General features: G+C 40.1%; 3 protein-coding genes, 1 long non-coding RNA gene and 1 pseudogene across 6 annotated transcripts in view; 3 read left to right on the top strand and 2 right to left on the bottom strand.

The window, feature by feature from the left end:
- Positions 1 to 81,679: 81,679 nt before the first annotated feature.
- Positions 81,680 to 214,857, bottom strand: LOC122440807 (protein enabled-like). The gene is made up of 9 exons (XM_043467512.1): positions 214,676 to 214,857; positions 213,846 to 214,571; positions 211,970 to 212,034; positions 197,276 to 197,377; positions 195,959 to 196,054; positions 195,769 to 195,819; positions 116,069 to 116,145; positions 82,170 to 82,219; positions 81,680 to 81,999 (listed from the first exon to the last, which is right to left on the bottom strand). The coding sequence occupies exons 1-5, from the start codon at positions 214,855 to 214,857 to the stop codon at positions 196,005 to 196,007; spliced, it is 1,125 nt and encodes a 374-aa protein (XP_043323447.1). The 3' UTR covers positions 81,680 to 81,999; positions 82,170 to 82,219; positions 116,069 to 116,145; positions 195,769 to 195,819; positions 195,959 to 196,004.
- On the top strand, positions 171,793 to 171,903 carry LOC122441180 (annotated as a pseudogene).
- Positions 214,858 to 228,834: 13,977 nt separating the features above from the next.
- On the top strand, positions 228,835 to 238,573 carry NR2F1 (nuclear receptor subfamily 2 group F member 1). Its single transcript, XM_043464667.1, has 3 exons — positions 228,835 to 229,300; positions 231,839 to 232,366; positions 237,490 to 238,573. Exons 1-3 carry the CDS (start codon positions 228,835 to 228,837, stop codon positions 237,768 to 237,770), a joined length of 1,275 nt encoding a protein of 424 aa, XP_043320602.1. The 3' UTR covers positions 237,771 to 238,573.
- A 23,254-nt stretch (positions 238,574 to 261,827) lies between these two features.
- The window catches only part of FAM172A (family with sequence similarity 172 member A), a 395,725-nt gene continuing 369,194 nt past the window's right edge, over positions 261,828 to 288,358 (bottom strand). For all 3 annotated transcript variants that reach the window (XM_043464656.1, XM_043464666.1, XM_043464665.1), the window contains one exon: positions 261,828 to 265,011. In XM_043464656.1, the coding sequence (XP_043320591.1) occupies positions 264,869 to 265,011 (143 nt within the window). In that variant the 3' untranslated portion in view covers positions 261,828 to 264,868. The remainder of the gene's footprint in view (positions 265,012 to 288,358) is intronic.
- Positions 276,247 to 280,411, top strand: LOC122439535. The gene is made up of 3 exons (XR_006268911.1): positions 276,247 to 276,308; positions 277,402 to 277,510; positions 280,354 to 280,411. It is a non-coding gene; the product is annotated as an uncharacterized LOC122439535 (long non-coding RNA).

Genomic DNA, 288,358 nt, shown 5'->3' with positions numbered 1-288,358 from the left:
AGTTGTAGGGATCACACTCAAACACTTCAACTTGGCAGAGTACCGTTAGCCTTCAGCGGTTTCTCTGGACAGGCATACTTGATGGTTAAGATGTCTGAAGAAGTACACAAAGTATTCTGTGGTTGATTTTGATAAGACAAAATGCTTTCTGCAGGGTGTGATTCAGAGGAGTACACCAGGACACCCAGCCAAACTCATCTGAACTATCCACACCCCTTGATTCTGCAAACTGGGTTGCAGATCTTTCGAGAACAGTCTTCTTACAAGATTGCTGGCACCCTCTCTTCCAATCCCAGCCAGAAAAACAGTAAGAACAGCCTTTCTCATATCATTTTGGCATTTCTGGTCTTGGTCCAGGCTGGAAAATTGAAGTGTAAAAGCGCTTAACTGAACATTTCAGAAGGTAAAGAAATGTTCAGTTCAAGCTTAGCTCTCAAATGGACAAGGGGTTCTTCTTTTATTCACTTCATCAGAAGCCTGGATGGCAAAGAAATATCACGGTTTGCCTTCTGCTTTCAAAGTTATCTACTCTAAGTTCCATGTTAGAAGCAAATAAAGCCCTTTATGTCTCTGTAAAGAGCTGCACAAGCTATTGTTTACAAGTGTTAGAATTTTGACTGGCATTCTCAATTCAGGTATCCCTACTTCAAGCCTTGAGTGACTAAATCATTGAAGAATTTTCATTAGGGAAATAACTTATTGAGCACTTGTTATGAGCCAGATACTTTTTTTTTTTTTAATTCCAGAGAAGCAGTAGTGAACAAAATAAAACTCTGACCTTAAGAAATGTTTAACTAATCAGGGAAGAGAGACAAATAGAGAAGCAGCTACCATATAGTGTGATACCTGCCACCACAAGGGTATATGCAGGGTGCTATAGAAAAGCATAAAAGGGACAGGATCAGACACAGGGGTTCAGGCACAGCAATTCTTTTTTTAAAATGGTATCAGATGAAAAATAATAATCATGGCCACTAATTTTTATTGAATGTTCACTAGCACCCAGACATCATTCTAAGTCTCACTCATTTAATCTTTGTAATAACCCTGAAAAGTAGAAACTGTTACTAACATTTCAGGAGACTTAAAGACTAAGAAATGGGGAGCCAGGATCCCAAGCAAGGCAGTCTTACTTCAGAGCCTCTCCTCTTTACCATAACACACATACCCTTCCTGAAGCGGAGAAAAAGGGAATCACGTGAGCAAATATCCAGAAAGCAGAGAGAAGCATATTCCATTTTTGAATTTGAAATCAGAAGTTCCATAAAACTCAGCAAAGAGCACTCATGAATTAGGGAGGAAGGGAGAGGAGATTGGAGAAGCAGTCAGGTCAAATCATGAAGTCCTATAAACCTCATTAAGGAGACTGGATTTAACCTGTTGCACACTTTGTATTTCCATGGTCCCATTCAGTTTCAGTAACATGAGAGAAATGATCTGTTGAGTATCTCAAATAGATATTGGTCAGGGAGCCATTAAAGAGTTTCAATGGGGAACTGATAAGGCCAGATTTACACTTGAGAAAATCACTCTAAGAGTGATTTGAAAAATGGATTGAAGGGAAACAAGACCCGAGCCAGGGAGATCCATTAGGACATTTTTGTGCTAATCCACGAGAAAGGTGACAGTAATCTAAGCAGGGAGTGATGACGATGGGCAGACAGAATGAAGAGATGTCCAAGGGCAGGAACTGATAAAAACTGGTGGTCAGCTGCCTGCAGGCACTGAGAGAGGAGGCAGAATCGGGATGAGTCTGCCCTGTCGCTTGGCCACAGGGTCATGGATGGTGCCCTTGAGAAGAGCGAACACAGACTGGGCAGAGTGGAGGGACCGTGAGTTCAGTAACTCATGAGTTTGCTGATTCTGAGTGGCCTCGGAGAACCAAGCAGAAGGGCCAGTAGATCTTCCGATTGGAATGTTGGGAGTGAGAGCTGGACTAAAGACAGGGATTTGGGAATTATTGGTCTGTAGATGGTAACCTACGCTGTGAGTGAAGAGACCCAAAGGGAGTGGGTATGGTGAGAGAAGCCAGGTAGCATCATCATTTAAGGGTCATGGAGACACAGGGAATTTCACAAACAAAGCTGAGAGGTCACCAGCAGGAGGGCAGCTGGAAGTCACAGCACGTGTTGTCACAGAACCCCAGGGAAGAGAGTATGGGGGAAAGATCCGTGAGACGTTTTTGTGGGAACCATCAAAACAGGCTATAATTTTCTTCCATCCCAGTAAAGAAACTTTCTCATGCTCATAATTCACAGGAACCCATAGGCCTAAGATATTTTATTAAGATACCTTATGAGTTACATTTGTGGGACAACTCAAGAGAATAGTTGGTTCTACTAAGATGGTTCTGTTTCCTTAATGCATGATACTTCAGGCTTTGTTAATAAGAATTTGAACCCTTGTATTGTTCCTGACATTCATTCAGTAAACTGAAAAAAATCTTGTCAGTTCTAGACTTTCTATTTTCAAGGTCCCATTTAATGGCAATAACTTGAGAGAAATGATCTGCTGCATATTTCAAATAGATTGACTATAATGCTATCCATATGAGACTAAAGAAAAGTATTAATGATGTCTTATATAGATTTTAGACTTTTTCATTCTATTGTCAATGTTATTTTACTTGTTTCAGTCCCAAAGGATGACTGGTTAGGTTTAGCTGCATAAATTGTATTTCTGATGCTTTCAAATCCTCTAAAATAACGGAGGTGCTGTAGTAGCTGGATGGGAAACATCTGGCTGATAATTCTGCCATTAAGTTACTGAACATTAAGACATTCTGTTGAGGTATATTCTACACTAAAAATAGAAATAGCAAACTGCCTCAATTATACACCCCCATTCATAACTGTCATTGAATAACCCTGATGACTGTCTCATGGAGGAGGAAGAGAGGTGATAAATACCTCTTCTTTTAATCACTAGAAATATAATTCACTATTTGAAAAAATAGGTAGTGTATTTGTAAGTTATGGGCCAAAAAAAAAAAAATCATCTTCATATTAAGATAAAAGTAAATCAAGAGAATTCAGAAAAAAACTTATTAATTTGTCAAAATATGTTGAAAAACTTTAAGACGGGAATGAGACAAGCATTTCAGTACTTGATGATGAGATGCTGGAATATTCTGAGCAGGATGGGATGTGAGAAAACAGAAAGCTAAAAGATGTGGCTGACCTCTCTTTCTTCTACTTTTATGTTCAGCCTAATTCATTTCTCCCTGTTAAAAGTACATATTTACCTGACTGAACTGCCATCCTTTTAAATAACATCCAATCTCTTGTGATGAACAGGGAATTTCATTCCAAACAGCAAAGTATGAAACAGTTGAGATGGACTAGAAAACGTAACTCAGAGAAACTACAAGGATGTCATGAAACAGGCAAGTTGCATAAGATAAAGGAGAAGTGCTTTAGGAAGGTAGAATATTAATTTGGTCTGTTATATAGAACAATTGTGCTTACTATAAAGTTAAGCCTCTTTTAGCTGAGTGTTTAAATTAATGAACCTTTCTCTAATAAAACTACGACACATTTTTCCTGTAGTCTTTCACTTCCTGATCTTCCTTCACTCTGACTTCCAAATTTATGCTTTCTTTTAGCCCTAATCTTCCTGTGACAGCAGTTTGTAAATTTCAAGCTCCCTCATTTCATATTTGCCACCCACCCTGCCATCAACACCTCACTCACTGATCCCTGGGTTTCCAGATCTGACCTGGAATAACCTTGAGGCAGCCTTCCATGATTGACAGCAGTTGCATTTATCATATTGTTTCTTAGAGACAGGAAAAGACCAGGAGATTTGCAGTGGCAACTGTCAAGGAATTTTATGTAAAGAATTGTGGGTTATAGGTGCTTTTCTAACTTGTACAGGAACCAAAATTCAGGTCATTCCTAATACAGATAAGCCACTCAGCATTCTGCGTGACCTTTCTGGGTCTGGGTTTTTTATTTCTTTTCCCAGCCTCTTCTCTCCAGACCATTATCGTGTGATGTGGTGGGTGGTGAGCAGGAGGTTGTGGAGGTATGGGAAGACTTAACCACACTCCCTTACCCTACCCTCGACCCAAACATTCTGTTTCCCCTCCTGTCCTTTTCCTTCCATTCTTTCCAAATCCTTCATTTGTCTTACCCCTGAAAGTCAGGGGACAAGGTCAGAGCAAGAAGATGCTATTAGAGTTGGTGGGGATATTACTCCAGTTCTAACACACAGAGACACGCAAACCTTAGTTTGTAAAGGGTACATCATAATTTCATGCTGAAAAAAAAATTTTTTTTACCTCTTCCTGGCATTGCAACCAGGACAAAAATCACTGAAATACAACCTTTTTCAAACCCAATTTGTTATCATTAACATTACCAGCAATATCAGTTCAGCTTTCAACACAAATAAATGCTGCAACCAGTCCCATGTGTTTTCAGATATTCCATTGACAGGATACTGCTGGGCTTTTTGGTAATGCAAAGAGCAGGGCTTACATCTGGGTAGACACAAATATTTTAGGTTATTCTCTTTTAAAATAAACATGTGACTGACAGCTCTAGTTCTGACTGCATATATGCCTTAAACCCGAATGCTGACAGAAATCTTTAGACTGCTGTATGACTAGACTCGGACTCTCCCACAGTTTCTTTCCCTTTTGATCTAAGGGATCTTTTAGAGTCTACAAGAGATGACCTTCTCTGTGAAAAATCAGAAATACCAACAATCTCATCCTTAGACCCAAAGAATGGCTCCTGCTCAGTAATTAATAGAACTCAGCATTAGTAATTAGGTTCTCCTACGGGGGCTATGTTGTGTTAACAAGCAAAATGCCGAAGTGAGAGGTGAAGCTGTATTTTCTCAGCACCAAAATATGTTTACCATTTGTCCCTATCACAATCAAGAAAAAGAAAACTATTTTTATTTTTGTATATGTTTTAAGATTCTTCTCTTTGACTTCTAAGTGCTATCCTTCAGGTATTTTTTTTGTTCCACATTTCACAGAAGAAAAAGAAAGGGAACGGAAATACATATCAAGACAGAAGGCAAATGGCATGAGTGAAAGTGAAAAGTGAAAGTGAAGTCGCTCAGTTGTGTCCGACTCTTTGCAACCCCATGGACTGTAGCCTACCAAGTTCCTCCGTCCATGGGATTTTGCAGGCAAGAATACTGGAGTGGGTTGCCATTTCCTTCTCCAGGAGATCTTCCCAACCCAGGGATTGAACCCGGGTCTCCTGCATTGTAGGCAGACGGTTTCCCGTCTGAGCCACCAGGGACAGGAGAAGGACATGCAAAACTGAGGACCCTTTCTTAAGTGATTTTACACAATGCTCCCGTGAGATAAATCACTCGTCCAACTCCTGGACAACAAATCCTTTAAATCGAGTAGAGTTTGGATTTCTATGCTTGTTTGGATAGCAAACAAGATTCTCAATTCTAAGTCCAAATTCTACAGAGTTTGGATATACTATTTACTCTGAACCTTTTATATTGGTTACCCAAATTTTACCTCTAATTACAAACCACCACAGAAATACATTCTACTATTCTATCCCTGGAAGAGTGAATGACCATTCCACTTCTGATTAGACCACCTTCTTTTTAATAAAACTCCTTCTAGAGGGGTATGAAATCAGCTCACTCGATCTCAAAATTCTCTCTCATTTTCTTTCCTTCTTCTTAGCATCATTTTAGGCTTCTCCATTTTGTCCCTCTCACTGGCAAAGTACCAGTGTGGCTTGGAATGAGGAGACTGTGTGGTTGCCAGGGTGACCCCAAGGACTGGTTACTGCACATATGGTTCTGCAAATGGAAGCTCCTCAGTCAGACCCAATGGCAGGAAAGATTTGCAAATTCGCCCTGGGCAAAGCTGGTGTAAAGTTTCAGATAAATATTCAGAATTAACCACCTCCTGTTACTCCAAAGGTACAAAAATAATTCCATGAAAAGAATTTAATTTTTTTTATAATCTTGCTCAGTGATCTTTCTCTTCTTAAAGAAGAAAAAACACTCAAAAGAGGAAGAACATTTGCTTTGAGGGGCACTTATAACAGTTGATTAATACATGCAGGGAAGTACAGAGGGGCTTAACTGCAAGAAGGTTTAAAAGTCCCCATTTTAATTATTGAAGAATTGGAATCAGCAATAAGTCAGCCTGGGGCTCAAAAGTCACCACTTCACATCAGGAGGTCCAAGACTGACTTGCAAAATCTTCTGATTAATATTTGACTGTTTCTACAACTCTACGTCTCCACAGATACCATATTTCTAAAACTCTATTGGGACAGTCACTAGCTGGAAACACCGGGGAAAAGAGAGGTCAGATTAGCACCATGCTGTGGGCAGTCCGGGTCCCATGTTCCCTTTGAAGAACTACATGTTGCTTTGTGCTTTTTCTGGAATTTTGTACAGGTTGGTTGCAATTCTGTATTTCAATAACAGAGGAGCAAAAGAAAAGCATTTGCCAGTTAGTGTATATTGAGCTTTATTCATTGTTTATATTTGACAAGTAGTATTTCAATTTACACCGGGCTTCCCTGGTGGCTCAGTGGTAAAAACCAGCCTGTCAATGCAGGAGACGGGGGTTCAATCTTTGGGTCAGGAAGATCCCCTGGAGAAGGAAATGGCAACCTACTCCAGTATCCTTGCCTGGGAAATCCCATGGACAGATGAACCTGGAGGGCTACAGTCTATGAAGTTGCAAAAGAGTCAGATATGACTTAGTGACTAAACAACAATAACAACAACTCCAATTTAAGGTGAATGGTTCTTTCACTGCTACATGGATTAATGTTATAGAGTTATTTTGGTGAAACTTGGGAAAGCAATGCTTCTATTTAAGAAAAATTTGAAACAGTCTATCAAATCATTGCAAGTTTTTTAAACTCAACAAAAGACTACTTAACATGTCAAGATCTTTAAAAACCAATATGTTCAATTTTGTTATTTTTAATTTTATATGTTCAACAAACATTTTATTGATATATTAAATGTAAGTTGATTATAAAACACATTTTAGCAAAGTGTTGATGGTCATTATTTCTCGTTTGATGATTGGGTTTAAGATTAAATAGAAGAGATTCTTCAATTTACCAAGTACTGTCTGGTGTAGTAATTTGCTTAGTAAATATATATTTCAAGGTCAATTTGATAAAAATTCATTCATCATGGCCATTAAAAAATTATCCAGATAGTTTAGAGTGCTTAGAGAAGGATTATCATCTGGAAATCCCCAATAATAATATCTGAACCCAAATATAGTTGACTCCAAGCCCGACAACAACTTCAAGAAGTCCAATGTTCCTGGTGTTATATCAAGAATTTTCTTATTGACATTCTGTCACATGGTGTTTAGAAAAAACTAAAGCAGAAAAAAAATAGCTTTAAAAAGTAGAATGAAAATCATTTGACAGATGTTTCTAGTTTCAGTTTGGACAGTTGGCGTTAGAGATAAACATTCATAATCTATCTCATCTTGTTTGACAAATACCAAGATATGTTGCTTTAAATACCAAATTCTAGTATTTAGGAATTTTCAGAAGTGTGACTAATCTTTTGGTTCACATCAGACTAGAAACACACTTGTTCATTCTGTCCATTTTATAGGCAAAATACTGATAGACAGCAGATTCACTATCAGTTTATCCCCGCTTAAGACTGGTCCTGTCATTGTCTCGTTCGCAGCAGGCCTCCCCATGGACTGCATCATCTGTCTGCACCTGGGTATCTTCATTTGTAGAAACGACTACCAATTCTCTCCTAGATACCACCTACCCACCACAGCGTTTAGTGTGGAAACGTCTCCCTAAAATGTTCAGATTCTGAAACCACCCACACTAATGGGATGAATTTCTTGCAATCTAGGCACCAAATTTCCCCTCCAGGTTCCAAGATTTCAATGTTACTTTATGTTTTAATAAATATTTGTATTCCAATTTATTGAAATTATCTGTCAGACATGCTAGGTTCCCTTGGTTTTTCTTCTCATCCAAGTTGTCACATTTTAATGTTCCTTCTGAATATGTCTGTTCTCTTTAATGTTCATTCAAGCTCACATCTGGGCAGTAACCCTTTGTTTCCAATGCTACTTAATGCCTTCCATATTCATTAGGGCTAGACAGAACAAAGAAAAATGTGCACAGTACCGTTATGCCAGGGTGTCCGTATTTTCATTATCAATGACAATAATATTGGTTTTCTAGAAGGAAGCACTAGGAAACGAACAATTAAACTATTGGAGAACATAAAATGGTATATATGTATATTATCAACATAATATACAGGTATTTTATATGAATCTCAATCACCAGCCTCTAAAGTCCACTTTCAAAAACAATCATTAGTGGTTCTATAAGAATAATAGCCAGTTCTCCTAATTTCATTATTTGGACCTGTTTATAATTCTTAAATATTTTGAAAAGAATTTCCTTATTCACCCATGGGAAATGGTTACTCTTGAGATATCACCAGTACTTCCTAGTTGACTAACTTCTTTTTGTTTACCTTTCTTGTTAGAGAAAGAAATTTTAAAGGAGTTATTTCATTGTTTCCTACTTCATTTACAAGTGAAGTTATTTTTCTCTACAGTATCCTCTAAATGGATACAGTGACCTTGCACGGATCTATCTTTTCCCCCTAGTTCTTTTTCTGGAAACCACTCCTTTTTCCATACTTTTATCTGTATGTCTTAGACAAATATGTATTTAAAATTTTATCACTTACAATTCTAGCATCCTTTTCTCTTGGGTGTAGTTATAGAAGCCTCCTTTTATGAGAACCTATTGTTTTATTTTTATAATATGCAAAAGGAGGTTCAGGGATGGGCTTCAAGAGATCCAGCAGCCCTCTGAAAGTTTTTGAAAAGCCTGTAGGTGTTCATTTGTGGAGAAAACTCATCCACTTCAAAAATTCTCAGAGTGATCTAGGGGACAAATGAATATAAACAGCTGGTGCGGACAGTCCACGGCACACAAGTACCCCATGTACGTGGCCCATTCGGCTCTGCCAGCCCTGGCTGTTCTGCTACCTGCTCCACTTCCCTCTAAGAACTGGAAAGAGACTGACACCAAGAGACACCTTCTCCTATACAAGAGTCGATATGTAACAAGGTACTGATTCCAAGGTGTATCTCAAGTACCCAGTTCCTAGAGGAAGATGGGCTTTTCATGAACCATGACTGGTCCCGATTTTGCAGCCAGAGGAAAGGCAGGTAAATTTTAGAATTGCAAATTAGAATTCAAATGAGTCTTCTCATTCTAAAAATTACAAAGAAAAAGTGATGTGGCGTCATTTTTATGCTTCCAGTGGCCTGAGAATCTACCAGTAGTTATTTCCAAGGAAAACGCACAAGTTCCAACCTGATTTCTACTTGGGTCCTATCCTATGTAGGTCATTCTAAGAAAAGGCAAGGAAACATTTTATTTGGTTGCTTTTTAGCTTTTCCTCTTGAAGATCATCATTCAGTTAGTCCAGCTCTATAACTCTAGGCCAAGTCTTTCTTCTGCTTTCCAGATTCATCTATTCAACCATACAGTCTTTTTCCAACTCCATGCCCACAGGCATCTCTACGCTCACCTTGTATCCCTGCCTAGCCCCACTCCACAAGGATCAGGACCCTCATATGCATACTTGTTTTCCTCTCTAGCATCTAGAGGTAAAACCTCTAGTTTTACCTCTCTAGCATCGTGTCTGCTCCATAATAGAGCTCTACAAATGTTTGAGGACACACGAAGAAATGGAACTAATTTTTAAACAGTTTTTATTTAGCCATTATTTATGATTAGACATGATTTTTAAGTACGTAACCTGAATTGTTAATACAGCAAGACATACAAACACAGTGTTAGGTCACTCTATTCCGTTTTTGTCCTGTTGATGGATTTTAATACTTCTTAACACAATTTTTACTAAATCTACACGTAACGAGTGGAAGATATGAATAATTGTGCATTTCTTAGCTTGGTTCTACTTTATATACTAAAATGTTAAAAGTGGACCATTTCACTTCTAGTCTCTGGTATGAATCAGAGAACACAGAGGACATATATTCCGGGTTTCCAGGCTGAAGGGTAGTGCTCCTGACGCGTGTGAGCAGTGTGCATTTTGACTTGCAAAAAGCAAGTCAGTTGCTAAAGCCAATTTTTTATGACCCTCAGCCCACCCACTGAGGGTATAAAAATTTTGAGATTGAAAAGGTCATTAAAGAAAACATCTCTAGAGAAAGGTGTTGAAATTCAATGGCCTTTTTCCTCCCACTGCCTGGGGGCAAGGGTGGGGCAGGAAGCAGGCGGCTTTCCTCTCCCTTCTGGTGGAGGAGCTTGGCCCTTCTCCCCCTAGAGTGTAGGGACTCAGTGAACTGCCAATCCAATCACACAGAAAAAAAGTCTACCAGGGAGAAAGTGGCCCAAGTGGCTAATGGCAGCTGACAAAGAAAACTTTACTGGAAGTAAATTGTGATAATAAACAAGCCAGTAGAAGCAATGATATGTGCTTTACATGAACCAGATGTTGGACATGAAGGGGAGAGCCAACCTGGAACCATTTTAAATATTGTCCAAAAGGGCTTCATGAAAGGGTGTTACGACTCTCTCAGGGGTGAAGGTGCATGCCCTGAGGCTGAGGTGAAAATTAAAAATAGTCAGTTAGAAAATGGAAGATTCATTGCCCAAGTCACAGGAAGTTTACTCAGGTGTGCCCAAAGGGATGACTATCAAAGACACTTAAAAGTGCCCCCTTCAAGAGTCAGCCTCCAACAACCACTAAGTCCACAGACCCCAGTACCAGGCCAAGGTATTTCCTGCCTATTCCCTCTCTCCCATCCCCCTCAAAACCCTGGCGGAAACAGAAGCAGCTAAACAGGGTAGGTTGGGAGAGAAGAAATAAACTATGAGAACACAGGGTGTTCTTCATACCTGCCCACCCCTGTAGGTGTCCGACCTAAACAAGTCCTAGCTGGAGGAGGACACAAGATTTAATCTGATGGGAAGTATAAAGTTTTGCTATCACATGAGACTTGAAAAGAGAATTGGTTTTATGACTAAAGGGACTAGAAGGCTTTTGATTTTCTGGGAGTTACTGGGAAAATAACGGGACCTGCCCCATATTTCATCCAAAAGGCAGAGAAGATCTATTCAGGTTTGAATGAGCAATGGGAAGGGGACCACTTTTCAGTTTCACCGTGCATTCTATGGATACTATTATTTTCATAAATAATTACCACCATAATCCAAAAGCATTCTTTGAATTTCAAAATGGTGATGTCTGTGATTTGGTAATGCTGGGATGCTTGAAATGTTGCCCCTGAAAGCCTGGTGGTTCCCTCACATTACTGGAGTTAGCACTTCTAAACTACATTTTGCAATTAAGGAGACAACTGATGAAAATACATCCACATTCATCCACAACTATATTTTTCTTGACTTTAAAGAAATATTTTACAAGATAAATAAGTGTACCCTCCAAAATTTTTCACTAAGACATTTTAACATGTGACTCTTGAAAAAGTCTTATTTAAACTTGCTTTATTATTTAATTATTGTTGCTATTTAGTCACTAAATCATTTCTGACTCCTTTGCGACCCCATGGACTGTAGCCTGCCAGGCTTCTCTGTCCATGGAATTTTCCAGGCAAGAATATTGGAGTGGATTGCCATTTCCTTCTCCGGGGATTGAACCCTTCTTCCTATTCAGGGATTGAGCCCGTTTCTCCTACTTTAGCAGGTAGATTCTTTACCACTGAGCCACCCAGGAAGCCCTTTATTATTTAATGCTGCTAAGTCACTTCAGTCGTGTCCGACACTGTGGGACCCCATAGACGGCAGCCCACCAGGCTCCCCCGTCCCTGGGATTCTCCAGGCAAGAACACTGGAGTGGGTTGCCATTTCCTTCTCCAGCGCATGAAAATGAAAAGTGAAAGTGAAGTCGCTCAGTTGTATCCAATTCTTAGCGACCTCATGGACTGCAGCCTACCAGGCTCCTCCGTCCATGGGATTTTCCAGGCAAGTGTACTGGAGTGGGGTGCCATTACCTTCTCCAAATAGATTGCATTAAATATAGACTATTAAATTTACCAGTGGGCACAGGAACAAAACTATATTCTAAATTAGCTTTCAGAAGCAGACCAATAATTCAGGAAGATAACTATAGAATCTCAAGGTATTATAGATGAATAATTAATAAGCATATTGGATGACCATGATGGTTGGTCATTACCTAATAATGCTGAAAATGTGAAAAAGATCTGAAGAGAGAATTCAGAAATGGCAATACAAGAAGGCTTGTTTTCCCATGACTAAACTTAGTCTCACCATCCACCTGGTTAGTCACATCCTCTTAAGGTAGAAAGCAGACAGCCAAATGTGAAAATCTGAGAAATTTTCCAAAATCATTCTAAAAAGAGTAGGGTCCTAAATACAAAGGATCCTTCCACTTACAACATTGTTTCCAAATATAATTCCTGGTATCAAATATGTCTACATGATAGAAACCAGACAGATAAAACAAAAATTCTCAGTTGGGTCAACCAGTAGACTGCCTTTGTAACAACACTACATTCATTATTAACTCTTCCCCATTTCCCCATGCTCTGACACCTCCATGTGTGGTTCTGATGGAGACTCTGTTCTTGCTGATGGAAGTGTCTTAAGAATCTCTTCCATTTCTTTAAGATTCTAAGAAGACTTAAATTTCTACAGATGAGGAGATGAAGAATATACACCAATGTAAGGAATCAATCATTAGAAATGAGTGTAAAATAGACTAAATGGAAACAGGTCCTACACTTCTGTCCACTAAGACCCTGGGGAGGGCTGTAGTGGCTGCCCCAATACCTATTTGAATTTTCCTTCAGCTACCTCTTCTCAAGTTATTGCCACTGGTCAGCCGTCTCAAAAGGGTGCTCAGAGACCTATATCAGTACAACTGTCTCTCAGCTACACTTCTTCTAGTTTTATGCCAACAGTACCACCCAGAAACTTTGACACTGAAATCTCCTTTGCTCCCATGCAAACATCTAAAGGCTTCTCAACTCTGATACGATTTGAGTTCCCCTTATAGGCTCTGTAACAAGCTCTTTTAGAGCGACAACATACCCTACACTCCTCCATTTACTCATAGCCCTAGTTAATAGATCCCTGTTGGAAAATCATACCCATGTATAACTTTGAATGTGTCACTTGCACAAACACACACACATGCACACACTCACACACTCCTTTCACAGATATCCTAGTAACAAACCCAACTTAAGCACCATTCATATCCTGCCTTTTCCCTCCAGCCACCCCCCAAAGCTTCTGCTGCTTTTCTTGCTTTCTCCTAGGAGCTATCTTAGCAAAGGGATAGGCCATTTCTTTGGTGGAAAAGGAAAGGGAACCTCCAGGGACATCAACAATGGACAAGGAGAAACCTAGCTTTTTCAACAGCTGTTCAGAAGTCTCCAGGAGTTAGTTTCTTTGATTTAGATAAATAAAATACAAGCGATGGGTAAGAGCTCAGATAAATGCCCACACCTCTGCAGTAGACTCTCCCAAGACACAGTGTTACACATAGTCTCTCCAGCATCATTCCACGTGACCTAAGGACAAAATCCATTCCCTTTGTTGATGCATCATATTGGACTTGTTCTTCTCCTTTCCTGCCTCCCTAATATTTTCCCCTTACTCTTGCTTCGCTGAGATGCACCTTCCAATAATCCACTAGCAGCTACTGTTTTCTAAGGAATCTATGCAAAGAGACTATAAAATAGACTATTTGCCTTGGTCAGTTTTTTTTTAAATTATCTAACAGTTTTTTCCTAGTAGTTAATGTCTCTGTTTTACCACTAAATAAAGGGTAATTTTAGCTTTTTACATATTTTACTTCATTCATAAATGTGTATCCTATAATCTCAAGGTATCGGCATCGTATTTTATCACTGTACTGTATATTTTTAATCATTGAAAATTATTTTTCCAAGCCGACTTAATATCCTTGAATCTGACTAAATGAGCATGTTGGTTGGAGGATCAAGAAGAGGTTCTGAAATAATCAGAATCAAATCAAGACTGCATTTGCGAGAGCCTATGTCACTTTATAGTTTTGGATTTATTGTGTGAGGATTGAGCTGGACATTTCTCCTTTTTTTGTTGCATTGAGTTGTTCTTTAAATGACAGAATTAAATGCTCAAAGATGAAATCTTTTGAGTTACAATGTCCCTGAATCAAATGCTGTGAAGATGAAGTAGCTTCGCTGTTATGTCTGTCAAAGCCTTCTAGCTATACTTCACATTTGGTGCCTTTATATTTGTTCTTCTATTTCTATTTTGTTAAATAAAATGTTGGAACATATACCGAGAAACACAGATTGTCCATAGCAGCGTGAGACTTGGGCTGTGGTTGGAAATAATTTAAATTAAACATTCCATGAACACTGAAGACGCTTCCAACTTCCCAATTTAACCTGTGTATAAATTATACCCCCAAAAAATGTAATACAAGAATATTATATAAAGGAACCTAGGAATCTAAATATATGATTGATCCATAGTTTACATTTTTATATAAATTATATTTAAAATGTAAAAATTGAATATATTCTCATTTTTAACAAAAGATTACTAAATCCCACCAGAATAAAGTACTAAACAGAGGAAAGTCTCTAGAATCTAAATCTTACTTGAAAAAATTATCTTACCTAAAATAAATTATGCTCTTAAAGAGAATTCTTACCCAAAACATGTATTCTATGACCAGATAAAGGGCATTCAATGTTCAGGATGTAAGTAATCATGCAAATGCTTTTCCAGCTGGGCAACAAGAAGCATTCATTTTATTCCACAATTCTCCAAAATGCTGTGTTGCTTATCAAGTTTTAAAATAACTGCCTCCGTGTCCACGTTTTGGCAGCCACAAACTATGGCGTGACTAGAACTTTGCTCATGTTGCTTTGGATTCACAGGCTGTGTCTAAATGCAGCCTCTGAGTTGGATAGCTGCACACAGAATCTAGCCAGATTGGTTGCAGAGATCGTAATCAAATGTTAAGACATCAAAAAGATCCAGTTATTAAAGACACTTGAAATCTATAGACACAGATAAAGTGTAGGCCAAGGCCCAAAGTATGCCAAAGAATGACTGATGATTGGAGGGTGATGTAATTCTTAAGATTGGTAACAGATGACCCTAACTATAGAGTAGCAGGTGTTAGAGACCCCGTGGACTGCAGCCCGCCAGGCTCCTCTGTCCATGGGGATTCTCCAGGCAAGAATACTGGAGCGGGTTGCCGTGCCCTCCTCCAGGGGATCTTCCCAAACCAAGGACCGAACCCAGGTCTCCCACATTACAGGCAGATTCTTTACTAGGTGAGCTACCAGGGAAGCCCTTCTAAAAACCATCCCTGACCTAATCACATATTGGGTTATCAGAAGTTTCCTGAAAAAATTATCTCTGGTCCAAAGATGATTCATTCTATAAGGGCAAGATACCAAAAAAGAAAACAGTAGATACACTAACAGGAAAATGCAGTGAATCATTTTACGCCCATAAATTTGAAGACTTAGACTAAATGAACAAATTTCTAGAAAACAGTAACTTATCAAAACATACTCAAGAACATATTAACAACCGAGTACTACTATAACCAGAAAGAACACCGCAGTAGAGTTTAAAATCTTCCCACAAAGAAAAAAATGGACCCAGACAATTTTGCAGGCAATTTCTCCAAAACTTTCAGGGAAAATAATAATTCCAGAGTATAGGAAAAAAGCACAGAAAAGAGGACAACTCATTTTGGTGATTTGATAAAGCCTAGTTACTAAAACCAAACATGGACAGTAAGAGAAAGGAAAATGACAGACCAATCTCATTCATGAGATTCTTTGATTCAAAAATCCCAAAATATTAACAAACTTAATTAATCACTGCATACAAATACAGTGTCATTAATTCACATCAAGAATAATATCACTTATTATCAAGAATAATAAGTTAAGACCTGTGATTTCAGCTCCAAGATATAAGAAAGGAGCTTGGAAGTTGTCCCTCCCATCCTTACAACCAGGAAAAGGTGGACAAACTGAAAATGAAAAGAAAAAAACATTGTTTCTATCAGATAATTGAAAGATAATTGAAGTTGTCAGACAAACTGCTGCCTCCCAAATGTGGAGGGAGGCACATCAGAAAGATGACCGCAGCCAAGACCCACCTCACTACCGCTGAGCCGTAAACTGATAAGAACAATTAAATGGTAATTTTGGCAGAAGGCTGAGTGTGGACTGCTGAGAGACTAAGAAATTCCTGGGGCCACAGTCTTCAAATGGCCCCCCAGATTTTCACAGGCCCCCCTTCAGGAACTCCGACAGGTTCTCACTTGAGGATCCGAGAACCGGAGGGTGTCCCTTGTGTCTCTGGTAAGGGGAGGGGAAGAGGTGTCCTTGTGAAACATTTTCAGAGACATCTCCACTAAAGAGGCTTATGCTTCGAGGCAAAGGACTTTGCCTTAGCATGATTCTGAAACCTTATCCTCAGTTCAGTTCAGTTCAGTTTAGTCACTCAGTCGTGTCCAACTCTTTGAGACCCCATGGACTGCAGCACGCCAGGCCTCTCTGTCCATCACCACCTCCCGGAGTTTACTCAAACTCATGTCCATCGAGTCAGGGATGCCATCCAACCCTCTCATCCTCTGTCATCCCCTTCTCCTCCTGCCCTCAATCTTCCCCAGCATCAGGGTCTTTTCAAATGAGTCAGCTCTTCACATCAGGTGGTCAAAGTAATGGAGTTTCAGCTTCAGCATCAGTCCTTCCAATGAAAATTCAGGACTGATTTCCTTTAGGATTGACTGGTTGGTTCTCCTTGCAGTCCAAGGGAGTCTTAAGAGTCTTCTCCAACACCAACCTTATCCTAGGGGTCAAGAATTTCTCCCCATTCAAGCCACCTTCAGCCCTTCTGTCTCACTCGAGGGAATAAAAAATAAAAACTATAGTGAACAGGGAATAGCGCTTCAGGCAAACAGTTTTGAAATGCTACCAAGGGGGAAGGCAGGATAGGACAAGGAAAATGAGTGAAAACCACTGTAAGAGGGGCAGAAACAATTGTGACGACCACAGACAGCCACTAGACACAGGCTCACTGAAAGACTCCGAGTTAATCAGATTACGGAATGCTCTGCCTCTCTCACCCCTACCACCACACACAGGGCTTCAGTATAATAATAATGGATTAGAGCTAAAAGAATTGAAAAACATTTACTATTGTAAAACATAGTAGTAGGTAAAACATACTACTCTGAGGAGCAGTACTTAGGGAAGCCCCACAGCAAAGACAGGAGACAAAGGAAGGATGCGAGAGGAATTTGAAGCTTCTGGAGTCGTGTGTGTTCACTCACTTCAGTCGTGTCCGACTCTTTGTGACCCCATGGACTGTAGGACCCCGGGCTCCTCTGTCCATGGAATTTTCCAGGTAAGAATACTGAAGTGGGTTGTCATTTTCTTCTCCAGGGGATCTTCCCGACCCAGGGATCAAACCCTTTTCTCCCACATGGCAGGCAAATTCTTTACTGCTGAGCCATCAGGGAAGCCCTCTGGAGCCATAGCTACAGCGAACATTAAACACAGTCATCTCCTAGTAAGATAAGCATAAATCCTCACACTAAAGGCCTATTAAATTAGTTGCTATTACCTAATACAATATGTCCTTACAACAACCACACACAAAAAATTATAAGGGTGCCAAAAGGCAAGGGGAAAAAAAAAAAAAAAACTCCACCGGTCTACCGCCACAATCTGAAGAGATAAAGCAATCATCAGAACCAGACACCAGACTCAGATATGCGCAGCTGTTGGAATTATCAAACAAGGGTTTCAAATGCTAAGATCAATATGTTAAAGGCCCTAAAGTAAACAACATGGAGATTCAAATGGATCATGTAAGTAAAGAGATAGAAACCTTAAGTAAGAATAAAAAGGAAATGCTATAACTTTTAAACACAGTAAAAGAAACCAAGAATGCCTTTGATGGATTCATCAGTAGACTTGATATGCATGAGGAAAGAATTAGCAAACCTGAGGATAACAGGTCCATAGAAACTTCTCAAACTGAGATGCAAAGAGAAAACAGAAATAATAGAACAGAACATCCAAGAACCATGGAACAAACTTCAAAAGGTGTAACAAACACAACAGAAATACTGGGAAAAGTAAGTGAGAATGAAGCAGAAGAAACAGTTAAAGTGATAACGGCCAAGAACCTTTCATATTAATGACAGACACCAAATCACAGAACCAAGAAGCTCAAAGACCATTAAGCCAAAAAAAAAAAAAAAAAAAACAAAACTAAACAGAAACAAACAAATGAACAACAAAAAAACCACACCTAGGCATATTATATTCAAGTTACAGAAAACCAAGGACAAAGAAAATCTTAACAGAAGGCCTCTTCATTTTTAACAGATGAAGAATAAGATAAAGCTTTCCACTATGACAATTTCTACCTAACAGCATATCGAGGTCTTGGGAAAAAATAAATAAAGGGGATTTGAAAGGAAGAAAGAAAACTACCATGATTCACAGATAATATGATAACGCATATAGAAAACCCAAACTTCATTATATTAATAAATTAAGATTTGCAATATTCCTACAGAGGAAACTATAAAACTTGATAGGAAAACATCAAAGAAGATTTTTTAAAAAGTTGAGAAACATGCCATATTCATGGATAGAATGACTGAATATTATAAAAATGTCATTTCTCCTCAAGTTGATCTACAGACTGCAGGCAATTCTAATCAAATTTCTAAAGGTTTTTGGTGAAACTCAACAAGCCGATACTAAACTTTGTGTGGAAAATCAAGGGTTGAGAATTGCCAGGTCTCCTTTCTTTTTTTATTTTCTTTCTTTTTCTTCTTAATTGGAGGACAATTGCCCCACAATATTGTGTTAGCTTCTGCCATACATCAACATAAATCAGGCATAGGTTGTAAAATAGACAGCCAGTGGGAATTTGCTCTATGATGCCGGGAGCTGAAACCTGGTGCTCTGTGACAGCCTAGAGGGGCAGGAAGGGGTGGGTGGTGGGAGGGAGCCTCCAGAGGGAGGGGGCATATGTATGTACACCAAGTTTCCTTTCTGACAAAGAATAAGATGGGTGAATTGCCCTGTCTGACAGCAAGAAATATTCTAAAGTTACATTAATTAATACAGTGCAGAAAAAGTGCACATACAGAAAAATAAAGCGAAGGAATATAGAATCAAGAAGTAAACACCCACATATAAACTTGAGTTAGGAAACAGCAGCATTGTAGATCAGTGAGGAAACATTTCAATAAATGCTATCCAAACAATTGCTTATTCACATAGGGAAGAAAATAACATCGAAACTTGACATCACACAATAGACAGAAATGAATTCCAAGTGGATTGAAGACTTAAAGGAGAAAGACAAAATGGTAAAACTTTTAAAATATAATCAACGGGTTGAGAAGACAGACATGGAAAATGTACTTTGAAGGCAATGTATTAAGTCCAATGATGACCTTAAAGGGGAGATCTCCCTGGAGGTGATGGGGTGGGAGAGTATTATTCCAAGCAGAAGGAATAGCAGACTGCAAAGGCCCAAGGGCATATATTGGCAGGTACTCTCAGGGACTGGTAAGCCAAACCACATGGATGGCTCCCTTAAAATATGGAGGCAGGAGTAGCAGAAGCTAAACTGTAAAAATAGATGGAGGTCTCATCCTAAAGGGCCTTGTTCACTCTGTAAAGGAATCTGAAGAGTCAGTCGTACAGGCAGTGAGGAGCCACGGAGGAATTGGAAATAGGAGTGATGTGATGTCATTTGCATATTAGAAAGATCTGTCTGACGTCAAGGTGGATGATAGGATGAAAGAGGGTTAGACTGAAACTTGGGAAATGAGCAGATGATGAAAGGAACGGACGCACAGCTAATGCTGGCTTGAGTTAAGACAGCAGCCAAGGAGCTGAAGACTAGCAGAGGGAGTGAAACGGGCGATAAGGAAGAGTTAGAATCCACCGTGGTTCGTGGCTTTGTGGAGGAGGAGAAGATGAGGGTGACACTCAGCCTTCCAGAATCAGAATGGAGAACTGAATAGAAGGAAATGTAAACTCATATTCGAAAAGAAGAACCAATTCAGGGGTTCGGGATGGGAAGGAAGATAATGAGCTCAGTTCTGAACAAACTGAGTTTGGATAGTACTGTCATATCCAGCAGGTGATGCTCAGAACTTGTGGAAGACATCAAGAAATCATAGATAGTAAAAAAAAAAAAAAGTGGTTTTCATGGTGAAGGAACAAAATTAGAATATATTCTGATATTGTTAGAAAAAGTTTGGTGTCATTAATTATGATGGTCAGGAATGATGACTGAAAAATATGCTGTTTGGAAAAGAGAGTGCTGAAAAACAAACTTCTGCTAAATATAAGTCTTAATTAAAAATAAAATAGTATTTACTGGTCTCAAAATAAGGAGATCCAAATGAGCTAGGGAACCCAAATTTGGAAAGATATTCTTTCACATTTAAATCACGGTGCCTACTTTTTCTGACTCCAATGCATGTTTCTCTTTATTTGTTCTTTATGCTTAGAATGCAAAAACAAAAAAAATTGTTAGAGTGGGTAATCTAGGGTCTCCCAGTATACAGTGCTTCCTTAAAAACCAGAACGATCCAAACAATAGCAACAGTAACCTCAGATGCAATGGAAGACACAGTCTAATGTTCCAGATTAATAGTATAGATTAAAACAACCCCATGTGGGCAGTACTGGCACTTTGGATCCCTCCGAAAATTCCTAATGAACTACAGTGATAAACACCGAATCAACCCTGAGGCCTGCTTCAGCTTCTCAGACTTCAGAATCCGTACTGGAAACCATTGCCTCAGTGACCTAGACAAGCTTATACATTCCTAAAAGTAAACAGATTTAACTCAATAAATATTACAAAAATCGTGAGAAACCCACCAAAGTGGGGAAAGTAGGCTTTTAAATGAAATAATTATAAAACTGATATATTAATAGCTGAATTGGGGATTTTCTTGCTTTAACCTTTTCCGTGTCTCTGAACGGCAACATGTTTTTAAATGATAATTTCCTTGGCACCTTTTGACATTAGCTGTTGTCGGATCTGATTCCCTAAATTCTCTCTCTTTTCAGAGAAGGGAACTCGTCACTTCTCTGCTATTTCCCCTGAAGCGTGTGCAGAAGTGAGAGGCTCCCAGCCCAGGAAGAAAGATCTAAAGCTGTGTCCGTATCGCTAAACACAGTACCTTGTACCCTGTGTTTTCTTCAGTTACAGAGACTCTTTAAGAAAATGCTCAAAACAATTATGTTTCATTTTATATGATAAAAATAGCTTTCTGTATTACATGAAAGCTCTGTGCATCTTTCTCCCCACATGCCGAGGAGACAATGACGGGTTTTTACTAGTATTTTTCTTGACTGAAGTTCAGAATCTCATTCCAAGATATTAAGAATCAGCTCTTTTTATTTTTCTCATTTGCTTCCCTAAACAGTATCAGTTAATTTCTCGTTGTTAGAAGATCTGAAATTTAGGAAGCCAAGGGCTGCTATTTCATTTCTCATGCTTCTCTAAAAGCCTAACGTTTAAAAACGCAAGAACCTTGACTAATGGAAGCTGTCCTTTGACTCAAACATGTATTTTTGCCCTTAAGGTGGATACACATCGTATTTATGTAGTTAACTATGTACACTCCTAAATTAGGAATAAACTCTACCTAGTGATGTGGACATTCAAAGTGTATATTCACATTAGTAGGTTTATAGATTTGCATCCTTTACTACATATAATTTTAAACGAATAAATAAGCTTAAATGGTTGCGTTTGAAGGTGAAGCTACTACATGAAATCCCTTCATTTTTCATATTCTTATAGTAATTGACTGATTGATTCTAATTTTACTCAATATATTAACCTTTGCTGGGATAATCCTAAAGCATTCTGATTCTTGTTTGCCAAAACAGTTGAGTGCTTCTCAACCCACCATACTTCTATAAATGGGTACACCTAAAGGTCACACCTTTCTAGGAAAGGCTTAAGCTTTACTTTCAAGCAGAGAAAGACTAGACAGAAAGGATAAAGAGAGAAACACGAGGGTCAAGAAAGCAACTTCTCTTCGGGAAAGTGATCAGAGAGGCAATGCTCTTGCCTCAGCTCTCTCTACCGTCACCGCCTGTCCATTCTGGAGATCTGCTTCTGACCCCTTCCCAGAACTGACCGTTTGAAAACGATATATCCCTAAGCAGACGGGATCTGAGGACTGAGGTACTGATTATCTCCTCTGTTAATTATCAGGGGAATATATTTGTTTTCTCCAGCAACTGTAACGAATTGCCACAAATGCAGAGGTTTAAAACAGCACACATCTCATGTCATAGCTCCGGCAGGCAGAAGTCCAAGATGGGTCTCATGGGGACAAAAGTAAGGTGTCAAGCAGAGCCTTGCTCCTTCAGGAGGCCATAAGTGGGAATCCATTTTCTTACTTTTTCTGACTCTATCTTAGTCCATTCAGGCTGCTATAACAGAACACCATAGGCGACAAAGCTTATAAACAGAATTTTTTTCTATTGCTTGGTTTTTAGTCAAATGAAGCAACTGGGGCTGAAAGTAGCTAAGTCACTCGCTGACAACTGCTCAGAATGCCTGAGATGGAATGCCGGTCTCTCTGGCCCCAGAGCTGTGGTCTTTCCACAGCGCCATCCTCTCTGAGGGCTATACATACTGCCTTGATTTGCAGAACTTGCTTTCAGGATTTTGAAAAACATCAAGGTTGGATCTGCCTTTTCTCTGGGTTCTTCATTTACCTATCTAGATATCCCCTCTACACTTTTTTCCTTTCACTGAGCAAAACGTACTCTTGAAATTTATTTTATCACTTGTCATATGTGTTCTGCAAAGTGCTGTGTACATTTATAAAATAGAGCCCTTAAATTTAAAAGCAGACAATAGATCATTTTCTTATTCTCTTAAATACAAAGAGCTTAATTCAAACTCATTTCCCTTTTTCTGTTGCTGCACGTAAAGGCATTTGATTTCTTCCCCCACCACGGCCCACCTGAGTGGGAGGAGTTACTCTTTGAAGGCAACAAGCATGGAGCCTGGAAGTTAATGATTAGACCCACCTTCTTGCACAGAAGGAAACTAAATCCGATCAACCAGAAGAGCCCGCAGAAAATGAGTAAGTGTCAGAAAACCTGATAAAAAGGAAACAAAAAGTCTGCTGCAAAATCACAGCCCCTGTGATGATCAGAGGGGGGAGACACAGGGTAATCTCCCCCTTTATTGAAATATTCATTTGTCCTTTCTCTGCTGTTTTGGAAGCATTTACAGCAGCTTTCACAAGCTTTCAGCTTCAGTTTAGAAGATAGCTCTTCAAAGAAAAGGATGATGTTTAATTTCTTCTTCACCTTTCTACAGCACTCTGCACACAGCTGGTGTTCAATAAATGTTTTGTGCACTCAAATGTAAGAAGTATGAGTAAAAAGCCCTGGGTGAGATGTGTTTTCCCTTTCCTAGAGCCCAGAACAGAAAACGACCTCCTGTTGGTTATAAATCTGATGATAAGGTCCGTGGAGAATGCTGGATACGTACTGCCTGGCTGTTTGGGCCCCAACACAGCGGAGGACCCCCCGCCCTGGCCAGACCTGGGTTTCCCATTCAGGTGCTGGACACAGCAGCTCCAACCACCACCACCAACCCCCCCCCCCACAACAAAGAAGCCACCAACAACAGTGCATGTCCTTGTAAGCCTAAAGTGCTTTTTCTCAAAGCTGCATATCTTGTCAAAACTGTTTGCCCACATCACCGCAATCTGTGTGCAGGGAAGCCTGAAACAAGTCCGTGTTTGGAAAGCAATGGAAAGTACAAGAGGTTCTGAAATTCATAAGCCTGGAAAAGCAATGAATCAGAGAGAAGCTGCTCTTCTCTGTTCTTCCAAATTGAAAAGCACTCAAGGCGATAGAGCAGCTGCTGCTTGCCTAGGCTGGTTCCTGTCGACCTGACTTGACCTTGTACCTCATGTTTGAATCAAGCCTCCAGCTAGACCAGGAAACCAGAGCACCCACCCACCTCCCATGACCAAGTTTGACCTATACATCTGTCCTCCTCCCTGGGCAAGTACAGCCAGGGAGCCAGGATGCAGAGAGAAAGCAGAAAGTTAGGTCAAAGGAGATGCTTCATTAACGGGTTAGCATCAAAGAAGCATCACAACCCTCCTTCCTTCCCGTTCAGCTGATCTGCTCCCTGCTCATCCTTAACATTTTATAGGCTTCGGTTCCAATGGCAGGTGATTAATAATTAAGTGACTGTTAATTCTTTTCTCCTGGAAGTCAGGATTACCTGGGAAATGATGATACAGTGGTAGCTCAAGAAGGAAAACACCAAAAGAAATTACAGTGTTTTCTTTCCTGGGTCAAAATTATAACATCCATCAAGGAAATGGGTTGTCATTTGTAGCCTTCAACCTATAAACAAACATTTTATTTTATTTCAAATTATGTTATTTTTTTCTTTTTTCTTTTCCAAGTAACCTCCATATTTTCAAGAGGAGGAGAGAAAAAAGCCACATTGCCCTTCAGGAATTATGAGCTTTCTTGGCTCCATCTAGTCAACTTTCAATATTTACTTGGCAGCTGATTGAAATTCAAATAAACCTACAGTTATTAGGTGAAATAAAGTGCGCCCCATAAGTCAGGGCACTCATAGCGTGTGGAAAATTTTCGGCTGCCCTAATTTATGTTTCCAGTTTGACCCAGAGTAAGTTGTGTCACTCATTACTAGGTGACACGTGGTCAAGGCCAACCCCAAAGAGCTCAGTCAAGGAAAGCTCTTTGATGTTGCTCTGATTTCCCAGAGTTTGTACAACTTAAGCCTTCCTGAAAAACAGTGACTGGATGAGGTGTGTGTGTGTGCAACTAGATGATGATTGCCAAGCATATTCTTAACTATTTTAGAGCAATTCAAAAAACTGGCCACTAGAGAAACCTCCACTAACCACCTCCACCTCATTCCGATTATTCTCTTTGTACTCCCTCGGAGTGGTCGGAACCACACTGTCCTACTCTTCTTGCATTTCCTCGCCCCTAACAGTGATTCCAAATCCACAGAAGCTGGACTTTTAACTTCTTAAAAGAAAAGAGCCCATTAATTAAGCAGATGATCAACAGATAATAATTGTTGTTGCTGTTTAGTCGCTAAGTTGTGTCTGACTCTTTGTGACCCCATGGACTGTAGCCCACCAGGCTCCTCTGAGCATGGGATTTCCCAGGCAAGAACACTGGAGTGTGTTGCCATTTCCTTCTCCAGGGTATCTTCCCAACCTAAGGATTGAACCTGTGTCTCAGCTTGGCAAGAGATTTCTTTACCACTGAGCCACCTGTGAAGCCCTGAACAGTTATTTAGAAATGAGCAAATGGATGAATGCGTGAAAGCCTAATTTGAATAAAGTCCCATCCACTAGTGAGATTTTCTTGCTGCCTACCTACCTTCTTCCCTCCTACCCACACTGTTCTTTGGAATCCCAAGGTTCCGCAAGCACCAGAGAACATTTGGCTTGAGCAGACGTTCAAGTACACTACCTACAGCAAGGGTCAGCACACCGGCAGCCAGCTTTGTGCGGGCTAAATCACTTCAGTGGTGTCCAGCTATTTGCAGCCCTATGGACTGTAGCCCACCAGGCTCCTCTGTGCATGGGATTCTCCAGGCAAGAATACTGGAGTGGGTTGCCATACCCTCCGCCAGGGGATCTTCCCGACTCAGGGATCGAACCTGTGTCTCTTGGGTCTCCTGCATTGGCAGGTGGGTTCTTTACCACTAACGCTACCTGGGAAGTCTACAGCCAGCTTGCTTTCATGGCAAATGAGTGCCTTGCACATATCCAGATCACAGATACCCTTAGCTCTTGTGTAAAGTTTGCAGAACATATGATCTATCATGCTGATGATGTGGTTTAAGAACAAATAAATAATGTATCATAAATGATTCAGCTTTAAAATAAACACTTCTTAATAAAATTGCTAGTATATAAAAATAAAATAAAATAAACACTTCTTATGAATTCTCTCAAGCTCACAAATAAGCTTCATTGAAGAGTATCCCAAGACTGCATGGCAAAAGACTTCTCTGTGAACCAGTATTTTCTTGATACTCTATCAGGCAAGCAAACAGAAGACAGAAATACCCTGGATTTGAGGCTGCTATATGTCTGCACCTGTCAGAGTCCTGGATTTCAAAGTTTGGTTTGGCATTATGACTGCTTCACTGTTATCATTGAGTAGTTGTAAAATAAGGGAAAGTTACACACGTGAACTTATTAATTTAAAACATTTTATTTATATATTCAAGTTTTATATAAAATTTCTGTCATATTTAAAACCACTAAAAGAAAACATCAGTGGCAAAGGCGATGAGATCTGTCAGGAACTGCCTGGGTTTTTAAGCAACCTACACACTTCATTCATTCACAGTCATTCAACAAATATTTCCCAGCACCTGAACAATGCCTGGCACTGTTCTAAATGCTGAGGAAAGAGCTGTGAGTTAGAGAATCAAATTCCTGCCTGTGTTGTAGAGAACTGGTATGTGTGCATGCTAAGTCGCTTCAGTCATATCTGACTCTCTGTGATCCTGTGGACTGTAGCCCGCCAGGCTCCTCTGTCCATGGGATTCTCCAGGCAAGAATACTGGAGTGCGTTGCCATGCCCTCCTCCAGGGGATCGTCCCGACCCGGGGATCGAACCTGTGTCTTATATCCCCTGCATTGGCAGGCAGGTTCTTCACCACTAGCGCCACCTGGGAAGCCCAGAGAATTGGTATAGGTTTATAGTATTTGCTTTCTAACTTCTTAAAATGACTGATAAGAGTGCCTTGTCCCATATTCCAAATATGCCATGGAATCCTGGGAAAATGGACTCTGTATACCAAAATAGTCCATAAATTAATTTTCTATTCATCAAAGATCATACAAATTACAATATTACTAATGCAAGTAAAAGCTTCTTTCTGAGCTAGGTATTTGCAGTCACTTCCACTGTTCTGGTGGTTTCCAGACCCCCGCAGGCCTGGCCCCCCTTCCTATGCTCTCTAATTTGTGGACAGCCATGTAAGATGTCTGACAGTGTTGGAGGAGGACAGAATTCCAGAACTGGTTTAAGCACCAGTTGCAGGAGCCATGGGCGATTCTCTCCCAGTTCAAATAACTCCAAAATAAAGATCCTTCTCCCTACCCTACCCATTGCTATTGCCCTGATTAGCTGTATGATGGCCAGGTTTTAGAATCTGCTGCTCTTCATCTGGCCAGGGGAGGATGGCAGGACCCCCACCGGTGCTGTGTACCAGGGTAGAAAGCCGTCCCCCTCAAATGCTTTGCTGGAGTGCTGTGTGCAGAGAGGACACATGATTCAACTCAATTATCCAGCAAGTGTAACGTTAGTACCTTCAGCCAAACCGGATCCTCGTCTCAAGGAACTTACACAAATAGGATAGCTTCCAGGGTCTGGAGAATCCCATGGACAGAGGAGTCTGGTGGGCTATAGTCCATAGGGCTGCAAAGACTCACACACACACACACACACACAGAGCCTGCTGAGATGTCAGTCTTGACCCCATGTAGTGAAAACTAGAGGGGAAGGCAGGACAGCACAGTGGTACCCAGCACGGAGTCTGGACCAGGACACCTGGGTTCATGACCCTCCACATTTACACATTCCTTGCCCTTTCAGAGCATCCATCTGAAAATGGAGACGACATCCCAATGTTCCCTCATAGGGCTGCTGTGAGAACTGAATGGGTTGGGACATTCAAACCAGTTAGCGCAGAGCCTGGTGAGACATCAAGTAGCGTCTAAGCAGTCTGGGCAGAACGTCCATCCACAGCTTGCTCATTTCTGTCTATAGGCCTTTCCCCAAACAAACACTAAGAAACGCATGAAACAGCGGCAGAGATGGTAAAAATATTTACTAAAGGTGCCAAACACTAGGCACATACCTGAACTATTGACATTTAATGTCTTTTCCTCAGTCACCAGTACTAGTATATCAATCAAGGAGAGAAACTCATTCAGGTTATTAGACTGTCTCAGGGCATATGTGGCCTTTGTCTGTTTTACAAATTCCCCCAAATTCTTTTCTTAAAACGGATAGGATTATAATTCATTTTTAATGTGCAGAAGAATTGTAAGAAATGCAAAAGTCTCTTAGGTGATATAAAAACTGAAAATGCTCCATAAAAAGGACCCACTTAAATGTCTGACTTGTAAAAGTAAATGCCTTTTTAGAATTCTTCATTTATCACACTCCACGAGGTTCTCCTGCTTGTCATGCCCATGCGAGGCACTCCATGTAATCTCGGAAACATGAGTGGAGCGGGCCCCCGTGTTTCCACAGGTGTGCTGCTGGGCCTGTGTGAATCTGCCTCACCCCTCCACTCCCTGCCCACGTCCCCAGTGCCCTAAGAAACTTTTGTCCATCAGCTGCATTTTACAGCTAAGCATGGATGCTCGTGGCCAAGGTCATACATCCAGGTGGATGCAGAGCAAGTGTTAGATTCTTACCCCCTGGGCGGGGGCGGGGCTCATTCCACAAGCTCAGCCCTGTGCTGAGATGCACCAGAGAGAAGGCCGTGGTGCTGACTGGTAGCCAAAAGGTCTAAGGTTGGAACCTTGAAAAGCCTCTGTGTGTTGGATCTATCTTGGGCTCCAGCACCTCTGGGGCCTCTGTGGGCATATCCTCCACTCAGCAAGTCTCAGCCCAGGACCTCGGAAGTGATGTCCAGCCCACGTGGACAGAACACCTCTGAGAGCCAGCTGCCCGTGTGGGGCCAGGGCTGTGTCTTGTGCAGCCAGGTTGACCAGTTCTCTTGGGCGTCCAATAACCTCCAAGCCAGGGAAGGAGGGAGCAGGCTGCAGGCACTGCTGGCTGGCTGGCTGCTCCCAGCCTCATGTCACATGCTGAGCTGGCTTCACCTAAGTGCCGCCAGAGTTCTTCCAAGTAGTTGAACGAAAGTTTTCATAAAACAGACACAGAAATCCATTACCTGCAGTCACCAAATGCTGGCACCTTGACGTATGGCCAAGAGGCCAACATCCAGAAAATGCACTGGGCTAACACGTGACTCTTGCAAAGGAGCCCTTTACTTAAATGAAGTATGTACCTGCTGTGGCAAAATATGTGGGGAAGTTCAGGGACCCATGAGGCTGCTCTTTAGAGCAGAGCATCCCTCTCCTGTATTTAGAATGCTTTCGGAGATCCAGGGCTGTCAGCTCACTCAAGCTCTCTGAATCCAAGATTATAAAAATGAGTCAAGTTATATGTGGAAACTAGAAAATACCGCAAACTGAGAATAGAACAAAAAAAGAGCCAGACTCACAGATACAGAGAACAAACTAGTGGTCACCTGCGGTGGAAGGTGGGGCAGTTATGGGGTAACGGGGAAGCGGGCAGTACAAACAGCTGGGTGTAAGATAGGATCAAGGATGTATTGTACAACATGGGAAAGAGCCAATATTCTGTAATCATTGCAAAAGGAAATAACCTTTAAAAATTGTATAAAAATGAAACAATAAAATAAAAAACAAGAGCATAGCTTTAGGAAAGACCCTAAAGCTGGGGAAGATTGAAGCCAGGAGGAGAAACGAGTGACAGAGGAGGAGATGGTTGGATGGCATCACTGACTCAATGGACATGCATGTGAGCGAATTCCAGGAGATCGTGAAGGATAGGGAAGCCTGGTGTGCTGCAGTCCATGGGGTCACAAACAGTCAGACCTGACTTAGCGACTGGAAAACAACAATCAAATGGCTTGAGAGTATGGATTAAAAATTAAAGGGTAATTTATCCAATCACTTCCCTTGTGGCTCAGCTGGTAAAGAATCTGCCTGCAATGCGGGAGACCTGGGTTTGATCCCTGGGTTGGGAGGATCCCCTGGAGAAGAGAGTGGCTACCCACTCCAGTATTCTGGCCTGGAGAATTCCATGGACAGTCCGTGGAATCGCAAGGAGTCAGACACGACTGAGCAACTTTCACTTTCACTTATACAATCACAAATGTATGCAAGAATATAAAGAAATGAATATGGCCATACCATTAAAAAAAAAAAAAAAGGTCCAGTTGAGCTGCAGACATTGGCCTCTGAGCTACTGCAAAGGCAGCAGGCATTGGCCAGGGAGGAGAGGGTCCCCGGGTTCCCAGGCCACCGCGCCTGGCCAGCCAGGTGCCCGTCTGGTAACCCTCCTGCAGTGTGAGGGGGAGAGCTCCCTGGGTATCAGGACGTGTGTGTAAAAGCTGGACTCTCCTGCCCAAAAGGCAGGTGTGGAACCTGAAGCTACTGCCTAAGCAGATTAGCACAAGAAGTCTCCCTAGTAACAGAAATCTTTGGTAACTTGGGCTGAAATCCTGCAGAAACCCTCAAGGGAATTATTATTTTTTTAAACGATTTTTAATCATCAGTTATATAGAAAGCGATACCCTCTTTCTGCCAGATACACTTCTCCACAAAACACCCAAACTAATGCCCTCAGCAAGTTTTAATATCTTTTGCATTTCTTCTTTTACTTCCATTTTCAGTTTTAACATCTTTGTTGAAATAAAGGTTAGAGAATCTTTTGTTTCCAGGTTATTTTTAAAGCAAATTTTGCACCCCTGACTTATATGTGCATATATACAATATACTGTCTGAGTTTATATGAATTGTAGATGAAATAAATTATATTTGTATATGGGTGGTGAAGTCACTCAGTCATATCCAACTCTTTGCGACCCTATGGACTGTAGCCCACCAGGCTCCTTCGTCCATGGGATTCTCCAGGCAAGAATACTGGAGTAGGTTGCCATTTCCTTCTCCAGAGGATCTTCCTGACCCAGGGATTGAACTCGGGTCTCCCACATTGCAGTCAGACTCTTTACCATCTGAGTCACCAAAAGATATATGATATATCATAATATTTATGTATAATGTTAATATATATCTAATAATAGGCATGACATATTTATTATATGTGAAATATATAAAATATGTTATATTTCATGTATAATAGTGTATCTATATAAATATAACTGTATATTATATAAAATATATATTATATTTTTAAGATATACAATGCAACATTTATTCTATTCATATATGATATACACATGTAAACATACACTTTATATAGCATTTATACATAATTTTAATATATATTCCAATCCCTTTACAGTGCAAGGACACCCTCTGTTTTCTATCACCTTGGAGGATATATCAGGGAGCCCAGAGGAATGAGACACTTTCCCGAGTCTTTAATCTTCATGTTAGTAGGTGGGTTTGAGTAGTTAAGACTTTGCAAAGCATAAACCTAAAATCCCAGCTGGTCCTGCAGGTGAAAGTGTACTTAGCTCGCAGACGCAGGCCTCCCTCTGTGGGAGAAGTGGTGTTTTATACCATGTTGATGACTGATATTTCAAGTACATTGTGCAGACTCATTTTCCCAGCATTCTGTTGTTTCAGCTGAACTATTCATGCCACGGTATTTTTATAGGCTCTGAGGCTGAAAAACATTCCCATCCAGGCAGGATATATGAACCTCTTAGTTTTCTGATGCAAAAGTAGCATTTCATATTATCCTCTTGCAAAAGAAAACCACCCGCCTTATGCTGGCAGGTAAATGGGAGAGTGGAGATTTGAACAAGGCGATGAAATATAGATAATACTTCTGTAGCACCTTATGTTGGAGCCTATGCGCACCAGCTGCCTTTATGCTCTGCCGAGATAAAGCCAGTGTTTCCACCCTGGGGGTGGAGCATGGGGAGGCTTCTAGAAGAAGCACAGGCCAAGCCAAGGAGCCCTGCCCTCCCCTTAGGTGGCCACAGTACTGTAGGGACCATATTTTATACTAAGCACTGTGGAAAAGAAGAACCGGGGGTCCGAGACCTGGACTTGAAACCCAGTTTGTGCCACTGTGCAGCAGTTAGGCAAGTTCCTTAAGCTCTAGTAGCCACAGCTTTCTAAATAAATAGAATGGGGAAAATAACTGATTTGAATCCTGCCACTCACCAATTGCCTAACTTTGGACAAGTTTCTTTACCTCTCCCGCCTTAATGGCCTGTCCTAAAAATGGGAGTTTTAACAGTGCTTCTATTATTTGTTGTTGTTAAGTCGCTGTCATGTCCGACTCTTTTGCAACTCCATGGACTGTATCCTGCTGGGCTCCTCTGTCCATGGGATTTCTCCAGGCAAGAATATTGGAGTGGGTTGCCATTTCCTCCTCCAGGGGATCTTCCTGACCCAGGGATCCAACCCACATCTCCTGCATTGAAGGCAGATTCTTAACCACCAAGCCAGTGAGGATTAAGTGGCTAAGAGAGGTAAAGCTCTCAGAATAGAACTGGCACATTTCAGAGCTGTTGCAGATGGTTCAGAAAATCCGAACTTGAGAAAGCCCTCCAGGAAAAGATGAAGAGGGGGCAGAAAGAGCAAGGAGTTAGGGAAAAGAAGAGGAAACGAGCAGACATTGTTGCCCATGCCTTTGAAAATGCTTGGCCACTGGACTTCCGCAGAACCTGACCCTGGTGCCTCTGCTTCTGGACAGGAACTGTGGGGGCCCGGTGACTGGGGCCCCAAAAACTGACAAATCCTGTGGTCACACAGTTGCTTCCTCAATTGTTTCACCCTACAACTACATGAGAGCCCCTAAACATAGAACTTTTCTGTAGACACTGACATGGAGGAAAGGAGAAGAGAGAACTGGCTAAGACTGAATAACAACAGAAAACAGCTGTTAGACGCTTAAACCTAATCAGTGGTAACAGAAAGTATCATTTTTTTATTAGCTTCCAGAAAGTTCTCCTGTAAGCTGCTGTTGCTGCTGCTAAGTCGCTTCAGTCATGTCCAACTCTGTGTGACCCCATAGATGGCAGCCCACCAGGCTCCCCCGTCCCTGGGATTCTCCAGGCAAGAACACTGGAGTGGGTTGCCATTTCCTTCTCCAATGCTTGAAAGTGAAAAACGAAAGTGAAGTCGCTTAGTCGTGTCCGACTCTTGGTGACCCCATGAACTATAGCCTACCAGGCTCCTCCGTCCATGGGATTTTCCAGGTAAGAGTACTGAAGTGGGGTGCCATTGCCTTCTCCTGTAAGAATAACCCAAAAAGTAGTCATTGCATATAAAGGTTATATTGTAACTGTGTAGTGTGTAACTGTAGGAGCTATTTGGACTTTCCAGGTGGCTCAGTGGTAAAGAATGTGCCTGCCAATGCAGGAGATGGAAGAGACACAGGTTCGATCCCTGGGTCAGGAAGATCTCCCTAGAGGAGGAAATGGCAACTCACTCCAGTATTCTTGCCTGTGAAATTCCATGGACAGAGGAACCTGGTAGGCTTGGGGGTCACAGGGTCTAACATATCTGAGTGACTGAGCACACACAAAGGTAAAAAATAACAAGGGAACACTCAAAGAAAAATAAACCACCTCCATTTCATTAATGCTCTCTGATCTCATTCATGAGATGGGGGTGTACCATCTACAAATGAGTCTGAAAGGGATGGGCTATCAGAGCAAAGGTCAAAGATTCCAAACTAAAAGGACATTAAACTGCCCTGTCATTCACAGCTTTATAGCTAGAAGGAGAAACATGGATACAGACCTCTTCCTATAAAGAGTATCACATTTAGTTGAAATACATTGTTGGATAAACCTCTGGCAGGGAAGAGTTGATATCTCATGTCCATTTCCCCCTCCTTGCATGTGGTCAGGCTGGTAATGCAGAAGTTTCTCAATTGAGTCACGTGACCAGGTATTGGCCAATGAGGTGTGAGCACAAATAAACATCTGCCGTTTCCAAATCACGCCCAGAGAAGGGGCGTGGCCTTTCCTTCCCCTGCCCCTTTTCTCCTTCCCACTGGATGGAATGCAGACATGGTAGAAAGCATCTTGGACCATGAACATCAATATCCTTCTCTAGGGGAGGCACAGCAACAAGCTAGAGGTTGCCTGAATCTCTCACACCACAGAGAGACCACTCCAGCCCAGACTGCTTACATACAGGACTTTATGTTCCAATTTAGGTCTCTGGGGCTTCCCTGGTGGCTCAGTGGTAAAGCATCTACCTGCAATGCAGGAGCCACAGGAGACGTGGGTTCCATCCCTGGGTCAGGAAGATCCCCTGGAGGAGGTCATGGCAACCCACTCCAGTATTCTTGCCCAGAGAATCCCAGGGACAGCAGAGCCTGGTGAGCTACAGTCCATTTGGTTGCAAAGAGTTGGACACTACTGAAATGATTTAGCATGCATGCACGCAGGGCTTCATCTAAGTTCTAACTCCACAGTTCCATGTGCAGCGGAAAGGTAGGGTGTGAGCACACATGAGGTGTTCTTCAGGTATAATAAGTGAGCATAAACTGCCGTCAAAGGATGAAAGATCTAGGCAATGCAGGGTTTTGCTTTGCTCTTTGCAACCAGAGCAGAATTGCTGTGAACAATATAGTGGAAGCTGAGTCTGTATAACATCTCCCGTCTCAGTTTGTCCTGCCTAGTGCCCATCAGTCTTTACAGAAATTTGACTAAATATTTCGAGAGTGTTGACTTAAAGGCAGAGGTCCTGGGTTCTCATCTCAGACTTGTCTTGCCTTCCAGGCAAAGGTGTCAGATGTGAGATGTTTGTGAAAGCACTTAAGAGAGTGCTTGCCAAGTATGTGTGGCTCAGTAAGTGTTAGTTTCTTTTCTTCTTGACAGCTGCCTCCTCTTTCTCATAATGTATGGTAAGATTTCCAATAGAGGACCTCAACTGGTATTCTAAATGCTTTGGAATTTCGCTGCCTATACATGCCTATCTTATCAAAGATATAAATGAGGCCCAAATCACCTGTGAATTACTAGGAGGCCAAGTAAAGACGCTTTTTCTCAATTAAAGTATGAGTGAGGTTTTCTGAAAAATGTGTTTGGGAACTAATGGGTGAAAGCTTAACCCCATGCCAAGAAACCAAGACATTCTTGGGGACTTCTAATTTAATTATCTTACTCTCCAAATTTTTTTTTCCTTACTGTGGTACTGAAAGGAATACTCTGGGTCAGTGAACCCTAAAGTCCAAATTGAAACTAGAAAAGAAAATATATGACATAGAAAAGGGTCTTTTGTTCATTTTGAAGATCATCCTTCTGTAACTTCATTCATTCATCCCTCAGTCATCTCATCGTGTCTCCCACAGTTCATCCAACAGACATTCATGAGCACTTTCTGTGACCCAGGTGCTGTTCCAGGCTCTAAGGGTACCAAGAAAAGTCCCTTGTATACCTTCAATCCACTGGGGAAGAGGGTCTGACAAGGATCAGAAACTGACTAGAACCCACAAATGAATGAGGGGCAGCCAATTCCTCCTCCACAGAGAAGGGCTCCACATTCCTGATGGGTCTGGAAGACTTGGAAGGACTTTGTGAAGGATGCAAGGCATTCATGACAGTGACTGATTACAGATCACTTCAGAGCAGAATGGATATTGAAGAGGACTGGAGCAGGGAGAGCAAGAATAAAGGCCTAGGCTAAGGAAGTGGTAATGAGGATGCCAAGAGGCCAGAATTTACTGACTAATGAGACATGAAAGAAAGAAAAAGAGGCGATACCACCATGGTTCTTGGTTTGCTATAATAGTATCCAAGATGGTATCCAAATAAAACAAGACAAATAATGGAGGAGACACTATAAATCTAGGAAGTAAGACACCGAGTCCTGTTTTGAGATGATGAGTTTGCAGTTCTGCAGGTCATATGCAGGAGATATTAGGGAAGATTTTGAAAGTAAGAGCTTTCATCTCAGGAGGGCGATCAGGCTGCAGGTTAGAACTGAATTACATCTTCCCCACATTCATGGGAGCTGAAGAAATGGGAGCAGAGGAGAGGACGCAGGGAGAAGGTGTGTGGAAATAAAAGCAAAAGACCAGAGGCAGAACCCTCAGTATTCTAATATCTGAGAATGGAAAAGAAATGAAGAGAAGACTCAGAAGGCCATATGACTCAGCAATCCCACTACGGGGCATTATACCCAGAGAAAACCATAATTCAAAAAGACACATGTAGCCCAGTGTTCACTGCAACACTACTTACAATGGCCAGGACATGGAAGCAACTTAGATGTCCACTGACAGATGAATGGACAAAGAAGATGTGGTATATACAATGGAATATTACTCAGTCATAAACAGGGACAAATTTGAGTCAGTTCTAGTGAGGTGGATGACTCTGTTATACAGACTGAAGTAAGTCAAAAAGAGAAAAACAAATATATATGAACACATACATATGGAATCTAGAAAAATGGTACTGATGACCCTATTTGCAGGGCAGGAATAGAGACGCAAACACAGAGAATAGACTGGTGGATGCAGCAGGGGGAAGAGACATATGTACATTACCATGTGAAAAACAGCTAGTGGGAAGTCGCTATCTGACAGAGAGAGCTCAGCCGGGGCTCTGTGATGACCCAGAGGGGCGGGGTGGGGGCTGTGACTGGGAAGGAGGTTCAAGAGGGAGGAGATAGATGCACACATATCGCCGATTCATGTTGTGGCACAGCAGAAACCAACACGACATTATAAAGCAATTATCTTCCAATTAAAAAAATTTTTTTTAAAGACTCAGAAGGGAGAGACATAGAAATGGGGACTTCAAAAAGTAGAGAGTAGTCAATATTCTCAAATATTGCTGAAGTGGTCACTGAGAATAGGAACTGGAAATAGGTCAGCAGGCTTGGTAACTCAGAAGACCCTGGTGACCCCTGAGAGAGGTTCTAGTGGATCGATGGGAATGGAGTTCTGACTGCAATGGGAGGAAGAATGAGTGGAAGTGGAGGGAGTAAGTTCGGCAGGACTGAATTCCTCTTTCTGGAAATTTGGTGGTAAACTGAAGGAGAGGAATTGAGTGATGATGGAAATTTGAGTGCCAAAATTAAAAAGGAAGATATCACATGTTTGTAGGCTGATCAAACAGGACCAGAACAGAATGATACAAGAAGAAAATAATGGATGGAACAAGATCTGGAGCCGGTGAGAATGGACGGGGTGTCAGGCCCCCCTCTATCTTTATTATTAGCAGGCACAAGCCTTGTGTTTTCAAAGTTCTTTATGCTGACTGCTGTTCATAATATTAACAACAAAAAACTAACCTAGGTTGGATCCTTGGTGCCCAACATACCAGATTGAAAGGTACCACCCTAGGAAATCTAGCAAGTCTAGCTGCCTTCCCACTCAATGAGATTTATGTTTCTGACTTTAGAAGCCAATAGTATTTCCCACCTCTGTTGATACTGATCTCTTCTTAGCATCACCTTCCATTCTTCATTCTAGTCTAGTAGGTAAAATATGGGCTCTGAGTTTGAATCCAAGCTTAATCACTTACTAATTGTGTGATGAATTAATAGGCATGTTATATAATCTCGCTATACCTCACTCTCCTTATCTGTAAAACAGAAGTCCTTTCATTCCTCCAATCTGGCTTGTCTTAGTTTTCCTGAAAATTCATTTATAAAAACACCCTTATATCCTAAATTCCTATAGGAGAAACAATTATGTTTTTGTGATTCAAAAATTCCTCATTTCTCTCATTAAAACATTTGTTTTCCTATTACAAATTTTCACAAGAGCAAAAACAAAAACTTAGGAAAGGGTCCCCTACATTCTTAGAAAAGACTGAAAAAAATGTTGTGGTAGGCTGAATATGGGCTCCCCCAACTACCCAGACCCTGGAACTTGTGAATGTTACTCCATATGGCAAAAGGGATTTTGAAAACATCATTAAATGAGGGACCTTGGGGTGGGGAGATTATCATGGATTATCCAAGTGTAATCACATGTGTCTTTCTAAGAAGAAACCACAGAGATATTTGGCCACAGAAGAGAAGAGGCCGTATGACAAAAGCTGACAGAAGCAGACGGAAGCCAAGTCAAGAAAAAAGACGCTAGTCGTTGGCTTTGGAGATGGAGCCAAGGAGTGCAACTCCAGAAGCTAGAAAAGGCAAGGAAGTGGACCCTTCCCTATAGCATGGTCCTGCTGACACCTTGACGTTAGCCCAGTAAAAAGGACCTCCAGAACTGGAAGTGAATACACTTGCATTGTTTTAAGTCACTAAGTTTGTGGTCACTAGGTATAGTAGAAACAGGAAACACACAATTATTTTCTCCTTTCTGATACTTAGAAGGCAAGTTATCAACCCTTCTATCTTGGAGAGAAGAAGGCAGAAATCAAGTCATTATTTCTGAACCAGAGAAAAGGATCTTCTGAGAGGACCTGCCAGTAACTTACTCCAACCCAGAGCAAACTCTCAGACTCTGTACCGGAGAATTATTCATCCTGCTCTAAGAGAGCCAAGAAGAGACTCACATGCGCTAGGGTGAATTTTTTTATGTTTTCTTTAATCAAATTAAAATTAAAATAATCCTTTCAAAACTTACATACAATAAAAACGTAATCAGACTAAGACTGCACTTTTTATATGCCCAAGAAGCAGGGAAATTCAAGCTTATTTTTAAGTACTAATAAAACCTGCAGTGTAAGGAAGTGGTTTCCAAACACAACCCATAAAATAAGGATGTATTTAAGATGCTGTTATTAGATAATTGCCATTCCCACAAACTTCCCCTCATGCATCCTGGCAGCCGATCACACTCTGAAGTAAAAGGAAGAAATCGCTTTATGAATAGTTTTTTTTTTTTTCTTGTGACATTTTGGTGAACAATAAGATCATGCCATCAAGAAAGGACCTGCTTCCAGAAATAAAAAACAAAATCTTTTAAGTTTTGTCAGGACATCCTTAGGAAACTCATGAAAAATATGTATCTTCCAGGAGAGTCTGGACACCTTAAAGATGGGGACAGAACATGAAAGTCTGGAGATCTCTTATCTTTTACAGCCCACCTTCCTCATGAGTTGTCAGAAAGTGTGGTTCATGTGTCCAGACAAGCGCTCGTCTCTGTTTGTCGCTGATCCCACTTGGAGGAAAGCTTCAACTTGAATTCAGTGTATCCTCATTCTACATCCCAGAGATTTTTAGTGAAAATTCATCTTAAACACTACTTATATAATTCTCAATAGTTAAAAATTTACCATGAACAGGGAGATTTGATTCTTAAACATCTGAGTTCTATGTTCAATTTGATATATCAAACAAATATTGAACCCCTACTGTGTACAAGAAAATAAGCTAGATGCTGACACTGGGGATGAAGCTCAATGATGAATAAGTCACCCGCCTTGAGTGGTCTTAACAGAAACTTTGTCTAAGATAAAGATAAAAGGAAGCATATAGTCACCAATATGCAGCTCATACTTCAGTTTGCCGTGGGGAACCTTATGGTTGCCACTGAACATCTGTTGACCCCTACTCCCTCTTCTTCTAGTAAGAATTGCTGATAACAATGATTTCTGATCCAGTACCATAAATAATGAAGAACTAGCCTATATTTTTCAATTGTGTTAAAAGGGGATTTCTAATTCTTTGAGATCACAGTTCAAAAGCTAGATAGAGAGATAGATATAGATATATAGAGATAGATATAAATATTTGGTGATGGCTTAGTCACTAAGTTGTGTCTGACTCTTGTGATCCCAGGCTCCTCTGTCCATGGGGTTCTCCAGGCAAGAATACTGGAGTGGGTTGCCATTCCCCTCTCCACAGGATCTTCCCGACCCAGGAATAGAACCCAGGTCTCCTGAATTGCAGGCAAATGATTTACCAACTGAGCTATGAGGGAAGCCCTATAAATATTTATCCATATGTATATATAATATAAATATAGAAATCAAGTATGTAAATGATTTCCTCAAATGCAATAAGAATAATCCTAAAACCAACATTCTTCTTTTAAAAGCTAAAAATTATAAGGTAAACCTCCCTTTCCAGAGGGCGTCTATAGCCAGTCAATCAAGTTCTCATACTAAGAGTCCAGCCCCGTGGTTGAACACTACATTCTCAATTCCAAAATCCAACAGCAATTGCATTACAACTCCTCATGAAAAGCTAGGCTACTCTTTCTGTACTTACAGACACAGAAACGCAGCCACCTTTTCTTACTGTTTTCTTTAACTGGATTCCAGGTTTCCCTCCATGCTCTTTTCTCCTGGTGGATGTGAATAATTTGTTCCTCAATTCCCAGTGTCCTCAGGGAACTTGTTCTTTTTACTTTGCCTCATTTCCCCAGCCCTGCTAGATGGCAACCTTTCCTTTTCTCCCTTCTCCACACAGGTAGCTTGTGACAAAGCCAGGTCTAGACTTTATCTCAGAGCTGCAGGGCACATACCTCTCTGATCATCAAATAGAAATCTGGCCTTTCAAAAAAAAAGTTGTCTAAGCATCAGCTTTCTTGGCCTTAAAATCTTGAAAACTTGTAGACAGTTCAGTTCAGTCGCTCAGTCGTGTCTGACTCTTTGCGACCTCATGAATCGCAGCACACCAGGCCTCCCTGTCCATCACCAACTCCCAGAGTCCACTCAAACCCATGTCCATCGAGTTGGTGATGCCATCCAGCCATCTCATCCTCTGTCGTCCCCTTCTCCTCCTGCCCCCAATCCCTCCCAGCATCAGGGTCTTTTCCAATGAGTCAACTCTTCGCATGAGGTGGCCAAAGTATTGGAGTTTCAGCTTCAGCATCAGTCCTTCCAATGGAGGACTTAAAATTTTGAAATCATGTAGACAGTAGTGATAGATAATCAGGCTCCTATAGTGGTAAAAGAGCCAAGGTTAGGATTTCCATTTTCTTTGTCACCAATTACTCCTGGTAAAGAGGAGAAATATGCCAAGCTTAACTTCATGAACTAGTGAAGTCGCTCAGTCGTGTCCGACTCTTTGCGATCCCATGAACTGTAGCCTACCAGGCTCCTCCATCCAGGGAATTTTCCAGGCAAGGGTACTGGAGTCGGTTGCCATTTCCTTCTCCAGGGGATCTTCTGTGAGCAATTCTAGGTAACAATAATAAAACAACCAGTGAAAACATTTTTAAAGAACCAAATGAAGTTAAATTTGATGAAAAGTTACCTCAAAGAGAGGAAAGAAAGCAACGATTAGTTTGGTTAGTCACATATCATTCCTAGGGTTTTATATAGGGTTGGCCAAAAAGTTTGTTTGGGTTTTTCCATACCATTTTTTGGAAAACCTGAATGAACTTTTTGGCCAACCCAATATATCAATATAAGATTCCCTGGTGGCTCAGACGGTAAAGTCTGCCTGCAATGTGAGTTGGGAAGATCCCCTGGAGAAAGAAATGGCAACCCACTCCAGTATTTTTGCCTGGAAAATTCCATGGACAGAGGAGCCTTGAGGGCCACAGTCCATGGGATCACAAAGAGTCAGATGACTAAGCAACTTCAATATATCAATATACATTTTTGGAAAGTCATGACTCAGGACTGTAAATCGAGATACACATAGAACAATCATTGGGAGAATTTTGTTACAGACAAGTATTGAAGTAAAATTACATTTGGTAAATTTTATGACATAGGAAAATACATATATATGTGTGTCATTTTTTATATTCTTTCATAATAAACAAAGTTATGCATAAGTGTTATCTGGGGTAATGATTTAGAGAAGTGACCCCAACATTTCTTTCATTTGACTAAATTAGAAGTTTAATTTGACTCTCTTTACTATAAAGTATATATTAATTTTATCTATCATCTTAATAACTCCCTGTTTATATATCCTATCTTCTGAACAATTGTAATTCTAGAAAGAAGGTTGTGAGATGCTCAAGAACTAAAGGAAAACACAGATTAAGAGAATGACATTAACTATTTACAGAAAAGAATGGAGTGGGGTACTACAGCATGTGATGCTGTGTGTGATTAACACACTACTTAATAAACCTTAATAAGCACGCTTGCCTGGTGGCTCAGAGGGTAAAGCATCTGCCTGCAATGCAGGAGACCCAGGTTCAATCCCTGGGTTCGGAAGATCCCTGGAGAAGGAAATGGCAACCCACTCCAGTATTCTGGCCTGGAGAATTCCATGCACTGTATAGTCCCTGGGGTCGCAAAGAGTGGGACACAACTGAGCGACTTCACTTAATAAACCAGTTGCTCAGTTGTGTCCAACTCTTTGTGACCCATGGACTACAGCATGCCAGGTTTCCCTTGATCACCTTTTAAAATTGTTCCTCAGGTAGTCTATTAATTAGAATGAAACAAGCTCAAAAAAATCTTATAGATTAAGGAGGTTATGACTTGATTTTATGAACTACTAAATGACAGATATTAACACTGCAAAATAATATAATTCAGGAAATTAAGTACCCTGCTATCATGGCTTCCCGACAAATATACAAAACATACAGGACTCAGAAAGATAAACAATTGAGGTTATAATCTCACCCCACCCAATACATCCCACTGTACCTGAGTCAACAGAAATCTGAGCGATAATATAAGATCACAGGGTGTGGGCTCTCTGTGCGCTAGCTGTGGGAGGCCTCTCTTTCCTTTTCCTGTTTATGTTGTCAGTTACAAAATACTGAGTTGGAATGTTCTTATATTTAAGACCTGTTCAGCGTTGTCTCTTTTCCCTCACATTTATGTTAGCCCTTTCCTTTAATTATCTTGCTGTTGTTATTCTTGGCAAGGCTGCTCCTTGCCTTACGGTGTGTTTACCTTCTAAACAGCCCCTCTTTCCTCCTTATCTTTGTGAGCTTATTAAAATTTCCAGCCCCGACTGCTCCCTTGCCCTCTTCAGCGTATCCTCACCCTCTCTGCTCACTTCTCATTCTCTCTTTTCAACCCTTCTTTCAGCTCTCACCCAACCTCTCACTCCTTTGGAATAACAAGTTATTTCCTCTTTCATTTCCTTTTACAGAAGATGTTTTTGGCCCCAGTCCCAAAAATCTTTGGCATGGAACCATACCCATGCCGTTATGAGTTTCCACTGGGCGCATTTCCAGAGGTGTTTCATCGGCCTGGAGCCTTCACACCAAGTTAGGCCTGGGTTTGTCAATCATGTTCCTCACTGTCCGGCATCCCAGACAACCTGCACTTGTGGTAAGAGGACCAGTGGGTCTTGCTCCCTCTGGCAACAGGCTCATGTCTTCATATCATTTTTCAAAAAAAGTCTGTTCGAGGTATGAAAATCTGAACTTGCTTTTTATCAAAGTGAAAACGGGATTCAAAGAAGGGAGGGAATGCTGAGTCAGCAATATTGGCCCAGCTGCGATGTGTTTCTCAATTTCTGGAATAACTGTATTATCCAATTACTTTTCATTCTTTATAGGTTCAATCCAGCAGCATCCAAGCTGGAGGGAAAACTCTACCTAAAATTAAGTGTTTTCTATATCAGAGTAAAAAATATTGAGGTGGGGAGAGTCATATTGATTTGTCCTTTAATTGGGAATTAACTGTAATGAGAGGAAATGGCACCCCACTCCAGTACTCTTGCCTGGAAAATCCCATGGACAGAGGAGCCTGGTAGGCTGCAGTCCATGGGGTCACTACGAGTCAGACACGACTGAGCGACTTCACTTCACTTTAACTGTAATGAGCAAATTAAACAGACTAAAAACTTTACTGTTCATTACTTGATAGTGTTGTGAAGTAAACAGTTTCATAGCACATTTTGATATTTGTTCTTAATATTTATGTATCACTAATATGATATACTTACTAGCTAGAGTACTCTGCATTGAGATGAAGTTTTTTCATGCCCTGAAACACAAAGGCAAGAAGCCAAGACTGTGTCCCACGTCACATAACCCTAAGCAGTCTCCTCCACGTCTGATACCTCGTGCTCTGCCAAGCACGTAAGTAAATATGCATGAAAGCACACATTCAAAACAATGACACTGGATTCCAGTACCATAAACAGACATACTAAAAGTGAACAAGTAAGTTATTTCTTTCTATTCAAAACATTCTAGATTCAAAACCCAAAACATAGTCTTTTCGGTGAAGTTTGGCTTGGTTTGGCTCAAAGGGCAAAGGGAGACTTAAGAGTGAATTTTAATTTTTCATTATTTTTTAGTAAACAAGGCCTCAACTAGGTCAAGTAATAAACATTTTTTAAGTCACTCCAGTTCATTGTTGTAAATACAATTAAAAATGCAAAGTCAAAGAGACTTCCAATTAGAAATGGTATTTGCCAAGCAGTTCCAATAGTGTCTCCCTTCAATCAGATCAAAGTGCTGATGAGGGCCCAGAAAACATCATGTTGCTTGGAAGACATTAGCTCAGCATACAGGCAGGGAAGGAGGAAGAGAGGATGTCTGTAGATCACAGGGGCCACTAGTGAGCAATGGCTTAAAGGAGGATGACTCAGGGCTGATAAGTCCACCTCACGGCCCTGGAGCTAAAGAGGAAACCAGACCCCACAGAAGCGACGCAGAGCAGGGCTGGGGCAACCCTCTCAACTAGCGGTGTCCAGTCTGCAGAACTTGCTACTTGTGAGATGGAACAGAAAAGGGGTGGGAAAAATCCTGCAGAACGAGGGAAAGGAACAGCTTCTGCAAGACTCAGCGAAGAGAGGCTGGGTTTGAGCTTAGACCTGCTGGCCGCCTGAACTGGGATGAGGTACTTAAAACCCTCTATTCTTCCCTTTCTGTGAGAAATGATATATAAAAAACCAAAGATGTTATGCCTAACATATGGTAAGTACTCAATAATTGCTGGTTAATATAATGATTATGATTACTAGATAGGAAGATGTACCTTCAAGTTATTATTCATTCATTCAACAAATATTATTGAACGCCTGCTCTAATCTGACATCAAAAAGACATACCAGTGGAGATTTCTTAAAAAACTGGAAATAGAACTGCCGTATGACCCAGCAATCCCACTCCTGGGCATACACACCAAGGAAACCAGATCTGAAAGAGACACGTGCACCCCAGTGTTCACCGCAGCACTGTTTATGATAGCCAGGACATGGAAGCAACCTAGATGCCCATCAGCAGACGAATGGATAAGGAAGCTGTGGTACATATACACCATGGAGTATTACTGAGCCATTAAAAAGAATTCATTTGAATCAGTTCTAATGAGATGGATGAAACTGGAGCCCATTATACAGAGTGAAGTAAGCCAGAAAGATAAAGAACATTACAGTATACTAACGCATATATATGGAATTTAGAAAGATGGTAATGATAACCCTATATGCAAAACAGAAAAAGAGACACAGATGTACAGAACAGACTTTTGGACTCTGTGGGAGAAGGCGAGGGTGGGATGTTTCAAGAGAACAGCAATCGAAACATGTATATTATCAAGGGTGAAACAGATCACAGCCCAGGTTGATGCATGAGAAAGTGCTCAGGCCTGGTGCACTGGGAAGACCAGAGGGATGGGATGGGGAGGGGGGGGGGGGGGGGGGGATCGGGATGGGGAATACATGTAAAGCCATGGCTGATTCATGTCAATGTATGGCAAAAACCACTACAATAAAAAAAAAAAAGACATACCACATTCTCTGTACTCTATAATCTCATGCTGCTTGTATTCTGTTATAAAAATAAATAATTAACATAGTTCTTAACAGTTTCATAGCACATTTTGATATTTGTTCTTAATATTAAAGAAGTATAATAATAGTATCAGCTGAGTTCTAGGAGAAATGGTCATGGAAATCTTCAAATCGGAGTCAGTCAGACTTTAACTACTCAAACTATGTTAAAGCTGGACTTAATATAAGTTTATGTAATTAGATGTTTGCATCTGATATTCAAGAACATAATTTTTATTTTCTACAAAAAATATAAAATTAGTGTCAGTACAACAGTCTCTTAACATAGACATCACATCATTTATTATATACTTTTTGATAGCAAATCTTAATAAATTAGCTTATTAAGATTTGCTATCAAAAAGCATATAATTGATATAATATCAATTCTAAGATAATAACAATCTAATAGCCATTACATTAGAATTGCTTTATCTTCCCCCATGCATAACTCTAATTTTACTATCAGAGGTCTTATCATTTCATTTAGTGTTATCAAATTTGTCCTTTTACAATAATTCTGCTAATATTAATATATTTAGATTTTCTTGGGGGAAATAAGAACATAATTTACAAGCTGACTGTTGGAATGTGGTCTAAATTAAATGATTTTTTTTTTTTGTTCATATCAGGGCTGAAGAAGTTATCAAACTTAAGATGATCACGCATTGGCCTCAAAGTAAACTCATTCTTGGGTTTGCTTAAAATGTCAAATGTTGCTATTTCCATTCCTAACTAATGTAACAGAAATAGCTGATCTTTTCCCCAAAGATCCTTGTGGATACTTATTTTGTTCTGTGTTTACTGACTCCTCAAACAGCTAGCCATTGGCATCTTGCAGTCACAGTGTTCTTGGGGTAAGTCTGCTAAAATAAACTCGAGTTTTCATCCTAACTAGCTCAGGTGAGGGAAAAACAGGGATTTTACCTAATTTTGAATATTGAAACTACTTGATTTTATGTTCCCTTATAAATTTTTACTAAATAGATACTCATTAAAATATATCAGAGTATACAATAATTTCCAAGCCCAACACTGCATCAGATGCTGAAATAGAATCCTCCTTTGTTTTCTAATATGATCTGTCTATCCTTATTTAGGGAAGCCAAAAAAGAAAAATAACTTTTCACCCCACACTAAGTACTTTTAAACTCATGAAAGGCAAGGCCCTGTGGACTATCTCCTATCATTCTGGCTCTCTCTCCGCCAGTAAAGGCTTTTAAGAAATGGAAAGGAATATCTTTATGTTCTTCCTAACTGTTCCCCACTGCCTCCTTCTTTTTGATGGGTAGGTTGGTGCTACTGTCAGCAGTGTAATTCTCTATCAGCACATTTTAAACTACACTGAAAAAAAAGGAAAAGAAGAGAGGAGGTATGTCAGAATCCAGAAAGCTGAGGACACTGGCCTCAACTCTGCTAATTGAAACACGACTCCCTGGAGCCATATGTCCACAATCTTTATGTCCATAATTGTGTCGGAAGAGTTTGGAGAAAGAAAAATAGCAGGAGAAGAAATACCAAATACTCAGATACAAGTATCTGACCACAAAAAGTTTCCAGAATGACACCAGCTAACATCCTACTGATGTACAGAGCAGCAGGCAAAAATAATCTTTGGAAGCAAACCATGCTGAGTTGTAACCGTGGTTCTGTCCCCAGACACATTGCTTAGCTTTTCTGAACCTGTTTCCTCATCCATGGAATACAAATGATAATACCTTGCCATTTCCACTGTTATATAGGTTAAACTGAAATAAAATATGTGAAGTACTTAGATTGGTAACTGACCCACAGTAAGCACTCAATAAGTACTAGCTGTTAATATCATCAACATCATTTCTTTTACTCATCTTTCTGTTATGCATTTCTCCTTTTCCCCAATTACATCAATTATTTCAACAAGCACATTTAAGTCCATGTCGTGTGCCAGACCAGCACTCTAGATGGAATTGTGACACAAAGAATAACTGAAATGTAGAGATTCTGGCTACAGAAGCTTATATTCCAGGGGACAGAGCAGAGATTAAACAGATAAGCACCCCACCTGCCAGAAACAGCTGACACCACTGTGCCCTTGTTTCTGTGTATGTCTGCATTTGCTAACAAACTACACACCCCCCAAAGTCAAAGCCGCATCTCAGTCTTCCCTATATCCCGAGTGCCTCGTCTGGCCCACAATTACATGTGCAATAAATCTTTGCAAAATAAACAGATGAATAAATGAATGCTTCATATTCAAAGAAAAAAGAGCTGACACTACCTGGGAAAAATGGGGTGGCTTCACCAAGAAGGTCACATATGAGCTGGGTCTCAAATGTGAGAATTTTTTGAGAGAATAAATTGAAATGCAATAGGCAGTGTGTGAAAGGGCTTTCTGGGAAAATGGAACTGTATGAAAATTTATTTCTAAATTCTCAGATGGTTAGACCCCCTAATTTTAAACTCCCTTATAACAGCTCATAGGACCTGAAGAAAATTTATCCATAGATTACTATCAGCAATAACTAATATTTGTAGAGCACCTAAACATGCTGGACACTGTCCTAAATGTTCTACAGTATGAACGTATCTAATCCTCACCACAGTCATGTGAGGTAGATAACCATGTGACTGAGGGACAGATATTAGGTAACTGGATCAAGGTCACATAGCCATGAATTAACAGTCAGATTTCCACCTAGATAGTCTGGATCAAGAGTCTCCAGGCTTACTCACAGGCGCTTTCCCATCTATATTCACTCACTCCATCTTTGGATACGTGCTGAGTACCTGCTTTGAGCTAGGCACTGTTCCAGTACTCATCCTTGTGAAGCTTGCATTCTAGTGTGAGAAGACAAACAATAAACTAAACACATAAGTAAGCGGTATAAAATATGAGGAGGTGATGTACTAAGGAAAATACATTAACAAGAACAGGGGAATACAGAGTGTCCAATAAAGAGGAGATGTTCACTTTTAACTACGGGGGTCAGGGAAGGCCTTGCGGAGAAGATGGCATTTGAACAAAGACTTCGAAGAGATGAAAGAGTGAGCTCCATGGTCATCTGGAGAAAAGGAATTCGAGGCAAAGCGAGTGCAACGGCGCTGGGATAAGAGTATCCCTGGCCTGTGGAGGCCAGCATGACTGAAGTAAGGGTGAGTAGATTTGAAAGATAGGACACAGTGAGATCGTGTAGAGCCTTCTAAGACACTAGACTACTCAGTAGAGGACTATTGTAGAGTGATTTTCCTTGCATCAGTACCTACCCAGCCTTCTTCCCTAGCTTGGGCTAAGCAATGAGACAGATTTGATAACTGGTCTCTACCCATTCTGTTCTTTGCATCCAGACAGAATGAGTCCACTTTGTTTAGCCCACCTTCTTTAGATCCTTTTTTAGCATTCAATAAAATAGAACCATGGACTACATAGAACCATTACTGACATGGAAAAAGCCCCTGGACCTTTGAATAAGATCACTGATCTTATAGATCAGAAGATTAGGGGTGGAACTGAAAAAGGATTCTTATTTCAAATAGCTGCTCTGCGCTTGTTACCCTTTTTCAATGACAATTTCCATGTATTCATCAACCCCCTGCACAGTGCTTGTGGGTAAGGTTCAGACAGATTAAACATTTTTTTCACATATTTTACAAATGTTGCAAAGAAATGCCAATTTTTCAGCTCCAGAACTTAGATTATGTTGTTTTATCTTGATATTCAATTTACAATTTGACACCAGAGTCCCATTTTGGGTGAAAATACTCTCGTATGAAGAACCCCATTCAAATTTCAAACAAAACCACAAAGATTAAATTTGACAGGGAAACTTTGTGATAAGATAAAAGCAGATGTTAGTAACCAAGCAACTACTACTCTTTAATATCTTGATCATTGTTACTTACAAGAAATGTGAAATCTTTGAATCAATGAAAGTTTTCATTTTATTTAGGTGAAATTTACATACTATGAAATCCTTACGTTAAATACATAAATGTAAACACACATATAACCAACAACTAATTAAAAATATAGAAGATTTTCATTTCTCTATGAAATTTTCTCATACATCCTCCTACCACAAGACAAGCACTGTTTTGATTTCAAAATCTCACAATGTCAGTTTTATCATTCCTTGAATTTCATATACATGGAATCACACAGTATGTACTTTTTTGAGCCTGGAATGTTTTGCCCCACATATTGAGATTCACCCATATAGTTAAGCACCATTAGTTCATTCTTTTTTATTTTTTTGCTAAGTAGTACTCCATTGTAGGAAAATACCACAGTTTATTTATTTATTCTCCTGTTGTTAAACATTGAGACATTTCCAATTTGGGGCTATTATGAATAAAACCGACATAGGTCTATCTAGTCAAAGCTATGGTTTTTCCAGTAGTCACGTATGGATGTGAGAGTTGGACCATAAAGAAGGCTGAATGTCGAAAAATTGATGCTTTTGAACTGCGGTGTTGGAGAAGAATCTTGAGAGTCCCTTGGACTGCAAGGAGATCAAATCAGTCCATCCTAAAGGAAATCAACCTGAATATTCATTGGAAGGACTGATGCTGAAGCTGAAACTCCAATACTTTGGCCACCTGATGCAAAGAACTGACTCATTGGAAGAGACCCTGATGCTGAGAAAGACTGAAGGCGGGAGGAGAAGGGGACGACAGAGGGTGAGGTGGCTGGATGGCATCACCGACTCAATGGACATGAGTTTGAGTAAACTCCGGGAGCTGGTGATGGACAGGGAAGCCTCATGCACTGCATTCCATGGGGTCACAAATAGTCGGACATGACTGAGCGACTGAACTGAACTGAACTGAACTGGTGAATAAAACCACTAAGAACATCCTTATGCACGTCTTTTGTGGATGTGAGTTTTCATTTCTCTTGGATAGGAAACAATGGAGTATAATTATGCAAATATAGGTATTATTTATGTTTAACTTTGTAAAAGGTACCAGTTTTCAAACTTGTTATACCATTTTATACCCCTCCTGTAATGCTTAGAAGATCCAATTTCTGCATATCTCACAGATATTTGGTGCTATAAGTCCTTTTTAAAGGAGTCATTCCAGTCATTTTGAAAGTCTATCTTATTGTGATTCTAATTTACATTTCCCTGATGGCAAATGATTTGGATTCCATTTTCACATGTTTATTGTCCAGTTGCCTGTCTTCTTTTTGAAGTGCCTGACCTAATCATTTCCTCATTTTCATAAAGTTGCTTTTTTATGGATATGCAGGAGTTTTTTACATCTTCTTGATAAAATGTTTGACAGATATATCTTTTTAAATAATTTATTTCAGCCTGTTGCATGACTTTTCTCAGCAGTGTCTTATCACACACACACAGACACACACACATATATATATACACACACAATTCCTAGTATATGCATTTCATGAAATTATAAAACCAACTTACCAGTCTTGTAAAAGACTAGGATTTATAAGCTAATTAACAAATATCCATTTCCCCAATTTCTGTTTTTGTTTTTTCTTCCTTTCCTTAAAGTCACTGATAATTACATTTAAAAGCATATTTAAAGAGTTTCTAGGGAATACTTTTTCACCTAGTAAACCCTCTATTGAAAAGTTTTAACCTTTCTTTTTTCTCGAAGCATTTGAAGGTTATCTTGAGAAACATCATGTGTGGAAAGCACAACTTTTCCTTGCATTAAGCATTTTTGGTGAAATATTTTTAAACTTCATGTAGCCCTTTCAGATGATCTAAAAGAACCCCAGAGACAATAAAAGAAGAGCACATCTGTTATCCTCTCTGCTAATATAAGTGTCTGATTGTTTCCTGTCCCACAAGGCATATTCCCACATAAAACATGACAGGGAGAATGAGTAGTAATGACTGGAGTGCAGTGACTGGGTTTGTGAACATCCCACACAATGACCGTAGGTTCGCTTATGAGATAATGTGCTAACAACACCAAAAATGAGCAATGACAACCACATAGGACTATTAAAAAGCCGAGTGGGACCCTTGGACACCAAAGGCTTATCAGAGAGAAGGATTCACTAAGCATGCTCCTAGAGGACTCCTAGGGTCTCAGAACATAGCTCACAGCACATTTTTCTCTTCCACTGCGTGCATGGAACACCAGTTTCAGCACAACTCTTGAAAACAGCATAAGAAGTTTTAGGTGTACAGTTTTTTGAGATGGAGACATTTTGAGGTTGGTTTTTAAATATGTCGGTAAAGGAATATTTCTGGATACTGATAGTCTTCACATTACCTGGTGTGAGACCATATAAAAGATCATGCAAGTCATCTTAATAATCAATGAGAAATTCTGATTGCTTCGTCACCTCTAGATGTTTTTGCCAAGATGATATATCACCTCTTACTGTCAATTATAAAAACATAGGGAAATTAAAACAAAATAAAAATTAATATTTATTTTATACATTATAATTTAAAACCCTAGAAATAATGTGCTTAAATATGTATAAATGTGTTTAAATGTAAATAAATGTGTTTAAAATTTTTGTAAGAATCTCACCAAAAGTAGTTTAAACAGTGCTTGTGTTTTCATTGTATGATAGGATATGGAGCAAATATCTTTTCTGTCTTACTGAGTTATTACATTCTTTTCTAAGTTTGGGTCAACTTCTAACCTTTCATTCTTCGTTGTTTGATTTAAATATCATATAACATCTCGAAGAGTTCTTTAATGTGAGTTTTTTTGTCTTGAGGTTTGTTTTTTTTTTAACCACCATCACTTCCTCTGGGACATCTTCATCCTATTGTTCACAACCACTTTCCAATTTTACTTCCAGAGTCTTTTGTTTGTTTCTTCACTGCACTTTCATCTTTGTTGGCCTATTCCCTGTTTCAAGAATCCAGTTTTATAAAAAGTCATGTGAACTCATCACTGGATGACAAAGACACAACATCCCCATGCACTTCGCTATCTGTGCGTGAACTGAATAACAGATGCACAGGGACCAATCAGTGAGAGGCACTGAATAAAGTGATGTGATTGTCACCGACCATAATGTTGATCTGCTAAGTGACTGATCACATGATCAGTGTCACTCATCATAATGTTCATAAATATATATGAAAAATTATAATTTGACATCTATATATATTACAAAGTGAACATCACCAGAAGTCCATCACCATACACTTGACCCCCTCCACCCATTTTGCCCACTCCCAACCCCTTTATCTTCTAGTAAACACTAGCCTGATCCCTATGAGTTTGTTTTCTTTATTATGTTTTGTGAAATTCCACATATGAGTGAAATCATATGATATTTGTCTTTGTCTGACTTATTTCACTTAGTATAATACCTTCAAGGACCATTCACATTGTTGCAAATGGAAGGATTTCATTCTTTTTATGGCTTAGCAGAATTGCATTGTGTTTATGCACCACATCTTTATCCAATCATCCATCGAATGACACTTAGACATACAGATGGCCAACAAACACATGAAAAGGTGTTCAACATCAGTAATTATTAGGGAAATGCAAATCAAAATCACAATAAATTATGACCTCACAGATATTAGAATAGCTATTAAGAAAAAGATAAAAAATAATTACTAAGATCATTGCATCTGGTCCCATCATTTCATAGCAAATAGCTGGGGAAACAATGGAAACAGTAACAGACTTTATTTTGGGGGGTTCCAAAATCACTGCAGATGGTGACTACAACCATGAAATAAAAAGACGCTTGCTCCTTGGAAGAAAAGTTATGACCAACCTAGACAACATTACTTTGCCAACAAAGGTTCATCTAGTCAAGGCTATGGTTTTTCCAGTAGTCATGTATGGATGTGAGAGTTGGACTATAAAGAAGGCTGAGTGCCAAAGAACTGATGCATTTGAACTGTGGTGTTGGAGAAGACTCTTGAGAGTCCCTTGGACTGCAAGGAGGTCCAACCAGTCCATCCTAAAGGAAATCAGTCTGAATATGCATTGGAAGGACTGATGCTGAAGCTGAAACTCCAATACTTTGACCACCTGATGCAAAGAACTGACTCATCTGAAAAGACCCTGATGCTGGGAAAGGTTGAAGGTGGGAGGAGAAGGGAATAACAGAGGATGAGATGATTGGATGGCATCAGTGACTCAATGGACATGAGTTTGAGTAAGTTCCAGGAGTTGGTGATGGACAGGAAGGCCTGGCGCACTGCGGTCCATGGGGTCGCAAAGAGTCAGAACGACTGAGCGACTGAACTGAACTGAAAAAATAATAAATGTTGGAGAGAATTTGGAGAAAAGAGAACACTTGTACACTGTTGACGGGACTGTAAATTGGTGCAGCCACTATGGAAAACAGGATGGAAATTACTCAAAAAAAAAAAAAAGAATAGAATTGCCATATGACGTAGCTATTCCACTTCTGCATATTCATCTAGAGAACATGAAAACATGAATCTGAAAAGATATATGCACTCCTATGTTCACTGAAGCACTATTTACAATAGCTAAGGTATGGAAACAATGTAAGCATCCATCAATAGATGAATGGATAAAGAAGATATAACATACACACACAATGGAATGTTGTGTGTGTAGGCTCAGTCTCAGTCATGCGTGACTCTTTGAAACTTCATGGACTGTAGCCAACATGAATCCTCTGTCCATGGAATTTTCCAGACAAGAATACTTGAGCAGTTTGCATTTCCATCTCCAGGAGATCTTCCCAACCCAGGAATCAAACCTGTGTCTCTTGTGACTCCTGCATCTGCAAGCAGATTCCTTAACATTGCACCACCTGGGAAGCCCAATGGAGAATTACTTCTCCATAAAGAAGGGTGCTTTTGTTTTTTATGTCATGATTTGTGAGCTGGATAGCTAGCAGCAAAGTTTATCCTGTGGACAATTACTTGAGACTAATACTGAAATTTGAACCATTTTGTTGGGGGAGTGGTGATAACTGAAACTCACACATATCTAGACCATGCAAAGTGAGAATCGCCACTTCAGAAAATTGGTTTTCCCGCTAATTTGATTTGACCTCAATTGAGCCATCAGGTATTTTCTCCCTGCGTTAGTGGATTTTATAAGACTTCTAAACAAAGGACTTGGTAGACTTATCGGAGTTCAGAGGTAGTAAAACTCTCAAGCAAAACTCAGATGTATAAGATATAGGACTTTTCTACTTTTTAGAGAGCTTAGTATCTATTTCAAACCCTTCTTTTACAAAGTGGCAAATCTGAGCATTCTATCAATGGCTCTCACCCCAGCGTTAAGACTTAATCCTCAAATCCCCTTCTCAGGACCTGCCCTGGCGGGTGAAGCATCCCTCCAGCTTCAGCTTGACTCCCTTTTCTTTTATACATGGTCCCTTCTTTATCAGCAAACATTATGAGTGGGAGGTCCTGACTCTAACAAAGTCTCCTTAGTACCATTCCACATCATCCCATCCCACGCCTGAATTTTTCTGAAACTGGAAAGTCAACAATTTGACTATCTTCCCATGACTATCCTCCTAAGGGGTTTGACTATAAGACCCCTTCTCAAGCAGCAAATGCTACAAGATTCCAGCTTGAATGGGAGAAGGACCATGGGATAAAAATAAATGGGAAAAATAAAAGCCAATTTGTTTTCTAAATTTTATTCCACAGCATGAGAAGAAACACAGTATGGTGTTTAAACAAAAGTCTGTCAGCTTCCTGAGTTTAAATCTAGGCTTCATTGTTAAATATTATTTTATCTCATTGGGCCTCAGATTCATCTGTAAAACTGTGATAGTAAAAGTTCAGACCTCTTAAGATTTTTGTGGAAATTAAACTCCCTTTTTCATGAAAAGCATTTATCATAGTGCCCGGCAGATAGCAAGTGCTCAATAAATGTTAACCCTTGTTACTAAGGGAAACAATCACCTGTGGATGATGGAAATAATTTTTTGAGGTTATATACTCCCCTAATACCCTTAGAATTATGCCACTTGTTCTCAGCTGGGTTGTGACTGCCACAAGCTTTTCAAAAAGCAATTAGCCAACAATTTTGTTTTAAGCTAAAAAACTAAATCTGGCTTAGAATTACACAAAATTAAAAGAAGAGGATTTGCCAGTTTTAAAAAATGACTCCATGTGATTACATACTGCATACATCCTGCGGACTAGGATAGGGTAACGTGTGTATGAATTCCAGTAAGAAAGCATTTTTTCTTTATCATCAACTACAGAGTTAAAACTGCCAGCAGGGCCAATCACGCTAAATCCATGTGACCTAATCAATTGCAAGCGAAGGCTCAAGAATCACAAAAATTCAGATTTTTTTCCTTCTCCTCTTTGATGATTAATATGCTCATGGCACCTGGGAAATAGTCCTGTCATCGCCTTCACTGTTTCCACCATGTGTCTGGAACCACTTCCCAGAAGTGTGTGGCATGTGTGTGTGTGTGTGCATGCGCGCACATGCATGCATGCAACTGTGAACGCAAAGGTTGGCCAAGGAGAAGGAAATGGTTTTGAAATGACCAAATAAATATTATTTATTGGAGCATTAAGCAAGGTTATTGACATCTTTCCTTAGTTTTCTTTTCTTTTTTTTTTTATTTTTATTAGTTGGAGGCTAATTGCTTTACAATATTGTAGTGGTTTTTGCCATACACTGACATGAATCAGCCATGGATTTACATGTGTTCCCCATCCTGAACCCCTCTCCCACCTCTCTCCCCATCCCATCCCTCTGGGTCATCCCAGGGCACCAGGCCTGAGCACTTGTCTCATGCATCCAACCTGGGCTGGCGATCTGATCTATTTCACACTTGATAGTATACATGTTTCAATGCTGTTCTGTCAGATCATCCCACCCTCACCTTCTCCCACAGAGTCCAAAAGTCTGTTCTATACATTTGTGTCTCTTTTTCTATCTTGCATATAGGGTTATCGTTACCATCTTTCTAAATTCCATATATATGCATTAGTACTTAGTTTTCTTTACAAGGGTGGCAAACCTCCAGGACACAGGATGAAATCAAATAAAAATAAATAAATAAATAATCAGCATCTCCTCAGCAACGGTACCCACTGAGAAAGTAACACTTATTAAAGCAGAACACATGAGCAACACAGTTAAAGGGGCCTGCCCTCAGAGCCCAACAACCAGATTATATAGTCAAATCCATCCTGCAACGGAAAGAACTGAGGAAGAACCAACTTTTCAGTCCCTGCTTATTCTTTGCAACTCTGTACATCTGTTATTCTCGCCCACTTGACCTCCTTCCTCCTTCTATGACTGCATCTCAATTTTGTGTTAGGGAACTATTGCTCCCCCAAGGCATAAAGTCTTTGGGGAGCAAAGTGTCTTCCACCATCTTTAGCTAAGGGCTAAGGACATGCTTGCTTTTGTGGGAATTGGTCTTGAGCAGGAGGGTGTAAGGAGCAAAGTCAGCTGGGCTCTTGCTGCCCAAACCCTTAGAGCTGCTCCAGGTCTATCCTTTCCCAAGTTTGGGAGTTCCAGACTTTCTGTTGAGCTTTGCCTCTTCTCACATTTTTCCTATAAATTCCCTATTCCTCAAATAATCTAGGGCTAGTTCTGTCACTTGCAACTAAAGAATCCTAACTTATAGGCCACTCAACCTGCCTTCTGCCTACATACACATGTGTGCATGCTCAGTCCTGTCAGACTCTGTGTGACCCCATGGACTGCAGCCCGCCAGGCTCCTTGGTCCATGGAATTTTCCAGGCAAGAACACAAGAGTAGGTTGCCATTTCCTACTCCAAGGGATCCTCTTGACCCAAGGATCAAACCCGCACCTCCTATGTCTCCTGCACTGGCAGGCAGATTCTTCACCACCGCGCCTCCTGGGAACTGGCTTAGAGCCTGTTAAAACTGTCTGGGGTGAAGAGAGGGTCCTTCCATGATCCTTCCTGTGAGTTCTATGCCTCATTTAGGGACAATGCCATAAAGAAAAGAAGGAGGTTAAGCTTCCATTTCAGAGGTCAGCCAAGCATGAAAGTCAGAAACAGGAAGTAAACCCACATGGTTACAATTATGTACAAATGAAAATGTATATTATAGATATAACGCAGATGCTAACTTTTGTTTAATAAACTTAGGTTGTGATGTAATTTAAAATCAGTTCTTAAAAGTTGGCTTTGTTGTTTTCTGGTCTTTAAATATTACCTGCTATAGTTTGAATGTTTGTGTCCTCCCAAAATTTATATGCCAAAACCTAATGGTGGCTCAGCTGGTAAAGAATCCACCTGCAGTGTGGGAGACCTGAGTTTGATCCCTCTGGGTTGGGAAGATCCCTGAGAGAAGAGAACAGATACCCGCTCCAGTATTCTGGCCTGGAGAATTCCATGAACTGTACAGTCTATGGCATTGCAAAGAGTCGGACATGACTGAGAGACTTTCACTTTTCAGTCTCGTATGTAATGGTAGCTGGAGGTGGGGTCTTCAGAAGGCAATTAGGTCAAGAGGGTGGAGCCCCCATGAATGGGATTAGTGCCTTATAAAAGAGACCCTAGAGCACTCCCTCACCCCTTCCGCCACATGAAAGCCCAGCAAGAAGACAGCCGTCTATCAACCAGGAAATGGGCCCTCATGAGGCACGAAATTTGCTGGTGCCTTGATCTTGGACTTCCCAGCTTCCAAAACTGTGAGAAATAAATGTTTGTTATTTAAGACTCCCGGTCTATGGTATTTTTGTTATACCAGCCCAAACTAGCATTATCAGTTATTACTCTAACATTATGCTTCCTTAAGAAAAACACAGGCTGTTTTCCACAATAAAGCAAACAATAATACCAACAACAGAAAACACTACCTGCTAGAGATTCATGGTTTGTGGCAACTTGGTCAACCATCTAGACTCACTGAAATAACTGTAACAGCAGTTTATGATTCACACACGCTCACATGAAGAAAAGGAAGGCCTTGGGGTCCCTGATTCTTGTATTATCTTCCTGGAAGGATGTCTCTTTTTGGCTCTTTTTGCACAGGCACACTTCTGTCACATAGCTTGACTTCCAGCAGCTTCCTTTCAACTGGCCAAAATGAGACAATCTTCCACCAGCCCCCTGTGAGCAGCCCATACACTGAAAAACCAGAACAGCCTCTCATTCAAACAGCAAGAAGAGCCCTGGACAGTAACTTTCTAATCATTCATTCCAGAACCCTTTGAAGCTGTAAAAGTTACTATTATTCCCATAATAGTCAAGATTACTAATTAACTTCTCTAGAAACTTCTTTCAGGCCTTTTTAAAGGGGCTAACCCTTTCCCTAAACTTTCAACAAAATCAAGCCAAGCAAAAGTCATGGGTTTTTTTTTTTTCTTTTTAAATAGAGTTATGCAGTAGTTTTCTCACATTTTCCAGGATTACTGCCTTTGGTAACTAATTCTGATGTTTAATACCTCTCAACTTGGCTTCTCTCTTCAACACGAAGGGCAGTGTGGGCCAGTATTTAGCTAACATTTAAACTACAACAATCCCCCAGCCCTGCTGGATGTGAAGAAGTGAGGTGCCATGCCAACCTACTTCTCCCCTGATGGGGAGAATGCTATTCCTTTAATGCACAGGCCTCACATCCTCCTTCAGAATCGTTTTCTAGTGCAAATGAGCGTTCTTATGCCACTGTAGGATTCAGCCACAAAATTATTAAACACCTTCTATGTGTCTGACACTATTTTAGGCACTCTGGTATAAACAGAAATAGTAGACAGTAATGTGTGCTTGTAAATAAACCCCACAAAAAAATTTTTTTTTAATGGCAGATATCTGTTTTCCTATGAAGACTACATCTTTCTCTGAGCTCAGAACCTCCTTGGATCTTGCAGCCTGCCTTGTCTTCCCAGCCTTTGTGAAAGAAACCAAACATAGAAATGGAAGAGGCAAAGCAATGGTAATCATAATAGTGAATAATGAATCTTGGGAGAATGGAACCACAGTGCAGAAGAGCTGACTCAGACACACTTGCTGTCCCGAGAGACCACGAATTATAGTGACTCAAGTATTTATCATGAGACTCACATTTGCTGCAGCTGCTAAGTCGCTTCCGACTCTGTGCAACCCCATAGACGGCAGCCCACCAGGCTCCCCCATCCCTGGGATTCTCCAGGCAAGAACAGTGGAGTGGGTTGCCATTTCCTTCCCCAAAGCATGAAAATGAAAAGTGAAAGTGAAGTCAGTCATGTCCACCTCTTAGCGACCCCAAGGACCGCAGCCTACCAGGCTCCCCCGTCCATGGGATTTTTCCAGGCAAGAGTACTTGGGTGGGGTACCATTTCCTTCTCCAGACTCATATTTACCTATGTGATTATTTGTTTTCTCATCCCTTCTCACTGACTTCAGTTGCCCCCCACTTTTTGGGTACAGAATACCCTGCAGAGCTTGTGAGATGGGTAGAAGTTGCAAAGAGGAAGGGAAGTCCACAGTCTTGATGTGACCCAGGACAGCAGCCTCAGCATCGCCTGCGACTTGTTAGAAAAGCTGACTTCCAGGCTCCGCCCCAGATCCACTAAATCAGAACCTGCATTCCAACAAGATCCACTGGGTGACTCCTCCACGCATTAAAATTTGAAAAGTTCTGGTCTCCAGCATTTAATAATTTGAAAGAGCTTTCAACACTACCTGAAGTCCCTGGTTGTAATTTCTAGAATGTGAAAGAGAATTTATAATGCATGCACACGTCTTCTCGGCAGTACAGCACGCAGCCTTTCTGATTTGTAGCTGAAATAAGAAGACATCTTATGAGATCTGTCTCTACTGATATGAATTGTCCGACAGCGAAATTTTTCATGGCATATATGCTTCCACTGAAAGAAAAGAATTTATGTGCTTATCAAATTTAAAACAGTTACATTTATTTTAATAACACTTAACATGAACATGAATTATGCAACCACATTAAGGAAAGACTAAGGAAAGTAAAATCAGTTCCTATAAAATAACTTTGTCACCTAAATATGCCAAAAACAAAATTTGGGCTGACATGACTTCTTTTTCCCTTTTCCAAAATACCCCACTAAATAGCTTTAACTTTGTTTTCAAAGTGCCCTTACCAAAGAATGATTTTGCCATACTGCTTATATCCATATGGCTCCTCCCGTTATAAAATAGTCATGAAAAATGAAGGGGAAGAGCTTCGGTTTTCTTCTGAAGAATTTACTTACTTGAGGTGACAAAATAGACTGAAATGATGCTATTGCGAGGGTTAAACTTATATTCCATGTCCTCCAAAAATCTAATGAAATTTGGGCCTTCTGGGAAGGATGGAGAAAATTTTATAGAAAATGAAGACTCTAAGGAAAACAATTTCCATGGGTAGTTCAAAAGGAATAAGAACCTATCCATAGCATTCAGGATTTAGGTTAAAAATGAGGAAAAGTTTCCTGACAATTAAGATCACTAAGTGCATAAATTAGCATTATATGGAAATTTAAGAGGCCATGATGTTAATGGCATTACCTTCCCTGAAGTCATGAAGTTGATCTATTCTTATTGGGGCCATAGATTTAAAAATAATAGTGCTGTTGCTGTTATCTTGGACTGTGGCCCTCCAGGCTCCTCTGTCCATGGAATTCTCCAGGCAAGAATATTGGAGTGGGTAGCCTTTCCCTTTCCCAAAGGATCTACCTGACCCAGGGATCAAACCCTGGTCTTCTGCTTTGCAGGCAGATTCTTTACCTTGTGAGCCACCAGAGAAGCCCATTAGTATGAAAAAAATTACAAATGAGTACTAACAATATACCAGGCTCTGTGCTTTGTACTCTACATGCATTGTGGGTGCTTTTATTGCTCTCATTTTATAGTAGGAAAGAACTGATTCTGTGAGAGGTTACGTGACTTATCCAAGGTCCCCAAGGCAGTTTGAGGTAGGACCAGGATTTGTACAAGGCAGCTTCCCTCCAGAGGCAACACGCTGACCCTCTCTATTAGACTACTGTCTCCTGATGCCCGTACATAGTGACAAGCCAGACTGGGCCCCAGAGCCAAATTCACCTGGAGCTGTGGCAAATAGCCTTTCAAGGAAACTATAGTCCATGTTGGGAAAGGAGTATAAAATTAGTATCTCGTTAACCAGGTGGCTGAAACATCTAATTCACTCCTTGTCTGTTCACTGTGTCATCAGTCACCCAGCACAGCCCACCAAGAGCTGACTTGGGCTGCCCCAAGCTTGCCATATGCCATCCACATGGCTCGCACCGTATCAACACCCAGAAGCAAAGCCGTTCTGGAGACATTCTGACCCCTATTGCTCTAACCAACCATGATCTGTCAACATGTAGCACAACTAGAACAACAAACACATCCCCCCCCAACTCTTTCTCAATTATCCACAAGCCAAATGACAAAAATTTTCATCAGAAAGACCATCAGAGGAGCCTGAAATTGAGCTGATGCCATCATCAGCATACTATAAATGCAGTGGATTTAAGGTCTCTAGGGTCTATCTAGACCAAATAAGATAACACACGTAAGGCCCGGCCAGCATGCAGATCACAGGTACTCAGCAAATGTCAATTCCTTCCTTTCCCCCTCCTTAATTATACGGCTTTCACACCTTTTATTTTACTTCTGAATTCGAGAGTGGAAGGTATGATCCCTTTAGAAAAAGCCAGGAGATATCCCATAGTGAAGGAAACAGACTTCAGTTAGAAGTGACAGGGCAGCAGCAGAGATATTTATAAGGTGCCCCCACTTTATAAAAGGCAGCTCAATTCCCTGAGAGAAAAGGGAAGTGAGCACACATCAAGACTTAACACAAAATAGCAGAAAAGATCTGAGAGCTAACACAGAAATTTGACACCTGACCACTATAAACTTCCCTGTGCTCTGAGGAACCATGAATCATTTGAAGATACTAAATGCCTGGGGTTTAGTCTACTGTTACCAGTAGCTTATGACAAATAGAAAACAGTGAACTAACCAAAAGCCATGAAAATGGCCCGAGCGATCACAGGAAGTTTCAAATGGACTTATGATTAAAAAGGGGTTCAGATAACCTCCTACCTTATAAGGTACTTTACTTGTACTTAGAAGCTTCAAAATGGATTTCTTGGTTACAGGAGAAATTATCAACTTAGGTATTAACTTTTTAAATGACATTTTATACAGAATTATAAAGGCATTCCTATAATAAGTAAGATGCTTATTTTTCTTAGTAACTCACCCTAGAAGCAAGTCTACCATAGAGGCCTCTGTGCTTCAGTGAGTCAGCAGAAGGCAAGCAGTCTGAAAGGGAGGAGACGTTTCTTTAGCAAAGTTTTTCAAATTTTTGAAACTCGTATTGTCCTTTGATAGGTACCAACGTCTTATGCCTCCTTTGAATGTTGTATTAGATTCAAAGCAAAATGAATTTTATTATTTACATTGAATCGAAACAATGGAAATAGTAAGACTTTGCTTTCAAACCACAGGTCCCGTGCCACCATCATGACGCTGCAGCTGCCATACAAAGGAGAGCATGCTACTGCCCACTTGAAAAATCTATACTCATGCCACGGTGGTCTCACTGATCACATTTCAGAGCTCCAATCTGCTTCCCACTCACCGAATACTCACGATCTTTAAAGAAGCCTAAGTAGATCGCAGAGAGAAACATGTGAACTCTTCTAGTTTAAAAATAGTTAAATCTCAGCAATTGTCTCTGCTACTTTTGCCAGGTATTTGTTAGTCATTCTAAGTCATGAAGCTTTAAAAACAGCACCCATGTTTTACAAGTTGTTGGAACATTTTATAGGCTGTCATTTTCTGTCATCATCTGGATTTAGGCTTTTTTTTTTTTTTCCTTCTGAAACACACTCAACACATAATGTGTCTTCTGAGCTACCATCATTTGTTTACATGGAGGGAGAAGGCAGCATGGCATTTTGGAAGATTTCAAAGGCTTTGACAGTCAGATACACTCACGTTCAAACCCTGAATCTGTTGTTGACTGCCTAGATGACCGTCAGCATGTTCCTTAACCTGAACCTCTATTTCCACATCTATAAAATAAGCTTAACAATTCCTCTCTCTCAGGACTGTAGTGAGACTTAGAAGAATACATTTAAAGCCCCTTGCGCGATACCTTGGCACACAGTAGGTACTTAGTGTAATTTTTTAGTAATTATGAAGCTTATGGAAAAGATTTTGTATTTACATTATAACTTTTAGTACACATAGGATTGGGTATTCCTTTAAAAAGAGAAAGTATTTTGAAGTCTTAAAATGAAAAGTATGATGTGTCTAGATTTAATGCAATTTGATCTTTACTATCATAATAGTGATCATTTTTAATGAAACTGAAATATTGTTACCTAGGCAATACCCAAAAGCTATTTACTCCAGATAGTGTGAAAGGAGATGCAAAAATTACTTCAATAATTACCAATATGTTTCCAAATACTAGCTATCTTGTCAAATTATATAAATTAACCACACTGTGCCTGCCACTAGTGTATCAAATCTTTTTTTCTGATACACCAACTACAGTTAATTTAGAACAGTAATCTAACATTATCAAGACATCGTCAGACTCAGGAACTCTGGCTTTCTTTAACTCCCCCGTTCACAGGGTGTGGATGCTCTTTGGTCACGGGGTAACTAATTCTCCTGGCATGAATCCTTCCCTTCTCCCCCTGACTTGCAGATGGTCATGCTATTCCCAAGAGCAAGGCAGAAAATACCCACTGAAGGAACAGGGCTTTGCAATTCCTGCCTACTACACTGTAAAGTACTAGAGACACAGAAAGCATGGCAAAGATAGACTCTAATTATTTTAACCAGTGAGAGAATTTTAAGTAATAATGTTGAGACAATTTCCCAACTACCCAGATAAACTATGATCAAGTCCATGTTTACATATGGCTAAATGTCCAGAAGAAAATGACAAATTCAATCATCTTGATATTTTACTCTAGGAAATTAACCATTATATGGCAAAAACAAAGCAAAACAGAAACACCTTCAATTCCACTACACACTAGAAGACAATACCATACAGGAAAATACACTAACACTTGGTTAAAACACAACAGAGAGATAAATATCATTCAGATTTCCTTAGAATTTAGAATTTGACATAGGTGAAAGTTCCTGGCATAGTACCTAATGCAACTGCCTAACAGATAATATTTGAACACAAACCCAAATTTACCTTCAACTGGTGTCTCATGTATTAATTTATGTAATTAATCTTATAACCATCTAGATAGGTTTTATTTATAGTCTGGTAAAGACCTATCCATATTCTTATGCTCTGAAAAGAAAAGAACTCTCAGAACAGGAATACACTTAAGTGTTCACATTTCAGTAAAAACCACTAATAGATATGTAATTTCTTATGAACATGCACAGAATCATAATACAAACATGCACTGAACATGATAACCCAGTTGGCAAACAATCCACCCACAGGAGACCTGGGTTCAATCCCTGGGTCAGGAAGATCTGCTGCAGAAGGGATAGGCTACCCGCTCCAGTATTCCGGCCTGGAAAATTCCATGGACTGTATAGTCCATGGGGTCGCAAAGAGTCAGACACGATTGAGCAACTTTCACTTTCACTTCATGCACAGACTCAGAAATGTACAGGGTGTCCCTCAAACTTTATCTCAGCACTACGATGCATCCAAAATAAAAATCTAAGTACATAAAACACTAAAATATAATAGAAGTTTTTATTGTAGATCTGGAGTTAGTAGCATAGAGGAATTGCCTTACATAATATGCAGCAAGACCTAACTCCTTAAAAATCTTCCTAACATATCCCAAAGTTCTAAAAGCCAGCTCTCCGCTCCCTTTCTCTCTCTCCACAAATTCCCCCAGCTACTTCTCCATCTCGCCTTGTGCTAATTCGCTTCACCTCCTTACCTCTTTCTCTTCCCTTTACCTCTTTAGAAGAGAACCAAAAAAAAAAAAAAGGATTGCAAACATTGGTCTGCGCTCCCTTATCTGAAATCCTTAGGGCCAGATGTATTCAGAAACTCAGAACTTTTCAAATTCTAAGATTAGTATAATTCACAAACTGCATGGCACATTCAGTGTCTGGAAAAGCACCCTGCAATCAAGTGTGTTAATATGTAGGCAGTGAATTATAAGAAGAGTCATATTGAGTTGAATAAATATTATACTTACACTATACAAGCGCAGGGCAGGTTTTGGGCAAATGAATTTGCTACAAAAGAAGAAAACTTTTTTCACAGAGATTATAAGTATATACTTCTAAATTAACATTTTTCCTTTTATACCTGACACATTTATGAACATGTGTTAATTCATAACCAGCTAAGGTTATCAAGAATGATGGAATTGCATTACCATAGGGTGGGGTGAGGGCTTCCCAGGTGGCGCTAGTGGTAAAGAACCTGCCTGCCAATGGAGGAGACGAAAGAGACATGGGTTCCATCCCTGGGTCAGGAAGATCCCTTGGAGGAGAGCATGGCAACCCACTCCGGTACTCTTGCCTGGAGAATCCCATGGACAGAGGAGCCTGGTGGGCTGCAGCCCATGGGGTTGCAAAGAGTCAGACACGACTGAAGCGACTCAGCACACAGGGAAGGGTGATGCACCCAGCACCCACTACGTTCCAGTCCCTATTTCAAGTTCTGTGCCCGAGTGAACCAAATACAGAAGAAAATCTTGCTCTCAGAGGGCTTGATTATATTCTGGAATGGAGCCTGAGGGTGTGGGGGGAGGTGGATATAGAAAATAAACAAGAAGCAAGCAAATGAAAGTATAATTGAATATCTGCTAGTTAACAGTAGGATGAAAAAGAAGAAAATAATAAAGCGGAGAAAAGGCATGAAGAGTGAGAAAGGATGGGAGGGGAGTCCAGGAAAAACCTGTCTGGGGAGTTAGAATTTGAATGGACACCTGAAAGGCCTGCAAGACTTTCAGGAGGAAGCGTATTGCAAGGACAGCAAGTGCGGAGTTTAGACAGGGAGGTGGCGGAGGTGCTGCTGGAGGAAGCGGGAGGCGAGCACACGGAAGGATCAGGAGAGACAGGGGCGTGGGGGCAGCAGGAAAGGACGGGATCTGGGCAGGGCTGCTAAGAAACGGCAGGTGACGCAAGCGGTCGTGGACCGCAAGTTTGGGGAAGAAGACAGCCAGACAGTGACAGGGCGAGAGGCGCCAGGCAAGCGGGGAGAAGGAGGAGGTCGGTGACGGGCCGCTGCGCTGCTGCGGGGCCTGGCTGAGTCTCTAAGCCACCACGGTGAGGCCAGGGCAGGGGGACAGGAACACAGGAGGCAGAGAACCTAGCCCTTGCGCCGCGCACCGTGAAAGGACAGAGGGGGAGAGAACGTGATCAGACAGCTTGCAGAGCGGTTACACAAACTGAAGCCTCGGCAACAGGAAGCAGGAAGGATCCATCGCCCAAAGGTGGGTTCTCGGGGAGAACAGGTCTGGCAGGGAGGAGGAGATCAGTACTGAGGCAGCCAAGCACGAACCGTCCTCCAAAAAAGAACTGGTTATCAGTCCTGCCAGCTCCAGGAGAGCTCGGGCATGTGGGGAGTGGGATCGTTACAAATCCGCTCTCAGGCTTCTGACACCCGGGCTAGCATTTCTTAATATTTGGTTCTTTCACATAGCCAGACAGTCCAAAGACAGCCACAGAACCCTGGGAAGATAAAAGTCTTCCCTTCCCACTAATGAAAACTGGCATTGATAACAAGGTAAGGAAACAGTTGTCACAGTGATACAGAAGGAAGGATGGATCTTGGGCAACAATATGCTGGTGCATGATAATATAGGGAAGAAAAACACTTGCCAGCCCACAGGACTAGTGATGTGTCCATGACGTGTTAGTGACAGTAAGAAAACAACTATGACAGTGATCCTTATCATTAACTTCCATTTCTTTAACCACTATTTAACCAGGCACAGGTCTAGGCACTTCACATGTGATTTTCAAACCTTATAGCTACGGAGGAGTTAGAAGCACAAATAGATGGTATCATTTCTTGGTATTGTTTACCGGCTACTGTCACTCTGAGTGTGGACCCAGTTAAGAAATAAGACCCAAGGATCACACCAATGTAAATTAAAACGTCAGTTTTAGGACTTCCCTGATGGTTCAGTGAATAAGAATCCACCTGCCAGTGATACATACAACGTATATTATCACATATTTGGGTGGGAATATGAACAGATGCACCCCAATGTTCATTGCAGCACTACTTATAATAGCCAAGACATGGAAAGAACCTAAATGTTCATTAACAGAGGAATGGACAAAAGATGTGGTACATACACACAATGGAATACTATGCAGCCATCAAAATAACGAAATAATGCCATTTGCCACAACATGGCTGCAACTAGAGATTCTCATGTGAAATGAAGTCAGTCAGAAAAAGACCAGTATCATATGACATCACTTCTATGTGGAATCTAAAATATGGTACAAGTGAACTTATTTACAAAACAGAAGCCGACTCACTGACATAGAAAACAAACATGTTTGTTTGGGAGAGTAGAAGGGATAAATTAAGAATTTGAAATTAGCAGATTCAAACTACTATATAAAAAATAGATATACAACAAGGTCTTACTGTATAGCACAGGGGATTTTATTCAATATCTTGTAATAATGTACAGTTGAAAATATTATAAATATGTACTTATATACATATATATATGTGTGTGTGTGTGTATATATATATGCATGCACATGTGCTAAATCGCTTCAGTCATGTCCAGCTCTTTGCGGCCCTATGGACTGTAGCCCTCCAGGCTTCTCTGTCCATAGGATTCTCCAGACAAGAATATTGGAGTGGGCTGCAATGCTCTTCTCCAGGGGATCTTCCCAATCCAGGGACTGAACCTGCATCTCCTCCCTATCCTGCCTTAGTAGGCAGGTGATTTACTACTAGCGCCACCTGGGAAGCCCATATATATCTGATCCACATTTCTGTATGCCAAAAACTAACACAACATTTTAAATCAACTATACTTCAATAAAAAAATAGAATACAGAATTGAGTTTCCTAGAAAGATTAAAAACAGACTTACCATGTATGTGTTATTTGCTCAGTCATACCCAACTCTTTGAGACTCCATGGACTGTAGCCCACCAGGCCCCTCTGTCCTTGGGATTCTCCAGGCAAGAATACTGGAATGGGTTGCCATTTCCTTCCCTAGGGGATCTTCCCAACCCAGGGATCAAACCCGAATCTCCTGCATTGCAGGCGGATTCTTTACTATCTGAGCCACCAGGGAATTCCAATTATCACATGATCTAGCAATTCCACTATATATCCAGATGAAATAAAATAGAGATATGCACCCTCATGTTCATTGTAGTTTTGTTTATAATAACCAAGACATGGAAACAATGTGTCTATCAACAGAGGAATGAATAAAGAAAATATTACACACAGAGAGGAATATTATTCAGCCATAAAAAAGAAATCCTGCTATTTGTAATAATACAGACGGACCTTTAGGGCATTATGTTGAATGAAATAAGTTAGACAAGGAAGACAAATGCTATATGATCTCACTTATTTGTGGAATCTAAAAAACCCACATACATAGAAACAGAGAACAGATTGGTGGTTGCCCCAGGTGGGTTTGGAGGTGGGAAAATTGAGTAAAGATGGCCAAAAGGTACAAATTTCCAATTATAAGATAACTTCTGGGGATATATTATGCAACATGGTAGCTATTGTTAATAATACTGTATTATATATTTGAAAGTTGCTAAGAGAATAGCTCTTCAAAATTCTCATCACAAGAAAAAAATTGTAACAAGTGAAGGATGTTAACTCATTGTGCTAATCATTTAACAATATATACATTTATCAAATAATTACGCTATACATCTTAAACTTATACAATGTAATGTTATATAGAAATTAACTTGAATTTAAATTTTAGACTCTTACAAAGGTAGTAAAGGATCACTGTACAGAATACCAGTAACAAATGAAAAGAAAATTAAAATCACCTATAATTTCCCTTGACCTTTGTGTATATTTGGGTATAGAGCCTTCCTGCCTTTGTATGAGGTGGCCTGTCTGAGAAAGGCTTCAATCAGGTTGCATATGTGCTCAGTCGCTAAGTCGCCAGATTTTCCAGGCAAGAATACTGGAGCAGGTTGCCATTTCCTCCTCCGGGGAATCGTCCCTACCAAGGATCAAACCTACGTCTCCTGTGTCTCCTCCAGTGGCAGGTGGGTTCTTTACCACCGGGCCATCTGGAAAGCCCCTTATATGGTTATTACTGTGACATTTCTGAGAGAGTTGGAAGACAAGATCCGTCAGAGAGACAGGGCTCAAGGCACAGAGAAGGAAGCTAGCAGGCAGTTCTTGCAGCCGCAGGTGCACCAGTTCCCAACACTTGCCTTCCAGAAGCCAGGTCTCAGCTTGGCACAGTCAGCACCCAGCTCCCTCCCGCTCTGGTCCACCCATGTATCTGACTAAGGGTGCTCCCTGTCCCTGGCACCTGAAGTCAGAAAGCTGCCTCATCCATCACAGTCCATTCCGTTTCCAAAGCTTCATACCTGTGCCCCTGCTTGTTTGGCCATTCCTCTTTCACTCTCCAGGCACTGGGCTGCTGGTGATTGCCTGGTTTAGGATCGCTTCCTCATTTGGATGTCTGGAATTAGAGGTTCCCTTTTTCTTAAATGTCTACCTGGCTCCCAGCTTGCTGCTTGCTCTGATCCTCATTTTTGTTGTTTGTTTTCATGGATAATTCTAACACCTGGCTTTCACAACTAGGACATCCCCATGCCAGCCTGCTGATCTCTCAACATCAGGTTTTACCCAGAGTCTAACCACACCTACCATCTATGAGGCCTCTTATCCCGACCTGGATTTCACAGTCCTCCTGTTCATTCAATGTCTGCAATCAATAGCTATCAATATCCCTAGGTTTACACCAGTCTCTTTTCCACTTCTACCATTAGCCTGGTTAGAAACTGGGGATCAAAGACATTTCCCAGCCCTTCTATCTTATATAGTAATTTGTTCTTATTGAGAAGTACTATCTGTTGCTTTTCACCAGGAGAAGTTAGAACACCACTGCCCACTGTATCTTGGTATCTAAGTCACCAAGGAAAAGGCAACGCAGCTGGGCATCGGAAGCAACAACACTTGACTCACACAAAGGAGAGACAGAGCATCATCGGCTTCGGTAGTTGGCGCTGGTCCCACAAGGCCAGCAGTCACGGCAGAGCATGATCAGCAGCCATGGCGCCGCTGGCCTGCATGAACCCCTCTTGTGCTGCTGAACGAAGGGCCCCATCCTCTATGGGGAGAGACGCAGTGGTGAGGTTGGCCGGGTACCACATGGCACACACGCTTAAGCAGAACAAGGGAGCACATACTGAGTGTGAACAGGAAGAAATGTGCCCCACGAAGCGGCCAGTCCAGCACAGGCTGCGGGGACTCCATCTCTCTCGGGAAGGAAGTTTCCAGGCCCAAGGTCGCTCTTACGAGGATGAATGAGGTCCACAGGAGAATGCCTTTCCCAACAGCTCTACTTTCAGACTTACTCTACTTAGAAATATATAATTTGTATTGTCTCTAAATGTGTTATCATTCTCTTCCAGCAATATAAATGTAGCTCAGTGAGTCGAATCTTTTTATAAGATACGGATTTAAAGAATATCTTTTCTGAATTTGTTTCCAGCTCCAACTCCATCTTACAGATTCATTTAAGCTTGCCTGAGGCCATACCTTCTCCTTTTCCTGAAAACAGACCATCAGCTTGTCATGAAACGGTAACCCAAGTAGACTGTCACTTATAAGATTATAAACACTAAATTACAGAAACCTTATTGGACAAATTAGAGAGACTAGAATCAGAATGACTACACTAGAATCAAATCAATCAAGTTACAATTACTGATGAAAAATTAGCTGTGAAAAAATGTTCAAATCAGTGCCCACATTTAGAATTTGATGAAACTATCTATACATTTTCTAGAAAGAACTTGAAAAGTCAGTTCCTGAGCCCACACCATAACTGTTCAATGCCATTGCTAATAGCAATGAAGAACTCCTCTGTTGGGCATTTCTAATCATAAGCAGGTAGGCAGACAATGCATATAAACTGCCCTCCCCTCTCTGAGACATGCTCTCGTCCAGATAGCGAGGGAGACTGGACCACAGATCTGAATTCAAGTGGAGGAAGGGCGACGAGTCTCGAATTCCTTCACGGTGCAAATGTTCAGATTCAGGTGGCTTTGGGATGTTTACCAAAGATCTTAAGAAACCTGGAAAAGATCATTAAACCACTGGAATGCACTCTGTTTTAAATTCAATTTTGAAATCATTTCTTGGAACGGCACTAGATAGGAGGAGCACCTTCGAACCTGCAGTATACAAGCACATATAATTAGGTGAGGACCAGAATTGTTCAGGCCATAGCAGAATAAGTGAATAATGTGATTTGACTGACTTGACGCATGACTTAGTAAAGCCTTGGTCCCCAAGACATCACCAGCAGTGTAACCACCTCTAGGATGGTTACAAGTCAGCAAGCATCTAAAAACACAAGTTTCTGAAACCAGTGAAGAATCAGAGATCTTGCAGTCTAGCAGGAGATTAATTTGTCCTCAGGCACTTTTGAATTGGGGCTTCCCTGGTGGCTCAGAGAGTAAAGATTCTGCCTGCAATGCAGGAGACCTGGGTTCGATCCCTGGGTCATGAAGACCCCCTGGAGAAGGCAATGGATACCCACTCCAGTATTCTTGCCTGGAGAATCCCATGGACAGAGAAGCCTGGCGGGCTACAATCTATGGGGTCGCAAACAGTGAGACATGACTTAGTGACAAATACTTGAATCACACTATTGAATCAAGCTGAAGAAGGACCTCAGTTGAGGCCCTGTTTATCACTCCGGCAGTGTTCTTTAAATGCAAAGCCCATGACCCAAGAGACAGTTGGAGTGGAGCTGCAGAAAATCCTGTGGTCTTCCTGGCCAGGAAAGTGGCCCTTGTCCCCTGACCTAACACCGGCCTCACAATATTCACTCACAGAGGAGGGACTGATTTACAAAAGAGGCTTTTCTTTGTCTCACACACACACACACACACACACTCACACGCACAAAATAGATCTGCTTTTCTTTCACCCTGTTCAAATGTGTGGGATTTCGTAGCACAGTACTAGACCAGCTCAATACCTGATTGAAATAACTCAAGAGGAGGATACAGAGGGAAGACTGAATTCAGAATGCTCTGTGAAAATACATCTGTTTCATATGAGACACACAATCTGTCTCATTCCAACCTGCATTTCTGGGTCACTTGAGACATTTAAACTGCACTTATAATTAACAGCTATTTTTAAACAGCGAAAAAATAGAGCACTGGTAAGGTACAAAAGCATTAAAATTGCCCCAGTTTCGCTTTTCAATAGGACACACCACCGCAATATGCTTCAAGATCAAAGAGAGCTCAGAAAAAGAGAGAGAGAGAAAGAGAGAGACAGGCCGATCAGTGGGGATAAATTGTTCCCATTATGATGGTGTAAGAATAGGGTTCTTTCAATTGAAACAATTTAATAACCACATTCATTACATTGGTGTCCACTTGGTTTTATCTGAGCAGTTTTTGCATAACTGGGGAGCAAGTTCAATTGAGCTTATTCTCTAGAAATTAAGATGTGCAGGGTTTGACATTCAGAAATTAAGCACTAATAGTCGCCCAAGCAGTTGTCTGGAGATTCCCCCTGGATGTAGTGAGATCTGCCTGCCACTAATTATGGCAAATGCAAATGCATTCTCTAAAAGACCTGCCCCACATTTTCATTAGCTCATTTAAAGGCAGTTAAGGTTATATTAGGGTGATGATGGGATAGCAGAGTCTCCTCTTTGGAATATGTTTATAGAATCACTTTGCAAAGCATCACTTGCCTAGCATAAGTATAGCACTGCCATCTGTAAACTTGCTTTTCCCTCAGCTATCAACAGAGGAAATCTTTCAGAGCACTCTTCTAATATTCTGTGAGATCAAGACAACCAAACAGAATCGCCACGAACACTGGAAGTGCTGATTTGATGAACAAGGGAATCATTGATTTAGGAGGGGAAAAAAAAAATCACTAGTTTTCCAGGGTTAGCTTCAGCTTTGGATATCTATATGCTAGGAAAAGCGGTGGAGTTTTTGCCAACCAGCTTTCCTGAGAATGGTTACATTTGCCAGTTCTCAACTGCACTATGGAGCATAATGTGTCATTTGAAGTGTAGTTTATCCTAAAGTGCTATTTTAAAAAAAGATATTAGGAACAGAGCTGTAGAAATGCATACAGAAGAAAATCCAGGGTTTACGTGTGATGTATGAGACATACACAATCCATTCCTGTTTGCTACCCTCGCTAGGATCTAAATCATGCAGAGGAAAATTTAGAAGACATGTCCCAGTGTACACTAAATCCTTCTTTGTTTTCCTAGCGCTGCCAAACAAGTGGAGAGTAAAAAGAATTGTCGAAACATATATTGGGTGGCAACTTTGTAATAGCTGCACTTCTTCTTTCCTTCTTTTTTCCAGAAGACAAAGTGTATAAGCTGAGCAGTTACCCTTACCTCTACAAAAGCTTTTAAATAATGGCTTTTCCAGGAGCAAGTGCACTTCCCTCACTAGACCATTTCCCCAGATGGGATTTGCAATATAAAGCCACCATAGATTGGTTTATTGAGGAAAGAAGATAGACTTGTCCAAATCACTGGGAAGATAAATAAGCTATAGAGATCAATAAATAAAAGCTAGGCAGGAAAAAAAAAATCAAACTCCGGCATTCCAGACCAATTAAGATGTTATTTACTGCCCATGTGATTGTAACTTCGATGCTTGCCTTCCTCGTTTTCACACCATAGGCATTTGTTTTGCTGAGAGAAAGATATATAACTGATGTGTAAATAGAAAATGATATAGATAGATTTTATGTCCCATAAAACTGTTAATCTGTGCTCCACATTAAATATAAAGTACATTTTTTATTTAGACACTGCACTGGTATAATTAAAATAAAGTATGCTAGCTTTATTTTTTCAGTAAGTCATTTTCAACCATAGAGATCAAATAACAGTGCAACAGCAGCATGAAATGTGGTTATAATAGCCTGAGACCACATTTCCTGAAACTAAAACATTGGCGATAATAGTGTGAAGGTACAAATTAAATGCAAATAAAACAGATTCCCTATTGTTGCTAATCCCTGGATTGGGTTTCAGTGGGGGAAATTTAGCTGTAATGGTTAACCTCTTTGTACAGTAATCATTGATACGTGAGCAGTTACACTTTGAGACCATTGATGGAAACTAACAGTGAAGGATTTAAGGAGACTACCTGTCCATCTTTCAGGAAGAGAATGGAAGTGGCCTGGGGCAAATCAAATAAAAATATACTGCCCAGACTGCCTCCAGGACACTTATGGCACTTGGCAAGCACTCATTGACTTGTTTCCTAATTGATGTACGTTTTTGTGGCAACCTACCTTCTTTTGCCAGCAGAAGCTCTTTTTGATTTCAGAGGTGTGTCAGCATGTCTTAGCCATATCCCGTTTTCTACGCTGACTGTTCTGAAAACATCTCAGAAAATAACACAATGGGACTTATATCATTGGCGTGTGTTACAATATATGGTTTTCCTACACTGAAATAAGCCTACGTGCCATGGAGATCAAATGTGGATGGTGTATACAGGCATTTTTCAAAGTTGAAAATATGACTTAAAGTGAACTTAACAGAATCACCTTTTCCCCTCGCCCAGTTTCATACAGACCTTGCTACGGGTGTTCAGAACAGTCACTGAATAATTGGTTTCTTGAGATTCTCAAGTGCACTGACATGAGTAGCTCTTCTGATGAGATCTGGCCTTTTTCTAAACAAGTGACTAACTCATATTTTGGAGATTTCTGGTAAATAACCTCTTTCTAGTCTTTTATAAGATGGCATTTGTCTCATAATTCTATAATGTGCATCTCTCAACTTTCAGGATAGTTTTGGGCATGTAAGCAAAACAAATAACTTTTTTCCCTCACTTTGCAACATCATCAGAGACTACCATAAAGGTCTCTGCAGTCTCTTCCTTACGTTGAAGCCTTACATGTCTGAAAGAGTCAAGAACTACATTTTCGCAAGGTAATCCAAACTTCATCCTTTTCCCTTCTTTTCCAAAATTAAGTGTTATGTGTAAGGGGCACACAAATTGATGTGCTGGAGTACAAAGAAACCATTAGAGGATCTGCTTTTATTTATCTCTATATATATATATTAAAAAGAAATGGAAGATACTACTAGTATATACACTATTAATATAGATACTATTGTAGTTTAGAAGGAAATGTGTATATAATGAGGTGCATAGTCAAAAACTTTAAACTATTTTTGTGCATGATTTTTAGAGCTTAGAGGCTACCAGGCTGGTGATTGCTATTAAAATTTCAAATATTAATATGAGAAAGAATTCTGAAACTTCAAGTGGTAAGCGGACTACTGGCCTGCTCCCTCTTCAAGAATTTCTAGGTCCTTTTCTCCAGAACCTGTGAATATGATACCTGTGTGACAGAAGAGACATGGCAGATGCCACCTAGGGTATGGGTCTTGAGGTAGGAAGAGCATCCATCCTGGATTACCCAAGGGGGTCCAATCTAATCACATGAATCCTCAAAGGAAGAGGAGGACATTTTTCTGACTGTGGTGAAAGAGAGAGAGATGTGACAATGGAATGGGATTAGACAGGTGCGACGTGAGAAGAATTCGACTCAGCATTGCTAGTCTTATAAAACCGGAGGAAGGGGCCACAAGCCAAGGAAGGCAGGCCGTCTCTGGAAGCTAGGAAAGGCAAAGACAGAGAGTCCCCCCTAGAGACTCCAGAAGGAATGCAGCTCTGTCAGCAAGTGATTTTAGCCCAAGGAGACTGATGACCTATTGAACCGCAAGATAATAAATTTGTGCTGTTTTCCTTGTGGCAATGTGTGATGGCAGCAGTGAGAAATTTACACACTCCCTCTGCCCTGATTCTGAATATTAAGACACATCTCAGTATTTCACCAAGTAGATTCAAGTTGCAATCACTTAAACATTTTTTGATCAACAACTCCTATTTGTTCCCCTAGTGTCCATCACTAGTGTCCATCACTAGGGGAACAACTAGCAGCAAAGCTGATGAGATATTGTTTGCAAAAATGGAAACAGGATAAAAACAAGCTATTTGGCCAAGAAAAGGTGAGAGTTTTCAGATATGATTTTTGCCCATTATCAGAACATCATCTATGCAGTGCCACCAAATATCAAAAGAGAAGTTTTAAAAGTTGCATTTGCAATAAGTTGCATTTTCCCCAAATCTAAGGCACTGAGAAAAATGTTAAACTCATCCCTCAATATTTGAACTTCAGAAGGTAAGATTTCCAGGAATAACAGTAACATGCTGGAAACATTAGTGTGCCAGCATGAAATAATATCATTCTGTAGGGGGTAATAAAGGCATAAATTATGTCAAATTGTATTTGGTTCATGTATGTTAGTGTGCTTCTTATGGGCAGATACAGCTAACAGGCAAAGAACACCTGCCTCTCTCTCTCAGAAAATTAAAGTCGTGTGCACAAACATCAGTCTAAGGAATTAGGGGACCGTTTGTGGCAAAATGAAAATGTGCCATGTTATAGATACACCTCCTGAAGATATGACATATCTCTTGTCACAGCAGAACATAATTTTTCTGCTGGTCTTGGTCATCCTAGAAGGAACTATTAAGCCATTGACATTACAAGTGGTGGCTCCTACTCCCAGTAGGTAATATAATACACTAAATGAACTTGCTGCTAAGCCATCTAGTGCTCCATTATGGATTCTAGCCATTAATTGGTTTGGGGGTCATCGGCCGTCTCAGTGAATGTGAGGACTCTATCCTTTAAGCAAAATGTTCAAGCATCTCCTATTGAAGTGGGCCAGATTCAAATGATATGTATCATTATACACATGCCAGTGTCCATGGGTATGGGTTTTCCTGCACTTATTTAGGATGAGAAAAGTCTATTTTGTAAAGTTTAAAGAATGCAACTGCAGATGCCACCACATACCAAAGTTGTTTAAAAGTCTGGAAAAAAAATGTGGCATGGGGAAAATGCAAAACTCTATTAGCTCTATTGGAGCTAAAAGCACTAAGGGGGGAAAGCTGCTTTTTTCTTTCTTTGCCCCTGTCTGCAGATGCATATAGATGACACTGCAAACGGAACCATCTCTTTTGCTACAACCTGGGTAATAATGTGCTCAGTTAATCTATACAACATAGAGTCATCCTCTCAAAAAGTAATTTACTTCTTTAAAAACTGGAAGGAAAATAAATATGGTGCCGTAAAATTGTTGAGTAGAGGAATCTATCTGGACATTTCACAAAACATTTCATTATGCTGACAATTCCCAGAAGTGCTCTCAAGAGTGCTTTAAGCTGAGGATTACTGCACTGGAGCTGATGGACTTTTTTTTGTAGCCCCTTTAAAAGGCAGTGAACCGTTTTTCTATTTTATTTAAATAATGCCCCTTAAAATGGATTTTTAGAGGTATAATAACTCCTTAAGAGTCAGTTATGCTAAACAGTTTCTCTTGATAGAAATGTTGTAAAACTCGTTAACTGCACAATTTCAGATGCCGGCTTGGTGAACACTAACTGACATGTGAATGACCACAGTTTGTAAAATAAATTGCAATAGTTGTTGTATCACACGGCTTGCACTGCACAAGCTGGAGGCCGCAAGGGGCTCCAACCTGACAGAAAATTACTTCAAGATGAATGAAAAGTGCTTGTTTCTCTTTATTAGTTTTTAGAGAACAATGAAAACGTTGGATTGTTTACAGAGGGCTGATTAAATGTGGTCAGTGGGGCCACGTCCCTACTGCTAACTGCTGGCCTCCCCCTCCCCCAGCCCCCCACCCACAGACTCACACCGCACACCCCTCCACGGCCCGCCCCCAGCCTGCGCTCCCTGCCACACGCATCTCCTTACGGGCTATTATGGTCGCACATCTGTGTGTGAAGTGTGTTCATTCTGACATTCCACTGCTGCCCAGCGCTGCGGAGGCCTTTGAGAGGCACAAACACTGTCGTCAAGCCCTAACAAGCAGGTCATGCAGTTTGCTGGTCACTCTGGCAGAGAATGGCCCAGGATGAATCGCTTCAGCTTCAAATAATGCCCAGGTCCACACTGGAATACATATGTATTTCTTTCATTGTGCAGCACTACAAAAAGGCACGACATTTCGCGTTTTCAGGCTTGGATTTAAAAAAGTATGTATATGCGCCTAGGCTTAGATACCACAAAATAGCCTGTTTGTTGTATTTACTTCGGATAACTACTGTCTCATGGCTAAAGGGAAAGGCATGAAGTACTTTAATTGGTCATTTGTGGTTTAAGTCCCATTTATGTTTTACCAGAAAGCACAGTGAGAGGAAAGGCACTGGCTACTATTTTAGCTGACCGCTTGGTGTACTTAAAGCGGTGGTCAAAACCAGGGCATTTAGGAGGATGTTGCGGGGAAAGACTCTCACTTTGTATTTCCACAAAGTAAACAGCCCTTGATGAAAAGAAATATGAGAACTCATTAATAAGCATATGCCAAGCAGGAAGGAAAGTCCTTTTAAGCAGACCAAGCTAAATGAATCAGATCCAGAAGATGTTGTGGTAAAGTAAAAAAATTAAGGAAAAGCAAATCACTGTCATTTCAGCTCAACCAACAGTCCCCTTCCTCACTCCTGAACTCTCCCTCCCTCTCTCTCTCACACACACACACACACTCATCGGGGAAATCAACAGTAATCGGCAGCAGTTCTAATGCTATTTGTGGCATTCTGTCACAATACAGAGCACACACCCCTAATGTGCAAGCAGGTTCTCTTCCCTCTGGGCAGAACGTGCATTCGGAGCCTATTATGTGTATAAACAATGGCATATGTAATTACCTTTCTAGGGTGGCAATTATTTCTCAGCATCAACAACCAGACTTAAAACATGCTCCCCCAAAAGACATTTGGGGATCAATTTTGGGTCAATTATGTCAGGCTTTGATTTATCTCATGGTGTCAGGCTATGTTAAAAAAAAGAAAAAAAAACAAGAAAAGAAAGTTTACCAAGGAAAAAGGATTATGAGGTAAAGGCTAAAGGTTTGACTCAAACTGGTTTGTTTCCAACTTTGCTTTCTGCCAGTTGCTCTGCCCTCCCCCATTCTCCAAACAGTGATTCGCTGGGTTTTGTCTGTTAGACAGTTTGCTGTTGAGGAATACTTAATGCAATGAATCTAGACTATAACCAGATTTGAAGTGCCCCACCCCCCCACAATGCCCAGGCAGTGGGAGTTTCCCCTGGGATGCAGCAGAGGGTAGGGGTTAATAGTTCAGGCTCTGGAATCTAAGAGATCTGGAGCTAGATCCCATGACTTAAGATACATGTCTCTGCAATGGATAATGCCCACTTCAAGTGGTCGTTGTGTGGTTTAAATGAGATAATTAAGTAAGAGGATATGTGAAAAGCACTGAGCTCCGGACCTGGCACATCATGAGGCCCCAGTGAATGGAGGGATTGCTCTTCCATTGGTGGACAAGCCAGAGGAGGAGAAGCAGAGCAGCCCTGCCCACCCCCACCCACCCAGTGCAGACTGGGGCGAGGGTCAGGGGATGCAGAGAGGAGGTCGGTACCTGGACTGGTGAGCCCTAGACACCAGTTAAGAGACCAGAGGACTAGATGGTAAACAAAGCATCCAGCGGGTTTGGACTCATTCTAAGTACACTGACTGTAAACTACAAACCAACAGAGGTGCATCCTCTGTTAGCAAGACCCCGCTGTCCTTTACAGAGCTTCACAAGTCACAGGTGAAAAAAAACCTACGTTACATGCCTTGATCACCATATATTCACTGAACATGTATCTATGCACCAGGCCCTGTTCTAGGCACAAGGAATACACAGGTGGTCCCTCGAGAAGATCTCCCAGAACAGTAAATAAACATCTACAGTCTAGTACCATACAAGTTCACAACTCAGACTTCCTGGAAATTCGTTTACACAAACTGAAAGTGACACATCAAATACCAGTATCACCATCAGGAGTTCAGGGGTGCGACAAGGCTTGTATTAAGGATGAATCATATAATTAGAGTCATTGGTCAGATTAGGTTTACTCCTTACTGAGGAACCAAATAAAAGTTTTTAGAAATTAAATAAAGAAGAATGACTTGAGAATTCTCATCAAAGTTTTTAGGGAGTGATAGAATGCTCCATTAAAAGAACACTTTAAATCCATTTTACAGGGAGCAACACTGTTTATTAAATAGAGAGAAACAGCACTTACACAATTCATTCGACACACAGCACACAATGCTATTGATGGCACGTATTGGCAGCTTAATTAAGAAGTCTGTTGATGATGCTGGAGAAAAAAAAAGCTGGCACATTTTCAATTCAGATGTGGACGTTACTCAAGACAAAGACATGTCTATTGCTGGCTCATACATACTAAAATGTGTCACAGACACTGTGTGTCTACAGTCACATTAGCATCTTAACACTGGAAAAATCATGACCTATTCCCAGGTCAGAAATAACTTTTTGGAAAAGTTATATAGTCATCCAGCTTATGGAATACAGACAACAACACAATGAATACTGAAATAGCCAAATTCTTATACAGAGCCTTTGCTTGGGTCTGTTTTGCACATTCCTTGCCCTTTCTTGGGTCCATGAGCAGCACCCACAAGTTTGAACCGAACCTTTCCCTTCTGTATGCTAATAACGCACTCAGAATGGCAGGCCCCGAGGGCATGGGAGGCAGAGGCCTATAGAGACAACAGGTATAATTCACCTCTCAGCTCCCCAAGAAATGTACGAACACAATACATTTCTCCAATATACAGTCTACACCTAAGGGGGGAAAGGGACTCATTCGAATTTACTCCAACTATAATGTATTAATACTTCTAAAGTCTACTGAATGTATATTAAATCAATAAATTGGGTCCTAACTATCAGACGACCAAAAAAAAAAAAAAAAATGGAATTAAGATGCCCTGAGTTACCCACAGTAAGAGTTTTGTTTCGTATTAAAGAAATTTAGGGTTTCCCTTGTGGCTCAGCTGGTAAAGAATCTGCCTGCAATGTGGGAGACCTGGGTTTGATTCCTGGGTTGGGAAGATCCCCTGGAGAAGGGAAAGGCTACCACTCCAGTATTGCTTCCTATTTTAGGGACATACTTAGGAGCAGAAAACAACCCCCCAAAAAGCCGTGTCTTGAAACTAATTGTAAACACATTCAAGGCAGGGACCACATCTTATTTGTCTCCCTCATTTTCCATCCCCTATTCTGTACAGTGATTCACACATAGTAAGCACTCAATTAAGTTGAAAAGGCAATGAATGTTTCAATTCACTTTAATTTGGAGGGGTTGCATTGATTTAAGAAACAGCTGAGACAAAAAGGATAGTTCAGCCTTTCCTGATTCCTGGCTGGTGAAGCACACAGTCTTGAAAAATTCCTTTGCCAAAGCTTGCATTACTCTGGCATCATTAACTGCTGGCCACTTAATGTCTTGATCTGTTTCCATTTTTTTGCTGATGATAACAAGAAGACTCTCCAACAGTTGTCTTTCCGACAAGAAAATATGAAAGGTGATTTAAAGCCGGTATCCGGTGAAACAGGTCTTTGGTCCACCTCCACCCTACAGACAGTACACCTGTGAACAAAACAGAAACAAATTATTAATCTAAGCCTTTCAAAGAACAACTTTTCAGAAGTACAATGGTTGGTCTTTTGCTGATTGCTGAAATTACTTAGTTCAACATTTCAAAAACACAGCCAGGATCTTTCAGGGTGATAATGTTGTTTAAAGTTTTATTTCCTTACCTTAAATAATGACTTTGAAATCCATGCCACCCCCAGGTGCAGATCCAAGCCTAATAAAATCAGAAATACCACATATTTGTGCATTTTGAAAACAAAGATTCCCTACCCAAGTAAAGATTCTGCGTGTTTTTCTTTGCCTTGATAAACGGCAATAAAACCTCTCCTGAGGTTCGGAGCCCTACCCCTCCGTGAAGAGTGCATTCCCATCTGTGTCCCAAGGGAAGCACCAAAGTGTTTGGCTGGGACACAACAGCTACACAAAGAGAAGCCCCTTGTGAAGCAACGCGGGCAGGCAGGAACACACTTTCTTCAGCAAAGCTCTGAACTGACCAGGTGGGTGGAAGCAGAACGCACGGACACGTCAAGCATCAGCTCTACGGCAGAGGCTGGGTGAGAACAGCCTGGGAGGATGCAGGTAGGTCCCGCCTTAGGCTTCTCAATCATACCCATGCCCATGTATATGAGCAACACAATCTTACACCCGAAAAGAAAGACATCTTTGCAAGAAATGTTCTTACTCACTTACATGCTCAGACACGACTGTTGCTCTGAGATGTCCCACTGCAGTGGGATAGAAAGCCGACCCACACGCAAGTAAGCTTAGCCTTAACACACGCAATTTGTTAACTATTTTATTTATTTGGGTTTCTAAAAATTGGCCAAAAGTAATCGCACATGTGTTTAAAACACACTTCAGCTCATGCACAAAAATGTCATACTACATGAGCATTTAAAATCCACCAAGAGTCATTTCAGGTCCTTCCTTCTCTGTTACATCAAACTTGTCACTGAAGCCTGTTACTTCTTAATCTGAAATGTCTCTTGCAGACCCCTTTTCTTCTGAATTGCTACTAAAACTCCCCTGCGTTGATAGGCTTGTTCTCCTCTGCCTGGACCATGACAGCCTCCTGGCTGTGCCTCTGTCTCCTCTGCTGCCGTCTCAAATCCTTCTGAGTGATGCTTCTTCCACTGGGCCTCCACGTCAGCCATTCATTGCAAGATCCCTGAGTTAAGGCCCTGAAATCTCCCTGAATCTCCTAAGAGGTTCAGCATCATATTTGAAATGGGTGACCAATAAAGACCTACTTTACAGCACAGGGAACGCTGCTCAATGTCATGTGGCAGCCTGGATAGGAGGGGAGTTTGGAGGAGCATGGATACAGGTATATGCATGGCTGAGTCCCTTCGGTATTCACCTGAAACTCTCACAACACTGTTAATCAGCTATACCCTAATACAAAATAAAAAGTTAAAAAAAAAAAGAGGTTTAGCATAGCTATGACCTCAGCCCCTCAACAGGTAGGCAAAAGAGAAGCAACTCAGTCCTCTGTGGCCACAAATGCTCTGAACTGCACTGAGTTCCCGCTAAACTGCTACATCATCATTTTTCCTTTGGCTTCCCTACCAACCCGACACACTGGCCCAATCTTCAGAACTGCTTCTGCACTAGCTTTCCCATTTCCAACAAGGCTTTGTGCCTTTCCCAGAACTCAAAATCTCCTTGATGAAGACCCTGATACAACTTTCCCCAGATTCTACTGCAGGACTCCAGTTGCTGGCTGGGATTCAGCTGTGAATAGACTGCCCACTGCCATGATACCACCATTCCTGACTCTTTTATCTCACCTGCTATCTACCCTCTAGTTGCCCAAATCTCCTGCTGAATTGGCTTTCCTCAGATCTAGAACCTTTCCTGAAACCATCCCAAGACCATCACATCCTCCTGGTCTCTGAGGACTGAACTGCTAGCTAACCCTAGTGAAGCCAGGCTCGCAGACCCTCACATACCTCATCCTCACTTCCTCCTGCTTCCTGGCAACCTGTGTTACTGAGGTCCTGCATAGGAACCCCCTTTTCCTAGCCTAGACAAATTCTAACACTAAAATGTTTTTACAATATTTATCTTTTATTCATTCATTCGTCACTTGCCAATTTATCTTCACTTCATTCCATTAAAAATGAGGTTGACAGTTTTAAAAAAGGAAAAAAATAAAAAACCTTACATGATTACCCCTGCCTGATTTTTGAAGTATTCAACTTTCCTGTTTCACTTCATTTCCTAGTCTCCAACATGAAGTCTGTGCTTCAGATATACAAGTCTACTGACCTCTAAGCTCATTCTGAGTCTTTGTTCACCCCTTCTTTTCTTCCTTCTTAATTAGCTCCTTTCCTCTTCTCACTAGTAGCATGATCTAAGAAGCCTTCCCCAAGAAACAAATCCACATTGACTTATCCCTTATCTGGATTCCTCTGGAATGATCAATATCACACAGTTTAAGTGCTTGGTTTTCACTACATGTTTCATATACATTAGCTTCCCAGACTGTTAGTCTTTGAGAACTGGGATAAAGGCCGTGTCTTAAGAGTTGTGATGGAGCCTCCACAGTACTTGATGTTGACCTTCTAACAGGAGAACAAAGCTCTGCTTCCATCTCCTTTACCCCCAGTCCACTTCCCAGCCCCACAGCCAAGGAGAGAAAGAGACAAGGTAACTGAATCAAGTTACTGGGTTCAACTAAACTTCACAGAGGGTGGAGCTTTTGCTATATTGAGAAGAACACAAAGTTCTAACCTGCAGGCTTCTGTGGTTTCTTTGCAGTTACCTTTTAGGATTCTCACTCTGGACTGCTTCTCTCTACTTCCATGTGGACGATGAGGCAAAACAGGTCACTTCAGATGTGCTCCCCAACTACCACCTCCACCCACCTAGATAACACCCAGGCCAGAATAATTAGACCAGCTCTAACTTAAATTTTCCCTTTCTTTTTTTCCCTTCTGCCTCATCTAGCCACTAGTGAAACAGGATCTAAAGAGCTGGACCCAGGAGAAAGGGACCAATGAGGACTATCTGTGTGCAAGACACAGTATTTCCAGGCAGCTCCCCATGGATAGCTGAGCTCATCAGAAACTGCATTAGGTTTGGGAGAGAGGTGAGGGCCGGTGGTAGGGCAGCACCCAGGTAACAAAGAAGAAGACCTGTGTATGCACTGAAGGTCTAACCTATCATCATCTCCTCCCACCACCTGTAGCCCCAGGAGGTACCCGGATAAAAGTCTGTGGGTCCATCTCACGTAACTGCTAAACAAAGTATATGCTGAATAAATACTCATTAGTTGATTTTTCTATAGTAAATATCTAAAGTTTATCAGAAGAGACCAGGAATTTTAGGAAAGCTTGAAGTTCTGGGTCAGAGTTGTTTATGATATATGTATGAAATACCTGCCTCACTCAAAAGTTTAAGGTAATTTTATTTCTATAAAGCCATTTCTCAACAAATACCACTCTTACAACATAGACCTCTGTGTGGGATCTTTGTGAGGGTAAGAATGCAAGCAAGATAAATTCTGAGGGTTTTGCAAGGCTTTCTGCCAAAAACCAAAGCAACTGGCCTTGTTCTATTGTAAAATTTTGAATTAATACCTACAGATGACCAAGTGCCACTGTAGAATCATGTAATATTCATGATATCTCATGTATTTTGAACATTTAAATATATCATGCACAGTATATATATATATACATACATACAACCTTGATAAACTACTTGGAAAGAAATGGAAAATGGATGCAAAGTCATGAGATCATTGGTCACTTGTCCAACTCTGAAACAATGATCTCAATTATCATATGATACAGAGAATGTCAATTTGTCCTGTAATATCCATTCTCCCTTTTTCCCCTTTATTAATAGAACCTCTGAATTTTGAGAGGTCTATGACCATAAAGATTATATTTGCAAGTCTTCTTGGTAGTTAGGTATGGCTTGTAGGATGTGAGTAGAAGTTAGGGGTGCAACATCTAAGGAATGCCTTTAAAGCAAATGCTTATAAAAATATTCAGACATATGAATGAGGCTCACACCGAGGGTTAGCAGAAGAGTAAGAGAGAAGTTTACTTCCGCCTTATTCAACAGTCTATGCATAAGCAGTCCAAAGCTGATATGGCTGAAATGGCTCCCCACTGTGTCAAGGAGCTCCTTCTAGCTTGTTTAAGTCACTGCATGGTGGAGCGCAGGTTAGACCACTGCAACAAAGGCCGCACTGTAATTCGAGCTCTGCCACTTACTAGCTATCCACATTTGGACAAATTATATAAACTCTGTTAACTTGTTTGGGCTTCCCTGGTAGCTCAGCTGGTAAAGAATCCACCTGCAATGCAGGAGACCCTGGTTGGATCCCTGGGCTGGGAAGATCCCCTGGAGGATGGCATGGCAATCCACTCCAGTATTCTTGTCTTGGAGAATCCCCATGGACAGAGGAGCCTGGTGGGCTACAGTCCATGGGATCTCAAAGAATTGGGACATGACTAAGCACAGCATGGCATGAACTTGTTTATTTATCTATACATATTTCATAGGTTGCTGTTAACAACATAAGGCTGTGTCTTTTTTTTTTTTCTTCCTGCTATATCCCTACCTCCTAGCAGTGTCTGTATACAGCAATCATTCAATAAAAATTAGTTATTATGCTGTTCCTGTTGCTATCTAGACAAATAATGTCATACCTTAACAACCAACCATTAGGTACTTCCAGTAAATGTCTGAAATAATACAATTAATCAACAGGGAGTACCTTATAACAATCACACTTTCTGGCCCAAACTTAGAAAACGTGGTCTGACAAAAGGTTTTCTTTCTGACTTGTGAATTTAGTATTGTGAAAATTTTTATATGTTATACCATTGGTTGTCAATTTAATGAACTGACTTTCCTTTTCTAAAAGTATCTGCTTAAATTGAGCAGCCCTGGAAAGTGAAAGGCATATAGCCCCAAGAGTATTATTGGTTCTACCTCCTCTAGCTTTTATTACAAGGTTCCATTGTGCATGCATATGATGCACAAAAAATACCTGATTTTTAAAACTCATTCAAGGTTGTGAATTTGTATTGTAATCATTCAGAATCTCCAAAAAAATAATCATTTTATTTTCCCCAAGGAAGATGAACGTTGCTTGCCTCTACAAAAATAGCATGGATAGAGTTTTCAGTAAAATACATTTCTCCTATTGAAGAGCACTTCATACACACACACAACACACACACACACACACACACACACAAACACCCCTATCTGCTTGCATTTCACCACAAGTGGTACTGTTTGCCAGTCATTGAAGTAATTCAGTCTGATCTGTTGAGATGATGGATTCTGACAAACTGTGTAAGCCTGTCATTAAGGGGAGGATAGATTATAGGCTCCTTGCAGGACGTTATACTGCTTACATTTCTCATCCACATAGCCTATGAAACATAAGGGAAAAGCAAGAAGATGGAAATAAAGTTGAACAAGGACATACTGCTTCTCTCACCAATGAATGATAGCTGATCACCAGTCCACACTTTCTACTAGGTATATGTGAAGTTCTAGTTCTGTCTAACATAAAACATCTTTCACAAAGAATTCAAAGATTATGCACAAAAGTGACTATGACATAATTTAAATCTAACTTGAGACCTTATGCCCCCACTTTTAAAATATTATTTTTTGCTTTTACCCCACGTATTTAGCCATTTTCCTTCTCCATAACTTTTTTTACTTACATACTTAAAATTTTCATCTAGAATGGACATTATGTCTCAAATGAAGTTCATTAATTAAGTGGACTGAAAAAGATAAGTCTGAATTCATGAAAAGTCTACATAAGGACTACTGTCCAAAAAATCGTGATAATAGCAACAGCTGATATTTGAGAGTTTACTACATGAAAGTCACTGGCTGAACACTTTATAAGCATTATCTCACTGAGTCCTTACAAAAGTCCTGGAGCAGGCATTACCATCCCATTTTTACAAATTAGAAAACAAAACCTGAGACATATTAAGTAACTTGCCTAAGGCCACACAGCTAATGAGTGACAGAATTACTTTCACACCTCAGTTTGTCTGGCTCCAAAGCTCATGTTCTTTACCACCACACCAATCTGCTGGGGTTTTCCTTTAATCAATTAGAATAATAAAGCAATATCTCAGATTAGGTTAACAAAACTCTGCCTTAGTGCCAAGGAACCCTGCATTACTTAAAAAAATGAGAAGTATGTGAAATTAGCTCACTAATTATTTTAGATTGGTAATAATTATCTGCCACTTATGAAGCACATACCGGACACCAGGCACTTTACATTAAATCTAACCCTCACAGCAACCCCACAAATTAGATAACTGTCTCCATTTTATAGATGAGGGAAAAGATTCTCAGAGAAGCTAAGTAAGTTCAAGGTCACACAGCTAGTATGTGGCACAATCTTTGTACTAGACCATCTCCACACTACCTTATTGCCTCTTCTGCAAAGGCTTTTCTCTAGCGTGCTAGGAAAGACTGCTTTTGAAAGTAAGAGTGCCATCCCCCTGTGATTATATGTACACTATTTATTAGCTCAGCAAAGCTTTAGTTCAGAAACAATCCAAAAGTAAACTTTAACTCAAGCCCTTATTATCATAAATTCCAAATTCAGTGAGGTCCATGTTAATGAGTTTTACTGCATATAGGGAAGAGTTTAATAGCCACTTAGCACTGCTCTATCTCCATGAACACATCTGAAAAACCACACAAAGGTGAAGGAAGGAAAAATGACCTCAAAACTAAAACAGATAAGAAGTGCCTGTAATTTGTAGTCCAGCAAAAAGTCACAATACATAGCATATGCCAATACCACAATACAGTTCATATGCCAATATGTATCAACAAAGGCAACCCTACAAGTGTAAGCGCTCTATCCATCAATTAAAGAAAATTAATCCTAATCAGATGTCCATATTAAGGAATATAACCATAGCAAATCGGCAATAATAATTAAAAGTCCATTTCAAATCTCTTTGGTGAGCAGTGAAATGATCTAACATAGCCAGGCTGCCTGATCCTTTTTGCAGTGTTGTACAAATGTGCAATTAGGTGAAAATTCCTGGCTGTTTAACATGGTCGTCTTTACCTCTCACGCTGCACTTGTTCCTAATGAAGACATGCTTCCATGTGCACCCTGAGTGGGAAAAATGTGCAAGCTGTGACAGTCAAGCACATGTCCACTCTGGGGGCCAAGTTCATAATACACAGAGTTTTGCCATAGAGGTCATCCCAGTGTTGCAAAGATTTTAAACAAATCCTACCTGCATCAGAGGGGGCTACCTGAAATGGTCAGGATCCCACAACTCTGTCATATTACACCATGCTTTTTCTTTTCTTTAGATCAGCTTGTAAAGGAGCTGCCACGTGCCTCTCTGCAAGGGAAACAGCCTTGAGACAAAAGTGAAGGGCAGCCCAACTATTCATTCAGGCATGATGCACTGTGGAGTAGGTGTGGAACCAGATTTAAGTTCACGTGTAGTCTGGCTCGACTCTCAATAGGTCACCGGCTTCCTAGGGATAGAGGCAAGGCTTAGAGACAGTGGGTCAGCTGAGAGCCATCTTAAGGGATAGACCTGCAGTCTCAGAAACTGAGTGAAGTAACCTCCTGTTGCAAGATACTAACTACCCTACTGTATGAATGTTAACTGATCCAACTATCTGCAACTGACATAACTCTGATAATCCTGTATCTTGCGATGCTTGATTGGCATGCAAACCAGGCTCACCAAGGTATTTAACCTTAGGAGTCAGTCTTTCACTTCTAACTCACTCAGCCAGGGCATCATAACTATTACTTTTTCTTTCACAGTCGATTTCAAGTGATTATAAGGCATTCATGATAAAGAGCATTGTTTCTCATTCTCTAAAATTTTCAAAATCAGAGTGAAAAGAAAACATCCTTCCTGGCAGTGTGTGATGAACTCTGAGTTCTCTCAGAATTCTTCCCCAACCTATGAGTCTCTGTAGTGTTAATCACTCAATCGTATCCAACTCTTTGCAACCCCACAGACTGTAGCCTGCAAGGCTCCTCCGTCCATTGAATTCTCCAGGCAAGAATACTGGAGTGGGTTGCCATTCCCTTCTCCAGGGGATCTGCCCTACCCAGGGATTGAACCTGGGTCTCCCACATTGCAGGCAGATTCTTTACTGTCTAAGCCACCAGGCAAGCCCTATGAGTCTCTGATTGTAATCAATCAATTAAATGTTATGAGATACCCAGCAAGTCCACTTATAACAATCTTTCCTACAGAAAAACTAACAAGTTTACACAAATTAAAAACCCTACCTTGTTCACTATAGCACTGCTTATAATTGCAAAAATGTGAAATGAGCTAAATGGCCAGCAGTTGAAGAATGGTTTCTTAAGGACCATTCAAGCCACAGACTGCTATGCAGCCATTAAAAATAATAAGATAGGTCTCTACTGACATGAGAGGATGTTCAGGGAAAAGAGGAAGGTGCAGAACAAAACATATAGTGTGTTACAATGGGAAAATACAACTGTGTATGTATATAAATAAATACATAGAGAGAGTATGGAGATATATGAAACAAAAAGATCTGTTTCAGAGAAATGTAAATATATAGCTATATATTTATTTGTTACATGATATTTAAGTAAAAACATTTTAGATACTTACATATACACACATTTGTACATGCATAGAAACATCAGGAAGAACAAGTCAGCTCAGGCCGCTGTAACAAAATATCATGACCTGGGTGACAGAAACAACACTTATTTCTCATAGTTCTGGAGACTTGGAAGTCCAAGACCAAAGTACTAGCAGATCTGATTCTTGGTGAGGAACTGCTTTCTCGCTTGTAGACAGCCGCCTTTTTTGTTGTGTCCTTACAAAGTGGGGAAAGAAAGAGAGAGAGCAACCAAACCTCTGGAAAGTGAGATCAGGAAAGGAGGACTTTTAACTTTTCACTTGCACACATTATTGTATTTATTTAGATTTCTAAGCAATTCCCCAAAATTGAGATACCCTTCCTCTCCTGCATTCCAAACAAGTTTAGAAGTAGCACAAAATTTTAGATGAGAGGCTTGAATACAACCTTTATTACTGACTGAAGCCAGGGTGAAGGAAGTAGCTTAGGGTGAAAGCCAAACCAAGTCTAGCGGTCTAAATGACAAAACTGGGCCATCGCCACAAGCCAAGCCAGTGCTGGGCCGGGGTTCAGGAGAACATGGCTCTCAGTGGACAGGCCCTTCTACAGCTAGAAGGAGGGGGGCAGGAAGCTGAGTTGGCCCACTTACTCACTCCAAATTTACTAATTAGGTAAGTCGCTCTCCCTCTAGAGCAGAGTGAGAAAAGTGGTCTGCCAAAAAAGAATATAATCTTTGTCTGAGAAAGTAGCATTGGGGGTGGCTCAATCCACCTTGCAAGAGGTTAAAGAGTAAATGGTGAGAAGTCAGAAGGAAGAAAGTAAACAAGTCTGGAAGAATTGAAAGAAAGAAAACAGAGTAGGGAATTTATGAAAGAGTTACTAAGGACGAGGCTAACAAGATGTCAAATGTGGAAAGTAGAAGAGTCAAAATAATTTATAGCAAGAATCTAAGCACAGACAGTGATGGGACCATTTACACAAGAGAAGGTGGACACCTCTTGCTGATACACAAATAAAAGGGGAGAAAGAGTAAAAATCATGGTGATCTGAGGCAGAGCAGAAGGAAGAAAGCTGAGTTCATATCACAGGATTAGTTTTATAAAAAAGGTGGACAGATTCTCGGGCTAAAGCCAGACAACACAATTAAACTTGCAAACTGCCACAGGACTGGCTGTACTAAACTCATGACAAAACTCAGAAGAACCAAGACCTACTTGTAAATGTTTTATTACACTGTGAAACTTTTGAGAAACTATTTGATTTATTATTTATAAGACATTGCTTAGATTACTGTTGATGTATATATACTCTATATCATTCAACATCATGCATCATAATATTAGTAATTCACGTGCTCCTCTGTCCCTGGAAACACTAAAGAGTAAAGGTTTTGATAAATAACAATGGTTTAAGCTTGACTGGCCCTGTGCAATTTTTCATTGCAATTCTGGCTACTATTACACCATATTCCCCAAATCACAGTGCAGTATAAAGTAAAATCAAACAGACCAAAGAAACTGCTGGAAAGATTCATAGTCTAAAAGTCTGGCCTCATATTTTTAACTGATCGAGACTCAAGTTTCTGCACTGGAAAAGTTTCTGTTATTTCCACTGATCTATTTTCATGCCTTGGTTTCCATGGCCATAGAAGTCCTTCTAGCAAACGGGTTCCTCTGGTAAACAGTTTTCTGTGAGTTAAAAAAAAAAAGACAGAAAGCTCCATATCTTTCAACTGTCCCCCAAGTTATATCCTTTATCAGGCTTTTAAGTTCTGTTCCAAGACTTCAGGCCTCAATGCGGTTTAGTTTTACAACCACTTGCCACCTCTTAACTAGCAGTTTTTGACGTCATTCAGGTTCGGTTTTGTAAAGTGTGGGCTTACGGCCCTTGCTTGGGCTTCTCGGCTGCTATTAAAGTTATACTGGCATTTGGTTAAGTGTGGAGGTTGGCACCAGAGAGGATCCATGATGGTGATTATCATGCAAATCAACCTCCTGCAAGTCAGGCTCCTCCACAGGCCTTCCAGCTCTGCTGCCCCCAGCCACTTCATTGTCTCCAGGATGAAGCCAGCCATCTGAGCCGCTGACACTGGACGCGACTGGGATTGGCTCTCCTGACAGAGATTAGTGGGCAGCAATGAATCCTTCACTCAGAGTAGAAATATGATTTTATTTAAGAAAATAACCATACATAATTGGGCCGCTGTCATTTTAAATTTTAATGGTGAGAGTAATACGGAGGCTTCTGGAACTTTAAATTATGACTTTCAGAAGCTTCACACTGAATCTTTCAATTATTCTCTGTGAGTACTTTCTCAAAGCATGTGCCACCATGACATTGATATCACAATTCAAATCTACATTCAAATCCGACTGCAAGGCTATGAGCTATGAGCTGGCGTGCTGGCTGCCTTATTTTATCTTTGAACATCTGACGAGGCGAATCAAGATGCACTCTCCCAGAGCCCAGCCAGCTGTTTGCCAAATATTCAAATGCCCTGGCACATGAAGGACCTTTCGGATTTCCCCCACGTCAAATGAGCGACGACCCCCTATTTTTCGCATTAGTTTATGGCTCACCTACATCCTCTCACCCAGGCCCGCCTGACTCACTCAGCTAAGTGGTTGGTCGGTCTTGCTCACTCCCTCCACTCGCCTCTGGGATTCCCCCAGCTCAGCAACTGGATCCCGTGTGTGTGCGCGCAGGATGGCAGCCACTTCAGACAAAACCGTGGGGGAGAGTCTTTCAAGTCTGTCTTTCCTTGAAGTGGATCTGAAAGAGGGGCTGCGCTGATATTTGCAGTGGTAGGAAGACAGCAAAAGGAGTGTGTGAATTTTATGTAAAATGCATTCATTAGACTGGAGTGAAAATGGAATTGGGAAGACAGTAAGGGAAATGTGGAAAGGTTTCTTTCCTCTTACTTTTTTACTTTGGGGTCTTAACTTCCTCATTATATAACTATTTTATTTAACCGTTTTAATATTTTTATCTTCATATTAAAACAAGTCGAAGTGAATAATTATTTACAGGTTTAGCTTTAGACTGCTTCAATTCTTTTAGAGAGCCCCCTACCTCGGTTAAAAAAAAAAGAAAACAGTGCCAAATTTACAACTGTAAATAACTAAATCCATTGGCACTAATGAATCTACAGTAAAAGACAAGCAAGCCTTATTTCACAATTTAAATGTCCTGAAGCAATTTTCCTCAGCTGGATGACTTAGAACAAGGCTATAGGAAGCATGTGGGAAGCTTAGAAGGAGAAAGGGACTAAGGTGTCACAGACAGCAGCTTCTACCCGAAAGGCTGGTCAGACTTCCTGGACACTGAAACCCGGGTTTCCAGCTGGGAGAGGGTCCTCCGTTCCTTCCGGAAAGGTTGAATCTGTACGTGTTCGTTTCCTGTGATGTGTTTACACTGTGGGACAGAAGGGGCCCAGTGGGGAAGCTCTCAGGGCACAGCCAGAGGGAAGCCAATCTCACAGGAGGCATGGATGCCAGATGTCAAGCCGGTGTGTGCTGCTGAGCGTGCTCTGAGCATCCCACGCAGGCCCCAAACCGTGGTCTGAGGAAACTCTGCTGTCCTGATCTGGTAGAAATGTATGTTGTTTTTAAAGCACAACAGCAGTAATGAAAGAAGCTGCTCTTATGAATGTAAAAACTACATGCAATACAGATAGGCTGATGGCATTCCTGTTCTGCCAGGCAAGTATATTCACTCCATCAACCCAAATCATCGTTAAGACAAGCAATTTACTCCTGGGGGCCATCGCTGGTAGAGGTCAGGAGGGCCACCTGTGGAGTGGCCACAGCAAGTGCCGACTGACACTAGTTCTGGCGAACAGCCTCAAACATCGCTTTGCGCTGAGATCAGGACTATGGTGCCCTAGTGAGCATATTTCTAAGTCACTGGTCGTGGACAGAGAAACAGAATTTTAAAAACCCACACTGATTTTGGAGCCCAAAGCAGTACAATTATTACTGTCTGCCTTGGATATTTCAGGCCTGTGAAGTGTTTCAAGCACAAGAGTTCTCCATAAATCATCCACCCAAATATTTAACTGTGCTCTTATTTTATGCCCAGTACTATACTGCGATAAACCAGTTTTACTTAAAGAATCATGCTCCTGAACTTCTCTACAGAATTCAGTACCACGGCCCTTTGTCTTCCAGTCCCTTCACACATGTGAAAGTTCTCTCCCTCTTAGAGGAGCTGACTTCTTAGCCCACTCCGTCCCTTTCTACTGATGCCTCTTCCACAGCGCTGTCCTCATCGCTCACTCTAAGTCAAGGAGTGCAGGGCAGTATATCAAAATCATATGGGGGCATTTTTTTCAAGTGAAACAAGTACTTTCTACCCCCACCTGAGAATAATCACCTATTTGAATCACTGTTTCTAGCTGGAATAAATCATATCCCATAAAAGTATGGGGATGAAAAAAGCAAATGAAAATAAGCTGAAAATCTCTGTGCTAAACACTTCCTCTTGAGGATATTGTCACCTGGTGATATTACATGCTGGTGATTTCAAAAGTAACATTTTAAGGGAACTCTCTAGGGTTGAGTCGCTAGGACTCAACACTTTTACTGTAGTGGTCCAGGTTCAATCCCTGATTGGGGAACTAAGATCCCACAAGCCATGCGGTGCAAAAAAAGAAATTTAAGCCTCTGTTTTCAAAGGACACATTAATTCAAACTCAGTAAGTACATCAGATCTATTACCTTTTTTTTTTTTTCTTTTCTTCCCTTTCTTATTAGTATCTACTCAGTGGGTACTTCATACTCCCCATTCCCACCCCACATACAACAAATCTGTTTCCAGATATTTCCTCTTCTTCCTCAGGAATACATCTTAGTCTGTCAATCATGTGCCATAGTCCGTCTGGACATCCACAGTAGCCTCCTCACTTCTCCTTGCCAGCAGCCTCTCCATACTCCAGATTCTTTGCTCATGATCCTGATTCCTATTGATTATAGCAGAAAATTCTAGAATGCAACACTCAAAATAAATGAGATGATTTTTTTATACCAATTAGACCAGCTTTTTTATATTTCTATATTTTAATAGGCTTAGAAGTAGGAATTATTAAGCTTACTTTTACACTAAGTTTTTTGGTACAAAAATTGGACAATTTAAATAAAAATCTAACTCAGGGAGTATGCAGATATTTTTTAAAAGATAAAGGTGGTACACTAGTCAAGGAAGTTTGGGAAGCCTGTTCCTACAAAATAGGTCCGAATTTCTTAACAAGATAGTACAAATGTTATACATCATCTTCAGTCACTTCTTCCTATATTCCCTGCATTTTACTCAGATCTTTTGTGGATTAGCTTAGCTAGTAACAAAACACCCCAAACCTAGTGGCTAAACACTTTATTTAGTTCCTAATTGTGCAACTCAGTTGGGTTATCCTGTCCAGGATGACAACAGATTTCCCTATGACTATCGGACTCTGTCCACAGTCAGTGGTGGATCAGCTGGTTGCTAGGATGACCCAAGATGCTCTCACTCACACGTCTGGGGGTGAGCCGACAATTAGCCAGAGCCTCTGCTCTCCTGCAGGTGGCTACTGATCTCCCAGCAGGATACACTAGCCTCATCCACAATATGGTCTCAGGGTTCCAAGCGCAGAAGCCCCAGTGCCTTGCCATAATCCAAGACACATCAAACCCCAGAGTTTCCTACTTAGGAAAGCAAATGACCTGGGATGGTGTAAACTTAAGCCTTTATAATTAACATCTGAGGAAAGTAGCCAGTGGAGGTGGGGAGCGGGGAGAGGTAAGAAGAAGAACAGTGTGGAAGTAAAGGAAGGGGTAATAGTAAAAACTTCACAGTTTAACTGAGAGCCAGGCCTGCGGCTAGTAATTACATAATTACATCATTTTTAGGGACTGCAAGAAGGGATTAAAGTTCCCAGAATATACAGTGATTACATCTGGTGATATAGGACTTAGGAGTCTGTATATTTTGCTGGGCATCAGTATGGAGTCAGCATTTACATATATACTTAGGCAAGACAACTGGGGAGAGAGTTAAGGAAGAACAGAGTTGTTTAAAATGTTGTTGTGCCAATAGCATTAATTCCCTCACATTTTTCCTTTGGGAGGGCTCCCACTCACAAACCACTGGGGCTTCTCTTGTGGCTCAGCTGGTAAAGAATCTGCCTGCAATGTGGGAGACCTGGGTTCAATCCCTGGGTTGGGAAGATCCCCTGGAGAAGAGAAAGGCTACCTGCTCCAGCATTCTGGCCTGGAGAATTCCATCAGTATGGGTTCACAAACAGTCAGACACGACTGAGCCACTTTCACTTTTTTCCTTTTACATTTACTGAGGACATTCTGGGTGCTGGGAATAGGGAGAGGTAGATTAGGAGAATCCTGGGGATTGGGAAGTTCACAGTGAAGCTGGTGTGAAAGATAGCAGGAGGATGTTGGGGAAAGGGTGGTTGTGGTAAACAAGCTTTTTCCTCCCTACTTACAGAAAAAGGGAAAGTGAAAGTTGCTCAGTTGTGTCTGACTTCTTTGCAACCCCATGGACTACACAGTCCATGCGTATAGCCCTTCTATAAGAGTGGGAAGCCCTTCTCCAGGAGATCTTCCCAACCCAGGGATCAAGCCCAGGTCTCCCGAATTGCAGGCAGATTCTTTACCAGCTGAGCCACAAGGGAAGCCTAAGAATACTGGAGTGGGTAGCCTATCCCTTCTCCAGCAGATCTTCCTGACCCAGGAATCGAACTGGGGTCTCCTGCATTGCAGGCAGATTCTTCACCAACTGAGTTATCAGGGAAGCCCACTTAAGGAAATAATGCTTAAGTGGGGACAAAAAGCACATTATAAATACAATTCTAAACTTCAAACTATATCACTTCAAAAGAAAATATGACCGCTGAAATCAATATAAACTTACACACACTGAAGTCCTGTTCCAAAGCTAAGCCAAATTTAATATATTTTAATAGAATCATGAAACTTTCAAAATCCAAGTAGGAACTTGTCTCCGTAAGAAGTCTCTCACAATGCAATGGCAGCTCTGGAACACTTTGGCACTGAATGTGTACTAGATCAATCTACATTTGTTGATACCAATCTCCATAAATGAATCCCCAACATCCTCCTGCTATCTTTCACCCCAGTTTCACTGTAAACTTCCCGATCCCCAGGATTCTCCTAATCTACCTCTCCCCACTCCCAGCACCCAGACTGTCCTCAATAAATGTTAATACATGGTGGACAGGGAAATGTAGCTTTGAACATATATGTTCAGAGTAAAGTAACTTCTGCTGGCAAAATTTTAGGTAAGCTCATCAAAGGCTGAACTCCTCTCTCATTCCTTCCCCTGTGAGAGGTGAGTGTGTGTGAGGCAGAGACAGAAAGAGAGAGAGAAATCGTGTTGTCTCTGTGCTTCATCTGCCTTAGGATACTCCAGTTCTTGGTCCACTGCCCAAAACCATGTCAGAATATTAGTTATGGATATAAACGGTTATGGAGTTAGAAAAAGGAATCAGATAATTGCCTGAATCCGTAGGTATACTAGCCATTTCCTTGCAAGGTCCAAATTCTACCACAGATATGCAGGACAGCTCAGCACAACACGAACAGAAACAACGTGATATGTCGCTTTGTCTGCTGTTGTACTGTAGTTGTGTACAGAAAAGGAGGCGTGGTACACCACGGTCAGTGAGGACCCAGAAGGGCTTCCCTGGTGGCTCAGTGGTAAAGAATCCGCCCGCCCATGCAGGAGATGCAGGACTGGGAAGACCCCCTGGAGAAGGAAACAGGAAACCACTCCAGTGTTCTTACCTGGGAAATGCCATGGACAGCAGAGCCTGGTGGGCTACAGTTTATGAGGTTCCACAGTAGGTCGCATAGTAGTGGCATGTCCTAAGAGCAGGACATGACCTAGCAACTAGAACCACAACCAACAAAAGGACTCAAAGCACAAGTTCCTTGCATTTTATTTCATCAGACTTCAATATATGGTAAAAGCAATAAGCACCAAATTATATTTGAATAAACCTTCCATAAATAATGTTTTCATGGCCATCATAAAGTCTAGAATGCAGATGCTAATTACAAGCCAAAGTAAAACCTCCATAGTTTTATAAAACTATGCAATTAAAACTATTTTCACTTATACTGTGATTTTCATAGTCATAGAAACAGATATTGGTTAATATTTCCATTAAATTTGAACATTTTATGTTTAAATATAAATGATTCAGCTAAACTTATCCCACTTTCATATTTTAAAATCTGAATGTGTTCCACATGAGTTGAATACTTTACTTTCACATAACCAAGTAGACCTGACTCAAATGTTTGGTTACCTAGGAAAATAGCATAGAGAAATCAGAAAACTCTTGTGAGTGATTATTAAGGTACTTTATTTCTGATTACATAGGTACCTTAAAGGGGCTTCCCTGGTGGCTCAGTCGTTAAAGAATCTGTCTGAAATGCAGGAGAAAATTGGTTCAATCCCTGGCTCAGGAAGATCCCCTGGAGAAGGGAATGGCAACCCACTCCAGTATTCTTACCTGAAAAATTTCATGGAAAAAGGAGCCTGGCAAGCTACAGTCCATGGGGTCGCAAAAAGCTGGGCATGCCTGAGCGACTAACACAACACACACACACAGGTACCTTAAAACAGTGAGTTTTTTAATCCCATAGAGCCTTCAGAATTGGAGAAAATAATAGCAAACGAAGCAACTGACAAAGAATTAATCTCAAAAATATACAAGCAACTCCTGCAGCTCCATTCCAGAAAAATAAACAACCCAGTCAAAAAATGGGCCAAAGAACTCAACAGACATTTCTCTAAAGAAGACATACAGATGGCTAACAAACACATGAAAAGATGCTCAACATCACTCATTATCAGAGAAATGCAAATCAAAACCACAATGAAGTACCATCTCATGCCAGTTAGAATGCTTGCTATCCAAAAGTCTACAAACAATAAATGCTGGAGAGGGTGTGGAGAAAAGGGAACCCTCTTACACTGTTGGTGGGAATGCAAACTAGTACAGCCACTATGGAGAACAGTGTGGAGATTCCTTAAAAAACTGGAAATAGAACTGCCATATGACCCAGCAATACCACTTCTGGGCATACACACAGAGGAAACCAGATCTGAAAGAGACACGTGCACCCCAGTGTTCATCGCAGCACTGTTTATAATAGCCAGGACATGGAAGCAACCTAGATGCCCATCAGCAGACGAATGGATAAGGAAGCTGTGGTACATATACACAATAGAATATTACTCAACCATTAAAAAGAATACATTTGAATCAGTTCTAATGAGATGGATGAAACTGGAGCCCATTATACAGAGTGAAGTAAGCCAGAAAGAAAAACACCAATACAGTACACTAATGCATATATATGGAATAATGATAACTCTGTATGCGAGACAGCAAAAGAGACACAGATGTATAGAACAGTCTTTTGGACTCTGTGGGAGAAGGTGAGGGTGGGATGATGTGAGAGAACAGCATCGAAACATGTATATTATCATATGTGAAACAGGTCACCAGTCCAGGTTCAATGCATGAGACAGGGTGCTCGGGGCTGGTGCACTGGGATGACCCTGAGGGATGGGATGGGGAGGGAGGTGGGAGGGGGGTTCAGGATGGGGACACATGTACACCCGTGGCTGATTCAGGTCAATGTATGGCAAAACCACTACATTATTGTAAAGTAATTAGCCTCCAATTAAAATAAAAATTAAAAAATAAATCCTATAGAGACAGTAAAATACAATAAGAACGCAAATTTAGGAATGAAATTGAATAATTTAGTAGCTTGTTACATGATCAGGTATGATTGGTCTTCTCTGTGTCCAATTAAAAAAAACAAAAGAAAAAGATTGCCCTTGGTGGCTTTGGTCTAGGAGTGGATGGTGTGTTATGTCCATTAAATAGGAAGCCAAGATTACATGAACAAATAATTTCACAGCTCTGTGGAAGGACTGACGGTCTTTGCAAAGGCCTAGACTGGTTTCGTCTTTCTTGAGACTTTATCACGGATTTGTTCTCAGTCATGGGAAGGCACTAAGACCAGCAGAGCTGACAGTGTCTGAGACACAATACTTGAGCCACTTTTGTCAGACTGCATTTATTTTAAGCTATGCTCACACTTAGTACTCTTACATGTTTATGTTCCTGGGATTTTAGTTTTGTTCTTATTTCCAGGGAGGGGTTGAATATGTGTGACAATTGAAATAACACTCTCCTCAAAGCTCTACAAAAATAACACATACCTGTTTCGGTGCAAGGGATGCCTTTTCATTACATGAATGTAGAGCAAGCTCTTTAATATAAAAACTTACCCTTTGTTCATTACCTTACTTGCACAGTTTGTAACATATCCCTTACCTCTTAGCATATATTATCCACTTCAATTCAATCCATTCTTTACAATCTGCAGCAAGCCACAGAAGTTTCCTCTTAGTTGAAAGGAAATTTGAAGGGAGGAGGAGCGTAGAAAAACACATTTAATTTATCCTATTGAAAAGGGACCATTCTAGATGATGTCTGAGCACTTCTGCATTTCCTTACACACTGCAAATCAGCTCAGATATCTTAATCAGTGGCTAGAAACGTATCCTTATCAGTAACATATTCATGAAAGATGGTATGTGTATGAGCTGCAAAATGTTTGGCAGAGACCCAGGAATAAAAAAGAAAGAAAGAATATGGTAAAGAGTTGATGGAATAGCTTTGTGTTTCAACCCTATTCATTTGGGGAATTTTCTATCATCTGTTTGTTCTGTATGGGAGAATAATAGACAAATCAACAAAATGTCAGATTTCTATTACTTGATTTCATCTATATTTAGATGTACTTACTGTACAGTAATCTAGGATGGAAGCATATCTATATACAGTTGTGTATATATGAACATACATACATTCTCATGGAGCTTTCTAAATCTTCCTATTTATAATACTATCATACAAAGTTTCTGTTTTGACAATCTAAGCACTCTTTAAATATTATTTCATAAAATCACGAGCAGTTCCTGACAATTAATTTCTGCAGTCAATGGTCTACACTCAAACTGGGCAACTCCCCTTGGAACTTAGAAGCCACAAGAGCAGACTGTGTGCGTGAAAAAGCAAGACAATTCATTAGCCGATTCTGCAGCAACTCAAAGTGGCGGGGGATGTCAGCCCCTGCTCTGGAGCTTCAATACTAATGAGAGTCATTGCATATTCATAACCTCAAATACAGTCAGCTTCTTGTAAAAACTTTTGTCACCCAGGCTTCATGGCAAGAGCAGAGCAGTGCACAATCCCCGTCGTGGCACTTCCGCCAAGTGAGTGCAAGAGCGAGATTGATTGTTTTGCAACGCTGCCTGACGCGGAACTAAAAGATGCTGCCCCTAGGGTCCTAAAACTCTGCTTAGCTTGATTGCAAAGCCCTAAGTAATCAAAGAAACAAAAAGGAGGCAGTGGTGGTGAATGTGTTTGCCTATATATACATATACCAACATATATCACTATACATAAAAAATACGGAAATGAATACTTCAAAGAAGTTGGCTTATTGCATGCTCAGAGTAATTATCTGTGAGGAATGTAACACCATCACATGAATTCTTACCATGTTGAAAGAAAAATGGTGTGCCCCAGTAAACTTGTTCTCAAGTTGCAGAAACACCACAGCATAGCTTAATAGACACAGATTTCTAAAACTGTCTGAAGTTTCCCGTCATTATCAATACCAAAGCTTAGTGAACTGAACCTGTCAGTTCTGCCAAATCTAGAGCTACCTGGAATCCAACTCCTCAGGCGGCTTTCTATGTTGTTGTCACTGCCTCCCTTGCTTTATCATCATCATCATTATGATTAGTTTCCAGAAGTGAGTTGTTCGGTGTGCTTGCCAGGAAATCCTAAGGGCCTGGCACTACACCATTTGACCACAAAATACCTGTCTGTTTGGGGTAGCTACCAGCATCCCCTGGAGTCAGAGAAAGGAAATGTATGTTTCAGCACCCACTTTGAAAAAGCCTTGAGCATTTTTTCACTCATAATGATGTCTTCAGCGGGAATGCCAGCATGCTTCCAGATTATTCTGACAGGCATACAGTCTACAAACTACCCATAAAAATTAAATAAAACAGGACAGTGAAAGAAAAGTTTCTAAATTTGATCACACTTGAGTTGTTAAAAGTTATTTCCAGATGCATAATGTGTATAAATATCTGCATAGCTAAAGACAAATCAGGAATATTAGGAGGCTAGCGGGGGGTGGGGGGTAGATGATGAGGTGTTGTGGGGGAGGGGGCTCACCCAACTGTCTTATATCTTAGTCACAGACACACAAGCTTCAAAAATAGAAGGATTTGTGTTTATGATTGATTGAGGTAACTGATTATCCACAGATATTTTAAGTGTTGAGACATTAAATTGTCAGCTCTATCAGTTTGATTGCAGTAAAACATGAAAACATTGACTTTTGTCTAGTTAGAGAAATTTATTTTTCCCAGAATGACAATTCTTTAAGTAGAAGCCAGGCAGCTTGCCAGCTTTCCGTGTCATACACTGAAGTTTGCAAATGCAACCCATATTTTCAAGTGTTTTTCAAGGTTCAATGAACGGTGCAGAGGTCTTTTGCAAATAGTCTGATAATAAACAGATTCCTGCAGTACTCTTCCTTCTTTAAACCTGAGAAAAGTATTTACTCACTTAGAAGGAAAAAAAAAATTGTAGCTTTGTACTCGTGGAAGATGTGTCACCATGCTCTTCAGTTACTTAAAGTATCTCTCAAAAACAATATAACCCTCTTTGGACCACCATACTGTGAACAAGCATGATTAATATGTTTTATAAGTCTGAAATAAAATGCTCATCATAACTGTCAGTAAGCTGTCAGCTTTTAAAAGTCTTTGTTCCCAGCATGAGTCATTTGTCTGATCCTCTTTAAGAAAATATATTCCAACCTAAAAGGAAGATGTTAAATCAAGTAAATTCTACTAAAATTGATTGCCATTAAAACAGGCTGATATTCTAGATCCTCGTGTGTACTATACGCATCCATACTGTTTTACAAAATAAAAGCACCACATCTTATTTGCTATTATTGCTTGTTAGAACACCTGTGCTTTTCACTGGGTAGAATTGTAGTCCCAGTGTTTAAAACCTAGTCCATTATAATAACAAAAAATGTCAGATGTTATATATAGTCAAGCTTTTAAAGAAAATCTGTGACTGGGAAATTGCTTAAATGATGATTAAAATGAAAACACCAATCAAAAGACATATGTAGTCATTAATTCCACAGAAACACCAACATATTTATATTCTTTAAGCATTTATCATCATCATTAAAACACAAGATATTCTAGAGACCAGCAAACCACGGAGCCCTCCATGTTTGAGTTCTCCAGTAGCAGCAGATAACAGCTGAAGAAAAAAGCTTCCCTGGACAGCCAAGCAACGGTCCACCAACTAGGACAACATCTTCCCAGCTCCGTTAGCCAATCATCCTGTGCCCTGGAGTGCTCGATGTGGTTGCTTTTATCACATCTTAGAGGGTAATGCCTATTATAAGTGGTCATTAAATTATCCATTCTCCTACTCCTTTATTCCAACCACCACTATGCTGTACTGTACAGAACCATTGCATTCGTGGTTCTATGGCAAAGCTTCATAAAGCACCCGGTTCTGTACACTGTCAACAGCTACAGTTCCTTTTGTTAACATGCTTTCCTCTTTGGGTTACTTCTACTTACTTTCTTACCATGCCCATAAAGATTAAAAGATTTTCCATTTAACATCCCTTTTTAAGTTTGTATTTTCCTAAAATCTAAGAAAACTTCATTTTTATACCAATTTATACCAATTGTGCTTCCCTTGTGGCTCAGCTGGTAAAGAATCCGTCCACAATGTGGGAGACCTGGGTTCAATCCCTGGGCTGGGAAGATACCCTGGAAAAGGGAAAGGCTACCCACTCCAGTATTCTGGCCTGGAGAATTCCATGGGGTCGCAAAGAGTCAGACATGACTGAGCAACTTTCACTTCACATATCACCTTTATCCATAAGCAGCCATTTCTCATTTTATTATTTTCCAAATTGCCAAGAAACCACAGGTTCTGTATATATAAGCATCGGTATATTGTAAGCATCACTGCTCTTCTTCACTTTGATATATGCATAATTTGAGGGGCTTCCCTGATAGCTCAGTTGGTAAATAATCTGCCTGCAAAGCAGGAGACCTACCTTGAACCCTGGGTTGGGAAGATCCCTTGGAGAAGGGAACAGCTACAACTTTTAACCAAGTTTATCTTCATTCTTTCTTTGTCTGCTTTCTATGCCAAAACTACCCCCTGATAGTTTCAATATATTGTGGCAGGTCTAAAAACAATGTTATTTCATATCTTATACACTAATTTCCCCTCTTTTGCCATTCCTCATCTCTTACAAGGTTTTAGTATTTAGCTCACAAATAGGTGAAAAGTAGGTAAGTTATTTTGTTCTCCTTTGTTGGTTTTCTTTCTCCATTAAGAAAACTAGAATTCCTTTGCAGCCAAACTAAAATGATTTATTTGCTGCTTGCATCTTATAAAAATCCCATAATTTCAGTGGTTTCACAATATTTTCTAGACCTTCAAATTCTGTTCTCTCTAAAGTACTATATACCACAGAGATTGCTGTTAACTTTACAAAGAAATACCCAGCGCAGGCAGGGTTTCTCTCTGACGTTATGGATACTGATTCCAAGGAGGACTAAGTGGTACTGACTCAGTACCACTGCTAAAGTGGCCTCAGGTATGATACTTTTACCACTGTTCGTTTGATTGCTCTCATATCTATCCTGAATCATTTTTTTCATCATCTGTCCTCAAATTTACAAAGTTCACTTTAGTGATAGCAGCCACATTACCACAATCATAAACATAAACTAGAATTTACATACTCTGAGCCTTCCTAAACCTCGTTTCAATTGTAAATTTAAACCTTAAAAAAAACTAAATTTTATTATAGCTATCTTAAAAATCTTCTTCCTAACTACCTACAAGTAGTCCCTCCCTTGAACCCTTGGGCTAAATACAGACTTTGCTCTACTGCCTAACTTTTTTCCATATGCTCTTTTTTTTTTTTTTTAACTGTCCATCAATAATTACCAACAATCTCTGCAAATAGCCTCTTGCTAGAGCTAGCAAAATATCAGTTATCCTCTTGCATATACAATATCATTATTATATGTAAAACTTTCCACTTTCTCTGTTTTCATAGCTGGAAGGAATGATCATTTTAAGAGCAGTGATTTTCAGATTGTATTCAGGGGTGCCTCAGAGGTTCTTTTTAGAAAAAAATTAATGAAGGTGCAATATCACATAGAAGGTGTTCCAGAACTAATTCATCCAGAACACCATCACTTTTTGTTTACAACTTTTTTTGAAATAATTTTAAATACACAGGAAAATTACAAGCATAGTACAAAGAGCTATTGTGTGTGCTTAACCCAGATTTTAACATTTTGCCACAACTGCTTTATCATTCTTTCCTACCCTTTTTCTCTTCTCCTCTTCTTTCTCTCTTTATACAGTATACATCTTTTAATTTTTGAACTGTTTGAAAGTTATAAAACCTTGTTCCATTACCTCTAAATACTTCCAGGTAGATTTCCCAGGAACAAAGATATTCACTTACATTATTACAGTATGATAATCAAAATCAGGAAATTTAATACTGACACATTGCTGTTACCTAATCTATACAATTTACTTAAATTTTGTCAACTGTCTCCAAAATTCCTTTTACAGCAACTTTTTCTGGTCCAAAATCAGCCTTTCTTTTCCTTTTGTAATACTGACATTTATAAATAGTACAAACAATTTTCTTTGTAAAAGGAACCTTCATTTTGGGTTTGTCTAGTTTCTTATAATTAGATTTAGGTTATATACTTTTATGGCTTCCCTGGTGGCTCAGACGGTAAAGTGTCTGCCTGCAATGTGGGAGGCCCAGGTTCGATCCCTGGGTCGGGAAGATCCTCTGGAGAAGGAAATGGCAACCCACTCTAGTACCCTTGCCTGGAAAATCCCATGGACGGAGGAACCTGGTATGCTACAGTCCATGGGGTCGCAAAGACTGAGCAACTTCACTTTCACTTTTATATACTTTTGGCAGAAACATTATATAAATGATATTGTGTTCTTTTCAGTGTATCACATCAGGAAGCATATAATATGGTTTGTCCAGTTATTGGTGATACTGACTTTGCTTTCTTAAGTAGTTAAAGTAGTATCTACAAGGTTACTCCACTGTAAAATATGTTTTTAATTAAAGAACAATTCAAGGAAAGATATTTTTAAAACTTTGTAAATATCTTAGCCCTCATGCGTTTCTCACTCACTGGTTTTAGCATCCACTGATTACCCTTGCCAGGTGGTTAAAATGGTTGCAAAGCGGTGATTTCCTAACACTATCATTCCTCCTACATTTATTTATATGGTATCCTATCCCCTTGTTTGTTTGTTTACTATAAGTATGAACTCATGGATGTTTTAATTTAATAGATTAGCATTTATTAATCTCATTGGGCTTCCCCAGTGGCTCAGTGGTAAAGAATCTGCCTGCAATGTGGGAGCTGCAGGAGATGCGGGTCCCATCCCTGGGTCAGGAAGAACCCCCAGAGTAGGAAATGGCTACCTGCTCCAGTATTCTTGCCTGGGAAATCCCATGAACAGAGAAGTTAGGCGGGCTATAGTCCACGGTGGCACAGAGTTGGATATGACTGAAGCAACTTAGCACACACTTAATCTCATTATTTTGAAGCTGAATTCTCTCAGATTTGGCCAGCGGGAGTCCCTCTGATCTGACTACTGAGGGCTTTTGACATGTTCCTATCACTTTGTGAGCTTTAACATCACTTTTATTTTTATTTTGGGATTTGTTTCCAAACAATGCTTTTAAAAATTTGAAACCCATTTTTCTGCTACAATATTTTTTCCTCCAATTTTCCTCATTTCAAGTCAGGTTTGTATAAAAGTGTCTAGAATACAGAGAAGACAGAGAATAAATGATGGTAATCCTTTCACTTCTGTGGCTATACTGGCCACCACGCCATCCCTCCCACCTGCCAGGCATGCTCCTGCATTAAGGGCCTGGCATCCCTTGTGTCCTTGACCTGGAAGCTTCCTCCCCAGGCAGCTCTGTAGCTGTTCCCACGTCTCCTTTAAGCCATAGCTCAAACATCTCTTTTTTGGGGAGGCCTCCGCTGACCACTTTTATTACAACAGAACAAAGGTTCTCAAACTTTTTAAAACATCCTTTGAAAACTCTTGATGGTAACCCCTTCATTCCCAAAGCTCCATTCCAAAGCAAGATATAAAATAACAAAAGGTTTAACCCATCAATGGTTATGTCAGAAACATGATCTTAACCCTTACTGGTTCATTTTACCACAGTCGGTTGACAAACTTTCTAAAGTGTTTACTGGTATATGCATAGTCCTTCTCGGTCATGGAAACAAAATAGATGCTACCCACTCTGCTGCTTCTGAGAGCAGAGCAGAAGATTCCTTATTGATTCACTTATTCAGTTCACTTCCTTATTACACACAGCATATCCACATCTGTATCACTTTGCTATAAATTAGTCTAATTTTTAAAACTGTTTGCTCCTAAATAAAAGTATCAATATACTAGAATAATGTAGAACTATTTGTCTTATAGAACTGTTCTCTAAAAGAATAGTTTTAAACTATGTAACATTTAACATTTTGATTATCCCAAGTAAGTCTTTAAAAAACAAGCAAAAACCCTCAACAAAGAATAAGAGATAATAATCACCATCAAAGAGATATCCAAGACTTTACAAGTAATCAGGTGCTTTCACTCACTTTCAGCAGAGAAACTCACTTTTCCCTGAGCATGTTGCGTCAATATACAATTTAATGTGATTACATTTCACAGATCAGGGCTAAAAGTGTCCTTGTTAAAATATACAGCAAGGTCCATGACTTACAGCGCTTTTCCAAGGCAAACTCAGTAAGTCATTACTATGCATCATCAGTTTCTTAGAAGATCTTAAGTTTGTCAAGCTACTTACCTAGTCTTTTTCTAAAACTACTAACATACTTCAGACTTTCCAAAGTATATTATTTCTAGCTCCTATACTGAGGGCATATAGGTGGCTTGCTTTTCCCCTTGACATCTATTTTTCATTAAGTTACATAAAAGACATCTTTTAGGTTTTCAAGATGCTTCTGTATAGAGGAATCAATACATTTTTCAACATGGTAAGTAAGTAAATGTTTACAGGCCACAAAATGATGAGAAGCCTCATTACATAATATAACAGGATAGAATAAATTCTCCTAACACGTAACTGATTTTTGAAGAGTAAGTCATGTACCCCAAACTATACTTTAAACCCCCTGGCTACCTAGTCCATCTAGTAAAATCCTTGAGAGATTTACCAATGATACATCTAAAGACCTAACTCACTAACAAAGATAACTATTTTAAGCACTGCAAGAACTCATTTTAAGTGAAACACATGATCTCAAAAAATATATATATATATATAAATTCAGTGGCCATTTACTTTTTCATTATAATGTTAGTTATCCTATAGTACTCCGTTATCTAAGAAAAAAGGCACAGCATAGTATTTAGTCTTCTAACATACAAAGAAGAACTATATTCATCACATGTGATGAAATACAGCTTCTTGTTCTTGAGGGCTAGACCTGAGCTGTCCAATATGGTAGCCAGTAGCCACACACGTCTGTTGAGCACTCTGTAATATATCTAGTCCAAACTGAGACACACATCAGTGTAAGATACACATTAGATTTCAAAGACTTAGTATAAAAAAAATATAAAATATCTCACTAATAATTTTATGTTGCTTATATATAAAAATAATATTTGACATATTGGGTTAAATAAAATATTAAATTCATCTTTTTTATTTTTTTAATGTGGCTACTAAAAAATTACATACATGGCTCACATTTTATTTTATTTGAATTTTTTACTGTCCTGAATCTTTGTTGCAGAGCACAGGCTTTGCTGGCTAGCTGCATGTGGGATTTTAGCTCCCCAAGCAGAAATCGAACCCATGTCCCCTGTACTGGAAGGCAGATTCTTAACCACGGGACCACCGGGGAAGTCTCACTTATATTTTATTTCCATTGGAGAGGACTTATTTAGACCAAAGTGGACGAAAGGCACAATCTGAGGCCAGCTCCACAGTGTATCATAAATATCCTGCAACTGTATTACTTTCTAAGGTTTTGAGGTTATTAGCAGATCATCAAATCCCACAAGCAACAGAAGACTAAGCCTATGTGAGCTCAGTTTGCAATGAATACAATAATAAATCTACACATGTTAATGATATCATAGTGGTTAATCATGGGGTCGCAAAGAGTCGGACATGACTGAGCGACTGAACTGAACTGAGTTAGGTAACTTGGTAACCACCTGCTGTAACTGTCTTTAAAATGACTATCAATAGTATTGTTTTGACATAGCTAAAGTTCATAGATTTTATTTTTTATTTCCTCACTTCTATAAGTCCTATACTGAATATTCTTATAAACAGTTAACTGTCTACTGAATACCTTGATTTAGATATAATGGGCATTTCAAATTCATTATGTCAAAACTGAAATCATTATCTTGCTGTTAGGAGTCAATTCTCTATGGTATTTCTGCATGTCTCAGAGTAGAAACGGTTTATCCCTCCAGGTTAGAGGGCATACTGTTCCCTGACAAGGATAATAAAGATAATGTCATCCTCTGAGACAAGGTTGGCCAGTTTTGCTAGCAGGCTCTTACAAGCCTGGGAGGACACAGATCCACCTGTATCTGAGGGCATGGCACCACCCTGAGCCTCATTCTCTATTGCAGGACTTGGGGAACCAATGTGAACATGCAGATCATACGACTTCGCTATGAGCAATAACTGTCTAAATCTATCTGATTGGGTTCATTGTTTCCTTCTTACAGGAATCTACAGAAGTGTGGTGAGCCAGCCTAGCAGCTGCCGCTGCTGAAGAACTGCCTAATGCTCCTCCTTCATGTCCTCAGTCTTCATACAAGTGCCGCTATCGACCCCACTGCCCAAGTCAGAAACCCGACCATCAGTCTTGACTCTTGCCCCTCATTCACCACATCCAGAGCGTCACCATGTCCTAATTATTCTACCATCTCAATTTCTATTTCCCCTGCCTTCACCCTGGTTCACATCATTACCCGCTCTCACACTCATGCCTAATTTGTGTCAGCATCTCTAGTGTTGCCCTAATTCACCCATTCTTCACGTTGTTGCTGTAATGATCTGTTTATGTCATCTTATTACCCTCAGTATAAAGCCCAAACTTGTCAAAATTACAAAGTATTTTAAGGTCAGAACTTATGTCAAATGTTTCTTGGAATTCTATTTGTGATTATATCACTGGGAGGAGAGGGGAAGGAAAGCAAAAAGAAAGATTAGCCCACTTCTAACATTAAAAACTGTGGAGCAAAATGTAAGTTGGGTGGAGTAGGCCTTAGTTAATCCATCAAAACTTCCCTCTTCCTCATTCATGAGTATAACTGAACTCTAAGACTTTTCTCTGTTAGAACTGGTAATGAAAAGGGGGTCCAACACAGTCAAGAAGGGCCATTTTTATTTCATTTTTCGCCAGCCACATTTATTCTGATGAAGAGAATGCTCAGACTACAAGCAAACATGCCCTTCCTGTTACTAGACTTAGAAGAGGTGATTGGTGTCAAATCTATCTTTTCTTTTGGTTCATGGCATTCAAAAAAGAGGCCTCCTTTCTTTTTTTCCTTTAAACGACATTTTAAGCATGTTTAATTCAGACGTATCATGTTGACTGAACTGGGGGAAATTCAGATAAGATTATCCTGCTTTTCATTTGGTCTAGTTCCTACTTCTCATGACTTAGCTCAGATTTTCTTTCAGGAAACCTTCTCTGACTCCCAAAGTAGGGTTACTGTCTTCCCTATGTACTTACTCATGTTTTAGCATTTAATTTGTTGTTGTTGCTATTTAGTCAATAAGTCGTGTCTGACTCTTTCAGACCGCATGGACTATAGCCTGCCAGGCTCCTCCATCCATGGGATTTCCCAGGCAAGAATAGTGGAGTGGGGTGCCATTTCTTTCTCCAGCGTATCTCCCTGACCCAGGGATCAAACCCCACATCTGGTTGGCAGACAGAATCTTTAACACCAAGCCATAATACACAGTATTAATTTCTAATAATCTCCTTGAAGACAGTGTGTTTAACTCATTATCTATACCCTCTATGCTATAGCATCATGCCTGACATATAGTGGGTACCCAATAAATAATTATTTACTTTAAATATATAATCAGATCACACTTTCAAAAATCAGAAAGGGAATTGTAATCTTGAAGGGAAAGAAACAGAAGGAAAGGGATTTTGGTTGTAGAGCTTTTCTTATCTTCTAACACATACTCAAACACACATACACACATACTGACATGCCAAATCACTGAAGTTTTCCTAATTTCTCACTCTGAGGTTTGAAGTTTCAGAGCTATTAGAAGCTTTCATGAGAAAAAGAGAAAATGTATTTTTTTTCAAGGATTTATTCATGTAAGGCAGATATTGATGTAATCTATATGTAACTCAAGTCTGCTTCCAGGCCAGGAGCACAAAGATGGTGAAGCTAAGATGACAGTTTAACTGGACAATTACTTCATCCAACACTTTAGGATGAAAGATCCTCACATCTGCTTACTAGCCTTTCCAAGAGGTATTTTTGGCCCCTGGTTTGAATTTTGAGAAGAGAAATTTAAAATGCTGCTAAGCTTTCTTCCAAGACTTTACCCAGAGCAGCCAATGTGGCCCCTCAAAAAACAAAAAAGAGATATGTTTAAGGCAATTGGTGTAGCACAGTAGGTTTTAAGAATGCCTATGATCCCAACAGTGTGAATAGTTTAGGGAGACACTGGTGTTGTGGTAACTAGTTGGTTACCCTAATTTAAATTTTCAGAGTTTTCTTTGGCCAATAGCTGAATTATCAGTTATAAAGTGATTTTCAGTAAGATCATTATAGCACAACCTTATATTTTAATGACCTGGTTCTTTTAGATTATTGAAAGCAAAGTTCTTAAACTCACAGAACATTTTCCTTCATATGAAGAATAAGTATATCAAGCCCACATGCCACAACTAGTGAGCCCACAGGCCACAGCTAGAGAGTCTGTGCACCACAGTGAAAGATCCCACATGCAGTAACCAACACTCACGCAGCCAAATGAATAAGTGAATATTTTTAAAAAGAAAAAAAAATAATATCATCACACTCACAGATAAATCTGGGTTCTAGTAACGACCCTGCAACTTGCTATATGAACTTGGAGTAATAATTTTAAAACTTCTGAGCCTCAGCTTTCTTTTTGTGGCAAGGATTAACTAACAACAATTAATTAATTAACAACAAGGATTAATTAAATAACAATACAACATATCCGTAACATTACACACTACTCTGTTCATGCTCAATAACTGGTAGTCATAATTTTCACAAGATTCTTTATAGCATGAGTTAGCAGGCCAAACCTGTCCACCACTGTTTTATAAATAAAGTTTTATTGGGACACAGTCACAATCATTAGTTTATGTTTTGTCTATGACTGAGTCTGCACTACAGTGACAAAGTCGTGCAGAGTAACGACAGAGTTAGAACAGAGACCATATGGCCCACAAAACCCAAAATATTTACTATCTGGCCTTTTACGGAAACAGTCTGCTGACTCCTACTTATAATAAATTTCACTAAAACTTCTAAAATAATATTATCCCCTTTTAGACCATTAAAAAACCAAATAAGCTGTCCTGGCTTTAATGTACTCAAAATCAAAACTTTGTAATTAAGTGAGTGCATTGCAATCTCACAAAGATAATGGCTCAATGGTTCTTTCATCTATCCTCAACAGTGAATGGATGTGGCTGGGAAAAGTCTGATAGGAATGGCTATACAAAATAATAAGCAAAATCTAACTTTTTGTAACAAACTGATAAGCTTAAGTATACTACTTGCACTTCTATATTCTAGGCTTAATGAGAAAGACAGGAAGGCAGGATATTAGTCAGGGTTCTCCATTCACCATCACTGACTTCATTTCCACTGGTCTCTGGAAGTACTAATCAATAAAATCTTTCTAGGGAAATAGTACCTTACAGCACTGTAGTATTCTTCCAAAGGTAAAACAGAACTTTAGTAGTGTTGTCCCATTCCTACCAAAGTGTTTTTATTAATAAATGGACCTGGATAAGCGCCTAAGAATTCTCCTGATACCTTGCATCTCTACTGTCACTTGAAAACAATACTCCTCAAGGGAAGTGAGTCTACATTGCTTCCCTGCTCTCAACCGGCTAAGAGTAATGACCTGCAATCACACTTAGAATAAAATCCAAGGGCTTCACTGTGGCCCTGATCAGGTTGTACTGTGCCTCTGTCTAACTCTTAACCTCATTTCCTACCACTCTCCTCCTCTACCCACTGTGCTTCTTACTAACTCCTGAAGACATCAAACATAAGCCTCTGCCCTTGAGTCATCTCACTTCCAGCTACACATTTCCGATATGTAGCTGGTTTGGGAAACTCAGCTACATTTCCAATATGGGAAACTCATATGGTTTGCTTCCTCACTTCAGATTTCTGTTCAAGTATCACCTCCACAGAGAAAACTTTCTTGACTGCCTTTTATAAAGTAGGATACTCTATTATTCTCTATCCATTTAATCTGCTTTTTTTTTTCACAGCAAATCAAATATATACTTATTCATCTGTTGTAATATATATTTATATGTGTGATGAGGAGGACCAAGATTTCATCTCATTAACTAATTTATCTCCAGAGCCTAGAACACGGCCTGGTATAAAGCAACAGTGAATTATCACTGACAGGGAATCTACTGAAGTAACTATGTGAAGGATTTGACTATTCAAGGAAAGCTTTCAGCAAATGCAATTGACAGTGGAATGAGAAGACCAGTAATAGTAACGGTGGCCATGTGAATCTAGAGTACTCACAGATGGAAAGGTAGAAGGCTGAAGGAATTAGATTAGCATCGGAACTAGAGTAAGATTTTTAATAGCTAGAGGACAGTAGGCAGGATGGAAGGGAAAAGAATAAGACCAGGCCTCAGATGGCCAAAGCCTGAGCAAAATGGAGAAAAATCTCTCTTTATAATCCCACTCATTCCCTGTCATTTTCCTTCCTCTCACGTTTCCTCTAGCAATATTGCATGCTAAGTCGCTTCAGCCGTGTGCGACTCTTTGTGACCCCATGGACTGTAGCCTGCCAGGCTCTTCTGTCCATGGGATTCTCCAGGCAAGAATACTGGAGTGGGTTGCCATGCCCTTCTCCAGGGGTCTCCCTGACCCAGGGACTGAACCCATATCTCTTATATCTCCTGCATTGGCAGGAGGGTTCTCTACCACTAGTGCTACCTGGGAAGCCCTTATGTACCCACTTTTGCCACCTTTCTTCCCCCTCCTCTTTTGCTTCCTCAGTCATAAATTGTTTCTCACTTGTATGTTGCCTTCACAGAGATTTTCCTGTGAATCAGTAGCCTCAGTAAAAGACAAGATCTCTAATGAGAAACTCTTAAGAGTACATCTGACATTTCTTAGATGCTAAGAACACCGACATCAGCATCAGCATCAGTGTCAGGTACTCAGCATCCGTGCAACAGACTGAAAAAAGAAACGTGAAGCCGTTCCCTGTCGCCTCCTACATCAAGAATTCCGAATGCTTTGGGAATTCATCTGTTTAATTTTCTTCTCTTCCTTCTTCAGAATATATCTTTAAAATATAATCATCATTTGTAGTTTTACTGAGATATAACCGACATATATATAATTGCACATATTTAATGTATATATTTTGATGAGTTTGGACATATGCCCACACATCACCACCATTAAGGTACTACAAACAGATCTAGAATCTCCAAAACTTTCCTTGTATTCTTTTGTGGTTTTGTGCTGTTGTAAGAGCACATAAAGAAAGTGAAAGTGAAAAACATGAGATTTATCTTCAACATTTTAAAGTGCACACTATCATATTTTTAACTATCGGCACTGTGTTGTACAACAGACTCAACATATTTGACTTCTATCCTCAAATTGCTTTTAAAAACTTATGACACATCCACTAAAGTATGTTTGCTAAAATCCTAGGCCTAGCATTACTTTGTTTTATTAAGTTGACCCCGGTACTGATTCAAGTTAAAATAAATGAAAACTGACAAGCAGTCTCATCAGACTTATAAAGGATTGTGTATATGTGCCTCTTTTCAGCCCTCATCAGATGACACTGGGCTTGTGTTCAACTTGACTCTTTGAAGGATAATTTCTAACACATTAGCAGCAGCCAACATTATAATATATATTAATTTCAGTCAAATATCTTTCAAAATATAATATCCCAGAACATCAACTTACTCATTGTAAATTCTTCCATAGGAGTTTACAGGAAGAACATGATCTCTGTAATCCAAAAGGAGTCTTGAGAAAGTAAACTGTAAAAAAAAAAAATTAGGAGAAATTCATAATGAAGTTCATGTTTTGCCCATTAATTTTAGATACCAAAGAAAAAATCAAAGCAAGGAGAAATTTTTTTAATATCAAGCATATTTACAAGTGACAAGGCATTAAGATTTATAAACTAACATGATAACCTACTTAGAGCTAATCAATATATTCAACAACAAACAAGATACCCTGTCTTAAATGATTTATTCCATTATTTTGGTAACTATGCTTAAATTAATTCCAATTACAACTCTATATTCAAGACTTGAGAGAGAAAAAAGTTAATTATACAAATTAAAAATCAAAAGCCTAGAGTATTAACCTCCTCTACATATATCCCTGTTTCATCTCCCCAACTCTCAAACCCACACTCCCTGTCTCTGTTATTGTCCATTCAAGCCTGTGCTATCGAGTCCAATAGGGTTGGTGTGAAGTTAGTGTAAAGGATGTACAGCTAGCAGGGCGCCTTTATTATTTGTTTTGCTTAGTTCCAGGACTGAAGAATGCCGATTTCAGTGCAAAAGGGTGATCATTTGTGCATGCATATCTCTCTTCCCACTCCTCAATGAAGCTGTGCCTTCAGTGACATTCAAGAGTGAAAAATACAACTGTTTGTATTTATCCATATTAGTATCACAATATATTTACCTTGGAAGGGATATGTCCAAATTTAGGTTAGCAGCCTACTCTGGCTTAAAACAAAACGTATCTCCCTAAGGCATTCCCCTTCTGAAATAATTCATTATCATAAAAGTATTTACAGGACAAAAATCTGAAACAATAGTAAGAGCAACAAAACATTCTGCTTTTCATTCCCACTAACTTGGCGTTAATGAAATGTCACACTGCTATCAGCATAGTATAATAAACATGAACAGGTGTCCAGTGTACAAAGATAATATGAAAACTCCATCCCTGGTGGTTCAGATGGTAAAGAACCCACCAACCAGTTCGGGAGAAGCAGGTTCGAGCCCTGGGTCAGGAAGATCCCCTGGAGAAGGGAATGGCTACCCACCCCAGTATTCTTGCCTGGAAATTCCAAGCACAGAGGAGCCTGGCGGGCTACAGTTCATGGGGTCACAGAGAGTCGGACACAAAAGAGCAACTACCACTAATGACAAAAGCAAACAGTTCTCTTTTCTTTTCATGTGCCCTTTGTGTTAGCTGAAAAGCATATGACCTTGTTATCTACATACTATAATAAAGATAAAATTGGTTGCCAGTGTGCCTAGAAGGAGGCTTCAAAAATAACGAAGTAAAATTATTTTTCCCAGTGCCCCATAAATGATACATCATACAGGACTCAGTTCTTACTTCTCTGTGTTAGAAGCTGTACTAAATGCAGTTAAACAAGAGAAAAATATCTAAATAACTCTCAGAAGTGGCATACATAGATATTAGATCTTTGTTGAAATCTCAAAACTTACATTATCCAAAGGTTTAAATCACCTTTAAAACAGTATTAAAATTCTAAACTCATGTTGTGTTTATCTTTTTTTAAGTAGATATATATTCCTAGCAACATGTTTATATCTGATGTTACTCACATAAATAAAAGTATATAGTCATTTTAGAGATTAATATAAAAACAGACATCTGCACAGAACATTTCCCTCATTAGATATTATCATGTTAGCATATTTTTCCTATTTTTGATTTTACTACAAAATAAAATGAGCTGATTTTTACCCTCAAGTTTCTCTATTATGTATACTGCCAATAATGCAAATATTTTAATTGCACATTAGAAGAATCTCATTTTCCTCTAAAAATCACTATAGCATTTAGCCCTGAAGAGACCTCATAACACATACAAAAAAATCAAGATATGACTATGGCACACTGGCATACTAGTTACCACTTAACAAATATTACTTTAACCATTACTTTTAAACTAAAAGCCATCTTTTTTTAAAATCTCAGGCAAGATCCCATTGGTCATTAGAATGTTATTTGGCCTCTTCCTAAATAAGTGCCAAATTGAATCAATTACACAAGAATCACTTAGCAAAAAACTATACACAAATCAACTGTCTTAACTACCAGCCAAACTGTATATTCAAAAAAGTAACTCTCTTCTGTCAGAAAGTCACATTTGGGGTTCATGGGGGTATAAACTGATACCTTTCTAGAAAGCAATTTGGGATAACATTTATAAAATATTACTGTTTATTCTCTTTGACCAGTAACTCTATTCCTAAGAATTAACCTAAAGAAATAATCAGAAATAAAGTTTTTATATATATAAAGATGTGTATTCCAACATGACTTACTAGAAGGAAAAAAATGCAAACCTCAAAACAAAGCTTAGATTTAAAATAAATACCACGCAGCCATTTAAATCACAATTATGAATAAAATGCTATGACTTAAAATTCTCAGCACACATACATAAACCATACCAAAATATTTACAGCAATTACCTGTGGTTGGCATCATTATAGGTTATTTTTATATACCTCTTTTGTATTTTCAGGAGCTAATACTGCTATTCAGGGATATTTTAATATCCTATACTGAACTATTAGAAACTAAGGGGTTTTGTTAGAAGCCATTTCACTGACAGTCATAGAACATTTCACAAGCACAGAGAAGAAAAGACGGCTGGTCAAAAGTAGATGACTGTCACCAGCTAGCCTTTCCTCAAGCACCAGGAACATGGCTACAGTTCTCCTGCTAATAGCCGTCAGTAATCACATTAGTAGAGCACTCATGTTAACAATTTGTATTTCCATCTGAGGGTGAATTTATTTAACAGGTAGCTTATTTCCCAGAAAAGACAGTTAGTACAACAAACTTGCATGGAAAGGGGACAGGAACAAATACTTACTGAGAATGTTAACTGACATGATGCTAAAATACTTTTCTGTTGTTGTTGGTGGTGTTCAGTTGCTAATTCACATCTGACTCTTTGACACCTCACAGACTATAGCCCGCCAGGCTCCTCTGTCCTCCACTATCTCCCGGAGTTCGCTCAAATTCATGGCCACTGAGTTGGTGATGCTATCTAACCATCTCATCCTCTGCCGCCCTCTTTCCTTCTGCCGTCAATCCTTCCCAGCAACAGGTTCTTTTCCAGTGAGTTAGCTCTTCAAATCAGATAGCCAAAGTAACGGAGCTTCTACAACAGCTCTTTCAATGAATATTCAGGACTGATTTCCTTCAGGATTGACTGGTTTGATCTCCTTGCTGTCCAAGGGACTCTCAAGAGTCTTCTCCAGCACCACAATTTGAAAGCATCAATTCTTTGGCACTCAGGCTTCCCTGGTGGCTCAGACAGTAAAGAATCCGCCTGCAATGCTGGAGACCTGGGTTCTATCCCCCTGGGTTGGGAAGATCCCCTGGAGAAGGGAACGTCTACCCACTCCAGCATTCTGGCCTGGAGAATTCCATGGACAGAGAGGCCTGGAGGGCTACAGTCCATGGGGTTACAAAGAGTCAGATACCACGGAGTGACTTTCACTTTCAGTCTTCTTTATAATTCAACTCTCACATCTGCACAAAACCATTGCAAAAACCAAAGCTTTACATATTTCAACACTTAACAGATTTCATTTAATCCTTACAATACTGTAATGTAGGTATTATTTTTCAGAGGAGGGAACTGAGGCTCAGAAAGGTTCGGTAACTTATCTAAGTACACAAAATAGTGATACTAGAATTTGAATAAGCTTTTCCATATGCAGAACCTTCTAAAGATATCAGTGAAGGAAACAGTTAAACTGTAATGAAGGGATTATTCATCCTGCATAAGATAATGGCCTTGAAAATATTTCAATTGTAAAACACTAAGTAAATAATTTTGAAACAGCCAATAGCTAATTCACTGAACATTAATAATAAACAGACTCCACATCGCCAAGAGAAAAGCAAATAAATGCTTCAAGTAACATTCAGTAAGATAATGCCTAACATTAACTGTGTCTGGAAATTATAGGTGTTCAATAAATACAGTATTGAACCAAACTAATTGAGATTGGCTGATAAAAATAAAAATAGAAACAAATATCTATCACTTTCCAAAAGCTATATGAACACACTCAAGTTACAAAGAATTAAATTTGTTAAATTATAATATAATAGGGACTTCCCTGGTGGTCCAGTGGTTAAGAATCCACCTTACAAGGCAGGGGACACGGGTTCTATTCCTGCTCAGGGAACTAAGATCCCACAGGCCTCAGGCCAGCTAAGCCCACATGCTGCAATTACCAAGCCCACACACTCTGGAGCCTGCATGCCACAAGTAAGACCTGACACGGCCACAGATAAATAAACATTATAATATATAATTAATCTATGTCAGACAATTGTTTATCATTAGGTAGAAAACGGAGAAGGGATTATATATATACAGAGGAAGCATAAATCCCACACACAGTGATGCATTTAGCTCCTAATAAAATCAATACAACTTGACTAAGGATCTAGAAAGAAGATAAAATAATTGAGAAAGTTTCTATTTGAACTCTTAAAATCTAACCACTAAAAATTTTAACTTCAATGCTACTTTCATTTAAATGAAGCATTCTAGGGACTTCTAGAACGTTCCTCTTTGGATAAAACTATTAGAAATCAAAGCTTTTAATAATTTAAATAATCTGTTAAAATTCTGCTAACAAAGTCAGAGTTAAATGGCTATGGTTTAGATTCACAAACACATGATATGAATAATTTTTGCCTATTTTTAACAATATATAAAACCTCTACTATTATACCATTAAGATAATTAAACTAAGTTAAGGCCCATGTGTTCTATGAACTTCCTAAGGTCAAAATTGTTGCTGGCAAAAACACTAAGGATCAATTTTTCATAAGCTAAAATAGAAAAACGAATTTAAATCACTACAGATAACCAAGGAGCAAATTTGGACTAAAACAACATACTAAATACATAAGTATACTTAAGCATATGTATATTTATATATTTATTTATATTTATATATTTATGTGTTTACATATATATAAATATTTATAAGTAAACATTTATATCTATTTATATTTTTATATATTTATTTAATTATGCTATAGTACACTGTTAAAGACAAAAAATATACCCCTTTTAAGATAGAAAGGAATTAAGACTGGGTGTGTTGATATTCCTGGAAACCAGACTTATCTTGGGCTTTCCAGGTGGTGCTAGTGATAAAGAACCCGCCTGCCAATGCAGGAGACATAAGAGATGCAGATTCAATTCCTGGGTTGGGAAGATCCCCTGGAGGGGGGCATGGCGACCCACTCCAGTATTCTTGCCTGGAGAATCCCATGGAGAGAGGAGCCTGGTGAGCTACGGTCCATGGGGTCACCAACAGTCGGACATGATGAAGCGACTTAACACGCACAGCACAGACCTAGCTCAGCCACTGTTCAAATTTAAACCCTGGCACAGCGTGGACAACCTATCATGGATAATCAAGAAATTAACTAACACTGCCACCCAAGATCATTAGCAACAGTTTATTTTAAGCTTAAATGAAACTAACTTTTAAAAATGATATTAGCATGCTTTATGCCTTCTTTGTAAATAATTGTAAATTATATAATCTAAATGAATAAACAGAAATAAAAGGTGGGTCCAAATTAGGATATTAATATTACCTGTGATTATTAACCAAAATAGAACTATAAATAAGATTAAAAGGATTAATAAAATCTGTTGAGTTAAAGCCATAAAATTAACCTCCACTAATGATCTAGTAATTATATTTTTCAGGCAATTTTTAAAAATAATTTTCTTTATTTATGGCTGTGCGGGGTCCTCGTTGCTGCATGGGCTTTTCTCTCTTTGTGGCAAGCGGGTCTACTGCCTAGCTGCAGTGCTTCGGCTTCTCACTGCGGTGGCTTCTCTTATTGCAGAGCATGCGCTCTGGGGTGCACAGGCTTCAGAAGTGTGGCTCCCAGCCTCTGGAGCACAGGCTCAGGAGTTGCGGTGCGTGGGCTTAATTCCTCCACAGCATGAGGGATCTTCCCAGATCAAGGATCAAACCCGCGTCCCCTGCATTGGCAGGCCAACTCGTTGCCACTAAGCCACCAACAAAGCCCCTCTGTCAAACAATTTTTATGTAAAATTGTCCGTCAGACTGAATACTTGTAGAAGAGTTGTAAATACAGATAAAACTTTAAACAGTTCAGAGAGTAAAAGCAGTTAAAATAAGAATCATACAGTAATTTCTGAAAATGTGCTAATAATTTGTCACAGGGAGTCAGATGCTATGGTTTTATCTTACTCATTGTTATATTCCCAGAACCAAGTATAGGGCCTGCAAAATTACAAGTTGTTAGTTTTATCAAACTGAGGTTACATCCTTTAGCAAGTTGTGCCAGATTATTTTTTAAGAAGTTAAGATTTCCCATCCTGAATATTTTAGTGCATGTATGAGTATGTGAATTTTTCTGGGAAGAGGAGTAATATCTTTCATCAGAGATTCAAATGACACCAAAAAGTTAAAAGCTACAGATCTAAACAAAATATGGACATGCTGAATGTAGGTTGTCACTCTGAAACAGAGAGTTTGTCACTGTCAAACACAGAGAGGTAAGGTAGCTTCTAGAAATAGTTCAGAAGAGAACGGTCAGCTCTGGAAGAAAAAGAATGGAGTTTTTTGGTAGCATTTTTTCATTTGTTTATTGCCCTTCTTCTTTTGCCTGTGTTGATCAATATTAGAAAATTACTACAGTTCTTCATCTAATTCAGTTGGACAAATGTAACCACTGATATAGTTACAGTATAGCATACTTTAGAAAGGTACACTACTGTTATGAAGTTAAATGTCCCTACAATAAGATAAGCAAGTTGAGATTACACATAATATCTTACTAGATAATTATCTTTAGAATCTCAAGTTTAACTTATTAATATACTTTTTATTAATTTCTGTAACCCTTGCTTACTATAACTGAGTAACACAGTGACTAAACCTCACATGATAAAGTAAGCTGGATCTCCTGTTAACTCTCTCTTTACATGTAACTTAAAGTTATCTTTTAAAATTATAAGCATACCTATTCTGCAGGTGAACACCACACAGCCTGCCCCACCAAGCTTATTCTGTGTGCCGATCCTCATGCCAACTGTAACTAAAACGCTATAATTCCACATCATTACATTAAGCAAGAGCCAAGTTGCGGATTTTACACTGTCTGATTACTAAGCTCACATTAGCTCACTACCAGTGGTTTAGTCACTGTATCAACTATTGGTATTAAATCTCTGGATGCAATGAAAGTTAACAATGCTATTTTTATGTCATGCAAAAAAAATTCATTCAGTCTGTTTTCCCTTTTTGATTACAGTTCATTTAAGGGAAAAATGTTGCTGTATGGCTTGACAATGTTTTATGTGTCTTCGGCTGATAGAACACACAAAACGTTTGAATAGGCCCATTTATTTGAGCAGACGTATTAAATAATACTTTAAATGTGAACATGCATGTCATAAATTTTGTAGTCTCTTTAAAGTAGGATAAATCTGGTATTTAAAATAGTCTTTGTTCAAAGCCATTTTTTTTCTAACAGTCATAAAGGGACTCTGATTTGTGCTGCATGAACAATGCCAGCATCATCATTTTAATGTTATCCATATGGGCTTCTAATAATAGATAAGAGTCTACATTTGTATTATATGTCTTAGAGACATTTAAAATCTAGATAAGGAAAGGCTGATTTCATTGGCCCCATAGTTAAGGGAAAGCAGACCCTAATTAAAAGAATTCTGTTCTGAATTAACTAGTTTGACATGTGCTAATTGACAGTTCCTGTGAAATGGTTCTAATTAAAGTCAATATGTCTTTTTCAATTAAAAGGAAATTAAGAATATACTAATATACATTAACAACTTAATCTGCCTTCAATATCCCATACATCAGCTGCTTTTTTCCCCCCTAACATTATTGAAGAGCCATCTGACATGAATCATCTACTGTTTGCTTATGGTATCTCATTATTACTTCACACGAGCGCAGGAGTAGTGTACATCCCCTTGAGGAAGACGATAACCTGCAGATGCTTTAATTTTAAGATCTCCCAACTCATAGTTCATTAAAAGTAAACCCACCTTTTTGAATTTAAAAAATGGACACTCTTAACTAAGAATCTTTGCTAACTGAAAACAAAGACAAGTGTTCTCAATTAGTTGGTCTTTTACTATAGGCCTTAGAGGTAATTGCATTCTGCTGGAAAGAAGGCTGGACTGTTTTCATCATTTGGCTTGATTCAATGCAAAGCTTGATCTGAGCAACATACAACAGAAAACATCTTTCAAATTAGGTTCTGTTTCCCAAGTGAAACTTCGGGGAAATCTCAGGTGGGAATACTTCTCATTGTATATGTAACAGAAAAATAGAAAGCAAGATCACTCAAATGCCAGCACTAACAGAAGGCCCATCATATTCACTGAAAATGTAGCATTAGAGAAGCTGTTTATAGAAACATAATTAAATATTCAAATGTGCATTACCAAAGCTATAGTATTGGCAATGTTAATACTAGAGAAAGTAATATTAAACTCAAGCATCAATACAAATGAACACAGCATTAATATCACATAGAGAACTATAGAAAAGATTAAAACTATTTGTTTCTTAGTAGATAATTATAATTTAGATAGTTTAATTATAATAAAAACATTTTTAAGGAAATTTTTATACTATCAAGATACTATGTTCAGTCCTTTCACATGATATAGCTAATATTCTGATAGGCGTTTTTTCATAACCCTCTTTTTTTCCAGCATTTAAAATTCAACCATAGCAAATTGTTTCACCTAAGTTTACCAAAATTAGCTATGCATGTTTAATACAGATCAAAAAAAGGTAAACAAGTCATTTCCACTTTTATTCACTTACATTATTGAAGATTAAGTTTGCTAATACCTGTAAGCATTGAGTATGTGTAAAAGAGCTGGAGAGACAGCCAGCCTGCCAGTGAACACAAGATCTCTTATTGAAAGTATTTTTTCCTGATATCTATTATTCTCTTCTGAGTAATTACCAAAAACTTTGATGAGCATTACCATTTATGGGATTCAGCAGCTGAAGTCTAGTGAATTTTCAGAATAAGTAAATGCATAATAACCCATGTTCAAAAAAGTACCTCTTTACATTATAACCAGATTCAAAAGTCCAAAAGCAATGCTACTTATCACCATATATCAAACCCCTAGTTTGATTTTCAACCCTCGGATCCTGCTCCTCAAGCTGGTATAGACTGGAAGGCTACAGTAACATCACATACTCAGCTTTCTGAAATGGGAGAGAAGCCAAGGCAGCAACTTTTCTGCCCAGTTAAAAGAGCCTTGTCTATAACAGGCCTCCACAAAAGGCCTGCACACAGCCACGGAGCAGTTGTTTGTGACCCACCCACAGATTTGAGAAAGGGGAGCAAGCAGAAAGACGGACAACATGGCACCCATGTCAGCAGCAAGAGATAAGGCTGCCCCACAGAATCCACGTCTCAGTTCACATGTTACAGTGACAATACTCCACAGCTAAATTCACAATGGAAATCAATGTCATCTGTCAAGCCTTCCAACTAAGGCTTTCATTCACAATACTGATGCTAGACTAGAATAAAAATTTCTTTAAAGGGAGGAGCTATATGGAACTGATACTAGGAAAACTCTGTAGCGTTCATCTGACAGTTTATATACTCTTTGAGCAAGTGATATTTATTGATGATTCTCATGGCTTATTTTCTCTGTAAGAACTTGTTTTCATCTTTTCCCTTGCTCCTGTCATTTAATTACCAATGGGTGACAATAAAACGTGTTGCTCAAACTGGAACACTTGTAAGAATGACCATGGAAGGGAGTGATATTATGGAAGATCACAGAGTATAAAGCTCTAGAGTCAGCCCCCTCACCAAAACAACTATTAAGCTGCAAGAACTGCTAGAATTTAGAACTCTGGGATCTAATTGAACACACGGAGCATCCAGGGAAGTGCTTGACAAACAAAGAAACCAGCAGATTTTCATGAATTGCAATATCATGCATAAGCAGCAATAATCCTCCACTCCTGATTCAACCTTTTAGCATCAAGGTGGACAGTAAGATCTTCTCCTTCAAAAAACCAGAGTTCTGTGTTTTGATCTACCTGGCAGGTCACTAAGTGGCCAGCACAGAGGCTGGCTATTAATTCAAGCTTAGGTTTGAACTGCTTCCCTGGCACCACTGCAGGAAGTTAAAGAGACAGAATTCCTTTTACATTTTTTTACTCTTATTGTAACCAGGCATTTAAGGAAATCTCTGTTAGTTCACTAGCTGACCACAGAGATAACAGAACATAGACTTCAGTGACCACACAAGACAAGGAATATAGGCTCTTCAAAAAAAAAAAAAATGTAGAAAAGTCACTAAACAAATGAATAACTGCAGACTTCACCATATAATAATAGTCTTTAGTGTAGTGGGAGAACCAGATTTTCAGAATTACAATATTCAAAATGTCCAGATCTCAACAAGATAATTACAAAGCACATAAAGTAGTAGGAATGCATCATTCACAGGACATAAAATGTAAGAAAGAAATTGATGGAAACCATCCTGAGGAAGCCCAGGCATTAACTTACAAGACTAAGACTAGAAAGTTACTGCTTTAAATATGCTAAAAGAGCTAAAGAAAATCATGGACAAAGAATTAAAATAAATTAAACTATTTTCAAAAATCAAAGTAGAAATTTGGTATTTGAAAAGTATAACAGGTGAAATTTAAATATTCACAAGACACATTCAGCAACAGATTCAAGAAGGAGTCTTCAAATTTGAAAATAGGGCAGTTGCTAACTTCCCAGTCTGAGGATTAGAAAGAAAACAAGGAAAAATGAACAAGGCTTCAGAGACTTATGAGACACCATCAAACATATCAGCATATATATTATGAGAGTCCCAGAAGGGGAAGAGAAAGGAAAAAAGGCAGAAAAAAAATTTGAAATACTATCCAAAAGCTTCCTAAACTTTATGAAATACATAAATAGACACATCCAAGAACCTCAACTGAAGAAGAGAACGGCAACCCACTCCAGTATTCTTGCCTGGAGAATCCCATGGACAGAGGAGACTGGCAGGCTACAGCTCATGGGGCTGCAAAGAGTCGGACGTGACTGAAGCGACTGAGCACAAGAACCTCAACAAACTCCAAGCAGGACAAACTCAAAGAAATCCACATCATGATATATTATTATCAAACTGCTAAAAGACAAAGATGGAGAGAATCTTGAAAGCAGCAGGAGAAAAGTGACTGATCACATCAATGGCTTCTCAAAAAGATTAACAGTGTATTTCTCATCAAAAATCATGGAGACTAAATAGCAGTAGAACAATATGTTTAAAGATTGAAAGGAAAAACATGTCAACCAGGAGTTCTGCATTCAGCAAAACAACCCTTCAAATAATTCATAATTATTTTTCAAGAAGAAATTATGACATTCTTAGCTAAATAGAAGCTAAGGGAATTCACTACTAGTTATCTGCTCTATGAGAAATGCTAAAGGGAGTCCTTCAGGTTGAAATAAAAGGATACTAGAGAGTAACTTAAAGCTACACGAAAAGATAAAGAACAATGATAAAGGTAACTACACAAATAAATATAAAACCTAATAATGCTATATTTTTGCTATGTAACTCCTCTTGTTTATTTCCTATTTCATTTAATAGACAAATGCATAAAACAATAATCATAAATCTATGCTAACAGACACACAATGCATAAAGACGCAATCTATGACAGTAAGAACATCAAGGAAAAGAGGGAGCCAGGTAGGGGTAGAGTCAATGTCTGCTACTGAAGCTAACTTGGTATCAATTCAAACTAGAGTTTTATAAATTTAGGATGTTAACTGTAATTCCCATGGAAACCACTAATACCTAAAAATATATGTAAAAAGAAATGGAAAGGGAAATGATATACAGAAAAAAATCAATCAAACACAAAATAAGTCAGTATTAGAGAAGCTGAGGAACAACAAAAAATAATACAGAAAACAAATAGCACAATTGCAGATATAAATCCTTCATTATCAGTAATTACTTTAAAGGTGAATGAGTTAAGTTTGTCAATTAAAAGACAGATATTGGCAGAATATTTTTTTAAAAATATGATACAACTATATTCAGCTTTTAAGAGACTCATTTGAGACCCAAAGACACAGACAGCTTAAGAGTCAAGGGATGGAAAAAGAAACTCCATGCAAACAGTAACCAAAAGGAAGCCTGCCTACCTATATTGGACAAAATTCATTTTTATAAACAGTAAGCAAAAGGAAACCTGGCTACCTTTATTAATATCAGACAAAATTGATTTTACATACAAAACTGTTGCAAGAGACAAAGAAAGACATTTTATAGTGAAGGATCAATTCACTAAGAAGCTAAAACAATTTTATATATATATATATATCTCAAACAATAGAGTCTCAAAATGTATGAAGCAAGCAGTGACATAACTGAAGGAACAAATAGTCTCCAATAATAGTTGGAAACTTTAAAAGCCCACTTTCAATAATGCAGAGGACATGTAGACAGAAAATCACTCATAAAAGACTTGAATAACATTATAAATCAACTACATCTGACAAATAGAGAACATGCCACCTAACAATGGCAAAACATATTCTTCTCACCTACATGTTAAACATTCTCCAGAATAGACCATATGTTAGGTCATAAAATAATTCTAAAACTTCAAAATACCCAAAATCATACAATGAGTGATTACAATGGAACCAACCACAATGGAACAAAGCTAGATATCAATAACAAAAACTGGAAAACTCTCGAAAACACAGAAATTAAATAACACTCTTAAGATCAGGGAAAGAATCACTAAGGAAATTAGAAAATACTTTAATATAAAAAAATAAAAACACAATACACCAAAAACTTAAAAGATGCAGCACAATCACTGCTTGGAGGGAAATTTGTAGCTATAAACACCTCCACTAAAAAAAAGATTTCAAATAAACAACCCATCTTCACACTCTAAGGAACTAGAAAAGCAGCAGAAACTAAACACAAAGCCATCAGAAAGAAAGAAATAATGAGGATTACAGCAGAGAGAAACAAAATAGAGAAAAGCAATAGAGAGAATCAATGAAACAAAAGCCTGTTTCTTTGAAAAGAAAATCAACAAAAATTACAAACCTTTAACAAGATTAAGAAAAAAAGAAAGAAGATGCAAATAACTACTACTGACCTCAAAGAAATCAAAAGGATTATAAGAAAATACTGTGAACAGTTTTATACCAACATGTTAGATAATCTAGATGAAATGGACAAATTCCTTGGGGGGGAAAAAAAAAGTTATCAAAAGAGAAGAAAATCTTTTTTTCCTCACCAAGTGGCACACAGGATCTTAGTTCCCTGATCAGGGATGGAACCCATGCCTCCTGCGTTGGGAGTGCAGAGTCTTAACCGCTGGACCACCAGGGAAGTCCCAAGAGTAGAAAATCTTAACAGACTTAGAATAAGAAAAGAGATTGAATCAGTTAATAAAAATCTCCCCAAAAAGAAAAGTCAGAACCATATGACTTCAGTGTTGGGTTCTATCAAATATTTAAAGAAGAATTAACATGATTCCTTCTCAAACTCTTCCAAAAAACTGACAAAGCTAGCACATTTTATGAGGTCAGTAATACCAAAGATAATAATAACTAATACCAAAGATATCATAAGAAAACCACAGATAAATATGTCTTATGAATAAACACACAAAATTACTCAATAAAACACTAGCAAACCAAATCCAAAAGCATATTAAAGAAAGTTATACAACATGACCAAATGGGATTTAAGTCAGAATTCCATCAAGGTTGAGCTTCTGAAAAGCAATGTAATACAAACCCTATTGAGAGAATGAAAGGGAAAAAAAATGACATTATCATCTCAAAACACACAAATGGAACATTTGACAAAATTCTACACCCTCTCACAATAAAAGACCGACAAACTAGGATAGAAGGGAACTTCCCTAACATGATAAGGAGAATTTATAAGGAATTCACAGTCATATTCAACAGTAAAAGAAGGAAAGCATTTCCTTAAGATCAGGAATATGACAAAAATATCACTTTGATCACTTCTATTCAACATTTTACTAGAAGTTCTAGTCAGAGGATTTAGTCAAGAAAAAGAAAGAAAATGCATCCAAATTGATAATGTCTTTTAGAAATAGGAAGAGGTAAGACTGTTTGCAGATGACATGATTCTATATATACAAAATCCCCTAGAATCCACAAAAAAACTATCAGAGCTAACAAATGAATTTAGTAAAGTTGCAGGATACAGGATCAACATACATAGGTCAGTTTTCTTCCTATGCAGCAGCAATAAGTAATCTGAAAAGGAAATTAAGAAAACAATTCCATCTACAATAGCATTTATAAGAACAAGATACTGAGAAATAAACTTAACCAAGAAAGCAAAAGACTTATACTTTAAGTATTACAAAATATTGCTGAAAAAAAATTAAAGAAGACATAAATAAGTGGAAATATATACCATGTTCATAAATGGGAAGACTTAATATTGTTAGGATGACAATACTCCACAAAGTGAACTACAGTTCCTTAAATTTATATGAAACTGCAAGGAACCTCAAATACCCAAAACAATACTGAGAAAGAGAAACACAGTTGGAGGACTCACACTTTCCAATTTCAAAATTTACTACTTAATACAAAGCTATAGTGACCAAAAGACTGTAGTATCAGCATAAGGACAGACACAGAGACCAAAAGAATAGAATTGAAAGTCCAGAAATAAACCAAATCAACCATAGCCAACTGACTTTTGACAGGACCATTCAACAGGGAAAAACTCTCTCTTCAACAAATGGTGCAAGGAAAAATAGATAACCACATACAAATAATGAAGATGGACCCATACTTTACTTCTTATACAAAAATTAATTAAAAGTAAATCAATGACCTAAAGCTAGGAGCCAAAATTGTAAAGCTATCAGAAGAAAACACAAGGGTAATCTTTATAACCTCAGATTTGGCAATGGATTCTTAGATTTGACACCAAAAGCATAAGCAATAATAAATAGACAAATTATACTTCATAAAAATTAAAATATTTTTGTACATTAAAGAACATTACCAACAATGTGAAGGAATGGAGGGAAAAAATGGCAAACCACATATCTGATAGACAATTAATATCCAGAATATGTAAAGAATTCTTACAACTCAACAAAAAGAGTAGTCCAAATTTTAAAATTGATAAAAGACTTGAATAGACATTTCTCCAGAGAAGACATACAAATACTCAACAAGCACTTCATTCCCTCTAGGACAACCTCAGTCAAAAACTAAAAACTAACAAGTGTTGACAAGAACGTAGAAAAATACAATGAAACCTTGAATATTACTAGTGACCATGTAAAACAGTATAGCTGCAATGGAAAAAATATTTGCTGTTCCTTAAAAAGTTAAACACAGAATTAGCATATGACTCAGAAATGCTGCTTCTAGGTCCATACCTAATAGAAAGGAAAACATATGTCCATATAGAAACATGTGCATGAATGTTTATAGTAGTGGTATTCATAATAGCCAAAACATAAAAAAGCCCAAATGCCCATCAGCGGATAAATGTATAAACAAACTGAGAAATGTATGTATTGTGTATGTACATGTGTGTATTGAGCCTTATGTGTATGTATGTGTGTGTGTCAGAGTATTCAGACATAGAAAGGATACCTGCTACAACTATGATGAATTTCAAAAACATTATGCTAAGTGAAAGAAAGCAGACACAAAAGGTCACATGTTGTACAGTCTACTTAAATAACTGCTTTTAAGGTGTGGTGTGGTTTTCTTTGATCCTTTCAAACACCATACGTTTTTCAAATAGTGATATTGTACTTACACAGATTTAAACTATCATCTCCATAGAATCATGTATGTGGCTCTTCTTTTCAGTACTTTAGCTTTTTCTTTAATTCTGCTTTAATCTCATCTCTAATACTTGATTTTTGTCTTTCCCCATTAAGAAAAAGTACAAATTATACATCCAAATCTAGTTATAAACTACAATTATTTTAAAGTGAAAAAATAAGATGAAGTACATGGGGAAAATTCACACAGCATAACAATCTCGCCAAAATTTTAAATAAGACATGACCCTTAAAAGTACACAGTTTCCAAAATGAAATGTAAATATTTATATGCTTTTCACCAAAAGACAGGAAGGAGACACTAGGCTTTTAGTCAAGACCAGGTAATGAAGGTAAGTTAGGAATCCTAAGATAATACGTACTTTTGCCTTCTATTTGGAAAAAACAATTTATTCCCATCATTTGTAATCTTATAATATATAACTGTATACTATATAAATTTCTAAAATAAGGCATATTTGTGTATACAAATATGGCTATTATTGGACATCTACTTTTTAAGGAAAATAAATTCATTTCAAAACACTCAACTAGTTATAAATTATTCTGGAAATGTTCTCCTCAAGTTATCTAAATTTATTTTACAACTTTAAAATCAGGAAGAGTGTTTTTTGGATGCTAGAAATTAAATACAGTATATATTTCTCAAAACTGTTGTAGAAGATAGACAGTATCACTGCTAAATTTACATCATGACTATGATTTGAAGACTACAATATGAAGAAGAAACTCAATATCCCCATGCTGAATAATTAGAAGGAAAAAAATGAATGAATTATTTCTCCAAGACTAAATATCCATTTTTCAAATATTACTAGGTATCTCTGAAAGTTAATAAAATCAAAGTGAACAAATAAAAAGAAATTCTGAATTCCTCTATTCATTTATAGACAGTAATATGAAATAAACACAAAACCCACATTTTATCTTTGTCTTTATATAAATAATTATCAAAGCATTCTAACAATTTATGTCTTACTTTGATCACGCAGGCTTGTCTGTGAGGAAAATAAACTGCTGTGATGTTAATGATGCTAGTAAGCCCACCCTATGAATTCTACAATCCAGGGGAATTTTTTTCATATGACATCTACTCAAGAAATCAGAACTGGGGACATGTCATGGCTTGAACCTTATAGGAGAAACCCCACCCTCAACTTTGTCAGAACTGCTTTTATTCAAGTAATTCTGCTATTATTCCCTTCTATTTTTTTTTTTTTTTACCATATCTCCTTATCTTGAGTATTCTGAAATAGACATTCTCTTTCAATATATGCATTATGGAAACTGTTTGCGCTGCTAAACAGATAAACATGTTTTCTACATTTATTTGTTCATGGGTTGAAAACAAAAAAACATAAGGTGTTTTTAATGTATTTCTAGCTTTGCCATTTAAATACTTGTTCCCAGGCAGTCTTAAGTTACATATCATGACTTTTGTGTTATTTTTCTCTTGTTGTTCTTGTTAATTGAATATTCATCTTTGGTATCTCAAAGAACAACTCTTCAACTACTTCTGATCCTTCTAGAGGAGTCAAAATCTATGGGCACCAGGTTGGATGCATGAGACAAGTGCTCGGGCCTGGTGCACTGGGAAGACAGAGGGATCGGGTAGAAAGGGAGGTGGGAGAGGGGATCAGGATGGGGAACACATGTAAATCCATGGCTGATTCATGTCAATGTATGGCAAAACCCACTACAATACTGTAAAGTAATTAGCCTCCAACTAATAAAAATAAATGAAAAAAAAAAAAAAGAATACAGAACAAAAAAAAAATCTATGGGCACATGATAAAAAGATGACTGTCTCTTCCTTGCCAGCAAAAGAAAGATACCTTATATGCAGGTACATAGGTTACTAAGTGTTTGCTACAGTCAGCTTCCTTTTTTACCTTGGATACACATACCTGCATTAAATGGTGCCAATTCTCAATAAGGCAACTTACATACAAAGAAAACTACATGAGAAGAAACTCAGTGACTCTGAATACTCTGCCTAAATGATGAGACTTCTAAGACGTAGCACTTAAATTTTTGTAATACATTTAGTATTTTTTTAAAGATACAATTCTGAAGATACACTGCTTCAGGGATTAGTAGTTGCTTTATCTAGTCATTCCTGTAGACTGTAATAAATGTCAAACAACTCAAAGCCCAGTTTTCTGATAGAGCTTCTCTTAATGCAATGTGTAGAATGTGCGTGAAGAATGCTGAGAAGCAGGAAACTACTGGGACAGCATTGGAGATATTCTGCTACGTCTGGTAAAGTTGCTGTGTGACAGGCAAATCTTTCATTCCCCTCATCACCAGAACTGTGATTAAAACCCTGGCTACCTGAAACCAAATATAAGGTTGTGTTCTCTTCACTCAGCTGTCAGTCTTTCAAGTAGTTGGTTTACAGGTTCTGAAAAAAGACGTGCTCCTGTTTTAAACATGTGGAAGAAAGACTGGCTTTTCCATATTCAATCAGATGAAACATTTAGTTTTTTTCTCTTAACTCCACATCACTGTGGAATAGTGACAACTACAGGACCTTAGGTTATTACTTTGTTGAACTCCATTTTTCCTTATTAATTTTATTTTCCCTATTAATTTTGTTTTATTGTCTCCACCTAAATTCATTTTTAAATATATATCATAATTTCAAGTAAAATTAATATAGTACATATTAAAAAAAGTTGATATAACTTTGACACAGATGACATCATGAATATATAAAGAAAATGACAGTGAATGTCATAGCCTGAAGTATGAAAAAAGTCAGTATTAAGATTTTCACCAAGTTTCTCACATTCCTCATGTCTTCATAAACATCCAAGTAAATGTCAGTTAGACATTTACTGACATCAGTAAACCTCCATGACCTCAATTAAGGGTCAATGAGAAAACATTTCATTTTTAACTTTGCTGATCACTGCACAAGTTTAAATAGCATTATGCCATTTTCACACTGGATTTTCTAAGTAGTCTTTTAAAAATTAACTGAAGTATTATGCTTCAAACTTTCTTTAAAAATAAGTCTTCTAACACAAAAGAAAACCATAGTATTGATAGTATTAATATCTTTTAGGGTGCCTTAGAGTTGTTACTGAGTTCAAGCTTGCTCTGCTCACCACAAGATAAGTCAATGAATCCCAGATGAAGTGTTGGGACTAGAAAGGGAGCCTGGATGTCAGATTCTTTTAAAGAACAGAAATGGGGGGAAGTGAGGAAACAAAGTAAAAAGACTATTTAATTCCTGCAAATATCTCCTAGAACGGCAAGCCTCAGATAGGGGGATGTGTTTGTTTCACTTCCTTACAGTCATTTCATGGGTGGTGTAAAATGGAATACCTCCTGCCATATCAACAAAGATGTCACATCTTTCTGTGATTTCCACCTCCCCAAATGTGAATTTCTGGGGCCCTGGGCTTTATTTGCCACACAAAGTACTCAAGAATGTCACAGTCCTTCACAGGTGGGTGGGATCAGGTTATTTCCATTAGGCAGGCCATTATGTATGCTTATAACAACAAAAAGGGTTAAAGTCACAGAAGCAGATCCAGTGTAAATTCAAAATTAACCCTTTCTGGTTACAGAGTCACTTAAAGTAGTCTAAAGAAAGATTTAATTGTATTTCTTCCACTGTTTTTCTCTTGGGTTAAAATGTTGTATGTAACATAAGATAAAAGCTAACAAAAATAAGTAGCAATAAAATTACTATTATTTTATCACTTAAGAAACTAAAAAATGAGATTGAAGAGGTACAAGATGATGTTTAAGGAAGACCCTAAATTCACCTCCCAAGAACATCAAATCCATACCCACATATAGAGCAATTCCTCTTGAAAAAGACTATGGGCTGACTGAACAACTACTGCACATAGAAGAACTACATAGAAATGGGCAGGAAAGACAGAAACACAGGATCCATGGGAGCCCCATTCCTGACACAGAAATTTGCAGAAGGGAGGGTAATTACCTAGGGCCCTAAGTGCAGAATCACACACCCTGAGAGACAGTGAAAAAAATAGCAGTTTTAAAGGGCACCCAGAGTGCACAGGAAGGAATTCATTGACTAATCCTAGAGCTTCTGCAAAATGGAAAGAGAACTGCTGGAGCTCTCTCTGAGACCAAAGGATCAGAGAGAGCCATCATTTGATCTCCCCAGGACTCTCATGCCCACACCTGCTCCAGGCTCCAGCTGCACCAAGGAAACCTTGGCCTAGAAACTGCCCCCAGCCAGGGTACACTTCAGACCCAAATGTCCTACCAATATGATCTTGGGCACAGCACTCCCCAAGGAATAACCTAACCTGGGCCTGCTCCAGCCTCAGCTGCCCCGTCAAGTCAGCTTCAGACGCAGCGCTCCCTAGGGCCTGCCCTTGGCCACTCTAGCTCCAGCAAGCCTGCCAAAGCCATCAGGTTCTTGTACTCTACACAGAGGGTACTTCCAGGCAGAGCCACTCCTTCAAGACCAGGAGAAGAAGGTGTTTCACCTAATCCAGAGAAACAAAGTTTCAGACAAAATAACAAATAAAACCAGAGAGGAAAAAATGCTAAAGAAATGTAGATAAGTAATCTACCTGATAAAGAATTCAAAGAAACGGCTATAAGGATGCCCACTGAACTCAGGAGAAAAGAATTTCAACAAAAACTTAGACAATATAAGAAAGAATCAGTCAGAACTAAAGAATACAATAATTGAAATAAAAAAAAATAAACTAGAGGGAATAAACAGGAGATTAGACAACACAGAAGAATGAATAAGTAATCTGGAAGATAAGAGTAGTGGAAATCACCCAATCAGAACAGCAAAAAGAAATTTTTTAAATGAGGACAGTTTAAGGGACCTCTGAGATAACATCAAGTATGCTGATATTTGCATTATAGGTGTCTTAGAAGGAGAAAAAAGAAAGAGAAAAAAAAAAAAAAAAAACCAACAACAACCTTGTCTGAAGAAATAATGGCTGAAAACCTCCCTAACCTAGCAAAGGATACAGATATCTACTCATAGAAAGCACAGAGTCCCAAACAAGATGAACCTAAAGAGATCCACACCAAGACATACCATGGAAATGGCAAAAGTTAAAGAGAGCATCTAAAAGGTAGCAAGGGAAAAATAACTAACCACATACAAGGGAAGACTACCAGATGATTTTTCAGCAGAAACTTTACAGGCCAGAAGGGAATGGTAGGATATATTTAAACTGCTGACAGGAAAAAACTTATAATGTAGACTATTCCATCTAGAAAGTTTATCATTTAAAATTGAAAGAGAGATAAAGAGTTTCCCAGACAAACAAAAACTAAAGGAGTTCAATACCACTAACTTGGACTTAACAGAAAATGATAAAGGGTCATCTTTAAGCAGAAAAGGCTATAAGTATAAATAAGAATATATGAAAAAAATTTTCACTGGTAAAGGCAAATATATAATAAAGGCAAGTTGATCTGTGATTTAAAAAGCTAGCAAAAAAAAAAGGACAAAAGAGGAAAGTAGTACCATTAACTATAGTACAGTGTTGTGGCAGTTAAGGAATACATAAAATTTTTTAAAAATGTAAAACTTGGTATTAGAAACATAAAATTGGGTGGCATGGTTTAAAAATGTAGGACTCTTAGAATGTCTTTGAATGTAAGTGACTATCAACTCAAAACAGATGGATATTTATACAGGTCAGTATATATGAACAACATGGTAAACACAAACCAAAAATCAACAATGGATATACAAAAAATAAGAGAAAAGAATACAAACAAAACATAAAAGGAATCCACTGAACCACAAGGGAAGAAGAGAGAAGAAGAGAAGAACTCTTTAAAAAATCAGAAAACAATTAACAAATTGGCAATAAGTACACACTTATCAATAATTAAGTATAAATGAACTAAATGCCTTAATCAAAAGACATAGGATAGTTGAATGGATAAAAAACAAGAGCCATCTCTATGCTGCCTGCAAGAGACTCACCTCAGAAATAAAAACAGACATAGGCTAAAAATGAAAGGGCAGAAAAGTTATTTTATGCAAATGGGAACAAAGGAAAGCTAGGCACCATACTCATATCAGGCACGATAAACTTGGAAACAAAGGCTACAACAAAAGAGAACAGAAGATATTACACAATGATTAAGAATTCAATCCAACAGGAGGATGTAACATTTGAAAACACTTATGGCACCCCAACATAGGAGCACCTAAATATGTCAAGCAAATAAAAACAGAAATAAAGGAAGGAATACACAGCAATACTATAACACCAGAGAGCTTTCCTATCCCCATTCCATCCAAAAGTGGCAGAGGGTACATTCTGCTCAAGTGCACATGGAACTTTCTCTGGGATAGATCACATGTTAGGCCAAAACATAAGTCGCAATAAATTTAAGAAGACTGGAACCATATCAAGCCTCTTTTCTGACCATACAGAATAAAACTAGAAATTAATCTCAATACAATACAAGCACAAGAAGACTGAATAACATGATAGTAAACAACCAATTTCCACAAAAAAATCAAAGAGAAGCTTAAAAAATAACAAAAAATATCTGAGACAAATGAAAATGGTAACACAACAGTCCAAATCTATGGGATGCCGCAAAAGCTATTCTAACAGGCAAGTTCACAGTGATATAGCTGTCTCAAGAAACAAGAAAAATCTGAAGTAAGCAATCTCAATGTACATTTAAAGAAAAAACAAAGCCCAAAGTTAGTAGAAGGAAGAAAATTACGAAGATCAGAGTAGAAATAAAAACTAAAAAGTCAATAGAAAATATCAATAAAAGTAACAGTTGGTTCTTTGGGAAGGCAAACAAAATTGACAAACCTCTAGCCAGATGCATAAGGGAAAAAAAAAAAGCCAAATAAATAAAATCAGAAGTGAAAGAGGAGAATTTGCACCCAAAACCACAGGAATACAAGATCAAAAGAGAATACTATAAATAATTATATGCCAAGAAATTAGATAACCTAGAAGATATGGAAAAGTTCCTAGAAACATATACTCTTTCAAAACTGAACCACGGATAAATAGAAAATCTGAATAGGCTGATTACTAGTAACAAAACTGATGCTCAGCCGTGTCCAAGTCTTTACGACCCCATGAACTACAGCCCACCAGGCTGCTCTGTCCATGAGGTTCTCCCGGCGAGGACATTTGAGTGGGGTGCTATTTCCTCCTCCAGGGGTCTTCCAGACCCAGGGGTCAAACCTGCATCTCTTACCTCTCCCACACTGGCAGGTGGGTTTTTTACTACTAGCACCACTTGGAAAGTCCCACGAAATTGAATCAGTAACCAAAAAATTCCAAAAATACAGAAGTCAAGGTCCAAATAGCTTTACAGGTGAATTCTACCAAACACCTAAAGAAGAGTTAACACCTGCCTTCCTCAAATTATTCCAAAAAATTGCAGAGGGAAAAATGCTCCCAAACTCAATTTACAAGAACAGCATCACCCTGATACCAAAACAGATAACCACTTATATGTGGAATTTGAAAAACAAAATAAACAAATAAAACAGAAATATAAACACAGAAAACAAATTGAAAGGGATTATTAGATACAAACTTCCAGCTATAAGATAAATGTCATAAGGATGTAATGTATACATAGGAAATCTACCCAATAATACTATAAAAACTTTATATGGTCACTGCTGTTAACTGGCCTTATTGCAGTGATCATTTCATGATGTACAAAAGTTCAAATCACTATTCTGTTCACCTTAAACTAATATAATAGTGCATGCTAATTTTAACTGAATTTTTAAAAATTCTTTCAATGAAAAAGAAACTGGAAAATGGTTGAAACGATTTTTTTTCATACTTCTGCAAAATTTTTGTGCTCATTCACTTCAGTCATGTTTGACTCTTTGCAATCTCATAGACTGTAGCCCACCAGGGTCTTCTGTCCATGGGATTTTCCAAGCAAGAATACTGAAGTGGGTTGCCATTTCCCTCTCCAGGGGATCTTCCTAACCCAGGGATCAAACCAGCGTCTCTTATGTCTTCTGCATTGGCAGGCAAATTCTTTACCACTAGCATCACCTGGGAAACCCAAGTGGCAAAGTTCTTACCTCCGCTCACAATTCTAATAAATGTCTCATCCTCAAAGGAGAATTATTCTGAAAGCTATAGATCTCTTTGAGGAATCTGAAGATTTAACTATAACTTTACACTTCTAAACTATTTAATGCATATTCATACTGCATCCATATTTTAACTTGCAAAAACATACTGCAAAAAATCTAGTTCAAATGTATTAAATACAAAAGATCTTCTACGTGACATGCTAACACTAGATATAGTTTTAATGAGAGGTGTAAAAGAAAGCAACAGGAAGACAGAAGTAGAAGGTAATACAAGTAAAAGACATAAAATCAAACAGAAATAAATGTCATTATATAAAGATTTTTCAAACACTTAAGAAATACTCTAAACCAATAATCTGTACTAGAGTCCACAAATTATACTTAGGCAATTGTTTTCTATTTTACTAAAATAATTTATATTCACTATAATGCTGTTGTCTAAAAGCCCTGTGACTTTATTTCTTGGTATTTTGAAAGAAGCAATAAGATTAGTTGACCTAGGTTCCTTACATAAATTTTTCTTTGACTAAAAGAAAGAGGAAAATAAGCAAGGCAGAGAGAAGAAAAAGGAAGAGAACGTATTAAAAACACCTTAAAATAACCACAACAGAACATCAGTACTTTCAAGTGAAAGAAAGAGAAGGTTTGGTAGGAAATGTCATAATTTTAGTTATAAGATATATTTTATAAAATTGTTTCACATGTGTGAATGTGTATGTTCCTTCAGCCAGCTAAGTACAGGAAAGGGATGATAGACATGGGTGACAGAAAATAAATGTTGTCGATCTACTTCTGGCGAGATGAAATGTGAATTACTCCTGTTCCAAACACAAGGAAGGGCTGGATGAAATACAAACAAGCAAACAAAAAATACATAGTTTAGAAATATCCAGGCACCAGAAACAAAGAGAACTCAAAGCCAGAGTGACAAGAATATAAACTGACAGCATGATAATTTAAGAAGTATAGAGTAGAAATAGGGCCTCAGAGCCAGCAGCTGAAGCTTTAAGGTCCTTATGCAGGAGGATAAAATACACAGTTTGGGGCCCACACAAGTAGGAATATTAGAAAAGAACTAAGATACTTGAGTAAAAAATTCAGATAAGAAGAGACTGCTCACTCCATAAAAACAGGTATTAAAAACAAAAACATAATCTCTACTCACAAGCCTAGGAGAGCAGCAAGGAAGCTGATTCTCTGCCAAAAGCTCAAAATAAGAAAAAAGTTTCCTATGAAAGAACAAAACCTAAAGATAGGTTTGGGGTTCAAATTTACATTACATGCATGGTATGGTAATCCCATGCCAGATTAAAAAAACAGAGCCTAATAACAATTTTTGTATACTATACTATTATGGTATGACATCCAGGAATACTATTAAATAAAAAAAAGCTGGGTTCTGAACATGTGAAGAGTATGTATATGTTTATCTAAGAAAGAACACACATTTGATTCTCTTTTCTTTAAAAAAAAGGAGGGGGGAATCACAGGTGATTATTTGCCTGTGGGAAAGGAAAAAAGAGAGTGGAAGGGAAAAGAATAGAAGTTAGATTTCTCCAAATTTATCTTATTTTCTATATTTGACTTTGAAACTATGTAAACATCTAACATCTAATTATAAACCAAAACTGAATCAAGAATTTTTAAAAGTGATCCCCAAAATATACAAGTAAAATGAAACAAACTAATCTATGTATCAAGTTGATGAGGCTCAAACACATAGAGAGCAATTATTTCAAGTGGTTTCAAAACCAAGTAATTTGATTGTAAATCCTTAATGTGGTTTAGTTGCTGTCGTGTCCAACTCTTGCAGCCCCATGGACTGTAGCCCATCAGGCTCCTCTGTCCATGGGATATCCCAGGCAAGAACACGGGAGTGGGTTGCTATAATAGGATACAACAAAGACCAAAAGAACTACAAAGAAATTTTAAACAATATCAGTAACCATATTATTATAAATGGCATTGGTCTTGTTATACTGATTAACATAGAGAGGGCAAATAATTATATTAATATCACAAGAAACCAATGTTTTCAGCATATGAGTCAACACACAAAAATAAAAGAAGCTAGGTAAAAATCCTGTAATCTCAAATTTGAGCAACAATATCAGGATAAATTCATGAGACATTTTTCTCTAAAAAAATTCACCTTGCCTAGCTCTTCATATTACATTAACAAGGCCTAGATACAATGACAAATCCAAAACACTAAGCATCCCATCATCCAAATTGCGATCTCTAGATACCACTTTGAACCAAAAGAACTAAGTTTACTTACAACAGCTGATATCAGATCTAGGGTGGGAAACATACAAGATGAACCTGAAATATCTTACTGTACCAGAAAACAGTAAGATAAGTAAAAGTTAATGATATTATGTAAAAGGGCCCTATGGTGGTGGTGATTGAGCTGCTAAGTCATGTCTGACTCTTGCGACTCCATGGAATATCGCCCACCAGGCTCCTCTATCCATGGGATTTCCCAGGCAGGAATACTGGAGTGGGTTTCCATTTCCTTCTCCAGGGGATCTTCCCCACCCAGGAATCAAACCTGTGTCTCCTGCATTACAGGCATATTCTTTACCACTGACCCACCAAGGAAGCCCATTAAAGGGACTCAATAGCCAACTTGAAAAGACAGCAAAAGATAGAACAATTTGAGGGAAAAGATAATATTTAAAAGTATTGAAATACTAAATATGTTGAAAATCCATGTGCTCACAAAAATTTTTAAAAATGAAAACTTCTATCACCTTTTGGAGGATGGAGGACATGAGGGAACCAACCTGTTATTCTGAAAATCAGTTAAGTTAAAGGAATGAATTCTGCATTATTTTTACTATCTTTTCTTTATTAACTACACCTGAGAGTAACTGAATAGTTGATGAGGACAAGTTCTTTATAGAAATTTTTCAGCTAATTAATAAAACAGAAAGTTAGATTTTGCAGCTCTTAATGGCATAATGAAATCTGGCCAATCAGATGCATCAGTGGGTGCTAAAATCATTAGGCAAACTGTAGGTGGGAGGTGAGGAACAGGAATTGTATAAGGTATGGATCAGACTGACAATAGCTGAAGCTTCTCATCAATCTAACCTTACCAATGCATGAGAAAAAGAGCAACCAGATATTACATGCCTCCTTATATGACGCAATAGAAAGTATACACCACCACCCACAAAATTACTCTTGCTAGAAAAAAAAAAAAAATCAAGCCTGAGTTAAGTCTTTACATCTAACTACTGTTTAACAGAAACAGGAGACAGAACAACATACTTAACAACACCTAGGATGCAGTCATCAAAATCCTGAATGTAGGTGTGCATAAAAAAGTTAACAAAGCAGGCCCAAAAATCCTATCCTTAGAAAAACCTGTTTGCCAGGTTGGACCTTAGCTGGTGTCTGGGAACTCAGATTTCAGTAAGGCTCCCACCATTCCCAAAACTGCTAAGAGTGCTCAATGTGCTTAAACTATTTGTGCAACGTGGTTTATGGTGAACATTGCACTCCTTCTCAGAGTCTTAAATTTGGGGACAGGCCAGGCAGAGGACACCTACATAGGCAACCTCCAATAAAAACCCTGCTACTGAATCTCTAATGAGTTCTTTTAAAGTATTTCACACCTGTTGTCACAATTCATTCCTGAGGGTTAAAATTAAGCACACCCTGTGGCACTCTACTAGAAGCCTCTTAGAAACTTGTTCCTGATTTCCTCCACACCTTACACCCCATCTGTCTTTTCCCTTTGCTGGTATTACTTTGTACCCTTTGGCTGTAATAAACATCCATGAATACAACTATGTGCTGAATGCCTGAGTCCTCCTAGTAAGTCACTCCTCCTAGGAGTGGTCTTTGGAAGACCCAACACAGTGGGAAATTTAACAGGTTAATAAACTGAATTCATCAACAAATAAACTGTATAAGAAAAAAAGGGAAAACTGCAAAGAAATTTAATAATAAATGTTTAATTTTAATGTTTTATTTCAGTTCCTATGATTAAAGATTAAAAACTTTGGCTGGAAAAAAAGGTTTATTCATGATTAAAAAACCATAAAACTTACAATAAATTTAAATAAACTTCCAAGTAATTGTACAAGTCTGTGGCATTTATACTCTTGAAGTTATTCAAATTTAAAATTACACTAAGACTTTTGGAACAGGCTATATAAGCAACCTAAATTTGACACAAGAAGAGTATCAAAAACCTGAATATATTCATGAATATCAAAATATTAAATCAGCAGTCAAATATCTATCCGCAAGAAAGCATCAACCCAAGGCTATTTATAGAAAGTACTAACAAATCTTAAAGAAACAGGTAACACTTATTTTAAACAAGACATTTTAGAGAACAGAAAAATAGAAAAAGCTATTCAGCTCATTTTATAAGGCTAGTATAACATTCTCTGGAGAAGGGAATGGCAACCCACTTCAGTATCCTTGCCTGGAGAATCCCATGGACAAAGGAGCCTGGTGGGCTATAGTCCATGGGGTTGCAAAGAATAAGACGTGAAACTAAAAGAAAAAACTGTAGGCTAGTCTCATTTACTAACCCAGATTTTAAAAATTCTACATAAAGTATTAGCAAGTTTAATCAATTTAATAATGCAGACTATCTGTCTATGTACATCAGCTACATGCCAGTATAAGTGAGTGAAAGTAGCTCAGTCGTGTCCGACTCTTTGCGATTCCATGGACTGTATAGCCCACCAGGCTCCTCTGTCCATGGAATTCTCCAGGCAAGAATACTGGAATTCGTTGCCATTTCCTTTCCCAGGAGATCTTCCTGACCCAGGAATCTGAGCTCAGGACAGGACTGGTGTTGTCTTGAGGACTGAACAGCAGACTCGGGATTTTTGGAGTCAGCAGAAGCAAGACCATTTAGGTTATCAGAAATGTATCTATATAACCTCATCATGATCAAGTTTATTCCAGGAACTCAAGGAAAGACTAACACTTAAAAATCTATTAATAACGGGTAAACCTATGGCTGATTCATGTTGATATTTGGCAGAAACCAATACAATACTGTAAAACCATAATCCTTCAATTACAAATAAATAATTTTTAAAACCTATTAGTATAATTGTCACATCAACATATTAATAAAAAAAACTCATATGATCTTTTAAAAAGATCAGCAGGATCAACAGGAAAAAAACCAGCATGCCTATATTACCTTTTGTTGAGAACCTCTTAGCAAGCTAACAATACTAAGAAATCTCCTTAATCTAATATTAATAGTAAAACTTGTATCTGAAGTCAGAAACATGATTAAAATGTTTGTTCTATTCAACCTTATACAGGAAAGCCTATTAAAGATTTCTTAAACAGTTATTATTTGCAGATAATATAATTACATGGAAGATCCAAGAGAATCTAAAAATTGTCAAGACTAACAATACAGTTCAACAGGTTACTGGATACAAGGTCAATACACAAAAAATTAACAGCATTCCTATACACAAAGAACAATCAAGTAGAAATGTAATTAAAGACCTCATTCACAATAGAAACAAAATCATAATGTACTTAAGAAGATATCTAAAAAAAAAAAAAAAAAAGAAGATATCTAATAAAATCTGAGTAAGACCTCTATAAAGGAAATTATAAAACTTTATTGTCAGGCATAAAAAGAAACATAGATGAACAGAAAGATATACCATGCTGGTGGATGGAAAGACTGAGTTTCATAAAATGTCTATTCTCACTAAATGACTCTATAAATTCAATTTCAACAGAAATCTCAGGAGGGGTGTTAACAGATCTTGACAAAATAACCCCATAAATTCACACATGAGAGTACAGACTGAAAATGGCACAATTCTGAAGATCAACAAGTGTTACCCCACCATCCACTGTCATATTAAAAAGCTCTGATTATTCAGATGGCATGATGCTGACACAGAGATGAACAAACCTAACCACACAAAACAGAGAACCCAGAAACAGATCCACCCACTGACGGCAATTTGGAAGATGAAAAAGTTAGCAAGACAAGTCACTGAGGAAAGGAGAAATTACTTTTTAAATGATGCTGAGAAATTAATTTATACAAATGGGGGAAAAACTAGATCACTGTCTCGTAAAATAAATCCCAGGTGGGTTTAAAAAAGCTAAATCTAGAAGGCAAAATTTTAACACTATTAGAGGAAAAAGGAGGAAATTAGCCATATGCCATCAAAACAGGAAAAGCCTATTTAAACAAGAGCCAAAAAAAGTACAAGTATTAAAGGGAAAGGCTAAAAAAATTTACACAATAAATTGTAAAACTTTTATACATCAAAACATCATTAACAAAGTAAAAAGATAAGCCATAAAATGAGATGATTTATAATAGATATAACTGAAAATAAATTATTATAAAGAACTTCTAAATCAAAAGGAAAAAAACATTTTTTAAAAAGGAATATAAACACACAATTCACAGAAAAGGAAATCAAACAGCCAATAAACATATGAAATGTTGCTCATTCTCACTAAACATTAATATTAGGAAAAATGTAAATTAAAGCAAAATGACATTTGACACTACAGTCTAATAAATTAAAAAATCAGCAAGTATGCAAGAAAATCTTTATACTGGTTGAAGTATAAACTGGTATAGCTACCTTAGGGATTGAGCTGGCAACATCATGTAAAGTTGATAATGATTACAACCAATAAATGCATGCCCCAAAGAAACATACACATATGTGTAAAGAAACAAGCATAAAAGGGCTCACTGCAGATTAAGTTGGAAATAGTCTAAATGCCCGTAAACCAGTATGTTATTATAGATAAATCTCAAAAACATTACACTGAGTGAAACAAGTTCCAGAAAATGAATAGTGTGATATCCTTTGTACGAAGTGTAAGAACATGCAATCAATGGTATATATCAGAACTCCCTGCCATGATGAAAATGTTCTGTATCTGCACTAACACGATAGCCTGAGCCACATGTGACTACTGAACACTTGTAATGTGGCTGGTGCTCCCGAGGAACTTAATGTATTTTATTGTATTTTAATTCTAATTTAAATGGCTGTTGGCCACCATATTGGCAGAGCAGGTATACATCATTTATGGGTACATACATACATAGAAATATAAAATCTTAGAGGAAGAATACACACCAACTTCAGGATAGTGTTGAAGAAGTGAAGTGGGCTAAAACGGGATGTGAAGGGATTCTTCAGTCTCTGTGACCTTTTATTTCTTAAAACAACAAAAATATATACAATATGTCAAAATTCTAATATCTGTTAAATTAGTTTGATAAGTGTATTTTTTGCATGAAATACTTCCTGATTTAATTTTTCTAATATTTCCTAATTTAAAAGTTTCATTTTAGTTTTTTTTGAAATATATACAAATTTATATTTTTAAATAACTTTTTGAAAGTAAACAATATTTTTAAATCTTTATCATATCTAGAGAGCTAAAAACCCAGGAGATCAACCATCATATATTCCCTGATAGGTCAGTTGGTAAAGAATCTGCCTGTAATGCAGGAGACCCCAGTTCAATTCCTGGGTCAGGAAGATCCACTGGAGAAGGGATAGGCTACTCACTCCAGTATCCTTGGGCTTCCCTTGTGGCTCAGCTGGTAAAGAATCTGCCTGCAATGCAGGAGACCCCAGTTCTATTCCTGGGTCAGGAAGATTCCCCTGGAGAAGAGAAAGGCTACCCACTCCAGTATTCTGGCCTATAGAGTCCACAGGGTCTCAAAGAGTCAGACAGGACTGAGTGACTTTCACTTTCACAAGTTGGTCTCAGTGAATATATGTAAAAAAAAGCAGACTACAGAGCAAAATTGTGACATAACATGTTAGTACAGCTCCCAACTTACATGATTTTTACAGTTAATTTTCAAAGGCCAACAAATATATTTCAAAAATGTGTTATTTTACTTAAATTCTAAATGCAACAAAATGGAGAAAATCAAACGTTTATCTTATTGAAAAATTAGAGCTTTTATAAATATATTGAATAAAATACTGAAAATAGCATTGGACCAAGAGTGGTCAAGGTAGTTTATATTAACTTTCTAGTTCTGGTTTACACTTGCATTCTGTGTTCTATTCACCTAAGTTTCCTCATTTGTACAGGATGAACTAAGAGACTGAAATCACTGTCAATTTTTTTTAAGATTAGAAATTTTTAGTTTTCTTTCTTCTTTCAAATACATACTTAATAAGTAATTTAGAATAATCATTCCTTTGTATCAAAGTGTCAAAATATCTGCACACCTGAAATCCACATTACCTTATCACTGTCTGATTCTACCTCCTATTGTCCATAAAACAGAAAAAGAAAGTAAATTCATGATTAGCTAGTTAATGATCCACGGTTTTCAAAAAACCTTTTTCTTTATTTTTACTGAGGTATAGTTGATTTTAAAAATTGTGTTAATTTCTGCTGTGTAGCAACTTTTATATACATACATGTATACATATCCTTTTTTATATTATTTTCCATTATGGTTTATCTCAGGATATTGAATATATTCCCTGTGCAATACAGTTGGACCTTGTCATTTATCTGTTCTATATGTACCCAATCCCAAACCAACCCTCTACCATCCCTCTCCCTCTTGGTAACCACAAGTCTATTCTCTATATCCCTGATTCTGTTTTGATTTCATAGATAGGTTCATTATTTTAGATTCCACATATAAGTGATATCATGTGGTAGTTGTCTTTCTCTTACTGACTTACTTCACTTAGTATGATAGTCTCTAATTGCATCCATGTTGCTGGATGCAATGGTGCTGCAAATGGCATTATTTTGTTCTTTTTAATGATTGAGTAATACTCCATTGTATATACGTACCACATCTTTACCCATTTATCTGTTGAAAGGCATTTAGGCGGGTTCCATGTCTTCAGCTATTGTGAACAGTGCTGCTAACATAAGAGTACAAGTATCTCTTTGAATTGTAATTTCGTCCAGATATATGCAGAGGAGTGAGGCTGCTGGATCATATGGTAATTCTATTTTTAGTTTCCTGCGGAACCTCCATACTGTTTTCCATAGCAGCTATACCAATTTACATTCCCACCAACAATGTAGAAGATTCTCTTTTCACCACTCTCTCTCCAGCATTTGTTATTTGTACACTTTCTGAAGATAGCCATTCTAACTGGCATGAAGTGGTACCTCACTGTGGTTTTGACTTGCATTTCTCAAGTAACTAGTGACACTGAGCGCCTTCTCATGGGCCTATTGGCCATCTGTACGTTCCCTTTGGAGAAGTGTTTGTTTAGACCTTCCGCCCATTTTTTCACTGGGTTGTTTGGTTTTTGCTATTGTTGAGCTGTGTATTTGGAGAAGAAAAACTCACTTTTTAAAGCCTGAAGCATTTCTGTTGGGTGGTTGCTTTTCTTTTCCTCAACAGAAAATCACATTTATCCCATATTCTTAACAGAAAATGTGATTCTCTACGTAAGCTACATCTTTGCTCACATGAATTTTTTTCAACTCATAAAAGTATAAAACTTATGCCTAGTTCCAATGCACATTTTGCTTCATTTTACATTAACCAGAGATCTCAATTCATTCAGTGTTTTCCCCATGTCATTATGCATTCAGAGAATGTGAAAGAATTGGGTCCCTCTATGCTATACCTAACTCTGTGAAAGAAATGTCCAAATTGGAGAAGTTTAACCTACATGACTATTATTAAGTTGTGAGGTTCTGGGGTTAAATTATTTTGGATGATAGTACAAACAGCAGGAAATGGTAGCAATAATCTCTTGCTTTGGGGTTTATTTTGTGGCAAAATTATTGAGACATTTCTGACCTTTATCACTTTTCATAAGATATGTATAGAACTTCACAAATGTCTCCTGTGATTCACTTCCCAACCATGATGAGGGGAAGGGTAGTATTCTTACTGTAAGTACTTTTGGTTTTTAGCATAAAGGGAAATTCAGACGTGGAGAGTGCAGGGATTGAGAAATAGGGAAGAGCGTGTCCTCTACACAAAGAGGAGAAGAGCATTTTATGTTCATTAATCCTAACTGCAACAGTTGACCCTCATGGAGACCATTATAAACTAAGAGTTTATAGATAAGATTACAGTGAATTTGAGTATATACAGTTTACTTTGAAACACTCAACTTTTCTTTCATGTTCTACTGTATATTCAAAGCCAAAATAACACGGCTGAATGTTGAATTCAAGACTACTTAAAGGAACATTTGTTTGAAATCCAAGGACTGAGAGAGAAGAAAATATTTCAGCTTGGTATTTCTAGTAACACCCAGTACTGAATATTCTATACCAAAAACTATAAATGCAGTAAATTGCTACTTTTTGATAAATCTAAATTGAAAATAGCCAAAAGGGGTGGGGTGGGGGGGGGATGAACATAAATGGCACTATCCTCATGATTAAAATATATGATCCAAAGGCATATGTTTTTCTTCCCTCAGCTTCCAACCCACTAAGGGATTTTTACCTCCAGCATCCATTAAAACATGAAATTCATTTAAGGAGCTTGAGTAATGAAATGAGAGGTTCTGTGCTGTCATAAAATCAGGCCAGTTTCCCTGCAAACAGAGGAAATGCTAATAGTATATAAATTGGAGATTATTTGTAAATTACCTACCATTCAGTAACTAGTAAGAAGTTAAACATTGTTATATCCCTTTTTTTCCATTTAAACAAGAGAAATCTTTTACTAGGGGCAATTCTTTCTGATAGATTGAATTAAAAATTTAGGGAGGCAGATTTAACATTATGTAACAGTGTAACTAGAACTCTCCTTTAGGAGTGACTGGCAATCAAACCAGTCATTTCAAGGAAATCAGCCCTGAATATTCACTGGAAGGACTGTTGCTGAAGCTGAAGTTCCAATATTTTGACCGCCTGATGTGAAGAGCCGACTCATTGGAAAAGACCCTGATGCTGGGAAAGATTGAAGGCAAAAAGAGAAGGGAGCGGCAGAGGATGAGATAGATAGTATCACTGACTCAATGGACATGAATCTGAGCAAACTCTGGGAGACAGTGGAAGACAGAGGAGCCTGGCGTGATAAAGTCTGTGGGGTCACAAAGAGTTGGACACAACTGTGACTGAACAACTAGAAGTAAAAAACGCTACATAGCTAATTTTAAGGAATTTTAAATTTACACTTTGATTGTGAAAATAAAGAGAAATGTTTTATAAACCTGAAAGTCATTTTTAATTTTTTAAATTTCTTATAGTAAATGCAATTCAAACAACATTATGAATAGTTCATGTAACAAAGCAAAACTGACCAATTTAAAGTGAAGCTAATGGCTTTCCTTTATAAAGTGTCAAAAAAGTTAAAAACATCAATGAAAAAATGATATAAATATTAATGTTTCCATTAAAATCTTAAAAAAGGAATTATATTTTGGCTATCTTCATAGTCTCCAAGTTGCTATATTTTCCTGCATTTCAAGGCAAAGAAACACTGTATAAGAAAGTGACATGTGTAAAAAATAATAATTTAACATATCAATTTATTATACCAATTCCAAGCATATAAAATAAAGCCATGGGGTTTTCTATAATGGTCCAGATTTTATATTTAACATCACTTTCATCATCTATTTTATATAGTTCTTTATTACATTAAAATTGTTTAAGTTCATTTAGCCAATGGGAAATTAATCCCACCCATAATTTTATCAAAACTCTTACCATTCTTGGATATATAAGAACTCTGGGATATATAAGACACATGTAATAATTGTTATCAATTACTAAGGGTAGTTTCCTAATTCTTTTATCATTTTTATCATTCAAATATGTACCTATTATTTTTATATTTCTCTCAAATGTTGTATTTTCTCATAAGATCTCACATACCTCTCCTTAGGAATTAATTCAAAATTTAACTCTAAAGTTGTTTGACTAATGTCAATCTCTTCCACTAGATTATAAGTAAGCATAATTTATCCTCAGCATCTAGCACAGTATCTGACTGAGAGCAAATGATCAATAAATACGTGTTAATCAATGGGTGCTATTAACAAAATACAGTTTTCTTTCACTTTTAGAAAATCTATCCATCTCCTATATATAAACTGGTCCTCAATATATAGGTGACTGAATGGAGATAATGCCAGAACACTTCCCTCAAAGTGCAGCTATATATCCAAGAAATATATCATTTTTATCTCTTTTGTATACCAATTTTGTCTCTTTATATTTAAATGTAAGGTAATAAACTGAAAACAGAATGCATCCTTATTATCTACATCCAGTGATTTCTAGAATCTGTTGAAAAGGCACATAGTATGAAACTAATAAATATGCCATGAACAAACTGATGACCAAGATTTCATAATTAATGTAGTCTAATACTAGAACCTGGGCAATTATCTTGTACCTGACACAAACAGCACACAAAGGAATGAAAAAAGGAATGAAAAAATGAATGACATTTTCTCCTCAAAAGGCACTACCTCTTAGTATGCCTACTGCAGTATTTTGGTACACACAAAGTACATATGCATTACATGTAAATATACTGCCACCACAAATAATAATATAAAGTTAGAGATACTTGAAATGCAAGGCAGCAGTACTAAAATTAAACTAGCAGGATACCTCTGTGAAGTTAAGAAACTAGAACAGAATAATCTGAGTACTTCACATCAAAAAAAGAGATCTCACTTTTTATTTAGAGTTACTACATTTCTTTCACTACACAATGCACTAGTTAATAAAAGATTCACAAGAACAGCACATACCTACCAAACTACAAAAAGAAACCGTGTAGCAGATTTACTCAATTACATGGCTAACACAAACCATTATGTACTTAGTTTGTAAAACATAATGGGAGCATTTTCCTGAATGTCTCGCTGATAGAATACAGTCTTTTCAATTAATTTACATTATTATTTGATATATGCTCTTCATGAAGTCTTTTTACTCTTATTATCCCCCTACCTAAAACTCCAGAAGCTTTTTGAAATTTTCTAAAGGTTCTAAAGCACAGTAAGCAATTGCTTGATACCTTCTTTCCACCCCTTTATTTTAAAGTGTTGTACAACTGTTAATGTATGTTTGTGCTGGCATTGCGGAGTGAAGCCTTGGGAATACAAAATCTGATTTTAGAGAAACCAGAGCTAGCTTCAAAGAAAAGAGTAACCCTCTCTAGCTGATAAGATTTTTCCTGAAAGAAAACAACTACCAAGTAAGAAACTGATGATATTTCCTGCTAGTCCTCTACAATCCTTATTTATTTGGCTACGTATTTCCATTTCACATTTTCTTCTATAATGGTTTAATTTTTTTAATTAAGAGTCTTTTTATTTTATTTATTTATTTAGTCACACAATGCAGCTTGCAGGATCTCAGCTCCCCAACCATGAATCAAACTCGGGCCACTAAACCCTCAGGGAACTTCTTGGTAGTTTAGTTTTTGTTAGTGTATTTATTTACAGTAGGTTTCAGAATACAATCCCATTGTTTCAAAGTACAATAAACTGGATATTTAAGGCAAAGAAAAAAAAGCTATGCAATTGCACAATATCCTCAAAATATCTCAGGATGAGGTGCAACAAATTTAAGAAATATGAAATATCTTTTATAGATTTAGAATGTAAGTGGGTAATAACAATTAGGTAATTTATTTTCATACACTCATACTATAACACTTAAATGTCTTAACTGATTAGTTATAATTAAGTTTATTTCAAGTTTAAGTCTTCTTTTAAGAAGAGAGGAATGAAATAAACAAACTGGTCACCAAGAATTTTATCCCTTATTCTGGGAAAGACTGAGTTAAGCAGGAAAAATGAAATTGTGTGGACAACCTATTACATAACTCTTCATAGTTTACAAATGTGAGTAAGTTTGAACTGCGGTTGGAGGGGAGAAGAAAAGAAGCATTCATTCAAAGGACTTCTATAATATATTATAGGCATAAAATGACCTTTAAACTTTGAGCAAGAGTTTTGCAAAACTTAATTTATGATAAATATTAGTAACATGAAACAGACCTAGTAGTAAGTAGACCAAGTACCTCCAGACCTGAAGCTGTGTGCGAACAGTAGAAAGAGCACTGAGCTGGTCTTTTCAAACATATAATTAAAATGATGGATTTACAAGTAGTAGCGCAGTAGAATAAGCTTCCCTCATAGCTCAGTTGGTAAAGAATCCACCTGTAATACAGAAGACCCTGGTTCGATTCCTGGGTTAGGAAGATCCCCTGGAGAAGGGAAAGGCTACCCACTCCATTCTTCTTGGGCTTCCCTTGTGGCTCAGCTGGTAAAGAATCCACCTGCAATGTGAAGACCTGGGTTCGATCCCTGGGTTGGGAAGATCCCCTGGAGAAGGGAAAGGCTACTCACTCCAGTATTCTGGCCTGGAGAATTCCATGGACTGTATAATCCAAAGAGTTGGATGCAACTTTCACTTTCAGTGCAGTAGAATACTGTAATCCTGACTTTGTATTTGTATGGAACTTTAGGTGGCTCAGACAGTAAAGCATCTGTCTGCAATGCTGGAGACCCGGGTTCAATCCCTGGGTCAGGAAGATGCCCTGGAGAAGGAAATGGCAACCCACTCCAGTACTCTTGCCTGGTAAATCCCATGGACAGAGAAGCCTGTTAGGCTACAGTCCATGGGGTCGCAAAGGGTCGGACATGACTGAGCGACTTTACTTACTTACTTTACAGTTTAAAACATTTTCACATAAGTGATTTCATTCAATCCTCCCAGTTATCCTCACAGCCCCATTTTACAGGTGAAAAAACAGACTCGCAACAGTGTTTTCCAAATCCTAATCCACATGATTTCAGAAATGGAATATGAACCCAGATCTTAGCATTCCAAGGTAATACATTTGTCTTCACCTGTACTTGTTTCTTCATCTTTAAAATGGGAACCATGACTCCATGCAACAGTTTCTCATTTACTCCTCAAAAATTTAATAACAATTATATGACAGGCAAGGTTAAATGACATGTATGGTGAAAGTACTTTGGATGCTGTATAAAAACAAAAACAAAACATCCATACACAAAGGTAGGGTGGTAGCAGTAAAGAAACTGGTCTGGGCTTCAAGATCTCAGAACTAATCATTTAACCCATGGCACTGTGTTCCTGTGGGCTCCCTACAACATGTATGTGAGAAACAATCATGACAGAGGCTGGTGCACAAGTCTATTAAATTAGATTTAAAGCAGATTAAAATAGTCTAGTAGACTATTAACATTTTAAATTAAACCAAAAAATCACTAGCTAAGTGACTTCTCTCTCAGGGACTAGGATCGAACGTCGGCATGTAAGGAGAACTTGCATACGGTCGATGGCACTCTGAAGATGGACAGGCGTTCTCTCACGGTCAGTTGTTTCCTCTGAGTGAGCACCAGAGGGATTAGTGCGCTTGCATTCCATCTCACATTGAAAATATACACATATCTCTAAACTCTAGAACCACACTCAGCCCAGCTCACATAAAAAAAAAAAATGAGACTGACAGGCAAAGATTTACATCTCACATTCACTCCCAACTTAAATTTATTGGGGAGAATATTTTAATTTCTCTTTTTGACTACATTTCCATATATGTATTTAAGTAAAGTAAATTTATACTCTAAATTTAGTAGAAGTCACTAAAATAGAAAGCATAAAGGTTATATACCCATACTAATATTCACATATGTGTGGAAATAATAACATACTCAAAAAACTGCCACAGTTTATGATGCTGAGAGAACCCTTAACTTCTATTTCTACACGGCATATTTCAGTAATAACTTACTTGTTAGGCTATATGTTATCCCGATTAAGGAATATGGATGTATACATAAATGTATATTAAATTTTCCAAAAGAATACCCTGTAAAACAATGCTTTCTATTTAGACAAGCATGTTAGAGCCCCAGGTCTGTTGTTATTGTCCGATGATTCTTAATGTTTGACATAAAGGAAAATATCCACCTTGATTAAAAGAAATGTGCGATCTTTTATAGAAAATGTTTCTACAATCAATAACTGCTTCTACATATTTTGTTCAATGTAACACTTAAATATAATGCATCTGAAATATTAAGACTAAAATAACGTTTTAGAAGTCTAAACTAGGAGAAAAAATTCTAGAATATTACTCATCAGTGATGACTAAGTACAAATTGACATTTCTCCTAGCTAAGGTTTTTTAAAATCCTATTTATAAAAAGACAAATTGAGCATTACTATAAAGTCTCAATGTTAAGATTCATAGGGTTTTTAAGAAACAAATTCACATGTGTCATTATTTACAGTAATAAATAGATCCTATTAAACTCTATGTAAATCACATACCTCAAAAAGGAAAATATGGTCTAGCTATTTAAAAACCAAATTACATATATATATTATAATATTATTTTCCACATTCTCAAAAAGTAAAATTGTTTAAAATTTTATTTTTTAAAAACTCATAGAGAACAAATCAGTGGTTACCAGCAATATAGGTGTGGGGGAGTGAGACATAAACTGTTGGCTTTAAGATAGTCTGCAAGGATATATTGTACAACACAGGGAATATAGCCAATATTTTGTAATAACTGTAAATGGACTAATCTTTAAAAACTGTATAAAACTACATATGTAAGGAGGAAAATGAAATTAAAATTTTTAGTTTTAGTTGTTTATTTACTTTTGCCTCTTTTAAGTTGCAAATAATTTGTACTGGTTAGTCTTCACTCTCAGAAAATAAAGAATCTGCCTGCAATGCAGGAGACCTGGGTTCAGTCCCTGGGTCTGAAAGATACCCTGGAGAAGGGAATGGCTACCCACTCCAGTATTCTTGCATGGAGAATTCCATGAACAGAGGAGCCTGGCAGGCTACTGCCCATGGGGTTGCAAAGAGTCAGACACGACTGAGTGACTAACACACACACACACACACACATATATATATATAAAAGGAGGGAAAGAAAGTTAAAATTTTTAGTTTTAGTTGTTTACTTTTATATCTTTTAAGTTGGAAATAATTTGGTTAGTCTCCACTCTATGGACATTTCCATATTCTCCTTTTTCTGAAGAAAGAATGCCAGATCTACCTAGAAAAGCTGTCAATCCACAGTGTCATTTTCACATATTTAACATACTCAGTTAACCAAAGAAAAGTGCCTAGACAAGTAGACTAACGACTGAAATTTTAAAAAGATCAAGCAAAAAATACTGTGTTAATATTCTCCTTTTTCATTCAACAGAAGAAACATACAGGTTCTACTGAGTGCAGAATAACTTGATCTAAATTATAAAATATTTAATCAAAGACCATATTCTCAATCTTAACTTCAAGAATGTTTTTAAGAGTAACGCAGCCTGTTCTTAAGTGAATATGCTCCAGATGAGATTGACACTCCAATGAACCCAAATAAGTTCTCATCATCCATTAAAAACAAAGGAAATTGTTTACATGAACAAAATTAAATGATAGTTAGAGCTGAAACATCCAAATAACAAAGTATTCCCTTCCCATGATAAAACAAAGCTTCTATATATACCTACTCCAAAAAAAAGTTATGACTTTTATATTTCTTTTAACCAAAATAAAAATTTTAATTGCAAAATAAGCATTTGGAAATGTCACAATACTTCATCAATAAACACATGAGGTGGTCATACTTATAAATATTATATATTTTGAATTCTCTAAACACCAGAGAGGAATAATTCAATTATATGAATTTGCAATATTCTGTATTTTGCTTACTTGTGAATTTAAAGAATGAAGATGTAACTAATTCCATCTTCTAAAAATACAGCCATTAATAAAAAATGAACAGCTTGAAAGGTAGTTCTTATTTTTGGCTAGCAGAATTCAAAATAGAATACGAATTAAGAAGAAAATTACATGTACGAATATATGTAGTAACGTATGTGTATGTATAGCATGTGTAGCCTTCAACATATGCTAGCTAGCCTGAATTAGTGGTGCTAAGGATGATTTATATCTCACATAGAGCAAATAAAAGTTGCAAAAGTTGTGTTACTAGTGCTGGAGACACCAAGTCAAACAAAAGAGGAGGAGATAGGGAATCTACCTGAAAAAGAATTTAGAATAATGATAATAAAAATGATCCAAAATCTTGAAAACAAAATGGAGTTACAGATAAATAGCCTGGAGACAAAGATTGAAAAGATACAAGAAATGTTTAATAAAGACCTAGAAGAAATAAAAAAGAGTCAATTAAAAATGAATAATGCAATGAATGAGATCAAAAACACTTTGGAGGGAACCAAGAGTAGACTAACGGAAGCAGAAGATAGGATAAGTGAGATAGAAGATAAAATGGTGGAAATAAATGAAGCAGAGAGGAAAAAAGAAAAAAGGATCAAAAGAAATGAGGACAACCTCAGGGACCTCTGGGACAATGTGAAACGCCCCAACATTCGAATCATAGGAGTCCCAGAAGAAGAAGACAAAAAGAAAGGCCATGAGAAGATACTCGAGGAGATAATAGCTGAAAACTTCCCTAAAATGGGGAAGGAAATAGCCACCCAAGTCCAAGAAGCCCAGAGAGTCCCAAACAGGATAAACTAGTGCTGGAGAAATAAGGAAATAAAATTTTCCTGAAGCAGTCCCATACTAAAGGTATAGGACCACCAAAGTTACTGGTAACTGATATTGAAAGGGGACAAATCCCTATACATAAGACTTGAAGAAAGATAAAGACATCAAAAAGCTTAAAACTGATCAGGACCTACCACTGACTCAGTAACACTTAGATTACAGAAATAGTGAAAAATTTGGCAGTTATCTTGAGACAGAATTGTACCAAAAAATGTTTATTCCTCATTTTCTCCTTAATAGTCTATTTATTTCAAAGTATCTACAATTCTCTACTTCTCTTTTCTGGGGGAGTCAAAGCCAAAGTGGTCATAGGTGAATTCGTTAATCACATGCTGCCTCATTTTCAACAACAGAAATTAATTTATATTATGGAGACACTGAGGAACCAGGAATCCTAGCTCTGAACCAAGAACTAATATTATACTAAAATGCAAACCTCACTTTTATTCATGTAGATCTTTTAATATAAAATATAAATAATAAACTGCTCTGTTGCAGAAAAAGGGGTAAAGTTATTTTGTATAAATATTCACAACTTTCACACTTATGAAAAACAGTAGGTGACTCTGTAATAAGTTTATAGTTCACAAGATCCTTTCTTGAAAGAATGACTCACTGTATCCTTACATCAGCCCTATATTCATTTTACAAATTAAAAACTGTGATTCAAATATGTTAAATTATTTGTCCGAAAATAAGTCATAAAATTCATAATTGACAGTCTGAAATTCAAATTCCAGTATCTGTAATAGCTATATTTTTTTAACAGAGCTATCAACTATAGCCACTATGTTTATATTAGATCTTAGGCATTACATATTTTACAGCTGAAATCTTGTGGCCTTTTATCAACCTCTCCATATCTCCCTCACCTTCCAGTTCCTGGTAACCACTTTTCTACTTTTTGTTTCTATAAATTTGAAGTTTGTTTTACTTCACATGTAAGTGATATTATGAAGTACTTATCTTTGTCTGGCTTATTTCATTTAGCAGAATAACTTCAAGGTCCATTTTGTCACAAATGGCAGGCTTTCCTTCTTTTTTGTAGCTGAATAATATTCCATTGTGGGTGAGTCCCACTGATGGACACTGAAAAACTAAAACTGCTGACACTCTGACCTTTGCTACAGAGGAACTGATCTGGCTGGAGCTGGAAGCAGGATGAAATACCAGTTATGTATCATATAGATGATGTCTAGAACCTTGAAATTTTCTATTAAAACTTATCTCTGAGTTCCAGTCCAAATGACAACATAGGAGACTCCTGAACTCACCTGCTCCCATAAGCATACCGAACTCAGTTATGCCCAAAGTAATTCCCTCTGAAAAAATCCAGTAACTAGCTGAGTGACACTCATATCAGGTAAACAAGAAAATATTCACATCAAAACAGGTATCAGCACATCCTCAAACACTGGGAAGCACTAAGAACAAATAAAGCAGGTTGGATGATCACAAAGGTTTGAGCAACAACCAAGAACTTGGGCCAGCAGAACAGTAAGGTTTATCTTCCTATATGAGGCCACTCCATCACTGGAAGGTGTCTGTTCTATCTAATACCAAAATCAACACACAGAGTAAAAAATTTTGAGGAAGCAGCAAAATGTTCCAAACTGAATAAGATAAAACTCCAGAGAGATATTAATGAAACAGAGATAACTGATTACCTAATAGAGTTCAAAATAAGGATCACAAAGATGTTCACCAAGGTCAGGAGGACAATGCATGAACTGAGTGAAAATTTCAACAAAGAGAAAACACAAGAATATACCAAATAGAAACCACGAAGCTGAGAAATACAATATAACTGAACTGAAAATTTCAATACAGGGGTACAACAGCAGACTAGATTAAATGGAAGAAAGAATCCGTGAACTTGAAAATAGGGTAGTAGGATTCATCCAATCAAAGGAGCAAAAGAAAAAATAATGAAAAAAAGTGATGACAGCTTAAAGGACTAATAGGGCGCCATCAAGCACACGAAATAAACAGCCTAAGTTTATACCTTAAGGAACTAAAAAAGAAGAACTAACCAAGTCAACAGTTGGTAGAAGGAAGGAAACAACAAAGATCAGAGCAGAAATGAAAGAAACACAGACTAAAAAGACAATAGAAAAGATCAGTGAACATTTCTTCAAAGAAGACATACAGATGGCCAAGAGGCACATGAAAAGATGCTCAACATCACTATTCAGTTCAGTTCAGTCGCTCAGTTGTGTCCAACTCTTTGTGACCCCATGAATCGCAGCACGCCAGGCCTCCCTGTCCACCTCCGATTCCTGGAGTTTACTCAAACTCATGTCCATCGAGTCAGTGATGCCATCCAGGCATCTCATCCTCTGTCGTCCCCTTCTCCTCCTGCCCCCAATCCCTCCCAGAATCAGGGTCTTTTCCAACGAGTCAACACTTTGCATGAGGTGGCCAAAGTATTGGAGTTTCAGCTTCAGCATCAATCCTTCCAATGAACACCCAGGACTGACCCCCTTTAGGATGGACTGGTTGGATCTCCTTGCAGTCCAAGGGACTCTCAAGAGTCTTCTCCAACACCATAGTTCAAAAGCATCAATTCTTCGGCACTCAGCTTTCTTCACAGTCCAACTCTCACATCCATACATGACCACTGGAAAAACCCATAGCCTTGACAAGACGGACCTTTGTTGGCAAAGTAATGTCTCTGCTTTTTAATATACTATCTAGGTTGGTCATAACTTTCCTTCCAAGGAGTAAGCGTCTTTTCATTTCATGGCTGCAATCACCATCTACAGTGATTTTGGAGCCCAAAAAAATAAAGTCTGACACTGTTTCCACTGTTTTCCCATCTATTTGCCATGAAGTGATGGGACCGGATGCCATGATCTTAGCTTTCTGAATGTTGAGCTTTAAGTCAACTTTTTCACTCTCCTCTTTCTCTTTCATCCAGAGGCTTTTTGGTTCCTCTTCACTTTCTGCCATAAGAGTGGTGTCATCTGCATATCTGAGGTTATTGATATTTCTCCCAGCAATCTTGATTCCAGCTTGTGCTTCTTCCAGCCCAGCGTTTCTCATGATGTACTCTGCATATAAGTTAAATAAGCAGGGTGACAATATACAGCCTTGACATACTCCTTTTCCTATTTGGGACCAGTCTGTTGTTCCATGTCCAGTTCTAGCTGTTGCCTCCTGACCTGCATACAGGTTTCTCAAGAGGCAGGTCAGGTGGTCTGGTATTCCCATCTCTTTCAGAATTTTTGACAGTTTATTGTGATTCACACAGTCAAAGGCTTTGGCATAGTCAATAAAGCTGAAATAGATGTCTCTCTGACTCTCTTGCTTTTTCGATGATCCAGCAGATGTTGGCAATTTGACCTCTGGTTCCTCTGCCTTTTCTAAAACCAGCTTGAACCAGCTTGAAGTTCACGGTTCTCATATTGCTGAAGCCTGGCTTGGAGAATTTTGAGCATTACTTTACTAGCGTGTGAGATGAGTGCAATTGTGCGGTAGTTTGAGCATTCTTTGGGATTGCCTTTCTTAGTGATTGGAATGAAAACTGACCTTTTCCAGTCCTGTGGCCACTGCTGAGTTTTCCAAATTTGCTGGCATATTGAGTGCAGCACTTTCACAGCATCGTCTTTGAGGATTTGAAATAGCTCAACTGGAATTCCATCACCTCCACTAGCTTTGTTCATAGTGATGCTTTCTAAGGCCCACTTTACTTCACATTCCAGGATGTCTGGCTCTAGGTGAGTGATCACACCATCATGATTATCTGGGTCATGAAGATCTTTTTTGTACAGTTCTTCTGTGTATTCTTGCTACCTCTTCTTAATATCTTCTGCTTATGTTAGGTCCATACCATTTCCGTCCTTTATCGAACCCATCTTTGCATGGAATGTTCCCTTGGTATCTCTAATTTTCTTGAAGAAAGTAAATTCTCAAATTTCTCCAAGCCAGGTTTCAGCAATACATGAACCATGAACTTCCAGATGTTCAAGCTGGTTTTACAAAAGGCAGAGGAACCAAAGATCAAATTGCCAACATCTGCTAGATCATTGAAAAAGCAAGAGAGTTCCAGAAAAACATCTATTTCAGCTTTATTGACTATGCCAAAGCCTTTGACTGTGTGGATCACAATAAACTGTCAAAAATTCTGAAAGAGATGGGAATACCAGACCACCTGACCTGCCTCTTGAGAAACCTGTATGCAGGTCAGGAGGCAACAGCTAAAACTGGACATGGAACAACAGACTGGTCCCAAATAGGAAAAGGAGTATGTCAAGGCTGTATATTGTCACCCTGCTTATTTAACTTATATGCAGAGTACATCATGAGAAACGCTGGGCTGGAAGAAGCACAAGCTGGAATCAAGATTGCTGGGAGAAATATCAATAACCTCAGATATGCAGATGACACCACTCTTATGGCAGAAAGTGAAGAGGAACCAAAAAGCCTCTGGATGAAAGAGAAAGAGGAGAGTGAAAAAGTTGACTTAAAGCTCAACATTCAGAAAGCTAAGATCATGGCATCCGGTCCCATCACTTCATGGCAAATAGATGGGGAAATAGTGGAAACAGTGTCAGACTTTATTTTTTTGGGCTCCAAAATCACTGTAGATGGTGATTGCAGCCATGAAATGAAAAGACGCTTACTCCTTGGAAGGAAAGTTATGACCAACCTAGATAGTATATTAAAAAGCAGAGACATTACTTTGCCAACAAAGGTCCGTCTTGTCAAGGCTATGGTTTTTCCAGTGGTCATGTATGGATGTGAGAGTTGGACTGTGAAGAAAGCTGAGTGCCGAAGAATTGATGCTTTTGAACTATGGTGTTGGAGAAGACTCTTGAGAGTCCCTTGGACTGCAAGGAGATCCAACCAGTCCATCCTAAAGGGGGTCAGTCCTGGGTGTTCATTGGAAGGATTGATGCTGAAGCTGAAACTCCAATACTTTGGCCACCTCATGCAAAGTGTTGACTCGTTGGAAAAGACCCTGATTCTGGGAGGGATTGGGGGCAGGAGGAGAAGGGGACGACAGAGGATGAGATGCCTGGATGGCATCACTGACTCGATGGACATGAGTTTGAGTAAACTCCAGGAATCGGAGGTGGACAGGGAGGCCTGGCATGCTGCAGTCCATGGAGTTGCAAAGAGTTGGACACAACTGAGCGACTGAACTGACTGACTGACATGCAAAGAATGAAACTGGACCCCTATCTTCTACCATACACAAAATCAACTCATAATGGATTCAAGATTTAAACAAAGACCTGAAACTGCAAAAGTCCATAGAAGAAAACACAGAAGGTAAGCTCATTGATGCGCCAAAGAATTTATGCTTTCAGACTGTGGTGTTGGAGAAGACTCTTGAGAGTCCCTTGGACTGCAAGGAGATCCAATCAGTTTGTCCTAAAGGAAATCAGTTCTGATTATTCACTGGAAGGACTGATGTTGAAGATGAAACTCCAATACTTTGGCCACCTGATGCACAGAGCTGACTCATTTGAAAAGACCCTGATGCTGGGAAAGATTGAGGGCAGGAGGAGAAGGAGACGACAGAGGATGAGATGGTTGGATGGCATCACCGACTCGATAGACATGAGTTTGAGTAGATTCCGGGAGTTGGTGATGGACAGAGAAGCCTGGCATGCTGCAGTCCATGGGGTCGCAAAGAGTCAGACACGACTGAGCGACTGAATGACTGAAATGACTGAAGCTCATTGACATCAGATCTTGGTAATGAACTTCTGGATTGGATATTCAGAGAGTCAACTCCTAGGCAAGTTGATAATAAGTACAGGGTCCGCAAGGAGGTAAAAGGGGTCTGGGGCTCTCAAGGAGGAGACAGAGTCTAGAATTCTCAAAGAGGAGGAAAGGACAAACTTTTTTTTCTACATTCTTTAGTAAGGATTATAGAACAACAATGTATCCTGCTTGAGGACAGATTCTCCTTCTTGAAAACCTTCTGACTAATCCTGTTATCTTAGAATGTATATTATGGGAGTAAGTCTAGTAAGATCTTTCTATTGTTGGTTCTAATCCTGTCATCTTAAAATGTAAATTGTGGGAGTGGGTTTAGTAAGATCTCTACAACCTTGAGACATTCCTTTGATTTATTGTAATAACCAATTTAAAAAGTATATAATTCCCTTGCTAAGACTAGCCAGGGGCACTCTCTGTCCCCCTTCTGATGTCTGCATCAGAAGCTTTCTTTGTCATTTTTTCACTTTAATAAAACTCTGCTACACAAAAGCTGTTGAGTGATCAAGCCTGGTCCCCAGTCCCGAACCTAAATCTTCTCCTTCGGAGATCACAGATCTAATAAGGTTCGCCATAAGCTATCAATGTAAGAGCAAAGGCAAGAAAAGCAAAAATAAACAATTGAGGGCATTTTCCTGGTGGTCCAGTGGTTAAGACACCGTGCTTCCATTGCAGGGCACGCAGGTCTAATCACTGGTTCAGTTCAGTTCAGTTCATTCACTCAGTCATGTCTGACTTTTTGCAACCCCATGATCACTGGGAGGGGGAGACAAAATCCTGCCTGCCACATGGTGCAGCCAAAAAAAAAGTATTATATGAAACTAAAAAGCTACTGCTCAGCAAAGGAAACTATGAACAAAATGAAGAGGAAACCAATGAAAACAGGAAAAAGTTAGTTGCAAATCATACATATCATAAAGGGTTAATATCCAAAATATATAAAGAATCCATACAGCTCAATAGCCAAAAAACCTGATTTACAAGTGGGCAGAAGAACGGAACAGACATTTTTATAAAAACGTACCAACAGCCAAAAGGTACATGAAAAGGCATTCAACATCTCTAATCATCAGGGAAATGCAAATTAAAACCACAACACATCACCTCACACGTATTTAGAATAGCTATCATCAAAGAGAAAGACAATGCCAAAGAATGTTCAAACTACTGCACAATTGCACTCATCTTACTAGGAAAGGAATGCTCAAAATTCTCCAAGCCAGGCTTCAACAGTATGTGAACTGTGAACTTTCAGATGTTCAAGCTGGATTTAGAAAAGGCAGAGGAACCAGAGATCAAATTGCCAACATCCGTTGGATCATCGAAAAAGCAAGAGAGTTCCAGAGAGACATCTATTTCTGCTTTATTGACTACACCAAAGTCTTTGACTGCGTGGATCACAACAAACTGTGGAAAATTCTTCAAGAGATGGGAATACCAGACCACCTAACCTGCCTCCTGAGAAATCTGTTTGCAGGTCAAGAAGCAACAGTTAGAACTGGACGTGGAACAACAGACTGGTTCCAAACTGGGAAAGGAGTATGTCAAGGCTATATATTGTCACCCTGCTTATTTAACTTAAATACAGAGTACATTACATGACATGCCAGGCTGGATGAAACACAAGCTGGAATCAAGATTGCTGGGAGAAATATCAATAACCTCAGATATGCAGATGACACCACCCTTATGACAGAAAGTGAAGAAAAACTAAAGGGCCTCTTGATGAAAGTGAAAGAGGACAGTGAAAAAGTTGGCTTAAAACTCAACATTTAGAAAACTAAGATCATGACATTGGGTCCCATCACTTCATGGCAAATAGAAGGGGAAACAATAGAAACAGTGAGAGACTTTATTTTCTTCAACTCCAAAATCACTGTAGATGGTGACTGCAGCCATGAAATTAAAAGACGCTTGCTCCTTGGAAGAAAAGTTATAACCAAGCTAGACAGCATATTAAAAAGCAGAGACATTACTTTGCCAACAAAGGTCCCGTCTAGTCAAAGCTGTGGTTTTTCCAGTAGTCACGTATGGATGGGAGAGTTGACTATATAGAAAGCTGAGCACCAAAGAATTGATGCTTTTGAACTGTGGTGTTGGAGAAGACTCTTGAGAGTCCCTTGGACTGCAAGGAGAGCCAACCAGTCAATCCTAAGGGAAATCAGTCCTGAATATTCATTGAAAGGACTGATGCTGGAGCTGAAACTCCAATACTTCGGCCACCTCATGCGAAGAACTGACTCATCTGAAAAGACTCTGATGCTGGGAAAGATTGAAGGTGGGAGGAGAAGGGGATGACATGAGATGGTTGGATGGCATCACCAACTCAATGGACATGAGTTTGAGTAAACTCAAGGAGCTGGTGATGGACAGGGAGGCCTGGCATGCTGCAGTCCATGGGTTAGCAAAGTGTAGGACACAACTGAGTGACTGAACTGAACTAAACTGATCTCAAAAAGAAAAGATATAAGTGTTGGCAAGGATGTAGAGGAAGGGGAACCCTGTGCACTACTGGTGGGAATGTAAATTGGTGCAACCACTATGGAAAATAGTATGAAAGTTCCTCAAAAAAATTTCAAGTAGAACTACCATATGATCCAGTAATCTCACTTCTGGAAATATATCCAGAGGAAATGAAAACAAAGATACTGAAGAAATATCAGCACTCCTGTATTCTTTGCAGCATTATTTATAATAACCAAAAAATGGAAAAAACCTACTATTTGTATTTTTATTTAGAATCAAAGTCCTGCCTGATTTGAAGGTTTTCAAGTGGTCAAATTCATTCATGGCTCTTATTAGAGAGTTCTGTACCAGAACTATGAATGTCTGATTCCATCAGAGATCACCTAGCCTCCTCCTTTAGGCCCTAGAGAAGTCCACTTGCTGGCCTTACCAGCCTATTCTTTCCCTCTCATCAGAGGCAGCAGCAGCAGGACCAATGATATTAGCTCCAACAATAGTACAAGTGTCAAAGGGAAGCAGGCAAACAAGGGAATACAATGGTAACTGCCTTTTTAAAATGGATTCACAGCATCTTTAATACTTCAAGGTCCTGATTCACTTTCTCCTTAACATTTTATTCACTGAGAAAAATGACTGAAATACCAAATTTATCAAGTCAGTTCCTCAATCCTACAAACATTTGGTAAGATGCAACTTAGTTTGGAGTTGGGAAAAACCTTAAAGATCAAATTCTAAACTCCATGACAAAATAGAGTCAGGTAGACTCAGTGACTTGTCCAAGATTACTTTTCTGAAGTTAATATTTTTAAAAGAGTAAGTAAACATTTTTCAAGTTTTTCTTTGACAACCTTTACATGGGAAAAAGAAGTAAAGATCTGTCTAAACTTTCAAAAATAAGTTCTTTTAAAAGTTGTCATTTTCTAATTTTTCTAACACAGTCTGGTTGGAAAGTCATTTGTCATCTTATTTAATGAAAAACAGAAAATTGTTTATCAACCTATGTAACACCTCATTGTGCAGCATGTTCCTAATATTAAGGAATTCAAGGTAAAGAAAAAGGCAAATGACTCACAGAACTTCAGAGAAATTTTTTCCTGAAGAGAGTAAAAACAAGACCACCTGTGAGTTAAGATAGTCTCAGAAAAATTCTGTTTAAGAGATAAATGTGTTTGTCTCACTGTAATACAAGGGGAAAAAAGAAACTGGACTTACAAAGCACACTGGAAAGTCCCATCATTCCCAAGCCTATCCTCATCAGTACAATAAAATAATGAAAGCCAAGGCATCCCTGGTTAGGGTCCAAGCTGTGTGCTTTGGTTTCTACGAGGAGTTACACAAAGTTTCCCAACGAAATGTTTTTATTTCTTCCTTTAACTAGGTGATTTCTTTGTAACTGCTACCATCCCACAGAAGAGCGATTTTTACAGTTCAAATGACCTATGGCTCACACTTTGTCTTTGGGAATAGTTCTTTTGCCATTTTTTCATTGTCCCTTGCCCTACCTTTTTCTACCTTAAGAATATCCAGTGCCCACATCTTTATTAACAAAATATTTCAAATCCAAGGAAGAACGAATACCAAAATTGACCAAGATAAAAATTGTAAATCTATAGTAGTGTGCAAACAGAAGGAAACAAATAATGTAGACAAATATGATAGCCAAGGAGCTGAAGAAAGCTCTTAAAGCCAAGATTTAATGTCAGAGAAGGTAAATCTAACATTCATTTTGTTTTTTCTGTTCCTGGAATGAATTCCTACTCTGAGCAAAAATAACAACACCAATAAATCTAAAGGGAAACAAATATTGAGGAAGCCTAATTATACCTTTTTCTTCATAATACACAGCAAATCTTAACACTCAGTAGCATAACATATAATAGTAGGAGAGCTCATTAGTTAAAATACCTCACTAGACTGTTTAAAGACTGCCTCTGGTGGCTTAGGTGGAACAGATATTTATTGCCTCTTTAAAAAAGCCTACAATTGCCCCAAGTTTTTCTGCCAATACTTTCAATCTTATTTGTTATTTCGATATACTTCTCTTTTTTTGAGAATGTATTTGGCAATTCATTTTCCAAGAATTTACCATAATAAACTCAGTTTGTGAACCTCTGTCCCAAAGAAAAAAAGTCATTCTAGATTTACTTTTAAAACATGAATTTATTTGGTTGCCTCACTTATATACTTACTTTTTAAAAATTCCTTGCATTTTTACAAATTTCAGAAGGCAAGATTCAGACAGAAAGAGAGAGTGAGAGAGAGAATTTTGTAATAGAATCCTGCCTGAGCCAACTCTCAGTAGTCTTTTGGCAAAAGGCCTGTGTGTGAACTACTTCCAAGACCTCAGTCTGAAAGGCAGCCAAAGGCTCCATAAAAGAACAGGCCCAAAATGACTTATTACCTTTAACCTTTGACCTTTTACCCAGTTGCCTCATACTTTGTGAACTTGAAATCTTGTGAGAGAATGCTTAGCCATCCTGTTTACAAACAGCCTATTTATTCCACAGGAACAGCTTGGCAGGACATATCCAGGTCACCTGACCTTAAGTTGTCACAGAAACCATGAGACTTGGGTTCCTTTTGCAGTTAAGCCAAAACTGCAACATTCTGACTGATGAAATGAGTGTAGAACTGTACAGCAATCCTCAAACATTTAATTCACCTGTATACTGTATACTTCACCAAAGTATTAACACACAAAATGTGAAAGCAATCACAAATGAACTACAAGGAAAATAAGCCATGCCTTCTGCAGAGAACAGAAAAAGCATAAATTTTTAACCTAAATGTTACAAGTTAATCTCAACTATTACTCTGCCCTAGATCTTACTCAACTTATCAGCACACAACAAAAAATCACATAATCTTTAAGTTATTCATATATTTTCAAAACTCTAACCTGTGTGTGTGTGTTTATGTGTGTGTTTTAACTCTAGCCTCTGTCTTAGTCAGACTTTATATTAAGCATTTACCTGAAGAAATTACTTCATTAATTTCATTATCTTCAGCATGTTTTAACTAATTCTTCAAGGCTGCTTCTTTGATCATTTCAGTGATCCTTTTCAAATAGATTATATAATTAATTAATTCTCACAAATTATTAGTGAGTATAAATATAGCCAGATTTCCTTTTTTAAGTGAAAATTGATTTCAAGAATGAATAAAATAGTGAGTAATCACATTTCAAAGGGTCCTTTATTATTCAGTGAATTTATTTTCAGGAGTTATTTTCTGAATTTCCTTACCGTACCCAAAATACAAGAGAAGGAAATGGCAATCCACTCCAGTACTCTTGTCTGGGAAATCCCAAGGACGGAGGAGCCTGGAAGGCAACAATCCATAGAGTCGCAAGAGTTGGGCACAACTGAGCAACTAAACACACACACTCAAAATATAATTACATTTGCCAAAATATGATATGCACACAACTTATCAGGGATACCAACATTTGAAATAATGAGTTTTCTTAACTGAAGAAAACTGTAACACTGTATTCACATATGTATCTACTACTAAGGAAAAATTGAGTTAATTGCTTGGATATGTCACAACAGAATGGCCACTTGAAATATGGTAAGGATGGTCATTACTTTAGGAAAAGAGTTTCTTTTTTTAAAATGTAAGAATAATGACGACAATAGGTAACATGTATTGAATATGCTGAACACTGCTGGAAGGATTTTGACATGGATTAGATAATTTAATCTTCACAACAACCCTATGAGATAGATACTATTATCACTCTCATTTTATAGACGAGGAAAGTGAGACTGAGAGAGATCAGGTCACACGCCTTTCAAGAGGAAGATTTGGAATTTGAACTTAAAGCAATGTGACTTAACTGTCTCTAAAACCATGACCTTTAGAAAATAACTTACCAAGTACACAAGTAAAATAACACATTATTACTTAGAATATTAAAGACTTAAACACCATTTTACACTTTATAAAGTACCATCACAAATATTTCATTTAAGTCTTATAAAAATCCTGTAAAGTAATAGCATTCCTATTTTGCAAATGAAGAAACTAAAGGTAAGAAAGGTAAACTGACTTTTCCAAAGTCACTTGGCTAATAAATAATAGAATGAGGATACCAATCCCAGTCTTTTAATATTATGTCTTGTGTGTGTGTGTGTGTGTGTATTACTTGCTCAGTCGTGTCTGACTCTTTGCGACCCCATAGACCACAGCCCACCAGGCTCCTCCATTCATGGAATTCTCCAGGCAAGAATGCTGGAGGGGGAATATTATGTCTTACATTTTTCCAACTATAATTACTCTCCTTATTCCACACTAAGATCTTTCCTAAGATTTTATTCACTCAATGACAAGTGGAATGAAGACTTTCCAATAAGAATGACATTTTAAAAAAAGAGAGTAAAGGTTTCCTCAATTTAACATTAAAAGAAAGCAGTGTTATAGTAAAACATTTTAGTGAAAATAAATCTTATTTCCATACTTTAAAATCATGTAATTCTTAGTAGTGAGATTTTCATTTTCCTTACTAAGTAGTCATAAATACATTCTTAATTCAAATAATGAGGAAAAAGAGCTAAGAGGGCCTTATACCCAAAGGATACTCCCATGATCCTACCAAGCAAAGAGGATCACCCAAGAAATAACTAAATTAGAACCAGGATAGTGTAGAAGCTGTATCAAGAGTTTGACTTAGAAAAAAAAAAGAGTTTGACTTAGGACCGCTACCAACCCTCCTCCCATGAACATTTTTAAGGGGATTCACCATCACCTGGATTATTAGCAAGGTTAGGCTAGGCATATTACATGGAAGATCATTTCCCAAGAGGTACTCTCCCAGCTCTTGGTTCTCGATTTGTCTAGAAGCCAACAACTGTTTCAGTAATCATAGATTTTAAAACAGATATCTATAAAAGTCGGATGGTATGCAATTTTAGAAAACAGTATCTTTTCCAGCTTTGCGCAGTGGCAGTATCGTAGCCAATGAGGTTTATCCGAGGCGTGATTATTGCTAATTGAAAAAAGTGTCTTTTCCAAAAGACTGAATATGACATCTGCAGAGCAGGAAGTACAATAAGGAAAGTCAGCCCACATGCTACTAGAGTTAAGAGTGTTATGAGGCCATCCTTAGGCAGAGAGACCTACTAGAAATTGAATGAATAAGGCTTGAACTTTTCTCATCTGTGACTCTCTTTGGCCAAGTCTGTGGCTTAGTTGCAGTCATTACCCCCTCCAAAAAAAGCAAAGAAAAATATAAGAGGGAAAAGAGAAAGAAAAGAAAAAGAAAAGAATGTAAAACTAAATAAATGAAAAACTTTAAAATTTAAATTTAAAAATCTAAAATTTTTAAAAGAAAATGAATGAATAAATATGAATAAGAAATAAAGATTTTTAAAGGAAAATTAGGCTGATGTCAAAGTATTATAAGACTTATATGGATTAATTAATGATAAACTCTTCTGGCAAGTCTATAATGTGCAATCTAAAAAGCTTCTCGAATACGCCTCATGACCATGTGTGGGCTGCCAATTAACTTACTAAATTGCTATGTGATATATTTATTTTTAAATCATCACTGGAATATTTCAAAAATATATATTATAGTTGTTAATAATTTTACATACAGGAAAGAATGGTATTTTGGGAGCTAGGGGGTAAATGTGCCAAGAAAAAAAAATGGGAAGTTATCTATGTTGAAATCCCTCTTCCACCAAGGAAGAATATGCCTGATGAGTATGTGTCATCTGTTTAAAAAGGAAAAAAGATAAGATCTTTCACAGACCCACAGATGTTTCTGGATTCCCTTTCTCTTTATTTCAAGGGCTATAGCTCACACCACAGATACTGATTACAAAGCCCATTATTCTTCATAGCTCTGATGCTCTATCAAACAGGCTCAAGGGGTTGTCCTTAAGGAATCCTATCTGATTGCTAAAATTCCTTTGCTTCTCTGACATTTCAGCACTAAAATTTGCTTTGAAGACCTTAGTGTGTCCTCTATAATGTGAATAGACATTAGTTTTAACAGATTTATGACACAAACTGACAACTAAAGAACATATCCTAGAAATGAGCATTCAGATAAAGAATTTTCCTTTCAAAAGAATTTAAAACACACACATTCACAAGTGGACACTTTTTATCCACTGAAAAAATACAATAAAATTTTTGTCACATAACTTGAATTGAGATATTCTAGAGGGAAAAACCTGGGAACATCAAAAAAGGAAGATAAGTCACTATTCCACTATATACGAAGGTATATAAATGCTTTGATGACACACGATTGGCTGGTTTAATAAAAGAAAATGGGTTTCTCGCTTTAACAATTTAGAAATAAATGCTTCAAAATGTCTTCCAATAATACCTCTCATTTCATTTGTTTTGCTTCAGGTTTCCCCAAATCTTCATAAGGGTTCAATAATGCTCCAACCCTCCACCTGCAGGCTCTGTCTTACTGTGTATCTTGGTTCATTTTCACTAAGGTAAAAAATTCTTAAACTGACAATATGTTACTAAAGAACCAAAGGATACTAAAGAAATCAAAGAGGAAATTTAAAACACACCTAGAGACAAATGAATATGAAAACATGATCCAAAACCTACCGAAGCAGCAAAAGCAGTTGTAAGAGGAAAGTTTATAGCAATACAATCTTACATCAGGAAACAAACAAACAAACAAAAATATCTCAAGTAAACAACCTAATCTTATATCTAAAGCAACCAGAAAAAGAATAACAAACAAAACCCAAAGTTAGGGCTTCCCTGGCGGCTCAGGGGTAAAGAATCCACCTGCTGATGCAGGAGACATGGGTTCAATCCAGGGTCCAGGAAGATCCCACAGGCCGCAGTGTAGCTAAGCCTGTGCGCCACAACTACTAAGACCATACTCTAGAGCCCAGGAACCAAAACTATTGAGCCCATGCATGGCAACTACTGAAGCCTGCGTGCCCCAGAGCCCATGCTCCACAAGAGAAGCCACTGCAATGAGAAGCCTGAGTACTACAAAGAAGAGCAGAGCCCACTCTCCTCGACTACAGAAAAGCCCCTACAACAACTAAGACCCAGCAGAGCCAAAATAAATAAATAAATAAATTTTTTAAGTTAGTAGAAGGAAAGAAATCATAAAGATCAGAGCAGAGAGGAAGAAAACAATAGCAAAGAAACTAAAAGCTGGTTCTTTGAGAAGATAAACAGAACAGACAAACCTTTAGCCAGACCCATCAAGAAAAAAAGGGAGCAGACTCAAATCTGTGAAATTAGAAATTAAAAATAAGTCACAACGGACACCACAGAAATACAAAGAATCATAAGAGCCTACTACAAGTGTACTACAAAGAAGAGCAGAGCCCACTCTCCTCGACTACAGAAAAACCTCTGCAACAACTAAGACCCAGCACAGCCAAAAATAAATAAATTTAAAAAATTTTTTTAAAGTTAGAAAGAAGGAAATCATAAAGATCAGAGCAGAGAGGAAGAAAACAATAGCAAAGAAACTAAACGCTGGTTCTTTGAGAAGATAAACAGAACAGACAAATCTTTAGCCAGACCCATCAAGAAAAAAAGGCAGCAGACTCAAATCTGTGAAATTAGAAATTAAAAATAAGAAGTTACAACAGACACCACAGAAATACAAAGAATCATAAGAGCCTACTACAAGCAACTCTATGCCAATAAAGGACAACCTAAAAGAAATGGACAAATTCTTAGAAAAGTACAACTTCCTAAGACTGAACCAGGAAGAAAATACAAATAGACCAATCACAAGTACTGAAATTGGAACTATGATTAAAAAATTTCTAACAAATAAAAGTCCAGGACCATGTGGCTTCAAAGGCAAATTCTATTAAATGTTTAGAGTATAGTTAACACCTATCCTTTGGAAACTCTGCCCAAAAACTGCAGAGGAAGGAACACTCCCAAGCTCATTCTACAAGGCCACTATCACCCTAATACCTAAACCAGACAAAGATATCACAAAAAAGAAAATTATAGGCCAATATCATTGCTGAACATGATGCAAAAATTCTCAACAAAATACCAGCAAACTGAATCCAAAACACATTAAAAGGATCATAGGCCATGATTAAGTGAGATATATCCCAGGGATGCAAGGATTCTTTAGCATGTAAATTAACCAATGTGATACACCACATTAACAAATTGAAGATTAAAAATATATGATCATCTCAATACACTGAAAACCTTTTGACAAAATTCAACACCCATTTATGATAAAAATACCCTCCAGAAAGTGGGCATAGAGAGGACCTACCTCAACAAAATAAAATCAATAAATGAAAGTCACAGCAAACATCATGATCAATGGTGAAAAACTGAAAGCATTTCCTCTAAGATCAAGAACAAAACAAGGATGCCCACTCTCGCATTTATTCAACACAGTTTTGGACATTCTAGCCATAGCAATCAGAGGAGAAAAAAAAATAAAAGGAATACAAATTGGAAAAGAAGTAAAACTGTCACTGTTTGTAGACAACATGATGCTATACATAGAGAATCCTAAAGATGCCTCCAGAAAACTACTAGAGCTCATCAGTGAATCTGGTAAAGTCGCAAAATACAAAATTAATACACAGAAATTTATTGCATTCTTATACACTAACAACAAAAGATCAAAAAGATAAATTAAGGAAACAATCCCATTTGCCATCACAACAAAAAGAACAAAATACCTAGGAACAAACCTGTCTGATGAGGCAAAGGACCTGTACTCAGAAAACTATAAAATACTGATGGAAGAAATCAAAGATGACACAAACAAATGAAAAGATACACCATGTTCTTGGATTAAAAGAGTCAACATAGTCAAAATCACTGTGCTACCCGAAGAAATCTACAGGTCCAATACAATACCTATCAAACCATCAATGGCATTTTTCACAGAATTAGAACAAAATTTTTACAATTTGTATGGAAACAGAAAAGCCCCCAAATGGCAAGAGCAATATTGAGAAAGAAAAACAGAGATGGAGGAATCAGGCTCCCTGACTTCAGGCTACACTACAAAGCTACAGTTATCAAAGCAGAATGATACTGGCACGAAAACAGAAATATAGATCAACAGAACAGGATAGAAAGCCTAGAAATAAACCCACCCATCTATGGTCAACTAACCTATGACAAGAAGGCAAGAACATACAATGGAGAAAATATTGTCTCTTCAATAGTGGTACTGGGAAAACTGGACAGCTACAGGTGAAAAAAATGAAAGTAGGAAACACCCTAACACCATACACACACACACACACACACACACACACACACACACACACACACACACAAAACTCAAAATGGATTAAAGACCTAATTTAACGTCAGATACTGTAAAAGTCTTAGAGGAAAACATAGAACTCTCTCTGGCATAAATCGAAGCAAGATCTTTTTTGATCCACCTCCTAAAGTAATGAAAATAAAAACAAAAATAAACAAATGGAACTCAATTAAACTTAAAAGCTTTTGAACAGCAAAGGAAACCATGAGCAAGGCAAAAAGACAACCCACAGAATGGGAGAAAATATTTCAAACAAAGTGACTAACAAAGGATTAATCTCCAACATATACAAACAGTTCAGGCAGTCAATATTTAAAAAGAAAAAAAACCCAATCGACAACCCAATCAAAAAAAAAAAAGATCAGAAGTTCTAAACAGACATTTCTACAAAGAAGACATTCAGATGGCCAAGAAACACATGAAAAGATGTTCAACATCACTAATTATTGGGCTTCTCGGGTAGCTTACCTGCTAGAGAATCCACCTGTGATGGAAGAAACCCCAGCTCAATCTGTGGGTCAGGAAAACCCCCTGGAGAAGGGATAGTCTGCCCACGCCAGTATCCTTGGTGTCCCTGGTGGCTCAGACAGTAAAGACTTCGCCTGCAGTGCAGGAGACCTGGGTTTGATTGCTGGATTGGGAAGATCCCCTGGAAGAGGGCATGGCAACCCACTTCAGTATTCTTGCCTGGAGAATCTGCATGGACAGAGGAGCCTGGTGGGCTAAGTCCATGGAGTCATAAAGAGTCTCAAAAAAAAAAAAAAAAAACCCAACCCAATCAACAAGCCAATCAAAAAAAAAAAGTGGTCAGAAGTTCTAAACAGACATTTCTCCAAAGAAGACACAGACATGGGCAAGAAACACATGAAAGGATGTTCAATATCACTAAATATTAGAAAAATGCAAATCAAAACTACAATAAGGTATCACCTCACATTGGTCAGAATGGCTATCATCAAAAAAATCTATGAACAGTAAATGCTGGAAAGGGTGTGGAGAAAGGGGGACCCTTCTCACTGATGGTGAGAATGCAAAATTGGTATAGACACTATGGAGAACAGTATGGGGGTTCCTTAAAAAACTAAAAATAGAACTACCTTATAATCCAGCAATCCCACTCCTGGGCATATATACAGAGAAAACCATAATTCAAAAAGATACATGTATCCAAATGTTCAGTTCAGCTTAGTCACTAATTTATGTCCAACTCTTTGTGACCCCATGGACTGCAACACACTAGGCTTCCCTGTCCATCACCAACTCCCAGAGCTTGCTCAAACTCATGTCCATCGAGTCAGTGATGCCATCCAACCATCTCATCCTCTGTCACCCCCTTCCTCTCCTGCCTTCAATCTTTCCAAGCATCAGGGTCTTTTCTAAGGAGTCAGTCATTCGCATCAGGTGGTCAAACTATCAGAGATTCAGCTTCAGCATCAGTCCTTCCAATGAATAATCAGGATTGATTTCCTTTAGGATTGAAGAGTCTTCTTCAACACCATAGTTCAAAAGCATCAATTCTTTGGCATTCAGCTTTCTTTATAGTCCAACTCTCACATCCATACATGACTACTGGAAAAACCATAGCCTTGACTAGACTGATCTTTGTTGACAAAGTAATATCTCTGCTTTTTAATATGTTGTCTAGGTTGGTCATAACTTTCCTTCCAAGGAGTAAGCGTCTTTTCATTTCATGGCTGCAATCACCATCTGCAGTGATTTTGGAGTCCAAGAAAATAAAGTCTGACACTGTTTCCACTATTTCCCCATCTATTTGCCATGAAGTGATGGGACTGGATGCCATGATCTTAGTTTTCTGAATGTTGAGCTTTAAGCCAATTTTTTCACTCTCCTCTTCACTTTCATCAAGAGGTTCTTTAGTTCCTCTTCACTTTCTGCCATAAGGGTGGTGTTATCTGCATATCTGAGGTTATTGATATTTCTCCCGGCAATCTTGATTCCAGCTTGTGCTTCTTCCAGCCCAGCGTTTCTCATGATGTACTCTGCATATAAGTTAAATAAGCAGGGTGACAATATATAGCCTTGACGTACTCCTTTTCCTATTTGGAATCAGTCTGTTGTTCCATGTCCAGTTCTAACTGTTGCTTCCTGACCTGCATACAGGTTTCTCAAGAGGCATTTCTCAATCAGACATTAGTGAAAGAAATATTCAGAACTGAAATTATGACCACAAATGAGTGGTGATTATTTTCTTACGCTCCTCTGTCCATGGAATTCTCTGGGCAAGAATACTGGAGTGGTAGCTATTCCCTTCTTCAGGGGATCTTCTTGACCCAGGGATCACACCCAGGTCTCCCGCACTGCAGGAAGATTCTTTACTGTCTGAGCCATCAGGGAAGCCCTTATTGTCTTATAATATAGGCTAAATATTTGTGTCCACCCCACCAAAGTTCATATGCTTAAGTCCTAATCCCAATTTGATGGTATTTAGAGATAGGACCTTTGTGAGGTAATCAGGTCTTGAGCAAGGAGCTTTCATGAATGGAATTAGCACCCTTATAAGAAGAGACATGAGAGAAAGAATCTTTCTTCCTCACCATGGGAAGATACAGCAAGAAGATGGCCATCTATAAACCAGGAAGAGGGTCCTCATCAGACACAGACTATGCCAGCTCCTTGATATGAGACTTCCCAACCTTCAGAATTGTAGGAGATAACTGTTGTTTAAGCCACCAGTTTATAGTGTTTTGTTACAGCAGTTTGAACTGACTTGAACATGTTGCAAAGAAACAACTAACTACTTACAGAATCTAAGAAAATAAGATACAAGTATATGAAATTGTGATATTCTTTCTTACAAAGATACATGTAAGACTACATCAAGCAATGCAATTGAAGAAACGCTTGCCAGATCCTTTGAGAAAATCATAAATTTCTAAGTGATCAGCGTCAATATGACCAATTAATTCATTAACTACTATCAAGGCATTAGTAGTATATTCTTTCTCTTTTAGTGGTACATAAATGGTACATCTTAAAATTGATGATATTTTATATTCAATTAAAAAGAGATACGAGAGCAAAAAAATTTTCCAGAACTGATGAAAAACATCAATCCATGCATGTTGCTGCTGCTAAGTCGCTTCAGTCATGTCCGACTCTGCAACCCCAAAGACAGCAGCCCACCAGGCTCCCCTGTCCACAGGACTCTCTAGGCAAGAACACTGGAGAGGGTTCCCATTTCCTTCTCCCAATCCATGTATACAGGAAGCCAAAAGTTCCCAAGCAGTATAAATAAAAGGAAATCCACACTTAAAACATATTATCATGAAACTGTTCAAAACCAAAAAGAAAGAGAAAGACCTTAAAAGCCATCAGGGCACAGTAGAGGGAGGGACAGAGAAAGATTACCTTCAAAAGAAGCTCAGATACCAGGTTCATGGAGTGGAAAGTTCAATAATGTTCAGAATAGTAATTCTCCCCAGGTTGATTCATATATCAATTGCTACCAGATTTTCAGCAGTCTTTTAGCAGATATTGGCAAGATGATCCTAAAATGTGTTTAGAATTGCAAATTACATAGAATTACAAAATTTATATAGAATTCATATAGAATGCCAAAACAATTTTGAAAAAGACAAAGCTGGACAACATATGCTTCCCAATTTCAAAACCTGATATAAAGCTACTTCAGTAGTTGTGAACACAATGTAGTACTGGCACAAGGACAGACATGTAAATCACTAGAACAGAACTTATTTTCAATAAAGGTGCAAAGGAAATTCACTGAAGGAAAAGATAGTCTTTTTAATTAACAGTACTAGGAAAACTGTATATGCATATGCCAAAAGATAAAGTTACACCTTTAAAAAAATAAATAAATAAAGTTACACCTTTATTTCACACTATACAAAATAAATCACAGATTTAAATGTTAGAGCCAAAACAAACTTTTAAAAGAAAACACAGGTGATTATCTCCAATACCTTAGGTTAGGCAAAAATTTATTTGATATGACACCAAAAACATGGTTCATTCTTTAAAATCTGGTAAATTAAACCTCATCAAAATTCAAATCATTTACACTTCAAAAGATATTATTATGAAAATTAAAAGATAAGCAACAGACTGGGAGAAAATGTTTGGGAAACATATATCTTATAAAGGATTTGTGTACAAAATATGCAAAGAGCTCTTTGTATACAAGAAGACAAACAACCCAATCAAAAATTGGGTAAAATTTTTGACAAAACATTTCACCAAAGAAGATATATGGGTGCTGTGGTTCATGGGGTCGCAAAGAGTCGGACACAACTGAGCGACTGAACTGAACTGAATAAACACACAAAAAGGTATTCTGTGTTAGTTTAGGAAAATGCAAATTAAAATCACAACAAGAAGCAATTTCACATCCATTAGGATGACTGTAATAACTTTTTTTAAAAAAGGATAATAACAAATGTTGGTAAGGATGTGGAAAAAAGGAGTCCTCATACTTTGCTGGTAGGAACACAAAATAATGCAACTACTTTGGAAGGTTTGAAGTCTCATTAAAAGTTAAAAATAAATTTTCCAAATGACTGAACAATTTTATACTTATGTATCTACCCAAGAGAAATGAAAATATATATTTACACAAAGACTTATACATGGATCCTCTTAGCACCATTATTCATATTCATAGTCAAAAACTATAAAAAACTAAATGTGCATTAACTGATTAATGGGTAGACATAATGTAGTGTATTTATACAGTGGAACACTACTCATCAATAAAAAGAACAAATTATTAACACATGCTTTGACATATGAACTTCAAAAATATAATTCTAGGGGAAAAGGGTGGGGGGAAGGATAGACTGGGATTTGGGGATTGATATGTACATGCTACTATATGTAAAACAGACAACCAATAAGGATCTTCTGTAAGCACAGGGAATTCTGCTCAATATTCTATAATAAGCTAAATGGAAAAAAAATTTGAAAAAGAGTAAATACATGTATATGTATGACTGAATCACTTTGCTGAATACCTGAAACAAACACAGCACTGTTAATTAACTCCAATATAAAATAAAAATTTTAAATAGAAATAAAAATTAAAAATAAATAAAAATGTTAATATTAAACAGTAACAGTAATATTACACAAGTGAAAGTGCAATAAATCATCCTAATGAAATTATAATATATAAAAGGTACTTTCATACTTAAGCATATTTTAATATTTCAGAAGCTTTCATAATTTTCATAAATGATGACGGTGAATACTTACTGAGTACACCAAACAGTTTAGACATCAAACACTTCCAACATGAAAATATATATATATTATTCTAAGTCAAAGAATACCAACACAAGAGACCACATATTGTGTCATTTGATTTATATGAAATTTCCAGGAAAGTAAAATCTACAGAGAAAGCAAATAGATTAATATTGTCCGGGGTAAGGAGAATGGATAGACGTTACCAAAGGGGATAGGCATGGGGGATGAATTAGGAGTTGATATTAACTGATACACACTGCTATATATAAAATAGATAAACAACAAGGACCTACAATGTAGCACAGGAAACTGTACTCAATATCTTGTTATAATCTACAATAGAAAAGAATCTGAAAAAGAATATAAACATGTACACATATAAGTGGATCACTCTCTGTGCACTTGAACTATACTTAAACTTAAGAAAGAGGAGAGGGAATGGAGATTAACAATTAAGGAACATAAAGGATCTTATTTGGGTGACAGAGTGCCTGAAATCTGATCATGGTAATAGCTGCACAATTTGTTAAAATTACTAAAAAAAGTAATTGAATAAATACTTGTAATGGGTGAAATGACATACCCTAAAGCTACATAAATATATATATATATAAAAACATATATGACTATACTATATGACTATACATATGTATATACATATATGAACATCAGACTGGTAATTCATGTCACAAAAACAACAGTGAAAACCAGAAAACAAGATACTGAGATCTTACACATGATGACAAACAAAATTGCCATCCCTGAATTTTATTCCCAGTGAAATATATTTAAAGAATTAACACAAACAGAGACTTCTTCGGGCTTCCCAGATAGCTCAGCTGGTAGAGAATCTGCCTTCAATGCAGGAGACACAAGTTCAATTCCTGGGTCAGGAAGATCCCCTGGAGAAGGGAGGGGCTGCCCACTCCAGTATTCTTGGGCTTCTCTGGTGGCTCAGACAGTAAAGAATCTGCCTGCAAGGTGGGAGATCCTCAGTTGGGATGATCCCCTGGAGGAGGGCATGGCAATCCACTCCAATATTCTTGCCTGGAGAATCCCCTTGGACAGAAAGGCCTGGTGGGCTACAGTCCATGAGGTCGCAAAGAGTCAGACATGACTGCGTGACTAAGCACACACACACAGAGCCTTCTTCAGAACAATAAAACCAGAGTTTGTCATCAGCAGATACTCCGTAGAAGAACTGCTAAAGAATAAACTACAGGTAGCAGGAATGAGCAACTAAGCTAACCATCAGACAGTCACACTTGTCTCCCATGCTAGTAAGGTCATGCTTAAATATTTGCCTGCTAGGCTTCAGCATTATGCAAACCAAGAACCTTCAGATGTCCAAGCTGGATTTAGAAAAGGAAGATGAACCAGAGATCAAATTGCCAACATTCCCTGGATTATAGAGAAAGCAAAAGAATTTCAGAAATACATCTATCTCTGTTTCATCGACTACACTAAAGCCTTTAACTGTGTGGATCATGACAAACTGTGGAAAGCTCTTAGAACGATGGGAATACCAGACCATCTTACCTGTCTCCTGAGAAACCTGTATGCAGGTCAAGAAGCAAACTTAGAACCCTGTATGGAACAACTGATTGGTTCAAGATCAAGAAAGGAGTTCTACAGGGCTGTCTGCTGTCACCCTGTTTGTTTAACCTATACGCTGAGCACATCATGAGAATTGCCAGGCTGGATGCGTTACAAGTCGGAATCAACTTAGGCAGGAGAAACATCAGCAACCTCAGACATGCAGATGATACCACTCTAATGGCAGTAAGCGAAGAGGAACTAAAGAGTCTCTTGATGAGGGTGAAGGAGGAGAGTGAAAGAGCCGGCTTAAGACTAAATATTGAAAAAACTAAGATCATGGCATCTGGCCCCATTATTGTATGGCAAATAAAAGGGGAAAAAGTGGAAATAGTGACAGATTTCCTCTACTTGGGCTCCAAAATCACTGTGGATGGTGATTGCAGCCATGAAATCAGAAGATAATTGTTTCTTGGCAGGAAAGCAATGACAGACATAGACAGTGTGTTGAAGAGGTATGTATAGTCAAGGCTATGGTCTTCCCAGTGGAAGCTGGGACTGCAAAGAAGACAGAATGCCAAAGAACGGATACCTTCAAAGTGTGGTGCTGGAGAAGACTCTTGAAAGTCCCTTGGAAAGCAAGGAGATCAAACCAGTCAATCTTAAGGGATATCAACCCTGAACATTCACTGGGAGGACTCATGATGAAGCTGAAGCTCCAGTATTTTGGTCATCTGATACGAACAGACGACTCACTGGAAAAGTCCCTGATGTTGGGAAAGATTGAGGGCAGAAGGAGAAGAGGGCATCAGAGGATGAAATGGCTGGGTGGCATCATCAAGGCAATGAACATGAACTTGGGCAAACTCCGGGGGATTGTGAGGAACAGGGAGGCTGGCATGCTGCAGTCCATGGGGCCGCAAAGAGTCAGACATGACTGGGCAACTGCACAAAAAGAAGCAGGAATGAGCTCCCAGACCAAAGATCTAACATGCAAGACAGAACCAACGACAAATAAAGTGACAAATACGTGAGTATGCACACATGAATATCAAGTATAAAAAGTAGTAATAATAAAGTTTCATGGGGTTAAAAATAAACATAATACAACAATTTTCAGGGGAGGGGGAGCAGGGTTAAAGTGTGCTAAAGTCTTTATCTTATTGATAAGGAAGCTAAAAGTAACGATAATAACTTGAGACTCTGACAATTATGTTTATTATAACTACCAGAGTAACCAACAAGTGAATAGAAACAGAATGTGTAACTTCTAAATTATTAGAGGGAAAATAAAATAATTAAAAAATTATCCATTGTAGGGCTTCCCTGGTGGCTCAGATGGTAATGAATCTGCATGGAATGTGGGAGACTTGGATTCGATCCCTGGGTTGGGAAGATCCCCTGGAGGAGGGCATTGCAACCCATTCCAGTATTCTTGCCTGAAGAATCCCCATGGACAGGGGAGCCTGGCAGGCTGCAGCCCCTGGGGTCTGAAAGAGCTGGACACAAACTGAGCAACTCAGCAAAGAAAACAGCACTCAGTCAAGGTTACCCAGAGAAACAGAACCAAAACCAGTAGGGTTTGTCATGTGTGTTACATGTGTCTGTCAAGACAGAGAGAGAGAAACACTTATTTTAAGAAACTGGCCAACGCAATTATGGAGGCTGACAAGATCCAAGATTTACAGTCAGCAACCTGGAGACCCAGGAGAGCTGATGGTATAGTTTCAGTCCAAGTCCAAAGGCCTAATAAGCAGGAAAGTCAATAGTATGATTCTGTTCTGAAAGCCAGTAGTTTTGAGACCCAGGAAGATGTTTCAAGTTGAGTCTGATTGTGGAGGAAAAAGCAAATGTCCCAGCTCAAAGGCAATAGGGCAGGAGTTCCTTCTTACTACTCCTTTTTGGTTTCTTCAAATCTTTAACAGACTGGATGAGATGCACCCATATTGAGGAGGGCAATCTGCTTTACTCAACCTACCAATTCAAATGTTAATCTCATTCAGAATTTTTGATAAAATATCTGAGCAACCGGTGGCCTAGTCAAGTAGACACATTAAATTAATCATTACATCAATCCAAAAGAAAGCAAAAATGGAGCAAAACAGAAAAGACATGTCAAATAGAAAGTGAAAAATAGGACAGCAAAGCCTACCACATCAGTAAATACATTGAATGTGATCAGATTTAAACCCTTAGAATCAACTAGATGTCTGATAGAAGGTATATTAATTCAATCCACTGATTCACTAACATCTACTATGTGTTATGTATTATTTTACGTATATAGACACATCAGTGGGAAAAAAGCAATCAGATTCAGTTCAGTTCAGTAACTCAGTCGTGTCTGACTCTTTGTGACTCCGTGAACTGCAGCATGCCAGGCCTCCCTGTCCATCACCAACTCCCAGAGTTCACCCAAACCCATGTCCATCAAGTCGGTGATGCCATCTAACAATCTCATCCTCTGTCATCCCCTTTTCCTCCTGCCCTCAATCTTTCCCAGCATCAGGGTCTTTTCAAAAGAGTCAGCTCTTCACATCAGGTGGCCAAAGTATTGGAGTTTCAGCTTCAGCATCAATCCTTCCAATGAACACCAAGGACTGATCTCCTTTAGGATGGACTGGTTGGATCTCCTTGCAATCTAAGGGACTCTCAAGAGTCTTCTCCAACACCACAGTTCAAAAGCATCAATTCTTCGGCATTCAGCTTTCTTTATAGTCCAGCTCTCATATCCATACATGACCACTGGAAAAACCATAGCCTTGACTAGACGGACCTTTGTTGGCAAAGTAATATCTCTGCTTTTCAGTATGCTATCTAGGTTGGTCATAACTTTCCTTCCAAGGAGTAAGCATCTTTTAATTTCATGGTTGCAATCACCATCTACAGTGGTTTTGGAGTCCAGAAAAATAAAATCAGCCACTGTTTCCCCTGTTTCCCCATCTATTGAATCTAAAATCAGCCACTGTTTCCCCTGTTTCCCCATCTATCCCCATGAAGTGATGGGACTGGATGCCATGATCCTACTTTTCTGAATGTTGAGTTTTAAGCCAACTTTTTCACTCTCCTCTTTCACTTTCATCAAGAGGTTCTTTAGTTCTTCTTCACTTTCTGCCATAAGGGTGGTGTCATCTGCATATCTGAGGTTATTGATATTTCTGCCGGCAATCTTGATTCCTCCAGCCCAGCATTTCTCATGACGTACTCTGCACATAAGTTAAATAAGCAGGGTGACAATATACAGCCTTGACGTACTCCTTTTCCTATTTGGAACCAGTCTGTTGTTCCATGTCCAGTTCTAACTGTTGCTTCCTGACCTGCATATAGGTTTCTCAAGAGGCAGTTCAGGTGGTCTGGTATTCCCATCTCTTGAAGAATTTTCCACAGTTTATTGTGATCCACACAGTCAAAGGCTTTGGCATAGTCAATAAAGCAGAAATAGATGTTTTTCTGGAACTCTCTTGCTTTTAGTGGAAAAAAAGTAATCAGATTACAGAATAATAAACAACTGTTCTGTATTCATTTTCATCTATCTATAATCCCTACCTCCCTTTTAAAAAGACTGTGCTGATTTATAATTGGAAACATTTTATACAACAGGTTAATATAAATTAAAAACAAAAGAAGCTCCATAATTACATGAACAAATTTAGGGGTAAAGAATTCTGCCAACACAAGAGATGTGGGTTCAATCCCTGGGTCAAAGATCGCCTGGAGAAGGAAATGGTAATCCACTCCAGTACTCTTGCCTAGGAAATCCCATGGACAGAGGGGCCTGGTGGGCTGCAGTCCACGGGGTCACAAGGGTTGAACACGACATGGCGACTAAACAGCAACAAGAACATGGTTAAACAAGCATCCACACATGAGGGAGTTACTAAAAGTAAGTACTATCAGTATTAAAACTTGAGTTAATAGGCATCCAAGGCAAAAAGGGAAATAGCACATTTTAGTCACCTACCTACCAAAAATTGTATATTCAGTAGAACACACAAACTTTCATTTAGCCCTAAAGTATAAGGAAAATGAACAGAGATGCTTATATTCTGAGAAATATATAATTATACAGGCTGTTCCAAGAGATCCAGTAGCCAACCTAAGAAGCTTCATACAAAGACAAGTTGGGTACGATAGGAGAAAAACGTGGGCCTCATATTCAGACAGAATTCAGTTTCAGACATGTTCCATGCCAGGCTGGACAAATTAGAAACTGGATTCATGATTGCTGAGAGAAATATCAACACCTGAGATAGGCAGATGATACCACTCTAATGGCAGAAGGCAGAAAGCAAAGAGGGACTAAAGAGCCTTTTGATGAGGGTGAGTGAGGAGCGTGAAAAAGCTGGCTTAAAACTCAACATTCAAAAAACTGAGATCATGGCATCCTGTCCTATCACTTCATGGAAAATAGATGGGGGGAAAAGTGGAAATAGTGACAGATTTTATTTTCTTAGGCTTCAAAATCACTGTGGACAGTGACTGCAGCCATGAAATTAAAAGACGCCTGCTCCTTGGAAGAAAAGCTATGGCCAACCTAGACAGAATATTAAAAAGCAGAGACATCACTTTGCCAACAAAGGTCCATATAATCAAAGCTATGATTTTTCCAGTAGTCATGTACACATGTAAGAGTTGGACCATAGAGAAAACTGAGTGTCAAAAGAACTGATGTTTTTGAGTTGTGGTGCTGGAGAAGACTCTTGAGAGTCCCTTGGACTGCAAGGAGATCCAACCAGTCCATCCTAAAGGAAATCAACCCTGAATGGTCATTGGAAGGACTGATGCTGAAGCTGAAGCTCCAATACTTTGGCCACCTGATGCAAAGAGCTGATTCATTGCAAAAGACCCTGATGCTGGAAAGACTGAAGGAAAAAGGGAGACAACAGAGGATGAGGTGTTTGGGTGGAATCACCGACTCAATAGACATGTATCTGAGCAAATGCCGGGAGTTACTGAAGAACAGGAGAGCCTGGAGTGCTGCAGTCCATGGGGTCACAAAGAGTCAGACACAACTTAGCAACTGAACAACCACAACAACATGTTTCATCACCTACGTCTGTACGACCATAGGCAAGTTACTTAACCTTTCTGAAATCAATTTCCCCATCTCTGAAACAGAACTATGATTGAAGGAATTAGAGAGATGTTTTATAAGGTATCTAGCATATAATAAATTCTCAATTTTAAAAAAAGTTATTATTATTATAGCACATAATCATAAACATAGGGGCACTGTAAATTGATACAGAGAGGAGTTTCTACTTATAGATCAAAGCATATGGTGCTTAAAGAATAGTCTGTTCCACCGTACCAATGAACTAAAATATGAACAATATGGAAGTAATATAAATGAAGAGAAAGTTGACTACTGTACACAAACCATAAGGTTTGTGTATATGCATTTACATAAGGCAAGTCAAAGGAAAACTGGGCTTTTGTCAAGTGGGTTCATCTTTGGGTTAACAACCACTTTTTGCCTTTTTCCTAAGCATCGACATTAACCAGTAAACTACATAAGGGTAGAGTCCATTCATGGTTTTCCATGCCATTCTTTCCCAGTATAGACATATTCAGAGCACTCAATATTTGTTAATCAAAAAATGGGTATCAATTATCTCTGGAATTTATAGTTTTCAAGAATGTTGTCTAATATATTTTGCAGTGATAGTTTGACTCTATGCATTTCTGTGACTTGTGACATAAGCAGGTTTTTTAAATGACCAACTCTGATGGCTAATTTTACGTGTTAACTTGGCTATGCTATAATACCCAGTTATAGATGGGGAAACAATGGAAAGAGTGAGAGACTATTTTTGGAGTCTCCAAAATCACTGCAGATGGTGACTGCAGCCATAAAATTAAAAGACGCTTACTCCTTGGAAGAAAAGCTATGACCAACCTAGACAGCATATTAAAAAGCAGAGACATTACCCTGCCAACAAAGGTCTGTCTATTCAAGGCTATGGTTTTTCCAGTAGTCATGTATGGATGTGAGAGTTGGACTATAAAAAAACTTGAGCACCAAAGAATTGATGCTTTTGAACTGTGGTGTTGGAGAAGACTCTTGAGAGTCCCTTGGACTGCAAGGAGATCCAACCAGTCAATACTAAAGGAAATCAGTCCTGAATATTCATTGGAAGGACTGATGCTGAAGCTGAAACTCCAATACATTGGCCACCTGATTCAAAGAACTGACTCATTTGAAAAGACCCTGATGCTGGGAAAGATTGAGGGCAGGAGGAGAAGGGGACAACAGAGGATGAGACAGTTGGATGGCATCACAGGCTCAACGGATATGAGTTTGAGCAACGCTCCAGGAGCTGGTGATGGACAGGAAGCCTGGCGTGCTGCAGTCCATGGGGTCAAAAGGGTTGGACACAACTGAGCGACTGAACTGAACTGAATTAATCAAACACTAAGTTAGGTGTTACTGCTATGGAGGTGTTCTGTAAATATTATTACCATCTCCAATAGGCTGACTTTAGGTAACAGAAATTATCCTCAGTAACTTGGGTGAGCCTCATCCCATGAGTTGAAGGCCTTAAGAGCAAAAATTGAAGGTCCCAGGCAAGAAGAAATTCTCCCTCCAGACTGAAGCATTATCTTCTGCCTATGTTTACAGCACTCAAACTTGCCCTACAGAATTTAGACTTGACAGTCCTCTCAACCAAGTGAGCCACTTTCTTAAAATAAATCATAAATGCATGTGTGTATATGTATGTATATATATATATATATATATATATAGAGAGAGAGAGAGAGAGAGAGAGGGAGAGAGGGAGAGAGAGAGAGAGAGGGAGAGAGAGGGAGAGAGAGGGAGAGAGAGGGAGAGAGAGGGAGAGAGAGGGAGAGAGAGGGAGAGAGAGGGAGAGAGGGAGAGAGAGAGAGGGAGAGAGAGGGAGAGAGAGGGAGAGAGAGGGAGAGAGAGGGAGAGAGAGGGAGAGAGGGAGAGAGAGGGAGAGAGGGAGAGAGAGAGGTTCTGTTTCCCTGGGGAGCCCTAATACACCACTGAATTGAATGATTTGTTTGAGGCTATAAAGTACTAAGTCAACATCAAAAGAAGAATACACCAAAAATAATATTATGTGTTGCTTTCGACCTGCAGTTTTAACTAAAACAAAATGTGTCTTTCCTATTCTTTGATATCAATGCTAAAGTACTGATTCCAACCAGCATCTATCATCTTTAAAATTCAAGTCCCTTGAGTATTTTTGCATAATAAGATAGAGATTTCTCAGTATCAAAACCATGTACTATTTTTTTAACCATATATCATTAAATCCAATAGAAAGGAATTTCTTTAAAAATTCTTTTAAAGATTATCCATAACATTAATAGCATAAGACTTAAAATCATACAACATGCACTAATACCCTATTAGTGTTCATATAATAAAAAGATATAATTGTGTACTCCACACCTATTAATCCGTAGTTCCACTCCTTAGCATATACCCACACGAGAGAAATAAAGAGCTTATCAAATCTATGCCAAGGAAGGATTTAACCAAAAATATATTTTAATACAGCAGATGCTACTTAAAGATTCACTTTATATTACTAGGATAAAAACTGCCACTTCCATTGTACAAAACTAGAAAAGGTATACCAATGTAATGTTGATATTGAGAAATGCAATATATATTTCTGTAATATGAGACACTTGGAACATGTTACAAAAATGCAAATTTTATTTTCTTATATGTACATTTAGTGATAAAAGGGATGGAGAATAAATGTCAAGGGTTAAAGTGTAAACTGGAACAAAAGCCTTTGGCATATATTATTTACACTGAACATTCTGACCCTGTTAAATACTCACCTAGAAATGTAAATACCAGAAATTTATTCTTATATATTTTCCTTCAGTTTTTCCATAATTCACAGACACTTCCATTCCCTCTCACTCTACTAATGCTAAATTTTTCAAGTGAATCAATTAATAGAAGCAATCAGGTTATATATCACAAAATGTAGACAATCTAGAAATCTATTTTACTTAGTCAACATAAACAAATCATTAAAATAATTCAGTCCATTTCTGTGACTTTAAAAAATGTTCTTGTGTCCTCCTTTCCACGCTAGTCTTCTCGTCCCAAGTCTTATAGCCAGGTCACAGCAACAAAAGCCCATTTTACCATCTATTGCTTACTTCATATACCTAAAGAAGTACAATAAATGTTTCTAGATTTCAAATGGACAGCTATGTCACAGAGGTAAAAAGCACTGAGCCAGGCTGAAAAATGACAGTGTTTTATGGCCCCACTTTAGTTTATGGTCATTTCACAAAATCTACCAAAGTCATAAAAGATTTAAAGTTTGTTTTTCTACTGATAAAATTAATAAGTTGATCCTTTGTCTTCTCATTTCTAATTACTAATTCTATAATTTCAATTCTACTAGGATGGTTTATATTGTTAAAAACATCTTTGGAGAATTAATCTTTTGGTCATAATTTTTAAATGAATAATTGATTAAATATATAATTCATCGCCTAATCAGGAATAAAATTTTAATCCCATAAAAGATGTTTAATAGCAATTTTAACTACTAAGCACATAATTAATGGTGTTAGGGGACAAAAATTAAATTTCAAGGTGACTAAAGCATAAATTCAAGAACTGCAGACAATTCTAGAGTAACACAACATTAAAACTAAAATATGATAGCTATGTTTATAAAATTATACGTAGTTATAAGTTACTATCCACTTTTTCACATAAATTAATATAGTGTAAGATTTTATTCAGAAAAAAAACTTTTGTAAAACATTTTTAAAGGCAATGAAACAGCAATAAAACAATTTTTGGTTCTAATTTAAATAAATCTTATTCATAAAAGAAAGCAAAAAAAGTTAAAAGGCATTGGAACTCTTAAGATATTAATTACTGTGCATTTACATTGAGAGAAATTATATGACAGTACAATTCTATGACCCTTCTATGTGCAAAGCTTCCATTAACTTTGATTTTGCCTTTATAAGCAACAAAGAATTACTTTATCATATATAATATTTTTATTACTAAGAGAATCTCATAATAATACTGTTAAGCAATTGAGGCCCTACATTCTCAAGCCTCAGAGTTTTCAATGAAGGGACCTCCCTTTTACTATGGCAATGACTGAATTTTGCACAAAATTCTCAAATTTTGAATATATCACATTATGGAGCATCCATTTTATTTTTCAATTGCTTGGGTGGATAGAATCAAAGGAAATGCAATTTTACTACAGGAATTTTCCACCATTCAATTGCCAGTGTGGTTATGCATGAAGAACTCTAAGTCAAAAGAAAACAGAATAAAAAAAAAAAAAAAAGAAAACAGAATACATTTGAAAGCAGAATTGACCCCCTTTATTTGGTTTTACAAATGAAAAGATTCAAGATTCAGGTCACTTTTCACTACTCAAAAAGAGACCTATTAATAAGCATTAAAATGCTTCACATTTTATAGTCTGCAATATCATTGCTTCATTACGAATTAGGTATTTAGGGGAAAGCACATTTCCTACAAAGGAATTGTACAAAAATATACAATTCCTCCAACATGCATTTTTTAAATACTAAGAAAGAAATGTAACTGCTGTTTTTTGCAACCTAGGCTCAGGCAACTGCCCAAGCAGCCTATGCGGGACTGGTATCAATAGGAGTTTTATGCCTGATGGAAAATCATTCTAAAGATTTTTTTTTATCTGAAAAATAACGTCATCACTGTGATTTCCACCCTGGGATACAGAAGCGGGAATTACATTGTGTTGTTAAAATGTTAGCAACCGCATTTCATTTTTTGAAAAGGCAATTCAGTTTTCCTGAAGTAAAGAGTTGATTATATCTCTTATTACTGTTACAAGAATTTGATATATCACAAAGTATGAGTTACAGCATGTGCCAACTATCAACCAGGAAAAGTGAACCTGATTCATGATTCACTTTGAGAATGTCTAGTTAGTCAGTCAAGTGATTTGTAATCATGAAGGCTGCCAGAAACGGAATGAATAATGAGCCACAGTAAAATCCCTGGTTTGTTTTTTTTTTTAGTATTCTTATTTCATTATGTGACTTTTATTGCCACTTTTGATCGCTGTTTCTCAGCAGCACAAATTAAATTGCACATATTTACTTAGAAGTTTTTGACTATTAAATAGGCTAAAGGATACACAAGTTGAATGACCAGAATATTTAATGTCTTCCTACAAAATTAAAAGGCTTAGTGATTACAGCTTTAGCACAGAAAATTTCATTCTCTACCAACTCCCTCAACACTTGCCTTATTTTATTTAAATTATTTCGTGAATATGCTATTTCTGGATAGCTTATTCTAGTTCAGAAGACTTTCTCAAGTTCTTTCTATATAGTCTAAAATCATTTAACAGAATTTTGTTAATATCAGAAGCCTTAAACCTCCTTTAATATCTTCATTGCATACCATTTCCTCAGTTAAAACTATAACATAAGCTGATGGCCAAAGAACTTTTGACCTCTAATATATGTTATTAAATAATATATATTTATTGTTAAATATACATAATATTCGTTATTATAATATACAGTCATATTGAAGTATATAATAGATATATCTATAGTTATTAGTATAATCTTATTAAATTACAAATACAAAATATATAAACCAACTTACAGCTTGGCATATTACTAAAGGGGTAATATGATAAATAAGTGTTTTTCAAAATGTAAAAATACTAAATTATGTAAGAATTTGTCACTCTGATAATATTGGCTATTATTAGCACGTTATGAGGATGGCATGACATAAGAACTACACAGTTGTAAAGCAAATAGAACTTTAAATGTGATAACAAATAGACCCATTCTTTGTTGTATTTTTCTTAATTTTCAAGCAAAAAAGTCTTTATCCAAATTTAGACTGATTATAACACCAGACCACCCGTGGCCCTCCTTATGGAAAGTAATAAGTCCTTAAGTCAAGACCTATTCCACTCATTATTGAAATCGAATATTTATGAAAAATTCAACTGTCTAAATTTTGTGGATTAATTTCCAATAATAAATGCTCAAGATAACAAAATTCCAGGCATATACTATACTGACTCCAAGAAGCAAGGACAATTATAGCGAGACCTCAGGAAAGATACTGTTTTTCATTCTGAATAGTCCCTGAAAAGTATAGCAGCACTCTACCTTGGAATTCAATTTATCACCATTATCACACCAACTGTGAGAATCATCTTCCCTTTCCTACAGAGATTAACCATTCATTCAACAAATGCTTATTAAGCATCCATTATGTGTCAGATACTTTGCTAAAAATGGGGGATGTAAAAATGAATCAGACACATAGCCTTTGCACTCACCCTTGAGAGACCCATAATCTAGTCAGAAAGATTCATACAGGCAAACAAATAAAATAAAGGTTCTAGAATAGATCTATGTACTGGAAAGACTCAAAGAATATAAGGTATAATGACAGAGGTCAGTAGTCACAAAAAGCTTGAGAGAGATAACAAAGTTGAATCTTACATGAAAAGTCACTATTCACCAGGCAGCAAGGAGAAAAGATCATAATGGTAAGAAGGAGAATATTAATAAAGAAACGCCAAATAGCTAATTACCGTAGGGTGACCACAAGCTATTCAGTTTAACTAAAATTAACATGTAAAAAATATATATGAAGTTGGGTGGTGAGGAAGAAGACCGCCAGAAGTAAGCCTGAAGTGTATGTAACAGATCAAAAACGTTTTATAAGTACACAAACACAATATATGTCTTATAAATAATAGAAACTTTTGAAGAACTTTAAGCATAAAAATCACAGGGTCATAGGTTTCCATAATGTCTAAACAATTTATGCATCGGACTTCCTTCACAACAGTCAAATTAACATTTTACATTTTATTATGTAGCTGACAGAGAACTAATACCACTATTTTGGCCTACTTATTTTATATTCGCATGTAAATAATCTCCCAAAACAAGGGTCTCAGCCTCTAGCAGACTTGTGAATTGAACAGCAATTCTGAAGAGTGTGGCAAACACTAAAAATATACCAAGTTTACCAAGGAAGCATATCAAGATTCTACTTAGAGAAGTCATATGTGTAATATATGTATATGCATACACAAACAACAGGGATAATATATTGACTTTCAAACATTATATCCATGTAAAGTCACAAAAGCAAGTGTTTTACATAGACACGTTTTGGTGTACCTCAATCAGTAGTACAAAATCACTATGAACTAGCCAGATTATGTTTCAAAAATAAAGTACCCTAGTCCTGAATTGCATACATAAAAGCTTCATGCAGCTTAATGCAGCATTTATAAACAGGAACTCTGAGGTCAGAGTGTCCAGGGTTGGAATCCTGAATTAGCTACAATCTTATACCCTGAGAAGGAAATGGCAACAGACTCCAGTACTCTTGCCTGGAAAATCACATGGATGGAGGAGCCCAACAGGCTACAATCAATGGGGTCGGAGAGAGCTGGACACGACTGAGCGACTTCACTTCACTTTATACCAAGTATTAGCCTCTTTGAGTCTCAGTTGCCTCATCTGTCAGCCTGGGGTAACGATTCCTGTCCCACACACTGCTGTGAAGATGCAGTAAGTCCAGAAAGCACTCAGCACAGGGCGAGCAAATGTTAATTATTCAATAAATCGTATCTTATTATTACAAATGGAATAGAAATTATTCTAGTTATGATAGACTCATTTATACACTAAAAAATTTTGGTTTATTTGCATTATACTGTTAAAGAAATTTCCAAAGTCTAGTCCAACTGAAAATATCTGATGTAGGCTTAATGTGAAAATAATAATATGAGAAAATCATCTAAAAACAATGTTTTAAAGGAAAAAGATTCTGAAAAATGAATCAAGTTATACTTAATTACTTACAGAGCATGGGAAGGGTGAGTCCAATCTTACTATAGGACTATTGGGAGCCTCCTTCAGGAAAAGGAAAACTACAGTCAAATCTTTTCTCCAAATACAGTGCCACATCATTCCATTTTTGAATTTCATTGCCTCTTACTAAAAGATTTAGTACAGATGATGAGGCTGGTTATAATCACATAATGACATGTACCTGTAGTATAAGGATCTTCTCCCTAGAGTGAGGTCTTTCTTTGACTTCAGTGAGCATCAGTCCTAACAGTCTCTGATCTTGGGATTTGTTTATAACCTGAAAAAGAAATAGATAATAACAAAAAAGTAACAAAAAAAGTAGAATACTAGTAAAGCAAGACTGTAAAAGAAAATTTACCTTTAAAAAAAAAAAGAAAGAAAATCTACTTTTACTTTGACAGTCTAACGATAGAGCTGACTCAAATGAAAATAACTAGAATAGATGGCCAAAGCAACATTGGTAACTGTATCAAGTTACTTATACATATAAACACATACTCAAGGTTAGGTAAACTTGGGTCAAGTCAAAAATGTAATTACTATAGTAAAATGAAGTTATGATTATTAAATATGCATTAAATGATATAAACCTGAACTATAGATTGCTATACAGATACACTCCTAACTCTTGTGATAATCTTAAACATATATATGTAGTCATTCACTGTGTTTCTGGGATAGCAAACGTGGGGCAAGCATTAACATCGAGTACCAGTTGAAAGATCATAATCTATATATTTGAAAATGGAAGAGAATCTTTACAATTACACTGCAATTATTCTGAAATTTCCTAAAATCAGTAATATATTATAAAATAAGCATGTGATACAGGTGAATTCTATTCTAGCCATATTTATTCAAATAAAAATCATGAATTGTAAGTCAGCTAGCATGTGTTATACAGAAATAAGAACAGAGGTGAGAGAAAGAAGCTAATCAAACTACTTTTATTAGGTATATTCATAAATAGCAAATTACTTCCATTCCAATTTCATGCAATCCTTTAGACACAAGTAATGAAGCACTATGCTTTAACATTCTAATGCTGTTTAGTCACTCTGCAATTTCATGGACTGCAGCATGCCAGGCTTCCCCGTCCTTCACCATCTCCTGGAGTTTGCTCAAACTCAAGTCCATTGGGGCTTCCCTGGTGGCTCAGCTGGTAAAGAATCCGCCTGCAATGCAGGAGACCTGCGTTCCATCCCTGGATTGGGAAGATCCCCTGGAGAAGGGAACAGCTACCCACTCCAGCATTCTGGCCTGGAGAATTCCATGGACTGTATAGTCCATGGGGTCGCACAGAGTCCCACATGACTGAGCGACTTTTACTTTCAAGTCCCTTGAGTCGGTTATGTCATTCAACCATCTCAGCCTCTCGCCCCCAAAATCCTAATGATGTCTCACAAAAAATGTTTAAACCAAATAGTTGTTTGATAACACTGAAAATATAAAATAATGCTAGTATGATCTTTCCTGTATGAAGATGACACTGACTCACCCTCAGTAAAGACAAGCTTCAAGCTGATTTTCCACAGTGAAGATAGACTTCCTGATCCAGCTATTCTCTTGCCAAAGCTCCCTGGTGAATAATAGCTTGTATCTGAAAGATAAGTGTTACCAATAGTCACAGAAAGTAACGAAATAAAATTATCAATATAGAAATGAAACCTATGCCTTGGTCCCAACCACTGTGTTTTGATGAACTAAAAATGAAGTCACAAAAATATATAAATACTGTATAATACTTAAAAACAAAATTGCATATGTATTTCCTCTGATACATTAATTGTATTCTATATATCACTGACCTAAAAATACAAATAATCACAGCCTGACCTCTATTCCTAAGTAAAAATGTTCTCAGCCATCTTAACTAAAACAAAAATTGCATCTGACATGTAAAATCCAAAGTATATAATGAAAATGCTCAAAACATGAAAGCATGCCAACTTTACATCCCTCATCACCAGTAGCAATAACTGAGGAAATTACGGAATATTTTTGTTAATGTTAGCAATATTCTCAATAGCATTAAAAACAGTATGACTACAACCAAAATTATTTCAACATTTCCCAGAATCCTGAAAAATACTTCTACTTTTCATGAAGAAAAAAATACTTTCGTTACTAGCTTCAGTGTTCATTCATGTTAATGCAGAACAGAGGTTTTGTAATTAAATATTCCTGATACGGAATTTAATCAGTTGCCAGATGAATCTCCTTCATAAGAGTTGAGGAAGCTAGCTAAACATTGCTGAAGATACACTTTATAGTAAAAGTAAAATTAATGCATGGGTTTCTTTGTTATTTAAGGGAGTAAGAGATTAATATTTGTTAAAAATCAGTAAGAAGCAGAACTTCCTGGAGGTCCAGTGGTGAAGACTTTGTGCTTCCAATGCAGGGGTCAGGGAATTAAGATCCCACAAGCTACGTGGTGTGGCCAAAGTAGTCAAAAAATTAAAATTTTAAAAATTTAATTAAAAAAAAAAGGTAAGAAGCAGCTAACAACTGGTACAATTCAAACAAAATCACGATGCTAAGCACCTATGGTGAGCAGAGTTAGTCACTCAGTCCTGTCTGACCCTGTGCAACCCCATGGACTGTAGCCCGCCAGGCTCCTCTGTCTGTGGAAGAATATTGGCAAGAATACTGGGGTGGGCTGCCCTTTCCTCCTCCAGGGTGTCTTCCCAACCCAGGGATCAAACCCAGGTCTCCTGCATTGCAAGCAGATTCTCTACCATCTGAGCCACCAGGGAAGACTCTGAATTTATTTGGGGGTTCCATATCAGGTATAAAAATAAGACATAGTACACAATCTCAAAGAAGTCACAATATCAGTATTACTAGAACATTCCCCACTTCCACTTCTACATAGTTCCTGCAATAATAAAAAGCTAAATTCCAACCCATGTCCTCTGCTAGAACGGGAGAAGGATGAAGTAGCCCAGCACAGCATCATACCAGAACAAGTTAGCTACCACAGGGATGAGGCTCTGGGGCTCCTCCTGCAAACGGAGATAAGGAAATTTCAATAGGAATGTTGAGAAAATTTGCTACAACCTGTGATGGAGGTCTACTGCCACCTGTAAACAAACTGTTAACAAACTGTTAATTCTAAGGCACTAAACTGTTTCCAGTCACAATTCTGTTTTAAAAGGTCATTCTCCTTATCAACTCTTCATTATTTTCCTTACCATCATCTCTCACCAACTCATCAAAATTGAAAATTAGGCTGCAAACTCTTACACTTCCTCTTCATTGTGTTTCCCATTTCCACAATGCATAGCAGAGCACCTTCCAATTTTTAAATGCTTAATAAATGTTTGGTAAATTGAACTGAGCCAGTCATCTTACTCGTCCACTTGTCACCCCCAAAATCATCACTTATGCTAACTACACCCACCATTCTTGGCAGGACAGTATGAGATTAAAAAATAAAATGATTTATTAATTCAACGAATGTTTTGCTCAAACACCTACTAGGTACCATGTTAACTTCCAAGGATATTACCAAAGATAACACATGATCCCTGCCCTTAAAAACTCAGTCTAGTAAGAAAGATAAAGATGGAAAACAGCCATTATAATACACTGAAATCAGTTTATAACAAGTTTAATAGAAAGTGCTACAAATACTAAAGGGAGGAAAACTGGCTTAGAACAAAGGCTTTAGAGAGGAGACATCATGTGAGATGAGTACTAAAGAATAAGTAGCTGCTGAACAGGATAAACAGAGAAAGGGCATTCTTTTTTTTTTTTTTTTTTTTGAGAAAGTGCATTCTAAGCAAAAGAAAGAGTGAAAAATTATCGATATGCAAAACAGTACACAATATATTGAGAACTTTGAGAAGCTTTTGGAAAAGTAGCAAATGAGGGGGGAAAAAGACATACAGAAGATCACAGAGATGCCTTATGATACTAAAAGGCTACAGCTCTGTCCCGGCTAAAGGAGATAAGCCAAGAACACAACATGACCATTAAAAAGATCTTGGCAGCAGTGTGAAAGATCAGAGGGAAGACAAGACAAGAGAGGCATGGGACCAAATCATGAGACAAAGATGACTTGACTTTAATGGTTTATGAAAACTATGGTGACCCAGTCCATGGGTGACCATTAGGTTTGTTACCCAGTGGATCTTAACTTTAGATATACATTTAGAGACTACTACAGATTCTATTTTAGAAAACTGTTCATGTGATATAACCTTAACCAAACAGCAGAGCAGGAATTTCAAAGAAATTATATCAAGATACCAAAATATAATGACGAGCTCAGGGTACTGGGATTACAGGTTATACTTTTCTTCTTGTCACTGATATATTCAAAATTTTCCACACATTAAAATTAAATTTCAGGGGGCAATTTCTTGAAGCATAAAAGCCACAACTGGCATTAACTCTAAATGGCCAGTGCCAGGATTCCTTGACAACAACTGACTCCAGAGGCTCCCTTCACGACCACAGCCCACTAGACATAAAATACTCACACCTACATCAGAACATAAACCCATTTCCTTTCTGCTCCTGTAATTTCCTCTGACCTTGAATGCCTATCTAAATCCTAACCTCATCATTTGTTGTTGTTCAGTCGCTAAGTCACGTCTAACTCTTTGCAACCCCATGGACTGCAGCATGCCAGGCTTCCCTGTCCATCACCAATTCCCGGAGCTTGCTCAAACTCATGTCCATCGAGTCTGTGATGCCATCCAACCATTTATCCTGTTGCCCCCTTCTCCTCCTGCCCTCAATCTTTCCCAGCATCAGGGTCTTTTCCAATTACTTGGCCACCTCTTCACATCAAGTGGTCAAAGTATTGGGGCTTCAGCTTCAGCATCAGTCCTTCCAATGAATATTCAGGACTGATTTCCTTTAGGATTGACTGGTTTGATTTCCTTGCAGTCCAAGGGACTCTCAAGAGTCTTTTCCAACACCACATTTCAAAAGCATCAATTCTTTGGCACTCAGTCTCCTTTATGATCCAGCTCTCACACCTGTACATGACTACTGGAAAAACTATAGCTTTGACTAGACAGACCTTTGTCAACAAAATGACATCTGCTTTTTAATACACTGTTTATGTTTGTCATAGCTTTTCTTCCAAGGAGCAAGCATCTTTTAATTTCATGGCTGCAGTCACCATCCACAGTGACCTGGAGCCCAAGAAAATAAAATCTGTCATTGCTTCCACTTTTTCCCCATCTATTTGCCATGAAGTGATGGAACTGGATGCCATGATCTTCATTTTATGGATGCTGAGTTTTAAGCCAGCTTTGTCTCTCTCAGCATTCACCCTCATCAAGAGGCTCCTTAGTTCCTCTTTGCTTTCTGTCATTAGAGTGCTATCATTTGCCTATCTAAAGTTGTTTCTATTTCTCCCAGCAATCTTGATTCCAGCCTGTGCTTCAACCAGCCTGGCATTTCTCATGATGTACTCTGCATATAAGTTAAATAAGCAGGGTGACAATATACAGCCTTGATGTACTCCTTTCTCAATTTTGAACCAGTCCATTGTTCCATGTCTGGTTCTAATTGTTGCTTCTTAACCTGCATATAGGTTTCTCAGGAGACAGGTAAAGTGATCTGGTATTTCCATCTCTTTAAGAATTTTCCAGTTTGTTGTGATCCACACAGTCAAAGGCTTTAGTGTGATCACCAACAGCTATAATAATATTATACATGCATAACCAAAAGCTCATTATCTGCCCCACAAACTGTGACATCCAATCACATTATTTATTGAAACCCTTCTTGAATAGTTCCCCAGTTTGTTCTTCCTACAATTTTCTACAATACTAGTGAATAAAAAAACAATGCTAGTGCAAAATCAGTCCTATTCTAAAACAAATATTCAGACACGACTCATTTATGGGTATATATGCATATAATTATACCAATGACTTGATAAACTGAAAATTTATATATATAACCACTACAACAGAGTTTTAAAATCTATTATCTCAGAAGAAATTGCTTACTATTATGAGTTGCACTGTGCCCCCTACAAGATGTTGAGATCCTAACTCTCAGTACCTGTGAATGCAACCTAATTTGGAAATAGGGTTTTTGCATATAATCAACTTAAAATGAGGTCATTAGGGTGAAGGCTAATCCAATATGACTGATGTCCTTATAAATAGAGGAAATTTGAACACAGAGACAGTAATACACACAGGGAGGACACCACATGAAGATGAAGGCAAGGTTCAGGGTTACGCATCTACAAGTCAAGAGAACCCCAAAGACTGCCAGCACACCATCACAAGCTACAAGACAGGCATGGAATAGATTTTCTCCCTCATGGCCCTCAGAAGAACCAGCCCTGCCAACATCTCAGTCTTGGTCTTCTAGCTTACAGAACAGAGAGACAGTAAGTCACCGTTACTTAAGCTACCCTCATTTGTGGTGCTCTGTTACAGCAGCCCTAGCAAAACAGCATATCCACTAAGGGAAACTATGGTTTTTTCCTTTGAAAGTCACTAAAGATGAAAACATTCTGAAGAAAGAATGCAAATCAGAAATAATTTCTTCCTATGCATTTTTAAACTTTTTAGCAAAGGTGTTATTTAACAGCTAAACCAACCTGGTGCCAAAAAAATTCTAATGGGATGATTCAATCTTCACCCTATATAGTACTTTTTTTTTTTTCCTATATAGTACTTTTATATATATAGTATTACACTGGAGGATGATAGCATCCCATGGGGCTTCCCTGGTGGCTCAGCTGGTAAAGAATCTGCCTGCAATGCGAGAGACCTGGGTTTGATCCCTGACTTGGGAAGATCCCCCAGAGGAGGACATAGCAACCCATTTCAATAGTCTTGCCTGGAGAATCCTATGGACAGAGGAACCTGACGGGCTACAGTCCATGGGGTCACAAACAGACAGGCAAAGAATCAAACTACCTTTACAACTTAGACTGACATCAGGTTAACTCTAATAGTATGGCATTATCCATTATAACTTTCTATCAGGTATTACTGATGTGTTTTGCCTTTTTTTAAATAATGCAAAACCCAACTGATTACCAAAATTCAAAAGAACCTTGTTATATCATGCAAACACTCTTCACAAGATACAAAGTATACCTCCACTGCTCACTGCAATACTTATACTTAAATGACACTTACACATCTATATATAAAGAAGTAAAAGACAATTCCCTGGCATTTCAGTGGTCAGGACTTGGCATTTTCACTGCCATGGCCCAAGTTCAATTCCTGGTTGATGAACTAAGATCTTACAAGCCATGTAGCACGGCAAAAAAAAGAAACTACATAATTAAGTCTAAAAAAGACTGAAACTACTATGAAGAGAATGGTGGTATTTTTTGGTTAACCTTTTCACCTAAAGTAGCTATCATCTGTTGTTGTTGTTGTTTACGTGCTAAGTCATGTCCAATTCTTTTGTAACCCCATGGACTACAGTCCGCCAGGCTCCTCTGTCTTTGGGATTTCGCAGGTAGGAACACTTGAGTGGGCTGCCATTTCCTTCTCTGGGGTATCCTCCTGACCCAGGAATCGAACTTGCATCTCCTCCATTAGCACACGGATTCTTTACCACTGAGCCAGCAGGATCTACATTGGTCAAATTTGTTAGAAAATGTACCAACAACAACTCACTTCCCCTTATGAGAAAGCCAAATAGTAAATTATTCTATAGTACACTTAATAAAATTTGGTGAAGAATAAAAGTGTGATGATGCTGGGAAAGATTGAGGGCAAAAGGAGAAGTGGGCAACAGAGGATGAGATGGTTGGATGGCAGCACTGACTCAGTGGACATGAGTTTGAGCAAGCTCAGGGAGACCGTGGAGAACAAGAAAGCCTGGCATGCTGCAGTTCACGGGGTAGCAGAGTCAGACACCACTTAGTGACCGAACAACACAAATAAAGATATGTTCAATGTTGTAATAAATTTAATAATATTAAAGGTAACATGAGGTCCAGACCAAACATATGTATATTTCTAAACACTTATAAAAAAACACGTTTTGCCTTCATACTTAGTATATGTCCTAATGTTAATTCAAATAGACTTTGCAATTGAGTTTCTGTAAAAAATGAATCTGCTTCTTGCCAAATAAGGAAATGGAGGCCAGCTTTCAAAAAAATATTATTATGTAATTATATTTTATTTAGACAGATTGGCATATTTAATATAAAGAGTATAAAGAAAAAATTCTTAGGTCTTATTAACTTATTTAAAGTTAGCTAATGCCATATTCTGTTGATTCAAAATACTATACTAAGACAGTATTTTTCTGAGCTTATTTTTGTGTATGGCGGAAGAAGGTGTTCTAACTTCATTTACATGCAGCTAGCCAACCTGCCCAACACCACTTGCTGAAGAAACTGTCTTTCTCCCATTATATATTCTTGCCTCCTGTGTAAAACATTAATTGACCATAGGTGTGTAGATTTATTTCTGAGCTCTCTATTCTGCTCCACTGGTCCATTTGTCTGTTTCTGTGCCATGCTGTTCTGATTACTGTAGCTTTATAGTGCTGTATTGTCTGTGATGGCTACGCCTCCTACTTAGTTCTTTTCCTTCAGGATTGTTTCAGAAACATGGTTTAAAGGCTTAAACATAAGGCCATGACACCATAAAACTCCTAGAAGTAAACACAGGCAAAACATTCTCTGACATAAATTGTACAAATGCTTTCTTAGATCAGTCTCCTCAGGCAATAGAAGTAAAAACAAAAACAAATAAATGGGACCTAATCAAACTCACATGCTTTTGCACAGCAAAAGAACCATAAACAAAATGAAAAGACAGTCTACAGGAGAAAATATTTGTAAATGATGCACCCAACAAAGGCTTAATTTCCAAAATATACAAACAGTTCATACAACTTGACAACAACAACAAAAAAATTTTAATGTGCAAAAGACCTAAAGAGATGCTTCTCCAAAGAAGAAATACAGATGGCCAATAGGCACATGAAAAGATACTCAACATGACTAGTTATTAGAGAAATGCAAATCAAAACTACAATGAGGTAATGCCTCATGCCAGTCAGAATGGCCATCATCAAAAAGTCTACAAATAACAAATACTAAAGAGGGTGTGGAGAAAAGAGAACCCTCTTACACTGTTGGTAGGAATGTAAGCTGGTGCAGCCACTGTGGAAAACAGTATGGAGGTTTCTCAGAAAATTAAAAATAGAATTACCATATGATCCAGCAGTTCCACTCCTGGGCAAAAATATCCAGACAAAACAGTAATTCTAAAAGATACATGCACCCCTATGTTCACATTAGCACTATTTACAATACCCAAGACATGGAAACAACCTAAATGTACTTCAACAGATAAATGGATAAAGAAGATATGACACATATATGCAATGTAATACTACTCAGCCATATAAAAAGAATCAAATAATGGCATTTGCAGTAACATGGATGCAACTAGAGATTAACACACTGAGTAAAATAAGTCATAAAATAGAAAGATAAATACCATATGATATCACTTACATATAGAATCTAAAATGTGACACAAATGAACCTATCTATGAAACATAAACAGAATTAGGGATATAGAGAATAGACTGATGGATGTGAAGGGGAGGGTCTGGGGGGGGTTAGATTGGGAGTTGGGGATTAGCAGATGCCAACTGGTATATACAGAATGGATAAACAACAAAGTCCTACTGTATAGAACAGGGAACTATATTCAATATCCTGTGAAAAACCATAATCAAAAAGAATATGAAAAAGAATGTGTATATATGTATAACTGAGTCACTGTGTTGTGCAGCAGTAATTAACACAACATTGTAATTCAACTGTAAATTCAAATTACAATTTTATTATAATTCAATAAAAAATAAAGAAAAGAATAACAGTATTAAGACAAAGTGGAGATCCCTCAAAAAATTAAGAATAGAACTACCATATGACCCAGCTGTTCCTCTTCTGGGTATTTATCCAAAGAACATGAAAACACTTTTTCTAAAATATGTATGTACCCCTATGCTCATTACAGCTTATTTATAATAGCCAAGATATGGAAGAAATCAAAGTGCCCAAAGATACATGAATGAATGAAAAAGATGTGATGCATGTTTGTGTGTAATGAAAAATTAATCAGTCATAAAAAATGAGTGAAATCCAGCCCTTTGAAATAACATAGGTGGTCCTTGACAGTATTATGCTAACTGAAATAAGTCAGATGGAGAAAGACAAATATCATACTACTTCACTCATGTGCAATCTAAAAAAAAAAGAACAAAATAAAACAAAAACAAGCTAATAAATACAGAGATCAGATTAGTAGTTATCAGAAAGGAAGTGAGCGAGAAGAGGTGGGTGAAATGGATGAAGGGGTCAACTAGACTTATGGTGGTGATCACTTGTAGTGTATACAAATGTCACATTATAATGCCATACTCATATAATAAAAAATAAAAAAATACCATTTTGGCTGAGCTCAAATTATAAGCATCTTCTTAAAAGGTAAAGAACAGCAACAGAAAACTAAGCATATTTTCTTTTTCTTTTAATGTTTTAATAATATAAAATCACACAAATTCATTAAGAAAATACAATATGTTAAATTATTGGCAAAAGACAGTATCAATTATTATCCCCCTATATATATATATATACATATATATATGTTTCTTTGTTGGACACCAGAAACTAACACAATATTGTAAATCAACTATACTTCAATTTTTTAAAATCTTAATAAATAAAGTGAAGTTGTTAAGAACTGAGGAGAATTTGTGCAGACATTGAAGGACCTAAATATAATCCTGGTAGTGTATATGGCCAAAAGAAAATTATCTTTTTACCATATTTGGTTGATGTTTTTGCAAACAGCACATCACCTTTCTACTAGAGCTATTGTAAGTGAGGTGATATATATGGACTACACATAGACTATACATTCTTATGTCTACTGGGATCTTTCTGATATTAGCATTGTTGGCTTGATGGTTAAAAGTCTGTATACTCACCACCACCATCCAGATTTATCCTGTGGTCAGGAAGAAAACGGGTTAGTCAGGAGCTAGTATCCTTTACCTACACATTTTCTCTTGAGTTTCACCTACCTGCTAGAGCAGTATGGGGAATTTAACCAGTGTAGAGAATTCTTTATACTACAGACTACAGATGTTCACCAGAACTTTCAATTATACAAGAACTGCCTTTTGAAATACACACATATAGACAGGGGCTTCCCTGATGGCTCAGATGGTAAAGAATCTGCCTGCAATGCAGGAGACCTGGGTTCAATCCCTGGGTTGGGAAGATCCCTTGGAGAAGGGAATGTCAACCCACTCCAGTATTCTTGCTTGGAGAATCCCATGGACAGAGGAGCCTGGCAGGCTACAGTCCATGGGGTCGCAAACAGTCGGATACGACTGAGTGACTAACACTTTATACACACATATGACAGGTCTCTCTAGACAGAAATTAAAGAAATCATATTCAGTGAGTATAATCACATAAAGCAATGGCTAAATAAAAAAGGAACTAAATGCTGGTGTCTGATCACATGGGGTCTCTCCTCCCCAACCTAACATACTATATGAAATTTCCTACAAGAAGCTGCTGAACACATAAGCTAATTGATCTAAAATACTCAAGAGAAAAATGTGTTACCTGGCTCATTGTTAAAATACAACCACCTTGAGAATATTTATAGCATTGACAAAGCTACTATTAGTCGTTTCATTGGCCCTAAAAAGAATTAACTACTATTACAAGTTTCCAAGTATGTATTTACAGAAGGAAGTAAACAATTTATTCAGCCAACTTTTTGGTCTTGAAGCAACAGATCTGGGGAAAGATAGTTTTACAATAGGACACAGAACTCACTTCCAGTTACACTGCTATTTTTTCATAGGAGAGGCATGGCACTGTCTGTGTGAATATTATGACTCAAGCTTACTCATCTTAACTAAGAATGAATTAAATTTGTTAGAGTAAAAACCTGAAAGAGAACGAAGATGCATGTAATTCAAAGTTGCCATTTTTAGAATGGGGTTTTGCTCTAAAGAGATTTTAAAAACATGTTTCTACATTATTCTATTTGCACTACTTTCACTTTAGTTCTCTGGTAAGTTGGCTGCTAAATAGAAACAAGAAATGAACTCATTTTCAAAGTCATTTGTGATTTGACCATAGCATAAGCAACATAAAGAAGGAAGAAGCAATTTCTTAAGGTCCTGACTGCCAAAATATATTGAAATGTAGATACAAGTGCATGCAAAGAGACACTTGTGTTTGTGCCCCTCCCTATTTTCCTGGTGCAGTTACCCCATGACAAAAATCAGGTAATTAACGATAGGGTAAGGAGCCTATTGAAAGTCTCATTATATCCAAACTGTCATTCTTTCCAGGAAAGTCCAGAAAATATAGAAGGGAATCATAGGCACTGCAGGGCACACAGTCTCTCATTCTATAAGTAGCTTTCAGGGAGATATGGCTTCAATGTTCTTCCCCACAGAAAAGATATTCTAAGAGAAAAAAAAAAAATCCTTTCCTGCATGCACAATCACAAAATCATGCAAGCCTGTGGATCGTTTTTAATCACAGGCTAGAGCAGCAGTCAGCCAGCCTATACCCAAAGAAGACAGACAATGTGAACTGAAGAAGAGTTTGAATGGAAGTGAAAAGAACTGAGTTTTATTCCCAGCTCTGTGATTCACCTGCATGGTCTTGGGCAAGTTACTTAACCTCTCTGGACCTCTGTCTCTTGTTCGTTATGTTTTATTTTGTTTCACGGGGAAAACAAGAGGAGATCAAAAAACTTTTTAAAATTATGGCTAGGAAAATATTAGAGATCACATAGACCCATTTCCAACTTCACAGATGAGAACAGTGAAGCAGAGAAGTATACCCAGCCATAGGCAATTAGATGAGAAGTGTTCTAACAAGCATTGCAGCTCCAATTTTTAAAATTCACTTAAAATGACAAGTAACATGTCAAATTTTTAGGCCACGTGAAAAAAGTACATAAAAGGCAAAAGAGGTTGAAAATTATCAAATTTAGGATGATGATAATCTCTTCAAGAAGCCATAAGGGAAAAGAATCAGGAAGAGCATCAGTTGTTCTGGTAGCATTTTATTTCTCAAAATGAGTTTAGAGTACAAGAACGCTTGTTTCTCTTTATGTATCATTTTTTTGTCTAGAATGTTTTCCAGTAATTTTTTAAGTAGCCACCAAAACATCTTTAACCAAAATCTGAGTGAAATAAATGAAATTTCTCTGGAAACTATTTTAAACATTCTCCTGTTGAGTTTAAAAGATAAATATTACTATGTCCCCTAATATAAGAACACAAGAGTAAAATAGGCTATATTTCCAGCTTAGTAAAATATTAAAAAATACACAAATGGCACAAAACATAAAAGGAACTGTATTACTAGTAGCATGATTAACCCATTTAAGAATAGTGAGAGAAATACCCAATAATTTGTATATGCCTAAGAGAAACAGATTCAAGAATCTCATCTGAGAGTCTACTGTTTAATCATCAGGATTCTTTGTTTATTTGTTTTTAATGAGACAAACAGGACGAAATGGCTTACCAAAAGTAAGCAAAGGCCTTTCTAAACCTCAACATGGAACCTACCTGTAAAGACTAAATTCCTCTGAAATCTCTGAAATTTCCCAACAAGAAAGTGTAGGTCATTCAGCAAAATATATTTACTGTACACTACTATAATAGCTATTTAATTGTTATCATTATGATGCAGATATATAATGGAAACAGATGTTCCTTTTTCCTTTCAGCAAAGCACAGGAAAAGCATAAACTTGCTGATATTGCATGGACTACTACCATAGCACAATAAAGGAAAAAAGACATTAGCACATGACAATATTAGTTTTTGCTACACAACTAATTGCATAAAAAGTACAACTTGAGATCATTAAATCAATATAATTTTCAGCACTACAGAAGGGAAACAAATAGATTTGTATAACCAGCCTATTTCACATCTGCAGTTGGGAAAATACTTCTGAGAGACTAAGTATATGCAAAATGCTATCGCTGCTTTCAGAACACAAGGAAAAGTCTTGTTCTGTTTTCTCTGCTAATGTAACATGAATTAAAATGCTGCCTCCACAGAGAACATTTTTTAAACAGCACCAGTATAAACTGGAAGAACCTTTCCAAAAATGATTTGGCAGTTCATATCAAGACTTTTAAAAAATAGCCTATACTCTCAATCCAACTAGTTTCTTTGCTAATAATATATTGTAACAAAATTAACCAGTGGGATGATAGTTTTATTTTAAATGCTATTCTTCATAATTTTATTTATAATCATGGAAAAGTAGAAATGTAACTAATAGTAGACCAATGGTTACTTAAATCATATGTTAAAACATACAGTAATATATATGATTTTAATGACAATTTTAATTATATAAGAAAATTTTCATTGTATAACACCAACTGAAGAAAAGCAGGACAGTTTATGTCTATATCTACAGTATATATATAAAATGTTTGGGGGGAAACTCTTAGAAAAACATACAAAATGTCATTTCTAACTTTTTCAAATTCTCTGAGCAGATACTACCATCAGAAAATGATATATATTTTTCTTTGAACAGTCAAACAATTCTATTTCCATGCTCTAATACTCTGTCCTTGTCCAAAGTTTCTAAAAATTCTTTGGGTCAAATATTCTGATAAATATTTATAGGTAAATGCACTTAAAGTTATGCTAACATGTTGTTCGATCCCAAAATCTGGCATAGAAAGAAAAGTATTTGTCAGTCACATAGACATTGCATTTTTTCCTGAGCTAAACATTTTTTTTTCCTCACAAATTAAGGAAAAGTTTTATCGGACAAACATTACAAATGCTTACTTAAGAGCTATTAATATGATGTACTTTAAGTCACAAAGTCAAGGAAATTTTTCAATTAAAAATAATTCTAAAGCATATTAAGTAGCCTATTAACTGCTCTCCCAAAATGCAAATAAAAAGTTTGCCATAAGCTTTTGTAGGATTCCTAGTTTCAGGATTCTATTTTTACAAGAAGGAGCTGATTTGTCTTAGGCTATTACTGTCTATTACTTCTTGAAGTCTTGAGGAAAGGTGGGAAGCAGCAAATTCTGGCAATCTGCCTAAAGAGAAATCAATGAAACAAATTAATCCTTCGCAGGCTGCAATGACACAGTAATCCATCATTCAGAGCTGCTTTTATATACCAAATCAGAGAGCAGAGCAGAGAGCCCTGGGGGACCTCACAGACAACAACTTACACCAACACTGGGAAAATACTGAGGAATCAGTTTATTTAAAGAGGATAGATTTCAGTTGATTGCCTATTTCATCAAATAAAGATTTTTTTTTCCTTCACAGTGTGATGAACCCAAGGCCTGATGACTATATCTTCAGAATTCAGTACCATATATGCTGGCTGACATCAATAAGGGATGGGTGTTTTAAAATAATTAGCATCATTAATCAGTATGAACAAATATCTGGATAGAGTAATATTACTTTTTCCATCAAATTTCTAGATGTTAAACACATTCTCTGTTTGCAGGAGGGACTAACTGTAAATTCACCTACTAATCTATAACTTAACTGACCAATTCCTGGTAAACCACATTTCAGTTATAAGATACATACAACTTCCTAAGTATTGTGTTAAGTTTAAAGGCATGAAAACTTTAATTTCATTTCTTGTGATATAAAGTCCAACAAGCCAACCAAATTATAAATAAATAACTTGCTTTATCACGATAAATAGCTCTCTGGCTTACACTAGAAAAGGAAAGATAAATATGGTTTCTTTTTAAAAATAAACATAAGCAATGTACAGCAATACATTTACACTGTTTATATATACACAAAAACATATGTATCTAAATTTATTTTTTTTTCTTTTTTTTTTCTTTTTTTTTTTAAATTTATTTATGCCTATGGAGAAATTTACACACCTGAGTGTGTCATCTTAGAGCAATGTATTCTGAGTGAAGTATATTCCCTAGATGAAAACTAATGACAAGAACTATAAAGTCACAGTGTATTACTATTGTTAAATGCATGCATCTTTTTCACAGTTAAATGAGAGAAGTTAATGAAAGAAAAGAATTTTCAAGAAATAAAACAGAAACAAATCTGTCACAATGGTCCCTGAAATGTTAAAACCCAGAATATCTAATCATGAATCAGGGAAAAAAAAAAAAGTTAAATAAATGCTAACCAGTCGATTTCTGAGTGGCATCTTCGATTCTGAGGTCCATGGCCATATGATTGCAATTCCTGGACCTGCTGATGCATTTTTAATTCAATGCATGGATCTAGTATTTATTGATTTAATAAGGTTAGAGGTATTACATTGTTGCTGCTACTGATGAACTGTCAGCAATTTAATCTAGTGAAATCTAACAGAGGAATATATATTTTAGGGAAGGGAGTGGGTGGGGGAAGGGGGGGGAGGCAATAGCTATGTAAATGTCATCCCTTCAATACCCGTGATGGTGACAAGACCAAAGCCCCTTCTCTCTCACACTGAGGGCTCCAGATATTTACTAACGATGTTGGCTACCAGCTAGCTGAGGTCACAATGAAGAGACTGCAACAAAGTCTTGCAGGTAAACCTTCAATATCAGGGGAAGCAAGGACTTATCTCCCATTGCCACCCTCTAACCTCTCCTCAAAGGTTTTGAGGTGCCTGCAGGCACACACATGCACTCACTCCCCATGACCTGAGCCTTTACCTTCTCACCTCAGGGTTTAAAGGAGCCCTTCAGCAGTTTCTTTTTTGGCCCCTAACATTTTCCAGGGCATCATTTAGCATGCAGGCAGACAGAAAAGAAAGGAGACAATTCACTTTCTCAAAAACAATTCTTCCAAAAATACAACCAAAACAGAGGCTTTACATAGTATGTCAAAAAATGGAGATACTATAGGATACAGAATCAGAGAGGAGGAGGAGGAAAATCCACCAAAGTTGCTGAAACAGACACTTGGAGAATATTAAAAAGCTTTTTGCACTGCTCTGCTACCCTGCTTGTGGGTTTCTTTCCCCAACCTGGACACCTGGGAAGCGTGTTGTTCTCCAGCTTTTCCCAGACTTTGAAGAAATGGATAATCTAAGGAGCAGTGCTGCTGCTGGGGTCAGTAAAACTATGCTAATTGGTGAACCTAATTGCTTCAAGCAGTCCTGCCTCCAAACAGGGAGAGCAGTTGATGGAGTCGGTCTGTTCCTAATAAAATGAAGAAGCACTGAATTAAATTCCCAAGGAAGGCACTATAAAAGTTTCCACAGTGTAACCAAATGACTTCACCTATGCTATTACCCCTAAGATGACATCTTTGAAAGAAAGCAGACCCCAGTCAGGCTCCATATTCATAAATTGGCTGAGTTTTAGGCCAGTGAATCTGGATTGATTTAAAAAGGCTTTTTCATCCTTCCAATCAAATGAAGTCATTGTTAATTAGATGCTTTCTGTTAACAATGTCACTCTTCTCCGCATTACCTGCTCACACTTGCAGCGCCTCTAGTGCAACATCTGGACTTTCCCTACCCGCCCCCCACCCGGCCCCCCAGCAGTCCTCGCAAGTTCAGCTCCAGGGTGGTGGCATTTCCGTTTCTCCATCCCTGTCCGAAGGAAGAGCCTATTCAGTGTACCAGAGGCGACATACACAGCGACTCTGTAGATTGAGAGATGATAAAACAATCTCTGGGAACGCTCCCCAGATACGGGGCTTCCAAAAAAATCATTTTTAATTAACTACGCAGCAGTTTCTCTGTGCTATTTCCCGCCTTGTGGACGGATGTTTTCCACGCTGCCTAAGGCCACTACGTAAACTCCCAGTGACTGTCCAACTTGTTAAAATCAAGCTCCCCCTTAGAAATTGGGGTTTGAGGTCTCCCCGCCTTGCCCCCCAGGGCCTTGCTCCCTGTCCCCTTCTCTCCACACCCAACACCTGAAGAGGACCTGCGGGCCGAGACGGGCAACCCGTGGGGCAGCCCAGGGCGCTCCGGGCCCAAGACAGGAGAGAAGCGAGCCGCGCGGGGAGTTAGCCTCGCAGAAGGTGCCTCGCTCGACGGTGGGTCTCCCTCAGAACCTTACAAGGCTGGGCGGAGGCCGGCTTCTGCCTCCGGGTCCATTCCGGAGAGGCTGGCGGCACGGAACCAAGGGGGCACCCGCCAGAGCCTGACCGAGGGCGCGCGCCCGGGGTTCGGGGAGCGTGCGCCACCCCCAGGTCGGGCCTGGTTTCCTTCCTGAACTTTCCCCGCCGCGCGGGCCCGGGGCCTTGGTCGCTCCGGCCCGCCCGCGAGGTGTGGGGGGCCTTCGGCGTCCGCGAAGGCGCGGCTACAGCGCTCGGAGGAGGGCCCGGCGCAGCCCACCCCGGCACGGCCCGGGCCCCTCCGCCGCGCGGGGTACCCCCGGCTCGCGTCGAGCGCCCGGCCGCCCCACCCCGCGAGCGGGCCCCGTGCCCGGATGTGGGCCTCGCTTCCGGGAAGGCCTCCCTTCACCCCACCCCCCACCCCCGGCCCCGCTCTGACCCGAGAGCCCGGGCCTCGAGGGAAGGAACCCCGGGGGGGGAGGGGGGGGCTGAAGGGAAAATGGGTGGGGAGGAATCCCAGGGGGCCCCCCCCAAGGGAAAATGCGTGGGAAGGAATCCGGGGGGGGGGGGGGCGAAGGGAAAATGGGTGGGGAGGAATCCGAGGGGGCCCCCGAAGGGAAAATGGGTGGGAAATAATCCGAGGGGGGGCCCGAAGGGAAAATGGGTGGGGAAGAATCCGGGGGGGGGGCCGAAGGGAAAATGGGTAGGGAAGAATCCGAGGGGGGGCCCTGAAAGGAAAATGGGTGCGCAGAGCGCAGAATTCGTTCTCCGGGGACGCCCCTGTGGGAATGAGGAATGTGAGGAGACAGGGGCAGTGAGGGCCCTAGACGGCCGTGGGGACGGCGCGGGCTTCCGGCTGGGGCCTCCCTCCCCTGAGGCGGCGCTCCGCGTCGGCAGCGCCGAGGGCCACGCTTGATCCAAGGGCCTCGGCGGACGAAGGGGCAGCCGCCAACACTTTAGAACCTCCGGCGGGCCCCCGAATGCCTCTCGGGGACCCGCCGCCAGGTCACTCATTTCACCCCGGTGCAAGGAGGTCCTGGGCGGGAGTCGCCTACCTACCGGGACGCAGACCTCGATCTGGGACTCTGGGTCCCTGAGGCAGGCGCTTGGGGGCCAGACGGCCTTGTGGGGGGCGCCCGACGGCCTTGGAGATCGCGGCCTGGCCAGTCTTCCCCGCCTGGGGCTGCGGAACGGGGGACGGTCAGAGGGGCTCGACGGTTAGGCCACCGTGAGTCCCAAATTCCTAGACATCACAGACGGCAGAACCACAGCAGACGAGATTAGACAGTGACGGTGGAAAGACAGAAGCCGCCCCCCCCCCCCCGGGGACAGGCGCATACTGCGAGCGGGGACACTTCACTGCCCTTCTTCAAATCTTTTACCTCGGAGCTTTGCCCTGTGACAACGCCCGCCCGCTCCGCCAGACGGTTCAGGGAAAGGAACTTTCCCCGGGACTCTTTACTCCTGTTACGTCTGCTCTGGAAGGCAGTCCGACAAAAAATAGCAGCAGCTGAAACACCTGCGATCTCTCAATACCATTAAAAAAAAAAAAAGGACGGTGACTGGAGTCATTTCTCCTTCCGCTTCCAGAGGGAGCTCAAACCTGAAGCCTCAAGGTTATCCCTAAGTGTGAAACAGGATGCTCGCCAAACCGGCTGGGAACACCGCCGCCCCGCACCTTTGGGGGGAGGGGGGGGTTCCCCTTTGCCAACCTAAGAGACGACCCGATGGTTCTCCTTCTCGTGTGTTTATGTGTGAACCTAAAGTGGGGGCTTGTGCAGTGTAACACCCTCCTCTGACCCTCTGGAGACTAAACTAGAACTGAGCGAAGGGAGATGAAGTGAAGGGGAAGGGAATGTGCCCTGGAGAGAGTGGCTGGCAGAAGTCTGAGTGGGTGGTTGCGCAAGGGCGGCGGGACCCAGGTGCGCGCGGGTGAATCCCAGCACCGCCAGCCTCGGGGCTCTGGGCAGACCCCGCAGAATCCGGCCACGTGCTGGGGCTGCTGTACTCTGACTCTGCCTTTCGGCGATCTACTGACAGACAGACAGACACACACACACACACACACACACACACCCCGACGCGTGCATCTCTCTCTCCTGAGGTCCCTCCGAGGTTGTCCAGGCCTGGGAACCCCGCGGATGTCCGTCTGGCACCGCCACTTGGCCATTCCGCTCTCGCTGGAAGAAGGGGGTAGCTGCAGCCGGGGAGGGAGGGCAGACGAAGGCGCCCGTCTCGGTGGGCACCCAGCCCCGCGCAGGGTAAGGACTGATGGAGGGGCCGCGCCCGGGGAGGGGCGGCGTCCTCCATGGCCCAGGCCTCTCCTCCTCGCCACTAGGTCGGGTCACCTGTCATCCCAAGCTTGACGGGTGCTCGCCACACTCCGCTCTCCGCGGCCACGCGACATCACCCTGCCAGCCGAAGCTGCGCGCCCTGGCGGTTCCCGGGCGTCCCAGCCCAGAGAGCCAGGGCTCACCCCTCACCGCGAGCCTCTAGATACAAACAGCACTGGCGTCGCTCTTCCTGCCTCCAGATCCGGATCTTATCCTCCCTACGGGCAATGACTTGCTGGTGTCTGGGGGGTGGTGGTTGTTTCTTTTAAAAGTATATTAAAGGATCATTGGCATCTCCCCGTCAAGTCATTACGCCTTCATCCCCCGTCAATTAACCACACCTCAGAGGGCTGCTATTAAGAGCTAAATTGAGCTGCAAGAGTAGGTATCCCGTTTCGGGCAGATGTTGTCATCTCCCGCGGAGATAAGCGGCGGGCGGGCCGGACCCGCAGCTTCCGCAGCCGCCGGAGCCGCGCTGGACCAGGCTAAGGACTCTGGTTTGCGGGGGCTGGAAGGGAGGTCCCTGCCCGACATTGCGCTGGCGCTCCCGGGGCCGCGGGGGGCGGGGGCCCTCGGACCTCAACCGCTGAGCCGTCAAGGGGAAGTGTCTCCCGAGTTACGCCAGGGAAAACGCCAAGAGCGAGCCGTGCGTCTTTACGCAGAAAAGTAGCGTGCAAAGTGTGAGCGAAGCCCCAGCTCCGCGGCCGGAGACCCGGAACGGGGACAGCGGAGGTGTGGCAAGAGGACAAAGTAGTGACTTTGGCTGGCAGCGCTCCACCGGCGCACCCCACTTCCTCTTCCCGCCACTCCAGCCTCCTTCCTCCCTGGTGGCAGGCCCCCAGGACCCCTTGTGGAGGAAGGTTTGGTGCTATGGAGATGCTAGATCTGGAGCTAGGGAATCCTGGACGGAAACGTGGCATTTAGGACAAAGGAGGTGCACTGGAAGACCGCCCGTCGTGATGTGTCTTTCCACTCTTCCTCACCCCCAGTCACTCCTGGGGACTTGGAACACGGCTGTCCTGTCGCACGCGGCTGGGAGACGCTGCAGGGCGGAGGAAAGGGGGATGGGGAACAACGGAAGGTGGCCCTCGCTGCAGTTACAGGGCCTTCCTCCCGATAGTGGGCACAATAAATTTAGCCAAGGCTAGAGGAGATTAATTCCCCAGCATAATCCAATTAAAAGATTTCTAAAGTAATCTTTTGCGAAAATGAAAAAAAAAAAAGTGCGTGGCTAAAGAGGGGACTGCTTTTGATGACAGTGATTTATCGCCTCGGCACAGCGGGGGCTGGCCGCTAGCTCTCCTGCACGCGATTTGACCAGGGCTTCCCGTCGGTGCCTCCAATCCAAACCTTAGCCTTTCTGAAAGACAGCCATCCATCACGCCAACCTGGGCAGGAGAAACAAGTGCAAGGGACTGGGGTTGCTTACAAGCACCATAGACTTTTTAAAGTGCTATTAGATTTATGGTCTCTTTTTCGACGCCCATCCAGAGTAATTAGCACATATGTTCTAAATAGATGATAGTTTTGTGAGCAATAAAGCAATTACCCATCGTTGGAGCTGACAGTTCCTCCAACTAAACTCCAACCAGCAGCTAATTGGAAAAGTCATTTCAGCTCCATTGTTTGCAATTAGTCCTGCTAAACTACTACACCCCAACTAACTGGTTTGAGGTTAATTTATTCAAAGTTGTATTTGCACGGACGAACCATTGCTACGAAGGGACTTGCCTTTTGCCCCCACCAGACTTGGCACTGGGACTAGAGGAGCAGGTGGGAGAGAGGCCGATGTTTGGGGGTCAGGATGGTTCCCAGGGGAGGAAGCGCCTGGCCGGGCCTCAGCTTCAAGGTCAGTGTCCAGCGCACTAAGCGCGGCCGCCGACAGAGAAAGCCATTGTTTCTCCTGCTGGGCAGTAACTGAAAGAAACTGCTCAGTTCTCAGTTTGTGCTACCAAAAGCTGAGTGTTAAAAAAAAAAAAAAAAAAAAATCAGCATAGAGGAGGTGACTGGGTTCTAAGGGCACACCTTTCCTGCTGCACACCCAGCTGTGACCCTGGGCCACCTAACTGTCCCTGAAGGATAAAAGTAGACTCAGACTCCAAAACAGCAAAACCCCGAGCCCTCTTCCAAGTCGGGGGAGAGGGATCTTTCAGGTCTTTCAATTCTCGGAGTGGTTGGTGAAAGAAAAGACTAGAAAGGTCAGGCAGACTAGAAAGCTCTGCTTCTGCCTTCAGCCTGAGTGCAAAGTCCCCTTGAACTGGTGGGTTGACATGAATTCCTTTCTTCGCTTTTTCTTTTTCTTTTCCTTTCTTTCTTTCCTTACCTTTTTTCTTCTTTCCTTTCTAAAGTTAAGCCAAACAGGTCCCAAGATTTGTGCACAGTGAGTGGAAAAAATGTGTTAAACGTCGGTTTGACGCCCCACCGGAGCTTCCAAATATCCAGCGGCTGGGATTCTTCTACTTAATTTAATCTTTATTGGACAGGGCAGCTCCTACACTCCTATTCACCAGGAAACCCCGGGAAACAGATCCGTTGGGGTTCAGAACTGAGAGCGGGAAGAAGAGTTAAAGAGGGATTAATCCTCTCCCACCCAACTTCGAACTTTGGAACTGTGATCTCCACTAGGCTGGGGTTAGGGGAGGGGGCCCAAGGTCCCAGCCGTGACAGCCAAGGGTCTCTGCAGTCTGGAGCAGGGGGTGGGGAGGCTGCCAGGCTAGAAGGGAACTTGTAGCCCTGGTAACCGAGTATTCCCTTAAAGGAATTTACATTCTGGGAGCAATGCGAATTTTACTTAGAAGAATATGAGATTGGGGGTTGGGGGCCAGAACGGTTTCTTAGGAAGTAAAGCCCAGTACCTTCAGCCCTAGAAATCAAATGTCCTTTTCTTGATAGCCATTCATACCTAACAACCTGAGACTGTTTCTCCTTTATGAAGGACATGTAACAATGGCTAAGAAGACAATTCAAATAGTGTTGTAGTCAACATGTGAGACTTACTATAACAATTCTCATTTCAAAACAAATTATAATCAGTTACTCAGCTTCAAAGATTTGAAAACATCTATAGCAAAAAAAAAAAGCAAACTTTTAAACTGCCTAATGTCAGGCAGGCTCTTGTTTTCCAGTTATTTTTGTTCTAGCCAATTTAATTCCAATAAAAAAACAAAAAAAAATTACTGGAGAGAAATTGAAAGTAATGGTGTCATCTTACCCCATCATTTCCCACCTGTCATACACTTTCTACACTCTAAAGAGAAATTCTCCTGTCAGTGTGGCTTCCAGTTGAAAGTGGAAAGGAAATAAGATGTCTTCACTAAAAGACTGCTCATTGTGTTCTCAATTACTTGCTTTTTTTTTCAGGACTTAAATATGACATCCTAGAGAGTTGGGGGGGAGCTGAAAAAAGAATCAGCTGACACTATCACCTGGACTTGGTAGAGAATCCTAATGTGTGTATGCATACTTATGTGTAAATGCAACAAAATAAAAACCCACCCAAATCCAGAATGTATGGGACACATTTATGTAAACATCCTTACACTCCCCAAAATCTCTAAGCACATGTGTACAGAGATGTAGTCCTATGCAAGCTCAGCTAGCTGTCTACACACATGTATTCACTCCTGGAATAAAGGCATTTTCATTGCTCCCCATAGTTTCTTTCCATTAAGGGTGATTAGATGATGTCTATTCAAAGTTGCTGATCCAGAGAGAAAATAAGAGTAGATAAAAGGAGATTTCAAGTGACCTCCTCGTCCCTTTCACACCAACCTGAGCCCTAGAATAGCCAAGGATCAACCAACACAAAAGCCCTGTCCTTTCTCTTTTCAGTTTCAGAAGATTTCATGCAAATGGTTAACAATAAAACATAGAACTATCACCAAGTTTGTTAGATCACGCATTGGGAATACTTTATTAACTCCTCCCACAGGTGGGCTAGGTTTATTATCCTCCTCTGAAGTGGGTAAATAAAATATACATAGCAAAACGGGATAATTATTTACGGCTCCATGTGGTTTGTATCAGTGGTGTACTATGCTCGTTGCTTTTTCATTTGAACTTTACCTAAAGCCCCTCTCCCCCACTAATGGAGGACACTGTAATAAACATATCTTTCCACTGACAGTTTAGAGAGAAATGTTAGGTTTTTATTTACATCAAACTTCTGATGGGTAAAACAGGATTGCAGCATGACCATAGTTACCGACAGATCTGCTGGCTCTGTGAGCCAATACTTTTCCACTACTTTGGTTTACTTTATAGGCAGTGAAGAAAGTGGCAGTGGCATTGAAGACTTAAACATATTCCAGCAGCTTTTAATCAGTGAATGTCCAACTCAGATCTACTTCTGATGGGCTAATCTTGGAATAAAAGAAATAGGTGCTCTGACAGGTAACTATTAAGGGAAAGTATTACAGAGTGTAGTTAATTGTATTGCCAAGGTATTCTAACAAGTTTCAAACTTATTTCAAACTTGAATTTTCTTCTAAAGCCAAGTCATTTTTTGGAAGGAGAGCCACACAGTTATTCTTCACTCAAGCCGGACCTTTAAAATAAAGAAATACATTTCCTAACACAAAGTTTCCAGTTCTTAATTTTTGCATAAATGCATTCACATAGCTAAGGCTTGATTTTTACAAAAAGTAAATATTTGTCCCTGGTTTCACTGGCACGGGTGTGCTAGGAACTGTTGTCACTTGTCCTCCTACACAAGGCTTGATTTGCATCCAAAGGTCAGCACTTGCTCTCCTGCCCTTTTCCTGAGGCTACTCCCGGGCCCTCTAACTGGGGGCCCAAGCGAAAAAACGGGAAGTGCTTCCCTTATCTCTCTTTTCCAAAACACATGCTTTAACTGACCAGTTTGTGATAGAAAACTAAACTGTTTTTTAAGGTGAAGCACTTTTGTCTGGGCATTTCGACCCAAAGGTGACGGAGAAGCAGTACCCAGCCATACCAGTGTGCCAGTGAGTGCAGAAGCCTGCTGGATCCTTGGTTCAGCTACACAGGCAGGCTGAGAGCAGGCAGTCCATCAGAAGTCTGACTCCCAACTTGGCCTTTCCACCCTTATTTTCACATTGACAAAGGCAGACCTTTTTACAGCTGGGCAGCCACAGTACAGACTGAGTTCAGTCTTGCAAGAAGGAGTGGTTTCAGACACAGGCAAGGCTTTTGTTTGTTTGTTTGGGATTTTGTTTTTAAAACAATCACAAAACATTAGGCAGGCATTACTATGCCTCTCTTCACCCTTTTCTTCAAAAGATCTATGCAAGATCATTTTAAATACATCTTCAACTTCATTTTTCACAGCCTTAATCTCATACCAAGGGAGACTAATTGATTCGGCACCTTTAAAATCAGCTCTTTGGGAAAGGTCTGCAGTAAGATCAGAAGAACTGACCTTTCTTCCAATGATTGCAGGCATGTTCATTTCTCCAGATGGGCCTGATAAAACGGGGTTATTGCTGTTCTATGGTTTCTCAAAAGAGAAGAGTACCATTTGTAACAATTTAGGGGATAGGGAACAGATACAGGAGAGAATTTTCTACACATATCTGGTCATTTCTAGGGGCTCTTGAACTAGATTGAGAAAATGTTTTTACAAGGCCACCGTTTTTCTTTTTTTCCAGTGTGATTTACCAAAAAACCAAAACAAACGATCCGTTGAGTTTGGGGAAAGCAAAATACCAATATCGAAGAGGTCAAGGGATTAGTGAAGAATGATTCCAGCCTTAGTGAAAAGAAAGATAGTGGGGAGGGGGGTTGTTCATCAACTAGAAAGTCTGCATGGATCTGGACTCTGGGGCCTGGAATGCAAGTCATGCTGTCTGTGAAGCCACTGCTTCTTTCCTTCTCCCACCAGGTCACAACTGTTATTGGCTGTCATGCTAAAAGACAGCAAGTGCTGTGTGGAAGGCATTTAAAAAGTGAACAAGAAAAAAAAAAAGTGAATAAGGCTGAGCTCTGATGCTAGCAATCCACAAGAGGTATAATAAGCCTGATTTCTCTCCCCAAATGGAGGGGTACCTTCTCGTGTCCCTTGGGGAGACACACTGGAGACTCTGTGCATTGAACTAAATATGAGGACCAGGAGGACAGAGGAGGGCTTTAGAAGGGAGGCCTGGGAGTCCAGGCTCTGGACTTCTGTCTACAGGGGCCTCATCAGGACAGAGACCTTGGAGAAGGCTGACTATATATGGCCACGACGCTAGCAGTCTCAAGGAGTGTGCTGAGACAAGGGCCACAGTGGGTCTGGATCCAGGAGCCAAGTCCACACGCTGAGACTCAAATTAGAGGGCCCCCCCCAAAAAAAAACAAGGGCTTGGCGGAGAAGGCAGGGAGAGAGATGTGGGAAAGAGGCTGAGTGGAAGAAAGACACAAATTCCAAATGCTTTTCTGCCCTTGCAACTGAGCATGCCTGAAAATCCCGTGGGTGGATTTTTCACACTTTTGAGGACCTACCTGCTCCCGCAAAATATGATCCCTTTTCTCTTAAGTGCCCTCCCCAACAATAACAGATACCATTATCTCCTGGTTGAGTGTGGGGCGCATCCAGCCTCAGGACCAGAGTGCCAGATTGAACTAGGGACAAACTACAGCCTCGCAAAAACAAAGCCCAAGCTCCCCCAGAACCTGAGCTGGGGATGGGGTGTTGAGCCCGAGTGGAGGCGCTCTGCGGGCGCGCAAAGGAGATCGGAGAACGACAGGTCCAGAAGAGAAGCTGAGCCTAGAGTGCCACTTGGGCTGGAGTCCAAGAAGGGGGAAAGTCTTGGACTTAAAGTCCAAGAAGGGGAAAGCGCCTCTTCTCGAAAAGCTTCGGTTTCTTCTTGCCCTCTCTCACGACAGCAAGTTGGCGCATATGCCCTGCAAGAGCGGGATCTGTCCCCCTGCTTTGAAAACCCCAGGGTTTCCATGGCTCAGAGCACCATCTCTAACAGCCGCCCGCCCCCTCTTTCCGTAATTGAGGCCGGGGGTCGGGGGGGGGGGGCGCACCCCTCCCTCCCTTCCTTCCGGAGAAGCAGAAGGCTTCTCCTGAAGCCACTCGAGGTCTCCACTTATTTCCCAGCGCCCCCCCCCCCCCGGGGGCACGCCGGATCCCCCTGGGCCTCTTCCAAGTTTGGAAGCTCAGGGTAGGGGGGCCGGCAGGAAGAAGCCCCTTAGAAAGGGTGAGTGGGCCCCCACGGCTCTCGGGGAGCCGCCGCTCGTCCTCCGGCCCCGCCTTAGCCCCTAGCCCGACCGGCCATGCCAAGGCCAAGGCAGCTCCGCGGGCTCCTTCCCGCGCCCACCCAGCCCTCGGGTGCGGCCCCCGGCGTCGGCTCCCCCCGCCCCTAGTGCCCGCCCCGCGCGCCCTCTGACGCAAACGCGCGCCCCTGCCCTGCGCTGAGGAGAGCTCGCTCATCAGTTTTAATTGCGGCTCTTCCTTTCATGCACTCAGGCTCAGTCCTCACCCCGGGGGAGGTGACCCCGCCCCGGCCCCGGCCCCGGCCCCGGCCCCGGCCCCGGCCCTTGGTTGCTGGGCTGACTGCAGATCTCGGGCTCTCTCGCCGCAGCAGCCGCGGGTTCTCCGCTGGGGAGAGCGGCTTGGGGGTCCCTTTTAATCCGCTGACGCTCTCACCCACATCAAACAGGCAGCCATCGATCGCGTTACATTAGGGGGATCCCGTTGCAAACGGCGTCCGCAGGTGGGCGGCGGGAGTCGAGCCCACCCGGGCCTGGCTGCAGCCGGGCAAGGCGCGGGCTACGCGCCGACTCCACCGCGGCTCCGGCTTGGCACCCGCCAAGGGGGGTTGGGGGGGGGTGGTGAGGGGCGGCGGCGCGGATTGCCCAACCTGTGGACCCTCCGCCCGCCCCCCTGGCTGGAGGCTCCGCAGCCTCTTCCCGCCGGTGGGGGAGGAGGGTGGCGAATGGGGATGGGGGGGCAATCAGTTTTGAATCTGAACCGATGCTCGGTGGGGCGCAATCCTCAGTTCCAGGGCGGCGCCGCGGGCCGCGATCCCTGGTCTCCACGCCGCCGCGGGACAGAGGCCGGGGGGAGGGCGACTCCGGAGCAGGCCCCCCCGCGGAAAGTTCTTCTCGACCCTCCCCGGCTGGCTAGACCGAGGGCACCCTCCCCCCACCCCCGGCCTGCGGAACCCCTGCGAGCAATCGCTGCCTCCCGGCCTGTCCGCATTGCAACAACCACCCCGAGTTCAAAAGAAACGATAATCATCGCGTTACTTGCCTGGTGGGGCAGAGATGGGCCGCCTCTGGCTTCAGGCGCCCAAGACTTCCGGTCCAGGGTCCGAGGGTGGCCGGGGCCGAGAGCCCGGCGTCCAGGCGGGGGAGCCTCCGGTTCCCTGGCGCTCGCTTCGCGCTGCCTCTTGAACTCGCTCCGTTTCTCTCCAAGTTCTCTTTTCCTTCTCCCGGTCTCCCTCTCTCTCTGCCTGCTTCTCTGCCCTCGACTGCCTGCCTTTGTACTCTATGAGTAGGAACATTTAGAATTCATATGAAAAAACTCATTCTTTTGCTTCCTTCTTTCCTTTTTTTTCTTTCCTTCCTTCCTTTTTTTTGGGGGGGTGGGGGTGGTTCTTTTAATCGTGTTCTCGTTTCACCTTTTAACTGACCAGGAGACTTGGGCGCGATTATTTGCGGAGACCAGAAAGGGCAAGAAGCCCTCGCCGATCCCCCGTCGCCTCCCCTGCAGCGTACAATGGGGCGGCTGCTTGCAGAGTGCACGGACTGTGTCCCTTCATTATTCGAACTGGAGGGGCTGCGGGGCGGCAGGGCGGGGGGGCAAGACACGGAAAAACCTTTATTCTGCTCTTTCTCATCGTCGCTCGTCACTAAGCGGTCGCCGGGTTCCTGACTCAGGACTGGAGAGAGACCGGGAAGCGCAAAACGCACCCTGAAGGCGCAGCGCTTCCCCCAAGCCCCCTCCCTGATGACATTTAAAGGGAGAACGAGTATTAAAACACACAAACCCTACCTCCGGCAATAACAGCGTGGCCTTTTTTTTACTCCCACCTTCACCTGAGGGCGTGTGGAGGCTCGGGGGTGCTGGAGCTGAGACAAACTTTGACGCTCTCCGGAGTCGAGGGGCGGCGGGCAGGCGCGCAGCTCCGCACCCCCCGGCGGCGGCGGGCGGCGGCTTTGTCAGTCGGCGCCGCTGCGCGCCCGCCTGAGCCTGCCTCGGGGAGCGATCGCAGAACGAGGAGGTGGGGGGGGTGGGGGGAGATGCGAGTGTGCGATTGGAGAATATGTAACTAATAGAAGTATCATTTTCCCTCAGTACGATATTTCAAGGAAGAAGGAGGAGGAAAAAAAAAAATCCATTGAAAGAATTTTCAAAGTGCTGTGTCTTGGTTTGCAGAAAAGGCACAGGGCTGCGTGCCGGGAGGAGGAGTAGGGGAGGAGGAGGGGATCCGACCGCGCGTCTCCGGGACGCGGCTCCCGTCCGCTAGGTGGCAGCCGGAGCCAGCGATTCCTGCAGGCCTCGCGGCGGGACCCGCTCCTCCCGCCCGGGCCTCCTCCGGCGACCAATCGCCTTTGGGAACGGGGGTCTCTCCCCTCTCTTTCCCTCTCTCTCTCTGCCTCCCTGTGCCCCCTCCCTCTTCCCCTATCTCTCTCTCTCTCCCCGTCCTTTCTTCCCTCTCTCCCCCCTCCTCTCTCTCCTACCTTCCCCCTCTCCCATCCCCATCTGCATCCCTTCTCTCTCACCCCTTTCCCCCCTTTTCCTGGGACTCGGACTCGGCCCGCACTGACCGCCCCCCCTCCCCGCAGCAATATGAGAACTTACTACTCTTTTATTAACAATTATTGGAGCGTTCTTTGGAGGTTAGAACAGCCTGAGGATATCAAAAAGGGGAGGGAAAAAAAGAAGAAGGAAAAATCGGGGGTGGGGGGAGTTTATTTTAAACATCACCTTTGGGATGAAGAGGAACCATTGATTCGGACTGACTTGGGGGGCAATTTCTGCGAATTCCAGGAGTGCGTTTTGTCATAATTGAACCTTTCATTTCAAAACCAAAATATACGTTGGACCAAGGGAGAGGAAAAAAAAAAAAAAACTAGCGAGTCCCTACTTTGTTTCTTAAAGGAATATAAAATGAGCAGAATCTACTCTAGGGCTGTGCTTCTATGTGAAAAAACAAAACAATACAAAGCCAGAATATTTCAGGACTCGTTAGAACAGTAAGAGTTTTAATTCCCATTTAAAATTTTCCTAACATTTCCAGTGATCGTCTTCATGCTCATAAAAGCTAAATTTAAAAACTTTTCAGAAGAAAACAAAATAATGTCTGATTCTCTTTTTTTACCCATTGCAAGGCATTCTTCCCCTCGCCCATCCCTTCCCCCTCTGGTGTTGGGGTGTGTGTGTGTGTGTGTGTGTGTGTGTGTGTGTGTGTGTGTGTGACCATAGACGACCCATACTAATCAGGTCTCAGAGTAAATAGCAGCGCAGGGCGATCTCAATGTAAATTGCGCTTGTCAGAAGCACACACCACCCGCCCCCCCCGCCCCCCACAACCTTCTTTCCTCCTCCCCTCGCCATCCCCGTCAGTAGGTAGCTGAGAGGGAGGGGAAAGAAAAAAAAAAGAAAGAAAGAAAAAGAGGAGGGGGGAGGGGCTCTCCAACCAATGGCGTGCGGGAGGCTTGGCTAACCTTAGCCTCCCATTTTCTCTCCCCCCGATTCAGGGCTCTGACCAGTCAGTCGCCTTTGATTATCAGTTGCCAGCAGCCCTTCTCTTGGCTCCTTGACACGAGCTCCATATAAGGCAGCGATCTCCATAGAAACGTGTCAGTTTCAATAGTAGTGTCAAAGTTCACTATATACAGACATTCGCACAGATCCCCCTTTCGGAAACACTGCTCTGCGAGTCCTCCCGTTTAAACGCATTCAATTTTGGGGTCTCTCTCTCTTCTCTCTCTCTCTCTCTCCTCTCTCTCTCCTCCGCCTCTCTCTCTCTCAATCTCTCTTTCTCTCTCTTCTCTCCCCTTTCTCTTCTTACATATTCTATTAGTTGTTTCCCCCGTATTCTTCATTCTCTCCTTTTTCTCCCTCCTCCTTGTCTCTTTTACTCCATTCCTGCAGAAGAGTGAGGGCTAAACTTAAAATAAAAAAAAGAGAGAGAGAGAGAGAGGAGGAGGAGGAAGCACCCCCTTCGTATTCTTCTTATCGTTATTTTATACATATATGATTTTTTTTTGGAGGGAGGGTGTTGGTTCCCGGCTGAAGAGCACTTATTTAAAATACTAAAAAAAGAACATTTTTGGGCGATCTCCAGGGTTTTTTTAACTAGCTCTGTGTGTTATAGCAGAAGAAGCAGAAGAAGGAGCAAGAAAGAGGAAAAGAAGAGGATTATTTATTCGACCTACTTTGGATGTCTCTCTCGCTTTTTTTTTTTTTTTTTTTTTTTGCGCAATTCTTTTTCTTCTGATTTTGATTTTTTCTGTTCCGCTGTGAATTCGTCGCCGGCGTGAATTATCTCGTGTTTTTCTCCCCCTCCGTCACCTCCCGAAAGAAGAAGGCAGCGAGAGCCCGGCGCCACCGGTACAACAAAAAGAGCAAAGTGTGTGATCTCCTCGCTGGCTGCCTCCCGCTCTCCAGCGCTGCCTTCCTGAATGGCTGGCTGCGTCCGGCCCTGGACCTGGCCGCCCGACACCAGCGCGCCCTGATCGCCGCCGGCCGCCTCGCCTCGCGCCCGGCTCGGGCTCACCGCGCTCCCCTCAATCCCGAGCCCAGCGAGGGCTCCCGCCGGGACAGCAGCGGCGGCGGCGGCGGCGGCGGCGGCGCGGGCAGCCCTGATCCCCGGCTCGCGCTCCGACTGCGGCCCCGGCTCCAGCTCGGACTGCGGCCCGGGCCCCGGCTCCTCCAGCGGCGCTCGCCGCTGCAGCTGAGACAGCGGCTCCAGAGGCGCCTGCGGCCGCGACCTCCTCCCTCGCCGCCGCCGCCGCCGCCGCCCTCGCCGGCTTCCTCTATGTCTGCTCTGCGGGCGCGCAGCGCGTAGCCCGAGCGGCCGGCCGGCCGGCGGGCGGGCAGGCGCCCGGCGCGGGTGAGCGAGTGTGTGTGCGAGTGTGTGTGCGTGTGTGTGTGTGCGCGGGGGTGCGGGCAAGGCGGAGGGTGAGTGTGTGCGCGCGCCGTGGCCCATGCCCGCCGCCCCCGGCGCTGCGCCCCGCGCCGCTCCCGGCTGCCGCCTGTGCCATTTCTGATTTTGCAACTTGGGGGAAGAAGAAAAAAGCGAGAGAAGGGAGCTTGCTCGCTGGGGGGGGTGGGGAGGGGGGGGGAAGGAGAGCGGGGCCCCCCCAAGATCGGAGCGCGGGGGGGAGCGGGCGAGGGGAGCAGGGGTGTTGGGGGGGGAGCCTGAGAGCCTGGGGGGGCTGCAAAAAGAGAGAAAGAAAACAGCAGGAACCACAACAAAACGCCAGCAGGGCGGGCGGGCGCGCAGCAGCAGCAGCGGGGCGGCCGAGGCAGTAGCGGCGGCGGCGGCGGCGGCGGCGGCGGCGGAGGCAGCAGCCGGTGCCCGGCTCGGGCTCGGCTCCCGCGACCCCGGGGCGCCGGGCGGGCCCCCCGCCCCCGCCCCCTCCCCCTTCCCCTTCCCCTTCCCCTCCCAGCGCGCCCGCGCGCCCCGCGGCCCTCGGCGAGCAGCTCGGCTCCCCCCCAGCGCTCCCCGGGCCCAAAGATATGGCAATGGTAGTTAGCAGCTGGCGAGATCCGCAGGACGACGTGGCCGGGGGCAACCCCGGCGGCCCCAACCCCGCAGCGCAGGCGGCCCGCGGCGGCGGCGGCGGCGCCGGCGAGCAGCAGCAGCAGCAGGCGGGCTCGGGCGCGCCGCACACGCCGCAGACCCCGGGCCAGCCCGGAGCGCCCGCCACCCCCGGCACGGCAGGGGACAAGGGCCAGGGCCCGCCCGGCTCGGGCCAGAGCCAGCAGCACATCGAGTGCGTGGTGTGCGGGGACAAGTCGAGCGGCAAGCACTACGGCCAATTCACCTGCGAGGGCTGCAAAAGTTTCTTCAAGAGGAGCGTCCGCAGGAACTTAACTTACACATGCCGTGCCAACAGGAACTGTCCCATCGACCAGCACCACCGCAACCAGTGCCAATACTGCCGCCTCAAGAAGTGCCTCAAAGTGGGCATGAGGCGGGAAGGTGAATATTTCTTCCGTGCTTTTTCTCCCGGAGCTTCGCCCGCCTCCCCGGCCCTCTTTCTTTCTCTCTCTCTTTCTCCCTCCCTCTCTCGCGGGGGTGGCTGCTGTCTGGGGCTGGGGCTCCTGCGGTCCCGGCCCGTCCCAGCTCCCCCCGGTCCCCGCTGCCTTCCTCCCCCGGCGTCTCCCCCACCCCACCCCCTACCCCCCACCCCAGCTCGCTGCCGCTGTCTCCCCCTCCCGGCCTGCGCTCGTCTCCCCGGCTTCTCCACCCCGCCCGCTGCCTGCTCGGGACGGTGCCCCTAGGATCGTGAGCTGTACTGGAAAATCCCCTCCCTCTGTCTTGGATGTGCTCGGTGTGTGTCTCCTTCCCGCGTGTGCGTGAGGATGCTCGGAGCTGTGCTGGCATGAACTTGGGGGAGGGCTGCTTACTGCCCCCAGAAAAGTCTGTTTCTGTGGTTTGTGTGTTTTTGTTCTTCTTCATTCCCCTTTCCTCTCCACGTCTTCATTGCCCTTTATTTAAGATGGGGGAGGGCTGGAGGAGACTGGAGGATTCTGAACCATAGATCCCTGACTGCATCATCCTTTTGGAAGCTTAGCTTGGAAAAAGAGGAGTGAGATTTATTGCACTTGTAGGTCTAATTAGGAGGGAAGAGGGGGGGCGCTTCTGGCCTGTTCACTGGTTCCCTCTCCTCTCCACCGAGCTGGGGCCGCCTCCTCCAGAGCTGTGGCCTTGTTTTCACCCCTCTACTTTCAAAGGAAAGTTTGTGACTGAACCGTGCTTTCACAGTTGTGTCATTTTTTTTTTTAAAGCATGATACTCGTTTTATTTCTTCATCAAACTCCACCCTCTGTTTAAATACTGCATACAAATTACAATTTACAACGGCATTTACCGATCCTTCTGATTTGGCTATAATGCATAGACTGCAGCTGGCATGAGCTCCAACATCATTTAATCCCTGTGTTGTATAGCTTTGGTTTCTTTTAACACAAGTTTTGATGTTGTATTTAGATATGCTTCATGTTCATGTGGCAAGAAATGCAGCACTTTTCTTATAAATATATCTAGCCATTTACAGTTAAAGTTTATCTCCTGACAATCATTAAAGATGTCTTATAGTCAAATTAGCAAACCAGTCAATTTTGCAGAATGCAGATTACTCCTTCTTGTAATTGACTTTAAAATTATATTTTATATGCCACAAGAAAAGAAATTGAATTTCTTCAGATCTCAAAGAGCAGGCAAATATGACGACTTCATTTCTAGCTCCAGGGAGATTTTATAGGCATCTGAAGAAAAAAAAAAAAAAAAACTTTGAATTGTACTCTCATTTAATTGAAAAATAACTGCCAAGTTCAAAACTATAATTAGAAAAAAGTATTCTAGCCAGTTATGTTTTAAGAGCTTAAATTGCACTGAGGCTTGCATTAAAATGAGAATCAGTGCAAACTTAAGAAAATAGTGTACAACCTGAAGTAAGAAAGCTACGTGTACATGGACATATCTATATTAATTTGTTGTGGGGGGAGAGTTCAGTAGCCCTAACTTTTCCTAAAGTTGTCTTTGTTTACATGGCAGTTTAAAACGCTGGCACTGTTGAAGTAAAACATACACATTAAAAAAAAAAAAAAAAAACTTTGGTCAGCTTTAAGAACTCAAAGCATGCTTACGTTTTGCATTCAGATGGTTAATGAATCCAGTGTTTTTGCAGTTGCAAGCTCGTGCATTCACTGGGCAAAAGCTGGCTGCAGGTTGCTGTGGCACCTCACAGGACAGACATTAATTATATTTTCCACTTTTTTCCATAATGTTTGGCTACTGTAAGTTCAACTTCTTTCTTGATTTTTTTTTTTTTCAATTTTCTGTTGCTTTTAACAGTGAGAACTTTGTGTGGGGCGATGGGGGAGGAGGGGATAGGGGAGGGGTGCAGGATACTTGTTTTCTATTCAAAAGTTGTAAGTGGTGAGTAGGGTATGTAACTTCTATTTTAAGGATAATCCCATAGCATTTTTAGAGAATATGGAAATATTTTGAACAAAACCTGCTTGCTTGTAAATGAAGAGGCAGCTAGGCATGTGCCTAGAACCACAACCTTTTCTCTGGTTTCGCCTGTTTTTTTTTGTTTGTTTGTTTGTTTGTTTGTTTTACCCTGATTGGGTTCCTTCTGAAGGGGTGAGTGGGATGTCATTAATCTGCGTGTGACCTGGTGGTGGTCAAGGGGTTGGGGTGCACTTTCTCCGTCAGGCTGGGCTGGGGGGGAGCCTTTAACTCAGGCCTAGTTCTGGCCGTATCTGGGGTGGCCAGGAGCGCCCGAGATGGCCGGGCGGACCGAGCCACGGAGCTGGAGGGCTTCACCCCCACGCCGTCTTCCTCCGGGTGTGGGCCTCCGGGAGTGAAGGCCAGCGCCAAGGAAGATGCTCTGGGCGCTGGGGGCCGCGGGGACGAGCCTCCGCTTTGTCGGTGCGCTGCGGGGCGGCCCGGGCTGTTCGCAAGCCCCCTGGATGCACATTGCCTCTTTTCTCTCTTTCTTTTCGTCAGCGGTTCAGCGAGGAAGAATGCCTCCCACTCAACCCAATCCAGGCCAGTACGCACTCACCAACGGGGACCCCCTCAACGGCCACTGCTACCTGTCCGGCTACATCTCGCTGCTGCTGCGCGCGGAGCCCTACCCCACGTCGCGTTACGGCAGCCAGTGCATGCAGCCCAACAACATCATGGGCATCGAGAACATCTGCGAGCTGGCCGCGCGCCTGCTCTTCAGCGCCGTCGAGTGGGCCCGCAACATCCCCTTCTTCCCGGATCTGCAGATCACCGACCAGGTGTCCCTGCTCCGCCTGACCTGGAGCGAGCTGTTCGTGCTCAACGCAGCCCAGTGCTCCATGCCGCTGCACGTGGCGCCGCTGCTGGCCGCCGCCGGCCTGCACGCCTCGCCCATGTCCGCCGACCGCGTCGTGGCCTTCATGGACCACATCCGCATCTTCCAGGAGCAGGTGGAGAAGCTCAAGGCGCTGCACGTCGACTCTGCCGAGTACAGCTGCCTCAAAGCCATCGTGCTGTTCACGTCAGGTGAGGCTGCGGCCGCTGGGAGGGCCAGGCCGGCGCCGGGAGCGCCCGCCCGCCGGCCCCGCGCCGCGCCGCGGCTCTCGGGGCGGCCCGGGCCCTCGTCGGTCCGCGGGAGGCCGGGACGGGCCCGGGCCCTGCGGTGCCCGCGCAGGGGAAGCGGCCGGCGGCGCCGCTGCCATCTTGGGAGCGCGGCGGTGCGGGAGGCGAGTCGGCGCGGCTGCGGGCCGCTCGGTGGCCCTGCCCGGCCCGGTCCGGCGGCCTGGAGACCCGCGCGGGGCCGCGGCGGCTGCGGGCGCGTGTCTGGCCGGGTTGCGGGGGGGTGGCGGGGAGGCGGTGCCGTGGATCCGTCTGGGTGTGTGCGGTGTGCATGTGTGTGTGCGCGCGTGTGTGCCGGAGCTCGGCGTTTCTGGGGGAGGAGAGGGAAGGAACGGAACGTGGGAACGTGGCTTTCTCCTCTGCGTGGCACGCTCCCTGGCTGTTTCCCGACACAGTGAGACACACACACACGGAGAGGTGGCAAGAGAAGAATCCGCGCAAATAAATCATAAATAATCCCGCTTTATGGCTGCCTGATTTTCCCTTATCGGAAACCATTCATGTTTGCAGTTGCTGAGGTTATTGAGGGTCGTAAAAAACGGATTCGATCTAAACAAGAAAGATAAAAAACAAAAGCAATGCCGGAGAACCCTCAAGTATGCGAGGATTCCCGCCCCGGAGATAAATCTCATAGCCCATGCGAAGCGCACGAACGCTGAAAATTTAACAGAGTGCCTTAAAAATATCAAATTAAATGTAGGCAGTGGTAACATGCATGTTAACAATTTCTCTTATGATAGATGGTTCAAATTAACTTCCAGGAAAGTGCATTAGCGTAGCCTTTGATGGCTCTCGTCTGAGCCTCTGAGAACACTGCCCCCCTTTTATTATTGTAACCTGCGAGAGGGAAACATATAAACACCCAGGACAGCAGGTAATGGGGGGAAATATAAACAAAGCCAGAAAGGACGCTGGTGGGGAACAGAGTTGCTCAGACTGGGTCTCTGGCCTTGCCCACTGTGAGTAGAGTTAGCTGCCGTTTTTACCACCATTATTGGAGCTATTGTTTTTAATTCCTCCATTCAGAGAACAAATAAACCATCCTAATAAATCTGTCCTAGAGCCAGGACCTCCAAAGGCCGAATTAGAACCATTCTTGAGCAGGGATGGCAAAACCCCTCTCCCAAGGCCTTGCTGAACAGTAAGCAGTGGTATAATCTATCAATATTTCCTGGCTTTCATGCGTGAAGAATCGTATTTACATTGTATTAAAATGACTCTTAAATTTGCACAATATTGTAATGTAGCAAATGTAGTATTAATATCGATCTGAACAGCAGATAATTTATTTAGACAAGAGCATCTCATTTGTATGCAGGGTGGCCTGAGCCGTGGACTTGGACTGCCCCCCTTTTACTTTCAGTGCAAATGCAGGTCTGCTAGTGGGAGAGGGAGTTATTCTTTGCAAGAGGATAAAGTGAGAACCTTAAAACAAATGGAAGATTTATTGAATCGCCTCCTCGTGTTTGAATGCATTTTATCTTAATAAGTCTTCTTGATGGAAACGTGTTTTTCAAAAGTGACAAAGAGCCTGGGAAGTAGCGACCCGGCTGCTTTAGTTCTGGCAGGCCTAGGGCCTGGCTGGCTCTCCACTACCCAGCTCTTTAGCCAAATTAATCAGGAAGCAAGCCAGTGTCGGGGAAGCTGGGGTTTTAAAATCTCACCCAGTGAGGTGTCTTGAAGCAGAAATGTGACTTGGAGCTGGACAGAGGTCTTCTCAAGCAAAGTATCCCTCCCTTTTCCTTGTCCCCCGCTAAGGTTCTTTGAACCCCCTTGACTTTTCTGATCTCCTGCCCTTTCCCAGAGAGAGGCAAGGACCGTGCAGGCTGCAGGGAAGATTGTGGAATTATTCATGCTTTTCTTTCAACTTTCCATCCTAAAATGTCCCTGTGAAAAGTCTTCCTTTAAAAAAAAAAAAAAATGTTTTTCCAAAGCCATTTCTTAAACCAAGTCTTCAAGGTGCAAGGGAGGCCAAGAAGTGAACAATGACATTATTTTGTTGGGAAAATTGCAAGAAGACTATCTGAAAATGGAAATAGAGCTGTCAGTAGTAATTCACCCCCCCCTCCTCCATATAACACATTTCCACTTTTGACTAAACTTGTTTTGATTGCTAGCCAGAAGGGAATTCATGGGAAGCCTTCTCAAAGTCATCCAACTTTTAAGCAAACTTTGAATGATGGAAAAGACAGTTTTAGACATATTGTCCAACGAGGTTTGCTCCGGCTAAGTATTTGAAGCTGGCACGGGGGTTCCCTGTGGTGGTTTTCACATTTGGCCTCCGGATGGTATGTTTAATCCTTAATATTCTGGAAGGCATCCAAGGACTAGGTCATGACCTGAACTTACTTTAAAAAAAAAAAAATTCATTAATTCATACACCTAAATATTCTCTCAAATAAATGAGACTTTCCCTGAAAGGAGCCATCTAGTTAACATAAATACAATAAATCCATTTTCAGCACAATAATAACTTTGATTTCTAGTTATGGCAGCTGATTACATCTATATTTCCTGAACACTAAACTCTTCTGAATGCACAACATGAAATACATTCTCTGCACTACAAAGGCTAAGCTGGGAAGGCCTGAGCGGTAATGGTTATTTATTTACATAATTTCTTTTCCATACACTGTAGAAGAAATATCGAGGGTTCCCACATTGACACTCCCATATAAAAAGCGAGACATGGATTTTGCACATTCTGCCTCCTTTTCTTATCTGGGGTATAACTCATGGAGTGTAAATGTATACTGGATCTCACCCCCTGCTCACCTAGTTTTGCTACCACAACCACCTACTTGATCTGAGAGCTCACACTTGTCACTCCACAGTTGGGGGAATCCTGTGGCAGAAATATCTGGAGTAGGAATGAATATCTAGAGTGGGAAGCCAGGCCCAGCCTAGGGCTCCTGCCCCGGAGGAGGCCACAGTGCTGGCCAGCTGGCACTTTGCAGCAGGGGCCCAGCTACAGGTATCCTGCCTTCAAAGCAGGAAAGAACTCTGACAAGGAAGCCAACGCAGGGCCCTGGAACGCCTTTCTAACTCCCTTGGAGTTGCCTAGCTGGGGGACAGGTAGTGACCTTGCACGCTGGGGGCCCTAAGTGTAAATATCAGATACATACTTTACAGATCCGAAGAGATGCCATGTGGGTTTTTAAAAAAACAAATCTACTGGGGTGCCAGTGAGTCTCTTGCATGCTGCATTCTCTGAGGCTGAGTGGGATCCTGTGCCATAAGGGGCAGATAAAGCCTGTGAAGCAAGATATATGTAAATATGAGTCTGCCCAGGGGTCATAGAGCAGGATCAGGTTAGCCTGCAGAGCCAAGGGCAGACCTCAGGGTCCCCTCTCCAAGCACTGAAGCACCAAAGTGCTCCTGCCCCTAGCCTGCTAGCCATAAAATCTCCCTGACTTCCCAAGTCAGGCTAGTGTGGATGCACCCGAATGGCTGGCTAGAGTCATTAGACATCTGAGAGGAACCCAATCTGGATCCGGGGTCAAAGGAGACCTGCCTCAGAAGTTCTTGAATTATCACTAGTTTTATTTGTATTTTTGCTCAAGGCCATAGCCTTGTAGATGAAGGTGTTAGAATGCTTTGTAAGTGCCAGTTCTTGAAATAGAGACATAAAGCTCAAGAAACTCAGCAGACACAGGTTCCGCTTTGAATCATTTGCTGTGTCTTCTTTAGGTTACACTTGCCCCTTCACAATTAGACGGTGTCCTTTGCGGGGCGGGCATCGCCATGCATGCATTTCTTCCCAGATCTATCTATATATTAGCAAACTCCGCCTTTGATCTCTAGTCAACCTCCTGACTGGCTAAGGGTTCCTCTGTGATCTTCCTGTTTTTTAAAATATTTATTATTAATACAAGAAACAACATGGGTGTTTGAACTAGGAGAAGAAGCCTTTGCTTCCTCTGATTCCACCTTCCCCTCCACTGGCTTGCCTCTAGTTAGTTGATACAGTATAAGCTGCTGTCTCGAAATATTTTTAGTAGACCAAGAAGAGCCCCTGGTTGACATGAGATTAAACACACAGGTTTTCAGACGTTTTCTTGCATTTAGGTGCATTTTTCTCTCTCAGTCCTGCGACAGGAAGCCTGTCTGCCCAAATCCTCCTTCGACCCCCACCTCCCAGTTCGCAAGCAGCAGCAGCAGCTGCTGCCCCCAGCCCAGCTTTGTGTCTGATTGCTGAAGTTGTCTCCTTTCTGCAGCCTGGAGTAACTAAGCCATATTCCTTCTGATTATTATACAGCGTACAGAGATGTGACCAGTTTTCAATTACTTGATCTAAGGCACCGATAGAAGTGTTCACCGTCACTAAGGATTTGCTGCAGACTTCTTGCTTGCATAGATAGTGGACCGCAAATCCTATCTTGCTAAAGCCTGGGCTTGATCTGATTGCAGGCACTGCCAGCCCCCGACTCCTTAGCCCCCTCCCATGCTCTGTGTACGGCACAATCTAGGTTCTCCTTTTGAGGGTCGTGTGGGTGTGAGAGAGGGACTCCCAAGAAGTGTTTTAGAGCCGCCTCCAGGCTGCATATTTCTTCAGGGCTCCTGGACACCCCTAAAATCGGGGGCAAAGGAGGCAGAAGTCCTTCCTTTAATGAGCACAGTGGAAAAGATGCCCCTCTGCAGGCAGAGGCCAGGTTGCTCGGTATAGCAAACGTGGCTCCAGCATCGTACATTATTTAACCCAAAGGTGAAAGAGGAAACACAAAGGAACTAGAGAGTGTGTGTCTGCAAAGTGTGCGCTCCTCTCTTCAGCTCCCCTAAGCTCGGTGGGGGTTTGATTTATATTTTTATTGGTCTTGGGGGTGGGGCGGGGCGGGGAGGAAATAGGGAAGAAGGAGTAGGGAGCCACGGGGAGGATTTTTTTCTTTTTCCTCCAATTTGTTTTTTTTCCCCCTTTGCTCCTTATTTAAAAAAAAAAAGTGGAATGGCGTGTTGCTTGTGACCTTGCTGGTAGCTGACCTAACCGTGTGCCCCCCTCCCCTGGTCTCTCCTTGCGGTGGCCGCGCGGGCAGATGCGTGTGGCCTGTCGGATGCGGCCCACATCGAAAGCCTGCAAGAGAAGTCGCAGTGCGCGCTGGAGGAGTACGTGAGGAGCCAGTACCCTAACCAGCCCAGCCGCTTCGGCAAACTGCTGCTGCGGCTGCCCTCGCTGCGCACCGTGTCGTCCTCGGTCATCGAGCAGCTCTTCTTCGTCCGTTTGGTAGGTAAAACCCCCATCGAAACTCTCATCCGCGACATGCTACTATCCGGGAGCAGCTTCAACTGGCCTTACATGTCCATCCAGTGCTCCTAGACCTTGGGCGCTTCCCACCTGCCCCCAGCCCCTAGAGACTCACAGCACCGGCGGGGGGCCGTGGACTCCAAAGCCGCGGAGACACCAGGCGGCCGATGCAGGGTGCGGCGGGGCCGGGCAGGGGGGAGCAGGGCCGGCGGGGCGACAGGAGCCGCCCACCGCGCAGACAGGCAAACCGAAGCTGCAAACCTGGAGGAAAAAAAAAAAAAGAGAGAGACTCTTTTTAGTATCAGATCCGGGAACACGTTGGAAAGGAAAGAAAACAGGCCCTTGTGTCTGGTGAGAAAAAGAAAACTAATTTGGGAAGAGAGGACCATGAGAATTTTAATAAAACAGAAGGAAACCAATGGACCTTCCAGGATTTATTGTGGACGGTTGTGGATATATACTGTACAGAAAACAACACCCATGGAAGTGGACCGAATCCTATGTAGAAACAGACACACACAGACACACACCACACACACACAGACATTGTTATTCATTTTGTAAAATACTAGTCTTTATTTTCATTTTTTTGTAAAATTTAAACATCGTATGCACATAAAAAAAAAGAAACAAGAATTAGGGGAAAATAACATTTTCCAAATAATTATAAAAAAAATTGTCCTGTGTCTATGTATCTATATCTGTTTTGTATTTTTTTCTGGTTCCAAACCAGATTTCCTGTGATTCTATACTAATAATTTTTGATATAACCCTTTGCTTCTTATAATGAGTGCGATATATGTTGTCGAGGCTGTTCTTCAAGAATTAAAATCGAAGTGAAAATTTAAACAAAAAATAAAAAGAATTTAGCAAAACCCACGTGTCTGGTTGCTTGACAGATGTCATCAGTGCAAGAGAACCCTCCAATTAATTTCCACTCCAATTATTATTAGAATGGGGGGGGGAAACTTTAAGGTCCATTACCAAGTTGGCTAGATTTATTTCCTAAAACCAAGCAGCTGCTTTGGGATTGTAAATGTAGAAGACCAGGCTCTGCGTGGGACAGAGTGGGCAGGGAGAGCAGCCTTTGGTGCAGGTGCGGGCAGCAGCCATCGTGACCTTGTAGGTGGTGGACAGCCAGCTTCCAGCAGGCTGGGAGGCTGGGACAGACCTGGTCCCCATAGGGTCGAGTCTATGCCACCACCTTCAGCCTCTGCAGGTGGGAACGTGCCTGGCTGGAGAGGCATGGAGCCCTGGACATAGGGGTTTCAGGATGGAAAGATGCCTCTGCGCTTGGCTGTGACTACAGGGTCAGCCTCTTCCTAGCTCTTCTCTAGAGAGAAGTGGGGTCTCAGCTGGGAGCCCTGGCTTTGCTGCCCCTATGGTTTGCTAAAGAGCTGGCTATGCTTTGCCCGTCACTCCAGACCCTGTGACAGGGGTTCCCTGGAGGGCCCTCCAAGCTCCACTGGGCATCTGGAAGGGCCCCCTGTGGCACTTAGATGTGTGGATCTGGAACCTGGGGGTCTGGGAGCTGGACTGGAGTAGCTGATTTTTTCAAGAAGCTGCATTGGAGTCCTAGTGGTCTTTTCAGGGCAGAAACCTGCTGAGGCCTCTCCTTGGGGGGCGAGGGAGGGTGCTCTCTGTAACAGCTTTCAGAGCATGAATGTTTTATAGGATCCGAGTTGGTATTGCAAGAACACACATAGCCAAGGGAGCTTTTTCTTAATGTATTAATAAAGCCAGGTCTTTTAAAATAACACCTTTTGGCTTCTCCCCTCACCTTCTCCCCCAGCCCCAAACAGCCATGGATGAGGCCAAAGCTATGCTTTCAGAAGTCAGTGGCAAAGTTCGCTCTCAGTTCGCTGTCTAGAAGTCTCCAGGTGGCTCCAGTCCACCTAAAGTTTTAATATTCCAGGTGCGGTGCAGCCTGGCACCACGTTCTGTGAAGAAGCCCCTTCAGGTCCACCTGTGGACTGGCCTGAGCCCTAGGACAGCTAGACTGATGAGGTGTGTGGGGTGTGGAAAGCCCCCCTTGGGCCACTGGGCCCCTCCTGCCTTCCTGCAGGTCCCACCCAGCTCTGGGCCTTATCCTTTGCACCACACCCAGGGACAATGTTTTGGGGGCCTAGGCTGAATTGTTTACAGGTTGGGCACCCAAGGCAGGAGGGGTGTGGGAAGAACTCCTATTCAACTGCGGACCACCTCCCAGGAAGTCTCAGGGGGCCTTCCTGGGGGCACTGCTGGGGGCAGGGGAGGGGAGCTGAGCTGCCTCCAAGCTCTCACCCATCTTCCCTGCCTTTCTCGAAATGAGATGTAAATATATTCATTACAGTGTGATCCCTCTGATGAAAACAGATAAACATTTTCCTAGGTCAGAAACATATTTTTCAATTAATTTCAATATGGAGGTACAAGGCACCCAGTGTGGGACTGGTCCGGGAAACCAAGGTCCGGGTGTAGGAAGCACTTGTTCCAGGGGGCCCGGGGGTGACAGTACTAACTTGGCTCTTGCTGGACAGGGCCAGGAACATTGCCTACAGCCAGGGGGATCCCAGTGACCTTTCTAAATAAGCCTGGGCCTAAACTGGGCCGGGGCGGGTGGGCAGAGGACCAGCACAGCAAAGGAAGAAAAGCTGGCCTTCCTGAGGTCTCTCAGGCTTGGTCTAGGAACCTGGAGGCTCCGGGGGCTCTGCCCGGTTCTCAAGCAGCCCCGCCTGGGGGCTGCAGGTAGGGGGTTTCGATCTGCCGTCTCCTGGGTGGCTGGGGTGGTCCCCGCCTGCATTAGACACACAGAGACATCTTAAGAGGTCTCTGTATCTCAACCAGAGACATGGAGCCTCCTGGGGACTCCGGGGCCCTGTGGGCGACCCCACCCCACCGCCGCAGAGCCGGACAAGGGGTGCGCAGTCCACCCCTCGAGGCTTTCAACTCTCAGGGAGCGCGGTCCGGCCGCTTGAATCTGCTCGCAGTGAGGGAAGGTTTAGGAACTGAGACGGAGGCATCTAAGCCACCGGTTGAGGCTTCCGACGACCAGGAAGCCTTGTCTCTGCTCCCAGCCTTGGCCCAGCTGACCAGTGGCCGGCGGGGGGCGGGGGTTTCGGGGAGTTGTTAGGGGATGCGGGGCGGGGTGGGGGGGAGGTAAGGGCCGGTCGCCCCGCTGAGGAGCAGCCCAAGAAAGGCCGGGGTGGCCCTGCCCTGGATCCTGGACGTCCTCAGACACTGGGAGCCGCTGGGCAGAAGGCCGCCTGGACCGGGGGCGTCTCTGCCTTGGGTGGCCGCCTGGAGGCCCCTGAGCAGCGAGCCGCGTTGGAGCAAAAGGCGCCAGGGGGAGCCCTGGGCCCCGGGTGTGAGGCCCACGGGCAGGTGTAGGCCAGACCGGCCGCTGGGGGTGCGCGGCGAGCGGAGCTGGTCTCACTGGGGGGCGGGGGGTGCTGTAGAACCAACAGCACCCCCCTCCCCGCCCCAGGGCCAGAGGAAAGCCATCTTAACAGGTGGAGAGCGGCCCACACAAGGTGACTTCCTTCTGGAAATTACCTGTGACATCTAAAAGCCAAGCGTTCCCTTTTCTAACCCAAACACTTGCTGGGTGATTGAGAATCTGAAGGGCCTTTGAAGTCGGTTTAAGCTACTTTAGCCACCCAACTTTGCTGAAAACATCAAAAAAAGGCTGTCTTGGGGCTGGCTCTCCTCCAGGAATCTCTAGGGCCCCGGGGCTGCGCCCCCATGCGCCCTGTAAGGACAAGGACCGGCCCAAGGGAGTTAAAATCTGACCTTTGCCCCCAACACGTACAACTCAACCTGCGACCTGGCCTGGCCGAAAGCCCTGGGGAGGGGATGGGCCCACCCCACCAGGACCACCTAGGGCTTCCGGAACTCTGCCCCTGGGGAGGTTCAGCTTCACAGGTCTCAGTCGGCTGCAAAGAGGGTCGGTCCGCTCCTGGAAGCCCCTCGGGCCAACTCTGCGCCAGGAGCGCCGGGGATCTGCAGTCTCCCTGCACCCAAGGCTACCTGAGCTAGTCTGCTTGAAACAGGCAAAAGTTGATTTTTAATTAATTTATTTTTTGAATCCTCCTTCTCCGCCTCCGCTGGTAGGCAGTCCTTCTATCTCCTAGAGCAGCAGCATCACCTTGTAAGCTCCTCGATGCCTCAGAACACATCACCTGAACGTCTCCGCAGTGGGAAACCACAAAGTGTTGGGGAGGGGATTGCGGGGAAACCCAAGTGGGGAACTAATAAAACTCTTGTTAGAGGGCCTGCTCGGGATCCGTGGCGTCACTGGGCCTTTTGCTCGGAAAGCCAAAGAGTTGTATTCCTAAATGAGTTAAAGACCCATTTACCTCTGTCGTGTTCTATTCATCAAGCCCCAAGTTGAGAGTTCCTAACATGAAACTATTTGTTTGCTTACACAACCAGCTGGGCGCAATTTCACGTCTGAGATATCTATCTGAAAGCGCCCCTCATTTATTATCTCTCCTTGTCAGCGAATCCATTTTCCAGCTCCCCCTCCCCCCTTTGGACTTTATTTATTTATTTAGGAGGTTGGGGGGGGGGGGACTCCTTTGCCTGGGAGGACCTGGGTCTGGAAGGCTCCCAGGGGAGTGGCCGCTCCTACCCGGTTTCTGCGTGGACCAGGATCCGGGGAAGGCGCGCTCGCCGCCACCGCTGACCCCGGCGGCCGGCGGGTGGGCCCGCCCGGAGACGACGGAGCTGCCTTTCTGCCTGGATGTCCTCCCCGCTAGCTCGTCCCAGAGTCAGCCACAACCACCTGTGCGAGGCAGGGGTGGGCGGAGGCCGACCCGGGGAGTTCACCAGCCTTTTTCCCGGAGTGGGGGCCCGAGACACGAGATGCGATCCGGATTTGAGAGATGCTTTACTCAAAGCCTCACCTAGTCCCGTGGGGCCAATTTCTTCTCCGGGGGCCCCGGAGCGCGGAGTGAGTAACCAAGATGTAAATAGTTGTGTGATGGGCTGGGGGAGGAGGTGCGGGGTGGGGGGGGGGGCAGCAGCGCATTTATTGTGTGTGCTGAGGGAAGAAGGCTGCACGTGGTTTCAATTTTGAAGCACAAAGAAATAACAGGCAATGCAGAAAATAGGTTTATGAATGTAATTGAGAGGAAAGAAAACAACACGGTGCAAGGTTGCACACTCGGTTGACCACCCCTCGCCTTCTCGTCTACCCCAATTTTGAGCAATCCGGGATCATGGGAATAGAGTGGGTCCAGGCAGTTGGAACCAGCTGACAAGGCAACCCCTGAAGGAGATCATAGTGATGGGTGGATAATGTGTCTATCCATCTCCTAGCCGGCTGAGGCCTCCTCCAACCAAGCTGAGAGAAAGAGATCAAATCCCCAAGCCTAACGTATCAGAAAGCCCCAGTAGTAACGGTGGAAAGGAGAAAGGGGTGTCTGTAACCCAGAGGAGGGAGGAAGAGAGAGAGATAGCCAGGGATTTCTTTAAGACAGACCAGGCTGGTCTCTGCAAGCTATCCTATTGTGTTGATTTAGGAAGACATTTGCTGTATATAACGTTTAAGGCTGATAATATCATTGCACAGCCAGATAAATAAAGCGTTGGCCCAACAGTGAGGTCAGCGATCGATCTCTAGGCTCAGAGGAAAAAGGAGAGAGACAGGGTCGCGCACGAGCCTCTGTCTGTGTGCCTGTCAGTCGCCATGCATGAGCCTGAGTGTGTGTGAGCGTGAGGGTGTGCGAGAGAGAACTGAGCCTTCAGCTGGCCAAGAGGCTCATTAGCATTCCTAACCCATGGACCTGCGCTGACAACTAACAGAGATATCCCGCTCACCACCAGGCCTCCTCTCCTTTTGTCTTCAGATCTGGAGGAGAAAAAGATTTCTCAGTGGAAGCTGGAGCCTGAACTTACATTTGGTTGTTGGAGATTCTGGGTATTAAAAGAAAAGAAAAGATCCTAGGATCTCGCCTGGTATTTTACTCTGCTTTTAGAAACTTCCTTCCCCAAGAAGGAAACTTTTTTACTTTTCTCTCTCAAAGTGTAATAGGCTTGTTGAAACTCCAAGCTTAAATGAGACAGAAAATCCTCTGAAAAATATTTTGCCTTTTCTCCTTGTTGACACGCAGAGAGGTGGATGTTTATATGTTTGGCTCACAGACACATGTAAAGCTGGTACTTGTAGTTAAAAGATTTCTAGACTATAGCAACCAGGGCTTGTTAGAGCTTTTTGTTTCTCTTCTTTCTTCAGCTTGCTGTTGTGTTTTTTTTTTAATGATGAAATTCATTTTATTTTCTATAATAAATACTCCGCTTATTACTTTATCGCTCTTCGTTGTTTAAATGAACTTCTTTCAAGATTAAATAGGATCTAGTTTTTGTATAAATTATCAGAAATAAGCAATTTTAGAGGTCTCCACTATTTTAAGAAACATTTAAAAATAATATTCATTCAAGCAATTTTAATCACCTTACACCTATTTGGGAGAAAAGTGTATTATTACCATATTTCACAGGGATAAATATGTATCCACTTTGCTTTCCTAGATCCTCTGCCTTGAACTACCATCAAAGGAGGCAGATAGTGTACAAATTATCCCATGTTGACAGATGTTTGTCACTTAGTAACTTCTTTCCAAGTTTTTTTCCCCTCCCCTAAGCCTTCTTTCTAGCTTGCTTTGTTGTTTTAAAATATGCATGTCTCTCACTGGAATGCCAGTCACGAGTGCAAACTTTGTGTCCAACCTCCCACATGAAATGATCCTTTTAGAGGGAACTCGATATGTCTCAATCTGCACTTCACTCAAAGCCTCTGAGTACCGGCCACTCACTCACTGGTCCGGGCTCCAAAGTAACTCAGCAGAAACGAGTTTCCTACTAAAAAATCCCCTCGAATGTCTCCCAGGGAAGAAATATAGCTCCTATAATTAAAGGAGGCAACGGCCAGAGGGGGAATGCAGCCGGCAGCCCAAAAAAAAAGTAAGAGTTTTATTTATTTGCTGATTGAACTTGTGTTGTCATGACCAGCAGGTTTAGCCACAGTGGAACTCCTGGAGGTGTGTGCACACGAGGGAGAGGTGACGAGGAAGGGGAAGGGAAAGATGACATAGAATAGGAAGAATGGAACGAAGAGGACAACTGGGGGAAAGAAAAAAATGATCTGTGGGACAATGTAGGCAAATTTCTTTGCACAGGCTTTGAGTGAAAACTTGTAGTGAGGAATATGGGGTGGGGGGGGAGCTCCGAGGAGATGAAGGGGTAATTATGGTAAATTCTTGAAAGCAGGATATCATCAGGAAAAGGAGGACTCTCACTGTTTTACCTAGAAAAGTAATGTGACAGCAGGAAAATTATTAGCTGTGCTGTGTGTGGCGGTTTCGGTATGTGGGGGGTGGAATTATGAAGAGAGGAACCACAGAGGAGGGAAAGAAGTTCCAGGACTCCAAACAGAAGTGTCAGGGAACCAGAAGCCCTCCACCCTCCTTGGCAAAAGTTGCCTAGGAGGTGTGGATGTGAAAGCTACTCTAGAAGACATCATCTTTGCATCTTCTGTTTTTAATTGGTTTCATCAATTGGCGCTCATTCTGGCCTCAGACCTGCTTCCAGGATGATTCAGCCCCTGAGATGAAGAACACCTCCCAATCTCTTGGACCACCCCCCACAAGCTCCAAATCAAAAGGAGTACTCAGCCTGAGCAGCTCATTTCTATTAAAAAGGCAAAACTTGAGCACTGATGAAAAACAGATGAATTTTTTTTTCTCCCTCTCTCTCTGAAACAGTTACTCTCTTCTACTGATGTGAAGTGACGTCAGCAAGGCCTGTCCTATCCCCTTGGAGAGAAGGGAGTGAGGAGGAGGGGATGGAAGGAGGGAGCTGGGAGAAAGAGCTAAAGAAAAAGAGAAAAAGCAAACCGGAGGAAGAGAGGACCGCGCAGGGGGTGGGAAGGACAGCAAGGGAATGAGTCTTCTACACTCGGGGGCCCCAGTTCCACCAACAGTGGGCAAAACAATGCTTGCGAAGCTGGGGGTTGGTAGAACACCTTTCTTTCCTCTCCCGCGATCTACATATTCTAACATATGGAAAGCTTACAGGCCCTGTGCACTTATAGAAGCCGATAATGCATTAGCTCTCAGCAATATTTACAGCACCACTTTTAATACACACCAGATGGTTCGCGACTGTGCCGCCCCAGCCAGCTCACTCCTCGATTTTACTCGGCGGCACTTTGTTGCAATTACGCTCCATGCTGAGACCAATTTTATTGGTGACCTATTTTTCATATTTTGTAGCATTTTATGTTAAAAAAAAAAAAACCCATCTCTTCTCTGGCCTTTTTGCAAAGGGCAGCGTGCAAGAAGGGAGAGCTTAGGAGGACGGCGGGACTGTCTAGGTGGATATTAATATTTATCATGATGTTCCATACCTCGGGTTTAAGAGAGTCAACCGGATAGACATAAGTACTCCGGTCATTATGTTTGTTCACTCACCCCACTGTTTGTCAGACCCCCACGGACTGTCTACACGGCGCGCTTGCCTCCGAGTCAATACATCCGACCATAAATATTGTATTCCATTAATTATCACGCCACTGGGTGATCCCGGGCGCCGGCGTCCTCGAGCGACGCAGGGCAAATGAGGACGCTTCCTGAGCAGATTTCTAGGCTGGGAACCCCGCGGAAATTGCCGCAGAGCCTGGGAATTCCTAGAGCCCGGGCGCCCGGCTCGACTCGGGCTGGGCCCCGGCCGGCTGGCGGGGAGGGAGGCGGCGCGGAGGCCCGCCGCCGCCGGGAGCGCTCAATACCTGTTAGCCTGCCACGCAGAAGGCCACAGGGAGAATCCCATTTGGCACGCCGGGAAAGGCTTTCAACTTTATCTCCCGTCATGTAAATATCCCCGAGTGCCCGACTGTGGACTTTGTTTTGCAGCGAACAATATAAATATCCTATTTGCTACCACGCAGGTGTGCGCTTCCTAGTCAAACTCTTCTTTTTCTCTCTCCCTCGTTTATAGTAACTCTCTATACCCCCCCATCCCCTGGTTTAAAGAAGAAAAAAAAAATCACAGATGTTTACTTTATTGATATAACCTATACCATGGTTAGGCTGAGAATAATATGCCTCAACTCATAGTCATTTAGCAAATAATAGAGGCGTTCTGGATGCTTTCCAACGTTACACATGTACTTGGTCATAAAATGATACGTGAAAAAATTAACATCTGCTTTCCTAAAATAAAGTGTGCCAAGTAGCTTTTTATGAATGCGTTCCTCATTTTAAAGAGAAATATGGAGAGATAAACTGGCACACAGATGTATAGCATATTTATAATGGTTTTCGGATTTAAAGGTAGTGTATTCATTGCACAAGGCATTTTAAAACTGATGGTTTAAAAAGCTGCTTAACCCCAGACATCTTCGCATCCTGAAGAGTCTTTCACATTTTATTATTTAAAGAGGAATTTGTCATTGTGTATCAAGGCAGAACTACGGGCAAGTCGGCAAGTCGGGGCACTGCAGCCTGAACTCAACAGAAATTCCAACTCGCCTTTTATTTACCTAATTTCTCAGCAAGGTTCCCAGGCCCTTAAGAAGGCAGAGCTGGAAAGTTTAGTTGGGCTCTTTTTTGTTGTTGTTTAATTCCACTATTAGGAAATGAGGCCTACCTTTGAATTATTTCATTAGGGTTTGGCCTTTTGGGGGAAGGGGTGGGAACCATAATCATTAGTGGCTTTTTATTATTTCTACAATAAATGGCTAGATTCTTTGTTGAATAAGCTGCTTGAATGTTTTGCAGATGTTCCACTTAGACCAAATCTGACCCCCTATTTCCTCCCAAATAAGTCGCTTAAACTCTCCCACCGCTCGGGAGCATACTCCCCCATCCTGGCAAGTTTATAAGTGTGGGGCATATTCTTATGAAATTTCCACCTAACTGCACACACACATACATTCACACACACACACACTCCCACCCACTGAGCCTCTGAGCGTGGCAGAGGGTAAGAGAAGGGGGGGGGGTGGAAAAGACGAGAAACTGGTGAGGCGGAATGGGGAGGAAGAGGGAAGTCAGCGCAGTGGTTACACCCCTGTGCGGAGCGCGCCCGCCCCGGGCCCCTCACCCCCGCTTTGAGCCTCGGGCTTGAAACATGGGGGGTGGCCCCGGTCCGCGGGCCCCAAAGTGCCAGGAATCTTGATCTGTCCGGCGCCTGGGGCGTCGGCCTGCGGCCAGCCCCGCGGTCACCCCCCCCCCCCACCCCACCCCGAGCATCCTTCCCGCGGCGGCCGCGCGTGGGTACCCAGGCCGAACAAAGGCCTCGTGGGGCGTGGGGCGCGGGGCGCGGGCGCGTGAGCGGCCGGTGTGCCGCCGGGAGGGCCGGCCGGCCCGGGGTGCCCGGGCTGCCCGGGGTCTTCGGGACGTGCAAGGCGCGCCGGGCCTCGCGCCGGGCCGCGCTCCGCGGGCTGAGAAGTACTTGTCTGGCTCCGCGTTGGAGAAGCCGCACCTCTCATCTCTCCAGCTCTTACTTGAAAAAGCACTTGGAAGAAACTCGTGTGTGTGTGTGTGCGTGCGTGTGTGTGTGCGCGTGTGCGCGCGCGGGGAGGGCCGCGGGGTGGGCCGGGGCCAGGCGGCGAGGCTGAGGGGGGCCGGCTGGGTGGGTGGATGGGGAGGAGGTTGGAGGCACAGCTCCTTTCTGAGTGACAGGACTCCTTTTCAAAGAGCAGAACGGCCAGGGGGGTTGGGGAGAGGCTCCTAATAAGAAGAGGAGAATTTTCAAGGTTTCGAAGAGTTCCTTCCCCTCGCCTTCCCCCTCCTTTAAAGACAGAGATCTCTCTTCCTTGTCTTGCCCTTTCCTTTTTCTTTCTTTTTAAGGTAGGAAGTGCGCGTGCCAACGTGTCTCACTGTGTTTCAGGAGGGAAAAAATGATCCATTAGCTTTAAAAAAGATCTTCTGGGGTTGGTAAAAAATTGTTGAAACATTTTAACATGTTTTTGTGGACTCACTGACCAGAGTGGGTAAGTCAAGCTCTCAGACAGAGGTCTTTAAGGATGAGGTGTTTGTGAGGGTAAGAAAGTTTTCCCTCATCCCATAACAAAACCCATCACAAGTTTACTTCTTACTAGAAAAGAGTGTGTCCTTATTTGAACACTTCGAAGGTGTTGGATGCCTCTGAGAAATCAGACTGGAAAAATAAAGCTCATCATCACACACGCGCGGAGTTTTGCAGCCTGTCTGGATTTCCAACTTAACCTTAGAAACAGGCTTATTATGTCCATTCTCAACCTCAGCTTTTTTTTTTTTTTCCAGTGTTGTTGAAGGACCATGCCTTAGAGAGGAGAAAAACCTTCTTTAAAAAAAAAGATTTAAACCCACAGTACCAGTTGTTTGTTGTTGTTATCATGATTATGATGGTTATTATGTCATCCCTCCTTTTTGCACTTGATCTGATGAGAGAACTTTTTTAAAGAGTGTGAAATGAAGGACACAAAGACAGTATATCAATGAAAAGAAGAAAGTGGCCCTTTTAATGAGAACTAAAGAAAACCCAAATGTAGATGAAGTGTACCGTAAAAGATGCTTCAAAGTCCATCTTAATTCCCTTGGGCTCAGCCATCACAAACATGTGATAATTGGGAGTTCTGCTGGGAGGTAAGGCGGCTTTGGGGTGGGAAGCCTGCACACCGCACTTCCCTGCCCTCGAATTCCAAATAAATTTTAACCAAGAACTTGGAGACCTGATAGAACACAGATTTGGCTACTCAACTTTCAAATGCTATGTGCCCATTAGAATAATTTTTCTTTTTTCATTTTGAGTAACTATGCTCACAGAGGGAGCTTCATCCTTCAGCCCACTTCACCCCCCAGCAGGTCAGAATATGCTGGGCCATATTCTGGGTTTTGACTATTATTTTGTGATCAACTCTGTTTAATTTTCTATTTATTTTTGGACCTCGGCCTTTCTGGATCACAGAAGTCCCCACAAGCAACCCAGCAATAAATCTGAACAAAAATAAGACAGATTTCCTCATCGATGTGTAATAAAGTTAAAGGACATTGTTTTGTCAGACAAGCGCTAAGTAGAAAATAAATCTCAGGGTCTGGGGAAACAAAACCGAGCGCTCCTGGCATGTGTGTAAATTTACTTTTAAAAGCAATAAATCAATGTTAAATTAAACAGCTGGGTACCCTGTCTAGGAGAAGCTTCCGTGTTTAAGAAGACCTTGATGGGAGAAATGTGCTATTTAACTAGACACCAATAACAACAACAAAAAAAGTTAAAATTTTATTGTGATCTGAGGCAAGACTGGTTTGGGAACTTCTCTGAACTTCGCAGAGGAAGAGGGGAAGAGGAGGCAGTGTGGATTGTACCTACAATTTCCATCTTCAGATCTTTACATGTGTTTTGAGACATAAGGGGACAAGGAGGTTTCATAGAAACGTTTTAGATGTTTTGTAAATTGTCGCTTAAGCTCCTTACTGGCTTATGTTTGTTAAATGGGTTATGATTTTAGGGGATTTTTTTTTCCTGTAAATACTATAACCTGTGGAGATGTTTTAATGAACATTTTGAGTATATTCTTTATGATTTTAGGGGATTTTTTTTTCCTGTAAATACTATAACCTGTGGAGATGTTTTAATGAACATTTTGAGTATATTCTTATCTAGCAGTTCCTTGATTCTCAATGTGATTATTTTGCACAGTAAATAGATTAGCAGAAAATAGAGAATTGCTATTTCATATCTGTTATGCCATGCCTTTATTCACTGAGAAGCAAAGCTGAGATTGGGGTAGCATGTAAAACTCAGTTGGAATATTTTAATATTCATTTTCTAAGGTTTTTGTTTGGTTGGTTGGTTAGGCTTTTTTTTTTTTTTTCCACAAAACACTTCACTGGGAAAATTTGTATGTGTGGGGTGGGGGCAGGGGACAGAACAATAGAAAACCCAAGCTCTGCCTTCTGTAGTCTGTGAATCAATGAGTTATTATAAAGACAATATTCAATAGCAGGAAATTAGGAGTAGTTTAAGGCTAACATGTATGTCCAGGGATTTGCCCCACCACCAATCTGTAAATGAAATTCCAGAAAGAACCAACAGAAGTACTTTAGAAAGCAGACATGAGATGAACCCCTTAGTCTTTTTAATTCAGATCGACTTAGTTTAAAGGGAAAATATGGCATTTTTGCCTATCCAGAAACCAGCAATTTTTTTCCTTGATTTTCTTCACATCACAAATCTCAGAAGCTGTGTTTTGTTAGCTCAGTTCCACAGAATATTCATATAATTAGGTAACATCTTTCAAACCTTAAAGATGGGGAAAGTGCTGTTTTCCCCCCTCAAGCTACAAACTAACAGGGCTATTTGGCAGCATGCTGGCCACCTTTGGACTTTGCTTCAGCCAAAGGAGATATCAAAGACCTGGTTGCCTGGAGAAGAATAAAGTTATATTATTTATATTTTGAAGGCAGCATCCAGTTTCCATGACCAGCCGTGCCTTGTTAAGGAAATCTGTGTCTCATGCCACTCAGAGATGGCTTGAATCGCCTGTCAGGAGACGTCTAGGCAGCCTTGTAAACTCAGAATGACTTCTCAAATCCTGCTAGGATTTCCCAGCGACGTGCTTTCCTCTGCGCCGAAGCCCTGGGAGTCGTGTCAGCCCAAGGTGAGCCTTTCAGGCACTGATCTTTATCCCCATCTAGAGAGGAAGGTGCAGAATCAGCCAGCAGCGCTGGTTTTGGAGGTGGGGATGGTGGAAACGGAAAGGCCGCTTGTTCTAATTAAAGACAATGGGCAACCCTGTGAGGAGCTGTCCTTTAGCCTTCGCTTGAGGCAGAAAGGGTCTGTCTCACCTCAGGAGTTAAGTCTGTTTGAGCTGGCTGGTGGGGCGAAGACCAGAAGGCCCGCGAGCAGCGCTGGGCTCAGGTGAGACAGGGCCAGTGGGCAAGTCGCAGCGAGTGCATCTCGAAGCCCCCGTCACCTCCCAGTTCCCTCGCTGCTCTGCTCTCTGCTTGACTTTGATTCTAACTTTGCTTGCTAGATGGCGCTCGGCGTCTCAGGACTTTGCATTTCAGAATTAAAGCAGCTTTTTAGCACCGTTGTTCTCAACTAGTTGTGGGCATTTGATTAGCACAGTGCTGGTAAAGCTCTCACTGCCCTTGTTTCTGTCACCCTGGGTCACTTTTTGATTAAGGTAGCGCCCAGATGGGAGCTGCCCACCTTTATCTGTGTAATAATAAAATTTGTGCAACTCTGCACCTGAATTTAGGGCACATTTATGGCTCAATTACCAGCTCTGATGCGTTTCAAAAAGCACTTGGGTAACTTTTCCTCCAGTAATCTGATTGAGGTTTTCAGGAAGAAGATAAATCAGCAGGTCCAGACAGTTAGTTACAGCCCTTGAGGTTTACCACCAAGAGTTAACCTCCCGCTCCACCACTAATACCTATTTCCATTTCAAGATGAGTCAAACTAGTCTTAGGAAACTTATTACTTTGATTTATCATTATGGTATACCTTGCATTGATTTTAAAGTATTGTCACTTGTTTAAAGACCAAATACTAAATTTCAGGTCCATAAAGAAATGTGTTCCAATATTAGTAATAAAAGCTACCATAAAGCTTGTGAAGGGTGATTTGTGGATTCTAATGTATATTTATTTTAATCACGGGGTGATTCTTCTCAGATATTCAAAACACTTAAAAACAATCCTTTGTGTGGAAGCACAAAGAAACAGAATACCAACAGTTCTGTTTCTGATGGGAAAAAAATTAAGATGAGCCAAAAGGACCTGTATATTGTTTTGTCGAATGAAAATGTCACTTTCAGAGCACTCACTGCTCTCAAACCGTTGTGTGTCCCTTAAAGAAAAGGTTGCAGGTGAGGAAGGCAAATGGGGGAGGAAAAACCTTCCATGTAGATATTTTATGAACATTTTGGCAAAAGAGAATGAATGTAACTTGTTACTTGTCTTTTGGACTCAGAGAACTAATTCGTATAGAAATGTCCCATCTTCAGGAAAATCGGTAACACTCAGAGCTGGGTGGTTTGGAAACCTTTTGTCAAACCATGGCCGATTTGGTGGAGAACCCCGCAAAGCCTCTCTCTAGGTGTTAGGCTGAAACTAGCAGGCGCTGAAAACTTAAAGCGGAAAATTTACAACTTGATCAGCCCCAACCACAAACCAAAAAACCTGCTACTGCAAACATACGTTCCAGATTAAGTTAGGCAAATGGCTCTAGTTTTCTCAGGGTTGAAAGTTGATCAGGAAAATTCAAAATTGAGTGAACTGTGCTTCCAGTGGATCACCGGATCCTCAAATGCTTATAAATCCCTCCCAACCACTTACTCAAGAGAGTTAATATATTTTATTACCTTCTTGAGAGCTTAGTTTATAATCTCTGGCAAATTTAATCCAATCAGGTATTACTTTCCAGGAACACATATAGTTTTAAAAGTTGGGTAAGTTGAAAACTAGGTGTATTCTCTTCTCTAATGTTAAACTGCTAGATAGCTAATGTGTTACTTTAATGCCTTTTCTATTTCTTCACATACACACCAACTTTAAAAAGCAGAAATTAAACTGTTGGATGTATTTGAAACTTTCTTTAAAGTTTCATTCATCAGAGGTGCAGGTGATTTTTTTTCACAGCATGAGACAAATAAGAAGAGAGTGTTACCCAAAGCTTTAACTATGTCAGGAGAGACTGAAATCATGATTTTTTTTTTTAAATGGGGGTAAGTGTATTTTGCAACCTCCCTGTGGTCATACAACCATCTCCCAGCTCAGTCATTTGATGACCAGTCTGGCTATTAAGATGTCTTGTAAGCTAGTTTAGAATTACCTCCAGATTCTCCAAGATGGCTAGCTCCCTAGGCAAGTTGCAGAAGATGGAGCCTGGCAGCAGACACCTTGGGTCCCTTCTTATCTCGGGATAGAAAGTCACTCCCTATTACCTACCTGAATTTGAAGGATCATCCTGCAGATTTTAACTAATATTGTCTTGTTGAAGTTTGGTAGTTATTGTTTACATGGCTCTCCTCCCCAAGGGGTCTTGGAAAGTGTTTAAGAGATTACTGATTTCCAAGAAACCAAACAAAGAAATATGTTCTTTTATAATATGTGAAATACACACTTTTCTTTAACTAAATAGTGTATATTTGACATTGACAAATGCACAAGAGACAGGAAAGTTATTTTAAATGACTTTGAAGGAGAACAAATAAATAGGACAGAAGCAATCCTCTAGAAGAGTGGGATTGGAATTGAAGAAAAAGTTTGGAATAAGGTGCATGGGGGTGGCCATCTATGCTGTAAAATGGTTTAAAGTTGCATCGAACACATACAGGTGATGAGCAAACATCAGCGGAGAACCTCCTTTCGGGGGACCTAATCATTATCATTCAGTGTCTTGATTGTGATTTGTCTCCTTAAAAGGAGTTTTCTTGTACTTCTTTTCACCACGTTTTTCTCTGGCAAAGGTGGTCCTGAAATATCCACCCAGGTCTGGGAGTTTCTGATTTACTTAGACTAACCCAGAAAAGTCATTCTGAAACTGTGTCAAGAATACACTTTTTTTTTAAAGTAAGAAATTCCTGATTAATAAACTAGGAATCTTAGTCACTTTGTCCCCAGGTCATAAGGAAAAATCTCCAGTCAAGGAAAGAGGTTCCCAAAAACCCAGACTGAGGGAACAAATGTTAGGCACCCAGGAGTTCAGTAACTGCTCTGTACTTCCCCCAAATCACCACAAGTCCCCCGAACCAACAGAGGAAAGCCCCATGTCCTTCACACCTGATTCCCTTTCTTGTTACCGAACCTCGAACCTCGGTGGGTAAGAATGAATTTACCCAAAGATGGCAGCTCAATTCATAGAATAAGCTCTGGGAAAATATACCAACCGAAGACATTCAAACATTATCATGATATTTCAGTGGTATTTCACCATTGGGAGGTGGATCCTGGTCAAGAATATTCGAATCTCTGAGTCACGATTATTCAACAGGTCCCCTTTGCTATCCTGCACACTTCAGCTGCCTCGCAGCCTTTGCCTAGTTTTCACAGGGTCATGCCGCTCGTTTAAAATAGCTCCCAGCGTGGCTGAGTTTCTCTTGTAGCACGGACTTGTCTTAGAGTTTGGACAAAACGACTCTTGACACCACAAAACTGACCAAACTATGAGAAAGAAAAATTATCTTTGGGGATAACTCAGCAGTGACTTTGCACACCATAAAGGGGGCAAACATTTTGTGCAAGCAGCGTTGTGTGAGAAAACAGACTGAATTGTTAACCTGTGAAATATTTCATATTTGTATGTCTTAAGAGATAGAACAATAGAGTTTTGAAGCTGAATTACGCTAAACTGAGGAATTCACAGGAAATTTTCATTGTAATACTGTGGCAAATAGAGGATCATTTTATCCTGAAACGTATTGTAATTCACCACTATACAAAGGCAGTTTTGTAATCAGTTTATCGAGGCTGTTTTAGAGGAAAGAAACCCCCTACCGTAAGATACCAAAATTCTTTCCCCTTTTCACTTTCCTGGCCCTTTCTGATCAAGTTTGGATCAAGCTGATTTGAAACGATTTTTGTACAATCGATATTTTAATAGAAATTTGGTTTTGGCCGTCTTGCCTACTCAGAATAGAATACTTTTCCTCCTCAAAGTCGATTCAAGAGAGTAGATGATTAGAACAGGGTTCCGGAGGCAAGGAAGAGGTTTCACTCAAAGTCCAACAAGTGAGGCAAGTTTCAGTAAAGGAAGGTGCAGTTGGAAATCTTTAAAAACTAGTCTTAAGCGTGCTGACTTATATGTTGCTAGGGAGATGACGCAATGAAAAGACACCAGCGGAAAGTGATCTTTATTGTACTTTGCTTAACCCTACGGTAAAACGGAGATCCAAACAGGGAGACCTGCGGAAATTTGGATCTTGGAGTTGAGGTCTGAAAGCAGGAAAAGTGGTAGTGGTGGGTCCTAAGCCGGTCGCGCCCCCGCTTCAGTGCTGTCAGATGAGTTTCTGGCAAGCTCTTTAGCGCGCCGCGGACCGGGCGCCCGCTGCAGAGCCACCTGCTACCGGGAGGTGATGAGCCAGCACCTGGGCGCACCCCGGGGACACGGCTCCAGCCCCGGACAGAGCCGTGCGACCGAGGGCCCAGTGGGTCTGGACGTGCGGCTCTCGGACCACAGGTCTCTCGTGGCTGAGATCACCAGCCCAGGGAGGATGCAGCTCATAGTAGAGAGCTCTTAAAGCGGCGAGCCGGTCCAGCTCTGGCCAGCGCGGAGGTGGTGGTGAAAAGTTGGTCAAAGTTGCGGCTAAGACTTCTACCCAAGCGACTGAGAGCGGCGCTGCTTTCATGATAAAGTGGATGCAAATTCGGGGAGCAGGAAAATGGTGTGTCAACTGGGGGGCACTCTAGTTAACACCGGGCACGGAGCAAGCAAGCCTCTCCACCCACAAACTGTAGACTTTTAAAACCCATTGTCGCTTTGGGCTCAGATCGTAAGATTTTGAGCCAGTTTCCTATGGTGAGGGGGTGGTCGGAGAGAGGAATCAGGCGAGGGCTGGAACTTCGGGGTTCTGGCGGAGGGGAGCGGGAAGGGGGCGCGCTGGGGTGCTGTCCATGGTGCTGGGAAGAACGCGGCTTCCTTTCGCTTCATTTTGCGGCACCCAAACCGAGCTCAGGTGTTTTAAAAAAAAAAAAAAAGGAGACGGAGAAACCGAAAAGTTGAGCCGCTGAGGTTTTTTTTCTTCTTCCCATGAATGTGGAGAATATGCATAATGATGTATAATTTAAACAGCTCTCTACGAGAGTTCTACCCTATTTCTCTGTCTGCACAGCTGAGTCAGCAGCGGTAACTGGTCATTACAGGGCGGTTTCCTCCTTAAAGTGTTCCAATTTTTCGAAGTAATGTAATTATCAATTACTGACATACAAAGTAAAGAGGGAGGAGGAAAGAAGAAAGGGTGATTTGAGACTTTTAACATATCCCAAGGCACTTAGCTATTTTCAGGTTTGATACCATATACTAATACCACAGCATGACTTAGCCCATTAGATAATATGAGCTTACTGAGAAATTATTTTAAAAAATATCATATATTTAAATAATTCTCTAAACTTCATGCTAGCCAAATACTGCAGTTATTATTTTTGTTGTTGTTGTTGTTAGCAAGAATAAAAGAAGTGGTTTATCTATTGTGGTGTGTGTGTGAATGAATCTGAAATGGCTGATTTCACTTTAAGCTTCAAAATGGTATTATAATAACTGCATTCTCTTAAAACAAATTTTGATTTCTTAAAAGACAGGTGCCCAGAAAGAAAGCAATATACAAATAGCAAGTATCTCAAAATTAGAATAGAGAACTAAATAGAAACATTGCTTATCTAGGAAGCAAAGCGCACTTAAGAAAGAGAGAAAAAAATATATATAGGTTTTACACTTGTGTAAAATACATGTTTTTTTTTTAACAAAAAGTGTGTGTGTGTAGGTGTGTGTGTGTGAAACCATGTGACAGAATTTCAGGTAGAATATTAACTATGTTTGGTCAAACCAGAAATGTGAAAAACATGGCTAATTGTGTTAACATGAAAAATCTTAGCCTTAGCAACTTGAATCCATGTGACAATGAAGAAGGGACAAGAATTCAAACAGCTGACACAATGATCAGCAGCAACTGACAGCATCTCATTTGATATTTGATATCAAGCACTAGATCAATATTTGTGAGATCAATGCAATTTTAATGGTTTTCTTTTGAAACTGTATGAAAGCCAAATTGTGACACACTGTGCTAGGGTTATTTTTAGAGCTGGCTATTCCAGGGGATGATATTAAGTAATTTACTGAGGCAAAGCAAAAAGAAAAAAAGCAAAAGCAACGCCCCTCTCCACAAAATCTCCAAACCAAAACCACCACAACAAACCATCAATATTTCTTCAGTTGATATAAATCCTGATTATCAGTACCCAGAGAAGGTAGAACATTTATTGGGAAAAAGCCATGTAATTATAGTTAAAACAAAGAAGAAAACAACCCTGTGGGAAACTATTTGGAGGTACATGAAGATGAACTGAATCAGAGGTACGTTTTTCAGGCACAATGGGATTAGGTAGTACTTGAGCAAAAAGAAATGAAAATGGTAGAGAAAGCTAGCTCTTTCAGCTATAGGGGCAATTGCTCCATGTGTGGAATTCTGTGTGAAGTTAACAGGTTTTTCTGTGTCCTAGGCAGAAGAGAAAACTGAGACCCCTATCTGAAACTCATCGTAAGGTCCCACAAAGGTCACATGGAGGAAAAAAAGTAATTAGGCATACATATTGTATATTTATACGTTAAAAATAAAATGCAAATTGATCTCAGAGGCACATAGGTCCCTAACCTATAAATCTTTAAATGGTAATTGAGAAGGGTTCTACTCTTTATTTTTCAGTCTTTACTGCTTAGTCAGACAGCAATGTTAACTCATTTGCTTACCAGCTCATTCTGACAAAAAAAGCTAAACTTTGTTTTTACATTTTCAGTTTTGAGGAATTTTCAGCCAGAGGAATCCAAGACAAACAGCAGTTTCTGGGGAGGTAGATGAAGGGTGGAGCAGAGAGAGCATAATAACCAGGTGAACCTTTTGGAAAGACAGTAACAAGGTGAGATGTGGTGTGCTCCTGATAAGCAGATGTTTAAGTTTTTGCACTAAAAAAGAAGAGTTTTCCACTTGCAATTCAACTTTAATTAAGAACTTGGGAGAGATTGGTTTCTTTTTTGCTTGAAATAATGGGACACTTTGGGAAATTTCAGATGCCTGACCTAAAGACTTCTCCCTCTCCAAGGCAGAGAATAAAATACTTCAAAACCATGCAATTCTTAAAATTTTTAGCTCAGTGTTTCTCTTTTTCTAATGTTTTTCTTGATGAAAGTAAATTACATGATAAAGAAATTATTAATTTATTATTACTAACAGATCACTTTAAAAAAAGGCATTGTATTATATGCTTTTAAGTGAAATACAGACCTAGTTCTTTTGCAGTAGAATTAAATCATGCACCTAGTATACTCCTTAAGAGCCTAGGTAAAAGTATATTTTCCAGGATTTTGAATAACAGTCACTCTCTGCATGTGTCTCTCTGTTGCATTTTATTTCGAGTCTGGCTGATTGCCTATAAACTAAAGACACCAACAGTTTATATCAACTCTTCTTTAATGAAATAAAGCCAACCTTAAACACACACATTACATACAGATAATTTACAGATGCAAATGAACTTGAGGCATTCAAAAATATTTATTACAATGTCTTGCAGAATTTCAACATGAAAAATTTAAGAGAAAGTAAATTTACAAACAATCCTCATGACCAACATATATGGAATACCTACTAGGTTACTTGCACCGAAAAGACATACATATACAGTGTATGTTGTCCATCCTGGCGGAATGGCCATATATACCCCTGGGTGGACATGTACATGTATGTGTGTACACATACACACAGACACATATGCATATATACATATTTTTCTGTTAGGTCTTTAAAAAAACCCTGAGTATTCCAAAAAAGGAAATGAACTTTATATTCAATTGCGGTTAATTTGGAGTTCAATTTGGCTCATCATAATTTGACCAATAATTTTTTACCTGATGGCATGAAGGGCAATACTTAGAATTTAAAAGTTTAGCGTTCCAAAAATGCTGCTCTTCTTAAGCCACTTTGAAGTAATGCTAGTCAGTTTAAGATCCAGATCTACATGTTAATCTCTAGTTTTGCCTTCAAACAGAATTCAGTTACAAAGAACTTGGAAAGATTTTGAATCTATTCAGGAGAGGAAAACTCTTTAATTTTCTGAGGAGTAAAAACTCCCCAAGAAACTTCATATAGCTTCTTAGATTTTGCTTAGCATACGTGATAAAACATTGATTGTTGCAGTTTGGTGACCCATGAAATTTGGGGGTTAGTTTTCTCTTCAGACCAGAGCATATAATTATGCAAATAAAGAGCTGTCACTGATCTAGTGAAATACTCACAAACACATGCACTCTGAAATTGGACAGAAAAGTGAAAATGGTTGGTGATGTGATGGTGCCATGGTTTGTTTTCCTGCCAAGTTTCTATCCAAGTTCATTATTCAAATTGTAAACTTTAAAAAGAGACATATCATTCGTGGGGGTGTTGGTTGTCTTTTCATTTCAGATTCTTTGTATTGGTACTCCAGGCTGGCTACAAAGTACAGTTCAACATTATTTTACCTATGACAGTCTCCCATGTTACCCAGTGCATTAGCCAAGGAAGAAAAAGTGGAATGATCTGGAAAGAAAAATGCAGGGCCTCTCTAGATTTCACTCTAGAAACATGTTTCATGTCTGTTTCAAATAGAACTCAACAATACAAAGAATATAGTGAAAGGTTTTTTTAAAAAAAACAAATCTCAAGGCAAAGGACTGGGAAAAATTGCCTGGAAGGCCTCATGGATTAAGCCAAATTTCCATTTTCAAGCTTTTTTCCATTCAAAAGGAAAAGGCTGGTCACTGCATGATATCCACTTAATGGTCAAACTTTCAGGACGATTTTCTCCTATCTAGCAATTAAAGCCCACTACATAATATTTGGTGACTTTAACCTTTAAGGTTCATTTATAATTACCACTCCTCTAAAACCTCTGTGCTAAGAATTAACAAGAGTTCTTGAATGTAACCATGCTCTTTGGCATCAAGGTCTCCCAATTCCAAAGTTACCATTGCGCAGGCTGTTGCATAATTTCAGATGTCACAGAGAGTTCCACTGATGAAATCTGAGAAGGCTCATGTCAGACCACTGACTGCTAAAGACATCACTACATGAAAGATCAGTGGTGTGAAACTTAAAAAACATCGATCCAAATGAATCAATTAAATCAACATTCATCCCTCCTAAGTGTGAGGTTTAAAACTATCATTGTTGCCTTTTTTTTTTTTACCCTCCATAGATTTTGAGATAAATGCTGGAATGCTTTGATGGCTATTCTGTTCTCGAATCTCTGTTAATCGACTTTGTGCTATTTTCCTCTTTTCAACATCTTCCACTTGGTGTACATTCTTTACTTTTAGTACAGTGCATGACAGTCGCAGTGCTTCAAATCTAAAACCGCCTAACAAAGCTGACGCTTTAGGTAGGGTAGCTTTAAGCTCTGTGAAGTGTTGATTAAAAACCCTTTCCCAGACTCAAACTGATCTTTTTGGAGATTAATAGAATATTAGATAAAAGGAAGACGAACAATTCAAGAGACTCCCACTCAGTCACACTATACAAGGAAGGAAGGAAGGAAGGAAAGTATTCAATTTTTGAAAGGGGGTACCTCCCGGAGTCTTTTATTTTATATTATTATACCTCCTAATAAGTAATCATGAAATAACCACCACTATTATCCTTTTTTGCCACCCATATTTCAAAAATGAGACTATCTTACATTTATTTAAAGACTTTTTTTTTTTCACTATAGAGGCATAGGAAAAGTTTTTGAGAAAATTTTAGACTTTCTGTAATAGTAATCTTTCTGAAATGATCCAGGATCACAGACTCGGAAAGGAACTTGTCAGTTTACAGTTACAATCATGATTACAACTGGAGACACACATGTCTGGATTGAAACCACCCCCCACCAGGGAATCCAGAGAAAAACGAAAAATTCTAATGTATTAGTACTGCTAATACAGGAAACATTATTTTGTCATCCACACTCCCTCAAAGGAGTTACTGGTTTTAAAGAAGGAAAAGCTGTGAAATACATGTAAACAGGATATTTTTAGATTAGAGGTAATAATACATCCAGGATCTATATAGGGATTTGGGAGCAATTTAATCTCAGCAGACTCCTTCTGGAAAACACATTTGTTTACCATATATAGTAAAGTATATTTTATAAAATGATACTTTAACGATAGGTTCTAATTTCCTTGTAGCTAAGGAGATATTTTAGGTCTTAAAAACAAACATTAGCTTTGTGAAAGTTCCAACTTAAAGAGTGACTCAACTGAAGTTAGGATATTAGTTTACAGCAATAATGATAGTAAGAATAAGCAGCTATAAGGTTTAAAATATTGATAAATGCTGTCCCATCATTCTTTTAAAATTTCTGCTTTTACTGACCTCTATGTGTGATAAAATCAACTTCTGAACAAGAATAATACATCACTGAATATTGGGAAAATTGTTTTTTATTTTAAAATAGCAAACAGAAATATATCATATATAGGAAACTCCTGTGCCTTAGGTTTCTTTTGGTATAAACAATAATGTAATCCAAGTTGAAGCACAAGGTAGAAACTTGAGAAAAGAACAATTATTACATCTCCTCCTTCCCCATTCAAATATCCATGAAAACCTTTAATGGCTGTATGGTTATGTACCTTTAGAAAGCTCCAAAGCCAGGATCTGGCTTTTAAGTTTTAACAGGACTGTTCTGAACCTTAGATTTATCAGCAACTCCCTGCTTCCCATTACACTTCCTCTAAGAACTCACTATATAATTAAAAAGAGAAAGATAAAAGCCCACTTCCAAACTTTAAACCCCTACTCTGCTGAAAACTTGTCTAAAGAAATCAGAGTGGGAGATCAGAGCAGAAACTTTGTTAACCCTTATCTCGTTCAAGCAGGCGGGCTGCTACCAACTGACTGTTGTTATTCTGGGAAAATTGAGGTGAATATAATAGTATTATATTTATACCAAGAAACCTATAATCAACAGGTTACAAAAAAATTCCACATTACAAGGAATCTTACCAGTAATCAGCCGGAGATCTAGGGTGGGTTGCCTAGCTCTCTCCCGGTGGCAACAGCTTAGATCCACAAGTAGAAACTATATTTACACAACTTAAGTTTGCAAATAGCTCTCTATAGATAGTTAAGTAAGGCCTAACAACCCAGTAGTTTTAAAGGCAATTAAACAGTGATTTACTCCAGTTACCCCTAAAGGTTTTTAAAGAGAGAGGTGAGAAAACTGAAGAGAAGGAATGGGAGTGATCTGGTTTATAATCCGAGCGTATTTGCTCTAATTCAGTTGTAGAAGCTTCACAAACTGACAAGTGCTGATTAAAAAAACAAAACAAAACAATAAAATGAGTTCCCTGTGAACATTTTCAGATACTGTAAACACCACACAATTTATAACACTTTGAAAAATACATACAATCCATATCAATTCTCAAAGCCTGTCAATGGAAGGTATCATTAGTTAACACAGTTCACCACTGCTTCTAAAACAGAAAACACTGCAGACCAACATGCTTGACATTGTTGGAGTTATACATTTCAAGGACTTGGATAAAATGATGTTTTGATTTTTCCACCTATGTTGCTTCTGCTAAAATAACATCAAAAGATATTCATATAAGACTACTCAAGATAGATCACCTTAACTTAGCATCATTAAAATTATGAGAACTAATTAAAGCACTTGTGTACCAAACACAGATACTATCAGTTTTAAAACCTGCTGAAATCGATTCATAATATAAAAACAATGAGGTTTTTTTTTAAAGTTATTTTTCTGAGGAGTCAGACAGTCCTAAGTCATTTTGGGTACATTTTATCATGTCCTCAAATAAGGCAGGCATATTGTTGAATATACTTTAAAAAAGGATGGAAAAATATTAAATTCAGATTCTCACTTATTAGAAACAGAATCGTCACTAGGTAATTAAATTCTACAAGTAATTAAAAAATTGATAATGTTAAGATTTAACATATGAATTTAAAAGTCAGCAAAATCTTAACTTATTTTACCTCATATTTCACAGTGTTGGTGGCCAGATCTTAGCTGGACTAAAAAACTTAACTGTTGAAACTGTAGGACAAAAGCTTACAGAGGAGGTGGACTACTACGAATTATACCATTGGGTTGGGAGGAGAAAAGTCTTTCACACTGTTGGAGCAGAAAACTAAAAAGAATCATCTCAGCTCCACTATGTCTTTCAGGAAGGAAAAGGTTCAAGAGCACGTAGGTTCATTTTCCTGATGAGGATAAAAAATTATCTCCCTAAAAAGGCCTAACAACCCCCACCCCCAACACTCAGAACATACCAATCCAGTTAGGATTAACGACAAGAACAACAAACTTCCTCTACATTAAGATTTAAACAAGACTTAACTATGCTATCTAAATTACAACGCTACCCAATACACATTGTGTATTTTAGAAAGTAAATTCTAATGATGAAGTTGGAAATTTCACTGAAAATGAAACCTTTCACCCATATACTTAAACGATTTGCTCAACGTTATGCATTGGTTTAAACACTCTCTTCTGCAATTAGAGACCTGTATAAAGTCTCATATTCAACTGGCAAGGATTTTCCACCATAAAGTGGATTCGGTACTTTATCCAAGTTCTTTTTTTTTTTTTGGTGTGTGTGTGCACTTCTGGTTTCAAAAATAAGATTGTTAGGGAGCGCACAAGTTGCCCTCCCCAAACTACACAGTACATCACCGCATACATGCTCTGAATTTGAACTTGGCTTTGGGGGGTTTGAGTTTGGTTTTGGATGAGGAATGGTATAACTTCTTAAAAAAAAAAAAAAGACGTAAGACCTCCTTAGGGAAAATTCTATTTAAAATGGGAGTTTTTAAGTCTAGAATAAAGTTTGCTTGGTTTCGGAGAGAGGGAACAAAAAGATTCTATTGAAAATGGGAGTTTTAAGTCTAGAATAAAAAGTTTGCTTGGGTTCGGAGAGAGGAAAAAATGGACACGATTCTGGGTAAAGTGTTGGGGGGTGGGGGGGGGCGCGGGAGCGGTGCGGAGACGGGCGGTAGGACCGCGCGGACGCCGCTCGCCCCGCAGCGCCCGCGCGGGCTCCGTCGGGATCGTCGGAGGCGGGCCGGCCGCGCCGGGCAGGGCGCCGTCAGCCTCAGTCGGCGGGCTGACGGGCGGCGCGGAGCCCCGGGCTCGGCCCGCAGGAAGCGTCGGCGCGACCGGTGGACCCGGATTGCTTTGACAGTTGCACTCATCTAGAAATAATGCCGAACGCCGTTTAGATGTGTCTATATATATATATCACGGCCCTGTGGCCCGAGGGGGAAAACAATCTAATGAGGGGCTGGGAGCCGGCTCGCCGGGGCCGGCGGGGTGTGTGTGTGTGTGTGTGGGTGTGTGTGTGTGGAGGGGTGAGGCGGGCGGACGCCGGCTCCGGGGCGCTTCCTCGCCCCCCCCGCCCCCCTCCGCGTCCTCGCTCTCGCTCTCCTCTTACAGCTCTTCGTGCTTTATTCGGTGCGAGCGCCGCGTCAGAGCCGGCTTGGGGGAGCTGTTCTTGGCCTCGGAGGCTTCGGTGAAGAATTTGAAAATAGACGGGAAGCTCTTCCAGGAAGTGAGCTCGTGGCGGTCGGTGCCTGAAAAAACGCACAGACAGGGGAAGGGGTGGGGGGGTTACGCGGTGGCCTCGCGCGCTGCCGGCGCGGGAGGAAGGGCGGGGGGGACACGGGGCCGCCGGTCTTCGGTCCCGGAGCCTGCGGCCCCCCCCCCCCCCAGCACCCCCCCCCGCCCCTCCGCGACCTGCGACCCCTGGGGACCACCCTGTACCTGAGGGCTCACCTGGGTCCCCCCCGCCCCGGGGGCTCGCAGGCCGACTCCGCGGCGACGCCCGCCAGCCCGCGACCCCGAGACTCCGCCGTCTCGGGCCGGAGCCCCCCAGCACGCCCCCCGCCCCCCCACTGATGCGCGGCCGCGGCCCGTTAGTCTCCCAGCGGTCGCCCGAGGCGCGGCCTCAGCCCCCTGCGGGCCAATGGAGGCGCGGGGCGGGGAAGGGCCACTCCCTCTCCCTCCGGGGAAAACCACCCACCGCCCCCAGGCCCGGCGCGCGCGGGGATTGGTCTCCCCGGCGCGGCTCTGCGTCCCGGCCGCTGCCGCACCCACCGCGGAGCACTCACGGTTCTTAGCTTCCCGAGAGAAGGAAACACGTTTAGTGTCTCAGCAGCCTACGTGTTTTTTTTTGTTGTTATTTTTTAAACAGATCTTAGGGGAGAGTTTTACAGAAGCTAAACAAAACCCCCCAGTGTTTCAAGGCAGTCACTAGTAAAACAGCCTCTAGGCCCCCCCTATGTTGTCAGGAGGAATGCAACTCACCAAATGAAGGTTAAGTGGTCAGTTTATGGAGCTCTTTTATTTTACTACAGCTTCTTTTCCGTGGGCTTCAATTTCATGCTAATGTATTTTTTTTTTTTAATAAAATCTTCAGTTTGAGACAGGCCAAAAAATAGTAACATTGATGAAGACAGAAGAAGAGATGAGGCCGTTAATCTGTTTTTGACTCCTTGGGATAGCTCACATCATTTTACTAATAGCTTTATAAATGGAACACTTTTTAAATTAAAAAAAAATGACAGCAACAAAGACTGTCCCCCTAGAAATAATGAGTGAATAGCTTTGAAACCGTTGAAATCTCTTCCTAGATCACTCAATTATGCAGAGGGACACTGCCTGGAAGTCTCTGGATCCGGGGCCTCTGTCTGATACTTTAACATTGTTAATGATAATTCTTTAGTCTGTAATAGTAGGTCATTGCTATGGTTACTCTACAATGGTGCAACACTTTGCTTTCCCCTTCAGCTATTCGCTGAGTCCTGGTAACCACATTTGTTGCCTAGCAACAGTTTTGTGACAGTATCACAATCTGGGAGTTACAACAATAAGGATGCTATGGCTGCCTCGACCAGAGAGCAGAAAGCTATATTCTGTGCCTGTGACTTAGCTGTGGGAGCTGGGCTTACTAGAGAACCCCTCTTTTAATAGGTGTCCTCAGAAGGATGCTCTCTACCCTCCTGTCCTCTGCAGATTGGCCTAATGAACCTGCATTTGGAACTAAGACCTAGTACTGAGGTCATATCCTTGAGAAATATCCCCCAACACTGCTGTGTTCCGACTGAAAAATGAGGTCATCTTTCCATTGGCTTACTCATTTTGGGCAAAATTCAATGTTATTCAGGGGGAGAAAGAAGATGAGTGTAGGTTGATCCTGGCAAATCCTAAAGTGCCTGACTGGATTTTGATGTCTTAGTAGAATTCTTGGGAAAAAAAATTATATATATATGCATGCCTGCATCAATAAGTGTGTAAAATTTCAGGTTCTTTAGAATATATTTAACGTCCCCATATTTATTGTCAGTATATAACTTTCACTGATTTATTCAGCTAACAGTCTTAAAAAGACTTCCTTTGAATTTGGAGTCATCTGTATTCTCCAAATACAAAAGAAGTTTGTGAGCAGTTCTACATAAGCTCAGACATACCTACTTTCGTGGCTATGTTTAGAAGGGGGCCCAGTTTCTAGACTGGTTTATGAAATGACCAATCCTGTTTCTATAGTCTTGTAAGTCTAGGTTCATTTCAATAATAATTATTAGTAGCACTTATAATGAAAAAACATTTTTAAGTCAATTGTATTGACTATTCTCAGATGCATACTACATGGAAACACCCATTCCCAAACACAATAGGAAAAATAAAGGTGTTAATTGTCTCTTTTCCTTCTCATTTCCCATGCTTCCAGGCTCATTTGGCATTTCCTCCGTAGTGATCACATTTAGACTTACTAGTGTTACCAAGGCTATGATGAATTTGTAAGCTTTCTTAGGGAACTCCTCTCATAATTCCTCCCACCCCTTGAAAACCAATTCAATGTATGAATCTAGAGGGACCTAAGGAGTCAATGGTCTGAAGCAATTTTAACTCCTTTATTTTTTTTCTTTCCTGGTGACAGTCCTTCTGAAGGATGAACAAATTTCCCTGGTGATAAAGTCACTACAAAGGCTTTTTAGTTTTAGCTTATGATGACTCTCTGCTTGATTAGTCTTGGGCTGAAAAGACCAAAGTCCCTGAGATAACTGAGGACCTGCACTAACTCTCAGTATTTACCCTTGCAATTTAAGAGAATAAATAATGAGAATGTGTGCTCTGTCAGAGGAAGGGAAATTGCTAGAAGTAAAGTAATAAGCAAGGTGGGTTAGAAACTGAATTATGGAGAATGAGGTGGCGGAGGGAGAATTCTCCCTAAACTAAGGAGTGGTAACATAAATATCTTCTATAAAAATGGCTTTCTTTAAAAAAAAAAAAAAAGAAAAATGGCTTTTTTTTCTAAATTGCTGTAAGTAGATTTTTAATAATTTAAAAATAGCATTTGGAAATTAGGTGGTTGCATGTCCATCTGGGGCTGTGTATACATATTTCAAGAACATGTTTGGAGACCATTTTTGAGAATTCAAGGCCAAAGTTCAATCAAAATATTCACAAATTAGTATGAATATCCACCCATAGCATGGAAACTTTGGACAGCAGCTTTCTAGTAATTAAAAAATATACCACTTTAAGGGAACTTCTTCTGTGAGGATGGGAACACAAGGCCATTATATCATCTATTTATAAGAGGAAAGAAAGGGTGGAAGTTTAGGCTAACTAAAAAAGCAGCCATTTATTAATAAGTTGCAGTGATATGTAAGTGACTTGGAAACTAGTCCAGTCAGCACTAACTGTTACTTGAAGGAGATAAACATGGTTTTATAGTCAGGCCTGGTCTTTCCTCTACCACAACTTTACCTTTAGCAAAAACTCCTCTTTTTAGGAAATGTGAACGTCTTTCTACTTTTCAAACTCCCATTTTCCTAATCTAAGTTGTTCCCACAATGAGGAGATAGAGGGTTTTCCCAGGTTGATTTTTGTATCCTTTTAGGCTGGCAGGCTTTCTCCTACTGGGTGACTCACCTTTGGGGCAAATTCAGTTTCCTAGGCCACACAATCAATTCAGTATCAAAATGTGCAGGATCTCAGTTCTTTATTACAAAAAAGTGCCGTTGCTCAGTCATAATCAGTGGTTCTTAATGGACATGGTAGTGGCCGCTGGGGCATTTTGGAAATTTATAGGAAAATTTTTTGGAGGTCAAGACAATTGGGAGGAGCTGTTGGCATTTATTGGGAGAAAGCTGGGGAGGTGGACATCCTTCAGTTTGCAGGGTGTTACAGCATGAAGAATTGTTCTGCACTGTACATGGTTTTCAAATGTTTCACTGGCTATTCATGTAGTTGAAAAACTTGTTTATGATTATGGGCTTAGAATTCACATTTGTTTAACAAAGTATTCCGGCATGATTTTTTAATATAACAGAATCTTCCAGGAGTCAGGTGCCATGCAAATTGAAGGAATTTTGTGGTTTGTGTTGTTCAGAATATTACCAAGAATGGATTACTATATGAGAAATATCTCATCACTGGCCTCACTGCTCACAGTTCTTGAGCCACTGATAAGCACACCTGCAACTGGCCTGTATCTGTAGATGTAGAATTCCTGGCGATCCGACGCAGAGGACCCATGCAGGTGTTCTTGAGCACTTTAAATACTGATATGCATATTATTCTTATTATGGGTTATTTTTTCCTTCATATGTTAACTAGGGCAATACAATAATTTAGCAATCTTGTAAGTAGGTGAATTATGTTATCTCTAGAATTTAAGGAGAGTTAAAAGCACGATTGTATTATTTGTTAAAATAGTATGTTTTTAGATGATCAAGGGTCAGCTTAAATAAAAGTGAAGTTAATTCTTTTTCATTACATTAGAGATTAATTTCACTATAACCTGAACCCTACTTACAGCTAGCTGTTTTATCCTTACACAGGGTAGAAAGTGCCTTTTACTTCTCTTACATAATGTTTCTTCCACAAATACTGTTTGTTAATGATGTTATTCATTGTGAAATAACCAAAAGGTAGTAGACAGGAGATCTTCCAATTAAAATACTACACTGAATATTCTTTATCTCTCAATTGTTTAAAAAATGAACTATAGCAAATTTCAAGGAGGTAGAGACAGCACAAATGGTCAAAAAGGTTAGAAACTTTAAGCATAAAGGATGAGACTATAAGTCATATGAGGAAGATCAAATTGCTAAAATGTGTCATGTTTTCCCAAAAGACTGTGTCTTTTGTGCATAGAAACACATTACACATACACGACACATTTCAGTGTCTTGTAATGGAACTGAGAAAGAAGGAGGCTACATTTATGGATCAGCATTTAGAAATTAAACAAGAAACGGCTGGAGATAGCACTGACAGTGGAATGCTCAAAGAATAGCATGAGAGAAGAAAACACTGCTGTCTTTTGCTTTGTCTATGCCCCTTACTTCTTCCTATGATGACTTTAATTCAAGTGTTTCTTGCAAATCTGCCTTGTCCATGCTCCTCTTCACTTGATCTTAGTGCTGAGATTTTTTTTTTTTTTTGGCAAAAACTATGCCAAAATATGCTACTGAGTTAGCAACCAAAATCATGATGTTTACTTTGGTAGATGTAGTCTACTCTGAAGCTGTACCTCATTTTATGCAGTAGATGTCTTAAAAAGTTATATGTAAATATAATTTCTGTAAATAGAATGTTTTTAAAGGAAGAAATAGGTTATCTACTTCTTCAGTGAATCTTTTAATAAAGTGAAGAGTTCTCTGGGAAAGCAAATAATCAGTCTTCAAGTGACATCACACATATGCACACATGTGCATGCACACACACACACACACAACCAGATTTTCCAGAGGTGAGGTTTACTACTATAATATGATGGACAGTATAAGTAAGGTCTCACTGAAAAGATTATTTAGAAGAATTTCTTGGCCAGCCATTCACTATTCTACTTATGGTTAGTCACCTTATTTTACAGGGTCTGAAACCAAAAGGTCATGGAATAATTTCAACAATTTATGTATAATTTACATTTTAGGGTCTGGTTTAGAATAGGGAATATCACTGTTCACAAAGTTACCTTTGAATATAAAATATCATTTTTAATATCTTTATTTCAGAAGGCAAAACTACTGTTTCCCTGCCCTCTCCCTGACATCCCCCTCCCCTGCAAAAGAATTTGTTTTTAAAGAAAAAGATAATAAATAAATTTTATGTGCTTCTTACAATAAAGGGGGAAAGGCAAAAAACCTAGAAAGATATGAAACACATTAACAGGATAACATATCTATGATACTTTCAAACTGACAAGGCTTGATTTTAAAAATTGATCTTTAACAAGAAAAAGAAATATGAGCAATTAGGAAGTAATGAAGACCCTGTCAATATAGCTATGTTGATAATAACAGGTAAGGGAATTCTTGAGAAAATCTAATATATAAAAATCAGGAGGTCTGTAATATGCATTATTGAGTCCCAGTGGGATTAACTAATGAATTTATGAGCGCACTAGTGGTTATTTTTAGAAAGCTATAAAGAATTAGAGAAATACTAGAGCATGGAAAAATACTGTGCCTTCTAAAAAGAAAGAAAACATATATTACTACTAAAATTCATTGCAAAATGAATTCCAGAGCTTCCAAGGAGAACATCATTTAAAAGAATAAATCTACCACTATTTGAACACAGAAGGGCTCCTAATGGTGACTCTGCAAGTTAGAAGGCACAAGTGTGAGACTCAGTCTTGTGGGGGTGGCGGTGGGGGTAAACAAAGTGGGGTGTTCACTGAGACTGTGTGAGGAAAATGCCAAGAGCAGCTCACTAAACATGTCACGTGGCCTGGTTAAATTACTTGTGTAAGAAGATACAGGCTAAGTCTGCTTTGATTGCTAACAACGCTGCAAACCCACTAAGGCTGAGACTGTGTTGAGACCCTAAAGGCAAGTCATCAAGCTTGACCAGAGAAAACAGGCTGAAACAAGGGCCAAAAAATCAGTGGTAGAAACTTCTGGGTCATCTGCAGCTTCTGGGAAAGCCTGTCCTTTCCTCCAGCATCTTTTCTGTATCTCTCATCTATGGAAGGGGAGTGGGTGGTGGTTTGGGCACTGGGCAGCTTAAGACTCAAGGAGACAACTTTGGGAAGCAAACTTCTTCTCAGGCAGAGTAGAGAGCCTGCAGTGGCTATGGGTCTCCAACACTAAACCGGGCAGACCTCTCTAGCACACCTCTCCTAAACAATAGAAAATGGACACATTTTAGTTGCTTTAATTGCTCATCAAACCCAGATAGGTGGTGTGGAAGTCCCATTCTTTGGTTTTCATTCTTGTCTCGTGTACTACTCATAGTGTTGTCACAAGGCCTGGCCTCCGGGAATACAGTTTCCCTGTAAAATCTGAGCCCAGGTCTGGGCAAAAGTTCTCTTTTTCTAGGTTCCCCTTGTCATTTTCAAAGGTAGTTTTACCAGATCTGTGATCTACTGTGTAGATCACAACAAACTGTGGAAAATTCTGAAAGAGATGGGAATACAACACCACCTAACCCGCCTCCTGAGAAATCTGTATGCAGATCAAGAAGCAACAGTTAGAATCAGACAAGGAACAACAGACTGGTTCTAGATCAGGAAAGGAGTACGTCAAGGCTGTATACCCTGTTTATTTAACGTATATGCAGAATACATCATGTGAAATGCCAGGCTGGATGAAGCACAAGCTGGAATCAAGATTGCAGGGAGAAATATCAATAACCTCAAATATGCAGATGACACCACCCTTATGGCAGAAAGTGAAGACAAACAAAAGAGCCTCTTGATGACAGTGAAAGAGGAGCGTGAAAAAGTTGGCTTAAAACTCAGCATTCAGAAAACTAAGATCATGGCATCCAGACCCATCACTTCATGGCAAATAGATGGGGAAACAATGGGAACTGTGAGAGACTTGGACTCCAAAATCACTGCAGATGGTGACTGCAGCCATGAAATTAAAAGATGCTTGCTCCTTGGAAGAAAAGCTATGACCAACCTAGTCAGCAAATTAAAAAGCAGAGACATTACTTTACCAACAAAGGTCCATCAAGTCAAAGCTATGGTTTTTCCAGTAGTCACATATGGATGTGAGAGTTGGACCATAAAGAAAGTTGGGCACCGAAGACTTGATGCTTTTGAACTGTGGTGTTGGCGAAGACTCTTGAGAGTCCTTTGGACTATAAGGAGATCCAGCCAGTCCATCCTAAAGGAAATCAGTCCTGAATATTCATTGGAAGGACTGATGCTGAAGCTGAAACTCCAATACTTTGGCCACCTGATGCAAAGAACTGACTCACTGGAAAAGACTCTGATGCTGGGAAAGATTGATGGCAGGAGGATAAGGGGATGACAGAGGATGAGATGGTTGGATGGCATCACCGACTCAATGGACATGAGTTTGGGTAAACTCCAGGAGTTGGTGATGGACAGGGAGGCCTGGCGTGCTGCAGTCCATGGGGTTGCAAAGAGTCAGACACGACTGAGCGACTGAACTGAACTGAACTTACCAGAGGATCGTACAAGCACAGAGCTCTAAATAAGGAATGCAAAGAATCATGAAATAGCTGTTTCCATAGGTTTTTGATCATATTTCCAACACAAGCAGCGAAGAGCTTTCTGGGTCCGCTTCTGTTCCCGAGGGCTACTGCAGGTTTCTAGGTGCCTTGCCAGGCTTCCCTGTTCTTCCAGCTTCTCTGCATTCCTCGCTAGCTACCCATGGCCTACGGCTGCCAGTCTGACTGTGTGTGTGTGTGTGTGTGTGTAAGTAACAGAGAGGTAGGGAGAAAGGGAGAGAAAGTAAGAGAAGGGAAGTAAGGGAGAGGAAAGGAGAGAGGGAATGAGAGAGAGAGAGGGTGGGGAGAGACTGAATGGATTGCAAAACACTTTATTTCTATGCAAAAGAAAATCATTTACTAGTTCAAATATCTGAGTCTTCTGTGGTCCTCTTCACTCAACCGTGGATTCTATTCTAGAGGATATATTCTGTGGGAAGTTTTTTCCATGGGTCCTGTGAGTGATTAATTTATACATTCATCCACACTGTGTGCCAGGCACTGTTTCTTTGGGCTGGGGATATGGTGGTGAGCAAGATATACAAAGACTCTGCTCTTGCAACATATATGCTGGTGGGGGATGACAAGTGATAACCAGGTATACCAAGGAACCTGATAATTTCAGAGTCAGAAGCACTGTGGAAAAAGGAAAAAAAAAAAAAAACCACAATGGTGGATGTGAAGAGAGCAAAGAGGAGAGGTGGTCGCCCATTTAAACTTGGTGGAAAAGACTTCTGACCCGAGACCAGAATGGCAAGAGGGAGCCAGATGCAGGTCTGGGGAGGATGCTGTAGGCAGGGTCCTGGGAGAACAAGGGTGGGGGGTGTGGGGAGGTGGGGTGCGGGTCACAGCGGGGACGAGCATGTCACAGTCAAGGAACTGAAGAGTGAGTGCCCGGAGCATGGAGGGTGAGGGGAAGGTGGAAGACGATTCAGAGAGGTGGGCAGCCTCCAAGCCATGTGAGGCTTCTCAGGCCACAGTGCAAGGTTTTGATTTTATTTTGAGTACAGTGGAATTAATTTAATTTTATTCCAAGTACAAGCTCTAGAGTTTCATCAAAGGAGAAATAGAATTTGCACTTAATGAGTAACTTTTTTTTTTTTTGGTAAAGACTGAATGGATTATGGGGGAGTTGGAATGATGGATTTAACCCTCCCTGATTGCATTTATCAACTCCTCCCACCTCTAGATCATTTTCCTCCTGCACACTTCAGAGTATAAAACACACCTACTGCTGGCTCACATAAAGTGAGTTATAGTAGTAGGCAACAGTAATATGCAGTCAAGAGTTGAAAGGCAGCCTAATAAAATACTTCAAAGTAGTAGCTGGATTAGAAACAGCATTTTCCTAACAACTGTGCTCTCCACTGATGCCTCTGGTTCTTGACCCTCAGGGCTGGGGTGTGTGCTGGGAAGGTATCAGGCTGGGGATGTGCTCTCACAGTCTTCCATTTCTGCAGGCCGCCCAGAGGCGACTGTGGACCTACTCTCCAGGCAGGCTTTCCCACTTTCCGTCACTTCTATGAACAGACACAGTATTCTCCTAGCGACTCCAGCCCAGCCTCTTAGTCACCTTTGATTTTGTGTTTGCTTGTTCGCTGACTCCTGATCCAATGTTACCAAATCCTCACAGTTATACCTCAGCAAAGTTTTTCCAATCTCTTTTTGCCCCTTTCCATTCCCCTGTTACCAGTCTGGATTTAATGACCTCTTATTTAGCATCCAGAAACTTCCTCCTAACTTAAACTTCATTGCGTTCACCCTCTTCTCTTCTATCTTGTACCCTGCTACCAGATGAAAAATTCTAAAGTATCGTTTGTGTCATAGACCTCTTTCTCAGCTCAAACATATCCAATTTTCTTCATAATCTTTCAAATTAAGTAGAAATTCTTCCATGTGGTTTAAAGCCCTCCATTCCCTGGATTGAGCCTTCTTTTCTAGGTTTAATCCATCAACTGTTTTTCTATAAGTATCCCCCATTCTCCCAGGCCCAGGTCAACTGACAATTTTTAAACCTTTTCAAAATCTCACTGTCTGGGCATCTGTGATTCTGAAGTCCAGTCAGAGAAGAGATTGATTACCATTGTGAAGTTTTTGAAGGCAGGGGTCAAACTTTACTCATCTTCAACAAAGATGGATCAATGTACCCTATATTGAAGTGTATACCAGCTTTTAGAGCCTAGAAATAAAATCCTCTAACAGTAATAGCGGTTGGATACTCTATAACCAAAACTGAAGGAGTAGAGTGTTTTTCTTGCTCTCTCCTACAAACTGATGAGGTAGGTACAGGTGACCCAGAGCCCATTAGTAACCAGCTGCTAAGTGCAGAGTATCTTGTAGTTCTAGTTAGCTAAAATGCTGTCCTTCTCTAGTACATACAACTTACTAGCATCAGACGACGTTTAGGACAGTGTCAGAACTGAGAATTTGCAGAGTCAAACTTTAACCATTCAAGCGCTTGCATTCCCAAGATGTAGTGGACTCGGTTCAAATTTAGATGCAGATAGAAATGTATCAAATATAAGATAGTAAAGACATGGGAAGAACCCAAGATAAAATTTCATCTAACAGCTCCATTTCACAAGTGAGAAATCTAAAGTCCAGAGCAGCTGTGACAGGCCATGGCTATTCAGACACTTTGCTGAAATATAGTTAATATTTATAAATTGATTAAGCATTGTAATAAAACATTTTCAGAAGATATGTCTTATTACTTTCAGATCCAGTTCAATATTTACTTCCTCTAATAAGACTTCCTTGATTAACCTTACCCCACACCAACCACTTCCTTTCTTCATGTTTCAGTATTTTGTGTAGGCGGGCTGCTGTCTGTGGGGTCGCACAGAGTTGGACACGACTGAAGTGACTTAGCAGCAGCAGCAGCATATACTATATTATCATATACTTACTTTGCTTAACTAGCCATTTCATGTATGAAAATACCTTGTTTTATCTCCTAATCCTTTGAGGGTAATGCCTCAAAACTTTTTATTCCAGAAATCACAGCTGAGGCTTAATAGATATGTGTTGTATAAAAACCTTTCCAGAACAGAATTCACCAGAAACCTGATACTGATTAAATGCTATTAAGGCATAATAAAACACAAATCCATAGATGTTGTCTATGGTTTTTGCACTATTTTGATGATGGTTCTTATTTTGAAATAAAGGAAATGGGGAAAAAAAAGAGAAAGGAAATGGAAGCATACGGAAGATCACAGCAATAAAAACTGGTGACTTTACAAAGCAAAGTTCTAGTGGTTCTCTGAGTACATACGTGAACCAGAAGAACCTCTGTATCTACAGCATCGTTTTATATTGTTTTGTCAGGCTCTCAAAAGAACAGACCTCTGCGGTGCAGCCAATAGGAAGAGGAGGTGAAGGAAAGATGGTAAAGTAGCCACTGCCCCAGTCACTTAATGATTTGGAATTGTACTAAGCCTATATACACATTGTAGATATACCTACAGTGTTGAATCCTGTAATCAATCGGTGACTGTTATACATCTTGACATTTATTTAGATCATCTTTAAAGTCTCTTAATGAAGGTTTATCAGTTTCTCCATAGAGGATTTGCATTTCATTTTTTTGGATTCATTCATTTATAATTACACTTTTTATTTTAGATAATTATAGATTCATATGCAGTTGTTAAGAAATAACACAAATGGGTCCTGTGTCCTGTGTATGATTCCTGTTACAGCAACACCTTATAGAACCGTAGTTTAATGTGACAACTAGGATATTAACATGCTACAGTTAATCTATAGAACCTTCCATCACCACAGAGATCACTCATGTTTCACTTTATAGCCACATCCACCTTCCTTCCAGCCTTTCCTTAACCTCTGGCAACCACTAATCTGTTCTTCATTTCTAGAATTTGGTCATTTGAAGAATATTATATAAATGAATCATGCAGTACGTAATCTCATGGGACTGGCTTTTATCATTCAGCTTAATTCTCTGGAGATTTAGCTAGGTTGTTGTATGAATCAATAGTTTGTTTCTTTTTATTGCTGAGTAGTGTTCCATGATATGGATGTACCACAGTTTAACCATTCCCATTTCAAAGGATATCTGGGTTGTTTTCAGTTTTTTGGCTATTATAAATAAAGCTGCTCTAAATAGTCATGTATGAATTTTTCTGTGACATAATCTTCATTTCTCTGGGATAAATGCCCAAGAATACAACTGCTGTGCTGTATATTACTTGCATGTTTTGTTTTGCAAGAAACCCCCTCACTGTTCTCCATAGTTACCACAGTTTTACAGTCCTTCCAGCAACGTGTGAGTGATCTAGTTTTCTTTGTATCTTTGCCAGTGATGTATTAAAATCAGAGAGTCTGATTCTTCCCACTTTATTCTTCTTCTTCAAAGTTGTTTGGAGTATTCTAGTTCCTTTGCCCTTTTATATAAATTTTAGAATAAAGTCATGTATATCTACTGTACAGTAATGATTTATTTGACCTTGCCTCAAAAGGTTTCAGCTGTACCTCTGGAGTATCTGGAGATTAAAGTCAGCAATGCAGGTGGTCAACCATGTCAATATGAGCTGAGTCCCAATAAAAATTCTGGACACCATGGTTCAAGTGAGTTTCCCAAGTCTGCACTATTCTATGTGTATTCTTACACACTGTTGCTGGGAAAAGATAGCCCTAGCCAAGACTCGATTGGAAGAGGACAAATGGAAATTCATCCTTGGAACTTTCCTGGACTCTGCCCTATGTACTTTTCCCTGGCTAATTTTAATCTACACCCTTTTACTGTACTAGATTTATAACAGCCTCCAGTGAGCACTCTGCGTGCTTCTGGCACAAGACGAAACCTGAAGATGGCTTAGTGACGCCTACTTGTGGTTGGTATCAGAAGTGAGGGTGGTCTTGGAACCTCAAAGGGTTGTATCTACAAAAAAATCTTGCTGGGATTTTGACAAGAATTATGTTAAACTTCTGTTATCAATCTGGGGAGAAAAGACAAGTTTACTGTGTCGAGTGAATTTTTTTTTAGTATGACATGTTTTTGATGCTACCATAAACAGATCTTTAACTGCTTGTTGTTGGTATATAAAAATACAATTGATTTTTGTATAATTATTTTGTGTCTAGAAAATTTCCTAAACTACCCTTGTCATCCTAAAAATTTATCTGTAGATTTTGAATTTTCTAATTAAACAATCATATCTGAATAATTTCTGCTTTTTCTTTGTAATTCTTAGAGCTTTCATTTCTTCTAGTTGTAAATTTAAGGAAACTGTGAACTATAAGCAAAATAGCCTCCAAATGTACTCATAACATTAACTAATAGAGACAAGTGAAATATCACGTAAAGCAAATTATTGTGAATAACATAAACCTGGCATAAAATTATTACATTGTCTACTTTGATTTTGTGATGATGCACTTTAAAAGAAAAAAAGGAAGAAAACGTTTTGTCAGGTAATGGCATCTAGTTGCTCACTACTGGTCATGAAAGTTCCCGGTCACCTTATGACATGCAGCTTCTGGAGGGTCACTTAAGCTCCTAACACTGGGATGTCTTTTCAATTTAAGTTAAGTCTAGAATTTGCCCTCACCTGTCTGATACTACTTTAATTTTATTCTCAGTTCTTTCCCCCAAGGCATTTTCTCTCTGAATGTCCTTTTCTTAAAAAAAAAAAAAAATCACATAATGCAACTGCCTTCTACATGAGAAGAATCCTTAAAGGATCCTGAACTTATTTACACAACACTATCAATACATATAGAATATCTCCCATTAAGATAAAAATGCATTGATTTTAAATGACATATATATTCTCAAATATGTCATGTAATAAAATTCCTATTATTCCTAGTTTAGAAAATGATGTGGGCATGTATTAGATAGGACTGGTTACTTCAATACCAGATAATATTTTAGAGTATCAGTCCTTAAGTTCCACTAAGGACTGAGTTATGATAAAAACTGAATAGAAACAGATACAGTTAAATAATTATTAGGAAGGGTTATGAAAAGTATTTATAATTATAATCCTTACTGCATCTGTACTAAACTTTATCCTAAAAAAACATTTCAAAATTCTAATTGGACTTATACAGGCTTTTCTGCAACTGTCCAGAAGACTTACAGGCGGAAATCTTTCATTATTGCTCAAGAAATTAAATTTTCCTCTCTGGAATTAAATTTACTTCTGGGTTTGTAAACAGTTGCAGTCCTGGGGTATGAGATATTGCAATGGATGTAAAGTAGATTTTACATGTGTTACAAAATTTGACAAATACATATTGTTCCTACTTCTTTGCTTTGTACCCTGGTTCTAAGCAACATTTTAAAGTTAATTATAGGGTCATAAAGGTCTCTTTTTTCCCCCAAATGTTTTAAAATCATTGTTACAATTATTACTTAGATCTTGTTAAAGTGGCAATAGATGGGAATTACCCACCCAAAGAATCTCAACTGTATCCTTTGGGCATCACTGAACGTGAATGGCATCTATTATTTTATTTCTTTTCCACAGAGAAAATTTAAAAAGTCACACTGATGGGGAAGTTTGTGAATCCACTGAGAAGGTTAACTAAGGTGGAGGATTAATCTGTACAGTGAGACATGAAGATGTTGGTTACTGACAATAAGATGTCCTCAGTTAGTCAGATTTCAGTGTTTGGGGGCACAACAATGTATATGTATTAGTAGAATCATAAGTTGTTAAAAACTTTCCTACAAAAAATAAAGGAAGACCTGTATCATTAAGACAAAAGTACTTCAAGAATCTCTAATAAAGAATGCTATAACCCACTGACTAGAAAAAAATATATTTACAAAATATAAGAAATGGGGCTAAAAGTGTATCTCTACAGTGATTTAATCTGTACAGTGAAAACTTTAATAATATTATATTAAGTAAAAATATAGTAGTTACTTCTGCTTATCTGTTTAATACTTATTCATATATTTCATTGAAAAAGCATTTAAGATGACATATATACATTATAGTAGGACAAAAGAGAAATAAGTGAAAAATAGTAGAGAAATAGCAGAGAGGCAGGGATAGGGTAAGATGAACACATAAGGATGACTAATATGTAATTGCCAGATGATGGTCAAAAATTTGACTGAGCTTTCTATTGACAGATACAAAGAGGGCAACAGAGTTGATGATAATTCACTGCCTCGAGGTGGTAAAAGCAAACCAGTTGTGCAGAACAGTTGTTTTTAATTACGGCATCCTTAATGCAGGCTTATGGCACACCACTAAAGAGCAACCTGGGGGAAGTAAAGCCAAGTGGACATCAGTGTAATGACTTTTAGGTGGCCTGAGAGTCAGGTGCTCAAAAGATAAAATGACACACATCTAACGGAATGGATGATCTATATATTCTTTAGAGAATCATATTTTTTGAAGATAATTGTATTATTATATTATTCAGACAACTACTTTATTTATTTTTTTCAGACAACTACTTTAGAACTGTGGTGTTGGAGAAGACTCTTGAGAGCCCCTTGGACTGCAAGGGGATCAAACCAGTCCATCCTAAAGGAAATCAGTCCTAATATTCATTGGAAGGACTGATGCCAAAGCTGAAACTCCAATACTTTGGTTAATTGATGCGAGGAGTCAACTCATTGGAAAAGAACCGGATGCTGGGAAAGATTGAAGGCGGGAAGAGAAGGGGACGACACAGGATGAGATGGTTGGATGGCATCACTGACTCAATGGACATGAGGTTGAGCAAGCTCTGGCAGTTGGTGATGGACAGGGAGGCCTGGCATGCTGCAGTCCATGGGGTCACAAAGAGTCAGACACGACTGAGCGACTGAACTGAACTGATCAAAGAGGAATGAGATTGAAACACATGAATGGTCCAACAACAACAACAAAATTGCCCAAACTGGAAAGCATTTTTCTTCCTGATCAGTAACCAGTATACTGCAGGCAAGAAAGAATACAAACAGATCTGGTTTCTTCGGTGTGTATGCCCAGAAGTGGGATTGCTGGGTCATATGGTAGTTCTATTTCCAGTTTTTTAAGAAATCGCCACACTGTTTTCCATAGCGGCTGTACTAGTTTGCATTCCCACCAACAGTGTAAGAGGGTTCCCTTTTCTCCACACCCTCTCCAGCATTTATTGCTTGTAGACTTTTGGATAGCAGCCATCCTGACTGGCGTGTAATGATACCTCATTGTGGTTTTGATTTGCATTTTCTCTGATAATGAGTGATGTTGAGCATCTTTTCATGTGTTTGTTAGCCATGTGTATGTCTTCTTTGGAGAAATGTCAGTTTAGTTCTTTGGCCCATTTTTTGATTGGGTCATTTATTTTTCTGGAATTGAGCTGCAGGAGTTGCTTGTATATTTTTGAGATTAATCCTTTGTCTGTTGCTTCATTTGCTATTATTTTCTTCCAATCTGAGGGCTGTCTTTTCACCTTACTTATAGTTTCCTTTGTAGTGCAAAAGCTTTTAAGTTTCATTAGGTCCCATTTGTTTAGTTTTGCTTTTATTTCCAATATTCTGGGAGGTGGGTCATAAAGGATCCTGCTGTGATTTAAGTTGGAGAGTGTTTTGCCTATGTTCTCCTCTAGGAGTTTTATAGTTTCTGGTCTTACATTTAGATCTTTAACCCATTTTGAGTTTATTTTTGTGTATGGTGTTAGAAAGTGGTACATATACACCATGGAATATTACTCAGCCGTTAAAAAGAATTCATTTGAATCAGTCCTAATGAGATGGATGAAACTGGAGCCCCTTATACAGAGTGAAGCCAGAAAGATAAAGAACATTACAGCATACTAACACATATATATGGAATTTAGAAAGATGGTAACGATAACCCTATATGCAAAACAGAAAAAGAGACACAGAAATACAGAACAGACTTTTGAACTCTGTGGGAGAAGGTGAGGGTGGGATATTTCAAAAGAACAGCATGTATACTATCTATGGTGAAACAGATCACCAGCCCAGGTGGGATGCATGAGACAAGTGCTCGGGCCTGGTGCACTGGGAAGACCCAGAGGAATCGGGTGGAGAGGGAGGTGGGAGGGGGGATCGGGATGGGGAATACGTGTAAATCTATGGCTGATTCATATCAATGTATGACAAAAAAAACAAAAAAAAAAGAATACAAAGATTAAATGCATTTTTCTATTTAGTTTTTGTAGGCTTTTCTTTCTCCCTTCATTCCCTCATTAAGTTCATCTTTTAAAGCCAGATAAAAACCTGCTGTAAGATCCACATTTCCTGATTATGTTTCTAAAGATGGGCATTAAATACAGAAGTTTTGCACAGTAGTTGTGTCCCCAAATAAAATGATGACCCATGCCACAGTGACCTGATATGGACACAGTTAATGGAATATAGAAAAAACTATTACTGTCATAGGTTAGCATGATACTTCTACGAAATCTGCATTTTCCTTTTTTATATCCATATTATTATTATTATTATTTTTGTTAAAACAGCACTTTGAATGTGTTTTGAGTGTGGGAAGATCAGTGTTTGTTCTCAGCTGACAAAAGATGCCAATTTTCCATAAGCCACAAATACAAATGAACTTTAGATGGCCAATCAATAGGTCATTTCCTAAACATCAGGTTTCTGTGTAGGCATTCCAGATCCAGTATTTTTAAAAAGAAGAACATTTTTTCCCCCCAACACAGCACAATAAGCTTTTTGCAGACTTTCACACAGAAAGCAACATTTTCAATTTTATATAACTCACAACTCTTCCTGACACAAAGGAACAGCCAAAAAGATGAGGGATAGCATGGGTCTCAGTGAAATATGGGAACTGTAAAACTCTTGTTTCTTATCTTTAAAAGTGAAATAGAGAAAATGCTGAGAATCTGGGATGATGCAAGCCTAAGACACTGACATGTAGAATCTAACATAATTATTAGAGAACATGTTTTGAAATTTTGGGAATGATCTTTGCCTGAATTTTAAACTTACATTTTCTACATGTAAGTCAGAACATTACATGTGCTTTATCACTGATGATATTTCACACTTTAAGAATTGCACTTGACCAAAATATAGCAGTTCAAGATTTATCACCAGAGAGGAAATACCTGATTTAGAAAAGTGAATCTTTTACAAACTAAAATTACAGCTGAAGAAAGCAGTTCCTGTAAAAAGAATTTCATTAGAAAGTGAGTTTCTTAAGAAACTGAGACATAGCTCTGGACTTGACGCTATTTTCTCATGCTACACAGTGCAGAAAACAGTCTCATGGATGGTAGGGCGCATAATTATATATTTAAAAAGAATATTATGTACTTAAACTTTAGAATAACTGTTATGTTTGTTTTATCCTTTACTCTGTGTACTTCTGTGTACACTCATATATGTGTACACACATTATTTTTTCTCAATTATCTGGGTGGGTCACAAATGTCATACCCTTTAGAATATATTTCCTAACAATGAAGAACTTCTCTTATGTAACTACAGTAATCAAATTCAGAAGTGTTTACACTTGTACGATACTCTTTTATCTTCCCATTTGAATGCCGATTTTGCCAGTTATCCTTATGGCATTTTTACTTTCTAATACAAAATCCAAGCCAGGGACTTCCCTCGTGGTCCAGTGCTTAAGATTCTGCATTTGCCATGCAGGGGGCGCAGGTTCCATCCCTTGTCAGGGAACTAAGATCCCACAATACTGTGTGGCGTGGCCAAAAAAATAAAACACTAAAAAAAAAAAATTCAATCTAGGATCACATAGGGAAATCTATTAAGATTTAGTAATTATTAATCCTTGTTTTCATACATTTTTGTAGATGTTTAAAAGATAACTTTATTTTGTATCTTTTACAAGGTAGTTTTATAAGGTAAAGAAGCTTGCCTGCAATGCGGGAGACCCAGGCTTGATCCCTAGGTGGGGAAGATCCCCTGGAGAAGGGAATGGCAACCCACTCCAGTATTCCGGCCTGGAGAATCCCATGGACAGGGCAGCCTGGCGGGCTACAGTCTGTGGGGTCGCAAAGAGTTGGACATGACTGAGCGACTGACACATTCAAGGCTGAAACTTTGGAATGACAACACTGATTTTAACATTAGCTTCTATGACATTTCTAGTAAAATATCTTAGTAAATAGTAAAACATAAGAAAATGATTAAAATATTCCAATTTAAGCTTACATATCTATCGGTAAATAACAGATATCCATTTGATTGTATTTTTAAAAGAAGTTTGCAATCCAGGAAAGAAGAAAACTTCTATCTCAATGCCTGCCTTCCTGTCATTTTCTTGTTAGACCTTGGAAGGTAATCTGAATTATAATTAAAATCAGTCAAGTTCTCAACTTGCTAGAAGCTCCAGTAAAAGATTTGATGAAGAGGCGATTGAAATCAGTGACAAAAGTGAAGTTTCTAAAATATTTGAGGCTTATATTTAACTATGATAATTTTCTTCCATACCCATTAGAGAATGTAGAATTAACTGCATACATTGTTGCTGATGGCTTAGAAATAGTTTACACAGCTGAACTGAGGGACTTAAAATTTAAAATCTATTTCTGACTAGTCTATCAATATGCATGAAATTCTGGATAAGCTGTTTAACTTTGATTTGTCTCAATTTATCTATTCCTAAAAGCAGAAAGAGTATTGTTTACCGTATAGATATACTACTAGGATTTTATTAGACAGTTAACCTAGTGAAGTCATAATATTAAATGAATTGAAGAAGCACAAATATTATTATAAACAGGAATCATAAACAAAGAATTTGCTTAGGACAACAAAGAAAGAATATAACGTTCAACCTATGATTGCTACAGAGAAAAAGAAGAAAACAGATAAGAAAAAGGAAAAAAATTAAAATCATTAATAATTCCACCATTCAGAAATAACCTGAAATCTATTTTTTCAGATACTGTTTTCCCTATGCAAAACATACTTGTTTACAAAAATGCAATACTTTAATAAGAGATATACTAACCACAGGTTGATGCAATTACATTTAAACATACTATACTGAAAATTCTTGTTCTGATAATCAGGTAACCCTTCCACTGGTAGCAATAATCAACTCTGGACAAAACATAACATACAAGTATTTGACGGCTCTGGAAAGCAACCAGAAGCAGGTATAAACTGGAGGAGATTAAACCCTTCAAAGCAGGGATCTGCGCTGGGTGGCTCTTAACTTGAGAGAATTCTCCTTTCTACATGGTGCCAGGTGGCTAGAATCCAAGCAAAAGACTGTAATTATGGGCTCAAAGTGTCAGAAGATGGAATTCTAGGATGCCAGAACAGCTGGAAACTAGGAAGGAAAATTCCTGAAAAATGTAGCCAACCACAGGGGGGGAAAGTTTCAAATACGTGTAAATTCCTTTCAAGTTTTTAGATGAATTTTGAACTATGTTTGCATGAAGAAGACTCCAAGGAATTAGAAGAAGGCTATGGACGGAAAGCTGAAACAGTTGAGTAGAGATTTAAGCAGCTGTCCACCACGGGAGAGACAGTTTAGAGTTTGAATCCTATCAAATTATAGAGGCTGGATAAATGCTGTGGGCTTTTCCATTGAAACCCATTTACCTTACCCATTTACCTTAGGAGTAAAAGGTGATGTCCCACCTTTGGGTGGTTTTTGTTTGTTTGTTTTTTTTGTTTTAGTCCCTCAGTCCTGTCTGATTCTTTGTGATTCCATGGACTTTAGCCTGCCAGGCTCCTCTGTCCATGGAATTCTCCAGGCAAGAATACTGGAGTGGGTAGCCATGCCCTTCTAAAGGGGATTGTCCAGACCCAGGGATTGAATCCAGGTCTCTTGCATTGCAGGCAGATTCTTTACCATCTGAGCCACAAGGGAAGCCCATATGAAATTTGGAACAGGTTAAAAAAAATCTACGGAAATATAAATTAAAATGGGCATGGCAATGCAGGAGACACAAGAGACATGGGTTTGATCCCTGGGCTGGGAAGACCCCCTGGAGTAGGAAATGGCACTGCACTCCGGAATTCTTGCCTGAAAAATTCCTTGGAGAGAGAAGCCTGATGGGCTACAGTAAACGGGGTCACAAGGAGTCAGACACGACTGAACACATACTAGCAACTGAGCTAATTAAGTCTATATCAGTTCTGGTCTTCTTCTACAGTCCTCAATGATATAAAGTTTAGGACAAGAATATGTCTATAATAATTAGATGGTGTTTGGTAACTACCTCAAATATATAAACTCATCTAATAAATCGCAGAGACCTCAGTCAAGTGTTACTGCTAACAAGATTACAGAATCACCTTATCTGCCTTAAGATGGTAACATTTTAATTATGCGTTCTTGGTGACTCTTTAAGCATGGAACTTATCATATCAACATGGTGCTGGGTTCAACATCTACAGGAAACAGTTCTGGTCTTTATGAACTTGTCGATGATAAAGACAGAGTAAGAGCACTTTATCATTAAAGGATTTGCAAAGCTTCCAGAGAATGTTAAAAATTATAGTCCCAAAAGGACAGTTCAGTAAAAATTCACCAACCCTTTTTATTACATAGACTACTAATATGAGTCATTACATCCCAAGGCAGCAGAACTAATGGGCATATAATAATAATTTAAACTCTATGCCATTTTAACAAAATACATGACAATGAAGTAACAAAAACAGGCAATGCACATTATGTTTTCCAAGGAGAAAAAGAGACAAAACAGTATTTTTTATTTGAGTTGATCCAGAAGTATTTGACGTTCAAATAAATCTGGGTACCAAGCTATTCTTACTCAAAAGAAGTTTTACATGACTCAAGTAATTGAGGATCCTGGTCTGACAGAGCTAAATGAATTAACATTCTTTATTCTCCTCTTGGTTTTAGAAGAGGAAGAAATGGGAAGAAAAATAGTTCTGTCATTGGCTTTTCCTCCAAGTTGAAATGCTTACTCCATTAGGTTAAAATCACTGACTTATACTTATTTTTAATAATCAAGGTAATACTTCTCAGTAACACAGAATAAATCCAACCATCTACTAGGGTATAGTTTCTCACTTGAAAAAATGACCTGCATTTCTGTTATCTTTTGTCACAGCCCCAACTGTGGTCAAAGTTAGGAAAACATTACATGGAAAAATCTTTAGGAAATTGGTTGAACCCATTTAGGAAAGTTATCAGATCGACTGTGTGTTTACAACTTTACATGTTTTATGGTGAAGATGGTGCTCCACGTCTTTTGGTACAAACTGGCATTATGATTATTGCTTTTATTAATTAACACTCAATCTTTCTAAAAGTTCATTCCATGGACCTCTGGCTTTGTGGGACATCAACAGGGCTACTGATTTAAGGTTCTGTTAAAAGTTCTGGAAGGCTCCTTACAGCAGCTTTTCTCAGAGGCATTAATGTGCCCTGTGACACAGACAAGGAGGATTTCAGGGTGTACCATCTCCCAAACATATCTGACCAATGTGTTTCTCTGGGCAGAGTTGTGTGGATTTGGTTTCACAGAACACACTTTGGAATACTTTGGTCTAGAGGAACTATAGATGTGAACTAGAGTTGTAGCAGGGTGAAAAAGAGGAGAGACTAAAAGAAACAGCAAATATTGCTGAACTCACTTATCTTAGTGCTAGTTTCCTTTAACGTAAAATGCTATTTGCCAGCTGTAGTCCTGAGCAAGTTCTTTAAATCCTCTTTCTTAAAAAAAAAAAAAATCCTCTTTCTTTTTTAATCCATAAACATGGGACTAAATAGCAACAATACATTCACTGCAGTTTGTGATGAGAACTTAGGTTCATGTACATAAAATGCAAGGACAGTGCCCGGCACATGACACTCCTTGAAAAATAAGACTGACTGTTACTGAGTGTTTTGATGTGACTTACATGAACTGGGCTTCCCTTTGTGGCTCAGCTGGTAAAGAATTCACCTGCAAGGCGGGAAACCAGGGTTTGATCCCTGGCTTGGGAACATCCCCTGGAGAAGGGAAAGGCTGCCCACTCCAGTATTCTGGCCTGGAGAATTCCATGGACTGTATAGTCCATGGGGTCGCAAAGAGTCGGACACGACTGAGCGACTTTCACTTCGCATGAACTGGATGCTTTTTAAAAAAAATTTTATTTTTAATTGGAGGAGAATTACTATACAGTATAGTGATGGTTTCTGCCATACATCAACATGAATCAACCACAGGCATATACATGTCCCCTCTTTCTTAAACCTCCCTCCCTACCCCATGCCTCTAGGTTGTCAGAGAACACCGGCTTTGGGTTCCCTGCACCATACAGCAAATTGCCACTGCCCATCTATTTCACATGTGATAATATATACGTTTCAGTATTACTCTCTCAAGTCTTCCCATCCTCTCCCTCTCCCATGGGGACCAAAAGTCTTTCTTTTGGTCTTAAAGAAAAAGACATTCATTCTATCCCACTCTCATACTTTCACAAAGTTTATTTGCAACTGAAAGATTCTCAGAAGATCTGCTCATAATAAGCCTGTTTACCTTTACTGAACTCAGCAT

The sequence above is a fragment of the Cervus canadensis genome, chromosome 4, assembly GCF_019320065.1.
Source record: "Cervus canadensis isolate Bull #8, Minnesota chromosome 4, ASM1932006v1, whole genome shotgun sequence".
Lineage (NCBI taxonomy): Eukaryota > Metazoa > Chordata > Mammalia > Artiodactyla > Cervidae > Cervus > Cervus canadensis.
This window is presented reverse-complemented; position numbering and strand designations above follow the sequence as displayed.

Coding starts and splice junctions, on each gene's coding strand:
- LOC122440807 (XM_043467512.1), bottom strand. CDS start 214,857: ATGAGTGACCTGGCGGCGGGTCCCCGAGAGGCATTCGGGGGCCCGCCG. Junction 214,572..214,675: donor AAGCCCGCGCCGTCCCCACG/GCCGTCTAGGGC, acceptor TTTTCCTTTCAG/GGCCCCCCCTCGGATTCTTC. Junction 196,055..197,275: donor GAAGCTTGTCTTTACTGAGG/GTGAGTCAGTGT, acceptor TTTCTTTTTCAG/GTTATAAACAAATCCCAAGA.
- NR2F1 (XM_043464667.1), top strand. CDS start 228,835: ATGGCAATGGTAGTTAGCAGCTGGCGAGATCCGCAGGACGACGTGGCC. Junction 229,301..231,838: donor AGTGGGCATGAGGCGGGAAG/GTGAATATTTCT, acceptor TCTTTTCGTCAG/CGGTTCAGCGAGGAAGAATG. Junction 232,367..237,489: donor CATCGTGCTGTTCACGTCAG/GTGAGGCTGCGG, acceptor CCGCGCGGGCAG/ATGCGTGTGGCCTGTCGGAT.